This window comes from Dermacentor andersoni, chromosome 5, assembly GCF_023375885.2.
Source record: "Dermacentor andersoni chromosome 5, qqDerAnde1_hic_scaffold, whole genome shotgun sequence".
Taxonomy (NCBI): domain Eukaryota; kingdom Metazoa; phylum Arthropoda; class Arachnida; order Ixodida; family Ixodidae; genus Dermacentor; species Dermacentor andersoni.
The window spans coordinates 192,395,814-192,684,171 of NC_092818.1; the positions used below are offsets into that span (position 1 = coordinate 192,395,814).

The 288,358-nt window shown below is 44.5% G+C and overlaps 7 protein-coding genes and 1 pseudogene across 26 annotated transcripts in view; 5 read left to right on the forward strand and 3 right to left on the reverse strand.

Moving 5' to 3' along the window:
* The window catches only part of LOC126531770 (galactosylceramide sulfotransferase-like), a 215,689-nt gene extending 192,999 nt beyond the window's left edge, over positions 1 to 22,690 (forward strand). For 4 of the 6 annotated variants that reach the window (XM_050179492.3, XM_050179494.3, XM_055071462.2 and 1 more), the window contains 4 exons: positions 12,576 to 12,703; positions 15,721 to 15,921; positions 17,469 to 17,904; positions 18,615 to 22,690. In XM_050179492.3, the coding sequence (XP_050035449.1) occupies positions 12,576 to 12,703; positions 15,721 to 15,921; positions 17,469 to 17,904; positions 18,615 to 19,178 (1,329 nt within the window). In that variant the 3' untranslated portion in view covers positions 19,179 to 22,690. Of the gene's footprint in view, positions 1 to 2,164; positions 2,202 to 12,575; positions 12,704 to 15,720; positions 15,922 to 17,468; positions 17,905 to 18,614 lie in introns of all 6 variants that reach the window. The other 2 variants (XM_055071464.2, XM_050179495.3) reach the window with 2 other exon arrangements.
* A 22,192-nt stretch (positions 22,691 to 44,882) lies between these two features.
* On the forward strand, positions 44,883 to 91,453 carry Start1 (Steroidogenic acute regulatory protein-like). 3 transcript variants are annotated; one of them, XM_072288482.1, is made up of 13 exons: positions 44,884 to 45,041; positions 45,663 to 45,734; positions 46,198 to 46,241; positions 51,456 to 51,723; positions 53,604 to 53,684; positions 55,967 to 56,342; positions 64,121 to 64,242; positions 66,511 to 66,660; positions 68,307 to 68,402; positions 71,084 to 71,160; positions 86,203 to 86,307; positions 89,797 to 89,890; positions 91,244 to 91,453. In XM_072288482.1, the coding sequence occupies exons 4-13, from the start codon at positions 51,505 to 51,507 to the stop codon at positions 91,355 to 91,357; spliced, it is 1,434 nt and encodes a 477-aa protein (XP_072144583.1). In that variant the 5' UTR covers positions 44,884 to 45,041; positions 45,663 to 45,734; positions 46,198 to 46,241; positions 51,456 to 51,504; the 3' UTR covers positions 91,358 to 91,453. The 3 variants fall into 3 exon arrangements, with proteins under 3 accessions (XP_054927440.1, XP_072144583.1, XP_050035446.1); XM_050179489.3 differs by lacking the exon at positions 45,663 to 45,734; XM_055071465.2 differs by lacking the exons at positions 45,663 to 45,734; positions 89,797 to 89,890; positions 91,244 to 91,453 and adding an exon at positions 89,125 to 89,397 and having other exon boundaries at positions 44,883 to 45,041.
* LOC126531772 (uncharacterized) lies at positions 72,914 to 74,783 on the forward strand (annotated as a pseudogene).
* Positions 91,454 to 92,829: 1,376 nt separating the features above from the next.
* Positions 92,830 to 99,243, reverse strand: LOC126531776 (prefoldin subunit 5-like). Its single transcript, XM_050179498.3, has 5 exons — positions 99,068 to 99,243; positions 98,450 to 98,584; positions 94,724 to 94,798; positions 93,396 to 93,501; positions 92,830 to 92,988 (listed from the first exon to the last, which is right to left on the reverse strand). The coding sequence occupies exons 1-5, from the start codon at positions 99,149 to 99,151 to the stop codon at positions 92,912 to 92,914; spliced, it is 477 nt and encodes a 158-aa protein (XP_050035455.1). The 5' UTR covers positions 99,152 to 99,243; the 3' UTR covers positions 92,830 to 92,911.
* Positions 99,244 to 99,482: 239 nt separating this feature from the next.
* O-fut2 (O-fucosyltransferase 2) lies at positions 99,483 to 145,358 on the forward strand. 5 transcript variants are annotated; one of them, XM_055071467.2, is made up of 8 exons: positions 99,490 to 99,709; positions 108,212 to 108,477; positions 109,489 to 109,741; positions 110,789 to 110,855; positions 112,429 to 112,735; positions 127,714 to 127,837; positions 135,256 to 135,427; positions 139,456 to 139,526. In XM_055071467.2, the coding sequence occupies exons 1-7, from the start codon at positions 99,549 to 99,551 to the stop codon at positions 135,413 to 135,415; spliced, it is 1,338 nt and encodes a 445-aa protein (XP_054927442.1). In that variant the 5' UTR covers positions 99,490 to 99,548; the 3' UTR covers positions 135,416 to 135,427; positions 139,456 to 139,526. The 5 variants fall into 5 exon arrangements, 4 of the variants coding, with proteins under 4 accessions (XP_054927441.1, XP_054927443.1, XP_054927442.1 ...); XM_055071466.2 differs by lacking the exon at positions 135,256 to 135,427 and having other exon boundaries at positions 99,483 to 99,709; positions 139,456 to 145,358; XR_008612774.2 differs by lacking the exons at positions 127,714 to 127,837; positions 135,256 to 135,427; positions 139,456 to 139,526 and adding exons at positions 115,989 to 116,118; positions 116,332 to 116,753 and having other exon boundaries at positions 99,487 to 99,709.
* A 2,515-nt stretch (positions 145,359 to 147,873) lies between these two features.
* Positions 147,874 to 165,675, reverse strand: Stt3B (catalytic subunit 3B of the oligosaccharyltransferase complex). Of its 2 annotated transcripts, none has more exons than XM_055071469.2 (16): positions 165,432 to 165,675; positions 164,459 to 164,567; positions 163,451 to 163,560; positions 162,471 to 162,559; positions 160,846 to 161,000; positions 160,036 to 160,135; positions 159,242 to 159,340; positions 158,086 to 158,232; positions 157,292 to 157,495; positions 156,370 to 156,623; positions 154,016 to 154,203; positions 153,191 to 153,362; positions 152,888 to 153,061; positions 152,673 to 152,786; positions 151,397 to 151,672; positions 147,874 to 148,456 (listed from the first exon to the last, which is right to left on the reverse strand). In XM_055071469.2, exons 1-15 carry the CDS (start codon positions 165,593 to 165,595, stop codon positions 151,397 to 151,399), a joined length of 2,355 nt encoding a protein of 784 aa, XP_054927444.1. In that variant the 5' UTR covers positions 165,596 to 165,675; the 3' UTR covers positions 147,874 to 148,456. The 2 variants fall into 2 exon arrangements, with proteins under 2 accessions (XP_054927444.1, XP_050035436.1); XM_050179479.3 differs by having other exon boundaries at positions 151,466 to 151,672; positions 165,432 to 165,671.
* LOC126531768 (uncharacterized) lies at positions 157,443 to 238,860 on the forward strand. 8 transcript variants are annotated; one of them, XM_055071475.1, is made up of 14 exons: positions 157,443 to 157,526; positions 167,048 to 167,094; positions 168,187 to 168,330; positions 170,263 to 170,460; positions 184,440 to 184,604; positions 191,567 to 191,644; positions 197,240 to 197,540; positions 200,505 to 200,579; positions 203,678 to 203,725; positions 208,229 to 208,351; positions 213,207 to 213,313; positions 216,892 to 217,000; positions 228,539 to 228,669; positions 238,560 to 238,860. In XM_055071475.1, the coding sequence occupies exons 2-14, from the start codon at positions 167,089 to 167,091 to the stop codon at positions 238,713 to 238,715; spliced, it is 1,641 nt and encodes a 546-aa protein (XP_054927450.1). In that variant the 5' UTR covers positions 157,443 to 157,526; positions 167,048 to 167,088; the 3' UTR covers positions 238,716 to 238,860. The 8 variants fall into 8 exon arrangements, with proteins under 8 accessions (XP_054927450.1, XP_054927449.1, XP_054927447.1 ...); XM_055071474.2 differs by lacking the exon at positions 157,443 to 157,526 and adding an exon at positions 166,085 to 166,414; XM_055071471.2 differs by lacking the exon at positions 157,443 to 157,526 and adding an exon at positions 166,589 to 166,691.
* LOC140218640 (piggyBac transposable element-derived protein 4-like) lies at positions 218,395 to 219,782 on the reverse strand. Its single transcript, XM_072288483.1, has one exon. The coding sequence runs from the start codon at positions 219,780 to 219,782 to the stop codon at positions 218,409 to 218,411; it is 1,374 nt and encodes a 457-aa protein (XP_072144584.1). The 3' UTR covers positions 218,395 to 218,408.
* Positions 238,861 to 288,358: the final 49,498 nt, after the last annotated feature.

A 288,358-nucleotide genomic window follows, 5' to 3' on the forward strand; every position in this document is an offset into this window, starting at 1 on the left:
GCTTAATGCTAATGAGCTTGCTATGAGTTGATAGAAATAGCTCATTTTCGAAAATATTTGTTTCTGTATGCATCTCTTTTTATTCGTATTTGAAGATGTTTCACTCGATTTGCGATGGGCTTTAACATATCTTTTCGAAGATATTTGCTGTGCATATTACTAACCCCTCCCTTCAGTTTTCTATTTTGAATAAAATAAACACTACTCCTTACTGTTCAAACTGCATTAAGTCGTTTTCTTATTTTTTAACCTGCTTACTAGAGAGTGACAGCATCGGTCGACATGGTGTCAGCCCGTCTTGACATAAAACAATGTTCTGCGTCACTCGGGGAATATTGCAACAACACTTAGGGAAAACCTGGAAAACTCAGGGAAGTTGAAAATGTCAACTTGGTAGACACCCTGAAATGATGACCAGCCATGATAAGTTGTTTAATTTTTCGAGGCGCGAAATAGCTTGTTATACTGGCGCTTTGCATAGCGGCAGCCTCCGATGGTGCGCCGCACTTCGACTGTTACCCTCCTCTTGACAAACAAACACTAAGCAACTACATGGAGACTTCTACAAACAAGCACCTTGCCTACACTACTAATCATGCACCGAACGCACCCAGAAGTATGCTCATCACACTGTAAGAGATGCAATACACCACGTGCAGACCTCCATCACATTACATGGGCATGCCCATCAGCTCCAAACAATATAAGACACGTACAGCATAAACCACAATGGCGAAATAAAAAACCCTGAGCAGTGAGAAGCTCTTCTGCTTAGCGAATGCCCAGAAGACCAGCCCTGGCTGGCGGAGGACGCCGCTACACTTCAAGGCCTGGCCTGCGTCTGACGGAAAGGGCAGCTTTACAGGACTAGCCTGCCGGCCTTTCCATTCCCCTTTCGAACCCAGCAGGAACTCTTCAACAAAGATGTTCTATATATATATATATATATATATATAATATCGACTGTTACCGCACAGTCGTCCACGCAGCCTGCATTGCGAGCAAGAGATGTTGTGCGCGAGGCAGACCCTGCGCGGCTCCAAGCTAAACGTTGGCTTGAAATGCCTGCGTATAGTTTCATAACGTTTCATAACGTCTCTCCTTAATCCAACACAGTGCTTCTCTGTGTTAACTGTATCAATTTTGCTGGAGGCCCCCCCATTTCCTCTCCCCTTTGGCTACGCCCCTGGAGCCTTGCTGTATCGCTCGTCCATGATACCACGCTCGTACTGTCTGTTTTTCCTTCTTGTCTAATCGTTTATTGCGCTTTGAGTCAAGTATAATTTCTTACAAACTCGCATAAATTTCAGTTCTTGTAGCCTTGCTGTAAATTGTTTTTTGTGTGTGTACTGTGCGTGCGTTCGTGCATGTACATGCATGTGCGCCTGTGTGTGCGTGCGCGTGTGTGCGTGCGCGTGTATGTGTATGTATTTGTGTGTGTGTGTGTCCTGTACGTGCGTTCGTGTATGTGCACGCATGTGTGCCTGTGTATGTATTCATGCGTGCGTGTGTGTGTGTGTGTGTGTGTGTGTGTGTGTGTGTGAGAGAGAGAGAGAGAGAGAGAGGTGTATTTGTGTGAGTGCGCGTGTGAGGTATGTATTCGCGTGTGTGCGCGTGCGCCTGTGTGTGTGTGTGCGTGAGGTGTGTATGTGTGTGCGTGTGTGTGTGTGTGCGCGTGTGTGTGTGTGTGTGTGTGCACGCGTGTTTGTGTGTTAATTTGTGAGAGAGGCGCGTATTTGTCTGTGAGTGTGTGTGTGCGCGCGTGTGTGAGGTATGTATTTGTGTGCGTGTGAGGTGCGTGTGTGTTTGTGCGTGCGCCTGTGTGTATTTGTGTGCGTGTGTGCGCCCGTATTTGTGTGTTCGTGTATGAGAGATGTGCTTATTTGTGTGTGTGTATATGTGAGGTGTGTATTTGTGTGCGTGCGCGTGTGTGTGCACGCGTATTTGTGGGTTCGTGTGTGAGAGAGGTGTGCGTGTGGTGTGTGTGTGTATGTATGTGTGTGTGTGTGTGTGTGTGTGTGTGTGTGTGTGAGAGAGAGAGAGAGAAAGAGAGAGAGAGGTGTAATTGTGTGTGTGCGCGTGTGCGTTTGTGTATTCGTGTGTGCATATGTGTGTGTGTATGTGCTAATATTGTATGTTTATATCGTTCTTTTCTTTCTCTTAGTTGCCTTCTGTCTCCTTCGATCCAATCGCGTAATACTGTGAGCATTTTTATCTTTACGTTTTCTTGGGAATGAGGGATAGTGGGGGCTTCATGCTTGCGCCGTTTGACACCATCATTGTAGTTTTCAGTGCTGAAATTACTTGTGGCAGTGCATTGAACAGCTGTTCTTATTTTTTTTTATTTATTTCTAGACGCCTTTCGAACTGAAATAAAAATTGTACAAGCATAAATTCTTTAGAATGGTGTGTTGCTATGGCCGTCAATGTACAATACGTGACAAGAAAATGCACTGTTAAGACGAACTTATATTGGTTTCGCAAGCAAATGTTCTTTCCCGCAAAGTAAGTATGCCACTTGATAAGTCGCCAACGTGCCTGTCTCTAAGTTGAGAGGAAACGGATTTGAATATCTGGTGTGGCACGAGATATTTTGTCGAACTTTTTTTCGCTATGCGATTATGCACCAAGAAGTATTATCCTTGATTTTTCGCATCGGCTTTCTGCATACATGCTGGCTGCTGAAATATTAGCGCACAAATTGGTACACGGAGACTTCATATAAAAATATGAAAGCGACCTTAAGCCTCACATCAAATTGGCCTTTTTATGTAGGCGAGGTACGGTTCTCAAGAAAAAAAATACATCATCCTGGGTGTGTTCTGCAGTTTCAACTGCGACTTGGGATGCGTGCGACTCGGTCACTACGCAGCCACATAATGCGTTTGTGACTGTGAACAAGCGCGTTGTGATATACACAAGGATTCGGAGGTGCAAGTGTAGCCTTTTCTCTGCACCCACCCAGCCCCGCAGGCGAGTGCACGCAGTTACGTCGGACAAATTAATTGCGCTGCAGAGGATGGAAGGAGAGGGGGGGGGGGGGGGCGACGGTGGTAGAACGACACCAATTTCCGTTGCCCAACAAGAGCATGCACAAGGTATGTGCGGCCCGCCTGGCTGTGTCAGCACTGCTCCCCGTTTGCTGTTGCCTCTGTGCTCTAATGAGAACGGGCGCGCTGCTTTTTTCTGTGGTATGGTTTCACTTTTTTCGCCTTTTCCTTGTGGCATTTTTGGCTGAAGCTTTGTCCTGGTAACAACTATTATTTCGCAGCAACGTAAAAGGATCCAGCAAACCTTTTGGAGCCTGTGTGAAGCGGTTAATTAAAGGTTGTAAATTTGCCCGCTTCATTCCTGCGTCTTTGGCACAAAAGATTCTGGGGTGGGCGCGCGTAATCTTGCGAACCCGTGCTGCGCAATGTGAAGTCTTACATTGCCGCGTATTTCTTGATTTCTTCCTATATATAGCATATAAATTTTAAATGTATACCACTCGCTTCTTGGCCAGCCCCCTTTATTGGGTATGAGCCATACTATGGAAATCATCATCATTAGAAACATGTGGCGATAATCTCAAAAACGTAGCTGGCGTTGGCATGATAGAAGTATACGTGCGATTTTGGCCTAATGGTTAGGAATGTAGGCTCATAAAGATTAGAAAGGTTTGCCGAATTAAAAGAATAGCGCTCTTGATGACATGTATTTGTTGCAATGAAGATATTTAGGTATCACTGGCTTTGTCACCTAGTAGTTTCGTCGAACACAAGCCCAACAGCCTGTACACCTGTAAGGGTAGTAAGAATGATAGCGCTGTGCTGCGGGCGAGCTATTCGGCAAGAGAGCAAGAGCACCCAGCCAGCAGCCATGGTCAGGAACGTTCGGGAAGGTTCGCAAAGAAAGCTTCGCTGTAGGACAGACCACGAGACGAATGAGAATCATTTATTCTTTGCCATTCTAGTCGGGCTGAAATTCCTCTGTCGATAATTTGTCGTAATTCCGCGGACAGGCATCGCATGAGGCTTTGAGAGAGGGTTTGCATTATAGATTGGCACTAAAATTAAACAAATCGGTTTTTAGGAAGTATCTCATTTACGGCTTTGGGTTGGAGTGGGCCTTACACGATCCTTTACATGGGCTTGGTGATCCACAAAACAAGGCAAACGAGCGCGTCTGAAGTGCTCGCCTCCTGTGGCAACGTCAGACGCTCGACATCTGCTTTGGCTGGGCTCTGTAATGCATGCGATCAGACTTAATATTTTGAAAAAGCTTGGATTGAAGCCAGACGTACCCGAAAGCTACACCCGTTTGGTGACGTAGGATAAGTTTACAGAGACATTGCTGCAGTTCCTGAATGATGTAGAGCTGCGAGCTTCTATTCGATTTTCTTTCTTCTCCGCATGTCCTTCGGCAAATCCACCCAAAAAAATTAAATAAATAAGACCTTTGGTTATAGAGTAACTGTTCGTGACAAGAGCTGGAAACGATAATGAAAACATTCGTAGCCCTAATAAAGCATACCGAAAAGAAAATATTAGCGCATGCTCGCGCTCTGCGGTAACTGCACGTTACGTTGCATCCTAGGAAATGGCAGCCCTTTAACGAGCTCTTATTATCGATCCATCTTCGTCATTAAGCTGTGAGAAAAAAGTAAACTGGCGTGTAACCCGCTGAGTTGTAGCATAAGCTGGAAGTCCCTATTTTTTTACGCTGGTTCCGCCTATTTTTTTTTTTTTAGTACTGTTATTTTGATTGCGTTATGGTGAACACACCGGTGAGGGGCATAAGCAGCGACGCCCCGGGATCTCGATCTAAGTGACCAGGCATGCGTCTCGTCCGCCCCGATGCGCGACGACCTATTGATTGTCGACGGACGGCTTGCTGCTCACAGCAGCGTGACATACTCCGCGGGAGAGCGACGCGTCCCCCTCGCGGCCGGTCTAGCGGGCTGTGCTGGATTGGCGATGCGGAGCGTCAGGACGGCTGGCATGTTGGGCGGACGAGCGCAAGAGATGGCATCGGTCAGAACCATCCCACAGGGCAGGGTGAACTCGCTTAGAGACATGTAAACGTGAAGTTCAGCACGGTTGTGCTTTTCGTACCTATAGCAGTTTTAAGACCCTTTTCCCTTATAATCTTATCATAAAGATTCGTTTTTGTTATTTTATCAATTGATGAAATAAATTTGTTACAGGTCGTCGACGCGCGCTTGGCTTCTAAGCGTTCACGTACGTTCTCATGCTTATATATAGAAAAAGGGCACAGTTGAGACCACAAACCGGGCTTATTCGACCGTTCCATAAAGATGCCTGTAACCAAGGTTACGGCATCCCTGTAATTATTATCAACGGCTACGCGCAATTACACAACAGTTGCAGTTACCTTCCTAACTATGGTTACCGAAAATTTAGGGTAGATGCCTAAGTTTGCTACCTGGCAGATTGTCTGCGGCTTGCTCATATTTTTGTAATCTTGACAAAAAGCTAGAAACAAGCAGTGGCTCGATGGAAATGGGAGAAATCTAGCTAAGGGAGTTTGTTTCCCTCAAGACGTTTGAATCGTTCCAGTATGCGTATGGCAGGACTAACGTATGTCTGAAAGGAGCACTGTTTTTTTGTTTGGCATACCTGTTCATTGATAATGCTAACCGAATAACTAGCTTTTATTTATTCCGCGTCGCTATTTCGCTCTTTGGCTGTCAAAAAATAATGTCTGCAATTCATCCACGACAAAATTACTTCAAATGGCAGTCCACAACACAGTAGCCGAGCTCGTAGAAGCCCACCTATCCAATCAAAGGGTACGCCTTAGCCAGACCAAGGCGGGCAGAAGCGTCCTTCGCAAGATCGGATGGCAAGAATCGCACTACTCCCGCCATGGTCAATTACTCGAAAAGTTGACTGAGAAGCTGTAATGCAAACCACTACCGCGCAACATGAACCCCACAAGGCACGCCGGACGACGCGACACCCGGGCAAGAGCCATCTCTAGGACTCTAGAGGAAGACGACACTGTCCTATACAAAGACGCCTCTCTGCCCAAACGCTCCACGAGGGCAACAGTCATGGTCACCGTGCTGGATAAGCTGGTCACCTAAGTGTCAATCAACACTCCGTCTTCGGAGGAAGCAGAAGAAGCGGCGATAGCCCTCGCACTCCTGCAACCTAACGTGACCAAGATCGTCACGGACTCACAAGCTGCATACAAGAGCTACAGATCTGGCTGAGTGTCCCTTGCGGTACTATAAATCCTCGGAGAAGCTACGCCTCCTAAACAAATAATCGAACTAGTTTGGGTAGTGGCCCACTCCTCAGTTGAGGGTAATGAATATGCTCATCAACAGGCCCGAGTGCTCAACTCCCGGGCAAGGGGATGGCAACCCATCACCAGTTAATAGATATAGTCAAGTATTACAGGGTCGGCAGAAAGACATTCTCACCCCCCCCCCCCCCCCCCCACTCCTTGACAAGAGCCGAACAAACAATATACAGGCAAATCCAAGCAGGATCCTTTACCCACCTCTGCCTCCAGAACAGTATATACCCAGAAAGATACAAGAACACATGACCTCACTGCAATGCACTAGGCACCCTCCGGCACGTCATGGGAGAGTGCAATTTCTCCAAAGACCACCCCCCACCTATACCCATATCTAACTCCCCTACTATCCCCACCCTTTACGAGCGATGGGAGATCATGCTATCCGGCGCTGCCCTGCATGACCAGCTCCGACTCATCCACAGGGGCCAGGCGGCCCTGGAAGCATATGGAAACCGTGAAGCGGCAGCCACGTGCACTTCATGAGGCGCTTAACGCGCTCCATTTAATTATGGGTCAACAAAATTGTTTCTCTCTCTCGCGCGCGTTCGACTATGTTATTTTTCTCGTTGAGGTGTAATAAATATTAACGGCCCTCTCTCACTTTCTTGCTGATATATAAGCGGCACAATATGTCTGAGATTGTTGCTAAGGGCATTGCTAAGCACATACTTAAAATAGGTCCACGTTTCCGAGCTCACCGCGTTCTTTTTTAAACGTAAATTTCAGAGGTAGGCAAGTATCAACTTTATCGAATCGAATACGAATAGTAAGTGTCGAATATCGAATAGTCAAACACAGACGCATATATTTACCGCAGGGATCGTGTAATTATAGAACTATATTCCCTTCTGTGCACTATTTTTGCAGCTGAACAACGTATTGTATTATGCTGGGTGCCTGGACACGGAGGCATCGAGAGTAATATGCTTGCCGATGAACATGCTATGTCCATAGCAACGAAGGCTCGCAACCCTCCCACGGCTGTCACAGTCATAGATTTGAAACCTTTCCTGCGGAAAAAAACTAAGAAGCGTTTGAGGACACCTTTGGGATGCTGAAACGTCTAATAAGCTTTACTTGATTAAACCATCTTAAGGAATTTGGCCACCAACAACGAAATAACGGGAAGCCGATGTCATGTTAAGCCAGTTGGGAATAGAACGCACGTATATATGTTGTTGGGTGCCATACGTGGTAATGGGTGGTAAATGTAGTGATGGGTAGGCCGTCCTCCGCGTCTTACTGAAGTGCAGGGAAGCAGACGTTGAAAAAAAAAAAACTCAGTACCCTTCCACTCTGTGAATAAGGATGACTAGCGCAGCTGTGTATGTGGGTCCCTTAATGGCGAACTGCACCTCCGCCGCGGGTCGGCCCGGCACTGCACTATCTTCGGAATCGGCCCACGTATGGGGAGTGCTTAACGCCTGCTCCACCTCCGCCGCGGTTCGGCCCGGCATTGCACTGTCACGGGATCGGCCCACGTAGGGGAAGTTTTTTCCTTACCATGCCAATAACGAAACGAAAATTTCCTTGCACGGCAGAGATATACAGCTTTGCTGTAAAAACACTTTCATCTAGCTTACAGACATATCTAGCAATGTTTCTCGGTAAGGAACTGTTCTTTAACGCAAAATCAGTTTTAGATGTCATCCAGGAAATCCGCTTACGACATGTTATCAGCCCTAAGAATTTGTAACACTGCCTCTCTTGACAGGCCGCAGTTGCGGTGGTGCGTTTTGCATAGCGCACGCCTGCAGGCCCTTACTTTGGGAGGGCCCTGATGAGGTAGCTAGTAGTGCTACTGACAGTGCCACATTTTGGTATGTCAAACCCTTCGTAGCATATCTTTCATTTTCGTTGAACATATTATTTTACACGCTATGTATCATTGGCATATCTATATTACATACATATTTTAAACACTCTGCAGCGAATTTTATAGGCCACTATACAGCCGTGTCACATATAAACCTTTGATACTGACCATAGCACCGACCACAACATAACATTTCTTGGCGCTCATTGGCGATCTCATGCCCTTGCGCCATAAGTCCAGGACAACATTCATTTTGACTAGGCGGTGCATACTTGAATTAGAAAGGAACAGCGCCAACTAAGACGATCACAAGAGGAAGAACGACATAGGACAAGTACTTGTCCTGAGTCGTTCTCCCTCTCGTGATCGTCCTAGTTGGCGCTGTTCCTTTCTTATTGCGCCACAAACTCCATTTATCATCACACTTATTTCGGCATAGTTATAAGTGCCACATCTTTTGTGACTATTGCAAAAAAGACAGCTACCTCTCAAGGAGAAATACTCAGTTTTAAATGATAGATCATGAAAAACTGTCATGAAAGAAAAACTAGAAAAAAAACGCACAAATGGTTTATCAACAATTTTAGATCATGGTTGCAAACAAGCTTTCCACGTATGAATTTCTGCTGTGTGAATGGTGCTTTCCAAAAACGGTAAATAAATGATTGTCGAAAAATTATTAGGATAGATGTAAAAAGAAGAAGAAAAGAACTTCTGAAGGACTTGTGTGCCGTAAACACGTATAAAATGGCTCGTTGCTAGGAAAGCATCACTGGTCGTAGCGTGAAAGGTAAAAATGCTTCATGACTAGACTGCCGGAAACACAAAATGACAGCGCAGACTCAAAGCAAAACGCGCAGGCTGTCATGTAGGATTTAACCGCGAAACCTAAAACAAAGCTTTTATTATTCGTTGTTTGTGCATTGCTTTGAAAACTTTTGTCGTTGTTTCAGAACACTAACACGACTTCAGCAGTTTGTGGTTGATAGATATTTAATTAGTTTTGAATATTCGAAGTTACCGAATGGTTCATGTGTAATATTCGATTCATATTTGAAACTTCGAATGTTCGATCACCTCAAGTAAATTTATTTTCAAACGTTGTGATGGTTTTTTCTCATAGATTGTATTATTGCGGTGAAGCACGCTTGTGGTGCTTGGTAGAACTGTACGGCCGACAGTTCATAAAACATCGGATTCTGGCATATATACCCCTCGATGGCAGCAACATTGCAACGAGCATGTATTTGTGCAAAGGGCTGTACTAAAAAAAATGAAGGAATAAAAGCGAAACGAAAGTTCAGCCTTACCATCGAAGCTCTTTTTTAAATTGTCAGTGACTAGTATAGTATCGGCTTAGTTGCGTGCAACGGTGGCTGTGGCATGTAACCAAGCTATTCACGCACCCATGTCTGAAAATATTCACATGACAATGCATTTCCGGTGAATTATTGGACGCTGCAGCGTTCATGTTTCATTTCCTTCAAACTGTCACCGTACGCATGCCAAACAGCACCTCACTCATATCATCTCACTTCTAACACCGTGCGCAGCCTCAAAGCTCGAAGAAATTTGAATATCATTCGAGCGCAACTTTCGAAAATTAAGACAAGTTTATACCCGTACCGCGACGCTTGTAACACTAATAAGAGGTTATGCTAAAAGACATGTGGAGACACTGCTAAGCCTGGCCGAGATATCCCACATTCATGCTCACATGCCAATAAAGACACGCAAAGAAACATCACTGCCGATGCTACACCTGTTTGTGTCTGCCAGCATTTGTAACTCACGCCATCAATGCGGGATATGTCTCCATTCTATCTCGTGTCCCATGCTCGTAACAACTCCCGGACGTGGCGTTCTCTTCTGCACACGGATAACGCGTACACAGTTCCTCAACGGCGCGCGCACTCAAGGCTAGCGTGTCTTAGGCCATCTCCGGCGAACAAGCTACTTGCGGCCGTTGCCTGAGAGCACAGCGAGCGAAGCGAAATCGCATTTTCCTCGGGCCTCCCTCTGCATGCACTTGATCCCAGACGGTGGAGACGGATAGAGAGGTCTGCGCTTCGGCAAACGAGCCACCGTGCCTCCATTTCTGTGCAGTGGTGCCGAAGCTATAGACCGCGTCATACACTGAGAGACACGCACGAGCACACACTTCGTACTCAGTGCGGGAATTCACGGTCGTTTTGTTAGAGGGTGATCGAAGGAAGCATCTGCGATTACTGCGCGTCGCACGGGGAGCCCGCGCGATGCCCCGGTAGAGTACAGCGGTCTTGGGCCGCGTGCTCACGCTTAGCTTGCTCGATGACGATGGGAGTAACTGTAAGTACCCGAATACCCTATGCGTGATTTTACATGCTCATCGTTGATAATAATTTATCGACTTTTGACTTCCAGAATATTTCCCGAGAGACGCAGCAGCGAAGGGTCTGAAATAATGTTGATCAAATGGTATTTTTTAGCTTTGCGCCAAAGTCTAAACGCGCGAGGGTGTTACCATTCACCTGTGGCACATCCCCCCCTCCCCCCCCCCCCCCACAAAAATAAAAGAAACAATTGCTATAGTCGCGAATCGAGCTCACAACGTCGTGATGAATTACTTATAATTTAATGTTGTGTTAGAAGACGCAAATGCGACCTTATTGCTCTGCGTAATCGTGACCGCATTCTAACACGAATCTGAGCCAGGAATCGAATTTTCGTTCGCAATTAACTGTCTCCTAGCATTGACTGCGCTGCATGGGCTCGGCGAGACTGAGTTGGTCCCTCCTGCTTTCTGGCTGATTTGATTAGGGCTGCTGGAGGCCTGGGTCACACGCACAACGGGTCGTTGGGCTCTTGGCCCCGTCCGCTGCCATCTCGGGATACACGCTGCGTCTCGTATATCCCCTGTTCACCCGTTTATTTGTCCCGCCTACGTTGGTGCGGAAAGTCTTATAGAAGAAGCCGGCCTCCTTTCAGCGCATACCTCGTCAAAGCCGATTGGAGATGAGGATTGGCGTTAATGTGAACATTAACGCATGATATTTGCGCGTTGATAAGCGACACGATCGCAAATTTATATTTCTTTAGTACTGTGCAGTCTGGAGAAACTTTAAGTTACATACTGTAGGATTAATCCAGTACAAAAGCCTCACGCGCAACTTCTTTTTGTAAGAACGTATAAAACAAACCCTAGTTTTGGTAATCGTTTATTTCTTCTTTTCTGCGCCGTCAATTTGACGGTGCAGAATTGCACATCATCGTAGCTACAAAGAGACAGAGCACTACGAGAAGCTGATCGCATCAAAATTACTTGATATTATGCAACGTGGTTACGAACAAACTTTTCCATAGCCTGGAGGACGTTTTGTAACGGAGCGTAGTTATTGACGTTGCCAGCCCTAAATGTTAATTACATTCAAGCAATGCACAATGACGAATATTTTGCTTCTTTTGGATCGGCTGCCTTCACAATTGATTTTGCGGTCGAAATCATACAACTTTGTACATGTTGTAAAAACACATTACGTATAATTGAATTTACTGGTTTTTCTGCCGGGCGCCTGCATCCATCGGCTGCGCTAAGTGAAAGCAGAGTGGTCATAGGCAACAGATTTGGCCGAACTTGGTAGAAATTTGTAGAAACTCTACTATTGCTTATACTACTATTGCGTTTTAGTTGATTTTGAACGTGCAGGATTATGTTATAGTTTGGTGATCCACAACTCTTGCAGGCAGATGCCAGCATGTCTTCAATATTTATTTAAATCGCAACTTCTTTGCCTACCTCTATAGGGTTGTCACTGGATATATCATCAGCGGGAGTTTTTCGCTCAATAAAGGCTTTTGCTCAATGAAAAAAGAAAAAGGGAATGCGTGTTGGGTGGTACGATTTGAACCATGGACCTCCAGCGCAGCGACCTGACGCTCCATCCATTAGGCTGCAGGCTCATTCATGGCAAGAGCCTCACCTCTCTTTTCCTCGCCAAAGGTGGCTCTTCGAAACGCGTGGCGCTTGCGGCGCACGCACATCAACAATTTACGTATAAAAGAGAGAGCGCACCAGTTTCTTCCATCCTATACCCTTCTGTCGTAGCAGCTACAGCTTCGAAACGGTATGAGACTATGAGACATGACACCGCCTTCGGGATCGGCCCAGGACGGCGGCGGTTGTGCCTGTGCGGGACTGCAGAGTACAGTCGTGCAGCAGCCGCACAATATGACGAAGCGTCCACAACACAATAAAACAGCAAGCACTGATTGGGTAAAACACGCACACACATTACAAGATAGGTTACTTTGACAGTTTCTGAACAATTATTTTGTTTGTTCAGACGATAACAACGATGGTGACGATGATGATTATGATGAGGATGTGGCGAACAAGCTGTTGTCAGTCGAGGTTATTGAAGCACTAACTGTAGTGTGGTTTTATTTTTCTCTCTCCGTTTCACAGAACAGCCTGCGGAAATGGGATCTGCGGAAGTGGGCAGTCTTCGTAGTCCTGCTGTTGATGCTCGTCTCCCTGCACATGTACGGCGTTCAACAGTACAGCCTCGCCACCAGGGCGGTCTGGTACAAGAGGTCGGTGCCATGCAGAGACCCGCCCCGCGTGTGTCCCCTGTCCTATAGCAGCATGCATTCACTGTTGTGTGGCACGTTTCCCCCTTAATTGGATTCGACCGCGTCTGCGATCCGCCAGCATCGCCAACTGAAGTGCGTGAAGACGTGTTCGGTTGGCGCTGCAGAGCCAGTGAAAGGACCGCAGTAATTCGGCCTGTAATGATATAGGGTGCGCTTTAACTGAAAGAAAACTACTCAAGTACGTAGACGTGAAGATGCGCAATAAATGCTTTCCTGGGCGACCGCTGAACTTATTTCAATACTTGGGATTGTTGGCAGGAAATGATTGGTTCTTTTTTTTAGTTTAAACTCACATTTGCATAAATTTACCAATACTGAAAGCAATTTAACATAGAAAAATTTGTTTCCAGCTCTAGCCAAGCAGCGAAAACACACATCGCAACTCCTTAAACGTAAAACGGGATATCTTGTAAAAAGTACAAATGTACCATTTTAATTATCAATCTACGTGAAGCAGTTTGAATGAGTATTCTACAAATACCATTAACAAAATATCTACATCACAAAGCACGGTATGTGCTATATTTCTTTTTTGCTGTAGGCGCTCTGTGAGATGTTTGCAATATTGCCATCTAGAATTTTTCTTCTTCTTCTTTTCCTTTATAAGCTACAGTTCCAAATATTCTGAAATTTCGTGTTCCAGAAATTTGTCCATCTTTATCAATTCTTATGAAAGCTTTGATGGCCTGAACAAGAAGTTATCTGCTGGAAGCTGCCTCTAGAATTTTTAATTTGATTTGCAACAAACTTCGCCAAAGTCGTTTGAGCGGTTGCCAAATAATAAAGAGCATTTCTATATTCTGCTTGTACTTGAACAGAGAGGATACGAGCAAAGGCTTCCACCGTAGCTCCCTTTTGCTGTGAGCGAATTTTGTGCTGGGCAGATAACAACGAAACGGTGAAATACAAGCGATGACTACGCTGTAGGAATATTAATCGTGCTTCCTTGACGAAATCATATATTGTGCTAGCTATACCTGCCAGAAGCTTTTGCATGTTTAATCTCTAGAAGAATGGCTGTGAAGTACGCGTAAAAGCTTGAGGCATGTGCGGGAGCAATAACGTCAGTACCGCGATTGTTCAAGCGTGAGAGCGGCTGAGAAGAGAGATGTTAGCGATGCCTCGATCTCGCCTTGCTAATATTTCGTTCTTTTAATAACAACTACTTCGAGTGCTTCAGCCAAGTAATGTGCCCATTTAGCCAGATTTATTGTTTACTTTCACTGCTCCTACGAGTCTCGATTATGTTCTCACTGTCCTTTGAACTAAACAATCTGGAAACATTGTGTTCCCGGGGAAATTGAGAAACCGTGTAGTTCGTGGCTGCTAAGTAAGAATAGTCCGAACGCCTCGCTTATTCGTTTATAGACAAAAATCGGGCAACGTTCATGAATCAGCTGCCTCGAAAGCGGACTACGTCGCGAGAACCGCGTCGAACTGAATGCTGCATATTGTCACGTCGTTCGTATATTCGTCAGCATTCTCAACATCAGCATCAGCAGTTTCTCAGCATCAGCATTTCCTGTATACAGGAAATACTGATGTTGAGAAACCGGCGCTTTTGCTTCTAGTAACAGGTGGATCTCTTTTTTAAATATTCTTTACCGAAAACAAATCCCGCACCTGAGAATGGTCTCACTTGGCTGGCGGTGAGCCACCAGTCCTGGTCTCTGTGTCGCATGCTGTTTGGGACAATGCATGGCAAAGACTGCATGTGCAAGGCTGCCTTCGGAAATAAATCGAATGATATTAAGTCCTCGCACAATCTACGTTTTTCTGCATTAGTGCGAAGCTTGGGAAATATGTAACGTATGAGCCATCTACAGAAAAAAAATGAAAATGCTTGCCCACACGATGTTATTGTGGATATGTGGTAAATGAAAATGAATTGTTACGCTCTCTTGGGCACAGCGTGGATTGTGCGAGGTGGTATACAGTCTGTTCGTTTGTGTCTGCATGTAAAGTCCGTGTATACAGAATCATCAATCAAGACAGTTCTTTCAGATGCACTACAAAAGAATGCGTAAAGCTGTCAGCGTTTTCAAGCAGCCACACGATCCTTCAGCTCCAGCTGCTGATACATATTCTGACCCGCGTAAGCAACTTCAGGGCACCACTGCCTGCCTTCAGTCAGAGGTCCGCACTCAGATGGCGTCACACTGCCGCCGCAAATAGTAAGATTCAAGCGCCGGTATGGCGGCGCGATCAGGCGGATGCATCAGTGAGTCGTACAGAAAAATGTGGTAAAAAGCTGCATGCATTTTATTTCATGTCGAAATGCAGCATAAATATTTTTTGTCATTGTGGCTGCTGTGCATTAACAGCAGCATACTGTAGCCTACCAGTTCACGGCACGGGAAAGACAGCACAGTATACTTCCTGCCTCACAAACCAGAAGCAAATGCAGTGAAGGCGAGAATTTTCCAAACATGCGATTCGTGGAAACAATACTGGCGAGGACTGTGCAGGGGAGCCTTTGTATGAAGTTGCGTCCTCCTTATGCTGAGCTAGCGCAAACAGCGTTCACATTGAACAGAACTTCCACTGAAACGAAACCTCGGCCCTTGTTTCCTGTTTTCTAAAGCACACCTCATTAATATAATTGAGCTGAACGAGTGTCGAATTTGATTATGAATATCTCGAAACAGGAGCACTCCGGGAGAACAAAAAGAAGTGAGGTTGACCTCAGATACGATCGTCTTGACGTTTCAAATATAAGCACATATCATAATCGTAACAGCAAGGAAATTTTTTAATGCACGAACCACCTGTACAAGCAGATTTGACGTATCTCGCATACAGATGTTATTCAAATATTGCTTTTAGTTTGAAGACTTATATAGCAACAGCAGTGGAGCCGTAAGAAATGAAAGCGTGTAAAACAGTTTTCTGGGCATGCATGTGGGCTTCTCTGTGGCGCTTTTCGGAACCATGCGCCCGTCTCGGCCGGCTCGCAGATTCCTGACCAACCGGACGCGCTTCTCGAACGAGTGCCGTGGTTGCTGCCGTCCCGCGCTGAACGTGTTCCTGCTGAAGACTCACAAGTGTGCCGGCTCCACGGTGCAGAACGTGCTCATGCGCTTCGGCGACCGGCGCAACCTCTCGTTCGCCCTGCCCAGAGAAGGCAACTACTTCGGACATCCCAAGCCCTTCTCTCTGTGAGTGCTGGAAATGGCTTCAGCGCGCACGCGAACCTCTGGAGACATCTGTTAGACTTTGTCGTTGCACAGTGCTGTTTAAAACATTACCTATGGTTTTCTCATTGCTGTGGCAAGCCAATTCAATTGCCGCTTTCGTTTACTTTCACATTTCTTCTTTTTTTCCCTGTAAGGACATGTCGCAAGGACGCTGATTTTGATCTGAAACATAACGTTATTGAAAAGGAAATGGGCAATACCTTAAGAGCTTGCGTCAGTATAAAGGCTCGCTGGCTTGGTCTGCCACGCAGGTCCAGATAAACTCTACCGTTTTTAGGTATGTCAAGGTGACGGCTGCCTTGAGCCACCGGGAAGGAGTGGGGTGGGGAAAGGTTGGTGAAGGTGACTAGGAGGTGTAGGATGGCATTCTTAAACTATGTTCGTGTTGTGGACACATGAGTGTAGTAATCACAGGCTGTAGTTGGTGTAAGTGTGTTGTAAAACTCATTAAAAAATGTGTTTTTTTGAAACAGCGTCGCGAGCGTAGAAAATGCCAGTAGTAGCCATTCGTGGCTACCGTCTCGTCAGTCTTTTTTATATTTGTCCTTATAAAGTATGCGTGATGAATGTCAAAGAGGTTATTTTTCGTCGTCCTGAAATAATTTGCCTTCACTATCACTGCTGAGACCTACGCTTTGCATCCCTTCAGCTTGCGTACTCGCACACACGCGGTAGTCTGCCACGATAGCGATGTAAGTGCTCAAAGCTCGTTGAGGCATCTAACCTCACCACCTTGCGCATGAATCACCACGTTGCGTGTAAGGACAAGCGTCCAGCTAATTAGCGATAACAATTTACATTGGTGGCAATTTAAAGTGGCTGATTAGCACGTGGTCATGGGAAAAGTCAGCGTTAAAGGAGAAAAGAGACGAAACACGTCTATCACGACCAAGAAAGATTAACAGGAGCGCCGATATCTTAATTGCAATACTTCTGGCGCGTCCAACTAATGTCTCGTCGCGGCGCCTAACTTTCCACGACGCTCTCCTTCCTCCGCTTGTCTCCTCCTCTGCTGTCGCCTTTGTACAGTGTTCTTCTTTCACGAGCTGTCAGCCTATACAGTCACTCTAGTTGGCGCTTCATTTTACAGCGCTGCGAGAACAGGGCAGGAAGTAAAAATGACCCGCGCGCGAGAAGGCACCGTGCTCTTCTGCACGATCACGCGGACGCCTTCACGCGTTCACGTTCTCTGAAGCCGTAAGGAAAAGCGCGATATGCCAATTGTCGCTCCGGAGTGCCCCTGGTGTTACTGACGTTCCGAGCGGGCACAGGCGACACGCTACGTGGTTGTTACTAAAGAGAGTGCTAAATTTCAGCGCCACCCATTACGAAACCAGAATCCACAGAACCGCCTCAACGGGCCAGTCGGCACTCATTTCTGCCTTGCTCGGTGGTCACTACCTTCGGTTGTCCCCTTCCTCGCGTCAGTGGCAGTTCACACACGTGGTTCTTTTAGATGGTAGAGGTCTGGACCTCGTCATAGCACGGGCTGTACAATTCGGTCGCAGGTCCATGATCCCAGCAGACATGATCCCTCCGTGGGGCTTCAACATCTTTTGCCACCACGTGCGCTTCGGCAGCGACGACCTGCGGCGCCTGATGCCCCCGGACACGGTGTTCATCACCATCCTGCGCGACCCGGCGCGCCTCTTTGAGTCCCTGTACTTGTACTACCACCTGGAGAACCATACTGGCGTCTCGCTGGAGGCCTTCCTCAAAAGCGACACCAAACAGCACTGGCTGGACACGCACCGCTACGCTGCTCGCTTCGGCCGCAACCAGATGCTCTTCGACCTCGGCATGGACACCTCGGGCCGCACCAACGACTCCGAGGTGGATGCCTTCATCCAGCACATCGAGCAGAGCTTCCACCTGGTCCTCATCGCAGAACTTTTCGACGAGTCGCTCATCCTGCTCCGAGATTTGCTCTGCTGGGACACCCAGGTACGAGTGCAGGTGGTTTTGTTGGCGCATGCGTGAAATCTGTTATGCTGTAACCTATCTGATATGTAGCTGTAGCCGCTGATGTTTGCGCGTACTTGCGCAAACATAAATTCCATACGCAAGCATATGTTAACTTTCGCTTCATTTATTTTTTTTTGTTCTTTCTGTTGAGTTTCCCACATGAACTGACGAAGAGTAGCACGATAAACAAGGGACAAGAAGGGGACATTACACGAGCGCCCTTGTCCTATTTCTTTCTCGTCCCTCATTTATCGCGCTATTCTTCGTCAGTATGAAAATGCCAATTCGCCCATCATTGAGTACTTTCAAGTACAATAGAAAGGTTGTTGAAGCATATAAAACACTCAAAGCACACCCGAACTGCGGCTACCATGCCGCTGTACCTATTTGTGTTTGTGCATATCTTGATCATAACTTATTAGGGGAATATAATGTGAAAAACTCTTCTGATATTTATTTTTTCCTGACAGCTTTAAAACGAGGACTTTCAACAGACGCAAAACTTAGCCTTTCCGTAGGCACTGCAGTAGTTGCTTTGTTTCTGCATTCAGCTCCACAGTTGAAATTTAATCACTATTATGTATTATTGGGTCTTCCTTCTTTCTCGCTCGCCATGCTGCGTAATATCTTAAGTGGGAAGAAGGATAGTCGTGTACATTGCGGTTTTGTTTCCTGTTCACCTCGCCCAGGACGTGGTGTACTTCGAGCACAACCAGCGCATGCAAAAAGCGGCTGCCCGCAGCGGCAGCAACAATGGCGTCGACAAGGGTGACAGCGCTCTTCGTCGCGAGATGGAGCGGTACAACGCGGGCGACGGTCGCCTATACCGTCACTTCCGACAGAAGATGGAGCGCCTCATCGACGAATACGGCCGCAAGCGCATGCGTCAGGAAGTGGACGGCCTGAAGTTGTGGAAGAGCCTGCTCTACGAGCACTGCGTCGAGAAGCTCGATTCCGGCCGCACGGTTGCGTACGAGACGCGCGAGTACAGCGACGACGTCTACAGCATTGTTCTACGTTCGGGAGTCAACAACCGACTCTGCCTGGACATGGCGCGCGCCGAGCTCCCGTACACCGAGAGACTCCGGCGCAAGCAGAGGCTCCTGGCGCGCAGCAGCCACTGGTGGACACTGCCGTGGTCATCCGGGGACGGAGCGCCAGATGAACCGGCAGTCGTCAGCACGCGGGGTCAACTGCTCAGACGGGCGGTCAGTGCCAGGCAAAGAGCGCGTCGGCGCGTGGCCAAAGGTTGACCGGCGCGTGGTCGGAGCTACCGGCGAACGACTCTCAGCTACGAAGGTCAGCGCTGCCACCGCTGTCGGGAAATGGGCTTCCAGTCTCCTCACCAAACTTGGCTCCAGCACAAGTCACCAAATTAGTCGAGGTACGAAGAAAGCTGGCCCCGGCGCTAGCCATTTCAGTATCGGGTCTTCCTCGGCCCGTAATTCGCCGGGAAGAGCAGTCTCAAGTGGCTAAGAGGCTTGCAGCCTGCTGGCCAGGAGGTGGCTGGGGCACGAGTTTTGCGGATGATTCGAGCTTCGAAGATAGCCCCAGCTCCAATGCCAATTGTTCTGGCATGCGCTTCGTATGGCCAAGTATTTGTCAGGAAAAGCAGTTGCGAGTGACCAAAAAAGCTCAATGTGTGACCCTGATTTCACGCAATGGTTCTGGAGTCTCGCGTCCGAAGGGTAGTTGTAGCACTGGTCTCTAAGTCAGTGACTTTAAGCAGAAAAGGATCAAATATATACATCCGTGCAGCATTCCATGAAACGGGCTCTGCAAGACTTCAAGTGCTTCGAAATGAAGTCCAGCAAGTTCTTCGTGAGCCTGAAGGTATCTTCTGCTCTGCATTTCATGCATGTGCTGTGCCTGTGATAATCAAGGGCTTGTGATATGCCCTTCTGCCAGCAGTTTGCTGTGATTTGGCTCACTGCTGAAAATGTTATCAGTGCCGAGGAAGGACATAGGGGACATGATCTGCTCATTGAAGACATTGAACATGCGTGTGTAGGATATGTCTGTATACTTGCAATTTATAAGGACTACATTGTTTAGGACATGTGTATTAGCTTGTGCATGTGTGTGTATAGACGTGAAATTCAGTGGTGTGGTGCTTAGGCATGGTGCAGCTTCTCGCTGCCACTTAATTTGTTCTGTGCTGTACATTGTCAGTCAGTCAATCAGTCAATTCTAGCGTATCTGTGTTGTGAATGTGGTCTTCGCTAAATGCAGGAGTGTAAATGTGAACATTACAAGAACAACTAGTTGTTTTATTCCAGTGGGCTGCTGAGACATCGACAGTGTATGACAGCAATCTAGGCTTCGAGATTGTTTTTTGAAAGATGCGACCATACCATCAGTCTGGACCAAAATACCGTTCGGTGTTGATATTTCACTATGTGTCAACACATGTTGTGAGTAGTTTCTTGTCACAGTATATCACAATTGAAATTAACAAGGCAGTGGCTAGTATTAGATCGCAATGTAATTTTGAGCTGAACTACAAAGCTCTTGCAAACAAAGCTGTGTTAGAGCATGTGCTCCTAATATGAAAATGTTTTCATTCCTGTTTGTTAGTTTCAAACAATAGTCTTCCTTGGTTATTCTCTGTTTATAGCTCAGATTTTTTACTGACACCAAGGATATTACTTATGTATTTTATGTTTCAAGTTGTCTGCTGTCATGGTATTCAATATTCAGTGCACTACACATAGAAAGAAGTGTTGTACGCTTCTCGTAAGTAACTTGGATGGCATAAGTTGATACATTGTGACCTTAAGGTAAGGAATAGTTGAAATTTTGGCATGGGCAACCAGCACCGACACACAGTGTAGTCTTCGAATGGGAGGTTGTCTTTTCTTAAGTCATTCTCGCTTGTTGAAAATGCCTTTCTCATTCATTCTATGTTTGGAGAACACAACAAACTTTCCATTGTTTTCATTATGTGGCTATCGCCAAAATCGTGTGTGCGAAGTTGTCTGATTGCAAGAGCGCACTATTGTACTGTTAATTGATTTTCCTCCTTTTTTATATTTTGCCCTAGATTGGTTCATTTTTGTAACATGTGAGAGCTTTAACAGATTTTAATGTTCTTTTGTCGTGCAGCTTCTCGTTGTAATACACAGCATCCAAAAGTAACAGTTGCACGTTATGCTTTATGGCATTACGATCTCAATTTGAAACCACACACTGTTCCACAAATATGTGCACTCTCAAGTTGACATGCTCTTGTTGAAGGACCAGCTACTGACATCAAGCCCTTCAGCTCATTCCTATAGCAGAAAGCCTAACCAGCATTTTCTGAAACAAGTTTGTCTAGGTGTAATCACAATAACCTCTCTAGGCCACAGAAAACAAGGTCACAAATGTTGTAGCACATGCTGTATTAGTAAATGTGGTCAAATTAAGACCCATGCTTTCAGACACAGTTGGGCTTATGTACAACAAATTCTTGTGCTTTGTGTTTTCTTCTAAGTTTTAGTGACGAAAAAAGTTTTAAAACAGATTTTTACAGCAGCACGATCATTTTGCTCACGTCTTGTGAGTCAGTATTGTGCGTGGTGAAAATAGACTGGTCTCGGTAAAACTTCCGCTCATCGTGGTATGGCTCCGCCTGATGCCCTATGAAGAATAATGGAAGTAATGTCTCCTTAGCATTTAGGTATTTTCCTTTTGCCTCGGTCAGTTGTCACCGCAGTATTTGCAGTCGTGTTTAAATGACTATTCACAATAGCCACAGAAGAATTCTTGCAGCTGCATGTGGAAGAAGTTAGGATTGCAGTTCACGATATATGTCATTAGAACTCAATTGCACTGCAGGCGTATTCGAACTCGACACGAAGTGATCAGCAAGAAAATAATAAAGCTTACGATGAAACGCAAGCGGTTCTGATGAACTTTGTTGTTTCGAGCCAGTATACTCACAAATCTTCACAATATGAAGTGCCCATTACGGGACACATTCGCCGAAGCGAGAGGACTTCCACTAGCGTAAAATAATAGATGACGTGTACATACTACCTCTCCTCGGCTCCTTTCTTAAAGATATTGCCAGACTTGTTAGCACTGCTTTCTTTTTCTTCCTCTCACTGCCAGTCATCCTGCAGTAATGTGTGTGCCGTGTTGATGTGAGCCTACTGTAGCAAAAATAATTGCATGAGGTATTCTTCTGATTTCAAGCACCCCATACTTAATTCGTATGAGTCAGCATCGTAGCCTTGAATCCCTTGTACTGCTTGTTGGTCGTATTCACGATAGGTGAATGCGAGGACAGATGTCTGCACTTCAGATGGCATCACTAATGTGCTGCTCCAGTCGCAATTCTTGTTAACCTACTTACTGGCGCTTGTTACTGTGTGGTCAACGGCTCACTTAACTGTGCTGAGAACTCCAGGTTTTCCTATACCTTTCCATGAAGAAGGCATGCTTTCACATTTTTCTAAATTGAAACATCTACAAAATAATTTGTTCCGATTTTTGGCACAAGCATTAAACATCCATAACGATTTTTTTTTTTTACATGTTTGGGAACATGCGTGAATTGGTGTCTACAACTGTCGAATGTGGTAACACCACCTGTGTAGAAGAGCTTGCTGAAATATGGCATCGGCCTGTATGATCAGATTGAGCAACGGACTATGGCGCAACGGCGTAAAGAAAGCACCGATCGAGATTTCTGCGGTTTCGCATCTGCGTGGTGCTTGATGCTGACATCATATATACCGTTAAATGGAGCCAAATGACACAATAAACGACGTTAGCCTTATGGACTGCTGTTATATATTCTTCCCGAGCTATATATATATATATATATATATATATATATATATATATATATATATATATATATATATATATATATACTCTCTCTGCCAGGGCCTGTCCGGCGGTAAAAAAAGACATGCATTACTACATCCTCTCAAATCTGAAGTGCATGAAATTAAAGCACCTCTTTTCCCCCTAGAATAAAGTAACACCCGTCCCCACTTTCTTCGTAATATGGTTGAGAGTGGGAAAGGGAGTTATGTACGTGTAAGTACGTTATTAAACTCGAAAATCGTAAGGGAAGACTGAATTTACTTTCCAAAGTTTTGTCGTGCCTAAACTACACTTCCGATAATGTCACTGCGTTCCGTCGTAGATGTCGCGGTATTTTCCCAGTTTTTATGCATATCTCTGCCCAAGAGAGGTGACAAAAGTGATTTATTTTTATTTTGCTTTTGAAATGTTCCGTGACAGCTCAAGCACGTTGGTTAGATGTAATTATGGAGAATTGAGTGCGACGCCCACAAACACAATACGAGGAGTGTTTCACGTGAATTGGGTTGTACGTTCGTTAATTTTGTGCATCTCGTTACCTTTTCGTTGTTTAAAACGTAGAAATATTTAGCAAACAGTTAACTACTATTGTTTGTTGAGTCGGCCTAATGCATGACACGACGACGAGCACTCCAATGTGACTTCGCCACCAGTATTTCTTTGGCGTCCTTTTGTGCGCACAACTTTGTGCCGCAAGTAGCATATTTGATGCTCTAGAATGGCATCTGTCAATCTAATTGACCCCTTATCTTCTTAAATCCTTTCTGGTTTGAATTTTCTTCATGGTGAATCGAATTCATATTCGCTGCACGTGAACAAGATAATAACATAAATATTTAGCGAAGATATTCTGAATTAAGTTTTTCGCAAAGATATAGAAAACATCTGTCAGGAATTCAAGAGGCGGCAAAAAGTTTATGTAACTTCAGACATCTGAATTGCTACAAATTATTTGGACTACATGGTGAGCCTATATATACACAAGGTGTCCCAGCTAAATTTAGCCAGAGTTTAAAGATATGCAAATGCCACGTAGCTGCACCGAACCAAGGTAATGTTGCTTGCCTGTGCTTGGAGATACTCAGCATTTTCGCATTCTGCATAATGAGATAATTAGTCTTAATGTATTAACCAGCTTCTCAATTATTATAATTAGACGAAAAGTGTCAATGAAAAATTTGTAGAGCAACATGAGAAACTCCCCATATAACTTTATGTTGCTCAATATGTGCTAAAGTGTTTTTCCGAGTATGAAAGAAGCCCGCGAATACACGCAGAATTGCTACACGACTGGCTGCTCGAGGCACTTAACGTGTATTCGCGGGCTTCTTTCACGCTCGGAAAAGCACTTTTCTATATCACGTACTAAGCAACAGGAAGCTGTATCGGGAGTTTTTCATGTTACTCTACAATTTTCTCATTGACACTTTTCATATAACTATAATAAGTGAGAAGTCGGTTAATAAATTAAAACTAAATATATATAACTAGGCTGAATGCGAAAAAATAATCTGAGCATCTCCAAGCGACGGCAAACATTACCTTGGTTCTGTCCAGCTACGTGGCATTTGCATATATCTAAAGTTTGGCTCAACGTAAGTAAAATACCCTTTAAATAAAAGAGAGAGAGAAAGAACATTTATTCGAACCAACGAGGTGGTTGCTCTTGAGGTCGAGTGGGTGGTGTCCTCATTCCAGGACTCCACTGACCATGGCTGCTCGACGTACTTGCTGGACGAGAGCTTCTTGTCCCGCCAAGGTATCGCCGGTCAGCTGTACCTCCCACCGCTCAAATGACGTACTAGGCGTCTTTAAGTGTTGTGGTTTGCCCCCGCACCCCCACGAGATGTGAAAGAGTGTAGGGCGTGTGTCGCCGCACCAGGGGCAGATGCCCCGATATGCATGTGGGAACATTTTACTGTATCTGTGTAGGTTTGGAAATGTGTTGATCTGAATAAGTCGGAGAGCTACGGCATCTTCAGTGCTGAGCTTTCTGTGAGGCGGAAAATAAATCCTGCGGTTCAGTCGCTGGATCTCGAGTCGGTCGCAGTAATTGGACGGCAGGGGCATGAAGGTAAAGGGTGGGGATTGATGAGACGATTCGTCTTGCTCCACTCGGTTGATTAGCGCTCGAGCTAGGGCGGTCGCTCTCTCGTTCCCCTCCAGACCCGCGTGGCCCGGCGTCCACGTGATTTGATGGTATTCTTGCAGCCTCGGGCCTAGAATCTGAGCCGCCAGCAGCGGTGTTCGTCCGTTGGTAAAGTTACGGCAGGCCTGTTGCGAGTCGGTAACGACATGGACTTCCCTGCCTACCCTGTCTTCTTGCTTTATTACCAGCAGGTTTCAAAGTTGCGGCACTGAGGCATATTATCACGTGTAGATATTTGAGAAATTTCGAAAAGAGCCGATGACCTGGAAAAATGTTGTACATAATTCCGGTGGCTCGCATTCTATGTCTCTCATTAGTTCTTGCTCAATGTCGGATTATTTCTTGTAAAGTATCACGACAACTTGAATAGTCGGATCAGAACCCTCCGTCGTTGCTTAGTGGCAATAGTGTTGGGCTGCTAAGCACGAGGTCGAGGAATCGAATCCTGGCCACGGCGGCCGCATTGCGATGGGGGCGAAATGCCAAAACACCCGTGTACATAGATTTAGGTGCACGTTAAAGAACCCCAGGTGGTGCAAATTTCCGGAGTCCTTCACTATAACCTCATAATTTAATTTTTTAGTAGTCGGACCGGAAAGGCTTGAGAACGATGACCAAGTGCGAAATCTAAAATAATTTGGTTCGAGTTTCTTTTTTTTTCAGTTTCTATTCAATAGGGAATCTTCCCAAGCCACCCAGGTATTTGCCGACCGTTAGTCTTTGAAAGCCACCCAATTAATGCTGCTCTAACTTGGCTCGGCGTTGCAGTCCGTTCCACAGTATTTTTCCTCACTGCAGACGTGTGCGGAAAGTGGCTGAGTACATCGATTGGGAGAGGGGAGAGAGAGTTAGAGCCGCCGTACTCTTGTACTGGAATAGCTAGAAGTCGCGAAGCATGTTAAATTGCTCGAGTCTATTCGAGACGACCGAGAAGAGGATGCTCTGACCGGGAGCGACGCGCGGTACATGGTTGCATTACCTCATTCCTAAATAAAAATCAAATCAATTTAGTCGTGTTCTTTCGCATGATTACGCTCCTCATTGGCTAGCCGGAACGTTAGCTTAAGTGAAACATTGTTTTACAACGCAGTAAATATGCATTTAGAGAATTTGCTGCTCGCAAGTTATATAGAAGCATACGAAACGTGGCTCATAACTAAACGTATGGTGCGAGGTACATTGAATGTCGTTCGGTTTCGCCCTGAAGGATATGGAGCATGGACACCGTTGGAAGATATATCTGACAACGATGAAGCGCAATATCTGTGCCCAAGGAGGAAAAAACAGGCGGAACAAGTGCTGCCAACAATGGAAATGTCGTGGTCGTGGGTTCGATCCCGGTCGCCGTGGCCGCGTTCCGGTGGGGGACGAATGCAATAACGCTCATATACAGTTCATTGGTTGCACTTTACAGAACTTCAGATGGTCCAAATTAATCTGGAGTACCCCGATACGACGTGCCTCATAATTGGAGATCGGAGTTCTGGCATGTGATACCCCAGAATTTAATTTAAATTGAACAAATGTGAATGTGTATTGAAATTCTTGCCCCAGCAGGATAAAGCGTGCATGCGCTCAAGGCTTTCTGAAACCAGCTACAAAAAAAAAAATGCACACAAAGAAACTTGCAAAAAACGGGGGCACAAGCTCGTTTTGGAACCTGATAACAAGGCAGCATGCTTCCACTGTCAACAGTCTACAGTTGATTTAAATCTTGGAAGCGGCCGCGACAGCAAGTAGTCTACCCGACATGTGCGTTAGCGCTATTTATGTGGCACTTTAAAACAAACAAAGGTGTTTCGTGGGTTGATGTTGCTACAGCTAGGCTGGTCCTTCATTCACGCCTGTTTGATTCAATGTCATCTGTACCAGGTGCGCGCTGTTGACGTTGGACATATGCTGCCCTATTATTCGGTCACAGAACGAGATTGTTCACGCGTTGTTTTCAATTTTGTTCTCTGCAATTATTTTGTTGCCACTTCCAGAGTCTTGACCGCATGCGCGCTTGTACCGCTATGGCAAAATGTTCGAATAAACATTCGTACTCCTTAGTAGCATGTCAAATAGACCTCACCGTTGGAAGAGCTCTTCGCCGGTGTTTTAATCGTGCTTGCGGAAAATTTCTGAGATTATATGTACGTTTAGGCCAGTAAGCGATACCGGTGTAAGGCCAGATAACCTGTGATGTTTGCGGCGCTTAATAAAATATAATTCTCCCGGTCCCTTTCATTTCTTGTCTCAGGTACACTGACGAGAAGTGAGTAACAAACCGTAACATGACGGCGCCGCAACACGGACGATCTAACGCAAGTATTTTAGTGCTTTAGTTTGACGCGTGAATAGAATTCCAGTGTTTCGCGTGCCAAAACCAAGATTCGATTGTGAGGCACGCCAGAGTGGGGGAGAGAATTTTGACCACGACGGGACCTTTTAACGTGCCCCCAATGCATAGGACATGGTCGCTTTTGCATTTTGCCAACCGAAGTGCGGCCGCCGCGTGCGGGATTTGATCCCCTGACCTCGTGCTTAGCAGCGCAACACCATATAACCGCTAAGCCCCCGCGGTGGGTTTGGTGAATGTAAAGAGCTGCAAGTGTGTGGACACGCAACGAGTACAAAAAAGGGACACAGAGCAATGGATGAACTACGATCGAAATTTATTAGTGTGGTTTGCTGGGCCAGTTGGTGCATGGCGATAGTATAGGGTGTTCCAGCAAGTACAGACGCAAGCACAAGAAGAAGAAACGCACAGGACAACGTTGGACTTACAATTGCAGTTTACTGAGAATACATTTCAGAAATCTTCGCCACGCATGCATAAAAAACCAACAACAATAACAAGGTTTATAGTCAAATATCAACAACAAGAACAAACCTAGCCACAAGACCCTCCCGATAAGGGCCACAACACTTGGATTAGAGTGGTAACCTTAAAAAATTGAAGTTTCTTATCAGTGAGATAGACCGAAGGTTTACTCGCACATATATGCGCGCCCAACTTTCTGGTGTGGAACGATTCGCTTATTTCTCTTTCCAGTCTACTGCACTCTCTTCCCACAATCGAAACACTATAAAAAAGTGGTCGGCATTCGCAAGTTTTGCAATGCAAGGGCAAGTTCCTTCCTGTGCCGGTAGGAAGCAAATTGCGATGCTCATGCATGCGATAATTGATGCAACGGCCTGTCTGGGCAACGTAGGAGAGTCCGCATGAAAGAGGTACACGACCTATAATGCACACTTTCTTGTGAAAAAAAAATAAGTAGTGTGCTTTTTTCCGCAGCTACTACTCACACCTTTCTTCTCTCCTGTGATGCTTTTGCACAACCTAGTCAGTTTGCTCGGCGCCAAAAACACCAGCGTGATGCCGCTCATAGTGGCCACGCACTTAGGATTATGAAACAGGCCATGCAAATACGTCGATGCTACCAATTTTGAGTCTTCTCATCATTCCATTGTTCCTGCCCCTCCCACCGTCCACTAAACACTCGCGGCATTTTAAAACTCCACAAAGGTTCGTCAACAAAGCGCGTCACAGTGGTGTGGGCGGTCGCCTAGAGCAACCTTTCTTTTAACAATAAAGCTTTTTGGAAGGTGTCATCACGGCTAAATGTGATCAGTCACGGTAGAACCAAGCAGATGTGTGGACAGGATAAAATGCAGGGACATAAGAGACTATCCGTACCAGCTTTAGGAGCCATCTGTGCACATGCAGCTGTTGCCCTTCCACATTCAGAAGTTTCCCCGCGCGCATCAAGAGGACATTTGCCGGACCTGTGCGTCCAAAGCCAGTCCAACAGCATACATCTCCTGCGGGACAGTCTCTTGGGCGGTAGTCTGGATATTGTCAAATTGGCCATCTTGTCAGATGTGATCGACCCAGAGAGCTACAACCGCCTCTCTGGTTGGTTAAAAACACCGTCATTGCATAACTAGACAATGTGGTGTAATACTTATGTATTACACCACATTGTCTGGTGTGTCCATAATGACACACCAGCTAGATAAACGCTTCGTTCTTGTGAGAACCGGTCTGCCTTTCGCCGCCTATATACAGGTTGTCCCACGTTACTTGAACCAAGGCTTCAAAAATGAAATGCACTTCGGATGCGAAATGAACCGAATGTATAGAGTTGGCAACAGCCTAGATTATGTCAGGCTACGTTTATTTTTATTTTCGCCATAACTGATTATTCAATTACGTTTAATTACCTAACTATTTGATAGATGGCTTAAGACCGCAAGTGTGATACGCCATGTTGTAGAGCACATTCAGAAACCACTTCATAAATTGTTTTCTACGTGATACGTCTCACGTATAAATTTTTTCGCATGTCAAAAAAAAGAAGCCCACGAACTAGGAAAAAAAACGCGATGGGGCGCTTGCGCACTCTTATTGTGCTGAGTTCAAGCGTGCAATGGGTGAGCAAGCACGGCAGCAGCCCGACTGTGGCTTTATCGCCGCTTTATCGTTTCGGCCGCGCTCGCCATGAGCATGCATTTGCGCCGTTAGGCTGGCGTCAAGAGCTGGTGGCCCAGATGCCTACAACCAGCGTTGGCTTCAAGAGCTGGTGGCCCGGATGCCTACAACCGGCGTTGGCTTCAAGAGCTGGTGGCCCAGATGCCTACAACCAGCATAGCGCCCTGTGACTTCCCGTAACCACTTGCTCGTTCACCAATTGCACACCTAATGAAATAATTAGTTATTGTGAAAATAAAAATAGCCTGAATTACTCTAGGCTATTGCCAACACTACACAATCGGTTCGATTCGCGTCGGAAGTGCATTTCATTCTTGAAGTCCTGGCTGAAGTTCCGTGGGACAACCTGCATATTTCTGTCGGGTTTCGCGATTGCAGGTTAATAAAGCATGAAAAATGTGCGAAATTCCATTTTCGACAGCCTAAGCGCTAACAATGACCTCTGTAAATCGTACGATTTGGAGTGTCGCCTAACCCTATTTTCCAGAAAGAGTTTCCGGATAGGTTCATACGGATAGTTCGGATAGTTCCATACGATTTTCTAATTTTTGGTAATTTGTTCGTTTCTCGAAGGCGGAACAATTATGCGTTGTGGTGCGCAGATAGAATTTTAGACTGTAACGTTGCCACAGCAAGATATGTTCGGTTGGCGATTGACTGGCACGGCGACTGCCGTATGGTTTGAACAACTTTATAATAAAACCGCATGGAGGATAGGTCATGGCCGATATTGCTGGCTCAAGCGAACGCTAAATGATGTCGTATACGTTCTGCGTCCGTCAGTATCCCCCCTTACACTTTGTATTGTGAAGTCTATTTAATTTCCTTTTTGTCGTTTGTCGTTCCCTAGCCACGTTTGAATGTAGTGGGTGAATATAGTCACACTCAGTAGTTTCAAAGTGTCAAGTGAGATGTAAGTGACCTGACAAGGGCTGTCATTGGCGTCGGAAACGAACGCCCGTGCTAGTGTAGTTTTCGCACACACACTCGTTCACAATAAGTGAGCGAGTTTTTTGTCAACTGATGTATACATTTAGCTTGACACTCCGGCCCTTAAATTGAATCGTTTGTCCGTGCTGTATGCGTGTGGATGTCTTGTCGTTCCACAGATGATAATAGTGCACCAGTGTGTGTGTGCGTGTGTGTGTGTGTGTGTGTGTGTGTGTGTGTGTGTGTGGCAGAGATGCCGGAACTCGGTTCTCGCATTATGGCGATTCATTTGTCCCTTGTACGGGGAGTTGTTTATAGTGGCTGTTGTTTAAATAAATTGTTTGAAGACGAATCGAACTGTGCCTGTCGCTGCACTGTCTTCAGGTAAAGTGATTTGTAACTATTTGGTGCCTTGATTCCCTGCAACAACAGTGCGTCACTCGTACTTGCATTCGCTTTGTGGGCTTTTAGGACAAAACGATGAAATGGACAAAGTCTGGAAATTGATTGAGATATGCTTTTTCTCTTTTTTTTAACTTCGAGATCAAATCTCACCTCCTTCATGAAGCGCAGTAACAGGAAGTGGACCTGGAAAAGCACTACTGTAGAAAGAAGAAATAAAATAGATTTCGTACTATCTGCCGTCGCCAGCGTAGTGCAGGGTAAAGGGCAACGACCACAGGTTAGTCAGATCGATGATTGCTCTCAGTTTGAAGAGGGAAAGAGCAAAATTAGCCTAGAAGCGGCCAACCTAGACGCAGTAAGGGTCAAATCAGACGAATTCAGGCTGGCTCTCGCGAACAAATATGCAGCTTTAGAACTGGAAGATGAAAATAACATCCGGGTATTGAATGAAACCGTAATTAGGCTCATTTCAGAAGCAGCAATTCAAGTGGAAGGTAAGAGAGACAAAATTTCATTGAATGTCCTTGCTGGGATCAAGGGGGGCGGGCGCAGGGAGACTAACTCCAAGGGAGCCCCCCTTCCTCAGGCGGCGGCCAGACCTTGAGTCTTGGCGGCGTCATCGGCCAGCCGGACTGCCCAGACTTGGTCCTCCGGGCACGCGCTGAGCAGCACAGCCCCCCGCTGTTCAGGCATGGGGATATTAAATGTAGGTATAGTTGAAAGTGGGAGGTAAGCTCTCCCAAGTAATAGAGAATCTAATAAAGGACAAACCATGAAAGTCTCTGAAATGAAGAAATCTGATAGAATTTGCTCAACTGTCAAAGCTGATAAACAAGAAGAAAGTGAGCGATATTCCATATTATTACGTGAGAAAGATTGGGGAAGCAGTAAAACGTAGCCGCAGCATGAAATCAGAAGAAAACTTGGCATAGGGCAGAGCAAGATGTATGCAGTGAAAGATAAGCAGGGTACTGTCATCAACAATTTCAATTATATGCTAAAAACAGCAGAATTCCATACTGACTTGTACAGTACCCAGAGCATCCACGCAACACTCATAGGAAGTAGTGATGAACAGGATACAAGCGCTCCTTCTATAACTAGTCATCACGTTAGAAGAGTCTTGCAATACATGACTCGGGGAAAAGCAGCAGGAGAAGATGGAAATACAATCGATTTAATCAAAGATGAAGGAGATATGCTTGAAAAGCTTGCGGCCCCTTATATGCAATGGCTCACGATTTCAAGTGTACCAGAGAGCTGGAAGAAAGCCAACATAGTACTAATCCACAAGAAGGTAGACGTTAAAGAATTGAAGAATTAGCTTTCGTTCATGTATTGTATAACAAATTCACCAAGGTAACTTCCAATAGGATCAGGGCGCGACACTTCAAGCAACCAAGAGAGTAAGTAGGTCGGGTACAATGGATCACATCCACGTCATCAATCAGGTAATTGAGAAATCTGCGGTGTACAATAAACCTCTCTATATGGTTTTTATAGATTATGAAAAGTTCGGCAGCATGTTACACTCCTATAACACGTGAAGGCGAAAGCATGCTGCACATATGGTAACGCATTAAATTATACGATCGTAGTGGTTACACTTCTTGTAAGACATAACAAGCCGCAGTGCGAATTCAACGTATGGCGGTGTAGGTCGACCACCTCAACGACACATGCAAGCACCTAATGCACTACCTAAAGGTTCTTTCGTTCTCTCTTTCGTTCTCTCTTTCTTTCCGTCTTTCTCTCTTTGTTCGTTTCTTCATTCATATTTAGCCACTGTATCTTTGGTTGCTTACGGCGGTATAAGCCAATCCTGATGATGATGTTATTTGCTTCACTGGCCTAGACATCGCTTAAGGCTTAAACCACTCAAGCCTTTCGCCTTAAAAAGACATTTCATTTAGTAGAGATACCAGTAGTCATAGAGGCATTGCGTAATCAAGCAGCACAGCAGGCATACGTGAATATCTTGGGAAATATTTACAAAGATTTCACAGCTACTTTGGTTCTCCGCAAGAATAGTAGAAAGTTACCTATCAAGAAAGGGGTCTGGCAAGAAGGCAATCTTTCAAATGCTATTCACTGCATGCTTGGAAGTATGCAAGCTGAGAAGGTTTAGGAATGAGGATCAACGGCGAATGTCTAAACAACCTTCGGTTGGCAGATGACATTGTCCTGTTCAAAAACATTGGGGATGAATTGCAACAAATTATTGAGGACCTTAACCGAGAAACTGTAACAGTAGGGTTGAAGATTAATATGCAGAAGAGAAAGGTAATGTTCATTTCATTTCAGTTTTATTTTTCAGAAAAAAATACACATTCCTGGTAGGGATACCTGGGCAAAAAGCTGTTTTTTGACAGTTTGACTGGGCCCAGGCAACCTGGAAACATTTAGCAGTGGCTACATTTAGGAGTTGAAACAGATTAATGATAAAACATAGCCATTAATAACACACACAGGTGACATGCACATATTCTTCCACATATACCCACATATATACTAACACACGCATATATTGTAAATACACAAATAAACCGATTTGACTTCAACAGCTCACAGATATATACCAACAGTAAAAATGTATAACATATCCATTTCCAACAATAATATAGGTTCGAAGTTTAGTCGAGATCGAAAATAAAACCACTTGTGCAGTCTGCATTGCATCCTGATAGTTAACAGTATTATAAGGCTACATGTTTCGAAAATATTCTTTAAGCTGTTTCAAAGTAAAGCCCATGGTATGCTTGTACCTGTTTAGGATACTAGGTAAATTATGTTCAAGGGTTTGTAACTTGTAGTTCGTGCGTAAACGCGGTGTAAACCACAAGTCCGTGTTTCGCGTGCATATGTTACTTAGTGCGGGATTTATTGATGCTGCGGGTGTAAGTAAAGTATAAACCCCATGCAAGCGATCTTGCACGCGACAGCGACAAGCGACGCGATGGAGATGGCTGTCGCGTTCGCTCGTCGCCTACAAGTTGCACCCCATGCGAGCGATGACTTCGAGCAACGTCTCCCCAGTGTTGCCGGTATGAGGGCAGCAATATAGGCGCCGAAACTAGCGTGACGCGTGCTTTATTAACTTAAGTTGATGTATTTTACTGTAAAAAGCAGCATAACTATTTCTGAAAGTCTTGCAGTAGATTCTTATCCTTGCACGTATAAAAATTCAATTGTTTGCTCGTTCCGTGCGACAATCGGAAGTGCTGGAGTTATGTACGTCCAGTTCCGGCTTTGCGCTATTGGCTAGTCGCTCATAGCACTTCCGGGCGACGAGCGACGGATTCTAGATTTGCAAAACCGAGCGATCGCGCGACAAGACCGAGCGATCTGTTCAAGCGACGGCCCGATCCGTCGCGCGAACCCGTCGCTCGTCGCTGTCGCGCACAAAATCGCGCTAATGGGGTTTAGCCTTAAATCGTGAAAGAAGCTGGCCGAAAAATAGAACGGGCGAAGAATACGAAAGTTGTACATGTGATGAGAGGCCATAACCTTATAGGTCTGAAATGCAACGCCAGTGTGTGATAAGTACGGAATGTTTGCAATGTATTGAACTATCTTTTTTTGTAACATGTGGATTTTCATCCTATTTGTCTTAGTAGTTGTTAACCATACTAGACTGCAGTAGTTTATATGTGCCTGGAAGAGTGCGTGATATACCAGAATTTTGACAGATGTCGAAAAAAGCAATAGCCTGGCAAGGGAACGAGAATTCATGATCGCCTGTCAGCCTCTAGAGTATGTGCAGGAGTACGTTTACCCAGGTAAATTACTCACAGGGAGCGCTGGTCATGAGAAGGAAATGTGCGGAAAGATAAAAATGGGTTGCAGTGCCCACAGCAGGCATTACCAAATCCCTACTGGGATATTACCACTCTCGTTTAAAAGAAAAGCGTACAATCATTGCATTCTACCGGTGCTAACATATGCGGCAGAGGAGGAGGAGAAAAAGAACTTTATTTAAGGCAAACACTGAAGCCCAGATCTTAAAACCTTCGGCATACGTCACTTCTGCAAGATTTTAAAAATTTTCCATTCAAGAAGAACATGCCAAATCATGTGTATTAGATAACGCCGATTTTCAGCACCTTAGATTTCCTTGGCACAGCGTATGGTGTGCAACAAGAAAATTTGAAGTTTCATTTACGCGTCTGCGTTGCCGAATACCACGGCTTAATTTCTATTCCCATAGGTCTGGTTTGGCACCTTCTCCTAAATGTTTTTACTGCAATGAACCCGAAACTATGGATCATTTTTTTATTGAGTGTCGTAGGTTCAAAGTGCATAGAAAACGACTTCTAGAAGGTCCCTTCCGCCAACTTGGATTAGCCATCACGCTACCTATCATTCTGTCTCTGGGGGCGTCGGCACTAGGACACTGTAATAGGAACGTATGTGATGCCATATATAATTTTATAATGGAAACAAGGAGACTTCCATGCTAATTTTACTGCTATGCTATTGCTAATTAACTTCTAATTTTAAGAAACTATAGCATGAAAATTATTATTAACGATTAGAATTAATTTAATATCACCTTTTCAGTAAAAAAAAAAAAAATCCTATTTAGGCATTTATTCTTTTTGAACCCACTGCCGCCCGATTCATGGCCAATCCCCCGTAGTGGGTTGTGCTATATCTACAGGCTCCAAACCAAACCAGTAAAGAAGAGCGCTTGCTCCGCTAAGGCTCGCTGGTCATCCGCCGAGTCCGAGTGAAGCCATACCCTCCAGGAAGGTGGCAAAGGCTAAGGAAAATAAGGAGAAGTAATGGCAGCGTTACACGAGTACCGAATGTGTTCTATATCTGCCCTTATCTCCGGACAGTTGGGGCAGTGAGCTGTGGTACGCCAACCGAAGTTGTAGAGCATTAGGGGGGTGAGAAGAGTGTTCGTTTAAACTTTGCAAAGGACATGTGCTTGTTCCGTGTTGAGTGAAGGATGAGGTTGGGGTAAAATAGTGCGGTTTTCCCTGACGTTCTTGTAGTGTTCAGCTATTTGCTCTTTGTACGTGGCGGCGTGTTCCACTGTCGTTGGATTTGCCCAGGGAATCGAGGGCGCCCGGAGGTTAATTTCGCGGGCACGTTGATGAACCAACTCATTTTTCTAGATCCCAGTATGACCAGGTATCTAACGCAAAGTGATTGTAATGTTCGATTTGCGGTTACAGGATTCTATTAGAATGTCATGTAGGTGGGTTTCTAATAGTCGGTGTTGTATGTTGAGAATGGCTTTGCTGGAGTCGGTATAAGGTTGATTTTACTGGACTGGTGCTTAGTGAGTAGAGAGGCTTCTTGTATGGCATATATTATCGCGTCACTTTCCAGAGGGACTATGTTAAGAGGGTTAGAAAATGGCCAAGCTGTTTGGGTGATCTCTTAACGTTACGCCTAACATTTTTCGTTCCAGCGCTCTTTGAGCGTTCCTTAACTTCTCGAGCATCTTTGTCAACCTCCAAGTTTCTATGGGGCAGAAACTTAGAGGTTAACAAAGAAGCTCGAGAAGTTAAGGAACGCTCAAAGAGCGATGGGACGAAAAAGGTTAGGCGTAACGTTAAGAGAAAGGAAGAGAGCGGTGTGAATCAGAGAGAAAACGGGGATAGCCGATATTCTAGTTGACATTAGGAGAAAAAAAAGATGGAGGACGCTTAAGCTTCGCCTTTAAGAGTGGAACGTGATGACATTCAAAGATCCCTGACTGCTTCTCACGCTTCCTGCCAAGTGGAGTGTATGTAACAGTAATTTTTACCAGGAAACGCTGGCCGCGAACGTTATGCACGAAGGCGGGCTTTCTGGTAGAGACACGGCCTCTTGCCTGGGCCGCGATGCGGCAGAGGCGAGCGCCATCTGGATATTACAAGGAACCCGGCACACCGCTCCGTGGCCCCTGAGATACTCACGCGCCAGCGTGCAAACGGCGGGCGCCGTGGCCGGGCTAAAAATGGTAGAAACGTTGTAAACGTTTCGCGTAACAAAATTATGTTTTCTCGTGTAGTAAAATTATAATCCGATGCTATCATGTCTGTAGGTTGTGTGTAAGTCGTGCTTTACGATTTTCTTACGTATTGTAGCTTGATAAATTCTATTAGTTCAGTATCTCCCTTCCGCCACATGGAGGGCCTGGGTACGGGTGGCTCAAATATCTTTTTGCCGAAACAACGTCCGACGCCACATTTTCTATGACACGGGGACCTTAACGCTTTGGCGTTAAAAATGGAGCAGGGCAGGCCATGTAATGCGTAGGATGGATAACCGATGGACTATTAGAGTTACAGAATGGGTGCCAAATGGAGGGAATTGCCGTCGAGGAAGGCAGATAATTAGGGGGAGAGGTGATGAAATTAGGAAATCAGCAGGCGCAAGTTGGAATCAGCTGGCGCAAGACAGGGGTAATTGGAGATCGCTGGGAGAGGCCTTCGTCCTGCAGTGTTCATAAAGACAGGCTGACGATGATGATGACGAATGAAGTACCAAGATGACCACACAAGCTAATTGTGTGGTCATCTAACTAACAAACTAACTTGTCTATTTAATAAGTAGATAAAATATCACACAAACTTTAGAACTACATCAGTTCGAAACCAGCAAAGCAGTGTATGCCGCTGATATGAGAAATGTAAAGGCCGTGTAATGAGCAAGTTGAGGACAAATATTTTAATGAAACTTTGTCATTCAAGAACCTTGTGTACATTTTTGTACATATGCAACGGCCAGGGAAAAACCTCAATGACGCTATCCTTCATTACAATGTATTGCGCAGGAGCCGAAATTATAGTTGCAATAGAGATCACATATAAAAAGCAGGAGTCCTGCAAAATATACATTAGAAATGCGAAGATACAATAGAATGCACAACCGCGAAGATAAAGCTTGATAACGAGAAAGAAAGTACTGCATGTATCCACAAAACCTCGCAACAAGATATTTAAATACACATATAAGTCTCCAATAAATTTACGTATCTAAGCAAAAGTCGCTATATACAGGGTGTTTCAGCTAACTTCAGTCAGAGTTTTAAAATATGCCAATGCACTCTAAGACGACGCGACAAAATGCATATTACTCACTTTTTTATGTAGTCTGCCACGCTATTTTTTGTATTTTGCTTAATTAGATTTTTAGTGAAGAATAATGAACCAACTTCTGAAGTAACGAAGCTAGGGAAAAAATTCCAATCAGAAAATAGCAGAGCAATTTTCAAGACGTCCGAATAAACAGTTTCTGTCTTTCTATTAAGTATGATTGTATTTTAGCTTAGTGATGATGCCCGCAAAATACAAAACGCCTCGTGACATGTCCACTTGGCGTCTTGATTGCACTGCTCGCAAATGTTCCGCGCACAAGCAGCCATAGGCGCGCTGACGCTTAAAAGGTGGCAGGGCAGCGACGTAGGCGTTGTCTGTGCCATTTACGCCAGCGATGTTCTACACCTGCGCAAGTTCATTATAGCGATAAGCAGACGGGCAGCGGTTATCGCTTGTGACGCCGGAAGCAACAGGTCCGTCATTTTGCGATAGCTGTAAGCAAATTGAACATCCCTAAATAAAAAACTCGGTTTTCAGGAGGCTGAAAATGTTTAGAATAAGAGTATTCCTAAATGGCCAGACGCAATTTTTCACTGAATTTACGTTTATTTTTCATGCGCTTTCTCAGCAAGTGCTCGAAGAGATCACCTCCTGCAGCGATATAACACTATGATCTTCTGAGAAGGCTTGCTGTCGCTGCCTTGAGCACGAATCGGTGAAATGCTGTGGCAGACTTTAGTTATCTTCTCCTGTAAGGCTTCTGGAGTCGTCATTTCCGTCGTGTATACGTGATCCTTAATATAGCCCCACAAGAAAAAGTCAAGAGGGTTGAAGTCGGGTGACCTTGCTGGCCACAGGTCAGGACCGTTTCTCTCTATCCATTGCCCTGGAAGATAACATCAAGCCATGCTTGTGCTTGACTGCAGCCGTGGGCTGGGGCCCTGTCGTGTTCATACCAAATTGCGTCAAGCCGGGCTAGTGGCATGTTGCAGCAGAAGTCTTCAACCGGCCCTCTGAGAAACTGACATACCTTTTGCCGGTCAGAGTGTTGTTAAAAACAGTGGGCCAATGACTGTGCCATCATATAGTCCGCACCAAACGTCAAAAGACTACTGATACTGGTGGCGGGATCTTCTTAGCCACTCGGGATTTTGCTCACTCCAATAGTGTGCTTTGGGGATATTTACTTGGTAATCTTGGGAATAGTTCGCCTCAGTAACATGGTGAGAAAGTCGGAATCTTCCTCCTCCTGAATCAAGATCCAATTCGCAAAGTCGAGTCTCTTTTGGAGATCCCTTGACTCTAGCCATTGATGCAACTGCAGATGATAGGGGTGCATTCCAGCTGTTTTGAAAATCCTCCAGGAACTTGAGCTGGGCACACAGAGCTGTGCGCTCACGCTGCGCGTGCCAGCGTGTGGATTAGCCGCCATAAAAGACAAAACGTTGGAGCGAACCTCATTATTTATCACTGAAGCTCTCTGCTTCTTTCTTCTGAAGCTGCGGGTTTGCTTCAGCTACTCGTAGGTGTTGAATATTGTCATCGGGCTTGGTCGCGTGCCCGGGTGCCTGCTTCGAAATATTCTTGCATCCTGCCGTCTCTGTCCGCCTGCAGCTCCTAGGGTAAAAATCACGTCTGCTTTTTCCTGGGTGGAAAAAGGCAGCACGAAGTTGCTTGCGCTTTAGCAGCCGATGCACGATAGTCTGTCTATCGCTGTCTGGAACTACCACCACGTCCGTCAGTCGCTTTACGCAACGCGAGTGATAACGGTTGCTAGCTTAAATCAAACAGCCAACGCTTGCGTCGATGCCTTGTCGCTTATTAAGCGGCGGTGCGACTGTTAGTGCGTGGAACACTTGGAAGCAGTGCACTCACGACGCGCAAGCGGGCATGTCAGGTCGTGTTTTTTTTTTTTTTTTTTTGTATTTCGCGGGCATCCGCAGTAAGCTGAAAAGCACTAGTACTTAATAGATATAAAGACAGAAACTGTTCATTCAGACGTTTTGCAAACCGCTCTGCAACTTTCTCATTGGATATTTTTCCTAGCTTCGTTGCTTCAGAAATTGGTCAATTACTTTTGACTAAGTATCGAATTAAACAAAATACACAAAAAATTGCGTGACACACTGCATACAAAAGTGAGCAACATGCATTTGGCCGCGTCGTCTTAAAGGGCATCGGCATATTTTTGAACACTGGCTAAAGTTAGCTGAAATGAAACACTCTGTATAATTTTGGCTTCTAGCGCGAAGTCAAACACGGACACAGAAAGGAGCAGACAGGAGCGTCCTGTCTGCTCCTTTCTGTGTCCGTGTTTCACTTCGCGCTAGAAGCCAAAATCATGTTACCCTACCAACTCGTCCAACTGTCTATCCTTTTGCATTACTCTGTATAATGCGTCAAACAAGGCAAATAAACATGTTGCGCAATCACAGGTTGGCAGATCACAGAATACGAAGCCCCCCTCCCCACCCCCACCTCCCTTTACTCCCCCCGATGCATCGCGCGCGATGGAACGCGGCGCGATTCCTTCTCGCTATTCTTCGTTGCGCACACAAGACTGACACACCATCGTCAGATCACCCCATCTCCCCCCCCCCCCCCCCTATGCTTTCACTAGCACATACAGCATGCGGCGAGCTGTGACGATCATGTTCCGTGTGAAGCCCTTGGACTTCACACGAAACATGACGGCGACGACAGGAATGCACCTTGAGTGTCCATATAATTGATATCGCAATAATATAGTAAGAGTATCCGGCAACTGGAGTCCCATGACCAATTACTTTCCGCAAATAAAGAAGTAACGCAATCGAACTTTCACCATGCTACAGTTCGCTGCGCCGCAACAATGTATTTCTTATTTTTGTTTTGTGGGGCGGGGCCACGCAAATGAAAAAAAAAAACGCAAAGGAAAGCATGTTTGCCACGATCGAATGCCTACTTTGCGCACCTAATGTGGCTACCGAAGGAATACCGATGAAAACGTGAGACGCTTGGTACACAGAGAACCATATGCATGTTGCTTGTTATCCTACACTGGCGATACAAAAGACTTTTCGGAGAGGTTGCGATAACATCGAAATGAAGGTGATGCCTTCAAGCGAACGCATTGAAATCCGTCGAGCCCCCATAGTGGTGGCGGTGAGCAACCATTGATTATTTTTTTCTCGTCCGCTAACCAGAAGGCGTCCAAACCTCTGTGAGACCAAGCTCCACTCGGCCAGACAAAAACAAGCGCGCATCGAAGTACGCTGCGCGGTGGTCAGGGCAACACGTGAAAAACTTATCACCTCTGGCTGCCCCTGGCAGCCCGCGGGTAGCGAGAACAAGAAAAAAAGAGGCTCAACGTGTCCTCGCGAATAAAAGTCAAATTAGAAAAAATAAAGACGTAGTTACCTTTGCTGGCTTTAGTGTCTTGACATGAATGCTTTGGCGCTGGTGAAAAAAAAAATGTTATTCTTTTCTGTGACATGACGGCACAAATGAACCGTCACAACGCTTTGTCTCATAGGTCCTTGCTGCGTGATTTGTCAACTTGTCTGATAGTGTGTTGATTTGGCTTGTATCGTTGTATGGTCCGATGTACGACTTTAGAAAAGTCAATGCACCTTTAGCGTCAAATGCTTATAAGAACATTAAACCCACAAAGATCCGGAATTTAAAATCTAAAGCAACACTTTGGAGATGTCAATGCATCTTTCGCATCGAAAGGTTATGTGATCTTTAAACCCATAAAGTTTCGGAATTTAAATCCATGTGCTCCGTAGATTCCGCGGCCTCCGCGAGATGCCGCTACGAGCCCGCTCGCCATCAAAACGCCATTAACACTTTGTGCTCGGATGGGGCTCCTTGAGTCATATGACTCCCGGTGCATGGGCGTTGCCATGAAATCCAGCCTGAGTTCACAATCTTCGCGACGAAATGTCTTTTCGAGCATGAAAAATACATTCTAGACAAAATCCAGAATGATTTGCGGCGCCAGGGGTTGTTGTGGTCGGCGGTGCATGACAGCACGAAAAAATTTCGGGGGGGGGGGGGGCTGGAGCCCCATAAGCCCCAATGGTTACGCCCCTCCCTGGTATATATATATATATATATATATATATATATATATATATATATATATATATATATATATATATATATATATATATATATATCCCACAGTGCGCGGGAATCGCCAGACTCCAAGTTTCTTTTATTGAGATACTACATTTCCAATGTCACGTTGCGGAAGTGGCCATGTTTACGTCATGCTATGTTGATGTCATGCATGTGATTAGGTTTCTTGCGTTGAAGTAATACACTAGAACGAATGCGAATTAGGTTTACTTCGTTCAAGGAATAAAGAAGTCAATGATCGTCACTGCTTCGCATTCGAGACCATACCCGCAACGGATTCCATCGCACACTCAAAACTAAGGCGCTGTTGGTGCCGCGGTGCAGGTAGAATTGCAAGTAGGGCTGTATGCACTGACACGCACGAAATGTAACGCTTGACGTTTATTGTGCCTTCACCTCTTGCAATGACGTGACAAACTTACTTCCAAATTAGCCTCTCCTCACCGCGACGCAGTTGTCTCTCTCTGCGGCACTCCGACGCGAGTGCGACAGCTAGATGTGTGAGAGCCCACTTCGTCAGCTCGTAGAGACACCGACGCCAAACCCGGAGGAAGAGGCAAACAATCTAGATCCACATGTTGAAGGGAATCGAATAGCGCAGAAGCACTTATATAGTGTAGACGGCCGACACAGCGCTATCTGTCCTCTACACCTTTGCGCTGTCCGATTCCCTTGAACATGCAGCAATCAACCGACACTTCGGCACACACTTGCTAAATCCGCATGCTAAACTACCAGGATCGGCACACACGGGCCGTTCATAGCACTGCCTCCACGATCAGCGCGCGTTGCACACCACATTACCACCCTTGTGCACTGGTATCAGGATTGACCAACCGAGTCGCCACCTTCGATAACCTCTTTCCGAGTTCAACCCATGTAGTTCAGTGGGCGAGAGACTGAATTGAAGCCTGAGGTTTTACGTGACAAAACCACGATTTGAACCACGATATCCCTTAGTTTCGCCTTGTTGATCAGTTTTGACAGTTCCGTGAATTCTATCTTATCTCTTGAGTTGGACACTTTCATTTTTGTCGTTTATTTATTAGGTCCTTTGCTACTTGGGAGAGCTTACCTACTGGTTGACTTGGTGCTTTACCTCCCACATCAATTGCTGCCTCTGAAGCCAGCCTAGTTACGCTTTCACTCATTACCTCTATGTCATATTCATCTCTCTGTTCTAAGGCTGCATATTTGTTTGCAAGTACCAGCCTGAATTGGTCTGCTTTTACCCTTACTACATCTATGTTTGCCTGTTTCTTCTTGACCAATTTTACTCTTTCTCTCTTCAAATTTAGTTGAATCCTAGCCCCCACTACCTATGGTCACTGCACTTTACCCTACCTAACACTTCTCCATCCTGCACTATGTTGGTATTGGCAGAAAGTATAAAATCAATTTCATTTCTTGTTTCACCATTAGAACGTTTCCAGGTCCACTTTATGATGCTACGCTTCCTGAAGAAAGTCTTCATTATTCGAAGTTTATTTCTTTCTGCGAATTCTACCAGCATATCTCCTGTAGCGTTCCTAGAATCGACGCCGTAGTTGCCAACTGCTTGTTCAGCAGCCTGCTTTTTTCCCCACTTTTGCGTTGAAGTCACATTTGCACTTTTCTCATCGCTAATTCAACGTCTTCATAAAACTTATCTACTTCATCGTCATCATTAGTAGATGTTGGAACGTAGGCTTGCACTACCTTTAATCTATACCTCTTATTAAGTTTGATTACGACTACTACTACCCTCTCATCAACACTGTAGAATTCGTCAATGTTGCGCGCTATGTCCTTATGGATTAGGAATCCTACCCCGTATTGATTCTTATCTTGGAGACTTCTATAGCAGAGGACATGGCTGTTAGTCAGCACTGTATAAGCCTCACCAGTTCTTCTAATCTCACTAAGGCCAATAATTAAATAACCCAAATAACTTCTGATAGTTCCTCAAAGAGTCCTGTTAAGCTAGCTTCACTCGACAGAGTTTGGTTCTTAAAGGTTGCCAGGGTCAGTTTCCAATGGTGGCATGTGCGGGTCCAGAGATTCTTAGCACCCTCTGCTGCGTTACAGGTCTGACCGCCCCTTTGGTCAGGTGCTCTGCAGCGGCTGGGGACTGAGGGCCATTGGTTGATCCTCAGTCCCCAGCAGCTGCGGAGCACCTGACCAAGGAAGACACAACCTTGCAGTTATGCGTTGCACATTAGTGCCGTACGTGACAACGACTGCTGATGACAAATTGCCTTGCTCCAAAATTATGTAACGTTACAGAGCACGTGGTTGAAGCAGTCGCTCATGGTTCAGACATGCTGTGGTGCACTCCCAATTCTGGCCTCTGCGTGCCCGCATTCTTGTTGTGTCGTCAGCACCGGGGCTCCTTATTCCGGGACTTCGAAGAACTGGAGAATGAAGACGACGCTCACATTAGTAGAGCCTGAGTTTGTAGGAACACGTACGAGCGTAAGGCGCATGACCCAGCAATACATTCAGTCATATTTTCGCAGCATTGGCTCTGCGAACATACTTCGTTCGTCAAAGCTTGTTTTCCAGGTTATTTATACTAAAGAAAACATAAAAGTGGCAATCGGGTGCCACACGGCGCACTTTTGATCGCGATCAAGCCCTATCCGGATCAAATTTCTCGATCACGATTGGTTCCTTTGCGCAAGCTGCGCGAGGGAGCAAATCACGGTCGACAATTTTGATCCGGATCGCGCATGATCGCGACCGAAAGTAGCTGTGGGACGCCGGTATAAAAATCTTTCGAAAAACGCGCCCAGCTAAGGTTACTATTGACTCGAAACCGAAAGTTCAAAGCTTGGTACTCAATTTGAGTGAATCTGAGTGAAAGAGACTTTATAAGCATGGTTTGAGAGCTTTATGTTTAGCGTAAGTGTTCTTTTGTGGCCGTACTTATTTTCCTTTTGGTTACTATTGACAAAAAGACGAATTTTGCAGTGGTTTGCAGCTCGCGAAAGCAGACAGCCGCGTCAGCTGTATCGCCATACCCGCCTTGCGTCTGTCGGTCGGTCCGCCAGACGGCGCAGAAATGTAAACAGGCGGAATGACTGCTTGTCAGCTTATCACAAAATTCGGAGCCGCTATGGTACTGAAAATAAGCGTGAGTTTGCCTTAAGTGCTGGAACGGACGACGCCTGTGCCAAATTTACTATTGAAGGACGTAAGTTTGTCATGCCAACGTCTGTGTGCTCCGCGCGAAGTGCAGCTCATTCGAATGGCTCAGCATGCAACTTTAAGCTTGCTTTTATTTGTCTCTGCCCTATGTTTAAAATTAGACTCAGCAGAATGTATGTTTGTCATCCTCAATATGCCTGGAAAAGCTAGGATAGACTGGTGACATTCCATTAAGCGCTTGTGACTTGTTTTCTTTTTAACCATGCCTTGTCAGAAACCGGCACCTTCAGCAACATGCTTTGTCAGAGCCACAAGCATGTGATTATACTACTTTCACAAGCTGTCGCTTTGTCTTCTTATTCAGTATCATTTGATAATCTTTTACGGTGTTTTCAGAGGGCATGAGGGAATACGTATCTGTGGGCGGTGTCAGGTTAAATGCGCCTGGTGTTAACAGCGCAAAACGTAGACAGGACACGAGACGAAAAGACACTACAAGCGCTGACAGCGGTTGTGGTGTTTTCTCGTCTCGTGTCCCGTCTACGTTTTGCGCTGTTAACACCAGGATGGAAAAACAACAAGCCCAAGCTGCTATTCCAGGTTAAATGTGGTGTCCGTTTATCGTGGATCAAGTTGTCAAAACCTCATGTAGTCTTTCATCGTATAGATTCGCTCACATGGATGACATGCTGACGCTGTCGGTCGTATTTTATGGTGATGTCACAGGAACGAAGAAAATGCAAGTCATGTCTAGAACTACTTTCTTGTCATTTTTCCTACCTTTCTCCACTCATCCACGTTTAGAGTTGTTCAACCATGAGCAACTGGCATGTCAAGTTGTCATTAAATATACCCAAATCTCCAGTAATGGTAAAACAATGATGGAGTATTTTTGCAAAAAAAAAAAAAAGGAAGGAACAGCAACATAGTCATAGCCTAAAATTTCCCAAATTATTGGAAAAGTTATCAGCATTTCATATTCAATAATGTAGTTATCCGCCTTCCTGTTCACCCCTACTTTCATTACATGTAGGATGTGCTGCTGTAGTAATCTTCATCGCGAATGATAATGTACGTGTGATTGCATCCTTTAAATGAAAGCACATTGATACAGACAAGGTTGTGTGCATTCAAAAGCACCTTATCAGTCTTATTTTTGGCGTATGTAGCTTGCTCTTACTGATAACTTTTGTTATCCACAGGTGAAAGAATGCAGGGACCAAGATTCTAGTTTCACAATGCAAAGGTATGACTTCCTTTTCCTTTGATGTACTTATCAGCAGGCTGAGTAAATGGATGGAGCTTTGATGTTAATCTATGACAACGAAAATGTAGCTTTTATTCCATGAGCGGATACATATTAAGCTGCAGAACTGAACAAGATCTTATGCACGATACTGCCCACTGCCATTCAACAACCCTGAGCTGCCGTCAATAAATCTCGTGCTTATTGTTTTTTTGCTTGTCTTTGTCATTTTTAGTGAAAAGAAAGTTTCCCAGTTTGTTTCGCCAGCTGTATTGTTTAATATGTTGTATTTGGGTAAGCTGTAATATTAAAGCAAAGTAAGATGCAATATTCAAGATAGGGCCTTGCATGTTGGATCAACCTTTCATATTTTATTTGATTATTTGAATACCTGATCCCACACTGTGAACACTTTCAGTGTCAGGCTTTTCCTGGTAAGCCTCTTGCTAGGCAATGTGCAGAATTAATGACTTGGAAGTTCGAGGTTTGACGTAAGCCTATTTGGTTGCAATAAAGTGCAGTGGCCGATAAAAGTGACAATGTTGACCACAAACAGATTAACCAAACATTTTGTCTCTCACACAGAAACATTGTTGATAGGAGCCAAAATGTTGCTTTTATATTTTACCATGTAATCACTTGGTGATTTGGCTGTTGCATGTATATACCATACAAGAAAAATAATGAACAAGAATGCTATGTGTGCAGCAGTGAGCATTCATATCATTTAGCCACCCTTATACATCGCTCACTACAAGTCTGGTATCATCACTTTACCTGATTTTTCAGACGTCTCTCACAGTCTGCTAAAAGTGCCAACAGATTGCACTGACACTGTGCATAATGTAATATCTTCCAAGGCATCGCCTGCTTCCCCTTTTCGCAAGGTTTAATTTCGACAGACTACCCCAAGAAATGAGCTGTTGGAAGCCTCATGCGCCTCATAGATGCACTGGCACAGTTACATCTGCACATTACAAGCAATGGTCCTAGTGGTGGCATTTTGTATTTTCTTTTTGCCTGTGCTCACAAAAACAGCTAAACATGTAGGGTGCATTATTATTTGCGGGTTCACACATGCATGTGACATAGGGCGCTGTCAGCTACATGTGGCAGATTAGATAGGGATAGCTAAATCCTAAGGACTCATTGTGTGCCATTGGCAAACGTCTACAAAGTGTACCTTTTATCACTCACATTTGGTAATTCTTCATGCTCCACTTTATATACCTATCCTGCTTGTACACCAATACAATGCCCATAACCTTTTTTTCACAGTTATACCTCTTAATGGTGGGGAATGGGCAATGACATGGGATATTACTGTAAAGTTATTTCCACATGGCTGCTTCCATTGACTTCAAATATTGTGGAGCTCACTTCGTAACTAATATGTTGTGTGGTTGTCCCCATGTTGATTTTTCTTCCGCTTGACTCTGATGCCTTTGTGCCTGCTGAACATAGCTTGTTCTTTACTTGCGGGTTTGTCTCGGTACACTATAATGCCAGCGAATGCACGGGATAAGTTAGCCTAGCCACTAGCATTATGGAAAGTTAGATGAGCTAAGGGGTGTTTAATTTTTAAAAAGTGGCATGAAAAACATTTTGCAAAGAATAGAAGGCCAAAAATGGAAAGAACACGTACACACACACATACACAGGCCATTATTCCTATTCGTTCCTATCACAATGTGTACTAGAAAACCATAAGCACACAGGAATTACCATCCCTGTTTTGAAGGCAAAGACATTAGCATGCTTGTGTGAAAGCTCAGTATGCAAAAATTTTATGTAGACACAAGAGCACACTTTGAGTTGTGCAAATCAGGATGTTGTGTGCTTTACTTATTTATTTACAAATACCACCTCACAGGCTCTGTGTAGGAGTATTATGTAAGGGGGACTAGACGATAATTTTTAGCAAGAACACGAAAACAAACAAAAGAAATTCAAGAACCGGGTATTATAAATGGTAAAATGTAGTAGATGTTATGTAACATTGTAATAATAAAATACTTGGTAGATTTTATGGAAAATTAAGTGGGCCTACATGATATCCCTGTAAAATCTATAAACATGATTTCAAGTGATCATATGGTTAGCAAAAACAGTCATAGATGGTTAGTACATTATTTCTAAATGCCACATGGTCATGAATACAGACGACATCAGGGAGGTCATTCCATTGGACGTGGAAGCGTAGATGTGTTAAAGGCTTCGGTTCAGCCGAAAAGACGAATAAAACTGTGTTGATTATGAAGCCTGCGAGATATGTAATGTGGTTTTGATAGTGGCAAGGTATTTGATTGCGTGCTGTAGACTATTTTATGCAATAAATAGAGAGGTTATCTTCCTACGTGATTCCAAGGACGATGGTGATAATGAAGTCTTCATGTTAGTCACACTGGAGTGTCGGTTGTAGCCTCGAGCAATGAAATGTGCAGCGCAGTTTTGCAGATTCCAGTAAGTTGATTAGATACCGTATTTACACGATTGTAAGTCGACTCAAATGTAAGTCGACCCCCCCCATATCGCGTGACAGGAAAAAAAAAAAAAAGAGAGCATACCCAAGGGCGCATTCGATAACGAAAATTTATTAGTAGCTGACATGCTCACTGGACTACTTGTCTTCACTAGTGCTGCTATCATCATCGTTGCTACGATCCCACAGCGCGTCGTCGTCCCGCGAAATTTCACATTTGGCAAACGACCGCACCACGACATCTTGTGGAACAGCAGCCCACGCCGAATGCACCCAACCACACGCAGCCGTCAGGGAGGCTCTCTTGACAGGTCCGGTTGGCGTAATTCCATGGTCTTCTGCCACCAGCCACTCGTTGTACTCACGGCGGAGCAGGTCCTTAAAAGGCGAAGATCCGGGCTTGTATCATGACCATGTCGCACTTCACTGGCAGGGACCGATTGCGCATTTCAGGAACGTACGCCGCAAGCTTAGCCTACAGCTCCGGAAAGCGTCCAGGCTTCGGCACCTGGAAAATTCCTCACTTGCCGTCACAGGTGAAAATTTCGCTTCGCTGCAGTCGCCACTCTCGCACCACGCATTCAGGAACATCGAACTTGCGGCCCGCTGCGTGGTGATTTGTTTCTTCGGCGTAAAGGATGGCAGCCCTCTTGAATGCTGCTGTGAACGAGTGCCAAATGATTAGTGGGCCTGGAGCACTCATGACGACTGAGGAAGACTAGAAGTAGCACGTAGCCAGCATTCAAGTGGAACGCGTCAAACCAATGCTTTTCATCAGAAAGCTAAGCGCAACAGGCTAAGAGAAACTCGCGAGCGGTTAAAGCCCCTTAAACTTCGTAAAGTAGTGACACTCTCCTCCTCCGCCTTCACTCCTCCTCGTTTCTCCTCTCTTTTATGCTCCCTCCTCGACCGTGGCGCCGCCTACACTGCTCGAGCGTAGCAATGGCGCCAACGTGCGCTCCTTGCCATAGAGTTTCCTACAAAAATTACTAGAGGGAGCTCTGGCGCTAGTGTCTACGGGAGCTGCAATGGGAGTGGTTGAGCTAGCATGGGAATTATGGGAAGTACATGGATTTGTGTAAACTTTGTCCTTTTGGCTTCAATTGGCTTTGTGACTTTGTAAACTTGTCATTTTCAACAGTGTATTGCGTAATAATTAAATAAACATCATTAAAATTGCCCGGCGGCAGGATTCGAACACAGGGACTCTAGCACAGAAGCCTGATATTGAAACCATTAAGCCACGGACGCATGTATCGGCAAGCGAATGAAATGCCCATATGACTTTATCGCGGGCATGCCAGTGCCTTGAGACGCTTGGCGCATTTCGATTTGGCCACCTGGACAAGCTCAATCGTTGCAATTAATAGCAATTGTACGCATTCCCGGCGTCTTCTGCACTTCGAGGAATATAGATTGCGCCGAAACTTACGGCAATAAGATTTATATAGCGTAATATGCAAAGCCATAATAATAACGTCTGAATCCACAAGCACGAAGATCAGACAAATCCATGTACTTCCCATCATTTCCATGGTAGGACAACAACTGCAGTGCCAGAGTTCCCTCTAGTAATTTTTGTAGGAAACTCTCTGCTCCTTGCCACTCCGTAGACTCTTCTCGAGCAAAAGTTGCGCTGATGGACGGTGCGAGGGCCCATGTGATGCTATTAGGCCAATAGCGACGCAGCGTCGGCCTCGGCCAGAGCGCGCAAGGAGGAGGTGGCATTCTTCAAAGCGTGGCTCTACTTTACGAAGTTTAAGGGGCTTTACGAGCAGTGTCTGCTCTTCCATGAACTACCGATACTCCCCGCAAGCGCCGCCGTTCTGAGGGTGCCGCCGCGAATGGAACAGCGGCGCTTCCATGAACTATTGACACCCCCTCATGAGTGTTGTGTGCACTGTAAAACTCTCAAAAATGTTGAGAAACCCTTCTGAAAAGCGAACAAACACGTGGGATAGTGCAAACATAAAATTGTAACTACGTTGTAGCTCCCTTTGGTCTTGCTTTTTTGGCAGTGCCATGTTTTGGTTTCGATTGTAAGTCGACCCCCCACTTCAGATTTTCAAACTTAAAAATAGGGGTCGACTTACAATCGCGTAAGTACGGTAACTTGGTGAGGTGATCAGATGGATGATGCATATTCGAGTTGTGGATGAACAAATCTGGTACGCTAGTTTCCGTTTCATGGAAGGTGCTGCATGATTACGTTTCAGGTACCCTATAGTGTGCGTGATGCCATGGCAGTAGTTTTTTCAATGTGTGTTGACCAGGAAAGATTAGAAGTGAAGTTAATACCAAGGTACCTGTAGTTGGGCGTTACCAATATAGAGTTATTGTTAAGAGAGTATGTGTAAGTAGTTTGACTGCTTTTGGCTGAACATCATTAGTTTGTATTTGTCAGTGTTAACTCATTTGAAGCCGAGGGTTCGACGGAAGCCCGTCTGGTCGGGATGAAGCATGAAGCAATAAAACGACAGACACCGACAAAAAGAAGTACTAAAAAAGGAATAAATCTAAAAGACGTTTCGTCTTCCCTACGGAAGCCTTGTTCACTGCGTCCACCAGAAAGTGATTTTGTCAAGATCCTGTTGTAGTACCAGATACCTGATACCACATACCAATGTACTCAAGCATAATGGAATCACAGTATCAACATACATTTAAATGTAGTGCATTTACTGCCAGCCAGTCAAGACCTGTCATACAGCAATGATCTCGCTATCTTCCAGTGGCTCTGGTGCCAGGTGATAAGCACTGGCTGTGGACCAAGAAGTCTGAATGGGGGCAGGGAATTCGTCCCATGATGCTGGCTGCCCAAGGCCGGAGCCCCACTGGATTCACTATGGCTCCATTAACCTGGAGGATGAAGTGCCAGCCGAGGCGCTCAAAGTGGGGGCTTCTGTGGGGAAAAAGATCTCTCCCGTGCGGAGGTTCTTTGCCTTACTGGCAACGTTTGATGTCTGTTTCTGTTCCTTCCTCTGGATTCTCTGTGCAATGGTGAGTGGCACTCTCTATGTTTTGTAAAATTTGTTCTCTCAAGGGAGTGGGCATCGCCCTGCTAGCTCAGTGGCAGTACAAATGCTGATGAAATTCTAGAGCAAGGCATGGTAGGAGATGGCAGCCACAGCAAGCTAGAAATGAACAGAACACAGTAAGAGAACACAGATTCTGTACTATGTCCCATAGTGGGGTGAAGTTCGTGCTGCGGGAATAAATATCCAAGCAATATGCACATCTCCGAGTTGAAACACTGCTAAAGAATAGGTCAAGGCAAGAAGATTGACACATGGAAGGTCACAGGTCTGCTTTGACCAATTCTGACATGTACAGGGTATCTGGGGCCAATGGCCTCGTGTGGTACGCACCTCACAACTTTTGCCTTGAGCTATCTAAGTGAAAAGATTTCCTATGCATAATCAAGAATACATACAAGGTCGTGCAGTCAAAGCATGTTTCACTTTTTGTTGATTGTGTACATTGATGTACTAGCAGTGCATATAGCATGTTGTTTTGCACTGTCCTTTGTTAATTCACAAGCTACCAGTGGCCTTGTAATGTGTTAACCAGTTAGGTTTCGACATTCATGGAACAAGCCAAATTACAGAAAGTTTCATAATCCTGTGGTGCCTGTGAAAAAAAAATACACAATTATAAAACAGCACCAGGGACGCAGACAGAGAACAGAAACACCAGGATAGTACGCTGGCTCTCATCAGCAGTTTGTTTAAGAAAATCTAATATAAACCTTCAAAAACACCACCGGGCGGGCAGATAACAAATGGCATATCTGACAAACTTGTCAGTTGTATTTAATGGATGAAAGTATGATCCATTTAAAACCTCACAAATTTTGATATAACTAGATGAATCATTGCAGAATGGCATTTTGTATTTAAAAATACAACAGAACCCCATTGATTGATCTTTTTTGGGGGACCGTGTTAGACGTATTGTCCAGGAAAACAAAGCACCAGAAGACACTTGCACTAGCATTACTGATGAGACAAAAACCTACTCTCCGACCACACCTTATTTGTAGTTGAATAGGAAGCCAATAAACTGTTGAAAACATTCTCAGTAAAGTTTGTTATTAACTGGCAGATAGGTTGAGCATTAAACACTTTTTAGTACGGTCGAAGAATCGTTGTAAATGAAGTTTGTAATTTTCATCTAGTGGTTGGATCGAATCTTTAATAACAGCCTCTTTTCGAATACTTTTTCTTTAGTTCCCTCGCTGTGTTGTAGATTGAAATAACTGGGTGAGGTATGGAAGCTTATAAGACATTGTGCGCCAGCGTGGATGTGGGGCTAACCCTTCGGCCTTTGTCCATGTCCTCTTGACGTGTTGGCTGTGTTGAGATCGGTGACTAGTTACGATCTGAACACGGCAGTTGCGATCCTTCTGTGCCACATGGCAGATGCTGGAAATGACCATTTTCTGTGGTGAGACGGGGAGATCCACGTAGGTGCCACTGATGGACGATGGTGTACTGCAGTAGCTTTTGGTTGCAGCAACTGGGAATAGAAATCTAACCAACGAGAAGCTAATGCGCATGCTCCTATCGAAGCTAAAAGGTACTGGTGCTTTGGAGCATAAAAGCAGGGGAAATACAACAGGAGCGTATCAAGAAGGTTTTATTGTACCTTCATGCTGGTCAACTGTGTCCCATTTCTGCATTTGGTTTCTTGTTTCCAATGAGTTTGCCTGTGTTATTCTTAGGCTTGTTAAACTAACTTGGTTTTTGTAACATATCCTAAATGTATATTTTAATCATATTACTCAATCGGCTGAATGACAACCTTGCTTGGCAGTGAAGTTGTGGGCCCAGTTCCTGGCTGTGCCATTGTGAACTATTGTTTGTGTGCTTATATTTCAGCTGCAGTACAAGTCAGTCAAACTAGTTTATGAGAAAGAAATCCTTGGATATGGAATTTCAACATCCTTGTTTGATATGTCTGTAAGTACATACTTTGATGTCTACAAAAGTAGTGCTTATGTTTATAGAAACTGTTTCTGCATATAGGATTGCATGTTTTGCAGCTAAGTTCAGACACAGCTATACATGCATTTTGAACTTTCACTAAATCTTTATTCTTATTATTCCATGTTGCTTATGGAAGAGATTCTTTAGTGATACTAAACTCCAAAAAATAATGGCATTACAAAAGCTCAATGCTTCTCTAACTGGACTTAGCTAGGCGTGTCGTCAAAGCTGACATGGCTGTAAATGGAAAGTTTCAAAAAAATTATACTAGCCCACACTGTGATCAGAGCTTGTCATCACAAGATACTATTGGGCAGCAACATGTAGCACACAGCCAGGGTCCAGACACACACAGTGAATCTCATTACTTTAAACACAATTTAAGTGACGTTTTCACAACTACAAAAAATGTTCTATTCCTTCTTAGTGACCTATAAGAATTAATGAAAAAAAAAACAACTCGAAGAGCAAATTTTAGCTTGCAGTTATAGTAGCTTTCGCTGAAGTAAAACCCAGTTTTCCTGCTAAGCCAGTACAGTGAAACCTCGTTAAACTGTAGTTGGCCCGAGCTCGGAAAAGGTACTACTCAACGGTAGCACTGCTTAACGAAAATAGCACGAGATCGCCCACTTACCTGTCAGAAACGGAACTCAAAGAGAGTGGGAGGAAATTGAAAAAACAAAAAAAAACATTCAGTATTTATTCACTTCGCTCGACAAAAGTGTTATTTTCGTTTGATGCTGCGGCAGCCTAACAGCAACGACCGTGGCCTCAAACTTACTGAAGCTGCGAGCCAGCTTTTCAGCCTGCCCCCTCTTTACGGCAAACACTCGCATGGCAGATTCCTTGTTGGCGTTGCATATTCTTCGTGCACGGGTGTGGTAGCACAGCAGATGTCGTGGGACGCCTTCTTCATTGCGTGCTGCTGTTCTCCTCGCAACGATTGCATTCATGAGGCTGACGTAACGTGCAGCTTCTGCCACTGTCGGGGCTGAATCGCCCGTGCTGTCGCTTTCCGTGTCGTCCTCATCACTGTTTCTAGGCGACACTTTGACAACAACAGAGGCAACGATGCTGAAAAGTTGAACCTTATAGCCAACATCTCTTCGCGGTTGCAGCAGTGTTGCCGAGAAACTGCTTCGCATTACAAATGCCACACACCGTAGTCAACAGTCAATACCTGTCGCAGGCCAGCGCTGATTTCTTCGTGTTCTGTTTGATAGCACGAACGGTGTATAATGTTTCTTCTATGCTGAGCACACGGTGTCTTTTTTTATGTGAGCTTCGGCATGATGCGATTCCTTGCTTGCACGACGCCACAGGCTAGACAACGCTCTCTGGCGCGGTGCCGAAATGATGTTGATGTTGATCTGGCTTCACGCGCAAACGCACAGGGTGCTTAGAGGCCGTTTTTCTGATCCATGGTTTTGATCTCTGAGGCTTGTTGTTCTGCCTGGCGACCTGCTGGAGATGACGCACCGGCATGTTTGCGCAACGAAAACTGGAAACACTAGTGCATTGATAGGTTCCAGCTTGTGTGCAATAGCCATGAGCAGTGGTGCCTGAAGGTGTGGGGCAGCAGGGAGACAACCACTTCTGCGCCTCAGTCTATAAAATAGACTGAGGAGCCTGGGTAGGCACACAGGCCCTCGGGCATCGCAGTGACAAAGTACCCATTACACACTCATGCACCCCCGACCAAATTGGCACCTTTGACCTCGACAGTTTTCTTTTCTGAATTGGTAGTTGGCTGAACCTGTGCTCCTACATGTTACCTTGTCTGAGAAATGTTAATCAAAGCCACTCCACACCATAGGGTAAGATTGGAACATTCAGTAATGACATAAATGTAGTTCTCCTTTGTTGTGTAACTTATAGGCCCTTTTGATACCTGAGCATGCACAGTTTATGAAGTTTCCAGGTGATGTGTGCTACAAGACATGCATTGCATATCGTTCACGAAAAAGAAAAATTTAATTCTTGTGACAGTGGCAAAAAGCTATAAAGTAAATGCAGTGAGTTTCCGAGAAAGGAAGCATCGCTAAATTTGTCTTGGTCCCAGGTTTGATTCTTGGACCAGGCCAGATTTTTCTTCAAATACGAAACTTTCTTAGAAACCTGTATTTCACTTCCGTTTTAGATTTGTGCTACTATCAGGTGTATAACAATTTTTCTCTTTTGTAAAGCTTCTTACACATTGTGGATTTCTGCAGGGCTGATTTGTCATATTGTTTCCTGCATTGCTCATTTTCCAGGTGCTATCTGCCCTTCGTTTTGTGGTGCTGCTTTTGGCATACATTGTGTTTCGGTCGAAACACTGGCTTCTTGTCGCACTCATGACCACACTGAGTGGTGCCATTGTCATCTGCAAGACCTTCCTGTATGACTGGCAGGGCCAGTTAGCAGTGAACTCTGGTGTCCTTGCTGGAGTATTGCTTCTTGTGACATCATTCGTGCTGCCCTGGGGGCAGGCCTGGTTTTTGGATTTTCGTGTGGTGCCTAGCGAGAACCGGGCCTCGCAGCTGCTTGCACGTATAGTCAATGATGCCTTCCCACCTGTTCCGTCGTCCGTTGGCCGAGGGAATGTGCGCAGCGAAGATGGTGGCACCACTTTTTATTCACCTGAAAGCGGTGAGACAAGTTATTGTTTCCTCTCGCTTGTAGTGTTGTTGCTAAGCAAGCAGTTTTGGGATCAGCCAAATGAGCTGCGGTGCAGCGGTGGCGTAGAGGTAGAACACCCGCCTCGCGTGCAAGAGGTCCGTGGTTCGAATCCCGGTGCCGCGCAATTTTCCACCGGATTAAAAAAAAAAAATCCGCGTGTTGATAAAATTGCATAAACAGGGCTGGAGTGTGGCCTAATCCCGGTGACCAGAACCAGTAACACACTCCCTCACCAGAGCAGGATTGGCCACCCTGGTGCAGTACTTGGCCACAACCTCCTATATGAACACAAAAATCAAGCTACAGAACAGGTATTCGGCTTTAACTCAGGAAGAGGACCTTAGTGTTGAAGCAATGGACGACAATCTTGTGGGCATCATTAAGGAGTGTGCAATAGAAGTTGGTGGTAACTCCGTTAGACAGGATACCAGTAAGCTATCGCAGGAGACGAAAGATCTGATCAAGAAACGCCAATGTATGAAAGCCTCTAACCCTACAGCTAGAATAGAACTGGCAGAACTTTCGAAGTTAATCAACAAGCGTAAGACAGCTGACATAAGGAAGTATAATATGGATAGAATTGAACATGCTCTCACGAACGGAGGAAGCCTAAAAGCAGTGAAGAAACTAGGAATTGGCAAGAATCGGATGTATGCGTTAAGAGACAAAGCCGGCAATATCATTACTAATATGGATGAGATAGTTCAAGTGGCTGAGGAGTCCTATAGAGATTTATACAGTACCAGTGGCACCCACGACGATAATGGAAGAGAGAATTGTCTAGAGGAATTTTAAATCCCACAGGTAACGCCGGAAGAAGTAAAGAAAGCCTTGGGAGCTATGCAAAGGGGGAAGGCAGCTGGGGAGGATCAGGTAACAGCAGATTTGTTGAAGGATGGTGGGCAGATTGTTCTAGAGAAACTGGCCACCCTGTATACGCAATGCCTCATGACCTCGAGCATACCGGAATCTTGGAAGAACGCTAACATAATCCTAATCCATAAGAAAGGGGACGCCAAAGACTTGAAAATTATAGACCGATCAGCTTACTGTCAATTGCCTACAAACTCTTTACTAAGGTAATCGCAAATAGAATCAGGAACACCTTAGACTTCTGTCAAGCAAAGGACCAGGCAGGATTCCGTAAAGGCTACTCAACAATAGACCATATTCACACTATCAATCAGGTGATAGAGAAATGTGCGGAATATAACCAACCCTTATATATAGCTTTCATTGATTACGAGAAAGCGTTTGATTCTGTCGAAACCTCAGCAGTCATGGAGGCATTACGGAATCAGGGTGTAGACGAGCCGTATGTAAAAATACTGAAAGATAACTATAGCGGTTCCACAGCCACCGTAGTCCTCCATAAAGAAAGCAACAAAATCCCAATAAAGAAAGGCGTCAGGCAGGGAGATACGATCTCTTCAATGCTATTCACAGCGTATTCAGAGACCTGGATTGGGAAGAATTGGGGATAAGAGTTAATGGAGAATACCGTAGTAACTTGCGATTCGCTGATGATATTGCCTTGCTTAGTAATTCAGGGGACCAACTGCAATGCATGCTCACTGACCTGGAGAGGCAAAGCAGAAGGGTGGGTCTTAAAAGTAATCTGCAGAAAACTGAAGTAATGTTTAACAGTCTCAGAAGAGAACAGCAGTTTACGATAGGTAGCGAGGCACTGGAAGTGGTAAGGGAATACATCTACTTAGGGCAGGTAATGACGGCGGATCCGGATCATGAGACGGAAATAATCAGAAGAATATGAATGAGCTGGGGTGCATTTGGCAGGCATTCTCAGATCATGAACAGCAGGTTGCCATTCTCCCTCAAGAGAAAAGTGTATGACAGCTGTGTCTTACCAGTACTCACGTACGGGGCAGAAACCTGGAGGCTTAGGAAAAGGGTTCTGCTTAAATTGAGGCCGACGCAATGAGCTATGGAAAGAAGAATGATGGGTGTAACGTTAAGGGATAAGAAAAGAGCAGATCGGGTGAGGGAACAAACGCGAGTTAATGATATCCTAGTTGAAATCAAGAAAAAGAAATGGGCATGGGCAGGACGTAATGAGGAGGGAAGATAACCGATGGTCATTAAGGGTTACGGACTGGATTCCAAGGGAAGGGAAGCGTAGCAGGGGGCGGCAGAAAGTTAGGTGGGCGGATGAGATTAAGAAGTTTGCGGGGACGACATGGCCACAATTAGTACATGACCGGGCTTGTTGGAGAAGTATGGGAGAGGCCTTTGCCCTGCAGTGGGCGTAACCGGGCTGATGATGATGATGATGATGAAATGAGCTGCATAAAAAAAGCTTGTGTAACCTTTTGCTGTGACTACATGAATTTTCTGCCTGCTTGCTTACCTTGTGGATTTTTGTTAAACTTATTTGGCTGATATTTTTCCACTTGAAGCATCAACTAGACTTCTGGAAGTGTAGCTTAGTCTTGTGCTGTGAGTGAAGTAGTCACTCCACTTGAATAGCACTCCCCGGTGATTTGGCCTGTTGCTTGAGAAGCATGCCGTTATGCCTGCACCTTCAAGTAGATGATGGTGTCAGATTATGAAAATATAGCTACAGAACACCATAATGATCCTCATCTGCTTAAAGGGGGCATGTCACCCAATTTTCGATCATAATCTGTATTGTGTGAGACAGTCTTTGTATGTTCAAGAACATGTTGGCAAAATTTTAGTGCATTTGAGCCAGCACGTAATTTGCCATTAAATTTTTGATATTACACTCGAACGGCATAACAGTGGGGCAACACTGGCTCGCTCCTGAGCCATGACATCACAGGCTGCATGCCTGCCAAGCTAGCGGCTGTATATTGTATATTCTGGCGAAGAATTGGTGTGTCAGCTATGCGCACATGCGGGAAACTCCTGCTTTGTTCAGCTTGACATTGGAATTGTTCAAGTTACAGCGGCTGAAACAATGCCTCAGTGGTGCCTATTTGGTGCTGTGGGCTGCCAGAGCAAACGGAGTAAGGAGTGTTCCATATCGTTCTTCAGTTTCCCCAAGGAGCCCGTCAAGCATAATTACAGCTTGCTAAGATGAACGTGGACAGGAAGGACTGGCGTTCATCTGACGCTTTTGTTTTGTTCTCGGAACACTTTATGCCAGACAGCTACAGCTACGATTTACGCCTGCTCATTTAGTTTGGGATACGCGTGAAAAAGTTGAAGCTACGGCCAACGTGATGCCGACCATGTTCATGCACCAGCCCATCCAGTAGATAGCGCCCCGGCCAAATGTTAGCCTTGCTATTTGTTTTATCGATATCGGGGGCAATAAAGCAAGTTCAAGTGAAGGTTCAGCCAAAGCGTACATCGCGCCAAATCCTTGCGCCGCGGACACGTGTGCGGGCATTTGTTTACATATGGTGCACGCAACTACAGTGGAAAAAAGAAGTACTGGTGGGAACGTGCGGCAGCTTAACAATATCGTAGTTTTGTTGAGTATGGATCCTAGAGAAATGCATGCCAGCAAACAATCTACCTGCCTAACAATTTGCATTGTGCGGAGCAGCATCAGCAGACTTTGCCTCCTGTGAACGAATGGCTAAGCAGGGCTGAACACATGAAATATCAAGAGTGTGGAAAGTCATCAGACCCGCCGTGGTTGCTCAGTGGCTATGGTGTTAGGCTGCTGAGCACGAGGTCGCGGGATCGCATCCCGGCCACGGCGGCCGCATTTCGATGGGGGCGAAATGCGAAAACACCCGTGTACTTAGATTAAGGTGCACGTTAAAGAACCCCTGGTGGTCGAAATTTCCAGAGTCCCCCACTACGGCGTGCCTCATAATCAGAAAGTGGTTTTGGCACGTAAAACCCCACAATTTCATTTCAAAGTCATCAGCAGCATTGAGCGCAACGCTAATGTCGCCATCTATGTTAACCATGTTTACCACGTGGTCTTCGTCCATGGCCATCGAGATTTGCACAAGCCAGCCGGCACGTGCAAATCTTGGAGGCCGTGTTTCGTCACTTGAGCTGGTGGGGATGAGGTCGAAGTCAAAATGCGCAGTGTATACTACACCATCGCTGCATATGCTGCTCAAAGATTCCTCGCTTGCTTCGTCATGCCAAGTTGGCAGTGTCGAAGACATGGCACGCGGCATCTGGAGCAAATACGGCAAGAAACGGCAGCTGTGCCCCGACCTCACATGGCGCGGTGGCTGATTTTGTAGCAGAAGATGGCTCGGTTCCATGCAGTGCATGACGTCACACATGGCTTAGTAATATGGCGTTGGGCGTTAGAGGGCAGGGCTTTGAGCCAGCGAGTTCCAGCTCATATTTTTGACAGGAATGTGCTTTTACTGCCCAGTTTTTGTCTGTGTACAGCCATAATAATCCCTCTGCTACAATGTCTCATGGGAAACCACAAATTGTTTGATTACCGTGTCATGCACCCTTTAAAGGACAACTATGGCAACTTTTGAAGGTGTGCAGGTGTTAGTGAACTTTCAATATGGTGTTCTTCTTGCATAATGGCCGCTTGAGCCCTTGGGTGGCTGATTACATGATACATATGCTTATTATGCTGTGGTTATCAGCATCGATGACCATAGTACATGTTGATGACCACAGAATTGGGGATACACAAAAAATTGTAAGACCTTTCTTCATTTAGCATATGCTGCAGTTATTGTAGCAGCTGAAACTATGAAAACTGCTGTTAGCTTACAAAACATAAGTTAGCTTACAAAACAGTAATCTACATGAAACGGCAATATGCCGAAACGACTATTTGGTATCTGCATCAAATGTATCTAACCCTTTAGAAAAAATCTAAATTGTGTTGATCTGTTTATCTCATCAGAATACGATTCCTGGCTTAGCATCACAGCCATAAAATCACACGTGACCTTTCCCCCATTGGCGCTGCATCTCAAAATAGCTTGAATATGTATTTTTAGTAAGCTGTATTATTCCCTTTCCTACCTTATGTAACACTGTTCTTCAAACCCCAGCCTATACATTGTGTCGTCTTTTCAACACTTAAGTATTCATTGCTTAAGGGGCTGAAGTATTACTTTTAACGAGCTTTTATTACCTGTTGCCTTCAGAGAATGAAATGAACTGCCTGAGTTCATGATCAATGAACACAACCTGTCAGTTTTCAAGCAGTTAGCACCCTTTTGATCTGTTAATTTTTCATCACCTATGTTACCTTTATTTAAGTGTACAGGCATATGTATTTTGGTGTTTGTCTGCTTTTAATATTTCATGTTCTTACGTAATTGTTTTTGTTGCTTTCACACTACTTTCTGCAAGATAGTATTGTGAAAGTGACCTGCCCTTTCTGCACATGCTCTCACTTCTATGTATTCCATGGAAAGGGGCCAAAAGGGTCAATAAATGAGGATTACGACCCAATCAAAAACATTGCTAAAGTTGCACAAAACTGCCTTTCACTCCCAAAGTCATGACAGCACTTGCAATGAAGGAATACGGAGTGCAAGCCACCTTTTGATCCTTTCATGATACCCGTGTAATTTCACTTCACCTGGATGACCTTAGCATGTCCAAGGGCAGTTGGTGGGGAGGCAGGCAGTTTTTAAAAGAAGCGAGTTAGCCTAGCATATTCACGATAGTGAAAGGGTCTCTCTGCAATATGAACTTGCAGTGGCCACAACCATAGCTCTGCTTGGAAAGAAGCTTAAAAAATTGTAATATTTGTACAGTATTCACACACTTACTATATTTACTCCAAATCTATCTGGGGGTGGGGGGGGGATTCACCGATTATTACGATACTCCCTAATGCAAAATTTGAGCGTAGCTCTATCTGTACATGTTTTCATTTTGGGATATATTGGCTGGCGCAGACAATCTGTCTCGTGCAGCACGTTCCAAACAGAGCGAAGCGTCGCGAGCCTGCCTCACTAATTGGAAGATCATGAGAGGCAGTGCATGGGTGACGCGTGGGTGTGATTCACAGCAGCCGCCACAGACAGACCTGCGCTCATGCAGCTCTTTGTTTCCACACAGACGACGCAGGCTACTCCGGTGCCATATCGTAGCCATCGTCACCTCACAGCCCGTCTTGTGCAGCACTATGCTTTTCTTCTCATGCTTTCATTCCACGAATGACAAGAGCGGCCCTTCATCGTGGGGAAGTTGTGCCACCAGTGTCAGCGGCGACAATGCCCAAGGGAGTGTCGCATCAAGCCTTACTCACAGCCGCTCCCCATCGCCCCTTGCAGGAGCAGTGATCCCCGTCACACACACTGGCGTCACAGACTGATCTCAGCACAAGACGCCGTGGACGAGCGTAGCCTTCCCCACCTCCGGCACCCTGGTCCCCCCTCGAAAGTGCAGATGAGATCATAGAATTTCACACAATAATTACTAGAGGGAACTCTGGTGCTAGTGTCTATGGGAGCTGCAAATGGAGCAGTTGAGCAAGCATGGGAATTATGGGAAGTACATGGATTTGCCTAAACTTCGCCCTTCTGTCTTCAAACGGCTTCATGACTTTGTAAACTTGTCGTTTTCAACAATGTACTGCATAATAAATAAATAAACATTAAAATTGTCTGACAACAGGATTCGAGCACAGGACCTCTAGCACAGATACCTGATATTGAAACCATTACACCACGGACGCATGCATCAACAAGCGACATATAACGCCCTTATGAATTTATTGCGGGCAGGCCAGTGCCTTGAGACGCTTGGTGCGTTTTGATGTGGCCACCTTAACGGGCTGAACCATTGCAATTAGTAGCGATTGTACGTGCTCACAGTGTCTTCTGCACTCAGAAAAGTGTAGATCCTGTAGAACCTTGGATCCTAATGATTTCCAGTGTGTAAGCAATAAAAGATTGAAATCTTTGTTTCTCCCATGGAAGTATCAGTGATCTGGCCCAGTGCCTGCATTGTTATCTTTTTTGCTTGATTGTACGATTTTGTTCTGTGAGGTCATTTAGCATGCGAATATATATATATGCATACAAAAACAGGCAAATTCACTAGCATACAGCATAAATAAACGCATAAGTAGAAAGAGGCACCCCTTGTGTTAGCGCTAAAATAATATAATAGTACCGAAAGTGGTAATACTGCAATCGCAAAAGTGGTAACAGGGAGATGGCTTGAGGAGCGGTAATTTGCATAATCTATCTTCCCTTACGTGGAAACAATGTTGTTTATTCTGGAAAAGAAAAAAAAAGAGAGAGAACGTCGTTTCTTCCTTTATCTTTGTTTTCTTTTTCTTCCTCTCTTTTTTTTCCTTTTCTTTTTTTTTTTCCTGCTGAGGTATATTAAGAGCCAGCTCTTTGCATGTGTCACTTCAGCTTGGCACAGAATGCCTTGGACTGTGCAATGCATAACATTAGTAGGTGCTTGAAGGCCCAAATTAGGCCCTTTAATGGGTCTAATCTAAAATCTCTCGGCCTCATGCCCGGCCTGGGCCTGCCAAAAAATGTTTCGGACGGCCTGGGCTTTCGAGTTGGCCCGGGCCCATGCAGTGCTCTAGTTCCACTGCACCCTCCTCCTGCGCTTTCTTCCTCCTCTCTTTGCTATGGTCTTTCTTTTATCTACCACTGCACTCCACGTTCGCATTCATTCTTTGTGGCGCTTGTTCACTCAGTTACATCGCTGCTCGTTGCAGGAACAGACTATTAAGAGCTGCGCTCTAAAAGGTGTCGATATTAGAGGGAGGTGTTTGCTGTAAAACCAAAGAGAACGTTTCTCAAACATGCACACTCATACCCTGTGTATACATCTTGTTGCAGGATCAGAAAATGAGTCTTTAGCAGGAGATGATGTCCATGTTAGAAGTGATATTCAGCTACCTCATGACCTGCGTGTCAGGTTTGAGCAGCCAGAGTGTGCACCAAAATTGCTGGGCCCTGAGGTGAGTTCTGCTTATATTCGGTGCAATCACTTTGTGATTCTGCCTCACCTCAGCCAAGTTTTAAGTAAAAATGTCAGCATTCTTTTTTAGAAGATAGGTCAGTTATTGCTTGTGTGTTACAATTAGATATGAAACTGGAACTACTTCGCGGTGTTGGCGTCATCGTGATTGTCAGCACGAGCTGGTAACAGAAAATTTTTTTGTGTAGGTTGGTGATGACGACGTGCTGCTTTTGTGACAAAAGTGCATTCAAAAGAGAACTTATTTTATCCGCTAAGCTAGCAACAATGGAGCTTTGTCGCATATTTTGGCATGTCGGAGTCTTGCGTCACGTGACACTAACGAAATGGTTAGTCTAGGCGTGGGCCACTACCCTGTTCAGAGCTTATTGAGTCATTAAAAGAAATGCTGGATATAAAACAGGTTGGACCACATAAAGGACTGCTTGTTGTTATACATGGCAATAAAGAGCTGTCTGAGAGTGATGATGGACATTAAGTGTAAATTTTTGTTCTGTCATGGTAAACGCTGCAAATTTTGCCTTCTCCTGATTGCCAGAATTGGAGGTATGGTACATTTCCCTTGTTGTTAAATTGGTTGTGTGTTAGATTTTGGGTGTGCATACAGGGATACGTTTGAATTTGGTAATACAGTTAAACCTTGATATAATGAACTTCAACATAATGAAATTCTCGATTTAACAAAGTATTTAACTTTTAATAACCTCTTGTCCAAAGAACACCATGTAATTAGGACCCCAATATAACAAAGTGTGTTTGTATGAGATTTCAGTATAACGAAATTTCGCTTCCGTAGCTAAGGAATGCCGAGACAATAAATGGAAACTTCCGTAGATGCAGAACTGATTGAATTACAAGTAGCTGCTTACAAACGCACCTCTCAGATCACGCGCGGCGTGACAAGAGTGACCGCTGAAGTGAAGCCGCATCATGTTCTGTATAAAATCCAAGTGCAGTAAGATCCTATCGCGCCCCCTGCACTTTGTGCATTAGGTGCAAATGAAAGGGTACAATGGTGTCAAAGAAAGATGGTAGCTTCACGCACATGTGCCACCTCCATGCGCGAGCAATGGCGAGGTGAGTGAGCTCGCGGTAACACGATCAAGCGTGCACGAAGGGTGGAGTAGGGGGAAGGTAAGTTGGCGAGCGTCGCGATTACTTGTGCGCATCTCAGCCGTGGCTGCGCATGGCTGTAAACGCGGCTGAGCGCGTACACAGGCGCGCACCTTGCTTTAGAGGTAATCTGCCGCGTGTGCGAAGAGTGGTGTGCTGAGACAGCGTGGCATCATGTAAGCTGTCTTTCCGTGCATTTAGTATTGAAGGTTGTGTAATCTGGAGTTTCGGTGACCTATTGAAGCGAGAGGCAGACGAAGTATTTGCTCCCCACTGCTGGCGCTTTTTCATGATAACGTCGTCCCAGTGTAGGCCACGCTATCAGCCACGAGGTCAAAGTGCAGCCAAAAGCGTTGCTGGCTTCACTTATATTGTACTACGTATGAGAAAATATTTAGCGTGGCTTGAAACTGCATCATTCGTTGCCAGCTTCCAAATTCATCAAAATTAATTGTTTTCTCATTGAAATTTGTTTTTTTTTCTATTGCCGTATAATTCGGAACATTCCGCAGCCCCTTTCCGTGTAAGAAAAATCTATCTGACAGCAACTAGCCGCTAAGGTTCAGCTGTGTGCGAGTCTGTGTGTCTTTGTACGTTCCATAAAGTTGTTTCAGTACGTTATGTGTGGACTCAAGCTTCGTTATTTTATGTCCATGGTAGAATCGGCACCAAATTCTTGTTTGGATGCTTGGGTGGTAATGTAACTGTGCGTTACAATCAGGGGCGCGGTAGAATCGTGCAAGTATGGTAATCACTTTCTCAAGAGTGCATGTGACGTTAGACCGGACACGTCGGCACGTATGGCCAGCAGCGTTTCTGACACTCTGCCAAGCTTGCTATCGGTGCACAGTGTCGGGAACACTGTCGGCTGTATACTTTGGCATGTCCAGTGCCGGCATCTACGGCTGACAACGTTCCTGGCTCTGGTAGCAAGCTTTGCACCGTGCCAAAAATGCTTTTGGTCATATATGCTGATGCATTTGGTGCTGAATCATGCAAAAGCTCACAAAAGTGATGCATAGTAACATCAGAAATGACCACTTGAGAATTCCGCCTTAGAATCCATGCATTTTCGAATGGCTAGCGCGTGTGGGAGTGGTAAATTTATGCCCATTACACACATGGGGGTCGACAGGAGCGTTCATACAAGCGCAAAGCTGAGGAGGCCTTGGATACAGCCTTGAAGATCTTCCATGAGAGCAATTGGAAAACTGAAAAGATGGACCACAACAGTGCCATTCAGACCTGCCACCATTCCAAGTTTGGCAAAGTCTACAAATATGCGGTATGTTTCTCGGACTGCTTGCTTTTGGCTTCCTATTTTGGGGGAGGCACCGCTTACTCTATATTTGGAGCAGTATGTGTTTCTAACATAGTGAAGTCTGTGCAATCATGCATTCTCATCCTCTCTTCTTGTTCTGCTCAAATGCTAGCTAAAGTAAAATGAGTGTGTCTGTGGCATTCTGTGTTACCCAGTGACAGACAGGGCTTCCCAACTTGCTTCTCCTGGAAAGGTGCACTTGTAGACAGTATTGCGGGTAATGCAGTTGGAGCTGATTTAAAGCTCAGGATTTTGGGTGCGGTTCATGCTGGATATGAACACAAAAGTCAAGCTTGAAAACCCAGTCCACCTACATTAATGATGACGTTGAGCGTATTAATTCTACAAATGAAGCACCGTACTTCAATATTGCAAGTATATAACTCTTATTGCATAGGCCCAAATATCTAGCCAAACATGTGCCAACAGAATTTTCTGTTCATTAGCTAGCACATATCGTGAAACGCCCGACATATCGTGAAGTGTCCAGCGTTCGTCCATGTCTAATGCCTTTTCCTTGTGTGCATGTCCTCTGTGTTTCACTGGTATCCCCTTTCTCAAGTTCACATATACATTTTACATTAAAAAAAGGACTTTATTTCACCTCTTAATGATTTCACTGAAACTGCCACTAACCATAATTTGGCACAGTCACTCATGAGTGAGTCCAGCTAAGTAGAATTTTGGTGAGTCTGAGTGAGCTTGGCTGAGTGGAATATTGGTGAGTCTGAGTCGGAGTGGGCCAACCTGAGTAGAATTTTGTGAGTCCGAGTCTGAGTGATATCTAAGCAAAATACGTATCTTGTGAACGAGTCCGAGTGAGTTCCGTTTATTTTGCCAACTTATGCCAATAACCTTGTGGCAATATTGGAACTAATCTTCCCAGTGTTTTCACATAATAAGTCATGGCATTGTATTATTTTATCAGTGGAAGCAGCAAATCTTAGTTACTCCACTATCTGTTAGACTCTTAGGCTGTCCAATGGAAGACCCTGTCTAAATCTACAAATACTAATCTAACAGCATTGAATTTTACACTTAACAGGCTTTTACCATCTTACACAGTCATCATGCATAATCATGACTGCTCCATATCCATTACATGAACCATCAGACACAATAAGCCCAAAAATCGGGCATTTGGTAGCTTCTATGTTCTGCTTTTTTTGGACTTCTCAATTGGCAGCAGCAGCACAAAATGGTGGATTGTTGTGAATATCTATGTAAAGTAATTTCAATAATTCCATTAAAAAGCAATAATTAAATTCTTTTTTTATTCACTCAGAACAAGAGAACATCACAACTTCCTTGTGATTAATGAGGAATGTCATAAATTCTTCATTAGCAGATGGGTTTCTTAATTTTGAATGTTGAACATAATATTCAAGGTCCTGCAGAAACTCAGCAGTTTTAGGTGCCTTGATAAGATTACCTTTATATTCAAGACCTTGTTTGCACTTTCAGTGTACACGGTGTTTTCAATATCAGAGTTAAAGGGAATATTTGTAAAAAGGTGCTTAATCGTGTGCTCTTTCCGTATGAGTTCGTAGCTTCAAATGTTTTCTGTGTGTAATGCACATACTCAACGAAATGCTTCACTTACACTTCAGGGTACACTGCCAGCACCTCCAGAAACTATTTTGGACATTCTATTCAACCGATTGGAGGAGCAAGTTCTGTGGAACCCTTCAGTGAAAGAAGCCAGGGTATGCTGTTTGTGGTCTACGGTAGAAACAGTGCCATGTGTGATGAGTACTGTTTGACAGGTTTTCATGCCACAAATCCACAGATGAGCTGAGAGACTACTGTGGAATGGGGACTTTGATTACTTTTGACTACACAGGATGTACAGTAAGGGCTGCTGTTAAAGGGAACAGCTAATTATTATTTAAACCAACATAACTTGAAAATATAAACTCGCAAGAAAAAGATGCTTATGGCACGCGTTGCCTAGATCTCTAATGGAAACAAGTTACTGCTGAGGCCTCTGTATCAAAACTGAGCTGTAATCAGTCCCGAAGCATGAATTTGGTGTTCTCCTTAACAGCGGATCGTACTGTACATCTGTTACTTATAGCTATTGCCTTCTGCTAGTAAATTATTGCAGCAGCTAGCATTAGGCAGAAGTGTACGCTAAAATGATGTTATAAGATGGGTGCATGGCATCGTGCTTTTGGATTCATGCATGTTCATGTGCATCACTATGTGTCAATGCAGTGCTTTTAATTACTGTAAACCTGCTGGGTGGCTTAGTGGCGATGGTGTTGCACTGCTAAGCATGAGGTCGCAGGATCAAATCCTGGCCGTAGCAGCTGCATTTCGATGAGGGTGAAATGCAAAAACGCTCGTGTCCCATGCATTGGGGGCATGTTAAAGATACCCTGGTGGTCAAAATTAATCCAGAGGTCTCCCACTACAGCGTGCCTCCTAATCAAATTGTGGTTTTGCCACGTAAAACCCCAGAATTCATTCATTTATTCTGCTTACTGTGCCTTCATGCATTCAAATGGCTGAAGTAATTCAGTGAAAACTATACTTTCTGGGGGCAAATACCTCCTTTCCCTTTCTGTACTAGTTAAGCGCTGTCAAGAACACAATACCAATATCTAATTATAGTGCTTTACTGTGAAGACATGACCGAAATCGCATGTGCCCTGGAGAGGACTACCTACCCATTTTTCATCACTTAGTTATAAATGAATAATAATATTGCATGTTCTTGCTCAGTTTGTGCAATAATTGAAAATGTTCACTTATATTGCTGTGGAGGTTGCTAGCATCTCTAGAAGCTTTATTGGATGATTTCTGTAAATCCTCTACAAAATTGCATAATGTACAAATGGACATACTTTACAGCATTTTATTTTCACACACATATCTAAAGCTAGAAAGTTTCTGCTAACACTAGGTCATATTTTACCACTGAACTGGCCATATGCACCACTCCTCATGGCAGCATCCAGTGGGTATTGCTGCAAGATGCACTATGTTTAGCAGAAACAAAATTAGAAAATGACAGAATAACAAACAAGTGTTAACACCATGCTTTAAATATTTGGAGATGTGTGTGCATGAGTATATTTCTGTACACATATGTTGCATGAGGCTAAGCTCTATAGCCAATTTTTTAAATATATGTATTATACAACAACTTCTACATTTAGTTTTTGTCTGGCCCCATAAATGTTGTACTATCAGAAAACTAGGTTATTACAGTGACATAATTCTTTTAATACAGTTCTGTTAACCCTTTTAGTGTTGTTCTTTCGGAGGTGATACACCCCTGGCGTCGAAGTTCTTTCTCAGATGTTCTAAAATGAAAACAAGAGTATATTTTTGGTTATGTAGAAGGGAAAAAATGATGCGAATAATGGCCAATGCACTCTTGGCATGGTCGTCACATTCTTATCTTCATCTTGTATCTCCTGCCTAGCTTCGTTCTGACAAGCACACTTCCGCGATAGCGCTGCTGCATCAGAATAAAAAAGAAGTACTTTCTGTAAATGTACGGCAGATGGCAGAAACATGCAAGAGTGGTGGCCTTGCACTGCAGCGCAAATATTTGAACAGGGAATTGCCGCGGTAGTGGTACACAAAGTCCAAGAGCCACATCTCTCACCTGTGAATGCTCGTCAACGCAACCACGCCCACAAAGAGGCGTATTTCGCAGTGCACTAGCAAAAGCACAGGTTGAGCAATCCCAGAGAGGTTAGATAATATGCTTCTATAAATATATTCAGCAGATGCCAGAACTACCCCGGACCGTGCTGACTTCGTGTTGCTGCACACATCTTACTTGAAAGGGTGGAGAATGTATGGGTACATCAGTGACATACATCAGGACGGGATAGAAATGCAGAAACATATTGGCACATCACTAAGCTCGCAAACAACTTTCGCTGGCTATGAAGGGAAAACTACGGAGGCAAAGCATGCACAAGTGAGTGTGCTTCTGAAAAGACTCCTGTGTTTTCATCCTCATTAGTTTAAGCTGGGGAAGAGAAAACATAAACACCTTATTATCAATAGTCAAATAATGCAAAACACACCACTGAATGCAAAAGTTAACTTATTTCGCAGCTTTTCCCTTCCACGTCTGGGCAAACGCGGAACTGGGGCACTCGGAAGCTGCGTTGATTCAGCATCTGTTCCGAGCAACCAAAAGCACTGTCAAACGCTGGTGGACTACTTAGCGCAGTAACACATGTGCAGAAGCTCCGCTCCCATAGCTTTCCCTTCATAGCCACAGAAAGTTGTCTGCGAGTAAAACGCTGAAATTGTTAAAAATATAGTCATTTGGCAGAATTCGGTTCATGTCTTTATAACAGCAGTGTGTCTTTGCTTCTTCACTACATCCCTTCCCCCATCCCTTCTTTTTTTTTTGCAGGTAATAGAGAGCATAGACAGTCAGACCGACATTGTGTACATACTTTCAGATGGTGCAAAAGGAGTCATTTCTTCTCGGTATGTTGGCTACTGGCAAGTGCAACTGTTTGGAAGACTGTTGCAATACATGCCTGTGTTGACAGTTCTCTTAAAATTGTTTTTTGTCACTGCAATCTGTTAACGACCATCCTTCACAAATTTGCATTCATGGTGAAATGGCAGCTGACAAGCCTCTCAGATTGGCAAGTCTAGTTGCACAGATTCACGACTATTTCAATTGAATGCACTTTATTTCATCACCAAAATGTTGAGGACTGTGAACAAAAAGCCTTTCTATGGCTTGACATGGTCCGCAGCCCTCTTTAACAGGCAGTGACAGAGCATAAGGTGAAGTATTACATACTCAATAAGAGTCAACTGAGTCCCAGTAAGATGACTGACAAACATAATGCACATATGTATGTATGTAAGGATACAATTGAAGCAGAAAAAAGAAGAGAACGCTAATTACGCATGCACGTTATACATATATGAAATTAACAAATATGTAAGGCGATAAATAATGCAATGCACAATTCAGCAAATACACTCTAACAAAAAATGCTATCATCTTTCTCTTTTTTTTCTTTTTGCGGAAACAAAGAAAAGAAATAAGAAAGCACAATAATGAATGTTTAGACGATGTACATTTTATTTAGACAAGACAGTAATCTAAAGCGCAACATTTGGTGGGTGTAGTAAGTCCTTGCCCGTGGCATCTCCGAGTTAGCAACTGCGCATATTCATCTTCCTATCTCTGTTTTAAGTTCGGGATAGTACTTAACGTGTTATTATTTCTGTTAATACCTGTCTTATACCAGTTAATTAGTGTTTGCTCATAAATATCAGGCATAGGAAGTAAATTCAGTTTTTTTAAAAATGGGTGCGTATGGGTGTTGTGGGGAACATCCAGAATACTACGGACGGCCTTTTTTTGTATTCTGTGTAGTGTGGTGATATTAGTAACAGTAGCAGTACCGCAAACAAGATGGCAATAGTTAACTTGACTGAGAAGTAACGACTTGTATAGGAGAAGCTTGATACTTTTAGGGAAAAAAAATCTCAACCTGCGCAAAATTCCACTCACGTGGGATATTTTAGCAGCGACTAAATCTACTTGTGTGTTCCACAACACGTTGCTCAAATACAACCCCGAGGCATTTAACAGTAGGGACAATGGGTATAATCAAATTATTGAGTTGTAATGTCAAGTCTGTAGTGACATTAAAATTTTTCGGTCTGAACAAAATAGCTGTAGTTCTTTTAGTACATATTTGTAGTCAATGCCGCGAGCTTTCCACGATTCCGCGAAAAATCACGGGATTGATGTTTTTGCGGAAATGCGATCTAAAAAAAAAAAAACTTTGCTTTTTGAAGCAGCAGCGAAATGCTCTTTCTCGCAGTTTTCACAAGATGGCGCTACGCGTCTTAAAAATATCAGATCAAGTGAAAGCTGCTAAAGGTGACGGAAAAGTATTTTCTTAGTAATTAATAGTAAGAGGGTTCCTATTGCCTCGGCACAAGTGAAAGCGGCCAAAGGTGACGGAAAAGTAGTATTTTCTTAGTAATTAATAGTAAGAGGGTTCCTATTGCCTCGGCACCTTTTACTGATGAAGAAATTTAATTTCATATTAAAATATTCTCGCCTTATAAAAAAATTGGCTAGGTGGCACAGCCGCCACCCGAATCAAAGGGCTCAGCCGTAGCCGGAGTCACCAATCCATCCAACGTTTGCTTCAACAGAAAATGCGTCATTTTACTGTTTGCTTCGTGTTTCGAGTTGGTAATCAAGATGGCTCCCACAGGATCTCATTTGAGCAAGGAGACAGCCAAACAACATGCTCGAGAATACAAGAATGCCAGCTTTTACAAAGATGCAGGAATCCTTTTTTGTTGAGTTTATGCTAGAGCAGTTGACCATCGACGCAAGTCAACTATTGACGAGCACACCGAGAGCAACCGTCATCATAAGAATGCAGAAGCAAGGGACTCTTCCAAGCAAAAAAGTGTCAAGGAATCATGAGAATATGGTGCTGGGGGTTCAGGAACACCGAGAAAGCAAAGCCGACTGCAAACGCTGGAACCCGCAATCACTGCTTGCGAGGCGAGGCAAGGCAAGGCACGACATTGTGCTCAAATTCCTGGATGTGTTAATATCTGGGAATATTCGCCTAGAGAAAGTGGACAATCCGAAACTGGGAATGTTTCTGCAGACACATTCAGAATGGCGGTTCGGTGCCTGGGTCTGATGTGCTCCGCCGCCGACTTCCAGAATTGTTTGAGAAGCACGAAACAGCTTTGAAAGCTATGTTTCAAAGTACCACACTGTCGGTAATTACCGATGAAACCACTGATGCCCAATCAAAATTGGTTGTGAACGTGTTGTTCGTCCAGTCAGCCAGAAGCGCGAGTGCTTCGCTACAACCTGTACATGTGGAAGTTAAATTCGTGGATGAAGTGAACTCGTCTGTGATAGGCTGCATTGTAACGAGAACACTGACGAAGTACGGAATTGAATTCGAGGACGTAACAGGCTTTGTAAGCGATAACACTGCTTATGTGGTGAAATCATTTAATGAGTGCATAAAGTCACTGTGCGAAGGTGCTGTTCACATTACATATGTAGCCCATACAATAAACATTGTAGGCAGTACCTTGCAGGTATCCTTTCCCTTAGTGGACAAATTTGACGCCTGTATGAAGAAGGCATTCTGGCTGTCGAGTAGAAAAAGAGCTTTCTATAAATCTCATCTAGAAAAGTGCGGGATTCAGTGTGCCAAAACACCTCCAGCACCTTTCAAAAGTAGGTGGAATTCGTGGATTGAAGCAGTTGAGCAGCATTCTGCATACTTTGACTACTATCCTTCTACGCTAAGGCAAGTTCATGAAAGGTATAAAGAAACTGCATGCATTGATTCTCTTCTGGAACTTTTGAATTAGCCCTTAACTGAGCCTAAGTACAGCATGCAATGCATTGCAGTATTTGGTAAAAAAAGTTGCCAGCCTGCTGAAAGCAGCTGAGGGTCAGCGTGTAGCCTTTCATAAAGCATACAATGCTTTGTTTGTACTCTCGGGATATTTGGTAGCAGCTGCACAGGAAGATTTTGGAACACAACCGAAGAAAGAAAACATTGCACATGACGAGGCCCATCGGATTTCAAACAAAATGAAGGCTGCAATGAGTAAAGCAGCTAGCAAAGCGCTAGTATGTTTGGAGAAATCTGACACTTGGAAGTTCTTCAAGAGTGTGACTTGCTTGGATCCTCTGCAAGTCGGGAGTCTCTCAGAGAAGAGGTCAGAGTTTGCAGGTGTTCCTGGACTTGGGAAAGAGTCACCAGCGCTAGCTGCTGAATGGCAAGTCTACCTCAAGTCTGCCCAAGAACTCAAGTCTAGTGACAGGGACTTAGTGCCGTTTCTTTCTAAATAAGAAAATCCAGGTGTAGATTTTGATGTTCTGGCTTTCTGGGCAGGGATTGGAACAGCTCACTCCAACGCTTTCTTCCATTGCCCTTAAATACCTGTCAATTCCAATCAACTCTGTTGACACAGAAGGATCATTCAGTTGCTATAGTGACATTGTGTCCCACAAGCTCCATTCTCTTAGTGAAGAGAGTACAAAGCATCATCTGATGCTCAGCCACAACAGCTTCCTTCAGTTTTAAATATGCAAGCATATTTGGAGTCTGGAAGTTCTTAATAAACTCTTACATGTACCTTATGTCTGTTCAATGTTGCCGCAGAATTTTGCAGATTTCTCTGTGTTGGTTTGCAGAATTTCAAATTTTCCACCTCATAAAGTTAAGGGCTCTATATATAGCAAGTGAATTTGCGAGACCAAGAGGACAGTTCTATTAGTGCCTAATTTGCGAAACCGTTGGAGTCAGTGGAACTCGGTGCAGTAACCAGAATAGTTGTGTCGTCCGCATACGTAATAAATTTTGCATTATTATCAATAGTAACTAAGTCATTAATATAAACACAAAAAAGCAGAGGCCCCAGGATACTTCCTTGCGGCATCCCTGTATGAACTGGCCTTAAATTTGACGTATCTGTCTATGACCACATGTTGCGTTTGATGTTGAAGATATGATCGTATGAGTTCAAGAAAGGCGCCACGATAACCATAATGTTCCAGTTTGTTGAGTAATGCATTACAGTTGATACAATCGAACGCCTTCGCCTAATCAACAAAGATGCTCAGAGTACATAACTGCTGTTCAAACGACTGCAATATAATTTCATTTTGAGTAAGGCAGTTTCTGTTAACTGCCCTTTCACAAAGCCATGCTGTGTACTAGTGATCAGATTGTGTTTGATTAGGAATGATGTCACGCGGGCATGCACTAATTTTCCTATACTTTTAGAAAGAATGCACCACACCAATATTGGCCGGTAGTTTGCTAATTCGTTTTTATCACCATCTTTGTGCAAAACTATTACCTTCGCAATCTGAAGTCTTTTCGGGAATGTACAGCTGCAGAAAATATATTAAGTTAAATATGTGCACTAATGTAGGCAGAAGTAAGCCCAGGACATGCTTAATTGGTGTGATCTCAAATCACAACATCGGCTGTTCTTGATAGACATAAAAGTAGTGAATACTTCATTTTCTGTAGTCGGCGCTAAAAACGCAGATTGATTAGTCCTGCCGCCAAGGTAACTGAAAGAATTAGAATCATGAGTACTGTTTACTTAGGTAGTAAAATACTTATTGAAAGTATTTTGCAAGCGCTTCATTAGATAAAACTTATCACCTAATGTGATTTCTCTTATAGTCAGGTTCCCATCTCCTCACCCGAGAAAGCCATTAATATGCCTCCAGGCAACATGGGATCTTTTTATAACGTCGTTATTTAAAAAATTACATAAATACTTTCTCTTCTCTCTGAGTGTCTACCAACCGGGAAAACCGGGAATTCTCAGGGATTTTGAGTAGTCTGGAAATACTCAGGGAAAACTCGGGGAATTTGTGCTTCTATCAGGGAAAATTAGCTCTAATTTTATTGAAAGGGAACGAAAGTCTCTGTAATGCTGGCTTGAGTAAGAGAGAGGAATTGCAACGAATTGTCTTTGACGCCGTGTCATTGGCTGGAGGAGTTGCCAGTGTACAGTCAACGGCCGACTTTCCGGATGCCCGATGATTTGGACGGCTTCGCGGCACCACCACGTACCTCATAGAACGTCTCTGAAAACGTATCTGAAATTTTGGACGCAAGAACCCTTCGCCGTCCAACTTTCCGGACATTTTGCCGCGACCGAAGGTACGAAGCGGAATTTAATCAAAGCCACCACCGCTGCCATTTCGATTGCATCGTGGCCTCGAACCGCCGCTCTCGCATACAGATTCGATGGCACCTCCGCCGCAACGCTAGGCCTAGCTGCTTCGACGTTCGCTATTAAGCTTCTTGCCGTTCGGTGCCGTGTTTTTCATTGAAAGAATTGCCGCTGTCAGCAATGGCACCGACTCCGCCTTTGTGGTCATCGCGATTCCATGGCTTCGATGCTCTGAAGCACAATGCGTTGCATAAAGCCGTTTACGAAAGTTAGTTTTGCCTTAGTACAATCGTGCCATGCGGTGAAGCAATCGCAAATGTATTGCGGTGAAGAATTAACAAGTGTGGGAAGGGGCAATTCTTACGGGGCACATTATGTTGAGACAAAGCGAAAAAAAAAAGATTAAAAAAAAAAACACGAGGACAAGAGAAGGAAACGAAGACGCAGCGCTAGTTATGTAGTACCAACTAGCCTACCAGTCTATTCTCTTGAACACATTATGTATTCCTTAATTATACACGCATGCACCTGTCACCGTAGGAGCACCGATATGCCTAATAAGTGTACTGGCAGGCCTTCAGAGCTTTTTCGGATGTGCCTGTGGCGATTTAAACACATAAAGGCAATAAAGGACATGCATTCTTTTTTTCAAACTGCCTAATTTTTCAGACATTTTCAGGACAGTTGTCAGGACAGTTGAGGTTCACTTTCCAGCTGCTGAGAGAGAATCTCACTTGTTACAAAGTTCGGGCCTCATACCAGTGAGCTTGCTATAAGTTGATAGAAATAGCTCATATTTGAACATATTTGCTTCTGTATGCATCTCCTTTTATTCATACTTGAGAATGCTCGACTCAATTTGCAATGGGTTTTACCATTCTTTTTTTTCGAAGATATTTTATTCACTGTGCATTTTACTAACACCTGCCTCTGCTTTCTTTTGGAGCAAAATAAACATTGCTCCTTACTATTCAAACTGGATTAAGTTGGTTTTTTTAACATGCTTGCTAGAGTGACAGCATTGGGCGACATGGTGTCAGCCCATCTTTACATAAAACAAATTTCTGGGTCACTCAGGGAATTTTGCAAAGGCGCTTAGGGAAAACCTGGAAACTCAGGGAATTTGGCAATGTCAACTTGGTAGACACCCTGCTCTCTGTGCAAAAGACTACTTGCTTTGTTCCTTTATACCTTAAAATCATGCTATGCTTTTTCAGTTCTGTTGTCAATAAAATTTTTGTGTAGGCAGTATTTGGCACGAATTTCACTGATACAATTTTTATTTATCCATGGCTTTTTGCCTTTATGTACCAATTTAATTACTTTGCATTTAAAGCATTTATCATAGTTATCCTTAAACCTAGCACAAAAACAAAAATGTTCATGAGAACTTTCTGGGTCTCTGGTACGCATCAGCTTTGACCAATCGATTAGCGATATTGCATCACGAAACTTCTTCAGGCTGCGTGCAATATTGATATCCGAACCATTTGTGGGGAGTGGTGTTTGCGTGTTGTAAGTGAACACTGGGTCATGAAAAGAAATATTTAAGGATGATCACTTATATGAGCACTCACAACAGCAGATAAAATGTTAGAATGGTGGATGTTGGTTATGAAGACGTCAATTAATATTGATGTATCGGTTGAAATACGAGTCGGACTATTTATAACATTTTCAAAACCATTTGATTCGATTGTCCTGCTAAGTTCCTCTCGAGAAGCAGGAACCTCCAAAATTTCAATGTTCAAGTCTCCTGCCAAAATTAACTTGTAGTCATTATCATTCACCCAGCTCAAGTACTTTGTTAGAAAAAACAGAAAGCCGTGCATGCTCGCTCCTGGTTGTCAAAATGAGACGCAGAAAACATTATCATTGCACTGAACAGTATCACTTCATAATCCGGCGTAACAAGGGAAAAAGACGCAACAATGTTGCAACAGAGTGTGCTTTTTGCCATTAACATAATACCTCCTCCTCTTTACATGACCGATTCACAAGAAACCTTGTGTAGCTGGTCAACTTAAAAACTTCTGATTCGCATTGGTATCGCGTTTCTGTCACTATCAGTATATCAGGAGCAAAGCCAAGCGTAGCAATGAGTGCAATAATTTTTTCTTTATTTTAGCAGACTGCGCGTGAAGGTGAATAAAAGATAGGCAGTTCTTATTTTTGTCATAGAGGCTGCCAACTTCATGCGGTGCAAGATATGCGTGCATAACTCTTCCAGACATGACATCATCATTAGAAGCCATGAAACCTTGGTTATTCAATTTTATCTAGGTCAGAGATGTGCCTTATTTGCAACGACCGTGATGACTGTCTTTCTAGGAAAAATCTTGCCGTCCCGCGCCCAAGCGAAATGCCAATTATTCTCCTTTTTTCGTGCAATCATCTGCCCAAAAGTTTTTTCAATTCATGACACAAGTGTTCATTGACGTACACTCTTAAAAACAATTGCACCCTTTGGGGTGTATATTTGCCACACAACAATAATCGTCATCTGTCTTGCCCGCATTTCCTTTCTTTAACGATGCAAGCCCAGTACTTTCAAGTCATGAGTGGAATGCGCATTATCAGCATGACAGAGCATTCTCGACAGCAAAGTAATGAGCGCAGCGTTTTCAAGAAGGGAAATGCAAGCAAGACAAATGACGATTATTGTTGTGTGGCAAATATACACCCCAAAGGGTGCAACTGTTTTTAGAGTGTACACAGCCCAAGACTGTGTGTAGCCAATATCAGTGGCCGACAGTCTCTTCTTTCAAGCTTTGTTGAGGACTGCGTTGTGTTTTGACTGGCTGCGGAGCTGTACCACGATGTTTGCCTGGAGTCCCTCGTCAGAACTCTGTGACAGATCTCGACATCATTTTCACTAATGGGCTCAATTACAACTTCTCCGACTTTTTCAAAATGGTAGATAGGTTTTCACCTTGTGAAAATGAAATACCTTTGATTTCCATATTCTTATTTCTGTAGTATTGGTCTAGCTGTTAGATTTTGAGCTCAACTTCCAATGCATGCTTCTTCAGTAGTGCACACTCAGAAGCAAGGGAAGCGTCCTCAGCCTTGATTTCAGCATTTTCTTTCTGAATATCCTTCATGGTGGTACACATTTCTTCAAAACATTTGTTCGTATGATCCAGGCTATTTTAAATCTCTCGATTTTCCTTCCTCAATTCTCTCTCCAAAGATGCACGCATATCACAAATTTCCTGTTTCAGATCTTTCAGCATTTCTTACTCTTCAAGGGACATTGTAGCTAAAAGAAAAAGACGGAAGAAAACCCACTTTGGCAGCAGCAACAGTAGTATGACAAGCAACATGAATAATTCAGTCAGACAGTCTAACCTGCGAGGCATAGAAGAGGAAACACAGCGCAAGCTGTGCAGTCCTGCTGCTGCTGCCGCTGCTAAATGAAGTTTCCTGGTGCTTACGTCGGCTGTATCTGGAGCTGACGCTATGGTACAGTGTTGACGTGGGCCGTGACGTACAGGCAGGATTGTGGTTAGTCACAGCATGATCACGGATTGCCAATACATTGATGGGGCCGACAGACGATAGGCAATCTACGAGGCATAAAAGAGGAAACACAGCGTAAGCCATGCAGTCCCTGTGCTTGCATTGGATTTATCTGGAGCTGGCGTTGTGGTACGGTGTTAATGTAGGCCGTGACGTACAGGCAGGCTTGTGGTTAGTCACGGGATGATCAAAGTTTGTCGATGTATTGATGGGGCTGGCGAATGATAGGCAATCTGCGAGGCATAGAAGAGGAAACGCAGCGTAAACCGTGCAGTCCTGTTGCTGCCGCCACTGCCAAATCCTATGCTGATGCTGCTATGCTGTCTGGTTCCTGTAATAATATTCCTAGTACCATATTTACCCAAATCTTACGTGCACCTTTTTTTAAGAAAATTGGTCCAAAAATTGCCTGCTACTTACAATTGGATACGAAAGCAAAACCACATTTGCAGGGTTTGCAACAGCCTACTGTCAGAGCCATCAGACACAGCACCGTCAACATCCCAAAACGACAGAGCATGTTTTCTTGAAAATAGTAGTAGTAGTAGTAGTACTAGGTTCACTTTGTACTCGACCACAATTTGTAACAGTGTTTTCAGCCAATCACTTTCGGAGATGCTATCAGGTTTGCAATATTCTGTGCAACTCTGCACCAGATGTGTTGGTGCATACAGGTGCAAGCGTTTCTGGCACTCTGCCAAGCTCACTATCTGCACACAGTACCAGGAACGCTGTCAGCCACATACTTCGACAAGTCCGATGTAGAGTTACATAGAATCTCGCAAAAGTGATAGTAGTATCTTTAAAAGTGGTCGCTCGAGAATGCCGCCCCTGCATGCTTGGTACCTATGGCCAATGAAGTGTAAATGGCGACGACAGTACGCCACTTTTATTATGAAAGCTCATTGAAAGAAAATCTATTTCATCATTCATGAAAGAATCATGAAAGAATCTATCATTGAAAGCAAATCGAGGGCATGTTTCATTCAGTTCCAATTTACTTGCTTACTTTAAACCTGCTAAAATTGAATGCATATTAGATTTGGGGACATGATACAATTGGATAAATACGGCATGTTGCTTCATTGTAATGTAAAACGCATCTTGCTGTTAGGACAGAGTATAACGTCTGTTGCAGGATGAGTGACAAACGCAAGCAGCACCCACCTTTTCATCTAATGCTGCTTTGAAAGATTTTCTGCACTGCATGGATAACTTTACTTCAGTAACAGTAATCAGACATACTAGTTTGGTAGCAGTCAGTACAATCTGGGGCTTTTCTTTCTCACTATTTATGGAGTGTTGCTGCCCATGTGTTTGTGGTGGTTAAAGGGCAGCTCTGGTTATTTTTCGATGTCGACTTACCTTAATAAAATTTTGAATAGACATTCGCTTTTTAACTCTGATTATCTGTGCCAAAGCATATAGCTGCAAGTCATTTATTTTCCTGAAACTGAACTTGAAAGACTGCTTGTATGTTCCCGACTCATGCCCACGAGTGTAAGACTATTTACTGGCTACCCTGTGTTTGTGACATCTGAGACTACACCGCCACTTCGCCCACAAACAACACAGCTGGCTCCTTTTTCTATGATATGATGGCTGACAGTCATTGTTTTGACAGACTTTATAACTGGTACTTCTTGCTGCAGCACAATGTCTTGAGCTTGGGCACGTCAGCTGCCTCACATGGCAGCGGCTGGCCAAAAGCAAACGACGATCCTTCAGCGCTCATACTATTGCTGAAGTCGCCGCTGTCTAGTTCGAAAGAGTTGAAAAAACTCCCTGTGTTGTCAGCAGTCATCATCAGCTTCAAATTTATGGTAGTAGCACCATGTATACTGTGTCTTTAGCACGCATCCTGCATTTTTACATTACGGTAGTGCAGGATCTGACGTCATCGACTCATTGTGACGTCACTCGAAGCAGCTACCCATTTCAGTTTCAGTACTTCGTTTATTGGTTATTTAAAATTACTGATGTGTTTCTAAGCAAATTGAACCACCCTACTGGTGACAGGACTGTCAATGCCATTTGAAAATGACAATATCTTAACATGGTAAAAAAAAGCCGGAGTTACCCTCGTAAGATTTGAAGACGGGCTTGTAGGACGATCGGAGGAACTTGGGGCGACAGGACTAGGCGAGCAGGATTTATTTGCAGATTTTACATTTGAACATGAGATACATTTACACAGTCTATGCATGACTCCCAAATGGAGCTCGCAAGACGAACATACAGCACATAGCTTACGAGCACGCAGCTCACGAGTACATTTCGAGCACAGAGCACGACGACGAGCACACACTAGCAACCGACAACAGCCGCTTAACCACTCCGTTCGACGTCATCGTTCAACGTCATCGTAGAAAGTCCTCGTGATTGCCTTTGAGAGAAGGGGATAGGGGTTTTACACACACACATGCCGCACAGGTTTCAGTGCTCTCTCCGAGGGCAGATGACCTTTGCAGCGCAGTTGTCGTGGTATCCATTGTCCCGCATCCCCGTAGTCAGGTGGTCACGCCCGACCACAGCCGGCGCCTCTAAATTCCAGAGCGGACCGTGCACAGCGGGCTCCGCCGCTGCACATTGTCTGGTGTCTCGAAAAGCGCATGGGGAGGTTCCGCCAATTACCTCCCCTCGAGAACTCCACTGAGCTGACCCCTCGCCGCGTGGCTGCCGGTTATCCGCAGTTCTCTGAAGTGTGCCACCACCCTGGTTGGATCGAAACACGTGCAGCGGGCTGAAATAGTTGCAGGCCGATCCTAACACCCTTTACAGGGCCCCTCACCAGGTCTGGCCATATTGAGCTGACAAGCGCAGAGCATACAATATGCGATAACAATTGTGTCTGCAATGTATTACATCGCTACGCACCGTGGAAAAATCTGCCTTTTCAAACCAAACGCTGCTTTCCCTTCTCCTCGCGGCTGCAGCGCTCCAAGCCAGAGGATGACGTACGTGCTAGTGCGCCTACGTATACGGGTTCGCGCTGTGATGTTGCTCATCGTGGCACGTGACTTCGAGAATTATTCAAGCCAACATCTGTTATTTGCGTAATATGTTGCTAAAATAGGCGAATTAAAGCTTAGAGGCATAATAAAACTTACAAACCGGATATCTGCATATTTTTGGTCTACTTCGCACCGTAGCAAGAGAGATGTAATTCCGGTTCATCTGCTTGTTCCCATGTCGTGCAGTCACGTGCGCAGACACCGAAACTATGTCATTTTCTACCATGTTCCAGGGTGTGATCATGCTCTGTGATCCACTTGCGTCTGCCTCAGTATTCATGTAGCACAGACTTATACCGATAGTCAGTTGTCCTCGTGCATAACACACAAAATCGTGTGCTGCACGAAACGAGACAATCGCAACAGCTCGCACGCAACAGCGTCAACGAAAGTGCGCCACGTCGCAAGAAAGCGAGGAGAAAAAACATGAAGGCACGGCCCGTGACGTATGCGTCACGCGATCCTCGAGCTCTGGTATGGGAGAACGCAGGGAAGGAATTTCGCTTGTGGAGGCTAGACGGGCAAGTAGAGAGAGTGTCTATGTTTATGGTGAAGCTCGCCTCTTGAAATCGAATTCACGAAGCTAAAACACTTCTATCTGTGCTATTATTGAGCAGACAGGAAAATTTTTTGCGGCAGAACGCTCCCTGGAAGACACGTAACAACTTCCCGTGTATAACCAAAATTTGCTATGGGGCGTGGTGAGGGGCCCTATAAAGCTGCAGTAAAAGTGGAATATTTGGGTAAGCACATTCCTGTCATTGTTGCATTTCTAGCATGTATTTCGAAGCAGTGTAGTAGAATGTTGCTAAAGAAATATGCTGTTGGCGCATTTTTTTTTTTTGTCTAGTAAATGTCAAGCAAAGGTGAAGTTATCACTTCAAGCGATTATTTCGGAGTTAGTGCCAGGTTGAAGCGTTGAACAGCAGGTATTAGACAGATTATGAAAATGATGGGCACACTGCATAACTTGTGTTATATACGCAGTCAGTAAAGAGGCAAAGAAAGCAAATTTTTTTTGCATCTTCTTTTGACTTTCCCACTGCTACAGCTGGTGCTGCTGGTTGCTGTCTAGTTGAATAAGTGGGTCATACTGAAAGTAATGTTGTCATCACGCAGTCGTCGTCGTACCATTGTCATTCTTGCTGTCTCACAGCTACAGTCTTGCACGATTGGCCATTACTGGACATAGTGCAATGAAACACTGGATATACAGTCAACATCCAATTTTTCGTATAAACTAGGGGCCGCAAAAATATTTGAAAAATCGGGCTGTCCAAAAATATGAATGCATGCCATTCAGGGCTCAAATTGCCACAGGCACATCCAAGACAGCTATGAAGGCCTGCTGGTACTCTTAATTATGCGCATCGATGCTCGTATTGTGACAGGAGATGGATGCAGGCATGTATAATTGAACACACATGTTGTCCCATAACAGTGGCTCCTCTACATTCTTGGTATGCTTCTCTGCAATGCATTGCTTATGCTTGGCTGCGGCAAGGCTGATTTTTTGGAATATGCAATGCCGGTACTATCCTCTTCACTTTCTGCGATTTGAAGCCGTCGGTGAGAATGACAAAGATGGAGTCGGTGTCATTGCTTACAGTGGCGAATTCTTTCAATGGAAAACACTGAACCGAATAGTAGGAAGCTTGGCAGTGAACGTTGAAGCGGCTAGGCCTAGCGTTGCCGTGGTGGTAACTGCTACTAGCGGATTGTCGTGCAAGAGCGCTAGTTCGATGCTGCGATTATTGCCATTTTGGAGCTGCAGTCATGGCAAAAAGTCTGGAAAGTCAAACAACAAAGGGTTTCAGCATGTAAGAACACTGGCTCAATGCTGCGAGATAATGAAAATGGCGGTGGTGGCTGCTTTGGTTGTTGCTGTTACGGACCTGTGGTCACTCTGTAAATAGTCCATAAAATTGGGCAGCAATGGGTTTCATTGTCTGAAATTTCCGACATCCTTATACATTGGCTCTGTGGGGCACACGGCAAAGCCGTGAAAGTGTCCGAATTAATAAGGCATGTCTTTAAAATCGTTCATAGATTGAAGCGCAAATTGAGGCAACCTGCGGCGGCAGTTGATGCACCCAAGCATGGGCAAGAGCTTCAACATCAACATGCCATTGTGGTCCTTCCACCGTCATGCCATCATCGTCATACCATTGGCATCATTCTATCAACTGCACAATGTTGTCACTTCAGCATCATTATGCCATTGGCTTCGTTCTGTCGTAATGCCATTGCCACCATTGCATCATTGTCATGCCATCATCATCATTTCATTGTCATTTCGTCGTAGTGATTCCCATTGTCTTTATGGCGGCGGTGTCATACAGTTGTCATGCCATTGTAATCGTTATAGCATTGTCATCATATTGTTGTCATTCTGGAGTATTTATCAACAGTCGCGTAGTGCAGCTCAGCTAGCAACAAACGGATGAAAGTGTGTCTGCATTCGTAGTACCTAGGCGCAGTCCCCACATTTTTTCTTGTGCCTGCATTATTGACAAAACGTAAACATGCTATTCCCAGTGAAAATGTGTCCAACTGGTTCATGTGGTCTCTATGCAAATGACCGCTGAGCAGGAACACCATTCTTCACAAACACTAATGAAAGCTTCGCTTAAACCGATTCCCACACAACGAGAGACCCCCAGATTCTTTTTCTTTTTAACCTCTGAAGTTTTACAAGTATGACTAAAAAGATTACAGTATTTTACATGATCAGGGCCAGGATAATGTAACAGTTCTCATTTTCTTTCTTTTTGTGCTGCATAAGTGGTCTAAATGGTGTTCTGCCTGCATTATCACCCAAGTCGTCTGGTTGTAAGTGGTTGGTGATAACAAAGGGACAGAATCAAGCAAATGGAATCACTGTATTGTATTGGCCAAGATATAAATGGCGGATCATGTTCCACTGAAACATGTTTAGGAAATCATATACATGCCTACATCCCATTTTCAACTGAGAAACTGGGTTGGTGGTGCAGTGTTTTGTATTTTGTAATATGCCAGTCAACACTTGGTGTGTTCTGACCAAACAGATAGACACATCTTGACTACTTGTGCCTTGTGAATATCCTGTAATCGGCCACTTCTGGCCACATTCTTCTGCCATGGAAATAAGCAAACTTGAATGAGCCAAAATACTTGTTTGAGTTGACCAACTGCATAGTTAGCTTTGTCATTTATGCAGCAGCATGCCATTATGTACAACTTTGCACTTGTGAGATTGCATTCTGTTCCTTCCTCTGTCGCTTCCTAGAGATTTTGTGAACCTGAGGATGTGGCAGAAGCGTGGAGAGTCCTACTTACTGTGTGCCATCAGTGCCGAGCACGCCAAGCAGCCACCCAAGAAAACTGTCGTGAGGTCAGTGTCTTTTCTTGCCTCTGGTGTAGTAGCACTGCTCGTCATATATTTAGGCTGGGTCCTTTTTAATGCCCCTACATTTAACCTTGAGACATGTTTAACTGACCCAGAGGTTAAAAGCAAATGTTTGGGAAGCGCAGTTGCCAACATGTCGTTGTAAAGCTAGATCTGCCTCTAGCTGATACCCAAGCCACATTGGCAAGCTTAATGCTCTTGTCTAGCAGCTTAAGTTTCTTATTGTCATTTTATCTGAAGTTTATGCTACATGCACATATTTAATAACATTAAATACTGCGATGATGATAGCTGCAGTGACTGCAGTCAGCTTGTTTTCATCCATAAGGTTATAATTTCTTTAACAGGCAAAATTTTAAGCAATGCCACCACTAGAATCATTAATAAGCATATTTTATGTACTCATTTAGTTACTTTGCAAATGTGTTTTCATGTCTAGCCATATCTGCAAGTTTGGGAGCAAAAGCATGCATTCAAAAGCAAAATTCACTAGGATATGAGTGGTCTTAAGTTTTAATCTCATTGATTATGTCTATGTGACACTGCACAAATGGCATTAAAGTTCAAGGTGTCAGAGTTGATGTCATTTCCTCTACCTCTGTGGCACTGGTAACAGCACCACTCTCCTCCTACTTTATTAGTGATAGGGATGGTACTATAGCTATGCCTTCTTATTCTGACCCTCAGTATCATAGGAATTTCAAATAATGGACAAGCCTTATGGTACCAAACTTATTCCAGTGAACTTATGCCTCCTTAATATGGGAACTCACTTTCCAGACAATCTACTGGGCAAAAATGAGCCAAGCAGACGTGTGTTCATGTACTCCATTAGCCTTGTTAATGTGAATGGCATCAGTATGAATGGAACTTTTCTGCACTGCTCAAGCACAGTGCACCCTGTACTTTGAATGTGCAACAACCTTGAAAAATTAAATGAAATCTTTTCTTCGGGTATTTATGCTTTGCTGCAATGAAATGTGCAGCCAACAGGCATTTCCATTTGTCTCTGTAGACAGCACAGACGTCTCCTATGAACTTAATAGTGTATCAAAAATAAAACCCTCTGTATACAAGGCTAAGTAACTTTCTTTTACCTAAACTGCGTTCAGCGCCTAGCAAAGCTAGTGTTCAAGGCAAGGATGACCACCATGACACCATTCAGGCAGCAGGGCTTTGGCGAACACCTCATGCAAAAATACATCAACTCTTTAGCTGTTTTATTTTTTCAGGAAATTTCTTACCCACAATACTTTCGCTTATTGCTGATTGTGAATGTCTTTGTTATGTAATGCAGCTTTTTGAGGCAGAAAGTATTACTTGCCTCATAAATAAATAAAAGTAGGTTGCTGAAGTTTATTGTATACTATAATAGAAAGGCACCAACTACCTGCTAGTAATCAGCGAAAATTATGGAATATATACAGAAATTTATTGTGTGTGTCACATTACCTGTGCATGCTAACAGTGTGTTATTTGACTGAAAGCTTTGGCAGCGTTTGGTACAGCTCAAAGCAAGGTATTATGCACAGTCACTTTCTGAGTGGTTTCGTCGACTATCATTAAAACCAACTCATCCTGTAGAAAACACTAAATATATTAAAACAGTTCAGCTGGCCGCCTTACAGCAAACTGCTTCCAGGGCACAGAAAGAAAGGAAGCGGTGGAGGCTTCGACGCCAAGTTGTTCGTGTCAATTTTAGTCCATAGACATGCACTTGCAATGTTATCCTCTGAGTTTTCCTCTCTATCTTCTTTGTCTGAGGATTTGCTAACCTCAGTTCTAATCAAGTTTGTCTTTGCTTCCTGAAACGATGTACACCTTGGTGTCTGAACCATCTTCGGAAGATTGGAAGAAGACGATGAAAAAATGCCTCTTTTTCCAGAAGATGGGCTAGCGATACAAGCATTGCCTCCGTCAGACACCACCATCTTGAAAATACCATTTACCACTGGAAAAACATGCTCCAGATCTAGAACAACAAAATTACGAAGCACGTACTGCCATCTGTCAACTGAAACATCAATTAAGCTGGGGATGAGCATCTAAAACGCAGGGCTCGTCCAAAACGGTTAACGGATTAGCTAGTGTTATTTCTAAGGTGTTATTTTTTTTAACTGAATAACTGAGATAGAATTTATTGACAGGAAAGACAGAAAGATCGACCTGAGCTAGTGCATTCTAGTCTGCTACTCTGCACTGGGGAAGAGGGAAGGGGAGTGAAAGTACTAGGATGGGTGGTGAAAAGAGAAGTGGCGAGTGCTTATGTATATGAGACAGTTGCCCTGCTAGAGCCACTCGTCTAGCTTGGCGTCCTGCAGAAACTTCGACAGGGCTTTAGTTGCCCACATTTTTTTAACTAATGGAAGCATTGAAAGTGCCCACATTTATTGAGACATTAATGTACTATGTGTACATTGTGTAGATAGTGTGGCATTCAGCTCGTTTCTTCTTTTTTTATTGCCAATAAAGCACTTTTGGGTTGCAGCCTTTGGCTGCTTCAAGCATGGATGCTGTTTGTTGCATGTAAACTGTTCCACATGTGTAGTTGCTTATAAGCTCTACAATTGCTCTCATGACTGCCATTGAGCATAGTGGTTTTTCGTGAGAACTCATAGCTGCGATGATCTATTTCACACAGCTTAACTGTTACAGGCTTAGTGAAGTTTTTTCCCTCTGAGTGCCCACTGTTTGTCAGTTTTGAAACAACCAAATTTACTTGAATGGTTTGAACTGCTGAGGTATCTGCATTGCATGAAAAATAGTGGCAGCAAAATCCAACATCTTACCTTGTCCTTGCAGCGCATAACAGAGTGCACTCATGCAATGTAGCCACCTGCACAAGTTTGGACAGAAGGATTCTATCTACCTCTGCTCATGAACAGTGAAGCAGCATTGTAAGGAAATGAAGGCTCATTGGTGACAGAACCCCTAAGCATAATGGCTAAAACCTACTTCGATGTGCAGACTTTGGCACCTGCAACTGCTTCTGTAGAAAGCTATGGCCCCATGTGTGAGTGGTTGTGACTGCATTGTGTTTTTGATATTAAAGTGACGGTAGTTGAGAGTTCTAAACGACACTTGCTCTTGCCATCTATCTATTCTGTCATGCTGTGGAGTGCATTATTGTGCAGTGATTAATGTATTGCTTAGCTAATAAATGGTATGGGCACCATATGCAACATTTGACAGCAGGTAATAGCTCGAGACAGCATTTTCTTCAATTGTCTATCCATTATTCAGGAGCAGACATCGTGTCATTATCACAGTTAGGGGAGTTTTCACAGGGTTACAGGAGTTTAGCATAACATTGGGGGCTTTGTGGGTGGTCGGAGCTGCAGTAAAATAGTTGAGAGCTAGAAGAATTGCTGAAGCCTGCAGATCTTTTATAAGTGTAAAAACATGTCTGGAACCATTCTGTTGGTTTGAGCGGTTTTTGTAGCATAAGCACAAGCATTCTTCTACTGCTTGCAGAGGTGAACAGGGACCTCTGTTGTACATGCTGGCTCCATCAGATACGGAAGTGAATCGAAGCAAATTCCAGTGGCTGCTCAACGTCAATCTCAAGGTGACTACATTACAATATGCATTTACTGCTTACAGGCAACCACTGAATTTTAGTTAAATTAATATTTTCACTCTGGCATTAGTCCCTGGTGGGTCACAGCAGTTCAACCCCTTGCGTGACTATGATTATGTATTTCTGTCCTGCAGCATGTAATATCGATGCACGTAAAACCTCTGCTGCTTCCCTTTGCAAGCACAGTGGTGCCATCTCTTAGGAACACAGGAAGGATTCAAAGGTACACAATTCATCAGTGGCATGTTGCAATGCACCTGAGGAATATGATGCACAACTTGCCTGTGGGTCATGTCCCTCGGGAATTAAGGCCTGAAGAATTACTGCTGCTGTGAAAGTACCGAGTATGCTGCATTTAAATATGAAAGTTCTGGTAACTGGTGGGAGCGGAATTTTGGTTAATGTCATCAAATATGTAAAAAAATTGGATTAAAATTGTAGCCTTTATATTTTAAGATGTGAAGTTGCTACAACTCCAATACAGAGTAGCGAAAGCAAATACCACTTTAAGTCTATACGCTGTAATACTATACTATATCATACTAATAATAATACTATACTATATGTAATACTATATGCTATATAAGTCTATACGCTGGTTGATGGTCTTAAATTACACAAAATGAGTGTGGCCAGTCAGGAGTTTACATCCATTCCTTAAATCTATGCAAATGTTTTAACTTAAATTCACAAGATACATGCGACTTTATGCTATATCAGATGCTATTTACGTAATTGTAATCTATTGGAGCTAAGGAGATGTAAACACGCTATGTCAATTTCTTGAAAATTTCTGATGTTCAGTGAATATTATAAAATAATTGAGGAACTAAATCAGTATTCTACTTCCATTGGTCACTAGCATTTGATGTTCTTACATTTCTGCGTTTCTGTCCTGCCATGTTTGTTTTGTCAGATAGGAATGCTAGGAGCACACCAGGAGAGCATTTGCCATTACCCATGCCACTTTTTCATTTCTGCACAACCAAAAATAAACTCTTGTGTTGTTCTATAATATCCGAGACGAAAACCCTTGACTGAAGGGCTAAACTGCATGCATTGTGTATTTCACGTCTGTGCGAAATTGGAGCACAAAGGAGCCATTTGTGTTTAGATGGAAAAGCCACATATACTCAGCTTTTTTACGTATGCAACATTTAGCTTATGGTCAACTCTGTGCTGAACTTTTTACATAAACCCAACCTATGCAAAAATTAATCTTCGCAAATTCTTCTGCTCCATAAAGTTTCATGCTCACCCGTTAGACATGCAGATTGCCTAGTTGTGACTATGTCAGTACTCATTTCCTTTCCGCGTATTATGACACATTTTTCTTTGTAGGGCTGGCTCCCGCAGTACATGATAGACAAAGCAATGGCCAAGAGCATGTTCGAGTATGCCGATGCACTCAAAGCCCATCTCAACAGCCTTGGAATATCTCCCGAGAACATCTAAAGCAGTCATCACACCCCATGAACAGCGTTAATTTTCTTTACAAGATCACATATCCCGAAGTGATTAAACTTTTATATTATCTTGAAGAAGCCTGAACTGTATTGTGGGTGCAGTGTACCGTTAATTTTGCAATGCACTAAGAGTAGTACTTGTGATAGCAACTTTTTTCTGCAGGTCTTTTCACTGCCCAAGAATAGAAAACTTGTCGAGCTGGGTAATGTTTATGATGTAGCAATGCAAATGGACGATACTTGTGTTCTTTTTCTTTTTTTTTTCCTTCCTGTTATTTGCACTCTTACAGCATGGACTCTTCACTGCTGCCCATCTATATCCTTGTGAGGGTTCTATCTAATGATGTCGCATTTGTAGCAGGACAAACATTTGGAGGTCTTGCAGATCAACTCTCTCTTCTTTATCATAAGTCTATTTAAGTCTTCTGCAGGATGAAGATCTGTCCCTCCAGTGATAGGTGCCCATTGTTAGCCCTAGATCATTCTATGTCTCCAGGTTTCCTAGTCCTCTCCAGTACTGCCATCGACAATGTTTCCCTTTCCTTGGCACAGATTCACTTATATACTTCTAATGTTTACAATAGCAAATGTGTTTGTTTGAGCTTCTTTTTTCTTCTGAAATGAAGGTGCTGCTTGAGGCTGCCTGTACTTTGCTTTCATATATTTGACAACTCTCCTTTTGGTTACTTTTGTTCCTACAGTGCAACAAACTTTTGTTTAGCATAGTGCATCAAGCAAAAGTATTTGTGGCATGATTCCTAATAGGTCAAGCCACTTTTAACGAACATCACGGTCATGCAGGATGCATTCAGTAAAGCCAACAAAATGACAAAAACATTTCATGTTTTACAAAGTAACTGTAAACTTGCTTTGCTTCTTAAAAAACCAACAATCACAATTTCCATATCATTCCAAGCAGACAAGTGATCATCACCGAAAGCTTTCGTGCAGATGAGCTGTTTCAGCAACGTGATATGCTTACAGGTGGTGGTATCGGTTCCACAGTCTCGCTTTCATCAGATTAATTAGACAAAGCCTTGCACATCACAATGACCGCAACATGAGCTTTATCCATGAAGTCACCCAAACCGATGTCGGCAGCACTCAACTGCTCTACAACGATGCACAGGCAGAAATTGGCAGGTGTGTTGTCATTGCTCCCAAACTCCCCAGTATCAGCCTCGCTTGCCCCACACAAAGATCCAGCCTTGCAAAAAGTTTATGATGCAATGCTTTGTAACTTCCATCAAAGGATACGCTAAACATTGGGTATGCAAGGAGATTGGTGCCTTCTCGGGAGATTGAATGGCACATCTGTATTTGGTCTAAAGGAGCTTGCAGCTGCGACACCGTTTTCGGGCTCAGTAGCTTGGGGAAAGAATTGCTGCCTTGCAGTTTTTAAGCTCATTCTTACGAGTGGGAGAGCACCACCATAGCTGTCGGTGTACACAAAGTTCAGAGTAAATTTTCTTAGGTTTTTATTTTGATCTGTAGAAGAATGTGTATATCGGCATAAATATAACATGTCTTGTGACAGCATGTCTCAACTTTTGGGTGCAGCTGCAGCAGCTTGAGCAGCAAAGGTTGCCTGGATCTTCTTGTCCATGGTTTCAACAATGGCTGTAAAATACAGAGGACAGAGTGATAGTGACAAAATCGTCTTTCTTATTTTTGTATTGCCCAGCATTCTGCAATGAACAAGCTCATACTTGAAACACCTTACGCAGCTAAACTGCATCACACAACCTGCAGAGTTGTACTGAAGCAGTTTTTCAACAATGTATAACATTATGAAGTTTACTGTAAAAAATGAGAGCAGCAAAGAAAGCTTCACGCTTTGGGCACAGATTTGAAAGTGGTGGTACCACAGTATGTATTGTCGCTAGGCTTGAGCACACACAGCATTCAATTAATTTGCACTTAATGCTGAACTTTACCTATCCACAATTAGGCGAGCTTCTTGTTTTTCACTGGTAAAGGCTACACTACAGTACACTAGTCGCAATACATGCTGTATTTCCACATACCTTCTCGAAGTGCTACCTTCTCTTGAGCAACTTTTTGTATCTTCTCCATTTGGTCTGTGATATACTTCACTCGTCGTTTAAAATAGTCCTTCGATGCACTGACATCCTGAAAAAAAGCAGTTGCATCAGATGACTCAGCGAAATTTTATAACAAAGCAAACACGAGGGACCAAAAGTTTCAAAATGGATGTACAGTGAATAGGAACTATATAATGGATAAGTGAATCCAAACTGCAATATTAGCTTGGCCAATGAGCACTGTCGTACCAGCAGGGTTCTACTCATTACTGGGAAGCTGAGAAACACTAAAAGAACAACGATGGTCAAGAAGTACAATGCACTCCATGTCTGTCCTTTAAGCATTACTCAGTTTCTCAGTATGTAGGACAAACTAGCCCAAATTACTGCCTTTGTGATGTTCTGCTCAATACACTATGCAGTATATGTGCAGGATTACAAGGTATACAAGAAATATCAAAACTGTAACAAACGTTGGTTAGCTGTTGGCAATTAAAAAAGAAACTTTTTTTACATATGTACAATTGATAAATTGTTTAGGCTAGGGTCTTCAATTATGACAGGCTTGTTAATATACTCCTTCACTGTTTCTTACAAGTTATGTTGTAGTGGACCTACCACTACTTCTGTAGGTATTGGTCCAAAAGTAGGTATGTGTAAACGTTGCAGCTTTAATAAAACATACTGTTAAACCTTCTGAACAACAAATGCTGCAGCAGCAAGTCAACACAACATAAGAATCTTGCAAGTTTCATTGTGCCAGCATTACAGCAGACTGTTGGTAGCTTAGTATGTACTCGGAGTACTAATCATTGGCGACTATGGTGTAGAGCACAATATTTTTTTTTTTTTCTTGAAAGATGAGCAACTGGGAACAAAAGGTCATGGATGTAAGCACATAGTCAAGAAAATACCACTGAGTCTGTCACTGGATAAACTACTAAACTGCAATAAGGGTCTCGCTTGTCCATACATTGAGTCACTATCTTTTGCACAATTGTGCATCACAACACAAATAAACCCCCAGAACTGATCCATAACAACCCTACCAAACTTTTATTTAACTGTGGCTAACCTCTGCACCTAGGCATAATGATGAAGTGGCAAGGAATGCAAAGGATTACAGGAGTAGTGGTTCAAGCAGAACCAGTGTGTAGTGAGGTTGATTTTGCTGCAAGTCTCGCAGAAAAAGGGTGATAATGTCTGGGAGAGACACTGATGTTGAAACTGCTCTACACAACTTAAATTGTTATGTTGAGTAGTTTGCAGCAGCACTTTACAGAGCCAGATATATAGCATTCAGAACTTGCCTTTTCCACATAGTAGCCAGTTCCAATGTCCACAGTGACTTTGTTGACATCCACGAGCCTACCAGGAACATACATCTGCACAATTGAAAGTCAAGGAAAGCTGTGCCTTGGCACAGGATGTATTGATATTGTGTACCTGCCAATGCCCCTAAATTTTTCGTGAAATTTACAAATTAGTGCTCATCCTACGAAATGACAAATGTTTCATCAAGTTTAAAAAAAAAAAAAAAAATTCTATTAGTGAAAAAGTTTTACTCATTGGTCCCTGACCATACCCTAGGGAATCTTCCAATGGTTAAAGGACACCGGAGGAGTCCCTGTTTTGAGCAAAAATATTCAGACATTATCCTGGAGCAGGCAAAACCGGCAAGAGCAAAGTCGTTGGAAAAAGTCGCTGTGATCTAACTGTTGCTTGTCACTCTGCTGTTCCAAGTTTGCTGCAGACTGTATGCTGTGTCTGAAGGTAAGTTATTAATAATGTGTGTGTATCTATCCCACGAAAGGTGCGGGCAAACTTAAAGAAAAAAGCATACTATGACCTGCAACCCCTCTTCAGTGCTGTGTCTGTGAAATTTTTTACAATTTTTTAAGTTGGCAGGTACGGCATTGTTCCACAGTTTGCCATTTTACAAAACGGGGTCATTTGTGAGAGAACTACACCGCAGAAAAGTCGTAGGTAGCATGAATAGGCTTCCAGTTAAGTATCTAAGCAGTAATGGTTATTACTTCCGTGTAGGTGTGTCCTAGTGTCATCTTTGGCCACCTCACGGTTGCGGCCAGTTACTTGCAGTTGTGAGATTACTTATTATGCAAGCACCCGCTTAGCTGTTTTACAACATAAAGTTTCATGACTATTTTTGCTTCATTCAATTATGGCGCAGTAGGTTATAATATGTGACAGTCTTTCCATCTAGGATGCATTAACAGGACACATCTTTGGCTTTTTTACAAATTCTCCTTTGCATTTCCTGTCTCTAAGATGAATAAATAACAGTTACAAAATTATCAAATGTTTGTGGTCCGCTTCCTTTGCTGAACATCCTGCACATTTTGCAAATAGTCTTTTATAGAGTATTCTACTTCTGCAATAAGTTTTCACTTCCCTTTTCAAGTTCATGATAACATTGTGCTGATATCTCTTGCAATTAAATTATTTTCTACCCTAATGATGCGTGTTGGAGCACCTGTAACATACTGTACACTGAAGACCTTGGGGCAATAAAAGGTGTAGATTGTGAATATCCACAGTTTTGGAGCACCTCAATTGTAAACAGCAGTTCCAGTGTTCAGCTAACCAAAACCTGTAGTCACATGGGCAGTGCCTTCGGAACTTTCCTGGACAACACTAATGTAGAGTTTGGCACTTTTTCTAGTTCTTCAATTATTTCTCTTTCCCAGAAGGTATGCGGTGTTTCCACACAGCAGTCTTTTATAGTGCTTCTCTTCTATGGCATTAAAACAAAATATAAATTGGGGGAAAAATTGTACATGCTTGCAAAACATATTTAAGCCCAATTATTTACAATGCCATAGTCGTATAACACCATGTATACTGAATCCTATACTAATCATTATACTAATCCACAAAAAGGGAGACGTTAAAGAATTGAAAAATTATAGGACCATTAGCTTACTTCCAGTATTGTATACAATATTTACCAAGATGAGGAAACTATAGAACATCTACTGGGCCACTGCCCATCTTTTCAAAACGAAAGACATGACCTCTGCACAGCTCTCAATCAGCTAGATAGAACACCGTTCACCTTGAAGAAGATCTTGGGACCATGGCCTCATATCGCAGCTACAAAAGGCCACAAAAGCTCTGCTGCGATATTTGAAGGCTACTGGATTGAGTCAGCATCTGTGATCCGGACTGAGTGACCGAACGATATACCCAGTAGACTTTCTCTTCTTCTTTTAATCTTTCCGTCCCCTTTTCCCTTTCCCCAGTGTAGGGTAGCCAACCGGGCTCAGTCCTGGTTAACCTCCCTACCTTTCCTTTATCATTTGATCTCTCTCTCTACCAAGATAATCTCCAATAGAATAAGGGAAACACTGGACTTCAGTCAACCAAGGGAACAGGCTGGCTTCAGGAAGGGATACTCTAGAATGGATCACAGCCATGTCATCAATCAGGTTATCGAGAAATCCGCCGAGTACAATAAGCCTCTCTATATGGCTTTCATAGATTACGAAAAGGCATTTGATTTAGTAGAGATACCAGCAGTCATAGAGGCATTACATAATCAAGGAGTACAGAACGCTTACATAAATACCTTGGAAATGTCTACAGAGGTTCTACAGCTGCCTTAATTCTACATAAGGAAAGCAGGAAAATACCTATAAGGATAGGGGGGTCAGAAAGGGAGACAATCTTTCCAATGCTATTTACTGCGTGTTTAGAAGAAGTAATCAAGCTATTAAACTGGGAAGGCTTAGGAGTAAAGATCGATGGCAAATATCTCGGCAACCTTCGGTTTGCCGGTGACATTCTATTCAGCAACAATGCAGAGGAGTTACAACAAATGATTGACGACCTTAACAGAGAGAGTGTAAGGGTGGGGTTGAAGATTAATATGCAAAAGACAAAGATAATGATAAATAGCCAGGCAGAGGAACAAGAGTTCAAGATCACAAGTCGGCCTCTAGAGTCTGTAAAGGAGTATGTTTACCTAGGTCAATTAATCACAGAGAACCCTGATCATGAGAAGGAAATTCACAGAAGAATAAAAATGGGTTGGATCGTATACAGCAGACATTGCCAGCTTCTGACTGGAAGCTTACCATTACCATTGAAAAGGAAGGTGTACAATCAGTACATTTTACCAGTGCTGAGATATGGGGCAGAGACTTGGGGACTGACAAGGAAGCTTGAGAACAAGTTAAGGACTGTGCAAAGAGCGATGGAAGGAAGATTGCTAGGCATAACGTTAAGAGACAGAAAGAGAGCGGTTCGGATGAGAGAGCAAATGGGTATAGGCAATATCCTAATTAACATCAAGAGGAAAAAATGGAGCTGGGCAGGTCATGTAATGCGCCGGTTAGATAACCGTTGGACCATTAGGGTTACAGAATGGGTACCAAGCGAACGAAAATGCAATCGAGGACGACAAAAGACTAGGTGGAGCGATGAAATTGGGAAATTTGCGGGCGCTAGTTGGAATCGGTTGGCGCAGGACGCGGTAATTGGAGATCGCAGGGAGAGGCCTTCGTCCTGCAGTGGACATAAAACAGGCTGATGATGATGATACTGTATCTTGGGGGGGGGGAACAAAATACTAATTGATATGCAGATCTGCCTACATAGATGGCAGCAAACTTTGATTTTGGATCTGAAAAATAATGAATGCATTGCTGCTCCATACACAAATAAAATGACACATGCAGGTGTATATACAAGAAATAAAACATTCTGTAGATGATGATGCCGACACAGTGGTCAAGCAATAACCTTTACCATAATTCCTACAAATTGCAGTCTGTTGCATTGCACATAGTTACTGTAATACCAACAAGACAGAAGTCTACAGGAAGATGGAGGCTTGAAGTGATGAGCAGTAGTTGCTGATCGGCGTTGCTGCTCAGACGAAGAAAAAGTCCCTTTGTCAGAACGGTGGCTTCAGGGACATTCTCTGTTCAACTACTGCTACTATCATTGTAGGTATTCCTTCAACGCGTCTGCTATTAGCTGTACCACACGCGTTCACGTGACGTCAAGGATACCGAGCTTGTCAAAGGCACGAGGATGTCTTTTCCTTCGCAAGAAGGTTTCAGCATATCCAGGCAAACTTCGGATTCCTGGAACTTTGTCTGTGCAGATTTGAGCTGCTGCAGCGAGGTACTGAAGAAATCGAGTTCCTGTGGGCAGTAAGTACACACATTTGCACAGACGAACAGTGTTTAGCAAGGCAGAACAGAAGAAAAGTGTGCTATTTGCCCACACTAAAGCTTTTCGAGTTACTGGAGGCGAAAAGAGAACGGCATCACCAAAGCACACGCCCATTCGTCTATTCACGATACCCGGCACTGCTAAATATGTGCTGCGCGTGGAAAGGTAGGTGAGCACTGTTCAGTGAAGGCTGAACTAACTGTTTACTTGATTAGCGTGACTTGCAGCACAAAAATCGGACATAAATGTAACAGTTGGGAGACGTCTGTTTTTTGCGCCGTTAATGTCACTCAAAGCGAACACTTTTCGTGCAGACCCAACATTCGTTAACAGGGGCGATTCCCTATAGTTTAAGGCGTAATCTCTATTTACAATGTTCTCAATGAAACCACCACACCTCTTCAGTTACTTTGCCTGCACAGTGTACTGCTACGACTTAATTGCCGTATCACCTGTTCAATATGCTGCTTCAGCTGTGCAAGGGCCCCGATGTCAAGCATGGAGATAGAAAGCACGTTCTGTTTGTCGCCAGCCATTCTTTAAGCGCGGGCAGTTGCCGTATCAAAGACGAACACAGCACGCTGCCTACTTCCAACCACCGAGCTTCTTGCTATGAATGTGACAGTTCGTGGCTTGTGTTGGCTTCGAGTAACGCCATCCAACCTTCTAACTTCTTTTGAATCAAAACTACCTGAAACGAGAACAAAACTTAGTGTTTTAATTTAGATTTTTACATAAATTATTGCGTTTGTCCATAAAACTAAGTGTTCAGCAATATTTGGCTGAGAGGTTTGTAGCTTATTAAAAGTTATGGGATCAGTTAAACTCCTCGACTGGTTGTTTTGGCTGAGTGCGGGTGGGTTCAAAAACGCGGTGCCAATCCCAATACGCATGCCAATACTCCTTTACACTCGTCTACGCCATCCTTAACTAATGCCCGCTCTAAGATTAATAGTGATAGTCTTCTGCATTTTCATTGATGTATTGTCATTAATTGTTTCTGCTGTGGATCCGTATCCTTCATGTCCTGGTGCAAACCCATCGCAACCGTGTTCTGCCAGTTCAGTCTCTGCGCTCGAAAAAATGCTGCCACGGTATGTCTGGCATTACTTTCAATTAAAAGGATGCGCTGTCGGACAAGTTTGTTCTGGACTTGAAACTGCCAAGTGCTCGAAACGATTACACGTGGAAGGGGATACATGTGCAAGCTCGCAACTGAAAGCTCACAGAACTTGGACAAGCGCGTATCTTCGGGCATCATTTCACATACGCGAAACCCTAGCTGTAATACAAAACGGGCACGAAAAATGCATTTGAGTTTCTGGCACATTAATGCGCCTCTTGCACGGCGTTGTTGAGCATGCTGAAGTTCAAACTCGATAAACGTCAAAAGCTGCTGCCCGTAATTTCAAGAGCGCAGACCATGCGCAGGCTTTGATCCCGCTTTGTTTACGCTAGCGTGGTTTTTCCGCAACGCTAGAAGGAAGAGGCTGGGTGCTGGAGTTAATGTTTGTAGACAACACGGTGGTCATGAGAGACGCTGTAGTGCGGCTCATTGGAATAAGTTTGCAGGGGTGTGCGAACAGCAACTCTTGAGAACCAATCAAATATGAATTGAATAGCGCCAGAAGCAAATCTAATATATTATTAGTTTTGAATAATAAACGGCTATTTTCACTGTTGATGTAAAACAGTATTCATGTATACAATACAATACAATACAATACAATCTTTATTGTGCATAAAGAAAACAAAGTACATATAGCAGGCCTACCAAAGCCTCAGAGGTCTTGACTGGCAGTGCCTGACAGTCAGTTCACAGAAAATTGCACAGGGTTAATAGTGGAGTTAGCTTTTAGTGGGTCGGATCAAAATGTTGAACAGTTATACAAAATGTTACATTAAACATCGACAGTTCTAAGTAGTTTCTTAATCCCACGTCTTGTGTTTGCTTCTAACACAGGCGTTGGCAATTTATTAAATATGGCTGGAACATAGTATTGCCGCGTTCTCCTTCCGTACTTTGTCGCAGTCTTGGGGATGACATAGGGTTCCTTCGGTCTTAAGGAGCGGACAGGCGTATATCGTGTTTTAAAATCATTATTCCAGAAGTGTTTAATTACAACACTTTCGACAATCAGGGAAGTGAAGTTTGGCAAATTCAACAACCTAAAGACGTCTGCATCTCGTTTTGGACACAAATCGTAAGCCACTGTTGACAGCAGTGAACGTAAAATTGAATTAATTCTTGAGCTCCACCTAAGAGTACAATGGCCATACACAGTCAAACCATAACGTAGCACACTGTAGACTAAAGCATGGACAGTAATTTTTCGAACGGGGATTGGCGTAAGCCATCGTATATTGTATAATACACAGGAGACCGCGCGCAGCCTTTTACAGACGTGGGATAATTGCGAGTTCCATAAAAGATCACAGTCAAAAAGCAATTCAAAATACTTAACAGAAGATGCTTTTTTAACAGGCTGACATGTACATTCATAACAGTCCGATGTGTGTAAGAATAATGATGTCGTAGGCAGGATTTTTTTCATGGGGTTATGGAAACAGACAAGTCGCGTTTTAGAAGGGTTGATGCTTATTAAATTAGCCGCAAACCAGTCCATAGCTTTAGTTGCCTCATTCTGTAAGGAGCTGATTGCATTAGAGTAATTAGTTGCACAGGATACAAGAACCGTATCATCGGCATATTGATATATATAATTACTTACTACACTGGACAAATCATTCACATAAATGTTAAAAAGCAGGGGGCGTAATATTGAGCCCTGAGAGACACCATAATGAATACTGGTAAAAACACTTAAACTGTTTCCCACCTTTACACACTGTCGTCTATCCTGCAGAAAGTTAGTTAATAAATTCAAGAATGATCCACGAAGGCCTAGGAGAGACAGTTTCTGTAACAAAATGTCATGACAAACACTGTCAAATGCCTTAGAGGCATTCATAAAGAGGGCACATGCTACCCGGTTACGGTCTAGTGTCAAGTTTAAAAGATCAGAGAAAGCTTCTAACAGTGTTTGTGTACCCTTCCCCTGTACAAATCCATACTGATGTGGTGATAATACACTATGCTTATCTAGAAACTGTGTTACCGTAAGAGCCACATGTTTTTCTAATATTTGAGCCATACAGGGAATTATTGAAATAGGTCTGTAATTTTCAATACTATTGCGTGCACCTTGCTTATGAAGCGGAATTACAGTTGCGGTTTTCATATCAACTGGAATCACACCACCATCCAAAACAAAGTTTAAAAGAGATAGCAATACATGTTTAATTGCGTCAAGGTTTCTCTGGAGTTCACTGACAGAGATTTTGTTGAAGCCAGGTGATTTGTTTGTCTTAAGATTGAAGACAATGCACCTTAATTCTTCAAGCGATAGTAAAGGAAGATATGCGGAATCTAGCAAGCTATCTGTTAATGTACACACCGATGGTCGCCGTGTCCTCGATCCCGAGACACTTGAAAAGAACTGATTAAATAAGTTTGCCACAGTTTCGTCGTCTGCAGAAAAATACAACGAAAGGCGCTGTTTAGGCGTTGAAATGTTGCCGCCTCTAAGATTATTGATTAGGGACCATGTTTTCTTTATGTCAGATCGAGCTTCTTCAAATTTCTTTCTAAAATAAACGCGCTTCGCAAGTCTGATCATTGCATTCACCTTGTTTCTGGCACATTTATATCTTAAGCGCGTGTCGTTGCAGTTTGACGACCGCTTGGCCTTAGTCCACAACAAGTCTTTTTCCTTTATAGCTGCTAGGATCTTGCTGGTCATCCATTTCTGGCTCAAGTTACGTTGCCTGATTTTGACAACGCGTGTTGCCGCCTGCCTAAAAGCATCGAACGCAGCTACAAATTTGTGGTACATGTTTTCCAGTGACACAGTACATAAAAAATTCTTCCAATAATTTTTCTGGACTAGTTTATCGAAAAGCCTTGGATCAATTATACAAATTTGTTTGACAGAGTTAATAGCCTTTGATAACAAAGGATTCACAGTCTGTTTCAGTGAACAGCAGACGAAGTACTGGTCAGAAAGCTTAACCTGTGCAATAGTAGATTTTACTTCCAGATTATGGGCTCTAACATTTACATGATCAATGCAGGATGAAACAAGACGTTGAGATAGGAATTCCTCGCGAGTTGCTGCATGTATTGTCATTTCAATTCCCCATTTAGATAGTGTCTAAATAATCGGCAACTATTCCTACTGTTGGACGTAACGTATCTATATTAATGTCACCTGTGAGGCAAATACATTCATCGGTTCCTAGACGTGATGACGCAGAGTCGAGTTCAGCCAAAAAAAGACTCCTGTTACCACATGGGGGACGATATACAGAAAGCAAGGCCAATGAATATCGAGGATTAGATAAGCGGAGAGTAACAGTTTCGGCATGGTCGAAAGGCAACTTGAGTTCGGAGACTGACCAAGTGTTTTTTACGAAGGCAGCCACGCCTCCACCCTTCCGGACCGGACAAAAAAAGGAGAATAGCTGATAGCCCGGTAGCGCGAAACTAGAAAATAGATCTGGCGATATATTTATCTCGGTGAGTACGATGACATCAAAAAGCAGTGGAACAGAAGATAGAATGGCTACTAAATGGTCCCAGTGCTTACGAATGCTTCTGATGTTTACGTGAGTAACGTGGAAAGCGTCGTTACCCGGATAACAAAAAAACCGAGAAACTTCTAAAAGGTCATTGCAAACCTTGAAAGTACTACCCATGACTAGATAAGCCTCGCAATGTCCAATTTTCTATTAATTCGAACGAGTGGAGCGCCGTCTGCTTTCCTTGCAAACACCTTGCCATTTATTGTCCATACGTACTTGAAGGACATTTCCTTTGCTTTAGTGCGAGCTAGCCAGAACAGTTCACGATTAACCCGTGTGAGGTTGTCATTGAAATACAACCGTGGAAAATCATTCTGAACTAATCCTGGCAAGTTTTTACGTGATCGAAGCCATTGTTCCTTCGCTTCAACGGAGCATATCTGGATAAGAATAGCTGGTGCAGTATTGTCCCTACTGGGTAGACGGTGGATAGCAGACACTTGAGTTGCTGCAAAGTTAGGTACCTCAAGTTGTTGCGCAAGATCACTGAGGGAGGATTGCAAGTTCTCCTTTGGCTTGCTGGGAAACCCGTGGATCTCGAAATTGTTTTTACTACTATACTACTCCATTTCATTCATTTGCTCACTTATTTTGTCAATCAGCTCTGACTGGAACTCGACGGTAGAAGACAGCGAGTCAACCTTGGAACGTAATTCCACCACCTCCGTCTGATTTTTATTGACTGTCTCCAATACCGAGTCATATTTTGTGGAAAGAAATTCTATTGAAGTCTGCACTTCCTGTATCACGTTCTCGATCTTTCCAACCGAGTCCTTAAATGTAAGAAGTTCCTGTACCTTCGTGGCGAGTATTTCTACACTAGATGCAAGTCGGTCTAGTTTATCATTTACAGCAATAAATTGCTGTGCAAACGATTCTTCTTTTGTTGTCTGTGTCTAGTCTCCCTGTGTGCTTTCTTCCGGTCGTCATGTTTGGCACAGCCAGATTTCACGCTTAACTGCACTCATTTTTGCATATTCTGTTTTCAACTACTGTAGAGCATCGTTTTCCAAGGTGGAAACCTTCTTGGCAAGCCAAACATGTTAAAAATTTTGCATCCTAAGGTAACGGCTTAGAGCAAGCAGCACAATCAGAAGGCATTTCTGTGCAGTCAGCGGCAAAAAATTACAATGATAAAATAAGTAAGAGCAAAAGGCTCACCTGCCGAAAGGCATGAAATGATTAGCTCCAGGAACGTATTTGCCGCTGACTGCAAAGAAGAAAGCCGAGCGATGCTGTTCCTTAAGTAGGCATTCATAAGCATCTGGGGTGCAGGCTAGGTGATGAGCTGACGAGAGGGTGACAGCTTGGGGACGAACATTGCAGACGGAAACCCGCTGTCTGCGCAGACCCTGCGCAGATCCAGGCTAACTGATGCTTGTCGCTGCACTGCCCGTGTCTCAGTGAAGCGTCCGATGACCGCATGCAGCACCTGCCGAAAGGCATGAAATGATTAGCTCCGGGAACGTATTTGCCGCTGACTGCCTATATATATAGTCATAAGCTTAGCATTTTTCTGTCGTAACATTGCTATTATCAAGTATATTTGTTTATTTAATGCATGAAAGGAGCGTTATATTTAGAAACAAGCAGATTGTTCGCATATACAGGACTTTGGGAAAGTGAGAATGATCCCTGTAGCATAGCCTGTTGCACTGTGTGTGAAGTGATTTTGAAGGGAGACGGAAGAGATAAGTGCAGTGCCGTAACTGTCTCTCACAGGAGGACACCTCAACGGCACTGCACAGGGAATGGGGAGAAAAAGATGGAGAGAAAAACAGGAAGAAGGTGGCAAGGGCAAAAAAAAAAAAAAAAAGGAGCGAGTGCAGGGCTCAGAGCCGCGCTCTCAAGTGCGTCTCATTGCAGAAGTCGAGCAGTGCTGAAAGAGCTTGCTTTATGATGGACGAGTGGGCTGCAGGAAATAGCAGCGCGGTTGTCTTATCGAAAGGCAGTTCCAGTCGCCGATAGGATGTACACAAGTCCGTGCGCTCCACACCGAAAGCAGGGCAGTGAAGTAGCAGGTGCTCGAGTGTCTCCAAATCGGCGCAGTTGCTGGGGCCTGTTGCACTACATAACCTGTTGCACTAATAGGTTCTCAAGTATTATGTGTATGTTATGCCCACGGGGTAGAAAATTTTCGTACTTCTGCCCGAATTTTATTTTTCATTGCACACAGTTGACATTTTAAAATATTTGAAAACTATTCAAAAAATATTTCTATTTACAAATAGTGGCTATTCAATTCGAAGACCAAATCAAATAGAACACTATTCTAATCGTTATTCAAAAGTGTCGAATATTCGCACGCCCCTATAGTTTTGACATTTGGGGTAAATTAAAGCGCATTCAAAGTGCAGTAGACGAGCGGTTTATAGAAATGCTGCTGGGACTCGAACCCACAATCTGCTACAGAACAAACAAGAAAGAAACATGGGGTTTTACGTGCCAAAACCGTGATCTGATTATGAGGCATGCCATAGTAGGGCAGTCCGGAAATTTGGACCACCTGAGGTTGTTTAACGTGCACCTAAATCTAAGTACAAGAATGTTATTGCATTTCGCCCCTATCGAAATGCGGCCACCGTGGCTGGGATTCGATCCTGCGACCTCGTGCTTAGCAGCCCAATACCACAGCCACTAAGCAACCGCAGCGGGTATGCTACAGAACCACTCCACCGTTGCAGTATATCTTCAAGCACCTTTGACACAGCACTAAGTCAGTCACAATTGGTATTCAGGAATGCGAGAGAAGGTAAATGCTCGCATGCCTGAGTTCTGTAACTACACAAAGCAATACCAAAAATTGCCGAGAAGTACACCCCTCCCCCCCCAGATAAAGTGCGAGTGAGATGGAATACCAAGTCATAATCCACGGTAGTATAATGAATTATCGCTTATGAATGAATGCACAAGAATTTTCTTATATATTCAACAATGGTTGAACAAGTGATGTCTTTGGAGGTTGTGATGAAGACAACTCTCCTTGTTGAAATGTTAGGTCCCTTCGGCTGAACCAGTTCACGGTGGGGCACAAGAGGTTCACTTATTGTGCCGTTTGATTTCAGTGGTGCAGGCACAATGTGACGCTTGAAACGAATGTCAAGGTACAGACGCAGGGCAGGTATTACTTTTTTCCCTGCTAATGTGTGCTGTCTGCATAAGCTTGAGAGGTCCTGCGCCACAGGTATGATCTGCTTCAGGGGCGTTAAGTACAGCTTGCATTACATAGACACAGCAGACGCGTGTAAGTGGGGTTTCAACAGCGCTTACGCCTATGTGCTGCATCGTCTGCTGCACTGCTGCTCCGCACCTGCATGTCTGCACCAAGTTGGCACTGTTGGTAGGAAGGGTGCAGAAAAATTGTGAACCAGCCCTGCATCTTTCTTGTATCTGTTGAAACAAATGGTGTGCCTAAGAAGGTGCAATTGCTGCATCGCTGAAAGAAATGTCAAGGTGCAGCAGCTTGTGGCCTACCGTGGTGGCGTAGTGGCTATGGCATCGTACTAAGCATGACAGTATGGAATCAAATCCTTACCATGGTGCCGCATTTTGATAGGGGTGAAATGCAGAAATGCCTGTGTACTGTGACTGCATGTTAAGGAACCACAGGTGGTCAAAATTAACCTAGAGTCCCCTACTACGGCGTGCCTCCTAATCAAATTGTGGTTTTTGCATGTAAGACCCCAGAATGTAATTTTTTTAGCACCTCATGAACTGGTTAAGGTGGTGCAGGCCAAGTGAACAGACCTGTTGTCTCTAGAGATATCCCATGCACAAGGAATCCATAGAAAACAGAAGTTGACAACAAGATGGAGACTTGAAGTGATCAGGAGTGGTCCAACTGTCAAACTAGAGCCAGTGTTTCAACAAGCAGACTTGTGTTTGCCAGGACCTCCAGAGCCATCCCTTGTTCAGCCACTGTATATAACATTGTCTCCATCTTCCTGGATGCCTCCGTCTTGTTTGAATTCCTTATACGTTGTTTTTACTGTATCAAAGGCTTATTTATCTATTAGAGTTTTCTGTCTTGGTTGCATGTAGCAGTGTCTGATATTTCCAATTGGGATCAACACCTATGAGGGTGCACTTTATATTGTTGGATTGTGTAGGTGAGTCTTGATGCAGCCATTATTTGAACATTTCAATGAAGATCAACTTCAATGAAGATGCAAACTACAGGCTATAGTACTATTTGTACTCCTAAGGATCAGCAGTGGTCGAACAAAGGATGTCACTGGAGCCAGTGTTTCAGCTAGGGAACTTGACAATGTTTTAACCCCTTGTTGAAACGTTGGCAAGTTTCCTGGTAAGCTTCCAGTGACATCGCTTGTTCAACTACTATTGATGATTGCCGGTCTCCATCTTGTGATCCTGTCTCGTTTGTATTTGTACTTCTATGCCATAGCACTAGCATGTCGGTAACTGATCTAGAACTCTAGATGCATTGTGCCATTAGTCCAAGCATATAATTTTACATGCACAGGCATACTCTCTCATGCAACATGCTGAACTGTCTTTTGCAGGCATTGGTTTACAACTGTATGTGCTATTCTGAGTTCCTGATAACTGTCGTCTTCTGCCAGGCAGGTTCAGTAGCAGTGGTGTTTGTTCTGCCACTGAACAAGCAGTCATGGGTTCAGCTCCCTGACGTGGCATTTAGAGTCACATTATGCCGAGGCCAGAGTGCAAATGTCCTCACGGGTGCAATTTAAAGGACGCCAAGGGGGTTTATTTAGAGCCTAGAACCATGCTGGTCAGCATCAGAACGTTAAATAAGCCCAGTTTTCTATTCCAATGCAGTCCTTTAAACTAGTTCAGCCACATATAGAGCTGAATATTGCTTTTACTTTAAAGAATGCCATGTAAGCTCAATTCGTAGTACACTGTAAAGCGATTGCAATATAGTTTATTGGGATCAGTCATTTAAGTTCCATTCAACTTTGTTGTTGCAGGAAGTACCTGCTGCATGATGTCAACCCTGGTGAGGGTTTCAACTTGAGAAGAGATGTCTACATGAGAGTTGCAAGGCTTGTAGCAGCACTTAATGCAGATTCTCATCAGGAAAAATGGACGCTGGTTTTGCCGCCGTGGGGTCCATTATACCATTGGCGCAGCAAAGATGTAGGTTCACAAAGCAAGATCAGATGGGAAGAATTTTTTGATATAAACAGCTTAGCTGGCTATGTGCCTGTCATGGAATTTGAAGATTACATCCACAGTGAGTATGGCTGTATATTAACTTATTTGAAGGAGTACTGAAGGGGACTGACACAAGATTTATGAATTTCCATTTGTTTTTATTAAATGAAAATTCTATGCCTTGAAACCATACAAAAACATAATGGCAAGTTTCAGAGCACCCTGAAGAATTACCATAGCAGCTTTTTTATGAACTATGGGGGGGAAGGGAGGTATTCTGTAAATGTTCACCTAGTAGACATGTCCACTTCGTCTGCTGCTGAAGTGCCAATTGGCTGAGGGTGCCTGTCTCCTTCTGACATGTTCCTCAGTCCAGCCAATCAGAACTTTAGCAGCAGACAAAATGTACATGTCTACTAGGTGGGCACTTACTGTATCCTCCCCCCCCCCCCACCCCCGGGTTTTGGTTTTGTTTCACATGAGGTGAAACAAAACACACAAAATGAAGGGCACAGTTGGCAGCTTTTGGCAACACGAGTCACTGTATGGTCTTCAATCACTGCACCGGGCTGACTAGCGTGCTCTTGAGTTGTTTGTGAAACCACAAGACTGCCACCTCCAATTTTGGTGACCTGTGCCGCTATCTTGTACACGTTCGAAAAGCCGACGTTTGATTTCACCTCATGCGATTGGCCTAGATTGGCCTAGGCCGCGATATCGGCGCAGCCTGCACAATCGCGCGAGGCGAAATCGAACGTCGGCTTTTCGAACTTGTGCAAGATAGCGGCCCTGAATAGTCTCCTCTTTCATGTCCAAAGCTCCACTGTACTTGGCCTTGGTGCACATTTTGAATGGATTGCATAACAGGAGCTGTAATTATGTGTGGTGCTCTCAAGAAAGTGAAGCTTTATACCACGATCATGGAGTTGACAGCTACTTAAAAATCAAGAAAAGTGCAGCACAAAATTTTCGCGTCGGTACTCAGTTAACATGTATTCTCTTTTTCATAATACAGTCCTCAGCGTTAAAAGCCCATTGCATTTGATGCCTACACTTGCCTCACCTACACTGTGCTGTCTTTCCTTTGCAGGCATAGGAAAACTTATTGACAAAATATTCTTCCTTCAACACTATCCAAGCACATTTACCTCGTCCACATGGGTTGAAAAATACGAAGAAAGTCCATGCCTTGAGGAAACTGGCTACTATGAAGAGAGCGATGGAGAATACAGTGGCTGGTTTTGGGGCTATTACGATGTCACAAGCAAGGAAGTTGCTTGCCTTTATGTCCAAGGGTCTGGCTCCACATTGAAACCACTGCTTCAAGAGCACTCAAACTACACGTATGTGATGTCACAGTGCTCTCTTATTAGCAAATGTTCTCTCACAAATGCAGCAAACCAAGGAATAGACATATAATATTTTCTCAAGCCCTTTATTTTCTCTTGACCACTTCAGGTGCCAATCAAGTCTATCGATTGAAAACTTACTTTCACTACATTTGTTCCATCTTCAGAATCATAACATGTGCACAGCTTCAGAATAGTTCAAGAATTTCGTATTTTTTTGTGTGTTTTGTCAAGATTACAGAATGTAGACTTCATGTAGAAACTCACTACAGGAGCATCAGATATGACGACATCAATGATTTCATATCTAGCAAGCTTGAAAAGCACCTTTCCAGGTACTTGAAAGTTGTGCCTTATGCCACACAATGTGAAATACAATTAAAAGAAGTGTGTCCGCTACATACAACGGCACAAAGCAAAAACACGCAGCTCTCTACCTTCCAACTCATTTTACTAAAACATTTTGCACACATTATTCAAACTTGCAACACAATTCCAATCAGAATTGTCTCAAGATATATGCGACACATTTTAAATATCATTACTTTCGTCAATGCTCGTGCTGCTCATGCACTGTCTTGACATACACAATTCTGTACACAGCAATTAAAAGGATTAATACCTGGCATGACCGAAGTGGAGGAAGTCACTTAAGACTTAAAGCAAATTAGAGTATAGTTTCTACAAGAAATAAATATGTATTTTTACACATGCACTCAAAACGAAACAGTCCAATGTTATTGCACATGTGAGAATAACAAAATTACGTTTGGGTAGGTAAACTACTCACATAATCAAATCTACTTTTGTAGTCACTCACTGATGTAACTTCACATTATATTCTCTGTGTTGCTGGTTAGGCAGTTGGTCCTGTTAATTTTGGTACCTTAGATCCACTTCTCTATGTCAGTCCTTCTAGGAGTGGTTATGAATGGGACGCGGGGCATAGAAATCTTTTTTTTTTTTTCTCCCCGTGCTTCAAAATGGTTGCACTGGCTTCGTTACATTGTGCCTTTCCCTCTCATTTTTTCTCTCTCGCAGTGCCATCATGCTAGATCGTGCTGAAGTTATCCTCCATGATAATTTCGGGGACCCAGTTTACTGGGAGGTTAGCATCTGCTCGTGGCTTTTTGCCTCTGCATGGGAAACTGCACAGGCTGTTTAGCCTGGAGTGTTCTTTGCAGTGGCTGCCTTTTTTCTATGTGACTTCTTGATGAGTACAGCATTTTATTTCCTGTGGTGATGCTCTTTGCCTGTTATAAGACAGGTGCAAGTGTTATTCATAGCCACATTAAGAAATGGGCACCATTATTAATTAATAAACAGCCTCGTTGTTGAATTGTAGGGCGTAAGAAAGTCAGCTGGTATATAGTATATGTACCATCCTTTTCCCAAAATAAACTGAGTTGCAAGTTCAATGCGTTGGTAACTCTGCCTATGTTCTTTGTCTTTTTGCGCACTGCAGTTCAACAATGAATCACTACCATCTCGCCCAACTCTCAGTTATACTGTAATAAACTGCCCTGTGCTTGTATTTTATTTGTATACCTTCATCTTTATCTTCACATATCGAAGGTGCGGGATCAAATCCTGGCTGCGGCGGCCATGTTTCGATGGGGGCAAAATGCAAAAACACCTGTGTACTGTACAGTGAATGCATGTTAGAACTCCAGTGGTCAAAATTACTCTGGAGCCCACCACTACAGTGTGCCTCATAATCATATCATAGTTTTGGCACGTTAAACCCCAGAAATAAATTAATAATAATAATAATAATAATAATAATAATAATAATAATAATAATAATAATTATTATTATTATTATTATTATTATTATTGTTATTATTGTTATTATTATCATTATTATTATTGTTATTATTATTATTATTACTACTACTACTACTACTACTATTATTATTAGCTTCACTTGTATATAGTTTTATAAATCTGGGACATATATGCATTTGGCAAAAGGGACAAGCATGCAAAATTCGAAATACAGTTTTATGAAACTAACGGTGACTCGGTGTCAATCGTGTTCTGTTGCTCATCACTAGATCAAAGATTCAATTCCTGGCCACAGATGGGGGCAAAATGAAAAACGCTTCTGTAATTACATAGATTTAGGTGCATGTTAAAGAACCCTTTGTGGTCAAAGTTAATCTGAAGTTTTCCACTAGGCGTCTGTGCAGTTTTGGAACATTCGGTTCCACAATTTAGTTCTTAAACTGAAGTTTTGGAAGGTAGGTGAACCTCTGTTCTTCAGAGTGAACCTCCTGTTGTAAATGCCAGCAGCCATGTTCATATTTAGTTACCCAATTTCTAAATTTGGTTTAAGAGAACAAAAAAGAATGATGAGATGCCCTTCTACTGCGAGAGGCAAATTCTGAAGCTGCAACCTGTTAAGGCCTTGCTTAATGCAACAAAGGCCCTATTTGCTCGTTAATGGTAGCAAGTTGTATGGAAGTCACATGCATGTGTATTGAAGGCACTGAATGCATCATTATATTAGAAGCCTTAAATTTTGACCTTATTGCTTGCATGCCGTTAGATGTTGGCTTATATTGAAATTCTGATGTTGATAATGCTGCTGTTTAATTTAGAGGAAACCACTTTGACATGTGGATACATTTGGTTCTTAAGCTTATGGGCATTTTCTTTCTTTGTTCGTGCGTGTGCAGATAAGGCGAAGCATGCGGTTCTCAAAGAGACTTCGTGATGTGGCAGACAAGTTTCGCCGAGACTTCCTGAACTCGGATGAGGAAAGGGATGGCACAGTGCTTGAGGAAGACTGGAAAGTTGTTGCCAACCGTACAAAGCATGCCCTGGGTGGCCCATATCTCGCAGTTCATCTCAGGCGCCAGGACTATGTGAAGAGCCGTCCCAAAGATGTCCCTGACCTCAAGTGGGCAGCAGAACAGATCCAAGTGCTGCTTGAGAAGCAAGGCCTGAAGAAGGTGTTTGTTGCAACTGATGCAGGCGATGAAGGTAAGACTGTAGATGCTCTCTATACGTAGGTACACATGTCAATTTCCTAGTGGAATCACACCACTTGATACTCTGTCGCCAGTTCTCATTAACACTGATATCTCCTTGTGTCTACCTGTTTTTATGTCATTGGATATCTCTTAAATATAGTATGTGTCCTTCCCTAATTCCAGCAAGGATATCATTAGTTTGCACTTATTCTCGAATCTGTGCTGCACTCATTCTCTCAATGTTATATATATAGTCATCATTTTTGTTGGTCATATGGCTGCCTTTTTGTTTCAGCCTGTTTTTGTTACGAAAAAACCAGCCAAAAACACAAAGGTGTTCTTTGTGTTTTTGGCTGGTTTTTTCGTTCAAGTATGTACCAATTGACTGGCCCAGATTTCAACCCTTCTGCTCTTGTCCTTTGTGTGATTGGCTGGTTTTTTCGTTCAAGTATGTACCAACTGGCCCAGATTTCAACCCTTCTGCAAATGTTTTTGTTAGGTTGCAAGTTTCACTTTCACATGTTAATACTGACAGAATAGGTTTATTCTGTTTTTTACCGTGGCCACGACTGTATAAGACACAGCAGGCAAAGCTAGCTTGTCCTCACCTGCCATGGTCGCCTAGTGGCTGTGCTGTTCGACTGCTAAGCATGAGGTTGTGGGATTGAATCCCGGCCACGGTGGCCGCATTTCGGTGGGGGTAAAATGCGAAAACACCCGTGTATTTAGATTTAGGCGCACATTACAGAACCCTAGGTGGTCCAAATTTCCGGACTATTCAGCCAACTTGAATCGTGAATAAGTGACATTGGGTATGCGCTGCTCTTAAGTGAATCTCGTTCACCCTATCTTGGGTTACTAGGCATGTGCCACTGGGCATGTGCAGCTCTTCAATGCACGTCTCTCTCACCAACTTTGGTCACTGGGTGTATTGGTATGTGCAACAGGGTGTGTGCCACTCTTCAATGAACCTCTTTCACCCCAACCTGGGTCACTGGGTATGTGCCATTGGGTATGTGCCTCTCAATAGGCCTCTTTGATGCCAACTTGTCACTGGGTATCTGTTGCTCTTCAACAACAACAACAAAAAATCCTTTAAGGTTTATTCGGGGCTGGGCAGAATTGAATCCACTTCATATATATTCAGACATGCACTATGCATTTCCTTCATGGTGGGACCGCTAGATTTCAGTGTGTCCAGAGGGAAGTGAGAGAGAGGAGCCTGGCTGCAATACACGACTCATACATGATGTGTTTTGGCAGTATGAATACAGTGTACTGCCATCAGTGGCTTAGCCAGAAATATATTTCGGGTAAAGGAGGTTCTCCGCCGACAACTACCACTCCTCGCCCTCCTTCACCTCTCTCACCCTCTCTCTCTCTCTCTCTCTGTGTGTATATATATATATATATATATATATATATATATATATATATATATATATATATATATATATATAACACACACACACAGTCGGACCCACTTATTATGATACATGTACTGGTTTCAACAATAATCAGTTATAACAATGAAAAGCTGCTGCACCCTCAACTTTTGTATCTTTTCTGTGGAGAAATAACCTGTTTACTACAATGCCTTCACGCCGCATTATCAGGTATAACGATGAAGTCTGGCTGCTGGGTGTCCATACCAAAAGGTAATAGAATGGAAAATCCTTGAAAAGAAAAAGTGAAACGAGCCGCTGCACGATCGCCCGCCACTACAACTGCCGCTGCGTGCTTCCACCCCTCCGAACACGAATGGGCTGGCCCATAGTTCTGCGCCGTGCCACCCTCCAAAACACGAATGGACTGTGCCAACTGCGCCAGGCCCCAAACACTCTCAAGTTCAACAAATGGCCACAAAGGGCAAAAAAATTGACCGCGTGGTGCTGCTAAAAAACAGGCATAATACAACAATTAAAAGGTTCCCCCGTGAGCGCAATATCATCTGCTAGAGGTGCCGTAGTAAGTGCAGTTTTAACCTACAAACTTTCTACCACGCTAATTGAAGCAATTTTATTACATGACAAAGTGTACAAGAATATTCCTAATGATACACTGTACTCTTGAGCACTTACTCTGCTTTTTTTTAGCCATTGTAAGCACAAAATAACGTTCAGCATCATTGACCACCCACAGAACCTCTGGCCTGGATTAAAATTTTTACCGGTATGTTCGCATGCACGGCAGACACGTATTCATGGGTTGGTGCACTTAAGCTGGTTGCTCATTTTGTGCTAAAACCAGTTTATTGCACTTTGATAATATGCATTCTTTAACTTGAGGTGCATTGATGTGTTCGCGAGGGGAGATGTAAGCCTGAAAGCTAGGTTTCGCTCGTGAGCCATGCGGAACGCATCTGCATCGAAGCGGGAGCCGGATTCTGCTGCAACTTACGATGGCAATAACGGTGAGTTGTTTAACATCGCTGTTTGAATTGTTATGTAGTACTGTTTCATTAACTTACAGGTGGAGACAAGTTAACGAACTAGATCCTGCATTACATATGGGCAGTCGGGACCCTCCATTGCTGTTTCCTAAATAAACCTCTAGATGCGAGGCCGTTGTTATACACACACAATCACGAAAGATAGAGAAAGCGATATCAGAACGTGCGTCACATTTTTCACCTCTTTGTAGCCGTAGCCATGGGTGAAGTAGCCTTATCAATATATATATATATATATATTTTTTTTTTCAAGTCCGCCTCCAACTTCTTTCGCCCACAAAACCAAATAACCCTTTGGTAACTTGAAGTGAAAGTACAGAATTTAATGCATTAAACAGTTACATGCATGATAATTCAATCCTATTTCGTACCTGTTGGTTCCAAGTGCTCTTGCTGTTCAGTTTGGTTTACCTGAGAGCAATTATTTTTGCAATAGTGAAGCGGTGCATCATGTTTGTGCAGAAAAAAAAAACTTCATAATTTCTAATAGCTTCATGTCTATCATGCATTTGCTTGCAAAACCAGTAGGCTGATCTCTTCTAGTGCATAAATGAGTGCAAGAACGTTCTCATTTGTGAGCCTAATAATACTGAAGCTATTGACACGCATTGTAGTCAGGCAGACATCAATTTTGCGGACAGTAGCAATACTTATTTAATTAACGTGTTGTTTAAGCACCCTTGAACAAACAGTGTACATTTGCATGTGTTCTGCAGTCACAGACCATTACAGTCACACCATTACATATATGTCACCCCTTTTTACATCTCATATTGCAAAATTTGTTTTCTTTCTTCAATTTCTGATGCAGTCAAAATTTCTGGTCCAGACATGTAGTAAGGAGGATGGCACCAGTGTAAAGCAACACAGTTCACACACTAAAGAGAAGCTACTGCCTGCTACAACAAGGCCATTGTGTGGACTTTTGCTGCTCCTACAAGGTAAACAGCACCGGGTTCAGAAATAAATATGCTTGATATATGCTGCATTGGCTTGCTAGTCTCAAGATACATGTAATTTATTTGTAGCAGATGATATGAATGTTTGTTCATATTTACGGTTCAGCATATAATTGGTTCAAACATAAAAGAAAACACTACATAAGTTTGGCTAATGAGTGCTGTATCTCATGTGTTACTGTTCTGCTCCAACAGAGTCTGCACCAAGCACATCTTGGTCCTTGTCACAGGAGCCCCCATCTACACCAACAGGAAGGAGCTGGAGCCGAACCCGCAGGGCTTTTACACAATGAACAAAGACAATCCAGAAGTATTAAGATGAGATATCAAGTCTACGGAGGACTGTGTCAAAGGTTAAAAGAGCCTCGGCCATCATTCCACCAGCACGGATATTGGCCAAGTCATCCAGGTACCTCAACAAAAGAAAAATCTGTGTGTTCAGATGCACCTGCAACCCCTAAACAAGACGAACGATTCTTGCCAAAAAAAATTCCGCCAGCTTGCCCTTTCTTAATCAGCTTTTGCCCTTTCTTGATCAGTTTCCTGGCCTTGTCAAATTCCATTTGTGCCAAGTATTATAATTTTTTTTCAATAAATGCAAGCTTTTTCATTCTCTATTCTTGTTAGATCTCATTCCTCTTCCTCATCAAAACATAAAGGTGAACTGATTCTTTGTTCATACTTAATACCAGTCACTGTCTAGTATCATAACATATCTGTAACAGTACAGTCGCAGTACCATGAGCGGCATGCACGTTGCTACCGACATGTGACGATGGTGTTTGCATGCCTATTAGGCGAGATGGTAGATCGTTGTTCGAAACGCACATTCAGTTTGCGTTCCCCGCTGCTGACGACTCGGCAAGGCCTAGGCCAATCGTGTGAGGCAAAACTGAACGCAAACTGGATGCGCGTTTTGAACAACAATCCCAGATCGTGGCAGTGTACTGCGTAACGGGCGCCTCGGTGAGAAAAATGCAGCAAAAACAAAGAAATTCACGTCCCACCTACATGGAATTGTTTATGACGCTTGAGATGGCGGTTGCGGCATATGGAGTGTCACGCATGAGGCCATGATTGAGCCATCGTCCGGGAATACGCATTCCTTGCTTCAAGAACGCTGGTTCTGGTGCCACCCAACAGGCATCGCGTGCAGATTCGGTGCCGGACGTAGGTTTGCGCGAAAGGGCCGTTATCTCAATCGTTTGCCTTTGTGTACACACGAGATACAGTCACTTTTGTGCTCGGCACCGGATGTGTCGGCGCCTGTGGGCAACAGCATGCGCTGGAGAAATGTTGCTGCATGCGCTGTTGCTCTACGCCCGGTGCCGAGTTATGCAAAATCTCGCAAAAGAGATTGCATCTCCAAAAGCAATTGACTGAGAATACTGTGCCATGGCAGTACTGCCACTGCTGGTCGACGCACGCGGCGCACTTTGTACTGTCGGTAATGCAATTACATATCCTCGTGCCAAGCTTGCCAAGGTAGGCTAACAGACTCATGACAGTAAAGTTTTGTTCTGCGATGCATTGCCTATCTGTGCTGTCTCTTTTCGCAACAACGAAATTCCCGCTAAAGCGAATTTTTTCGCATTCCCCGCCGATTTTGTTATTGCAAGGTTCAACTGTATTTTCTAGTGTACGTTGCCACGTGCAATTCCTGTCCTGAAATAGCTGATGCGGCATCAGCGTGTGTCTTGCATTAACCTTTGCACCGTGTGCTATGACTTTTCTTAATGTTTTTGGACTTCATTGCTTGCAGGGTAGAGTGGACTCTTTCTTGAATGCAAGCTTTCTCATTCCTATATTTAATTCCTAGCCTCATTCAGTATTGTTCTTCTTGCTCGATAGCCTGGGTTATTGCGCAAGCTACATTGAAGTGATTGATTGCAGAATCTGGTTTAACTGCCGTCCCACTTAGTCCTGGTCGCCGTGTTACGTTTCTCGTATATGGAAGCCTGGTCAGTTGCATTGGGAAACAGTCTCTCGAGGTAAGCACCTGCTCCTGCAGTCCGCACAGTAACATAGACTCCCTGTTTACACGCACCATGATTGGTGCTCCGTGTTTGTCCTTTCCTGCTGCAGCCATGGGAAAAGTGTGCTTGTGGTCTTCTTTGGCTGCGATTTGGCGTGAGCGAAGACTAGCATACTTGTTTACATTGTCCGAAGTGTATGAAGTTGATAGCCACATAGGTGGAAAGGTCTGCAAAAGTTGCTGCAAAGTGCTGATTCCCACAAAACCGACCATGTCCACATTGAGAGCAGGTGAGGTAGAAAGTGTGACGACACATTAGCATCTACCGAAAGAACAAAAAGAAACTTGCAGGTTGGAAAGGAGGTAACACTAAAAGGCCAGGTAGCTCATTTCTATGTGTTGGCTGCGGCAGCAGCTGCTTTAGTCACCCAATTGCTTCACAATGCTAGTTGCTCATCTTCAACAGCGACTGTTGGTGTAAACAGGCGGGATCTGCTTGTCCAATCTGCTTGCGCTGCTGGTGGTCGCTCGTTACCAGACCACCATGTGCGACAAAGGCAAGCCTTGTGCCCGAAATTGGATGGCTGAACGTGTCTTAAACGACCCGTGGTGTGTGAATGCTCACTGCTGTCCTGTGGATCTTAGCCAATGTATAGTGTATTGTCTGAACCTTATGCAGTGATTGAATGTTGAGTCTCACTTTATCATGGTCGCTATGTTATGTTTCTCGGATGTAGCGGCCTGGTCTGCTGCATTGGGCAAGACTCTCTCGAGGTAAGCATCTGCTCCTGCAGTCCACACAGCGACAAAGACTCCTGATTTACACGCACCATAATTGGCGCTTCCCGTTCGTCTTTTTCTGCTGCAGCCGTGGACAAATTATGCTTGTGGGCCTTCATTGGCTATGACGTGGTGTGAACGGAGACCAACATACGTGATTACATGGTCCGAAGTGTAATGAAGTTGATAGTCACGTGGTTGGAAAGGCCCGCAAAAGAGGCTGCCGAAGGTGATGCCTACGAATTAAGTCGACCATGTCCATATTCAGTGAAAGTGGGGCACCAAATGTGAGCGACACATTAGCGGCCCGCGAAAGAACAAAAATAAATGTGCAGGTTGAAAAGGAGGTAACATTAAAATGCAGGGTAGTCCATGTCGCTGTATTGGACGTGGCAGCAGATGCGCGAGTCACTCGATTGCTTCGCAATTGCTCTGCACGATGGCCGTCATGTGCAACGCCGAAAGTGAGCAGTTTACGAGCTCGCATAAATGGTTTCAGCCTATCTCGATATGCAAATTTTATTTCTGGTTTTGTATGAGAAGATGCACTGTTTGTCTTCTGTCAATAAAGTCGTGAGTCCTGTTCATTCACTTGTGGCTTGTTTGTATGGGCATCAGTAGAGGCTCTTCAGTCTCCTGGAAATTAGAACGCACCAACTGGTGCATTCTATGTTGCTGGTGAAAAGAAAACACACTGCTATAGATTTCAAAATGATGTGCTTCTAATCGATGAGGCAATCGTCGCAAACATGCTTGCATTGGATAGTAACAGGATGGTAGGCCATGATCAGATAGTGTTGCGTTGAGCAGGACTGTAGAACGCCCTCGATAACCTTCAAAAGAAACTGTCTGCCCCGGTCAGTTAGGAGTTGCCGAGGTGCCCCATGCTGGAAGATGACGTCATGGAGTAAGAAGTCCACAACGTCGGTCGCGCAGCTGGTTGGAAGAGCACGGGTGATCTCGGATCGCATAGTATTGGGGGTGAGCCCCACCACTGGTAAAACTGCCGCCACTGTCGGCGTGACGTTGCATGAGGGATCACGTGGACACAGCAGCTGCGTCGGCTGCTTCAGGAGCACTAAAGCGAGCTGAAAACAGAAGTTTGAAGTCCCACTTGCGCTGCGGTTCTGATTAAGCAGTGAGGCCTTGCCGCCTTGGGTGTCTGCTTGACAACACTTGAAAGCACTATAATAGGTAGTGGCTGCCTTTGGAGGCATGCAGCATGGTAGGTGTAGTGACGCGAAGCGTCGGATGATAAGACAAGACTATGCATTGATGGTGAACCACGGAACTGAACTTTATTCTCATGGCAATTGCTTATATACAACTGATATAATTGACAGCGCCCCCTATACACAACAGTAGGCTACTGCTCGGTGCCGCAGTGCTGGACGTACGCAGCAGAGCTCGGTATCAGCCTTATTCACACGTAGCCGCAGAACAAGAAGCTGCATGAAGCTTGGCTCGCGAAACTTAAGAACCGGCAAACAGCCATCGGCGACAACTCGCGTGCGCAGCAAGCACAGACGAGAGGAAGATTTCTGCTACGGCGTCGGGACATTCTGTGAGTAGCAGAAAATGCGCATTGAGACGCTCACCCGCGCCCGCTGCACAGCTAGTGTCATGATGGTTTGGTCTATGAGTTTGTCGATACTAGACAGCGGCAAGTTCACTGGAATGGAAAGGGTCTAAGGGTTTTAAGGATCACATTAAAAAAAGGCATGGCATGTGGTCATGTTGGTGTTGTGAATTAATGCACTGGATTACGAAAAAGAAGCAGCGGGAAATCGCACACTTAGAAGACTGATAAACATACAGTACGATACAGCTTGAGAAATAATATTGCAACGTCCCAGAATTTAGAAGGAAAAAAAAACATTGAATCGCCGCGACGGCACATCGCACTCGGTGTTGGCGTCAAAAGTCTCTACAGCGAAATTATTTTTGAACAGCCCTGACAGCATCCACACAACAATGATTGCTTGTGTACTGTCAAATACTAAAATTCTGCGGCCTAAATAAAGCTCGCAGCACAGTGCAAAAACGCGCTCGTAGCGAAAGTGAATATTGTGCGCAGGACAGGCATGCAGGCGCGCAGTTGGTCGCTGCGAACCCATGAAATCGCTGCATTGAGGCTTCATTCTGTTATGCTCCATTTCGTTATGTAGACAGCCCACTATAAGAACATATTTCACATCGTCTGCTGTCAGTGTTTGCCCACCTTTCACGCAAGAAGCCGGTTCGGGAGACTCCATCGCGGTGATTGCACGCAGTGGCATCAACTGTACGTATTCGGTAAAAAGGTAGAGTCTATAAACTATTCTGTGCTTTCTGTTTGCTGAAGATTATCTTGACGGTAGAAAACTTCCGTCGTTTCGAGAGTACTTACAGAAATATCCAGGAAGGCTCCCGCGTAGTGTTTCTGTTGAGCGCCAACAGCCAAAACTATGAGGAGCACGCCGCGTGATCCCTCATACTACGCAAGGGAGACGCTTCCGACAGATGGTGACTCTGTAAGTCCTCTCCTCCAATAGTCTGTAGCAATGGCGACCCATCTGTTTCCCGAGACAGACAGAGGAAACGGGCCAAGTAATACGAGGCCGACGAGATAAAACGGCTCATATGGAATGTCAAGAGGCTGAAGATGGCCAGTAAGCAGGAGTAGCAGCTTTTTCCGGTGCTGGCAAAAGGCACAAGAGGCCAAATTAAAAAATTAAATTATGAGGTTTTACGTGCCAAAACCACTTTCTGATTATGAGGCACGCCGTAGTGGAGGACTCCGGAAATTTCGACCACCTGGGGTTCTTTAACGTGCACCTAAATCTAAGTACACGGGTGTTTTCGCATTTCGCCCACATCGAAATGCGGTCGCCGTGGCCGGCATTCGATCCCGCAACCTTGTGCTCAGCAGCCTAACACCATAGCCACTGAGCAACCACGGCGGGTTCAAGAGGCCAAGTAATGACGCACCGAGTGGAACATGCTTGGCTAGTAGAACCGACAGCATGCACGATCTTATATGTGCAAAATGCTGAGGTGCCCCGCTGTTGGCGCATCATGAAGCTGGTTCAGAACAGTTGAGTGGAGGTGTGCCAGAATTTCAAGTAAGAGGTCAAGACCATCAGAAAGCAAACTACAACGATGTAAAGTGTCATTGTGGAGAGAGGCATCAGAAGCCTGTGAGTTGAGATGGTGGATAATCTTGCATAGGACCGGGTCGCGGTGTTCTTCAGCAGCAGTGTTGAAGAGTTCGAAGATGGCAAGCATGCAAGGACTGTAGTCACTCGGTGCAGGTTCCAGTTAGTAGACGCGGTACCGGGAAACACATTCGGCATCCCGATGCAAACGACTTGTAGATTGAGTACCCTTAAAACCGTAATGCCAACCGTTCAAAGCAACCCCTGGTATCTTTGAGCGAAGATAGCCACCAGAGAGCATGATGGTCATTGATCACGATAAATGGCCTGCAATACAAATAAGAGCAAAATTTTGTGATGGCCCAAACAAGAGCCAGGCGCTCTCTCTCTGTAATTGAATAATTCCACTTAGCGGTGGAAAAGAAGCAGCTGGCATGCACAATGATACGGTCATGACTACATCGACACTGAGCCTGAGCAGTGCTGATGCCAGTGTCATGGTCACTGGCATCTGTACGGACTTCCGTGGGGAGCAGAATCGTCAAATTGAGCCAGCACAGGTGCCGTAGTGAGCAGTGTGATGAGCTGCAAAAGGGCAGACGCTTGGGCAAGACCCCGGATAAAGGGGACATTTTTCTTGAGCAGGCATGTAAGAGGCTGTGCTATCTCTGTATAGTCTTTCACAAAGTGACAAAAGTAAGAACAGAGGCCAAACAAATGAGCGGACGTCTTGCAAAGAACGGGACTTTGGAAAGTTGGTAACAGCGCATACTTTGGTAGAACCAGGTCGGACACCAGCGCATCAACAAGATGGCCAAGTACGGTGATCTCAGCGTCTGAAACTGCATTTCGAGGAGTTTAGTTGAAGCCAGGCATTGCAAAATAGCTGTAAAATAGCTGATAGTCATTGTAGATGACTGGGGAATGTAGGCAAAAAATACGACGATGTCGTCAAGGTAACATAAGCAAGTAGACCACTTGAACCCATGAAGGAAGGAGTCCATCATTCGTTCAAATGTCACTGGGGCATTACACAACCCAAAGGGCATGACTTTAAACTGGTAGAGCCCATCAGGCATATCGATGGCAGTCTTTTTGCGATGCTGATCGTCAACGGCAATTTGCCAATAGCCAGACTGAAGATTTATAGAAGAAAAATACCTTGCTCCATGCAGAGAGTAGAGTGCATCATCTATTTGCGGTAAAGGGTAGACATCCTTTTTTGTAATCTTGTTCAGGTGCTGATAGTTCATGCAAAACTGCCAGGTGTTGTCTTTTTTTTTTTCTGACAAGCACCACACAGGACGGGACGCCCAAGGACTTGCAGGTGGTTCAATGATGTCCTTAGTCACTATTTTCTCAACTTCTGTTTGAGTGACATGGCATTTGGATGCAGACACTTGGTAAGGGCTAAGGGCACCTATGGATGGGTCTAGCATCCCCAGTATCGATGTGATGGGTTATAAGTGATGTCTGGCCAAGATGGGGTGAAGAAAATTAAAGACATCATGGTAAGATGCTAACAAGCTGCAAAGGTCTTCGGACAGAAGGGCTCAGGTCAGGGGCAATCATACCATTAGCAGGGTAGTCAAGCGTAGTACTCATGTCCGGGTTTACAGGTGACGACTGTGGAGCATCAATAGTCAGGACCAGAGTGTCACGTCTGTCTAAAGGTGACATACTGCCCAATGTTATGCCTTTAGCAAGAAATTGTGGGGTGCATCGAAAGTTGAGAATAGGAAAACACCCTGTTCTGCACAACAGTCGCAGCAGATTGAGGGAGTGCAACACACTGCGTCGAAAGAGCATCGAGAGAAGGGGAGATCACATAGTCACAGTCACAAACAGGTAGCTCTGAGGTCAATGTGACATACGTTGCAATAGCTGGTCGCAGATGAACAAACTCGATGACACAAAAATGCAGTGGCGACTTGGTGTTGTGGTTGGGTACAGAAGGAAGTTCAAACTATAGAAGGCCAGATGAGCGGTCAGTGTGGGCAGAATGGGTGCACAGGAAGTCATGGGGACACTGCTGTAGAATGGCGAAGAGAACTGAGGTCTGGTGGCCAGCGAAGCTTACACTCGCAGTGCATATGTCAATGATGGAAGGTGTACCATCATTGGCAACACGAACGACAAGCGACATGGCGGCCGTAAGAACCTTGCAGAGATGGAGAGAAAGGCGAGTGCTCATAACAGATAGTTGCATCCCAGTGTCTGTGAGTGCCAAAACAGGCGCGCTGTCCACTTCTACGTCCAAAAGATTTTTCAGGTAGCCAGAGTCAGCAGAGGATTTCCGGGTCAGTTGGCCAATGCAGCATCACCTCTGGGAGCTGCACTGGTCCGTTTTCCAAAGATGGACGGAGAGGGTATGGCGACGGTGAGCGACGGGGCAGTGGAGAGCGACAATGCCGGTTCTGTGGGAATGGCGATGGGTCATAGCACAGAGTTGGGGCAGGAACATCAGGGTACGGTGGGTCATTGCGAGCACGAAATGAAGAGGACCGACTGTCTTCTGGGTGGTAAGTGTACACGGGACGAGGTGACGACGGCGGGCAATAGTGACAATGGCAGGAAATATAGCCTATCCGATTGCAGATGAAGTATATTGGCCTGTTGTCACGCGTGTGCCACTGGTTTGGATCGCGATATCTGGGATAGGTCGATTGTGGGTGGGGGGGCCGAAAGAGATTGCTGAGCTCAGGGCAACTTGTAGTACAGATGGGATGAATGCCTGCATTCGCCAGCTTTTCGTGCACGACGGCTAGTGATAAGAACGGGCCTGAGGAACAGATGGAGATGCGGCCTCAATCTCACACCGCACAAGGCGCAGCAAGCTTTCGGCACCAGGCGGCTGGACGTCCTCACACGTTGAAGTAACGGTGGTGTTAGGGAGCCACACAAATTGTTGCATGACATGACAGCCCTTCACTTCCTCAAAGCAACGGCACTCCTTTAGGATGTCGTCGACGGTTGAGTAGTCCTTATATATAGTAAATTAAAGGCGTCGTCAGCAATGCTTTTAAGCTGATAAAGTATGTGGCCGACTTTATCAGCTTCAGGCATTTTGTCATCAACACGCCGACACAGAGCTAACACGTCCTGAATGTACATGACATATGATTCAGTTAATGTTTTGGCCCGGCACGAAAGTTCCTTCTTAGTGGCTTGCTGGCATCCAGCTGCCTTCCTGAAGAGCTCCCATAGTTTCTGCTTGCACTTGTGTCCCAACTAGTCAACTCAGTGCATGTTTCGAACCAAACACGGACTGTTCCTTTGAGGTAGCAGATAACGTTAGCCAGCATGATGATTGTGTCCCACCTGTTGTTCTTGCTGGCTGGCTCGTATTCAGTTAACCAGTCTTCAGTGTCCAAGTCAGTACAGGAGAAGTTACCAGGGTCTCGAAGTTGGGCCAGGACAACTGATGTTGTGGTAGCCGAGGCTGAGCCAGCGGGCCGCTCAGTCGACATGGTCGTATGACCCAAAATATGTCCACTGCGAAGCTCCATGGTGTCCTTCAGATATACCCCATGCCTCCACCAAAGATGTTACGGGGAGGTGTCAAAAAGGGTTTCTGTGCAATATGCGCACAGTGGCAGCAAGTGGCATCACAACAACAAAGGTGGCGGGCCGAGGCACAGCTCATCCTCTTTCTCATCTGTTATGCAACGTCTATTTCGTCTGCAGGACAGGTGGCTCATAACAGTATTAAAAGAACTAAAATTTCATTTATGAATTGATACATTTATATAATGTATGTCGATGACCTAGCTGGTACATGATGAAAAATGAACAGCACTAAAAACAGGGCCAAACAAAATCAAGACAGTGCACTATTGTGTGTCTTGTTTGCAGGCCAGACTTGTTGCTGCCCCAGTAACAGTGGAGATAGTAACCGTTGTTTTCCGACCAGATCTTCTAGTGAGTAGTATGGCCACGGCTACGTATAGTAGAGGGAGGGCACTATATTGCAAGTCACCTATCACTCAATTGCGTTTTCAGCATTGTGGGCATCCTATATTATTCTAGATTTAAAAATACAGAAACAGAGTTTTGCACTAGAACTTCGACAGTATCATCTGATCCAAGTTTCACCCACTTTCAGTGACCTGCTATCTGACTTGTTGGAAGAGATGTTTGGAAGTCACTCGCGATCATGGTATTCTAGTCATCACGCAACACATATTGTTATTTGATCACACTCGGGAAGTGATGAGGCAGACAGTCCGAAGCAGGGCTGCTTCTTGTTTAGAAGCCTTCATGAAAATTATGGCATCCGTAGTTCACAGTAAAATAAGGGCGAGTAGCTCCAAGAGATTTGAAAGCGTTGTGTCTCCTGACACCCTTCTGTTCTGAAAATTGCCAAGATGTTTAGTTAGGATGGGCTCCCCACAGGAAGCAGCACATGTTACGGTGAGGTAGGTGAGCCTCAACTAGGCAACTGGCCATGGCCGTCTGATGTTGAGTGATTGGGCAGGGACGAAACGCTCTCCCTATGTCCATAATTATCCGCCAACTTCATTCTTGACGCCTTTCATTGGTGTCTCCCCCCCCCCCCCCCTCCTCATATCCATCACCCCAGTCCCCTTCTTAAAATTATTTTCCGTTACTTACTGTTGCACTCTTCAACATTCACCGGGTTGTTGAACAGTGTGGTGGCCTCTAACATTTATGTATTTCTGTTTCTGCATGAACATCGAGGCCATTCATCTACTTGCCCTCCCACCTGTTTCTTGTGGCAGTTTCTTGGCTTCCTTAGCCCAGCACCCCCATCCTTGATATATTTTGCCATGTGCAAATCAGCGTTCTGTAGGTCTTTCTTGTCCTGTTATTTTTTTGCCATATTTTCATTCTTAATAGCTTGTACTAACTAGCCTAACAGCACGCTCTTCTCAAGTTTATTAACATAATGGAAGCCAGAGACAAGGGAAAGAAAAAGGAAAAAAAGGGGGGGTGTTTATTATGTGTTTCCTAGACAAGCAAATTACAATATTTTTGGAATGCTTTTCTTCCGCACAGCGTGGTTGACGATTCGGTCAAATGCCAGGAATGACCGGCTCTTCGACAACGCGAAAGCCTGGTGGGGAGCAGTCACTGACGAAGGCTGGCCCAACAGTCAAAACGTTTGACAGTAAAAAAAAAACGTGTTTCCAAGCAACAATGCCTCCAAGTTTTATGCATACGCTCGTCCCATCTTTATCTGCGTGTGGAAGTTTTAGCGTTGATCCCCCGTCAGCAGTTATGGTTAACACAATCTGGAATGAAGTAGAGGCGTGCTGTGAGTGGGGCTGCAGTGTCTTGTGCATAGGCAAGGGGATAAGCCCCATGACGATCTTCTGCCCCTCTGGACCACCGCTATCCCTTGCCTTGCTTTCACATTCAAGCTTCCCCTTTCATCCGTGTCGCTCTTTCAGAGCCCACCTCATGAAACTTTCTGTTTTGTGGGAAAGGGGTAAGGGGGGGTTGACCCCACCCCCTGGCTATGTCAGTAGTTGCTATATTGCTCCACTGCTCATTGTATTAACATTATTATTCACTCTTAGATGGTTCCTGCCGGAAAATTTTTTGTTGTCACGGCTGGTTTTATGTAATGTACATACGATGTTGCATTGTGATATTACTGTACTTAGACCATTTCAGTAGTGTTGCTGCCACAGTTTATCCTTCTTCCTTTCTTTTTTTCAGAATTCCAAGCACTGAAGACATACCTCCCTGAAGCTGTACGGTTTGAGCCCAGCAAGGAACTTCGGAAAGAACTCAAAGATGGTGGGCTTGCAATTGTTGATCAGTGGATAGCAGCGCATGCAAGGTAAGCCCTTGATTCACTAGCCTTCAGACTAGGCCAGATGCGTACATTTTATGTACTACTTAGTATAACTGAAATTTTCTTTTGTGAAGCTGAAGGACAGAGGATTCTTTTGGTATAAACCCATTCTGCTATGACAAAACCTTGCACTGAAGTCACATTGACTGTGCTGCACCAACTGGATGGTACTGAGGTACAGATACGCTAGCATAAATGCTTGCCATTTATAAAACTTATTTTTTCATGGGCAGAGAAGGAAAGATAAGTGGGAGTATTATTTTTGAATTTGTTCCCTTTGGAAAGGGCGCTTGCCTTTCCAACTTTCCAACAGTCCTTTACATTTGTCTTTATTGTGCAACTCTCATGTTGTCTGATGTTTGGCTCCTCTGCATGACATATATGCAATGATAGGAGTCGGTTGTAACTAAGAAGTTACACTGAGTGGTGCCTCGTATAAGGCGAATGCTTTATTTTTTCAGTTCAGGGTTTGAGGCGTGTGTTCAAGGACAGACGAAAGGGGGTCCTGACTATTTTTAGTTCTGTTGCATCCCAAAACGGCTATGTGCATTCTTTGGGCATTTCCTGCAAGGCAGCCCCTTTACCAGTGCCTGCCTGGATGGCAAAGGGGCCAAACACCAACTGTAATGCACAAATGAAGAAGCTCGCTTCAAGGCGACGACAATCACTGCCCTCTGTGAAAGCGGTAACAACCGTGAAGGCCAGTCACGACCCTTACAAGCTGACCGTCACGGAAAGCAAGGATCCAGTGTCAATGACTTTCGTGGGAGGATCGTGGACCCCTGTCTCCCGATTGCCTCATCCATGCTTCGAAGGTTGGAAATCAGAGGCGGAGTCCAGCAAAGTGATGCGATCATGGATGAGATTTTGCAACCAGTTCGACCATTATGATTGACTGAGGCGACAGTCGTCAGATTCCCTCGTACAGTTATCTAGGGAAAACAACTGTTTTAAAAGCGGATACTTTTGGTGCATTGAGTGTGTGCTGACGTGTGTGCCCAGACAGGTAGGTAGCTCACACATTTAAACTGCTCCTACATGGGGTGTCGTTTCCTTCAATCTCTCGAACTAATCTCATCAGCAAGCAACTCTTGGTGATAGATATGAACAACGGCATGGTTCCGCTTAGTACGGCGCCCTGGCATAGCGCAGGCTAGCTACCATGTTTTAGGCGCCCCTGTGGTGTAGGCAAGTGACCCTTTTTTCATTGACGCCCAAGTTCTAACCACAAGCCCCAAAACCAGATTGCAACAGTTTTCACCCAAATATTTGTGAGATGGTAAATTGTCTCAGTAGAAAGGAATCAGCATTCGTTTTTTGAAACTTGGCACAGATTTGTTGAAAAAAAATGAGTGATTCACTAAAGGTGGAAAAGAGCGTTTTAATGACTTGCAGATATTACAAATTTGAAGGCCTATCACTCTAAAATTAATGCATTGTACCACGCCAAGTTCTTTTTGGTAAATCTACACTGCTAGTACTATTGGCCCATCGGAAGTTAAATTTATGTCACCCGTCGTAAGTTTTTGAAAAATTGCCAAACATTGGTTTTTGAGCAACTGTGTCTGACTGACCCCGAAATCAGATGTTTTTTGGCGACGTTAGCCAAGGTGATGAAGCTGAAAATATTTCTGACAAATCTTCAAAAGGTTTCTAGCAAACTAAAGAAAATGTATGCAGCTACCTCACATATTTATTTTGTTATAAAATAAAAAAATGCTAAAATTGCAGAAATAACGAAAATTTGAACATTTTAGAGAGCTTTTGAAAAAAATAGTTGCCATTAATATTTAAAGAAATTTCATAGAATACCCATAAAGGACTCATGTAAATCTAGTACTGCAATAACATGTTGTATTATATGATTGTAAGTGAGAAAATTTAGCCTATTTTAAGACCCATCTATGGTCCTTTGAACGATGAGCCTCATTCTAATAAAATAAAAATCGCACTCATATTGAATTCTGAACTCATTCTTTTTGTTGTAGTAACGAAGGGTGGCTCAGATTCTGTCATTTTTGCCTCTTTTAACCTTGAAATGAGTTGAGGTTGAGTTTTCAGGATTTCTGCATTCGTATTCCCACTACAGTACATTGAGGTGGCAAGCACGCGAAAGTGCGTACAGCAACTTCTTTAAATAGACTAGTTGGAGGAACCTATTTCTTGCATTGATCTCTAGTTACATCTGCTGCCTGAAATGCTCCCCGTGTACATAAACAATGCACCAGCTTAGTGGGAAAGCGCGATGATGCCACTACTATGGATGAGCCAGCTGGGAGTTTTCAGACGAGGACAGTTGCAAAATGGGTCCTGAATATTTTTCATTTTGACTTAATTATATATATATATATATATATATATATATATATATATATATATATATATATATATACATACATACATACATATATGAGAACAAGCTAAGGACCACACGAAGAGCGATGGAACGAAGAATGCTAGGCATAACGTTAAGAGACCGGAAGAGAGCAGTTTGGATCAGAGAGCAAACGGGTAAAGCCGATATTCTGATTGGCATTAAGAGAAAAAAATGGAGCTGGGCAGATCATGTAATGCACAGGTTAGATAACCGTTCGACCATTAGGGTTACAAAATGGGTACCAAGAGAAGCGAAGCACAGCCCATGAAGGTGGGGCGATGAAATTAGAAAATTCGCAGGCGCTAGTTGGAATCGGTTGGCGCAGGACAGGAGTAATTGGAGATCGCAGAGAGAGGCCTTTGTCCTGCAGTGGACATAGAATGGGCTGATAATGATATATATTTATATATATATATATATACCCGCCATGATTGCTTAGCGGCGTTAGTGTTGTGCTGCTGAGCACAAGGTCGCGGGATCAAATCCTTGCCACGTCAGCCGCATTTCGATGGGGGCGAAATATAAGAGCGTGCACCCATGTACTTAGAGTTAGGTGCATGTTAAAGAACCCCAGATGCCCAAAATTAATCCAGAGTCCTTCACTACGGTGTGCCTCATAATCAGATCGTGGTTTTTCCATGTAATACCCCATAGTTTCATTTTATTTTAATTTTTATATTAGGCTTAAAAATCCTTCCACACTGCGGAACTGCATTTACTCTTCCAACATAAATTGTTTTTCGCGTGCTAGAGAACTGAGACAAGGTGTGATAATTTCGTTATTGAGTTGGAAAACGTTGGAAACTTTAAAAACATGTAGTATAGAGAACAACATGCATGGTAAACGTGTGGTATAGAGAACACGTGGTATAGAGTTGTATGGAGAAACGCATGGTATAGAACAAACTTTAAAAAATGCGTGGTATAGAGTTTTCTACACGTTAACCCTTTTACTCCACATCTATACCACCCCTCACATTGAATTAATGCAAACTAAATTTAATATAATCTTAACGCAGTGCGGAAAGAAATAGCAAATGTTCTTTTTTAACCCTTTGAGGGTCAATTTTTTTCGCCATATGCGACTGCCCAGGGTCAATTTATTTTGTTGCAGATTCCGATTCTTCTTAGGGACTTATATCGAAAAAAAAAATTACCGTAATTTTTTTAGAGTGACCGTAAAGTGAGCAAAAAATATTTTGCGTTGGTATACATGCACTCTTCATTCATGAATAACAACAATAAAAAAGGACATAAACTTATCAGAATTAAAAACGTTGATGCATTTTTATGCACATAGTTGAAGGCTTTGAAAATCTGCACACGAGAATATTTCGCAAGCCTCAAATGTTCCTGCTCTTACACTAATACGTACGTCCATAGCGTAATCGAACTGCATAGGTGCGCGCAATCAAGAAAACTGTTTGGTTGTGTGCCCATCAAAAAAAGCAACATGTGTGACAAACTTCCGCTAATCTTCATCTTATCGCCAACCAGCTAGGGCAATTAGTTTTCGCGAGTCTTAAGAAAAAGAAAAGAAACAGAAATGCATGCACGGCGGCATCCTTTCTATGTGAACCCCTGTGAGCACTAAACGAACGAGAAACAAGCGGTTGCCCTTTGAGCTACTAGGAACGAGGTAGCCATCAGTTTCGCAAGCACAAAGAGCCGAAACCGCCCGCGAGACAAAATCCAGATGGCTGCCCACCCGCGCGCACGCCAATGCGCGAGCAGTAGTATATAGACGCGCGGGAGCAAAGTAGCGTTAAAGCAAACCATGCAACAAAAACCGAGAGAGGGAGGCGCCCGAAAGAAATTGCCTGTATCCCCACATAGTGGCAGCACATCACAGAAAAGAAAAAGTTAGGAACTTGGCGCACTTTTAAACGTACAGACAGCGTCGTAAATATACGGCATCGATCATTTTCGGACTTGTTCGCGGCGCCGGACATTTACGTCAATGACCAACAAAGGGTTAAAAAAACAAGGCAGAAATTGGGGGTCTTACGACCATTTTTGATGGTAATTTAAGAAAAGAAATGCAACTGTTAGTATTTTACGTGCTTGTATGAAATGCATTTCACAGTACAGCTCCTTTGGACAGGACTGCAACATTCAAAAGCATGGCCTTTTGTGATCCCTGAAGCAGAAATAAAAACTATGCCATGCAGCTTAAAAAGGTCCTAAACCACCTCTCAAGCTTGGTAAAAAACAGTTTGCAGATAACGGACACTGCTGTGAACATCTCAGCCATGTTTTGCTGTCGTACACTGCGTGTGGAGCTCACAATTGGAGCACGAAGTCAGATTTCTCTCAAACTTTTTTCAACAGAAGCCTGCTCCTCACTCTTTTCTGGATGCTTTATTTCGTAATATATAGCAGATTCCCATACGTGGCTGCTATTGGCCAATAGCGGACATCAATGAAGAAGGGTGTTTGGATTAGTGTTATTGTGAATATTTATTGATACTGTTATTGTGAATATTTATTGACACAGTTTAATAAACAGGCAGAAGTAAGCGAAAATCTGCTTTTGAATTTTGATAATAATTATGTAATTCTGGAAGAAGCTGGCTATTGTCTGCGCATGCTCGACTGTAGACACCCACGTAGGGATTAAACTTTGGCCACCCTGCTTATCTGTGTCGTAGCCATTGGTCTCACTACTTTGGACTAGTTTTGAAGGATCACCTAGCCTCGAACGATACGAAACTTGAGGTCAGGTCACATGCACGTTTGCCGGTGTGTGCTCACTCCTGGCCGCTGAGACGCCTTGGCAGATTCCGCTTCATATTGAGCTGTTGGTAGTGCTTTAGGATGCGCAAGTTGGATGTTGCTACTACCTGTTGGTCAAGCTGGTGCAGAAAAACGCCTGTCCACACCACGTAGCACAGCCAGACAGGAGCATATAAGCGCGACCTCGCACTCTAGCCCTGTCGTGCACAAAGCCAACATTGCGCGTATGCACTGCAGTTACTTGTAGCTGCGGTCTGCTACGTAGCTATGCGACTGCCGTGTGTTGCCGCGATGCGTCGGCTGGCTGAACACACAGGACAATTGCATTTAACTATGTTTGATGCATCATAGGCACCAAAATCGGAAATAGTGGCACTTCGTGAACATCCAAAATCAAATTCGAACTGTGCACCACGGTGACATTCAGTAGGCAGAGTGTTGTAGGCACACCCTGCTCCCGTAGCCTTCGCAATACAACTCATTGAAGGAGCGGAAGCACCGCGATGGGGCTGTTTGATTGCCAATAACTTCACTTCTGCTAAACAGATTGAATTTTATTTTGTGCCAAGGTATTTGTGAAACAGTCTAATTTGACTTCAAATGCATATCTCAACTTCGATAAAAAGTGGTTCAGGGCCCCTTAATGCTTGCATGCTAAATATAAATGTAACTCATTGATGCATGGTAGGAGTATTACTGCTTGCAGTGCTGTTGGACCACCCTGCACTGCATGTCTTAATCATTGCTTTCTACAGCCAATGTCAAATGTTTATGAAACATTTGATCTGCAAAACAGCAGAATTCTTGCTCAGTTTGTGCTTGAAATTCCCAAAACAGTGCAGAGCTGTGTTGTTCATGTAAGCCAGTGCAGGTTGTGAGTCTAGATCACAAGTTGCATCTTAAGCTCTTAAATGACATGCCAAAGCTGTGCGGCTGTGTTTCTTGCACAACCAACAAAAAATTACCATGGTGTCGTGACAATGTTAAAGAAGCTAGTGTATGGACAGCTTTTAGACAGCACTTTATGCCAAAGCTGTCCAGCCATGCCCTACTGCAACGAGAAATGGTCATCATTATGTTATAGTGACACGCAAAATGTAAAAAACGAGAAGAAAGGGGGTTAACCAAGGGGCCCAATTTTTATTAGTCATATCATAAGAAGCCAACAAACACTGACACCAAGGACAACATGGGGAAAATTACTTGTGCTTAATAAATGAAATAAAGAAGTGATAAATTAATGGAAATGAAAGTGGATGAAGAAGCAACTTGCCACAGGTGGGGAACGATCCCACAACCTTCGCACAATGCGAAGGTTGTGGGATCGTTCCCCACCTGCGGCAAGTTTTTTCATCCACTTTCATTTCCATTAATTTGTACAACCTTCGCCCAATGCAAAGGTTGTGGGATCGTTCCCCACTTGCAGCAAGTTGTTTTTTCATCTGCTTTCATTTCCATTAATTTATCGTTTCTTTATTTCATTTATTAAGCACAAGTAATTTCCCCTATGTTGTCCTTGGTGTCAGTGTTGGCTTCTTATGATGTGCAAAATGTAAAAGTATGATAAATATAGAGAACTGCAACCGGTATCGAACCTGGTACCTACTCCTTTGAAAATTGATGTTAAAGCCAGCTGTGTCACGACATTAGTGAATAGTGAGTGCTAAAAGCAGTAATGGCTCATGGATTGGCTGTTGCAGTAACAAGGTTAAAGAAGTGGAACTGACTACTGTTCACTGTGATGTGCAACTGCTGAATGCGCAATATGTTAATGTGCACTTTCAAGTAGAAGTTTTCCTCTAACTTCAAACATCATGCCAAATTCTGCCAATACAAAAGAAATTGTTAAATGTCATCCAATGTTTTCCAAGGTATTTGTAAGTACTGTTCAGACTACCTCTCTTGTTATCCTTTATTCTTGTTATCTTTGTTAGCGCTAATTAGCCACAATGAATTATCCCTTTTCTTGCCATTCTTCCTTCAGGCTTAAAACATGGACACACAACACTGTCTCTTGGTAAACAGCTTTCCGTGCAGCCTGATCTGTCATTATCCTTGGTACGGATTACATATGTCTGACTCTTCATCATTGCATTAGTTATTTAAGGTGAACTCAAATTGATACAGAGAAGAAAGGGTCTACAAAAAAAGAGGAAAAAAACGTTGAAATTACCGATGTACAAATGTCTTGAGATTGGACTAGAGCTGCAAGTTGTGTGTTAGGGAGCACTGAGTTTCGCAAAATTAACCATCTTCTTTGGTGTTCAAAAGGCATATTAATCTTTTTCAGGTACTTTGTGGGCAGCTATGAGTCAACATTTTCTTTTCGCATTCAAGAGGAAAGAGAGATAATGAATTTTGATCCTGACACAACATTCAATAGGCTTTGTGGAAATGGACAAAAGACATGCACTCAGCCTACAAGATGGAGAATTGCATATCCTGACTGATTATCATTCCAAGTAACAGCATGCTGCCTTTGCAGGCATTTGGCCTACAGCTACATTCTTTGTTCAGATGACAGTGTATAGCCAAACCTCGATATAACGAACCTTGATTTAACGAAATTTGCGATGTAACGAACTATTTTCATTTCCCAATCTTAGTTGCATTGAAAACCGTGTATTTATTTTCCGCAATTTAATGAAGTAATTTCGTGGCACAGTTTTGATTTAGTGAAATTTTCGGCCATTTCAATCATGTACTTGAAGCCTCTATGGTTAGTAAATCTAGCAAAAAACTATGTCGGCCAAGGCAAAAATTATTGCAAGCGTCGTTTTGCATGAAAAGTTTGAGCTACAATACTGCTGTCAAAGCACGTGCACCGGGACGCGGTAGGCAGGTAACACTGCTGCACCATTTGTCACTTTGGTAAGTAACTCAGATAAACACAAGAGCTGACAATTCCTTCTGCGTGGAAGGGATAAGGAGGGAGTGAACATGCGGTAACGTGATCAAGCACATGCTGTGGGGGGAGGGTGGGTGCAGGAATGCGCGCCTATCTGCATTCTCCTCGCGTGTGTCCGTGCGCTGGAGGTAATCTCTCCGCGGCAAGCCGAAGTGGATGGTGCCTTCACTCGCATTTTGTTGTTCGCGTGCGTCTAGTGTTGGCAGACGCGTAATCTCATGTTTCCGAGGCTTGGTACGCAGCACTTGCTCGTGCTGTGCACGACTGTGAGTTCGTGGTATCGAGTGAGATCTGTTAATGTTTGCCTGAGCGCATGTGACACCGATAAAAGTACGAACCTTACTTCGTGTAGTCTCTTTGCTAATGCCATCAATGTTCCACCTTTCTGGCAAAACTGACTTCTTTTGTTTTTCTTTTTGGCTCAGGACCAATATCTGCATCTTTCTGCACTTTTTTTTTTAATTTGTGGGCGTCGGCTGCGGGCACTAAGCGTGGTCAGCTATGGGTCCAACATTTACGGCACCGCACGACGCAACACACACAAATCTTGGACGCCGTGAGCCACGTCGATGCATTGCTGCCAATGCGATCAGAACTGTACCCGCTGGCGCTCATAACTGATTTATTATGGCCCGACCTTCTTGCAATTTGTTTATAAGTGCTTACTAACAAGATATTGTCCAACCGGAACGCTCTGGGAATTTGTGAAGTTGTTTTTAATGCTGAAACTTTAAAACCTCGAATTGACGAAATTCGCCACATAACTAAGTTTTTCACTGCAAGTACAACTTCGTTATATCAAGGTTCGACTTAGTTGAACATAGTGTCTACGTTTATTTTGGCAGTAATCTTTAGGCGAGGAGACATGCTTGCAATTAGCTAATCATTTACACTAAAATGGTGGGATAAGGAAGGTGTAGTTTGTTTTATGTAGTGTTCTATAATAGCTCCAATCACACTTCTATAAATTGTAAAACTATATTCTAAGAGAAAGCACAGGGCTGTGAGCGAACAATCAAAGCTTGGCATTGCACAGAGCACTGGTCAGGTGCTCTGTGGACATCCAAGTGCACATAAGGAACAAAGTATGAGATGTGCATGTTTCGTATAATAAATTGTGGTCTTTCGCGTAACTACTTAATGTCATTGCCCTCAAGGGTTGGGGGGACGGGGTACTTTGGCCGAAAAATTATCAAATATTGATTTTTGGGAAATGACATTTTCGGAGTGTACATTTATTCTATTTATTTATCTGCAAAGCTCCTTATCTTATGCATGGCTATCTCAGTTGCAATATCAGTTTTAAAACAAATAAGGCAAGTGATTTTTTGCCTGTGTTGATGATAAAACGACACACATGTAATGACACTGCACTCGCGTTTCGTAGCCTCATGTTCTGCCATCTTGATGTGTGCTCCTGAAGCCTACTAAAATCTTTTTTGTGTGTACATGTACATATTTCTGACTGTTGTTGATTATATGCAACATTTGTTTTCTTCACTTTCCCAAAATATTAATTTTGCACACCTAGGAAATCTGTTACTGTGATATCTCAGTACATTCGACTTCTGTTAATTTGACCCTTGTGGCACCGCAATACTTTATCAGCTATCTGTAAGGTAAAATTAACAAATAGCAGCAAAATGAACGAATGTGAATAATTATTTTTTATTGCTTTAAATATTTTTTATTGTCATTTTGTTTCTTGCTCTTGAAGCCTGACTAAATCAGCCTGAGGGGAACAGTGCCAACACATTTAAAGACTGGCTCAGTGTGAAGCGATACAAAACAAGCGGCAAATTGCTTTACCAGTGAAAGGAGCGCTGGCCACAAAAAGATTAAAATAAATGTATATAAAGCAGCTTCATGCCTAGGGAAGCAGTAGTATCGTCTGCTAAATGTCTTGTGTTTTCAAGCTTATAGTAACTACTGCACACGTGAGAGGGCACCGGTGTGGGTTGGTGTGGATCGAAGTAAATGAAGGGGCACGCTTTTGAGTTCTGCTTAAACAAGCTTTCCTTCCACAGAATGTATGGTTTCTCGCCGAGATTTTTCAGTGCATTCCAATTAAGTGAAAAGTCGAATTTACTGAGGTCAAATTAATGGGAGCTGGCTCTGCCTATTACGAATAGAAGAATAATTCTCTTTGCAGCATGAAGCTAGATGTTCAAAGCAGACAATCTAAGGAGCATATTTTCCAACGTTGTTGTCTTGCAGTTCTTAAAGTTTATCTTTTGTGTGGCGACTGCAGGTCCATGCTCAAAACAGCAGGCTTCATTGTGCTATAAAATAAGAAATGACCCAATCATAGAATTGCTTCCGTCGTTGTGTGCCTTACGCTTTCTAGTATTTATCCATGTGCCATTTGTATGTTTTTGTACAGTGGTTATTTGTCAGCTGTACTCAAAACAAAAGGGAAGGTTTTAAAAGTTACCCATGAAATAATGAACCCATAGAAAAAATCATTGTATTTTTATAATCAAAGAAGAAACTAAACAAGCCTGCCAACTTTTATAAAGTTTAGTCAAAAAAAAGAAAAAAAAGAAGAAGAAAAGACAGCTTCCAAACGCTTGCCTGCTCTGTCACCATCCCATTGTTGTTCTCGGGGTGCCTTTGTCAGATGCCTAAGTGCATCGTGGAAAGAAAAAGCGAGAAAGGAGCAATTTCATTTCTTCACCGCACTACATTTCACCACATGTTGATCATGTTGATAAGTTAAGCATTGACACATTTATTACTATGGAATATTTTGAGTCATTCGTGCCGCACACTTTGCAAGAGTAGAAGTGCTTTACCACCAATATTGTAACAATGAACATTTCCATGATGCACTAGCTAGCATTGTATAAGCAGGAATGCTGTTAATGGACTCGTAATCAAACGACGGTACCAATATATTTTTGCATTTGATTTGTTTTACTTGCACTGTACCTTCCCTGAGCTTTGAGAGTAACTGAAATAAATAAATAAGAAAAGATCAGCAAAACCCATCTCATGATGACTGTCAACAGCAATGCATTAGCATTGAATCAATATAGCGACACAACGTATTGCCACCACCAAAACGAGTTACGCATGAGACATGTACTTCAGTGGGACTCCTCTTTCGCGCTTCCCAAAGAACACTCGGCGCCATCTAGTGTTGCCGCCGTGAAGCCTATGTGTGGCCTCCGAAATGCATGGCATGACAGTGTATGCAAACGTTGAGAAGCCCGTCATGTGGCCACCAGACTCTTCTAATGCACTTTTTTCTGGACTTGCTACACTATCTAGTGGCACTGCTGAGAAGTCTGTATGTGGCCTCCAAGCACTGAGAATTGTTCTCTCGCTTGCCACTGGCACATACTCAGTGACTCAAGTTGGCAAGAGGTTCATTGAAGATTGGCGCATACCCAGTGCCTTCACGGCACGACTCACTAAAGCGTTGGCTTGAAAGCTGTTCATTGAAAGCGGCACATACCTAGCGCATTTGCAGCGCAGCCTGCTAATGCATCGGGTTGCTGCCCTTGAGGAACCCTTGTGATGTGGATTCGATTTCATTCAGCATTGGAGAAATTTAAGGGATCTTTTTCGTCATTGTAGAGAAGTACATCCCCAGTGGCACATGCCAAGTTACCCTGGTTGGCATCACAATGGTTCATTGAAGACCAGCACAGACCGAATGCTCCCAGTCGGCATCACAGACTTCCTTCGAACAGCAGTGCCTACCCAGTCCTGCACTTGCAGTGACCCATGTCAGCGTGAAAGAGGTTCGTTGAAGAGGGGTACATATGTACACACTAGCACATACTTGGTGACTCAAGTTGGTCTGATGGTTGCTTTCGAACCTTGTTCCCTCAGCACAGCAGCTCAGTGCTTTAACTATTCAACTGTAGACTACACAGTGAGCCAGGTTGGCAGGAAAACGGTTAGGTACAAACATACTTAGACCAGGTGGATACATAGCTCCCGGAAAGTTCTTTAAGTACCCTAACAATACTGACGCATGAATATAAGCAGGGCTTTGTTATTAATGCCACCCACTGACAGGATATTGCCGTTCTTTTTAAGTACTATTCAAAAATTTATTCGGGGGATCTATTCATTGAAAGACATTGCAGCTATTCAAGTGTGCTTTTGGGTTTGAAGCAAAGGTGTTGCAGGGCCCCTTTAAGCTCTACTGTCCTGCCGCTTGTATACCCCGCAACAGCAATGGACTGTCTGCATGATTCCCTATGTAACTCATTGCACAGTGCACAACTCGCTCCAGTCACAATCAGATAATGGCACCTGGGAAAGTCTGCATTCATAATACTGAACGGGACGACCAAGGAAATGGCACAGAAGAATAAATGATACAGCGATGGGTGAATCATGACAGGGAAGAAGGGCTATGTTGCGTTAGCTGGAGCAAGAAAGGCAAAGTAAGCAAAAGCAGAATTTTGATAGCAGGCCCACAAAAGCATGAGGAGCTGACCTTTGTCTACAGCAGGATAGCACTAAGGGTGGTGCAGCAAAAGCCACTAGACACAAGTGAGTATAGTGCATCCCTGTGAGCATCAGGAGCACCTTAGCTTGGAGTGCGAGTATCAGAAATCACCTGTGCGAATTCCTGGACAGATTTCAAATGTGCGACTGGCTTTGGCACCAAAACAATGTGAAGCCTGTTTGTTTTAAAGTGTGTCATAATGCTCTTGGATATAGTATTTTCTGGCAGACATGGTTAAGTTCCATATCTCTGGAACCTGCCAAGCATCGCTTTGTAGCCAAGACTCCACCACACAGTGTACCGCTAAACTGCCTGCTATACCCGGATTGAGTGGCTGAGCATATTTGCAAGTGACTTTGCGCCTTTCCATGCTTGCTGTTGCTTTGCAAACAGTGACACTTCGGTACAATTAGGTGTAAAGGGGCCCATTGAAAAGATTCCAACCAATGTCCAAATGATGGTTAAAGGGATACCAAAGGAAATTTTTGTGTTTAGGTTATTTCCTCACAAAATATTGAATTTAGACTGCCCACGCTATATTTAGCAGTGTTTGTGTTCACTTAAGCAGAAATTTCTCAAATAGCACAGGTTGAAAAGCATTTGTACCTCCTGCATAATGCTACAAGCCAATCGCAAAGGAGGTGCTGGTGATATTTATTGCAGTACACTTTATAGAAGCTGCATGGTGCCTACAGTGTGGCTAGGCTTCATGACATGTGCTTACACGATAACGTAAAAGATGGAGGTGGACAAGAAAATGCCTGAAGTACTCGGCACACAGCTCTTTCCTTGAGTGAAATCACTCCTGAAATAAGTAGCATATAAGACACCGGTGTTAGAGGTAGTGTTGGTTTTGCATGGACAAGGATGCCAGCTTAAAGACTAGTTTATTCTAGTGTATACTGTTATGGGCCAAGAATGAAGAAGACGAGTAACAGTAAAAGAGAAGGACGAAGTGAAGTTGACTCTATTGTGCAAAGTTTAGTGCAATATGTAGTGTTTACACCATGGTGTGCTCTCATAGTATTTATTTTGGTGACAGTGGTGGGATTGGACATGATGAAGATACTGAAGGACAAAATGGAGTGTGCTAGAGGAAGCACAGAAAGAACTTGACTGCAAGCAACAATATAAGTTAGAAGAGCTGCTCCTGGAATTGTCCAGCCTTCCTGTAGCCTACGGTTTGCTGCTGCGAACAAGGAAAAACAAGCAATTAGTGAAATAATGGTCTGCGAGGTGCCACATGAATGATAAAGAGCGCGAGGCAGACCAGCTCAACTAATGTGAAAGTGCCGTTGAAGGAACAAGTTGTCAGGAGGAATTTTAGAGCCAAACAGATGTGTCACATGCAACCACTGCTGAGCAGTGCCATGAAAATTTCCATACCAAGGACCAGTTTCTGCTGGGCCTATATACAAAGCAGAAGTTCTACACCAGAAGATCTACACCTACCTTGAAGACAAGAAAGCTTTTTCCCCCAACCAGCTTGGATTTCGACAGCACCTTTCGGCTGTCACACAGTTGATAGAAACGTTGATAGAAACGATCAATGATTTTTCAGCTTCCTTGAACAATAGAAATCAGGTCAATGCTATAATTTTAGATTACTCAAAGGCTTTCGATCTGGTCGTACATAACGAATTAATAAACTGATGGAAATTAATATAAATTATGATCTTGTTATGTGGATCTGCTCATATCTTACAGATTGGACTCAATACGTTGAAATAGATGGTAACAAATCTAAGCAATTAAATATAACGTCAGGCGTTCCACAGGGATTCGTTTTAGGACCACTACTTTTTCTAGTTTACATAAATGATATTGCTCATCACATAAGTAACGACATAACCGTCCGGTTATTTGCAGACGACTGTTTATTATATCATGAAATCAATAACCAAAACCATCAGGCGTCACTTAGTCAAGCCCTTAAAACTGTAGAAGTCGGGGTCGGAAAATGTAAAATGAAAATTGGTGAATCTAAATCAGTCATGCTCAGAGTTACAAACAAAACAAAGCATGTTATTGAGTGTAATTATGAGATGAATTCAACAATTCTAACTGAAGCTGAAATATAATATACCTAGGTTTAACAATTTCGAAAGACTTCAGTTGGAAATCACACGTAGACAGAAATTGTGGAGCTGCAAAAAAAAAGTTATGGTTCCTTCGCCAAAAATTAAAGCTAGCAACCACACCCATCAAGCTACTTGCATATTTAACTAATATATTAGACCTACGTTAGAGTATGGCAGTGTCATTCGGGATTTGTTTCAATCAGGATTAATAAACTGCATTTAGAAGATACAGAGAAAATCAGCAAGGTTCAGTCTTTCCCGGTATTATCGTACTGACTCTATTTCTGAAATGCTTTGGTTGCTTGATTTGCCTCCACTGGCTCAAGGGCTGAAGTTGGCTAGACTTAAATTTCTTTTTTTGTTATCAAAAGGCCACTTCAATATTGCAGCCACACCCTATCTTGCTCCCAGGCAGGCTAGAAACATCAGGTCAAGCAATCATTGCATGTTCTCAATTCCAAAAGCGTATCTGGACATTTACACTTATTAATTTTTTCCACGAACGATTAAGGAATGGAACAGTTTGCCGGCGCCTGTTTTGCAGTTGAGTAGCATTAAAGGCTTTGAGGAACGCGTTGAAAACCTTTTATGAAATTGAATCTTATTGGTGTCGTGCAAACGTCACACTGTTCTAGAATACACACTATAGTCTTTCTTTTATGCTGCTTCCGATATCACTGTCACAATGTTACAAACATGCATTTCTTAGCCAAAATATTGTATTTGTATTTGGTTATTTGTTTTGGTGATTAATGCATTGTATTTCCAACATTCATTGCTTTATGTCCTATTTATGTTTGTAAGGTGTTTACATTCTTTACGCTTTGTGCAAACTTGCTGTACCCACCCTGTTATGACCAAGACAGCCAACACTATTTGATAATAAAATAGTAAGTACCGTAGTTACTCGCATAATGATCGCACTCGCGTAATGATCGCACCCCTGAATTTTGTCGTCAAAATTTGATTTTTTTTCTTTCCCGTGCAATGATCGCACCCTGAACTTGCCGCAGCGATATGTCATGTGCCAAGTCTAGCTAATGGCGATCGCGCTTACCATCTGTCGAATGCTACGCGAACGATTCAAGACATACCAAGCGACATACCAAAGACGTACCATAGATATACCAGACATACCAAGCGGTCTGCATGCAACCAACATTCTTAACCAGATCCCCCATTTCATTCCTTTTATCACTTTCCGCACTTACATGAGAAAACAAGCTACAACCAAACTTGCCTCGGCTTTTTTATACCCCAGTCACACGGGCACTCTCAAAGTCCTTTGAACCAAAATCCTTTACTTCAAGGGAGAATGTGCACTGTCACACAGGCACAGCAAAGGAGCCCTACTGGAAGGGAGCTTTGAGTCAAAGGAGTGCGTGTTCGTCCTTTGAAACCTCAAGGGAATACTCTCGAGCCTAGAGGGCGTCGGACAGCAGAAAAAATAATCTCTAAAAATATGGAAGTTCAATTTTTACCTCTTCAGAACAAGCTTATAAGTACTGGATACTATTACTCAAGTACTAAACACTTTCAGGACACCCGCAACCTCCATCTTGAAAGCGCCGGTACAGCAGCGCTGGCACGGCCTGTCGTCAGCCAGCAACATCGACACAACACGGGTGCCATGTGCGATTTGGTTCTTTGGTTAGCGGCTGCTAGGCATCCCAGTCTCCTCGAATTTTTTCTGCGCGTCTTCTTCCCTCGTCACTTTTGTTTTGTAGTTCTTTATTTTACCGCGTTTACACGTACCTGCTGCTGTCTAGCCACAAGGAATGAAACAAAGCAGTTGAAGCAAGGGCAACAATGAATAATCGATGCCAACATGCGGTGTACGAAGCGGTACACATGGTGGCCATCATTACAATAAATACATCTGTATTTGGTAAAGTAATGCCTTTACTACGCGTGCATTTTGTTTTGATGTTTCTATGTATTAGGAAAAATAAACATTGCTGAAAAAAATGTGACAATATTATTATATGACGCATTTGGGCCATATTTTTTTATTACTTTCGAGGCGATGGCAGCGCTTACGATACGTTGCGGTTTCGGTTAAAAGCTTCTACGGAGGCTACCTGGAGACCTTGTAGCACCGGCACATATCCTTTGAACTAATGTGCCTTCGAAAGCTCAATGTTCCTTAACTTCAAAGGTCCTTTGGCATGCTCGTGTGACTGGGGTATTATTTGTAGGCTTCATAATGGTTTTGGTCAACAACAACAACATAAAGGGCGCCTTTCGATTCCTCTCGTCTGCACTCGTGGGCATGCAACAACTGCACTCGTGGGCATGCAACAAATTGCGAGCGGCAACGATAGTGGCCACGTTTACACTGATATGTTAGAAGTGTACCCTATCCATACGCTGACGCTTGTAATGCAGCTAAGATATATGCCGCAGTTTCCGCAGCATGCCCACCATGTGTTTCTATGTCACTGGCAGCTAAGCGCGCCCATCTCTGTTTCTGTCCCCTCAAAGTGGACATGACTATGTTATTGTCTCAGACTTGCCAATATGAATGGTATTATTTATTAGTGATACGGAAGAAACTGTTTCGATGTGCGTAATGTACTCGCGAAAAGAAAAATCATTGCATTCAGCGCTTTCGGCTTGCTCCGCCGGCCGTTGTTTATGTTTTCGTGTCCCGCACTGACAGCGGCAGCCGCCTGCTTGTCATCCCAGAGCAAATGCGGTATGAAAAAAGAAAATGTTTCTTTTCGTGGGAAATTTAACCCGCATAATGGTCGCACCCCTGAATTTGCATCAATCTTTTTCAACAAAAAAGTGTGATCATTATGCAAGTAAATACGGTACCACTTGGCATCAACACACTTGCAAGAGACATTTGACAGGAGTCATCACAGTATCACAGCCTGCCATCATTTGTTTTCTGTACACCTCTCAACATGTAAAAGATTATTTTTGCTGAAGCCATTTGCCATTTTTTCCACTGCAAATAGCCATCATCGAGATCTATTTTGACTGCGCACTCTAGTCTCTGCTTATCTGCTTGAAAATGTTTATTTGAAGAATGCATTGTTCACACATTTATAAGTGTCACGATCCACCTGGATGGCATCCATAGTAGCTTAAAGGCACCCTGAAAAGATTTTGACAATATTGTACAAACATGCAGAGTCGTTAGGGTAGGTCCTTCTGATCATTAAGCGACACAATTAAGTGCTTTGTGTAAAGCATGTAATCTGTCATAAGGTTTTAAAAACGTGCATCACTACCAATTGCAGTGGTGCCACTCTCCTGAGTTTTCAGCCACCCCATTACCATCTACGAAGCAGGCATGGCTGCTCAAGTTGTGTCATTGATCATTTTTCCAACTTTGTCATGAACAAAGGTTGTTCGCAATAGTTTTAATGTTCATTAATTTGCTTCTATAGAACACAGTAGCAGAAAGAGAATACACAACGTCAATTGATCACTACACTCAAGCACTTCCGGTTACAACGCGCTCCATCTTACTGCGAGCTCTGCAGCCATTGTTAGTCCCAAGGTTTCTTTTTGTGAGGATCATGAAGTGCCCTTGTTACGTTGTGGGCTGCAAATCTAGCGATTGGCAACACATTAAGCTGCGACATTGTGCTTCTCTGCAAAGCAACAGGTGAGCAGAGTGGCTGCAGTGCATGGGGCTGTCGGTATCCGATCGGCGCCAGGATCTACGCATTTGCAACTGTCACTTCACGCTGCAGGATTACCACCACAATAGAGTTTTAGTGTATGTGGTGTTCCGGTAAACACAGGCAGAATGGGCACCCAATCTGCTCTCTTCTTATCCCTTAACGTTACACCCATCATCTTCTTTCCATAGCTTGTTGCGTCATCCTCAATTTAAGCAGAACCCTTTTCGTAAGCCTCCAGGTTTCTGCCCCATAGGCGAGTACTGGCAAGACACAGCTGTTATACACTTTTCTCTTGAGGGATAATAGCGGGTGCACGTCTTTTAAGATGTTTTGCACTTGGTTATAGCAATATTAGCTCCTTGTCTGAGCTCCGCGCCATGAGGTGGCTGCACCATGCAGGCCACCTTAAGGTCCTCAGTGCTGTGACAGAACGCTGCTCTTACATCTCTCGCTGGGCATCGACGGCCAGCAGAGAGGTTGGAGAAGCTTTGCGCACTGGTTCCAAGACGCTGGAAGTAGGCATCATGACGCAGAGTAGCGAAGACGAAGCTTAGCCCCGATCACTCGGCAAACGAGTTGAGGAGAAAAAGCATGGCTAATTTGGAAAAGATTGTAGCTCTCTTATATGCTATGCTTCACTCAAATCATCATGCGAATATTTTACTGTAGCTGTACCCTATGCGTCTACAAAATTTCTCCAAACTATTTCAAGGACCCTTTAATTGTGCAGTCGAATCTCGATAATTCGAACACAAATGGGTCCAAAAATTTGTTTGAATTAAAGGAAGCTAATTGAATAGAGGACTTACCTGAAGCGGCGCATGTGCACTGCGCTAACACATGAGTGGGAAGTTCCACAAGATTTATTCACACGTATTTATAAATTACAGTCAATGTCCGATTTTTCGGACTCCTTAGCAGCCGCGAAAAACGTCCGAAAAAATGAGTGCATATCTCTTACTACCCGCAAGGGCGCAGATCATCACAGCACGTCTGAAATAGCTGTACAGGCCTGCTAATACACTTATTAGGCGTATCGGTGCTGGTACTGTGATAGGAGACTTAAAGGAAACATACCATGCTTCGTGGCAATTGCCCCCTTCCAACTTTTGGTGTACTTCACCGCATGACGCTGCTGTATCGTGGCGAAGCTGGCTTTCGGGAACCGCGGTTATGCAACCCGCTATGCTTGCCGCGCTCCGAAGCCATTGGCGAGGATTACAAAGACGGAGTCGGCGCCACTGCTAACAGTGACGAATTGTTTCAACGAAAAACACGGCACCGAACAGCAAGAAGCTTGGTAATGAACGTCGAAGTTGCCTCGGTGTGGCTACAGCTGCCAGCAGATCTGCTGGTTGGAGGCACCGCCGCTGAGAGCATTGTCGGAGCGCAGTATGTTCGAATTAACTATAGCAAATGCTTGCGCATTTTCGCACATTGGAATATACATAACTTTGACGGGACTATAGCGTCAGATCAAATTAACGAGATTCGACTGCAGTGAAAAATGCTAACCATTCGTATCTCATTTGTGGCAAGATTTTCTTTTTGTTCAGTTGAACATAATTATCTTTTGATTTGAATGGCCATGTTCTTCAAATGGCTGTAACAAAACACTCAGCCCGCTGGATCCCCTTCTCACTCATTTCATTGCAGAAGGCTGAGTTTTAGTGCTAACATGTGTGAGGAGCGTATGTTCAAATTAATGTTTGTGGTAGGGAGCAATGCTAACTGGAACAATGTTAATAATGTGGGCTAAAACATTGCAAGTGCTCTACCCATGCTTCATTGAGACACAGGATAAGGGAGCTCTTCCTTAATGTATTTATTTACCAAAGAAAATTCATTATATCAACAACCCCAGACACTTTCTCCAATAATGAGTCATCCACACGGTAATGATAAAAAAACAAAACCACCACAGAAGTGCTTGCTCACTCATGTCCCGCAATAAGAGTTCAAAAATAGCCAACAAAAAACAGTGGTAAATAAAAACTAAGCTTTCTCTGGGCAATGGAATCTTCTTTGTCAGCTGCACAAACAGCAGTGAATGCCACAGGAAAAAAAATGGAGAGAGCAGGTGCTTGCCCCTGTTGGCACCCGTAGCAGATGAACAAAAGCTGAACTTGCACTCCGATGCGCACACACACAACACACTGGATGGAGGCACCCACGGTTGTCCGCAGCAAGTGAAAAAGAACAAAGAAAAACAAGAAAAATCTTCGTCTTCATATGATGACTATGCGCAAGTTCACGTGCATTGCGGACAGCATTTACAGCTTCTTTTCCTTGCAAAGAAATTTGATTTGATAGTCCTACACGTTTCTCGCTGACCTCTTTCCTTTGACTACATTGGGCCTGTTTCTGATGAATCCCTTCCTCTTGCGGGAGCTCTGGAAAACAAGACAAGAATGAGCATGATACAGCAACAGTTATTGTAAGCACACCATTCACCCGGGGTTGTTATGGCATTTCAAGAAAGGTGCAGTTATTAGACTTTGAGAACATGTATACAGTATCCGCTAGTACTACAACATTATTGCGCCTCGTTATGTACACCTTGCGCTTCTTTACTAATGCTTGCATTGAGTGCACCGGAGTACTGCACTTTAGCAGTTGCTTTTACTGGCGTTTTTGTACGTGGGCTATCGAACCTATTCACAAGTTAAATTCTTTTTTGTAAAGGCGGTCATACTACTAACAAGTCAAGAGCTTTCCGCATTCCATCTGCTAATGACAAACTACCAGTGATAGCCAATGTGGCACCTTTCTACATAAAAGCGAGATCTTAATGCCTTGGGTGTTTGTGACATAAGGCTTTTGATGTCGAGTCCAAAAGGCGCTTGTGCAACTCACAATTGTGCATAATCCAGAAAAAGAGACGACACTGCAATCAACAATTGGTTATGCGACTATGGCATAAGTGCACACTGCAATAAGTGCTCACATGAACTCAATTTTGCAGTAATAAAACCACAAGATAAATAATCAGCATTGCTGAAATGATCCAGTGCATCAGCATCTGCACACTCAATCCGTCTGTCTAACAAGGAACTGAACTTTCTGAACATGGCATATGTTTATTGTGAGACTTTAGCAGAGGCATAGCATCTTTCACTTTGCTTTTTTTATAATGCAGATTCTGTACATGTTTTCACTTTCTTGTATGTTTGTTGTTCATAAAAGATGCAAACGCTATCATACTAAGAGGAATAACCAACTGAAAGTCAGCAGTGGAAACATGGCCCATACCACAGATCCCAGCTGGAATATAGAACAAGCTGTACATGTACATAAATATGCTTCACTCTATGTTATGCTGCAGAGCAAGCTGCTGAATTCAAAAAAAGAAAAAGAAAATGGAAAACAAAGTCGTGGCTATGCTGGCCTACTCATGCCGTTACTTGTAACCATGGCATTCTAACTAGGCCCAACTCATAATTACTCGGCAAGACCTAAATCCTCATGCCTCATGACAGGTCGCAATCAGTCACATGCCCCTAAGCATGTTCAAACTGAGGCAACAGTAATGACCATTCCATACAATTGTTTCAGTAGATTATTTATGCAAGTGTGTAAAGGTTGGTTAGTAGTTGGTCAGGCAAGCAGTGTGGCAATGTTAGGTGCTCGATTACAACATGGCTCTCTGCAGACAGAAGAGTACCTTGCAGTTAGCAGTTTCATCAAAAGATGCTGACAGTAAAAGTCGTAGATTCCTGCATGTCACAACAATCATAACTTGCTTGTGGTTTGCTGCGGAAGAGATATATGTGAAGCTCGTCAGTCATCATATGACCCATTATAGCCGACACAGATCAAACATTCAGCCACTAGTGCCTCTTCAAGAGTGACAAGTCTTCATTTTTCAGGCAGTCCCAGCATCAAACTTGCCTAACATGCACCGAGTGTGTCCTCAGTTTCAATGCTAATGCTGTTTAAACCGTAAGGATTTTGTTCCTGTTGCACATGCATTAATAGGAACGCTGAAGGCAAAAAAGATGAGTTAATTTCTTGTGTTGATAAACTGAGACAAACCTGGTTTCTCCAAGATGTGTTTCAGTGATGAACAGCATTTGCCTATCGCCAGACATTAGTAGGTACTTAAAAAAAAAAAAAATTGCTAGATTCACCACAGAAAGATTTTAGCTTGCTCATCCTCTTTTACTTTTCCATTTCAGACTAAATTATAGTTACACAGATCAACACGACATGGGCGCATTATAGTAAGCAGTTTAATTCACCATAAAAAGAATACGGAAGTTGACTGTGCTTTGGCTGCCTATTGTTATATCCAATATAGCGGTAAAACCTGTATCATTATAAGGGGGTTCAACTGTATATCTAACATGTAGTAGCTTTAGCTGTGTTAACATTACTCTAACAGTTCAACTTGGCCTAAAGGGACACTAAGGCTGATAAATGTTGCATCAAGCTAAAGTGACAGATTAGTACTTCAAAGTCTCCAAAAGCCTTGGTTTTAGCAATGTGAAATTATAGTATGTACCAGCTTCCCACTAAATTTAGCAAATTGTAGTCTGCCACTGATGATATCGTAATTAAAGAAGTATTGGACTTCATTTCACCATGAAGGAAAATACAGTTGGTCAATTTCACAAGGTTTTCTTTCATGGGGTAGTTGACATTAGCACTGAGTGAGGGCTTGATCAACAGTGACCCAACAAGGCATAACCCTCCATAAATCGCTGGCAGTTCCACCTAAGAGGCCCTGCTTGTCATGGGCGATTTGAATTGACAAAAAAAGGTGTGGCCCCTTCAGTCACAAATCTGTGCACAACTAAGCAATCTCCTTGCATAAAACAGATGTTGCGAGATGCCTAGAGGGGCAATCCAGTATGATCTAGGTAGGTTCAATGGTTACCCTCGGTGCTCTTTGAATGCCCTGCTCTGGCGTCTTTCTGAAGATAGTCAAACCTTGTTTATAGCAAAGTCCCATCTGGCACAAACACACCCCTTTCTATGCCATATTTCTTATAAGCGTGTATTATATTCATTACATGCTGACATTGGCAGCAAACATGTTCAGTTTTCTTTGTTATAGCTGTGCTTGACATATTGCTGTATTAAGACTGCACTGTACTGTCATCTTTCTCCAAAGTGGTTTCCAGTTTCATCCAAACTTGCAGACAGGGCTCAGCACACAAGCTGCAGCACTCTCTACTGAAGCAAGCCACACCACACACAGAGACAGAATTGCAGTGCAACTTTAACGCACACACTGTGGCCAGACACGCAGGCAGTCTGATGGATGCAGCAGGCAGAGACGGGCAGGGCACGTGCCGCGCGTGTGTGTGAAAGCTTGGAGCCGTCCTCACCTAAGGCGGCCTGCTCTGCCCGCTGCCGCTGTTGTGGGATGGGGAAGAGGCCCCTGCCTGTGGCTTTACCTTTTTGGAGACAAAGGTGCTCCGGGCCTTGATCTGGCGCTGAACATAGGGGATACGTGGACGGTTGGCCTCCTTCTTCACCTTGAAGATGCGCACCAGCCAGTGCTCGGTTGTGTATGCCTCCTCGAGGTGCTCGAGGGTGAAGTGCTTGTTGCCTATCTCCATGTTGCGCGTGCGGTCAAAGCCCGGTGGCGACCGGTAGTCGAGCTGAAAGGCAGAGGCATTTAGTGTTATAGGGCTGTGAGCATTACAATTTTATACATTACTATGTGGCATAGAGTTTGTTGCAAAAATTACTAGAGGAAAATCTGGCACTAGCGTCTACAGGAGCTGCAAGTATGACAGTTCAACCAGCATGGTAATTAATGATGGGTATATAGTACACAGATTTGTCTCTATGTGACTGCATATTGAACATAATGTTGCATTATAAACCTAACAATATGCAATGATTATGTACATGTACAGAAACCTTATTGCCTTGCTATGATTTCTTAAAAATTTTGAAAAAAATTAAGCGCATAATAAATGACTCCACAAGAGAAGCCACAAGCACCAATATTTGACAATTTATTGCACATCCACAATTCTCGTGGTAACTAAACAGTCTCAGAGCCAAAATTCACCAGAACTTTTGTATGAAACTGATACTGGATATGTAATTACACATAATACGTTGCAACACAGAGATACAAGTGCGTTATATAATTTATTATCAAGTTGTTTCACCACAAGGTTCTTGATTGTGAAACCCAACGCTAGTTCTGTCAGCAGCAACATGACATCACAAGAGCCCCAAGACACAAAAATAAGTTGCCATGCTGTGCACCAGATGCAAAAATGCATCGTCGATCATCCATGACAGCAAGAAAGCCTGCATTGGCCAATGTGCAGCTAATTCTTTAAAAAATTTTTTTTTGAGTGGGCCTTGTACAATTGAAGTCATTTGTAATCAAATGTTGCTGCAACCTCGTGGCCTCTCCCTCATTTTTGTTATTGCGCCGAAGTGGCTCAGCTATGTGTCGCACCCACAAAGTGCAGTACCCGTCGTAGTTTGCCCATCATCATACTAAGCTTTAACATCAACATGAATCTTGTGATCTAACCAACATTAGGTGGACAATTTCAGTACAGTAAAAATTTCATTCATCACTGTACAGTGTACCTATTACGCTCACATTAATGTGCATTAAAAAGGCCATCTCACCTGAACTTCACCAAAGCGGTAATAGCTCATCTTGTACATGAGGCAGTTCAGCAGTGTTTGGGATCCATACTCGTCTACTCTGAACTCTCCCTTGTCATTGAAGTAATCTGTTTCCTGCCAACAAGATTAAAAGATACAAAATCATTAATTTTACACAGTAGAGTCACCCAGGGACACAAAAGCTCTGGCTGCACTAACATACAGTCATGGTTTACCTTTATATCCTTGGGGTGTTCACCTTCTGCAATTCTCACCATCCAAAGGAACTTGTTAATGTCATCACCGGAGTAGCCAATCACACCACCAAAGATGACAAGTACATAGTCTACATCCAGTGCTTTCATAATCTCATATGCTGCAGTTTCATTTGATGACATGGCCTTTCCTACCTGTAAATCGTAAAAAAAACCTTAGCACAAACAGCAAATATAAGTTGCAGCACTTTTACACATTTTATGATGCATAAGCACTGCAAGATCAAGCACTGTTAAAATGTACAAAAAATGCAAGGTACTGACCAGTGCAATGTGACTATTATTCCATGTATTGTTGTCTACCAGAGTTGTACGGTTGGCCATGCCTGCTATCTGATACCCGTAGTCCCACCATGACATCACACGTGCATTTTCATGTGTGTTTTGAGAAAGCCAGTAGTAAGCCTCCCGGAAGTCGTCCAAGATGGCTCTTGACCTAAAGGGAAGATGGTGCCAACATCAGTGTCATGACAGGGAGCATGCAGCTAATGGCATCCAGTGTTAACATCAAACTGAGGATGAAACTGGAAGCAAGGAGGAGAGGGGTGTTGCTCCATTGGCTGCGTTCCATAAACATTTTTGGTTAGATCGATTTCTTTGGTAAACTATGTTTTCTTTGAGCACAAGCTAAAATAATGATTGCATGAAGGTACATTTGTTTGCTACAATATTTTGGAACATGGGAACATTAAAAATCTTAGTTTACTAGCAGCCTCCACATGCAGCCATAAATTGAGAAGCAGACACTGTGTTTATCTTTTTAACTCAGGTGGCACATACTGTCAAAGAAATTGTTATTTTTCATGTTTTTTGAAGAATCTGTCACATTGAGCTTCCCTCGTTGCTACGCTAAGAATAACCTAAGAACTAGGTAGCAGCACGAGTCTAGTGTTGGTGTTTCAACAAGATAATTTACATCTCTCTAGGCAAACACAAGCCCCTTTGTATGCTACAATGCTAGTATGGAACACTTTGTTGTCTACTCTGACGGGTGAACATGTTGAAGTTCTTGTGGTCTATCTTTGAATAAGACTCCAGTTGTCTCAACATTTAAGTTGTCAGAGTTGAAGTTTGCCGAAGATTACTCACCCATCCGAGCTGTAGGAAGCAAGCACAATGCTGGGACTGGAATATGCGTTGCTGGTAACCCAAGTGCAGTGGACGGCAAACATCATGAGAATCATCATCAGCACAACAACCACTATGCTCCGCACGTTGGTGCCTAGGCCCACATTCTCACGACCTTGGTCAGACTTGATCTTGCGAAGCTTGCCTGCCTGTAGAACACACAAGTGCTGTCAACTTTCTCATTTTGCTTGAACATAAATGTGTGCTTATGCAGTAAAACCCCACAGATGCATTTAAAAGGCCCCTCACCATGCCCAATCAGAAACTTTGGCTATACACAAGAAGTTGTAAATGACGTCTAAGGAGCGTTCCAACATAATTTTTCAAATTGATTAATTAACAGAGGAGATGGGATAAGTTGAAATGTGTTGCCATGCCACCAGGAGGCAAACTTCACTGCAAACATTGACGAACAATTCGTAAGCCTTGACTAGTGTCAAGTGACGTTTCTTCTCTGCCTTTTATATCGAAGCAGCGGGACTGAGTCACATTTACGTCACGAGCGCCGTGTTTTTTATTCTTCTTATTCTCTTGCACTCTTCGAGCAAGGTGGAGCTCCCCCTATATAGGCCCACCAGGAAGAGGCCCAAACCCCAAGGGCTGAATGCCGCTGTCGGCAGTTGACATAAACCTCTGCACGAGTAACGGTAATCCCATTCCCAGGGTGGACGTCCTTAGAGTTCTCGGCATGCTGATAGAGTCAAACAGCTGTAACGGTTGAACGATCAACAAAATCACCATGAAGACGGAGAACATGATCAGACTAACCAACAGAGTTTCCAACAGGCGGGGAGGTCTCAGAGGAGACAACCTCCTGAGGCTCTTTCATGCCTTTTTCATGAGCCACATCACGTACGTGGGGGCCATGCACTGCTGGCAAGCCCACAAGAATAAGCTGAACATGCTCATTCGAAAGAGCATAAAGAGGGTGCTGGGCATTCCCATGCAAGCCAGAACTGAGTGACTTGTACAGCTAGGGGTTCACAACACCCTGGAAGAGATCATCGATGCACAGGAATCTGCCCAGGTAGCTTGGCTGTCGTCTTCGCAGGCTGGAAGATTTTGGCCGTACTAGGCCTCTCCTTTCCCTCGTAACGTTCATCCACAGCACAACGTCGGCAGGCACAACGCCAGGGCTGTCGCGCTTCTGAGACACGTTAGGGACGAACCTCGCTCGGCTTACTCTGTAGATGCCGCCCAGTATAGCCCTCAATTCCACGTCTTTCAAAGATTCTACTCCCTTGAGTGCCGAGCAAGCGGCCATAGCTCTCGCTCTCGTGGATGATAGTAGATCGCAAATCTACACAGAGTCTAGATCGGCGGCTAGGGCCTTTGTTGCTGGCTCCATTTCCGTCTAACCCTATAAAATTCTCGGCAGTAAGATTATATCCCCACACACCATTACTTGGTTTCTGGCACATCTTGATTCTCAGCTAGATTCCCTCACGAACCTCAATGATACTGCTCACTCCTCGGGCGCGCACCTCTGCACCTGGGAGGACGTAGGTCTGAAGGGTGGGTACGGGGAATTTAAAGACATTTTATTCACCTTAAATGAAGTCACCAAGCACTACCATATGGGCAGGCAGGCTCTTCTGCCCCCGCACGGTAAACTCTCCAGGTCTCACACGATCACACTCAGAATGTTGCAGACCAGGTCATATCCCAGTTTAGCTTTCCTCAGCATTATTGCTCCGGACACCTTCAAGTCTACCTGCCTGGACTGTGGCTCAGTTAGCAGCTTAGATCACATGCTTTGGCGGTGCCCCTCGTTACGGGGGCCCAATCAAGTCACTGGAGCTCTGCCATCAAGAGTTCTGAGCATCTCCCGCAACTCCAGACTGTCCCGAGAGCCCACGATGCAGCAGTGAGGCTAGACCTCCCCGTCCCCACGTCGGAGCGGTCTGCAGTGCTGCTCTAAGGGCGGCGCTTCTCAGGACCTCATTAAAGTTCTTTGTCTGTCCAGTGGTGGTTTTGCACGCTCTGCAGTGGATGATTTGCCATAGTTATGAGCCATAATTAATTATGGTGCAGGCATTCGGTGGGACATAGACCTGCCTGTGGTGCGACGTTTCTCTGCCTGAAAGTGCGGCTTCATCAAAAGTAAGGGTGTGGGGGCTGCTGTTTGAACTTTCAGCTGTTTTCACAGCATACATCAGTGTAATACAGGCACAATTTTCAGTACATGATATATGCACCATGCTTGTCTGTTAGCAATGCGCAAATCTGGCAGAAAGCCTTTTAAGAAAAAGCAAGACATAGAAGGTAAGACAAATACCATTACTGTATGAAAAAGGACACTGGCATGCCCTCACCTTGTCGTAGAGCTTCTTCTTCTCACGGCCATCATCACTGTCATCACTGTCGCCCTGGCTGCTGCTGCTGGCCTGGCCACCCTGGTGGTTGCTGCTGGCCTGCTGTCCAGCCTTGGGCTCCTCCTCTTGCAAGTACAGCTTAAGGGTACTCGAGAAGGCAATGGCACTCAGCACGCACACCACAGGCGTCAGCGTCAGCATCAGCCGAACCATCACTCCAGCAAAGTACACCGATGTCACAGCATACAGCACAACTGCGTGCAGAGGAACACAGAAGCAATGCAAACATAGCGTATCAGTACTTGTTTGGCATACTAGTTCTTATACACAGAAAATTACACGGACATGCAAAGTATTAACACGTGTACCGACTTAAAGAAAAATTTTCGCAGGGTGACATCTGCAACGAAAAATGCACTGCAAGTGTACAAAGGTCAACTTAATGAAAGCCTCACACATACTTATTATGGCCACATAAGGTTCCTTAGCCATAACCAAACCTCAGTACCTGTTCACTTTAAAAACAGAAGCATTACATGGCTAGTTATTCCAGTAACTTCCCGTTAAAAATATATATCAAACTTTTGGGATACATCTAATTAATTTCAACTGCTTAATTCGCTCCACTCAATTTACTCCCTGTTACCTGAAAATACAAACCAAGTAGACAGCACCTGCACTTTACTTTTTGATTCTGGAATTTGTCAAACACTGATCTGAATTCTACCACCACTGCAGTGCAGCTGCCACAGTCCATCCATGACCTTGAGCCCATGACATTATGTCCAATGTCTTAACACCGCAGCCACCAAGCATACATACTGGCACAGAGTGCCCAAACAAAACAGTGCCAGAGCATGTTATCAGCTTAGCGTTATTCAGCCCCAGCAGCCAACGTGAGAAGGAGTGCTCAAACACTCACTGAACACCCGCTCATCATTGATGTTCTTGACGCAGTACCAGAGGCCAACTGGAAACGTAGCCACCAAGGCGTGCAGGTCAAAGAAGAAGGAGAACCACGTGGTTGGCTGGTGCTCAGATACCGAGGCAATGATTGGAATGTGGATCTTGGCATAGCCCGTGTCCCAAAGGGAGTAGAATCGGCCACTCCACGGAGCAATGTAGCCTGCAAGTGAGGAGAGCCATAAAGCAACAGGGTGAGGATGATCCTCAGTGATTTGCAGTTGACAAACTTTTTGGTACCAGAATGACATTCCAAGGGCATAATAAACCATGAATATTCAAAGCTTCAATGACTGGGCACCGATACCAGAGTCATGTGAATCCACGACTCAAATAGTATGTGAATCAATCTTCGGAATACAAGTAGGCGCAAGAGAAAAAGCAAAGATTGGTTGGAATACCGCTCTTTCGAGCGATCTTATGAGAACAGGTTTTACACCAAGGCTACTATTAAAGCTGGGTTGGTCATAACTGGTCAATATCAAGAAAAGTTACAAAACTTGCAATCTGGAATGATACGAGAGACTGGAGCTTCACTCTGGTAGTTTAAAAATGTGAAAGGGTTAAACCAATGTAGGCCAATGGAGGCTAATTGTAAATTTTCCACATTTTCTTTTAGAGCTCAGACTGTGCAGTAATACGACAGAACACTGAAAAAAAAAACAAAAAAAAAAAACAACGGAAACCAAAGAAGACATTCTGTTGCTACTTTATATACAGCCTACCGAACAAACTCGACACAGCATAGCTCACCTGCATAGGTAAGAATGACCACAGACAGAAACACCAGTCCAGCTACTGCAGCTACAGCGCCAAAGAATAAAGTCTTCATCTCGGACCGGGAGAAAAAGGTTTGCAGGTACTTGAGCAGGGCATAGGCATTGAGCAGCACAAATACACCTGGACAGAGAGAAAAGGTAATTATATAAATAAGTTGCGCAAGACAAGCCTTCATGCAGTGCCATTATTAAGTGCCATAAATGCCAAATGTCACGAATTTGTGACATACCGTAGTCAAAAACAAAAAGTTAGCTGCATTCCCAAGCTGACTACATACCCAACATAATCCGAGATCTAAAGAATACAAAAAAAGAAGTTGGAAGCATGTACTGACTTTCTTTATGTCCTCAATCAAAGCCTGTAGAAAATAGTTTACATTGCACATGTGAGCAAGGGGGCATTGTTTTCATTGAATGCGACTCTAAACAATGGTTGTCAGTCTCCCACCATTGCTACTAGATGGCACTGCATGTCAACGCTGAAAAACATTGTTGTGAATGCGTGACAACCAGCACTTTAGCGAGAAAACATATTCCCAGGGCACAGGCTGCATTTATTCGGTATGTCCTGAACTTGCGAAAACTACCGCAAAAGGGTTAAGGGTGCTAGAGGTGTGGCTCATACCAATGTGACATATTTGCCAAGTTGAGGGGAGGGGCTGTTCCAAGTTGGAGACATGGCTACTAGATAACTGTCCGCATGATTCTTAAACAATTCTATTGTAAAAAGATCATATGATGCACAGTGTGTGCAGGCTTGATATAGCATAAGCATAGCTCCAGGACATTGCAACGTCCCAATGCACGTGACTCACCAGTGGGTCATGCTTTTTTGCATCTTTCTCAAGCATCGAAGAGATGGTGCCCCTGTACTTTGGAGGAGAAAAGGATTTTTCGCCCACATTGATTTTCTGCAAACATATTGCTTCCGCACTACAGAAAAGGCCTGTATTTTCACAGTTGCAATAACCACCATGACACACCACAGTGAATGTGTTAAGCCAATGGCAGTGGGCACAAAGAATATGAGTACACCATAATAGCAAGAGAGCAAAACTGTTGTCTTATTCCAGCTCTGGACACCATGTGCAGTGCTGACACTTTGGAGATGAGGAAGGGAGATGGCTCACCTGCTGAAGCCATGTGCTCACTAGTGCGCACTGGCTGGAAGCCAACAAATGGGATTTGCATGGACATGAGCAGGCCTAGTATGAAGAAAGTGTTGTAGGCTGGAAAGAAATGCAACATGCATGACCACACGCTCATCAAAAGCATACGTTTAGCTGTGAGAAAATGCCAGCTCATCTTCATCTCAGAGATGCGGCACAATATTCATTAAAGCCACCATGTTTTAAAGGATGCAAAGGCAAAAAGAAAGTCAACATAAATCGATATATTAGCATTCTAATATATCAACCATACCACTGCTGCCAAGAACAAAATTTCCATGAGCAAAAATATAATGCAAACATGTTGGTTGTGCTGTAGCACTTGTATACAGTACCACTGGCCATGCCACCAATCCATTTGGAGTCTCAGAGATGGTTTTATTCTCTCAGACCGAGCATTCCCTCACGAGCGTATTCCCTCTGTATTCTCACATGAGCACTACACTACAGCACAAAATTCAACAGAAGCAAAGTCTTGCAAACATCCCTAGACATGCTTGAGCACTGAAATGTATTTTTTCTGTAATGTAGCTATATAGTTAAAAAAATAAATTAAGTTCTTGTGCATTCCATTGTAATAAAATTCTGCATGGCCATGCTTTTCAAGAAGTATACAAGTATTTATGCACATTTGCAATATATCTTACACATTTATGCAAAATATAATAAACACTCACACAGTGCACCAAGGAAATTACCATGCAGTTCTTTTTTTTTTTCCAATTGCGTTTTGTTGATAGCTGTACAACACTCACCTATGTAGATTCGATTTGAGAACCGGTTCATCAGCAGCAGCACAAACACATGCAGCGGAATGAGGTTAATAATGAAGACGTAGCCACCCCATGCGGAGACCTGTTAAATGAAGAAAGAACAAAAGAATATATACATACCGTTTACAGTCTAGCCAACTCCTAACAGCCAACTGTAATGAATGCTTATTTACTGCAAATGAAGATTGTATAAAAATTTTTATATGGGGTATAATGTTAAAGCATCTCAAACATAGGCATAATGGCTAACAACTGGGTTATAGCAAATACACCGACGCCTCCTTGTAAGTAAACAAACATTGCTTCCTCTTTCCATAATTCCCCTCCAATCTCAGAATATAAAGAATATAGCAGTCAAAGACAAGAAACGCTAAAATTTGGCGAGAAATAGCAAGAAACTGCTTTATTATTCAACATGGTGAATTTAGTAATAAATTTGCCGGCTATTCTGTAGGGACATAACGATTAGCTAAACCTATGTAGAAAGAATTACTCATGAAATTTAGTTATGGGACTCATGCTACGGAGACAGGAATTTTAATCGCCATTATACGTTGGCTTTATGGTGTGGGCGGAGGTGCTGCGGGCAGGTCTGAATGATCTAGTGGGTCCGAAAAGCCAGGCTCTGTGAATTTGGCCAGCGACTATTTGTACACATTTAGATCGATACTGCCCTTCATATCAAAAATTGTAAAATAATTGTTCTCATTATCACAATCATAAAGAAGCTCTAAAATTTAGTATTTTACAATAAAATCATTCACGTTGCCAGATGAGCTGTTCACCACTCACCATGTAGAAGTAGGAAAGTGCAGTAAGAACTGCCCAGAAGATGGCACCAGTTTTGACTGCCTTGACCCACAAGAAATATGTGAACATGAGTGCGAAGATGGCAATGCCTTCGTTGTCATAGCTCCCTGCCACCGAACGGCTGATGTATCCAGGCACTGTGCAAGTGAAAATGAGCTAGTTATTGTAGTCCAACAAGTGTAAATCTGAAGAAAATGTAAATGCCTGCCATTCCTTGTGTTCAACAAAAGCTACGTTTCGCTGTGAGAAAATGCCTTCTTGTCTTCTTTGTCTCAGTGACAAGAAAATGAATTCTTAAGTAGCACAGGCAGTAAAGTTCTGTGCAAAAATTATGAAAAAAGAAATCACACCAAGGCATACACAAATGCAAGACAACAGTTGCAACCATCAACTGTTTAATTTTCAAGAAACCTGTGACACACAGGTGGCCAAACACGTGCACAACGACATGTTTCTGAGCTTACCGAAGCCACAACAAATTTGCACGCAATGTGGTTTCTTGAAAAATAATCAATTGAAAGTTTGCACTGGGTGTGTGTGTATGCTTTGGTGCCACTTCTTGTAATTTTTTTTTCCTAATGTCTAACAAGAAATGTGTTTTATTGTGATAGCAATTATATGGATGCTCCAGGAAGATTTCTGCCATTGGCATTACTGTGAGGTTCTGTATAAAGTTCCAAGGACGATAAAATTGTCGCCACACCATTTGCTGTATGTACAAGTGAAAGCATGCAAGGGTGAGCCAGCATATGTGGCTCAATCTTGTGTGCGAGAGCGAGGCACGGGGGTGAGGCGATGTAGGGGGAGGGGGGGGGGGGTCTTTTCTACTGGCTGCTGCAGTGCGGTACAAGCGCCGTATCTTGAAAGCGATCTGCGATATGTCCGAGGTGCGCGCCCGTGCGAGCCTCATCTTAAAAGCAATCTGCAATGTTTGCGAATGCACGTAGTGCCAGGAGCACTGTATAAGCTGTGCTCTTGACGTTTCATTCGTACTGAAGCAAGAGTCAGCACGAAGGTCACTTCAATCGCTGCTGCTGCCACAATTGCTTACTCAAGCATTTTGACAGAGTTTCCGCAGTCATTGAGCGAGATGTGTTCATGTTTACCTGTGCGTGTGTGACACAGTGCTTGTTAATTTAGTTAGTAAGCGAATGTTTACAAGTTTATACGACCAATAAAACTACTATCCTCACTTTGTATAGCTATCTACTAATTTGCTATCACAATCGATGCTTTGCCTTTCGCGCGAAACTGTGACTTTTTTTTATGAGCAACAAACATCATTTTCACAGGTAAGCATAATTCAAAATTTTATTTTCTAAGCCACGTTAGTAATTGACAAATAAAACATAAACAGAACAATTCAAATCAAATAAAAACTAGTTTTGCTGATAGATTTCGAATTTTTCACTGGTTTTACCGCAAAGAAAACAGTACCACATGATGAAGTTCAGATCAACTATGGTAATGTGCCACATACTTCAATCGCATAATTACTAGTCTGGTGTGCCAATATAAATTTCCTTTTTCATTATCAATTTGTCATTAGAAAAAAACACTCCAAATTTCAGAGCAGTCCAGATGTGGAAAAAAGCATGAATACTTGCCGATAGCAATGAAACAGGCTGCAAAAAGACCTGCTGCATCATTCCAAAGTTCTTTTGTTAAAAAGTATGTCGCAAGTGCAGTCAGCCCACTGAAATGACAATACACAATTAAGTAACGATTAAGCAAGAGTGCAAAAAAAAACAGCTCTATTGTTTCAAAGCTAGTCTAATGTAAAAAAGAATACAGGCACTTTATACCCTGTAAACTAGTCAAATTCAAGTCACTATCAAAACTGATTCTCACATAAAGGTGGTAATTCAACTTAAAAGCAAGATACAGGAAGGCAGCCACTTTTTTTACTGAACTTAAGTTACCATACCTAGCTAAACAAGTTTATTTTTCTTTCTGAGGCATTGCTAAAGTTCAATGTAGTTTGTCGTAAAAAAAGAGCTTGTGGTAAAAATATTTATTGCCAACCCAGCCACGTTTATATGCGCTTGGCCTTAAGAATGGAAAGCAGTATAGTCAAGCAATAACAAAAGTTAAGGCGTGACGATGCATCACAGAAGCAATTCACAACTAGAAGATTTGAATCAATGTTATACAGTCAATCTGCACTGTGGCATAAGTGGCAGTTTCACAAATGCAAGCTAAAGTGAATTGCTTTGTTGCATAGAGTACTGTAGCCTGCTTGCTTTCTTGAAAGTTGCTCTAGTAAGCCTTTTTTGCATGGTACACAGCCAACAAGTTTTAATAAACGCTTGTTTAAGCCTGAGTGCTGCGATCAGTTACAGTGAAAATAAAGTGTAACCCCATGTATGTGGTTGAAGCCACAACTTTTCACAGAACAGCTTTCCCTTTAGAAAGAGTGTAAAGGGCTTTTTAGGCCAATGCAAGTATACGTGACCTTTCGTACGATATAGCAAGAAGCTCAATAAATAAAAATTATAAGTTGTCTGTATGTTGTGCCTTACATGCACTTATGAAACTCTGCAAGTATGCTCAGGAATATTGCCATTTGACACAAGACGAGACTTACCTAAACACAGGTGCTAAGAAGACACATACATCTCGTATGTGTACAGTTATGTGAAGAAGGCTTAGGACATAGTGGATAGCCCCAGAAGTTATCATAAGCCCTGGATACACCTGGATAAATTAGGTTTGAAAAAGAAAGCAATATAAGGAGGTTATAATGACACACAATGAACACACCTGTCCTCATCACATGCCAGAACGCTGCTAGATGACATTTTTACATTAAAACAAGGCTTCTAACATGAACAAGTGAAATAAGCGAGAGAAAAATATGATAACTTGCTATGCTGACAGGCCCATGCCAGTGTTTGGATCTCACACTGCTTGTTCATCATATATGTCAGACGCTCTACTAAGCCGCGCACAAGATTTAAGAGGTGCTACCAATCACAGTCAGATTCATTAAACATTGCATTGCATTTTGCTTTGTTGCTGCGACAAAGGTATTGTTAAATAAACGAAGGTTAACAAGTTTCATACAAGCTGCACATCAGTGCAGATGATTGGTGTTTTCATATGCATCTTGCACAGCTGTTTTTAAGGCAGCTGCCTGTCTACAAAAATAGCAAGAAAGCAAACATTTAACACAGAAACCCTCAGTAGCACATACAGCTGCGTTTCCTAAGTTATTATTGAGAACTGGACTAGGTGCATGCATATAAATTATGGCATGCTTTTTTTAAAATGTTTTTTACCAAGTACAAACTTTGTAAATATTATTCCAGGAATATAAAAGATACTTGCAGCTGCAATGCTGTACTAGTCTATCTTGAGGGATGAAATTTGTTCAAAATCTTCCTTGACGCTGAAGTTGAAGTTAGTGAACGGAATGTGATCATTAGTGCTGTACAAAGAATTGTACTATGTTATACAGTCTGTAGACCACTAAAAAAAAAAAAAAAATGTGTCTAAACTGGGGAGAATCGAACAGCAGCTTAGTAATGTAGTATGCACATCACTGTTGCGGATCGTACTGTAAGAGTGCATCTGGATAAACCGGATTACTCACCGTTCCACCCACTATCCTTCCAAGTGGGTACCAGGCTCTTTCGTCAAACCAGTTTAGAAAATTGTAAAACCCATGCTTGACCATGTAGTGTGTCGACCGGTAGTTGAACCTGCGTGAGCCCAAACATAAGCCTTTTAGTGTAAGGCGACTAGCACTGTTTTCAGTATTACAATGCAACTCGTGCGATTCCGAAGAGGTCAAAGCTTGCGCGGCGTGGAACTGCGCCCCGCTGAGCCTGGCCAGCTGCTTCGTGCACAGTTGCCGAATGCTGGCAAAGCGAATCCAAAGGCCCCCTTTCGTTGTCCATATCAAACGCTTAAGAATACAGGTAAGCGTACCGTGTTTCCGATGCGCCCTTACGTACGGTACGTCATGAAAAAGCGGGGCATTCTAAGCATGCGTTCGGGCGACACGTATGCATGGAATGAGTACCGAGCGGGTTGTGCGCATTCATCAACAAAATGGCAAACGCTTGCAATATAAAAAGAAAATGAATGCCTCTGTGATACATAATAGTACTTAGGTTGAATTATTTTTATATGTAATGAAAATCGATCCGCTGTTACCATTTACGATCTCGACCAGGAGTTCTGCTCGTGCGCTGGCCTCGATAGAAAGTAAAGATGCAAAAGCAACCATACGCTTAAAATTTTGAGAACTTCGGCTATTTAAGAGTTTTCACTAGTTTCAAGGTTGATGGTTAAGTTAAAGGTTATGTAAAGCTGGGGTCAATGAAGAAGCAGCAGTGTTCCTTTTGCACCTGCTACACGGCGCACAGCACCGTGCGTGCGCTTCCGTGTTTCGCGCGTTCCACCTTTGCGTTGCGCCTGCGCGGAACGCAGGTAAACCGCTAGGACGAGTATTCCACGTAGCCACCTTCTGTCCCTCGAGATCGTCGCATAGGTGGGAACATTTTTGCATGTACGAGTCCTTCAGTCAAAGGAGGGGTGAGCTTGCGGGCACCGGGTCTTACCATGGGTCGAACTCGTGGATGATGCTCTCGAAGCGTATAACGGCAAAGAGCCGGGAGCTGAAGCCGACGAGCCATGCTAGGGCCAAGATTGTGAAACGAAGTAGAGTTTGCCAACCGATACTTTGCCGAAACAGGCCATCCGACTTCTTGCCGGTCCCCGCCATGTCGGTAAACACCGACACGTTGTTAGGGGAATGCTAACCAACCAGCGTATGCCACAGGAGAGGAACAGTTGGCTTCAGACGACGACAGCGCCAACTTTGCGCGTCAGCAGAAGCCACGCGGCACGTTTTATTAACAATAAAAGTTCAAAGAAAATCGTATGGTGTCCATGCTTTGCTGATCTGGAGTAGACGGCGCATCAAATGCGGTTTTATCGGTTTTATTGTGAACCGAAATTAAAAACCATAAATGTGTTATTCAAGTTACCCATAGTTACGAGCAGTTGCACAGATGCGAATAACAATAATAAAAAAAAGCGTTTGACACAAATGATTCATTTTACACGTGCATACAATGTCAAAAATTTTATAATAAATATTTAGTTGCTTCGGAGTCTTTTTCACTTCAACTTAATTACCAGTACCAGTAACGACCGTGACGTATCCCAAGGTCATTCCGGTAAACATAGTTCTCGATAATCGGCACATATTAGTGCTCAGAAGTTGTCACACTGCGGCAATTTGCGCGTCTATGGGGACTATTTGACAACCTACGGGATGATATGTACAAAAACAACTACTACTAATGCTAAAAAAACTTCTATTACGCCTTTCGCAACGTAATACGAGCATTTGGTCACTAGCGCAGTAATACGTTGCGCAATGACTATGGAATGTAGCTCGGAGGAAACGGAGACAACGTAGGTGTATTTCCGGAAAAATGTCTTACTTCCGGAAATTTGGGCCTGTTCACGGACTTTTTTGATGAAAGTCAAGCTCTGAGTGCCTGTCTTTAAATTGGCGCAGCATCAAAGGCTGAAGGTGAGATAGTCATCTTCTATATGCGACCTCTTACGCGGTGCTGGGTCAACTGCGACCTAAGCGAGCTCGTTGGGCGCGCATTGGGCGCAGCGCGTCCCCGCCTCTGGAAACGCGTCTTCAGCCGGATCATCTGAGCCTGCTTCCGTTTCGAGATCCCCTTCCGTTTTCCTGTTTTCAATGGCGTCTGCCTCGCGCGAATGATCAAATACAGCGCGGAGATGCGCGTGACAGCACGTTCGGATGTGTCCCGTCTTCGATTTGGTGCTGGTTTGCAATGGTCTGGCCTAATGCCGTTCTCCATCTTGATGCCAGCTTTAGCCCTGGCCCCCTGCTACCACAGGCGAACGCGAGTGCATGGCCCCAGTGTCTTTCCGAGTCCGACGAATCCCTCGCTGGTAGCCTCTGTAGTACGTAGCTTGTGTCGTGTTAGTATACATTCGCCGCTGTAGCACTCGTTCAGTTCGCCAGTTTGTTTCAGCGTGATGTGTAGTATGCCGGTGTGTGTTGATAACGTGCGTGAATACTCCCTGTCGCGTCGCGCTTGTGAGGTGAGGCGCCAACGTACGAGTTTCGTGTGTACTGTTCCTATCCGAATCATACATAGCAAACTCACGTATCGGTATTCTTGTGCAGGAGTGCTGGATGTTTTCCAAGAGGAACCCGTTGATGACACAATGGAGGTAAGCCCGTAGCTCATGCACGATCGCACATTATTGATCGTAAATTTTGCGAACTTGACTATCTATTGAGTGCTGTGTGTTTCCTGCTCAAATTTTATGCCGTGTTGTGTGCACGCAGTACTCTGCACATGCATCTATTTACGCGCGCCCACAGTTGCACTTGCGGAGAAAATCTGAATATGGTTATATCAAGGTTCGGAAAAGCGGGCGGGGCGGCCCGTTTTCTTTCATGCAGGAGCAGACTATAATGCATCGAGGTGGCAGTTGTAGGGCTAGTTTATTAAAGTTCATATTGAACATATTTTGAAGCGCACCGGAACACATCCAAAAATTTGCAGAAAAGTAGGCAAAACAGTGCTTCACTCACAACAGTTGTTAGTGAAGCACTGTCCTGTCATTTTTCCTGTAAAATTCTGGCTGTGTTCTGGTGCACTTCATGATCTGTTCAACAGGAGCAGAATGTTTGGCCTTTCTGTAACAAAATGTCACTAACACAGCAGCATCCTTGGAAGCGCAGCACGGGATGTGTTTGGAGTGGCACCTAAATGTTGCGACACTGGTTTTGCTGGTCAAATTGATACACAGCAATCTGTATGTATGCACTGTTTCATCACAAATGTGTTGACATGCTTTTCTTTTTGCATTTTTTTATGCTTCTTATTTGCAGTGTAATGGTAACTTGCAAGGAAGTTTCCTTGTTCGTGGCATGTCCACATCATGATGCCACACAATATGAAGTTTAGGGCTTTCCACATTTATAGTTGGGGGACACAAACTGTCAGTTGTACAAAAGAATACAAGGAGGACTTTGGGCACACGGAAATGCCTGGGTGCACTATCCTGATAGCATTAGAAATTGAAGCCAGTGTGTGTCTTTTGAAGAAAGATTATCATCCATCAAGCTTCATTGACTGTTGTCCTGTTTGGTAATCACTTCGTGGTGCAGAATAAAGAAATTGTCGAATGGAAGCATGACTTTTCCCCGTATTCTTAAACGATCATTGACTCTTAAGCTTTCTAGAATTCTAGAATACGGGGGTCTGTCTAATTTCAGATTTTTTATGCAATGACATAATCTCTTCCAATATCTAGATTTCGTTGCCACTGCAACTTGTGCCACAGCCTTCCCTGTCCCTCGTGGACCTTGGAAAACAGCTTCTGGAGTCTGCGCGCAATGGCGAGACTGAAGAAGTTCGTCAACTCATGACCAGTGGTGCTCCTTTCACTACTGACTGGGTAAGGTCAAAAAGCACTTCAGTTGAAGCACTGGAACACTGTGAAAGAAATAATAAGCATTTCTGGAAGCATTCTTCTGTGGATATATGCAATGCAACCAGCAATAATAGAAAATTTTTAAAATATTCGTGGCTGGCCCTGTGTGCCACCTGCCGGCTACGCCACTGAGTTTCACTGAAAGCAGTTTGGCGGGATTTACACTGAATTTGCCCTCGTAATCAATCTTCAGGGCCCTATTTGGTGTTTCCTCCTGAGCAGGGAGAACTCTGCATGTTTATTGCTGTTACAAAACCTATAACATTGTATTGAATTAGACAGCAGAACACTTTTTCTGGTGCATACTTCAGTCCTTTCTGCTTGAACCATCACGTTTCTGCTTTAGCTCTGTTTAGGAGCGTCATGTTGCATGCAAGTATCCATTTAGCATTTGCTAGTTCGTACAGCCATATCTTCCAGTCTTTTAAAAGAAAACTTCAACGAAATCATGGACTATATAGGTAAAAAGCAGAGTTTCAGATAATGTGCATATAGAGCCGTCTTCACACAAAATTTAGGTTTAAAGCATGAGTGGGTGCATCATGAAAAGTAGCAAAAATAGGTTTTTGATTCGAAAACTGAAAAAAACACCACCATTACTACGTGCTGGAAATGATGCAGAATCTAGGACATTGAGAAGCAGCATGCTTGCTTAACATGACCTCTGAGATGGGGCAACACCCCAGCTAGATGAAAATCTTGGCGGCAATGTTCTAGTATTTGTTTCATATTCGCTAACGACCAAGTGCACATGTTTTCTGATTAGGTGCTATTTAATGGGTGTTAATAAGAAAATTCGACAATTACCCACCCTACAGTTTTCTTTATTGCTTCAGTAGAACACAGTACTAATCATTTATAACCAATTTAGCCCAAGTAAATTTCATTGTAGTTAGCCTTTAACACTATGCCTATAATGTTCAGTCTCATTGCTCTCTGCACAATGCTTAGCTTCTCATTCTCAAGTTTGTCATTTTCTAACTTTAGGCCCCACAGGTCAGTAGTGGCAAAATATACCTGTATGCTTTTCTTTACAAGGATACCAGTAAACTGCTGTTTATGGCTTGAGAATGCCTTGAATTTGTTGTAGCTAGGCACAATATAGAATGCACTTGGGACAACACGCAGAGCTAACTTCCAACAGCATATTTCCACTTTTCACAGCCATGCATGTGCCACCAAAATGTCGCAGGACGTATGTACAGTGTAGTCCACTGTTAAAGGGAACCCTCAAATGTGCAACTTACACCTTTGCTCGCGCCCTAGCCCCAAGTGATTGTGGAAGCAATGTCAATGCACTGCACAGGTGTCCCGAAAGGTGTAAGAGCCATTAACCACGCCTTATTTGCTGCAAATCTTCGTGATTGTACTTTTGCAAGAATGGAAAATCAGGCCATGCTCTGCACACGTTTCTTTTAACAGTGGACTGCTCTGTTCATGGGAAGGAAAGCATAAGTGAGGCCACAAAAACAAAAAGCAGACACCTTTGCAATTGCACTAATTACTAGAAGTTTAGTCTAAAGCTTTTGTAGATATTCAAGCTGTTTATTTAATAAGAATATTGACGATTTGCTAACACAGGCATTGGCAAAAGTTGCAATGAGTCTAGCTTCTCTAACCAAATGGGTGTATTTCAAGCTGGTGCCCATTATAATAGTTGCACCTTTGGCAGGGGAGGGCAATTAAATTGCCAGATGCTACATTTCTTACTTTGTTTTTGTGACTATTAAGCCCATTTTTTATAGCGACATACAGATTGATGCGGTGGCAGGGGATTCGGGTCACTTTGTGTCATATTGGCTGCCTTTACCCTGTTGATTTATGAGCATGTGCATTTCTACCTTTCACGAGTAGAAAGGGGAAGAAAAAAAAGCATTCTCCTGTCTTGTGGTGCAGCTGGGCACATCTCCCCTGCACATGGCTGCTCAGAACGGGCATGTGGCGACAGCTGAAGTGCTGCTGCGAGCTGGCATCAGCCGAGACGCACGCACCAAGGTGGACCGCACCCCACTGCATGTGGCAGCTCAAGAGGGCCACCTGGATGTGGTGGAGCTCTTGCTCAAGCACTCTGCCGACATTGAAGCCAAGGACATGGTGAGTGCCAAGAAGGGCTCTCGCAGCTGCATTCCGAAGAAGGGCGTCGAGGTGGCTCACAGTGTACAAGCATTAATCTCTTAATTGGCGAATGTTTTACTCAAGAACCGCTATGCCATTGGGAGTTTCTTTCAAAATTTTGTTTTAGGCAAGAAAAATTCTTTTTTTTACAAGACTTTGATATGCAACAAGCAATTAGTTAATGTTACCCTACCGTCCTTTTCATTTCAAAAGCTTATTCTCATGTGAAAACTATGGAAGCACAATGCAGCACCTCCCCACGCCAACATCACAGTCCATCCCAGGACTTCCTTGAAAAACAGAGTTCTTTCGGCACCACTGCCTTGCCTATATTTGTGATTCACAGGTGTTGTAACTGTCTCGTCTATGTCATTCTCTGTCGCTATACCTTTGTGGTTGGAGCCACTGTCAAGCTCCAAAACGTATACATGTCAGAATCATCGCTCTGTTGTTCCAGCAATGCTGCAATTTCGCTGTCTGTCAAAGCATTTGGTATCTTCGCCTCATCAAAGCTTTTCGCCTTTTCGACATTTGGCATGGTTCGTGCCAAAATCAATAGTTCCTTCACTGAGAAAGTTGCTTGTCTGTAAACTCGCTACCCTCTTTGCTGTCTACACAAGCAAAGTGGTGCCATCTTGAAAACAAACATACCACTACTACTTCTTACTCCTTCTGAGACATGGTAGCACATATACTGCTTGAATAAAAATACATTTCCTTTCAATCGCTCTCTTCATCATGGTGAGAGAGTTGTGCGTCTGTAGATGTGCTCCCCATGGTATGATCACCTTGGTGGCGCATCTACAGAATTCCTCTCCACTTAAAGGGGTACTGAACCACTTCTCGGGCTTGGGGAAGAAACTGTCCATGGATAGCATACGCTGCTCTGAACATCTGGGCCAAATTTTGCAGTCGTATGCAGCGTGCAGAGCTCGCAAGCAGGGCGCAATGTCACCTTTAATTCAAACGCTCTCTTTTCGACAGAAGCCGCCTGCTCCTCATTCTTTTCTGGCACATTTATTGACAATGTTTAATAGACAGGCTGAAGTAAGCGAAAGTCTGCTTTCAAATTTCAATAATAATCACGTACTTCCATATGACGCCAACTATGGGCTGCTCACACTTGGCCTCGGCTGCCCGCGTAGGAATTAAACTTTGGCCACCCTGTTTATCGGTGTCGTAGGCGTCAGGTCTCGCTAATTTAGACTCTTTTTGAGCTAGTCTCGGACCATGTGAAACTTAAGGATAGATCAAATGCATGCTTGCCAGCGTGTGCTCACTCCTGGTCGCTCCTGGTTAAACGCCTTGGCAGACTTCGCTTCAAAATGCGCAAGTTGGATGTGGCTACTATCCGTTGGTGAAGCTGGTGCAGGACAAAGCCAGTCCGCACAATGTAGCATGGCCAGACTGGAGCATATGAGTGTGAGCATGCACTCAAGCTCTGTCATGCACAAAGCAAATGCTGCACACACGCACTGCAGTTGCATTTAGCTGCGGTCTGCTATGTAGCACAGATACTGTGGCCTCTGCAGGGTGCTGCGATGAGTCCACTGGCTGAGTGCACTGCGGCTCGCTGAGGACAACTGCATTTGGCTACATTTTGCAACTAGATGGTGCCAAAATCTGAAGCAGTGGCGTCTACGTGAACATCCGGAATCATGAAAGAGCATATGCTAGTGCATGTTGGTAACCCATAGTAACAACTTTTTTAGCGCACAAGAAAGAACACAGGAATAAAAGGAACGACGCGGACACAGTGTCGTTTCTTTAATTTCAAATGCATTTTTCGACTTCGATAAAAAATGGTTCAGAGCCCCTATGCAGGGACGAGGCACTTCAAAAAGCTTTATTTTTTAGCAACTTGAATGAAATTTGCACAGTTAATGTATTTTTACCAGCTGATTTCAAAAGTGCAATAATTTGTTTCTATGATAAATATTGTTATGGTGCATTTGGACAGGATCGTGCGCCCGAGAGGGAGCCACAGAGGATGTGGTAGACTGTCTCCTGGAGCTGTGACATTCGCACCAGCCTGCGCGGTTACCACTAAACTTTCCCCATGTAAATAGTTGTACATACATTTGTGCATTGGGCTTCCTCTTCGTAACATTTGGTGGAGGTGCTGGGTAAGGACTTGGCACGGAGCTTTGCAGTGACCACCGCTTCGGTTCTTCACCGATGTCGCAGGAGACAGTACCTAGTTCGGCAATGACTGCGTCAACTGTCCTACTCACGCATCCATGGGGGACAGGAACCTTCTGCGGCACCGATGGCACCGATATTGATGACTGACTGGAGATGTATGAGCGGGTGTACCGCCACAACAAATGGGATACCACAGTGATGCTGACGAACATAATATTTTACTTGGCAGGAACTGCGTGAGTGTGGTTTTAAAACCATGAAGAAGAACTGTGTGTCTGGGATACCTGCAAGCAGAAGCTGCGAGATCTCTTAAGAAAACCACTGGGCCAGAAGGTCGTTGCCAAGAAAGAGTTGGCATCACGAGTTCAGACGTCCACAGAAGGCTACGTCGCCTATGCAAAAGACGTGCTGGCACTCTGCCGCAAGGCTGACGCTGAAATGCCAGAGTCTCAAAAAGTTGGGTATGTCTTAAAAGGTATCGCCGATGATGCCTTCAATTTACTCACTTGTAAAAGCTGTGCTTTGGTTATCACAAAGTGAAAGTGTTTTGAGCAGGTGAAAAGCTGTCGTATCTGTCAGTCATTTGCACAGCTTCCTAATACAGCTGCAACATCGTCTTGTGAAGACAGACAAGACTATTCTTCATGGCGGCAGCAGCCTTTGGAGCAGCTGACGAAGATTGTGTGTCGTGAACTGGAACCCATGTGTCCTGCAACCTTCTACCCACATGTCAATGATAGATGCGCTCCTGTGGTTCCCCTTGTTTAGGCTATTGTGCGCCAATAACTCGCCAATGTCGGCTTGCAGACAGTTTGCACCGTGGCCACTTTCCAGCCAACCGAACGTGCATCGCTCATGCCTACTCAAAATCAGTGGATACCTCAAGGTTCTCGCAACTTGGCAGAGTGCCGAACACCGGATGAGCGACCTATTTGCTTCAGCTGCTGCCGCGTTGGTCACGTCGCCGGTACTGTTGCAACCGCTGGTCGTCGATGCCATTCTTGAACAGCCCTCGTCCAGACAGCTGTTTCCACCATATCCAGCCGCAAGCCAAGCCTAACCTGTACGCCACTGACAGTGCGACCACATAGCGTCGTCAATCACAGTCTCTGAGCAATCACTAGTCCCGTTAGCTGCAAAGTTGTCACCTGTCGTTCCGACCTGGGTGCTTACCTTCGGAACAGTAAAAGATGCAGCTCCTGGAAGTGACGCTGCATTGTCGACATCACTGCCAAAGCCTCTCACCCTGCCGACCAGACGCAATATAGTCGATGTAGAAGTTGATGGTGTAGTTGTCCCAGCACTTGTCAATACTGGAGCCCATATCTCTGTGATGAGCAACCGCCTTCGTTGCCACCTGAAGCAAGTCCTTACACCTGCTGCATCTCGTGCTATCCGGGTCGTTGATGGAGTAGTGCCCATTATCCTTGGCATGCACACTGTCCGAATAACTTGCTGGCTTCAACACTGCCATTTTATTTGCTGTTTTGGAATGGTGTTCCCCTGACTTGACCTTCGGCCTCTACTTTTTATCGGACCATTCAGCACTGATTGGCTGCACTGCTGGCCTCCTCCAACTCGAGCTGCCTATTCACTGCTGTGCTCCAAAATCAGCTGAGCCTTGTTTATGTTCTTTACACTTTGTACGGTTGCTGCCTCAAGCCACCATGTATATGCCTTTGACGTGCTTCCCATCTGTTCTTGATGGTGACCATGTGCTGACTCCTAATGTCAATATTCTTTAGCTATGCACACTTGCCATTCTTCATACCATTGTGACTATTGCCGATAACAGTGTTTTCCTCCTGTTTTAAATTTTGGTTTAAGTACGCAAGTTATCCCAAAAGGCATGTCGCTCGGCAGAGATTCCGCCATCTCTGTATTAGATGTTCCATGCTCGTCTGCAGCCACCTGCTGTCCAAACAGTCTCGCAACATCCGATCTCGGCATTCTAAGGTGAAAGCTTTTATAGGTTCATGGTGAAGTTTGTGTCGGCATACCTAAACGCCGGAGTGTCCGCCGAAGCATCATCACGCCATATGAAGACAGATTAAAGAATGAAAAATTATTGATCGTGACAGTTAGTAAATGATAACATTGTAATAGAGATTGGTAGAGGTTAATAATGACTAGTAATGACTAATAATGACTTGTAATAACTACTAATGACTTCGAAATAAACAGTATGTTTAATGACGGCTTGTAATGACCACAATTGATTAGAAATGACTAGAAATGTCTAGTAATAACTTGTAATTACTACTAATGACTACGAAATGGCCAATATGTCTAACGACGGCTTGCAATGACTACAATTGATCACAAATGACTAAAAATGCTTACTAGTGAGCAGTAATAACTAATAATGACTGAAATGACTTGTAATGACTATGAAATGACCAATATATCTAATGACAACTTGTAACGATTACAATTGATTGGAAAGGACGGAAAATGCTTATTAATGACCACTAATGACTACGAAATGACCGATATATCTGACGAATTGTAACGACTACAATTGATTAGAAATGACTAAAAATGCTTAGTAAGGATCAGTAATGACTGATAATGACTGAAATAACTATTATATGACCAACATGTCTAACGATGGCTTGTAATGACCACAATTGATTACAAATGACTAAAGATGCTTAGCAGTGAGCAGTAATGACTAATAGTGACTGAAATGGCTTGCAGCGACTATGAAACGACAACTTGTAACGACTACAATTCATTAGAAATGACTAAAAATTCTTAGTAATGACCAGTAATGACTATGATATGACCACCATGTCTAACGACTGCTTGTAGCAATCACAATTGATTACAAATGACTAAAAATGTTTAGTAGGGAGCAGTAATGACTAAAAGAAGAGAAAGAGAAGAGGCAAAGAGATAGAGGTGAGTGATAAGAGGAGGAAGAGTAGGCTTTTGCCATTCACCTCTTAAGAGAGATCTTAAGAGACCCTGTAATTCTTTTCAAAGATGATCACTCAAGACCTTCTGCCTGAACAGGCTGCGGATCTTTGTCTCGTCCTGGTGTCTTATCGCGACTTTTTTGACTGAAGATCCCCATGTGGGACAGACTTCCGTTGTGACACATAAGATTGACATCGGTGATGCTAGTCCTATCCGCCGACGACCTTATCGCATGTCTCACGCAGAACGCCACGTTATCGAAGCTGAAGTAGACAAGATGCTAACCAAAAGTGTAATTGTATCCTCTTCGAGTCATTAAGCATTGCCAGTTGTCTTGCTCAAAAAGAAGGATGGCAGCGGGCGATTTTGTGTCGACTACCGTCAACTGCACCAGGTCGCAAAAAAGAATGTGTACCCTCTCCCACAAACTGATGACACTCTCGACTACCTTCACGAGGGTGTCTACCAACTGGGAAAACTGGGAATTCTCAGGGATTTTGAATAGTCTGGAAATACTCTGGAAAATCTCAGGGAATTTTTGCTTCTATCTGGGAAAATTTACTGTAATTTTATCGAAAGGGATCGAAGGTTGCGATAATGCTAGCTGGCTCGAGTAAAACAGAGAGGAATCGTAATGAATCGTCATTGACGCCATGTCGACGGCTGGAGGAGTTGCCATTGTACGGTCAACGGCCGACTTCCACACGTCCGACGGCTTCGTGGCACCACCACGTATACCATAGGGTCAATGTATAAGAACGTCTGAAATTTCGGACGCAAGAACCTTTCACTGTCTGATTTTCGGGACTTTTTGCCGTGACCGCAGGTCTGAAATGGCATTAGTCAAAGCCACCACCTTCGATTTTGAGTATCTCGCCGCCTCGAACCGGCACTCTCACGCAGATCCGCTGGCAGCCGTAGCCAACACCGCAGAAACGCCAGGCGTAGTTGCTTTGACGTTCGCTATTAAGTTTCTTGCCGTTTGGTGCCGTGTTCTTTATTGAAAGGATTCACCGCTGTCGGCAATGGCACCGACTCCGCCTTTCTGGTACTGGCGATTGGTTTCGGAAGTCGGAAAGCACAGCGCATTGCATAATGCCGGGTCCCGAAAGTCAGCTTTGCCTCATTACAGAAATGTTACATGGCAAAGCATAACAAGCATGGGAAGGGACAATTGTCACGGGGACACAGTACATATTCCTTAATTATACACGCGTGCACCCGCCATATCCTGTCACAGTAAGAGCACCAATATGCCTAATAAGTATACTGGCAGTCCTTCAGAGCTTTTTTGGATGTGTCTGTAGCAATTTTGAGCCCTCAAGATCAGTAAGACATGCATTCAATTTTTTGTCATCCTCCATTTTTCGAAATGCCCGTTCTTTCGGACGTTTTCGCAGCCCCTAGGGAGTGCAAAAAATTGGACGTTGACTGTACAACTAAGCAAGAGGATGCTTGAAATGGTCTGTGTTGCAAACACATGGTGGAAGGAGGACGAGAACAGAAAGGCTCTACACATTGAGGAATGAACGGGAAAGGAAGCGTGCTGCCACTTCTTTGAAGGAGCTTGAGCTCAAAAAAACGAACTGTTGGCTGACGCTGAGATGGAGATTTCCCTCATCCAAACCAAAATAAAATCTTTGAATCAGTGAAATGCAACACCGAGGCATTGTGTGGGGGCTGAGAGTATGTAAGGGCAGTTGAGTTTGACTTTATTACCAGCTGTTGAGAGAGAATCTCATTTGTGACAGAGTTCGAGCCTCATACCAATGAGCTTGCTATCAGTTGATAGAAAGAGTTCTTATTTGAAAATATTTCATTCAGTATGCATCTCCTTCTTATTCATATTTGAGAATGTTCAACTCAATTTGCAGTGGGTTTTACCATTCTTTTCGAAGGTATCTTATTCACTGTGCAGTTTACTAAATCTTTCCTTGTTTTCATTTTTGAATAAAATAAGCGCTACTCCTTACTTTTCAAACTGGATTAAGTCATTTTTATTTTTTAACATTCTTACTAGAGAGGGATAGCATTGGGAAACATGGTGTGAGCCCGTCTCGACACAAAACAAAGTTCTGTTTCACTCAGGGAATTTTATAAAAGCACTCAGGGAAAACCTGGAAAACTCAGGGAATTTGGAAATGTCAGCTTGGTAGACACCCTGTTCACGGATCAGAATACTTTTCTTCAGTAGACCTGTGATCCAGTTATTGGCAGATTGTGGTTGATGAACTCAAATGTGAGAAGACCGCTTTTGTTACCCCAGACAGTCTTTACCATTCTAAGGTTATGCCTTTTGGACTTTGAAATTCCCCAGCAACTTTCGAAAGAATGATGGACTCTCTCCTTCGGGGCTATAAGTGGTTCACCTGCTTTTTTTATCTGGACATTTGACAGCCACCTCAGTCGCTTGGCCGGTATTGTTGAAGTCTTTAGGGAGGCTGGCCTTCAACTTAACTCTTCTAAGTGTCATTTTCGACACCGCGAAGTCAAAGTTCTTGGCCACCTTGTCAGTGATGCAGGTATACATCCTAATCCTGATAAAATTCACGCAGTCAAGAACTTTCCTGCGCCTTGCTTAGCAAAAGGTGTGTGCAGCTGCGTGGGCTTATGCTCCTATTTTCGTCGGTTTAACAGTTTTGCGAATATCGCCCAACCACTGACTGACCTTTTCAAAAAATACACTGCATTCTTTTGGGGCCACGAACTAGCTGAGCCTTTTACACCCTCATCTGCTTGTTGACAATGCCTCTGATATTAGGCCATTTTGATCCATCTGCAGCAACTCAAGTTCACACACACGCCAGTGGCCATAGCATAGGTGCTGTCCTCACCCAACAGCAAAACAGAGTCGAGCGTGTCATTGCCTACGCCAGTCGTCTCTTGTCCCCTTCAGAGCGCAATTTTTCTATCACTGAGCACGAGTGCCTCACTCTGGTGTGGCCAGTGGCTAAATTTCACCCTTACTTGTTTGGTCGCCCATTTTCTGTCATCACGGACCACCATGGCCTGTGCTGGCTATCGTCTCTGAAAGACCTGACTGGACACCTGGGTCGCTGGTCACTCGGACTTCAGGAGTATTCTTTTGTCATAATATACAAGTCTGGCCGCTTACATCTGGACACTGACTGCTTGTCTCGTCATCCGGTCTATCCTCCTGACAACGACGAACAGGATGCCGACACTTGCCTTCTGACCATTTCTGACTTCTGCAACATCGTTACTGAGCTGCGAAAGGACGACTCTCTCTGGTCCATCATTGAGCGCTTGACTTCAGGACAATCAGATCGCTCAACCAGAATGTTCGTGCTCCATGACAACATTCTTTATTGATGCAACATCAGCTCTGATGGACCAGATTTACTGCTAATTGTCCCTCGTCATCTCCGTTCTTCTGTTCTTGCTGACCTCCATGATACACCTACTGCTACCATCGGTGTCACAACCTTGGCACCTCCTGCACTCGCGACTTTACGTTGCAGCTTGCGAACCCTGCCAGCATCGAAAGAGGCCATGTGCGCAACCTGTTGGCCACCTTCACCCAATCGATATTCCCATGGAGCTTTTCTTCTGTGCCATCATGGACCTTCTTGGTCCCTTACCCACATCCATAAAAGGGAACAAATGGATAGCCATTGCCACAGACTATGCGACGCGCTATGCTATTACACGTGCCCTGCCCACCAGCTGTGCTACAGATGTAGTAGACTTTTTATTTCAAGACTTGATTCTTCACCATGGCGCACCAACGCAGCTGCCGACAGATTGTGGCCACTACTTCGCGTCCCAAGTTGTGGAAGACATACTTCGTTCCTGCTCCACCGAACATGAGCTTGCAACTGCCTATCACCCATAAACGAACGGACTGAATGACTGAATTGCACCCTTACACAGATGTTGTCTATGTACGTTGCAGCAGACCACCCCAATTGGGACAGTACTTTGGCGTACGTGACATTTGTGTACAGTTTGGCACGGCATGATAACACCGGTTCCTCGCCTTTCTACCTCTTGTTTGGTCGCCAACCCACTCCGCCTTTTGACACCTTGCTACCATCGGTGTCACAACGTACCACAGAATACGCCCATGACACCGTTGGTCGGGCTCGTATGGCTCGCCAAATTGCCTGTGATCGACTTACAGCAGCTCGGGCATCACAGACGACTCGCTATGACAGTCGCCACCGGAATCTTCAGTTTTCTCTCCGAAATCTCGTTCTCTGTGGATTCCAAGTCACCATGTCGGCTTGTCTGAGAAACTGCTGTCACACTATCCTGGGCCCTACCAGGTATTGCGACGAAAATTACAAACTCGCTCCTGTTGACGCACTGTCCCCATCCCAGCTACGAACTGACATCGTCCACGTGTCCCGTTTAAAACCGTACTGTTCATCTAGTCCGCTAGCATTCTAACAAGCGCTGGCACGGCGCTCCAGCCCCGGGGGGTTATGTTACAGTGCATTTGGACAGGACCGTGTGTGCAAAAGGGAGACAAAGAGGCAGTGGTAGACTGTCTCCTAGAGCTGTGACATTTGTACCAGCCTGCGCAATTACCACGAACTTTCCCTATGCAAGTAGTTGTACTGTGATGTCACAGTAACGGCCGACTTTTAGTGAGCCTGAGAGACGTGGTGTAGGACCCTCGGCACAGTCCACTATGATGATGCGACTACCCGCATGATGACGGAGGGCACACGCATGATGATGATAATATACAGATGATGAAGTGCACAATAAATGCCCACAGTACATACATTTGTGCATCAGGCTTCCTCTTCATAACAATACTTTTTATGATATACAAAAAACAGCTACTTGCATGGTAATGTACAGAACACAGAATCGATTCTGAATGTTCATAGTGTGTCGTAAGCTATAAATTGTTGTTTTAGGCTATATTGAAGTGAAGTTATAGGTTGTGAAACAGTCATAAATAGTGCCCACCTTGATAATACAAGGACAAATCAGAAAGTCTTTGCCCCTATTCTTTATCAGTCAAAATAAGGTACATACAGATAATTACAAATATACGTACTATTCTGCGCACCTTAGACTATTTTTCCACATAACCCCCACACTGGTTCAGACATTTTTCCCATCGTAGTATTAAATTTCAGAAATGTTGTCATCAGTCAGCGACACATGTGATCTCCCCAAACGATCATTGTCATGCAAGTCTTCACGACCTTTTGCGAACTCGCAACACCACCATCTCACGCTTCCCGAAGTGAGACACCTTTCCCCATACAAGATCTGCATTTCGTGTGAATTTCGATGGGCTTTGCTCCCTTGCTCCATTGCCATCACAATCGCCATCTTCAATAATTGACAGCCTCACGTGCCGCAGAGCTGCCAGCAGATAAGACCAGGCCGGTCCAAGAAAAGTCCACTGCTGGGAATGGACATGTTTACTTGGCATTTAAAGTTATAATTTGGCTAAATAAAATAAACAGCGGCAAATACTTCCTGATCCGCTCTCGTAGGAAAATATAAATATCGGCACTTTTTCTGGCTAAGTTTGACAACCTGTAACTCTCTTCAAATTGGCGCAGAACAATGGTTTATAGCTTACGACACACTATGAATATTCATAATCAATTCCGTGCACTGTACGTTACCATGCAAGCAGCTTTTAATTAACTAATTAGGCCCCAAACAAAGAAAATCCTGTTTTGGCTATCATAAAAGAATATTTATCGTAGAAAAAGAAATATTTGTACTTTTGAAATCGGCTGGTAAAAGTGCATTAACTGTGCAAATTTAATTCAAATTGTTTAAAAAATAAAATGTTTTCCTGACGTGCCTTGTGTGCCCCCTTTAGGGATTGAAGGAGCACCAACGCTACATATTCAGCTTATCATTGTTTTGCTTTAAGTGTAGGTCCAAATCCTGTAAACCTTAGAAATAAGGGTGACGAGTGTCAGAGTGCCCTAAATAATTTTGTGTAACGTTTATTTCTACAAGCCGGTTTTGGTTTTGCTACCCAGAAGGTGGATGCGTCAGGACATCATGATACACTGGCTTGCTCTGTTCCTGCAATTGCCATGACTGCCAAATGTGAGCATCGTCAAAAGAAACATGCGCAGCATTTTAGTGTGCTTCTGTATGAGCAATGTCATCATACATAGCCTCATTATTACATCATTTTGACAAATTGAGCTTTGTCTTGAGGTCAGGATGATGATAACGCCAGGTCTGACATTTCAAGATAATCTTTGGTATCAAATTAAAATGTTTTCCAAACTTCATAATTGCTAAGTGCCATCCTTCTATGTTCAAGGAGCATGTTGTAGATTTTTACAACTCTGAATATATGTGTCAGTGCTCGTTTAATGAATGGAGAAAGGCTTCACGAAGATAGGTAAAGGTACAGCACTGTGCTGACTTGCAGCTGGGGTCTATTGCACTCTACATGAAACACAAGGATGCATTCAGACATTTGGGAATGCACAGAAAACGGACACAAGGTTACAAAACGGAAAAACTTGCCTAAAGACTACTGTATTTTCTAGAATGTAAGCACTAATCTTTTTATGCTCCTGATAACCAAAGTGGAAAGGGCGCCTAAATATTGAGCAAATGAAATCCATTACAAATTCTGTGCAGAATGAATTGTTCTCTTATAGACTGCGTTCTTGCGGGCACCACCATATCGGGAAATGGAAAGTGGCACTGTCTAGAATGTGGCCTGGCCAAGCCAGTTGTTATGCTGACGTACACCACCACCACCACCAGCAGGTCTGGGCAATGATGAGCCATTTGCTTGCTACTCATCATGTGACCATAGTTCTTGCACTCTTATTTCTTGTGTGCTTTGTTGCAAAAGTACAGGCCAGTTGATGTAGCATTCGCAAGAATAAATAGATGAGTGAATGAAACAGCACAATGCACTGGACAGAGAGCAAAACAAAACAACAAACTTGTTTCTTCTTGCGACTCTGTCCTGTGTACTGGATCCTGTGTATCTTTATTGGCAAAATGCATATTGTTTCATAGGAATCAAAATGCAGTATGCCTAAGCCCCGTAATTTTCAATACCACACAAAACTATTAGTAGGCCACACAATATGCCAGCAAAGGCCCACCAGAAGTGGCAACAAGGATCTCAAAGGAACATATACACACTGGCACACACAAAAAGAAGGCAAAGAAAGAAGCAAAAAAAAAAACACTGTCAAGGATAAAACAGCACAACACAGGCTTGGCCTCTGCGATGCTCTAAATCAGCTAGACTAAAGGCCTTTCTCGTTGGACAATATATTAAGGCAGGGTGTCTACCGACTGGGGAAACTGGGAATTCTCAGGGATTTTGAATACTGTGGAAATACTCAGGGAAAACTCGGGGAATTTGTGCTTCTATAGGGGAAAACCGGCTGTAAATTTTTCGTGAAAGGAAACGAAAATCGCGGTAATGCTGGCTCTAATAGCAGGGAGGAATCGTAAAGAATCTACATTGATGCCTTGTTGTCGGCTAGAGGAGTTGCCAGTGTGCAGTCAACAACTGACTTTCCGGATGCCTGATAATACGGGCAGCTTCGCGGCACCATCCTCTATCCCATAGAATCAGTGTATAAGAATGTCTGAAATTTCGGACGTAAGAGCGCTTCGCCATCTGATTTTCTGGACTTCTCCGGACCGGTGCCCTCGCACGCAGATCCGCTGGCAGCCGTAGCCACCACTGCGGCAACGCCAGGCCTAGCTGCTTCGACGCTCGTTGCCAAGCTTCTTGCTGTTCGAGGCCGTGTTTTCATTATAACAATTCGCCGCTGTTAGCAATGGTCCCTACTCCGCCTTTGTAATCCTCACCAATTACTTCGAAGCTCGGAAAGCATGATGCGTTGCATAATTCCGGTTTCCAAAAGTCATCTTCGCCTTACTACAGTAATGTTACGTGGTGAAGCATAAGCCAAAGTATTGCGGGGAAGCATAAGCGTGGGAAGGGGCAATTATCACTGGACACAGTATGTATTCCTTAATTATACAAGCATGCACCTGCCATCTTTTGTCACAGTACAGGTACCGATATGCCTAATGAGTGTACTGGCAGGCATTCAGAGCTTTTTCGGGCCTCATACGAATGAGCTTGCTATAATTTTATAGAAATAGCTCATATTAAAAAATATTTGCTTTTGTATGCATCTCCTTTTTATTCGTATTTAGAATGTTCAACTCAATTCGCAATGGGCTTTACCATTTCTTTTGAAGGTATTTTATTTGCTGTGCATTTCACTAACCCCTCCCTTCTGTTTTATTATTGAATAATATAAACACTACTCCTTACTATTGAAACTCGAAGTCATTTTTAAAAATTTTTTCTTATTAAAATGCTTACTAGAGAGTGACAGCATAGGGCGGCATGGTGTCAGCGTAAAAAAAGTTCTGTGTCACTCAGGGAAAGCCTGGAAAACTTGGGGAATTTGGAAATGTCAATTTGGTAGACACCCTGACCGTGGTCCCTCATATCACAGCTGCAGGAGGCCACAAAGGTGCTTGTGCATTTTCTGAACCAACTGGACTGATCGATAGTCTGTGATACAGTGCTGAGAAATTTATTACGTCTGCGACATCAACACTTTCTCTCCTTCTATTGATCTTACCCTCTCCTTTCCCCTTCCCCAAGTGCAGGGTAGCCAACCAGGTTCAGTCCTGGTTAACCTCCTTTCTTTATCTTTCCTCATACTTCTCTCTCTCTCTTTCTCTCTCCCCTCATTAAGGACATGCATGCCTCAACACACTGCTTGCACTTGCAGTTTGTAGGCAGTGACTTTATGAACTGTCTTCACAGGCTGTGCATGTAAACACTTTCCTGCACTGTATGTAACTGTGGGCCAACAGAAATTTCTGTGCAGCAGCTGAGTGGCTAAACATATGATGTCTTTGTGTTTCGACAGCTGCGCATGACGCCCCTTCACTGGGCAGTGGAGAGAGGACATCTGGACGTGATCAAATGCCTCCTGCGGTGGGGTGCAGATGTAGGTGCATGTAGCAAGTTTGAAAAGACACCACTTGACATTGCCCTGGACAACGACTATGTTGAAGTGGTCAGAGTGCTTCAGGTGGGTGCTGTCCTCTCACTACCTTCATAAACTTCCTATAATGCACCCACACATATGCTACTACCATGATAAAGGATTTATACAGTTAAACCTTGATAAATTTGTCGGTAAAATCGGCAATTTGCTTCATTATATAGAAATTTTGTCGTATCGAAATTTGACCTTTTATGCAAATAAGTACTGACGTCGAACAATTCTTTTACACGGACAGGGCCCATGGAATTTTACAGATTGTTGGGAAATTCAGAAAACAATTCCTTTTGATAAATTTGGGAGCCTGCAACGAATGATGCAGTTTTATGCCGCATACGTCGACGATATTACAGTCGAACCTCGATATATCGAACAGCGCGGTGATCGCAAAATAGTTCGATATAGCCGGAATTCGATATATAAAATCACGTAGAAAAAGCGTAAAAAACTAGCGCAAATCAATCAATGAACCAATCGTGGCGCAATAGATACTCACATGAAGCTTCAAACAAAGTATTTATTTTGTTCGCTGAAAGTACTGAAGCAGCGTAGCCTGCTTCATATTGGCAACTGCGTGCTTGACCACGGCGTCCTCAACATAGTCCAAACGGTCCACAAGGGACAGTCCAGTGCCTTCTATTGCGCCGCAGTAGCGGCGTACAACGGCCAAAGCAGCTACAGCCTCAGTTGCAGTCTGGAGCGGGGCAACATCAGCGCTTGCTGGATCAGCCTCGGCAGCGTCTTCGTTTGGCCACTCAGCAGTCACTTCTGCCGCGATATCCACGTCTGTTAACTCTGCCACTGTTCCGGTGCTGTCGTCACCGCCAACAAAGTCCGCAATGCACATGATGTGTGGCTCAGCACCGACAAAGCACTCCAACTGGCTCCCCGGCCGCCTCGATCACGCACGCACGGTGGGGGCAAGCTTCGCCGTGCGCGCGTGATCGAGGCGGCTTGCCCCGCCGTGCGCGCATAGGTGCGCGCGTGATCGAGGCGGCCGTGCTGGCTCCAAGCCGCCGCGTGTGTACGCCGCTACGTTCAAATGGCGCCCTCGGCGCAACCGATGTGGGCAGCTGTCGTACGCAGCAGTCTGGTACGCCGATCGCGCCGCCGCTATCTTCGAGAGTGTTGCGGGAAAGCTCGCCTCCTGTCAACAGAGCGCACTTGGTCTGGGGCGGCGGAGTTCGATATATCCATTTTACATCCGGCCCCGTTCGAAATAAAGAATTAAAGATGCATGCGATTTTCCATGTGATATAGAAATTGTTCGATATACGCAATAATTCGATATATCCGTGTTCGATATATCAAGGTTTGACTGTATCTACATTGGCGGTACGAATTAAGCGAAGCCAGCCATAGTTTCATGTGCACTCCCCACTATAGTAATAAAATGCAAACAATAAGTTGCAAAATGCTTCTGGTTGTAATTTGCACATAATTGTGGCTTTCATAAATGATCAACTTTTCTTACGAAAAAAAAAAAATAATTGTCCAAATAGTGGCATAGGCAGAAAAGGGATTTCATGCCAACTTCCCCTCAAAACGTTTATCTAGGTAGCCTTATGAATACATATTGAATGTTACACTACTTGGCAGGCCAATTATAAATGTTTTTTCTGGCTAGACTATTTGCTTCATCATGTTTAGATTTTGCATGAAGCTAGCATTTAGCAATGCATATTGTCAACTCTTCGGAATATACCGTAATGTTTACAAATATGGGCTCGTTTTATGATTTTACGGGTGTTGCATCAAGTTTTACAAAATATAAATTTTGTTGGCAAAGCAGTTATGCTCATTGGTCTCTGAACCTTCCGTTGGAAGTCTTCTGATAGTGAAAAGATGCTAAGGGGGTATGCTTGCTTTGAGTGCAAGTACATACAGACAAGTTCCTGAAGCAGGTGAAATCAGCATCTTCAGAGTGTAAAAAAAATTGTCAGTCATTACTGTTTTTAGTTTGCTGCTGCTTGTTTGCTGTGTCAAAAGGTAAATCATTTTTAATGAAGTGTGCATGTAATGTGCTCAGGGCAAGTGTTAAAAAAATGTGTGCTATTTTCTCGCCCCCTTCCCTTTTCCCCCCGTCATACCTGTGGGATTTTTACAAATCTTATGGTTCACAGGTTGACAGGTATGGTGACGTCTTTTGTTTAAAATTGCATTTTACTGTAGTGGTTGCCTGTTGTGTTCTGAATGAACCGGAACAGTGTATGGCAGTGCCACACTGAACCAGGTATATTTTTGCATGTGACCATGGTGGTGCCGATCTGTTGGGAGCAGTAAAACTACATGTTTTGTTGACTCTGCCATGGGCAATTTACCTTTCTTGGACAGATGATGCCATTGTTGCTTACATTTAGACAAATGTAGTTTTAACACAGGCAATGCGTATTTCCAGTTCATCCTGAATGAAATAGTCAAGTGCTTGTACCCGAAAATGGCATTAGAATGTAGGCTGGGAAGTGCACTTTGCCCCAATGCACAATGAAGTGCATGTCTGTGAAATTTGAGGTTGTGAGCTTGCAGTTCAGCTAGAAGAGAGATTTATACCTGTATTCTTCTGTGACACAACATTCAATTTGTGCAAGGATAGGCAGTATGTTGTGGAAGTAAAACCTCACAACTGCTGCAGTCAAACCTTGTGAAAACAAACTTATATCTGGCAGAAATATCTTCTTCATATCTGATATTCCTGATAAGCTTTTATTCATTACATGCTAATATCGGTGAAAATGTTTGAGATTTAGGTATACGCAATAATTCCTTACATCTGTGTTCGTTAATCAAGCCTAGAGTGTAGTGGCATCTTGAGAGTGCACTGGTTTTTGCACTTGCTGATTTACTATTCCTTGATAACCACCAAGGTTAGAAGCAAAATTAGGTGTATATTGTGCAACAAACTTGCTCTGAGATCGAGCTACAGGAGGCAGCACCACTTCCTTAAGTGTGGATAGGGGGTTGGCGGCACACATTGAAATGTACACGGTGGTCCGTCACTTCAAACAATTCGGCCTGATTTTATGGAAATGAAACATGCTGACTGCAGTGAGCTGATCATGCATTTGAAGTTAAAATCGACTATGCCAGAAATACTTTGCCACAAAAAGCATTCAATGGGTTCAGAAGAAGCTGAGTTATTACCATTCAAAAGTCGCGTATGAACCTGTTTGCTGTGCTCCCGTTCCTTCTGCAATCCTTTGCATTGTGAAGGCTGCGGCAGAGTGGGATGTGCCCACAATGCTCCGCCTCCTAAACTTCGCCGTGGTGTGCAGTTCAAATTTGATTTTGGATGTTCACGTAGACACCACTACTTACGATTTGGCACCTACAATGTGCCAAACATAACCAAATGCGGTTGTCCCTAGTGAGCCACTATGTACTCAGCCAGCAGACTCGTCATGGCACCCTGTGGCGGCCACGGTATCTATGCTACGTAGCAGACCGCAGCTACATGCAACTATAGTGCATACGCGCAGCATTTACTTTGTGCATGACAGGGCTAGAGTGCTTGCTCACACTCATATGCTCTAATCCAGTTGTGTTACTTGGTGCGGACCAGCTTTGTCCTGCACCAGCTTGATCGACAGATTGTAGCCACATTCGACTTGCACATTTTGAAGTACTGTAGATTAATACGAAGCGAAGTCTGCCAAGGCATCTAACCAAGAGCGGCCAGGAGTGACCAAGCACTGCAAAGCTTGCAGTGTTCAATCAAAACTAGTCGAAATTAGTGAGACCCAACGGCTACCACACCGATGAGCAGAGTGGCCACAGTTTAGCTATGCGAGCAGCCAAGGCCGAGCATGAACAGACGATAGTCAGCTTCTTCCGGAAGTATATAATTATTATCGAAATTTGAAAACAGATTTTCGCTTACTTCAGCCTGTTTATGAAACGTCAATAAATATACACAGTAACAGTAAGAAGAAGTGCACTGATGCAAGCACCCTTCTTGATTGACATCAGCTATTGGCCAAAAGCAGCCGCATATGAGAACCTGCTATATTGCGAAATAAACCGTCCCTGAAAGAGTGAGGAGCAGGCTTCTGTTGAAAAGAGAGCATTAACCCTTTGAAAGTACTTGTCGTAGATGTACAGCGGCGGTTTTCTGTCCTGCAAGGTCTTTGCCGTACGGGTACGGTTTCGACCCTCCGTTTGAAATTTCGCGCCATAATGACGAAGTGTGCTCATTGGGAGGTGCTGCCACCTCTTAGGATTTATAAGAAGCGTTTGAAATTTGCCCTACCTTCTTCGGCAGATAAACAGAATTCTAGCTTCAGCGCGTCACACAGACTGCGGCAACACCCCTTTTGTGGTTTCGGTTTCACTGCGTGATCGCAACGGAGGCACGCGAAACGTCATTTTTCTCTTTGTCGGCACTCTCTTGCAGGGGCGGTGGAAGTTGATTTCTATCTTGATTGGCGCTGCTCTTAGCTTGTTTATCATCGCCGCTCGTGAGGTGTCCTCGTTCTCTACGGCAACGCGCTTGCAAGAGAGGGTGCCTCAGACCTCTGCCCATGGCAGCCGCACGCAGAGAAGATGTCATATGTGTGTCAACACAACTCGTCGCTCCAAAAGGAGAACAGACTCGCATTTTATTTAGGTGTGCAGACTGTGATAAGCCGCTGTGCATAGAACCGTGTTTCAAGGAGAACCAGACTCCGAAATACCATTGAAGATTTTGCAGTTCTGAGTGATGCCGACACCAAAATACTGTTCCTCATTTTTGTTTACTATTTATCCCCGACTTTATACATTTTGTAGATTCAAGATCCGCAATAAAGTAATTTGGCCACCTGGGAAAGTTTTTTTCAAAATAATTCGACCCTCAAAGGGTTAAGAGAAATGTGACTTCACCCTCCACTTGTGAGCTCCACACGCCGCGTACGACTGCAAAATTTGGCTGAGGTGTTCACAGCAGCATATGCTATTTGCGGACTGTGTTTTTTCACCAGACCTGAGGGGTGGTTCAGGACCCCTTGAAAGACATGCATGGTGTACATGCACATGGAGATAGGTGAGGCCCAGCGGACGACAAGCAAGACAAACCATGCTATCCGTTACCAATGGAGCCATGCGTCGATTCGATCTCATGGCCAATACTTCCTTTTGGAGTGCTAGTACAGTAAGCTACAAAAGTTTATGCGACATGGGTATTGCTCTGGTCCATTAACCCTTTGAGGGTCGATTTTTTTCGCCATATGCAACCGCCCAGGGTCGATTTTTTTATTGCCGATTCCAATTCTTCTTAGGGACTTATTTCGAAAAAAATTTGCCGTAATTTTTCGAGGGTGATCGTACAGTGAAAAAAAAAAAAACACATTTGCTTTGGTATATATGTACTCTTCATTCATGAATAACAACAATAAAAAAGGAAATAAACTTATAAGAATTAAAACTTTGATGTATTGTTATACACATAGTTCAAGGCTTTGAAAATCCGCACACGAGAATATTTCGCAAGTCTCAAATATTCCTTCTCTTACACTAACATGTACGTCCATAGCGTAATCGAACTGCGTAGGTTTGCATACTCAAGAAAACTGTTTGGTTGTGTGCCCATCAGAAAAGCAAAACGTGTGACAAACTTCTGCTAATGTAATCTTATCGCCAACCAGCTAGGGCAATTAGTTTTCATGAGTCTCAAAAAAAAAAAGAAAATAGAAAAGAAACGGAAATGCATGCACGGCGGCATCCTTCCTATGCGCACCCCTGTGAGCACTAAACGAGCAAGAACCAAGCGATCACCCTTTGTGCAATTAGTAACAAGATAGCCATAAGTTTTGCAAGCGCCAGAAGCCGAAATCGCCCGTGGCACAAAACCCAAACCGCCGCTCGCTCGCACGCGCCAATGCGCAAGCGGTAGTGTATACAGATGCGCGGAAGCAAACTTCTAAAACAAACCATGCAACGAAAACTGAGAGAGGGAGGCGCGTGAAAAGAATTCCCTGTATTCCCACATAGGGGCAGCACATGACAGAAAAGAAAAAGTTAGGAAATCGGTGTGCTTTTTAAACTTACAGACGGCGCCAAAAATATATGGCATCGACCATTTTTGGACTTGTTCGCAACACCGTATATTTACGTCATTGACCCTCAATGGGTTAAGGGACTTCTGATTTAATGGGTCACTGTGTAGGTCATAAGAACTATAGGAGATAGAAAAGTTTGAATTTGAGGCTATGTTTCCAGGGCTCGTGGGAATACAGGTATTTCATCAAACTTTGTGGCCAACTACACTTGGCTAATAGGGCATGTGGCATCTGCAAAATATTGCTGCAGGTAAATGTGCATGCATTCATGCATAGTTGTGCAGTGCTCAAGCAGGTAACAGTGGTGTCACTGAGGCATTTTCAATCACAATTGAGCCCCATTGGTATCAAATTTCGCAACTGGGAATGACTTTATTATGCAAGTTGCAAAAGGGGGTCATTTGCAATTGAGAAATTTGATCCTCACCAGGGTTTATCAGGATAGAAATGCCTGTGTAACCAGGGTACAAAACACAACTTGTCCCCCTTAATATTGCTTTTCTTTTCACTTCTCACGGACACTGCAGTTATGCTTACGAATCATGCAATGGCTTCAACAAATGAAAGCTGCAATAAAAGATTGCTTTGCTAAATCAAGAAACTTGTAGTCCTCCTTAGGAGTGAAATAAAAAAAAGAAAACGTGACGTTTTTCACTGCAATTGTTTGTAGCTGCATCATTAAATTTCGTTTTTAGGTACTAGAAATACGTCGTATTGATTTGTGAAAATTCAACATTGTTTTTATTAAATGTGTGTGCTCTGTACTATATAGCATAAAGCAATTAGCAAGAGCAATCTGTAATGTAATGCAGAATTTACTAGTAATTTTATTGTATTTATACATTACTCATAAAATTATTCTTGGCATCTGGTAACTAGTGACCATCACAGATTAAATGTGAAGAAGTGAAGAGTGTGCGGTTGCATCTCTGATGAGGCTCAATGGTCATATTTCAGGAACATGTCTGCAATCCAACCCGGACCAAAGAGACTGTGGAACAAACTTTCATACTGCCTGTTGCACAAATGACCAAGGTACATCAGTTTATCATCCCTGTTTCTTTAGTACTATATGAATTTTTTTAATGCAAGAGTCATTCTCAGGTTACTTCACACACTTTCCATGGGCTGGCTATCTGTCTGTCCATTGTCGCGCCTGCACACATGTGTGTGGCAACACGTGTGTGTACTCGGTGAGTATGTGCTACAGGGTATGTGCCACTCTTCAGTGAAACCATTTCACGCCAGCAGGTTGTGTGCCACTGGGCATGTGCCGCTCTTCAATGATAACAGAAATCCTTTAAAGTCCATCCAGTGCTGCGAAATTTAACCTGCATTGTAGATGTATATATTGAGACAGTTTGGCGGGAATAAATATTTATGTACATGCTATACATGCTATTGGTGGCGGTGTTAGATGGCACAGCATGTCCAGTCGGAAATGTGAGACAGAGGCCCAGCTGCATACACTCCTCATGCATGACACATTTTGGCAGTAGCAATACAGTGTCACCATATTGCTTCGATGCTAAATGCAACAATATCTATATTTATTATGAGATTGGCTCTGGCGAATTTTTTATTTATTGATTGATAGCCACTACCTAACTTTGCACAGCTGTGTGCACAGTATTTTCACTTTCTATTGCGATAGCAACTTTGTAGACACTCCAGGCACCTTTCTGCTGTCGCCGTCGCTGTGATGTTTCGTATGAAGTCCAGGGGCGATAACACTGTTGCTGCGCGCTGTATGCTGTATGTGCAAGTGAAAGCGTGTGAGGGCGAGCTGACGATGGTGGCTCAATCTCGCGCCAGCAAGGGAGGAATGCAAGGAGGAAGCGTGCCATCTTTCATCTCGCGCAAGGCACCGGGAGTGAAGGAGGGAGGGAGGAAAGGAAGGGGGCACATTCTATTTTGGCGGCTGCGTATGATGCAGCCGCGTGGACCTCATCTTGAAAGCAACCTGCGTTGGGGACAGAGGGCACCGAGTGCTGACAGCTTCGTGTGCGCTGTGTCCTTGCCACTTAGTTCACATTTAAACGAGAGGGAGCATGAAGGTAACTTTGCTCTCTGCTGCTGTCGCACTTCCTCACTACAGTGTTTTCACAGCAAGTGTGCATGTGACACCATGCCTGTTAATTCGTGAGCGAATGCTTGCAAGTCTATACGGCCGATAAAACTACTTACTTCGTATAGCTGTCTACTGATTTTTATCACAATCATCTATCACAATTTGCTGTCACAATTTGCTTCAACTTTCAGGCGGAACTGTTCGGCAAATGACTGTGAACCACGGAAGTTCTTTCTGCTTTCTTTTCTGTTTTTTTCTTGCATTATATTTTCCTTGTCATATTTTTTAGCGAGTAAGACTTGTGGTATCATTACTGTACTTAAAAAATTCCCGTTATAGCTGGACATAATTTCAGTGCAGCTTGAATCTGAAATACAATTGAAATGTGCTCATTATAACCAGTACATTGTTGTGTGTGTAATTGCTGTGAATGGCTTCACTGCATGCCTAGAACTAACATATTTAAAACTCAGCTGTATATATTTATTTAGGGCTTTCTGGAGTTAATTATTCAACTGGAAATTGCTTTCTTTAAGGCTTTCTAAAATCTGGGTAGCACAGAAACTGGTCAGCAATCTAAAAGTTTTGCATTGCATTCTTGAACAGCGTATGAACTTAGGTTATCTACATTTGATAAAGGTGCCCTGCTGACCTTTGATGTCACTGAAGTATGTGTGTGAGTACGGCTGCTTAATGAAACTGAGGTGCGGCCTGCCGCATCACGCGCCATCAATGAGCGAGTGAGTGACAAACGGCGTTTTCAGATGCGGCCGCTACTTTGGGTGGGAGCGCTGCGCATCGGTGAACGCCGATGTGCCAGATAGAACAGTGCGATATTGCGCTGGGTAGCAAGCGTAGCGAAAAAGCGTGGTTACTGTTTTACGTGCATTTTTATTTTACCATCTAGCTTTTTCATTATACATTTATAATGTTGAATGATAGATGCATCACGGTAAATGCAATGCCAAAGAACTGTTTTGTGCCGCGATGCGAATCAAATGCTGCAAGGAGCTCGGACTTTTCCTATCACGAGCTGCCCGCAAAGGAACTGCGGGATGCCTGGCCACGAAACATTTAACAACAAGGCAACGACCAAGGCAGCCAGTGGGTGCCGAACTCCAGGGCCGTCATTGATTCGCTTCATTTCAAGGAGAATGACTACAAGGTCGGACTGAAATGCAAGGTGCTGTGGCCGTCGTAGCCTGTGTACATGCTGCCTGCGACTTTGAAGAAACGCAAATCGCTAGTTCGTGTCCCGCCTGCCTCTGCCATATCTAAAGCAGGAGACTCTTTCGGCAAGAGCTTTGCGTAGGCTCAAAAAACAGTGTCCCACTGCTCCGATGCGTACTTTGCTGAAAATGAAGGCGACTTCGAGCTCCGTGCAACGCAGCCACATGCGGACAGGGTCTCTTGTCAGAAAGACTGCCTGGACACACGATGCAGCTTGCAAAACCACGTGGAAGCACAAGAATGCCAGACAACGTTTAATTTAACAAGCTTCATGGCAGATACAAAGAGGAACGCCCACCGCCTGCAAATGGAAGCCAGTAGACTCAACGAGCGATTGCAAAAGCTGTAAAAAAGGTATGACAATGTTCAGGAAAAACTAAAGCAATACGAAAAGGATCAGACAGTGCAGGTTATAACAAAGATAAAGAAAGCAGCAGCGGAAGGCGACAAAACTGCTGAGTTTCTTCTGGAACAAGTTGATAATTTTAATAAAGCTTTACCGACATGGCAAGAGAATACAGTGCGAGAATATGCTCTGTGGAACGCGACGTCCCATAAAGGGTATGAACATGTGACAGTGAGGAAGCTTCTCGGGCTGCCTTGCCCATCTATGCTCCAGAAATTTGTCAGGTCATCTACAGGAGAAACCAGAGCAACCAGCCAAATCCGCGAACATTGTCAAGTGGAAAGGCATAGTTTACTCAGAAAAAGGGCCATACTGCAGCCTCATCGTGAACGAAATGTTGATGCTGCAGAAAGTGACTAACGATCGACAAGTGAACAAAATTTTGGGCTTGTCGACGTACGATGCCAGGAGCGAGAACCTACCACTGTGGTAGCCAACAGACTCCCTTGCTTCGTTTTGCATGGACTCTACAGCGTATGTAATTCCACTTGGCTATTTCTTCAAAAGAAATTTGAAGTACGATCAGCCTGCCACCGCATTGATGAAGTGGTGTAATAAAGTGTAATGAAGTGGAATCGGTGTAAGCACATACAAATAGAGCATTTAAGTGACTCAGCCTAGCCAAAAAGGAGGGGTTAGCAGATTTTTGTTTCGGTGGAAGAAGAGTACAACTATGCTAACTGCTGTGCCACACACTCGCATCGTAGCACATTTACTCAGTCTGCCGTCTTCAGAAGAAAATGTGCTTGCCTCTAATAGCTATAACATCCAAGACAACAAGTCTGGTATGTTTTAATCACACAAACAGCCACAATGTCAACACAAGGCGAGGTGACTGGCACTTCCGAAAAGTGCACTCAATGCGCTTAGGCCGGCTGGCTGGCAGTGCTAGCCGGTTCCTTTCTTCGTTCTTTGTCGATGTTCAGCACCGCCGTGGCGCATTGGAGGCAACAACAACTATCATATCCCACATCCACCCGTGGAGAGGCACGTTCCGCAGTCCGCACCTTCTTTTCATGAGTGGCTGGGGTGGGAGCACTGAAGCAATGTGTGTAGCATGTGCTTCAGTGAACTCGTCCGCAAATTATTGGTATCCTGGTATTTTCTTTTTATTTGATACAAGCTCCACAAGTACTTGAGAAACATGCATTTTGAGTTCAGGTTGCTATTAAACAAAACAGGAAAAGTCTTAAGGCAGAGTAACACTCTTGCCCGATATTCACAAGGCAGCCCCTGTTATATTTTTGCCACCAAAAATAACAGTCCCCCTTTGGACACAGACGGGGCTGTTGGCATCCATTCTGCGCTCTGTCGGGCCAAGTTAATGTCATCTTCACTTTCTGAATCGTCACTTTTGGTAGAAGAAGCAATGAGAAGACTATCACATCCTCTTCGCTCTAAGAACAAAATTCTGGCGCATCACTTGCACTCTCACTTTCACTTTCAGAGTCGAGCAGTGGATTTCCTTTGCACATGAAACTCATGTGCGAGCTGTCAGTGGCAGGCACTATGTTTACAAAACTGCTAAAGGCACAAAAACTGCGCAATTTTGACAACACAGTCGTTGAGCACTGACAAAGGGCTGTCATTTATGTAGCATAGAACAAAGACTACTATAAACACATCATTCTGGTGCTGACAAAATGGCAGCCATCTATGTTGTAGAACATGACTGAATCAACACGGCCTACAAGCAGCTAAAGAAGTGCTGATGTCTATGTAGTAAAAAGAAAATATTGAAAGAACTGCGGAATTCAAGCACTGGCCTTGCAGTCGTTTATGTAGTGGAAGAAACAGTTAAATAGAAGTGGCGAGTTCATCCAAATCGATTTTAACATAGAATTATTGCCGGGAACTCAGCTCGTCCAAAGTAAGATTAACTAGGATTGCATTGATGACCTGAGCTCGTCCAAAACACTTGAAGGGTTAAGATCTTGTGAATTTTAAACCAAAGTTCACACATTATTTTTCATAATCTACAGTTCAGCTCAATTGACTTTATCTTAATGGTAGTCTACTGTAGTCATCATCTTCAGCCTGGCTACGCCCACTGCAGGGCAAAGGCCTCTCCCATACTTCTCGAACTACCCCGGTCAAGTGCCGATTGTGACCATGTTGTCCCTGCAAACTTCTTAATCTCATCCGCCCACCTAACTTTCTGCCGCCCCCCCGCTACGCTTCCCTTCTTTTGGAATCCAGTCCGTAACCCTTAATGACCATCGATTATCTTCTCTCCTCATTACATGTCCTGCTCAGGCCCATTTCTTTTTCTTGATTTCAACTAAGATGTCATTAACTCGCGTTTGTTCCCTTACCCAATCTGCTTTCTTCTTATCCCTTAACGTTACACCCACCATTCTTCTTTACATAGCTCGTTGTGTCGTCCTCAATTTAAGTAGAACCCTTTTCGTAAGCCTCCAGGTTTCTGCCCCGTAGGTGAGTACTGGTAAGACACAGCTGTTATACACTTTTCTCTTGAGGGAAATTTTGTCAATTTTAAACCAAAGTTCACACATTGTTTTTCATAATCTACAGTTCGGCTCAATTGAATTTATCTTAATGCTAGTCTACTGTAGTATGCTTCCGTAAATAGGGCTGCTTTTTATATTTTTATCGTGCGCTATGTCGATGCAAATGCTCTTGTGTATTTCTCATTGCTGTTTTTCTCATTGCTGTTTCTGCTATTCCTGTATTACAGCTCAGTGGCTCAACAGGTGGTGTCCAAATCTATGCCCCAGTGACAGCTCCCTTTGGGTAACAGATGCTAATCCTGAAGGCTGTGCTTTTGCTAACTGCATGTGCTGGAAGTGATTGCTGAGCCAGAAACATGTCATCAGCGCCATGTTTTAGACACCACCTATTGCAGCCAAGCACAGCCTAACATTTGCCAAGTTACATGTCCCAGAGTTTTTCCTTGCCATAGGTCCCAGCTGGTGCCATAGGCACTGCTCACAAGGTTGTCAAGGCCATTCCTGCTGTCACAACTGGACTCGTGACTGCTGCCAGTCCCACCATAATCCAGGCCAAGGCGACCGGGGTGGCGACAACGGCCGCACGCACTGTGTTTGTAGCTGCCAAGGCACCACACACCGCCGCTGTCAAAAGAGCCACGGTCACCAAAGTAGTGCCTGCCACCTCTGTTGCCGCTGCCGCTGCTGCTGGCGTCACAGTCACTGCAACGACTGCTGCAGCCACACCCACCACGACTGTCACTACTGAAGAAAGTGAGCATCAGGCACAGTCACTGTACTATTGTCTTAAAGACCAGCTGCCACAAAATTTCACTTCAGCTAAATTGCCTATAAATGCTTAGCGTATACTATCAATGTAATCTTGGCAAAGTCGTGGGGCTATTTCTTGCAGTCTGAGGCTCCACTGCACCAGCCGTCCTGAAAGGTCCTTTAAGTTAGCTAGCCAACACAACGCGTGATGGTCGCTGACGACTTTGAATGGCCTGCCATATAGGTAAGGGCGGAATTTTGCTGTAGCCCAAATGATGGTGAGGCATTCCTTTTCAGTCGTAGAATAATTGCCTTCCGCTTTTGACAGCGACTGGCTAGCATAAGATAACACCCGTTCAAGTCCGTCTTTCCTCTGGACTAGGACGGCACCGAGGCCTAGGCTACTGGCGTCAGTGTGGATTTCGGTATCGACGTCTTCGTCGAAATGTGCAAGTACGGGTGCGTTCAGTTTGCGTTAAGTTTCACCTCACGCGATTGGCCTAGGCCTTGCCAAATCATCAGCCGCGGAGAATGCAAACTGAACCCGCATTTCGAACAATGATCTACGATCTCGCCTATAGTAGGCGTGCAAAAACTCGTAGTAGGCTTGTCACATGTCGGTAGCAACATGCATGCCGCTTCAAACGGGCGATCAACAAACAAGATGGCGGCCATGACGTGTTTCCAGCGCACTGACCGCTTCCGGTGCTTGGTTGTTTTTGTGAACAAAAATGGCAGCCTCCACACAAGTGTAATGTGGTGGTATTTTACGCAGTTTTAGTGCAAAACAATCGCATTTTAGCACATTTTTGAGCCTGCTAGCTTTATGCGAGTAGGTAATATGTGGAGTTACGTTCCAGCAAATTTCAGTGATACGGGGTTGCACTACAGCGACATTTCGTTGCCGAGAGGTATGAAATGCATTGAATCCTATGGGCGTTCGCCGGGGATACTGAAATGTTTCGCTGTCGCAAGAATTTCATTGTTGCAGGATTTCATTATTGTGGGTTTCGACTGTATTACACTAAAAGCTGTAGCATTAACACCATCACATGTGAAAGCCTTGACTCATGCCCTTCCTTAGAAGGATGTCGCAAGTTGTTTTCCTTGGCACATGTCCGTGCCGATGGTTATCAGACAGCTGAGATGCTACTGTCGGCCTTGCAATTGCTGTTGACAGATCTGAGCTGTGGAGAAGTTAGCTGCAGTAGCGTGCATCTGTGCACCTTTAGTAATAGTCCATGTGAAATAATATTTTTAACCTGTCAGGTAATATGATTGGATTATTACAGCACTAACTTTAAAAACTTTGCTGTATCAATGTGCCTAGTTTATTAGCTGAGGCAGTTTGTGCCCAGTTTTTTGCATGTGTGTCGCCTTCCAATTTCACTTTGATGCAGTGTGCAGCCTTATTGGCTGCCAAAGTTAGCAGTTTCCCAGTCGCTAGGGGCCTGTACAGTATTTGTGCATCGGCCGATCCTACACAGCTTAGTGGCATCCACATAAAAAGCTTTAAATTCATGGGGAGTCAGTTAAGCAGTACTTCATAAATGTTCTCAGTATTGACCACAGCGTGGGCAGTTACTGTTTTAATACATCTGAATTTTATGTTAGTGGTTGAACCAAACTTGATGTGTCGACTGCTGTCACTGATTAATATAGGTTTTTTTTCATTGAGCAAACAGGCAGTGACAAACTTGGGTGAGGAACCATGAATTGTCAAAACAGGCTGTGGTGCAAAGGGGTGTCAATTGGATGCCACTGTTGAAAGAATGCAAGATAGTCACTGGTTACTTTATGTGAAGGAATATAGTAAAGAACAGAGTACCAGTTTTCATGTTAGGCCATGTTCTTTCACCGGTGCATTAGCTGTGGGGCCAAAAAAAGCTGTTTGTATCCTTGGTCAGTGCTGCCAGATAATTAAGCATTTGGATTAGATATGTTCTCAAAACATATACAGGGGCTAGCCTTTTAGCTCCTTTTTTTCTTTTTATTCCTCAGAAAGCCCTACTATCATGCTGCATAAAGGAAAATTAAAACAGTTCTTCACCTTTACTTTTGGCCATAGAAAATACATTCATACAGAAAGTAATGCAATGTTCTTTAACATATAATTAGTATAGTAATTAATTAGTCAGCAATCATGCTGCATAAAGGAAAATTAAAACAGCTCTTCACCTTTACTTTTGTTTATAGAAAATACATAGAAAAAGCAGTGAAATGTTTTTTAGCATATAATTGGTCAACAAACTGATTTTCTGAACTACCCACAACTGCTAATGCTCCAGCATATAAAAACGCATCTAAGGGCTTTGTATTACCTTTCCTGCACTTATATTAGAGTTTGTAAGCATCAGATTGTATGTAACAAAAATGATCCATTTGGCCATATGCAGTTAATATGGTTTTTATTTAAACCTGGAATGGAGTGCCTACATGTTCAAAGAAGGTACCTTCATCTTTGCGAGCTGTCATACCTCTTTGAAGGTCAAATCAAATGCATTTTATTCTCATGCTGGATCGCCATTCTGGATTAAAATCCACATAAGTAGCCTTTAAGGTGTGAACAGCAACAAGAAAATACCTACGTTCACATATTTGTGCAGTAGCCTAGACTCTAACCAGGCTGGTTTTGTAATTTTGAGAGTCCTGCTGGCATTTGAGATTAAAAGACATTACGCACCTTCAACAAAGTATTATTAGTATTGCTTGTTTCATCAGATCTTCAAGGTCAAGGTTTTGCAACACCTGTGAAAAGTAACAAACATTTTGTTTTAGTAAAAGTGCACCTGCTTGCACGCACCTAAATGCATGGTGTCAGTTTGGCATAGACATGACCACTGAGCTGTCCCTTGTACCATTGTAGAGTAGTGCGGACATAGACTGCAAATGTACTCTCTTTGCGAGAAATGCTGCTTGTGACTAACGGGTGCCTGGTGCTGGGTCTCTCTCTGCCTGTGGCCTCAGTGAGCGGTGACCAGGGAAGCCCTTCTGTCCTGGCCACTCTTGCAGCACTTGCAGAGGCCACTGCCCCCAATGCAAGTGAGCCCGCTTTCTCTCTCTCCCCTTTTGCTCTTCTGCCTTCTGTCTATCTGATGCTGCTTTGTTTAGTGAATGCATGTTCTGCATGAAGCAAGCACATTTGCTGTCCCATGATATAATGCTAAAGCATTAAGCATAAAGAGACAGAAAAGCAGCGGCATGGAATTAAGCAAGCCTGAGTAGATACTGGACAGCAGACTAGTAGAGGTCGAGATAAAGGGAATGATGAAAACGTGCAAACTTAAAATCACCATATGAATAACAGACAGACATAGAGGTATACAAAACAAAATGTATAGAAGGGAAGTTGGGAAGATTGAGAGTTACACAGTGCAAACAATGCGTAGAGCAGTTAACCGATGGCCAATTGCAGTGGCATTATGAGTGCTAAAGGAAGAGAAGCACAGTCGAACCTGGTGTACGAAAGAAGAATAGCACTGGAAAGTCCCATCGCCATCGCTTCTTTCGGAGCCAAAAGGAGATCGGCACACTAGAAAGTGCTGTCGTCATTGCTTGTCGAGCGGCCAGTTCACTGATCTAGCTGAGCAAACGGTGCTGTCGCTTATTTTCTGGCTGATGCTTGATGAGTCCAATAAACCTTTGTTGGAGGGGCTGGGTACGCCTTAAAACGTGCAACATCGAAGCAGGACTCTGCCATCCATTCCTGTGGTGATGGAAGACCTGTCGCTGCATCCAATGGCCACAATGCCTGCCGTGGCCTGCTCAGGTGCACTGCGCCAGCGTGACCTTGCCATTTTCAACAGGATCAGAGACCATGACGTGGAGGACTGGCTTGCCTCCTATGAAAGGGTGAACAACCACAACAAGTGGGGCGATGCGACAAAGGTGAACAAGGTCATATTCTATCTGATGTTGCGAACTTGTGGTACTACTGCAACTACAAACCCCACCTATAGACTTGGGTGGAGTTTGGATGGCCTGCAGTCCGCAAGCTTCGCGCCGAGCAACGTTTGCGAGAACGAGCGCAGCAGAGCGATGAGACATTCAGTAGTGATATCGAGGATGTCATGGATCTATGCAAGCGTGTTGATGCGACCATGGCAGGAAACAACAATATCTGGTATATTTTAAAGGGGGTTGACAACGATGCCTTTCAAATGCTGTTGGCAAAGGACCCCAGCGCTGTGTCTGAAATAGTGACGCTCTGCCAGAGCTATGATGAGTTGCACAAGCAGTGGCTCGCCGATCACCATTCGCTGGTAGGCTCTCTCTCTGACCTGACGGTTGCCGCCTATGACTCTTCACTGATGCTGCAGATTAAACATTCTGTTTGCCAAGAGGTGGCCTGCAAACTTGCATTGGTGCCTCTGACACAAGAAACGTAGACGCACTCCTCTTTGTTGACTCCCACGCTGCAGCACGTCATCCAGGATCAAGTCATTGAGTGCCTTACCCCTGCCTTTCACAACGCTCCTGTTGCCGCGTCACTCAGTTATGTGCAGGTCACCACAATGCCCAAACGCCTCCCCGTGCCTCATTTCATGCACCAACACAGCTTCACAGCTTTGTTACCTTTGGACATCACCAACTTGGCTTCAGAGCAGCAAAAGGACCCGTGGATAGCGGCTCTCACCGTCTCTCGCCCGGTTAGTGCCACAATATCCCCGCATGCAAAACCCATGGCACACACCAGACAACTTGCCAGTTCATTACTTCTACGGACTTGCTGGCCACGTTGTGCATTTCTGCCGGCACCGGATGCCATCTACTTCTCGCATCTGGCAACAGACTTTCACCTACGTGCCAAGGTAATTTCAATGCTGTGCTTCACCGGATCCGCCTTTTTATTCTGTGAGCCCATCGGATGAATCTGCTTTTGCCATTCGTTGACCGCCTTCTCTGCGCTGCCGCTCCATTTTGCCCATGAGACATTGGCCTACTGCTCGTCCACAGGAAAACTAGTTACTGCAGTTCCGGAGGCAAGAACTGCATGCCCTGCGAAATCTTAAGGCCTCCGATTTCCCCTCGTAACAAGATTGATGTGATCATGGAAGGAGTACAGACATTAGCACTTGTAGACACAGGAGCCGCCATTTCGGCAATGAATGCCCGCCTCTGCCACAGAATTCAGAAAGTGATCATCTCGCTTTCAGGTTTTTTGCAACACATTGAGCCATTACAAGTCAGCACAGCCCGTGCCATCATTGAAGATGACCTTTACGTTATTGGATTTTTTTTGTTCTCGCCTCTTGTTCTCACGATGACATCTTGGGATGGGATTTCTTTCAAGCCATGTCGTCATTGACTGCGCCTCCGTCGAGGTTGCATTCCCTCCACTTTGTGATACGCCATTTGAGGAGCAGCCTCCTACCAAACTTGTTGTCACAGAAGACGCCGGCATGCCTCCGTCGTCATCTGTGATCACCCATTTGTTGTGCGACTCCCTGTGTGATGGTAGTGTGCTTTTTATGCCGTCTGACCTCTTCACTCGTCACCGAATGGTTCCTCTACCAATCGCTGTGCTTGATTTCCATGCTAGTGCTACATCCATGTGTGTTTCTAGCCCAACATTGCTCTCATTTGTCATGCCGCGAATGCCTCGGTTGTGTTGAGCCAGTGCACCTACTTTTCAACATGCATGGAGACCTACCTACCTGCCGCTCACATCACCGCTGTAGACCCTGTGCCTTCGAGTTCTTCACCACAACCCTTTACCGCATCAGTCGACCGTAACCGTACTCTGACACAGCGCAATGAGCTTTTCCATCTTCATCAATTCAGCTCTTCATTTGGTTGCAACACTATATTTTTGGGTCGAGCGACTCCTGTCTCCCACACCATCAACACTGGCTCTCATACTCCTCTGCAACCAGCAGCTACCTTAGCGGGTTTCAGCCACTGAGAGGCGAGTTATTGACGAACAGGTGACTGACATGCTCACTTGAGGCGTTACTGAGCCATCAAGCAGTCCATGGGTATCCCCAATCGTTCGTGTTAAAAATAAAGATGGCACCATCTGATTTTACGTCGATTATCGTCGTTTGAGTAAGATCACACGAAAGAATGTCTTATCTGTGCATAGACAACGCACTTGACTGCATTCAAGGAGCCAAAATTTTTGTTTTTTTGTTCCTTAGATCTTCACTCTGGATGCTGGAAGGTGCCCATGGCCGAGACTGATCACTGTAAAACCGCATTTGTCACCCCTGATGGCTTGTATTAATTTAATGTCATGTGGTTTCAGCCTTTGTAATGTGCCGGCCACATTTGAACAGAAGATGTACACTATTTTGCATTGCCTGAAGTGGCAAACATGCCTCTGTTGTTTAGACATTGTTGTGGTGTTTGCATCAGGCTTCCAGACACATCTTCAATGCTTGGAGCAAGTTTTGAATCTGCCTTATGCAAACTGGCCTGCATTAACTTAAAGAAGTGCTTTTCTGGTGCAAAAAAGTTAACTATATTGGGCCATGTTGTTTCCAAACATGCCGTACTTCTCGATTCCTTTAAGCACTGCACCGTGGCCAAATTTCCTAAGCCAACAACACTTATGGCACAGCACTGGATAGATTCATAGGCCCATGCTCATATATTTGCCGTTCTGTGCGAAATTTCGCCACCATCATTGCACCCCTGGCACAGTTACTTGCTGGCACCAGTTAGCTTTCCACCTGGTCAGAAGAGTTTGACACCACATTTACCACCTTAAGTCATCTACTTACTTCGCCACTAATTTTACATCACTTGATCAGAATGCTCCTATGAAAATTCACATTGTTCATGCAGACAGGCTCACGCCTTATTATGAGCCCACCATTTCGTCATTGCTGTAGGCCACCAGGATGGCTAATTTTTCAGCCGTGGGGTGATTGTAAAAAAAAGAATGGCACTGAAAAGTCCCGTTGCGATCACTTGTCTCAGAGCCTGAAGAAGATCGGCCCACTAGAATGTGTTGCCTCCACTGCATGTCGCACGGACAGTTCGGCGATCTAGCTGAGAGATTGTTGCTGCCACAGTGTTTCTGGCTAACGCTTGATGAGTTCAATAAACCTTTTCAGTCTGGGAGAGGATTAGACTGTGGGATGAAGGTAGGAAATTTGCAGGCATTTATTGATGATGATTATTACACTTGCTAAATGCAGCTTAGCTCATCCAGTTTTAACTGGAATGGGGCATCCTAAAAGCTCACTTTCAGTTGCACCTGTTGATGTCTCTGTGCCTTCTGTTTCTTTGAACAAGTTCAGTATTTCGATTTATGCCCATGGCGGCTGTGTGCAGTAGAGGACAGTGTGTGAAAATGCCTGTTAGCCAATGTTATGATGCACCTCTAGGAAATATGGCTGTTGGGAAAATTGATCCAAAGCTCTACATCATAGCATCTCATAGCTAAGAATAAGCTTAGGAATTCAGATGCTAATTGTCTTGAACTGCCATTTATAACTGCTGCTTATAGAGTTGAACCCACTTTTAATAAATGCAGTATGTGTACAAATCGCAGTTGTTATGCAACCGAATCTGTTTACAATGAACATGATTGTTCTGCAAAAAGGGGTTGTTATATCAGTAATTCATGACATTGCAATGCCATGTTTTATTTTGCTTTTTGTTTTTCGTTTGATGATTACTGTTATCAGGTCACTTGGCATATCCGATAGGATTATGCATGCGTAGTGGATAGTGTTGTACTTTTCCTAATGTACGCAAGCACCAGTGATTACTATGGAATGTACAATGAGTCATATATGAATAGTAGATGAAGTTTATTCATTAGATGACATTTGACAACTGACAATGGTGCTCGTCGCATGTGAATAGTGTTGCTTGCTTTGCCGGGCACATGTTTGCCCAGCGAAAAGTTAGATTCTTAGCTAATGCTCTTCGCACTACTTGTATTTGTTCATCATCACGACGACATGACACTATGTGGACTCGCCCCTTAGATTATGTATTGAACCATCCCTCACCAGGCTTAACTGCAAATTTTGCTTACACTGGGCAATGTAGGGTGCCATCCAGAAAGTGTCTTACTGCAAGAATATTTCAAATTGGTTCTGCATCCCAAATTACACATGTTGTTTTTATTCCCCTTTTGCTTGCTATAGACCCTGACGATGCTCAGGGAAAAACTCAGGGAATTTTTGCTTCTATCAGGGAAAATTAGCTGTAGCTTTATTGAAAGGGAACGAAAGTCGTGTTAATGATGGCTCCAGTAACAGAGGAATCGCAACGAGTCGTCATTGAGGCCGTGTCATCGGCACGATGTATTATCAGAGTAGTTAACGACCGATTTTCCACGGATGATTAACGACCGATTATTCGCACGGGCATTGCGGCACCACCACGTACTCGATATAGTCAATGTATATTCCCCTGACTGCAAGTCCGAAATGGCAATAATCAAAGCCACCACCGCCGCCATATTGATTATTTTGCCGCCTCGAAACGGCACTCGCACGCAGATCCGCTGGCAGCCGTAGCCACCACCGCGGCAGCGTTAGGCCTAGCTGCTTCAACGTTCGCTATTAAGTTTCTTGCCGTGCGGTGCCGTGTTTTTCATTGAAAGAATTCGCCTTTGTAATCCTCGCGATTGGCTTCGAAGCTCGCAGAGCACAGCACGTTGTGTAATGTCAGTCTCTGAAAGTTAGCTTCGCCTCAATACAACAATGTTACGCGGTGAAGCGTAACAAGCGTGGGAAGGGGCAATTGTCACGGGACACAGTGTGTATTCCTTAATTATGCACACGTGCACCCCGGTCTCCTGTCACAGTACGAGCACTGATATGCCTAGTAAGTGTACTGGCAGGCCTTAAGAGCATTTTCGGACGTGCCTGTGGCAATCTTAGCCCTTAAGGGCAGTTAAAGAGATGCATTCATTTTTTTTCGGACTGCCCGATTTTTCGGATGTTTTTGCAGCCCCTAGGGACTCCAAAAACTCGGACGTTGACTGTACAGCTGACCATGAAGATGCTTCAAATGATCCATGGGGTGAAAGTGTGGCAGAAGGAGGATGAGAACAGAAGAGACTGACGCACTGAGGAATTAACGAGAAAGGAAGCGTGCCGCCACCACTTCCAAGGAGCTTGAGCTCAAAAAGAAAGTGTTGGCTGATGCCGAGATGCAGGTGTCCCTCATCCAAGCCAAAATAAACTCTTTAAAGCAGCGAAACCCAACACTGAGATGTGTACGGGCTGAGAGTATGTCAGGACAGTTGAAATTAACTTCCCAGCTGCTGAGAGAGACTCTTAGTTGTGACAAAGCTCAGGCCTCATACTGATAAACTTGCTATCAGTTGATAGAAATAGCTCATATTCATAAACATTTACTTATGTATGCGTCTCCTTTTCATTCGTATTTGAAAATGTTCGACTCAATTTCGAAGGGGTTTTACCACTTTTTTCACTGTGCATTTTACTAACACCTTCCTTCTGTTTTCTTTTTAAATAAAATAGATATCACTCCTTACTATTCAAACTGGATGAAGAATTTTTTTTTGTTTAAACATGCTTACTAGAGAGTGACAGCATCAGGCAACATGGTGTCAGCCTGTCTAGACATAAAACAAAGTTCTGGCTCATTCAGGGAATTTTGCAAAAGTGCTCAGAGAAAACCTGGAAAACTCAGGGAAATTGGAAATGTCAATTGGTAGACACCCTGATTCTAACTTCCTTGTAAGTTTATTACAGCTGTTCACCATTGCACCAAAGGCAAGCTTACTCAACAGCACTAATGCCGGGATGTCGCCATGTTGACTTCAACTACAGTACATGGAGATAATATTGCGATGGCCAAGTTTTACCTCTGTGCTAGTGAGAAGGCATTGGCGGCAACAGTCATTAGCACGTACTAGTTTTTATTTCTTTTTTGTTCTTCTGTGGCAACAGCGGCACAACAGAAGTGTTATCAGTTCAGTGTCGCTACCTCCGCTATCAGTGTCGCTACCTGCATTCTGCTAACGTGATGACGGCCATCAGAATGCGTGGCTAGGGGTTGTTGTGGGAGAACCACACTAGGAAGACAGCTTCCATTACCACTGAAAGAAAGTAAGATTTCATTGGAAACAGAGTAAGTCCTTGATTGATGAGTGAAATATGAAAGAGTATGCCTCTTTTTCTTTCTGTCTGCTTTTATTTTGAATTTGTAGGGTAAATAACCTTTGCTTGCCCACGTTAATTTTCATAATTCTTTTTTCATTCACCTTGGAATAATACAAGGAACACGTGGCGATGCAGAACTTGGCAGGTAAAATATGGTCCCAGGGCGGGCAAGGAGATGGGAGAAATTGAAATGTCATGTTGCCATACTACCAAGAGGCAAGCTGCACTGCCAACTTTGGCACTCTCTCCTTCCGCCTTGACTAGCGTTTAAATGCTTTTTCTTCCCTGCCTTCTCTTATACTGAAGCTGAAAAACCATGTCATGTTTTCGTCGCGAGCCCCTCCTCTTTTTTTTTCTTACTTCCCTTTCTCTTTTCGCTGCTCTGTGCACTCTGATCTGTGTGCCACACTTGTCTGTTTGCAATGTCCAAACCTGATGTGGGGCTCCTTAAGCAAAAAAGCCTTGTGAGCTCCATTAAATGAAAATAATGATGTGAGTGACTTTATATGCACGTTGAAGTGCTTGTTGTGTGCTTTTCGTGTTTTATGTTCAATGTACACTCTCGCCATCTCCCCCCCCCCTTTTTCTTGCCAGCAACATTGTCTTCAAACGAGGCAGTTCAGTGGCTCGAGACACATGGCATTACAATGCTACCTGCAGACAACTCCACCATTGTGGCTTCAGCGTTGGAAGGCGGCCAGACGATATCGCTCACAGGTGATCTTTGTAGATGTCACTATGCAGTGCTGCCCGGCTTGTATATCTTCCGTAGGCTCTTATTATGGTGGTCTTTGCAAAGGCGCACGTTTTCACACTGAAAGGCAGCAGCCATGCTGCGACTTAACTAAAGGTAACAGCTATCTTTTTACATGCCCTGGCTATGTTTTACATTTACGGTAACAATTTATTGGTTTCTGTGGTGCCATTATGTAGCTCTTGCATTCATCGGTGTTACTTCCATATATGTTGAATTGTAGCCAAAACATCAAAACCTGCAAGGCTGTTACAGTGAAACCTCATTAAACCGTCATTGGCCGAAACTCAGAAAAAGTACATACGAAACGGTAGTACTGCTTAACCAAAATAGCGTGAGATCGCCCACTTACCTGTCAAAAACGGAACTCTGAGAGACTGCAATGAAAGGGCAAAAACATGCAGTATTTATTCACTTTGTTCGACAAAAGTCTATTGCTTTCGTTTGGTGCCGCGGCAGCCTAGCAGCGACGACAGCGGCTTCGAACTTGCTGAAGCTGTGAGTCAGCTTTTCAGCTAGCCCCCTCTTCTCGGCAAACTCTCGCATGGCAGATCCCTCGTTAGCGTTTCATATTCTCCGTGCACGGGCATGGTGCGCTGCAGAAGTCGCGGGGCGCCTTTTTCATTGCAGGGTGCTGTTCTTGTCATGACGATTGTATTCATGAGGCTGACGTAATGCACAGCTTCTGCCACTGTCTGGCCTGAATCGCCCGTGCTGTAGCTTTCCATGTCATCTTCATCACTTTCGTTACGCAACACTTCGACAACAACAGAGACAGCGATGGCAAAAAGTCTAAACTCGTAGCAGACATCTCTTCGCGGTCGCAGCAGTGCTGCCGAGCAACTTCTTCGCATTCCAAATGCCACATACCGTAGTCAACGGTAGATCCCTGCCGCGTGTCAGCGCCGACTTTGTGTCACGTTCGATATCATGAATGATGTCCAATTTTCCTTTTAGGCTGGGCACCTGCCGTTTTTATCCAAGCTTCAGCATGATGCGAGTCCTAGCTTGCATGACGCCACCATGCTCTCTGGCACGGTGCAGAAATGATGTTGTTGTTTATGTGGCGTCATGCGCAAACGCACAGGTAGTTTGGAGACCGCTGTTCTAATCTCTGAGGCTTGTTCTGCCGGCTGCCCGATATGGATGACACACCACTGATTGCGCGACGAAAAGTGGAAACACTACATGTTAATCGATACGTATGGTAGGAATTAGGCAGATACAAAACATATTATGTTCATTGGCCGCTCAGTCGGGGATTTGACTTTACTACTTTTAAAACGAAACTAGTGTTTAAGCGGGTGCGGTTTAACAAGGTTTTACTGCACCATTATATCACATTCAGGGGTCAATTAGGATGGACTATCTACCGTTGAATATCGTTGATGTGGTTCTACTTAACCCTTTCGCTGTCACGGACGTATCGGTACGTCTTCCCGCTTCCCCCCCACAGTGTCACCGACGTACCGGTACGTTCTCTATCGTGTGTTCAAAATTTCGCGCCTGAGGGCAAAGCTGGCGCTCCTGAATTGGCCCCTCCATCTGTTGACTCATTCTACAAGTTCGTATTTTCGCCTCGACCTGTGTTAGTCACGTATTGAAGAGTACGGTGCGACTGCCACTCGCCCCTCTCTCTTTGCTGAGTGGCGCGGTGGCTCCGCGTTCGCTGTATCATGTGTCGCGCGCGTGTGGTTATGGGTTCAAGGGTTGTTCCGCCATCTCCGCGGGTTTGAAGGTTTTTATTTATATTCTGTTGGTGTGTCTGCTACGGTGCGTCAAGTTCAGAGGCACGCGCCGCGCCGTTGCCTCTCCGAAAAGAGTGACTCGATTGCTGCTTTCGCTCTCTCGCCGCACCCTCGCTTCCGACTTGCAGCAGTAAACGTAAAGCCCTTCGAACTTTGTTTTAGCCTTTTTCCATCTCCCTCTGTCTTCTTGATCACGCAACGTCCCATTTCTCTCCGTTGTGCGGGCGACTGAAAGCGCATCCTCCCTGCGCGCGGTTACTTTCGGATGGCTGAGCGCGCGGACCTTCGTCTGCTCATTGGAGCGGTGGCTCAATTCCGATTCAGAATACGAGCCGAGCTCGGATTCGGACTCGAACAGTCTCATGCGAGGAAGAGGGGAGTTCCGCATCGTCAGATTCGGATGTTGAACGGATGTTATAATCAGGCTGATGATGATGATGATGTTTACTAACAACAGCTGCAGAACACTGAAATGTGCATATTGTAGTGACTATGTTGTTTGTATACCAATCATAATCAAAAATAAATTGCTATGTTCATTCCCTGTTATGCTCGTTCCCTGAAACCAAGCCGACACTGGGGGGGGAGGGGGGGGGGGGCGTCACGGCCAGTAAGGTCCGACAGCGAAAGGGTTAATACATTTTTCAGAATAATACTTTTCTTTTTTCCCGGCCGACACCTCATAAGAGCGATGTATTTTCATACCGTTGATACGATCCCATTTTCACCTGAAATTGGATAATACAACTGCAAACCGGTATTTCTGAAACTCACAGCTTTATACTCAAGTGTACTAGATTTATTTATATTCCAGCGACCCACAAACATTGTGGGAACGGCCACACTAGTGGAAAAATGCACGCTGCGTACCAGTGGCAACGAGCGTCACGAAAGCTGCCACAAAGCAGGTTTGTCGTGCTGTGGGAGGGACCGGTCCTGGACTGATTTAAATTGTGGAATGCTGTGGCGGCAAAACGAGCTGCGAGGGAAGGAGACCAATGAGAGCTGCCCCTTCAGTGACATAAGTGCAGGAAACTGGTGTTGTCTGGACCTACCCAACCACTCTCTTTGTACTCGCGTCTACGATCGTCTGCTTGCATCAGCTTTCGGTTGCGCTTCTTCTGGTTGACTTTTCAGGCAAGATTTTCATGTAGTCATGTGACTGAATGAAGTGCCTGCCTTCATCCGACAGTGGTAGTGCTCGTTATGTCACGTTACTCTTCAGTGTACCTTTGTTTTTTCTCGCTCTCGTACCACCACCTTCATCTCAAAGTTCTTGGCCTCATGGTGCCATGACCTCTGTGGCTGTGTTAAGGAAACACAAGGCTCTGACTTTGAAAGAGAAACTCGATTTACCACCTAACACCACAGCTCATTTGCAGTCCTTCGATACAGGCATTATTAGAAATGTCAAATATCATTTTCAAAGCCTTCTGATGCAGCGGCTTTGGCCAAGATCCAGCGGAAGGACAGCAACTTGAAGATTGACCTTCTCGACGCCATTAGCTTTTTGGCAATTTGGTGGGATCGTGTCAACTCATATTTAAAGCATGCTTAAAAAATATGGATATTATGGTGCATGCGACACACCGAGCGACCAGGAAGACGACATGCTTGAGGTCCTGAACTGGGATCACTTGAGTGTGGACAATTCCTCGGAAGAGTTTGTGTGTGCAAATGACCATTTGGTGACATGCAAGTTGCGCAGCATGGAAGACATTATTGCAGAGGCGATTATTGACCATGACAGCACCGAAGGAGGTGGTGATAGCTGCAGCAACACACTCGCAGCATTAGGCACTCTTCGGGGCTTCATCGCAAATGCTCAGTTGAGTGAGGAAACAGCGACTTCTTTACTTAATTAAAGGAACTTGTTTACGGACATTGAAAAAATGAAAGTTCAGCAAAAACTGACGTGCTCCATTGAAAATGCCGAATAAAAGTGTTGAATGCGATTTGTGTGATGTCGGGTGACAGTGCACCACATAGCGTGCATGTTATGCGGAGCAGCATCAGTCTACGCCACAGGAAGCTTTGCTAGCGAGTTTGTTGCCAAGTAAGGACATAGTGGGCAACATTGACCAATTTTGCAGTATTAATGAGAGGGTAGCAGCAGTCGTAGTAAAATTTAAGAGGTATAGATTAAAGGTAGTACAAGCCTATGCTTCAACCTCCAGCAATGATGATGATGAAACAGATCAATTTTATGAAGATGTGGAATTAGTGCTGAGAAAAGTGCAAACTCAGTAAACTGTAGTAAAGGGCTACTTCAACGTAAAAGTGGGGAAAAGGCAGGCTGGGGAACAAGCCGTTGGCAACTACGGCGTCGATTCTAGGAACACTCTAGGAGAGATGCTGGTAGAATTCGTGGGAAAGGAATAAGCTGCAAATAATGAACACCTTCTTCAGGAAGTGTAGGAACAAAAAGTGGACATGGAAGAGCCCTAATGGTAAAACAAGAAATGAAATTGGTCTGATACTTTCTGCCGATCCCAGCATAGTGCAGGATATAAAAGTGTTTGGCAGGGTGAAGTGCTGTGGTCATAGGCTAGTGAGGTCTAGGACTCACTTCAATTTGAAGAGAGAAAGAGTAAAATTGGTCAGGGAGAAACAGGCCAACCTAGATGCAGTAAGGGTAAAAGCAGACGAATTCAGGCTGGTACTTTCAAACAAATATGCAGCCTTAGAACAGAGAGATGAAGATGACATAGAGGTAAAGAATGAAACTGTAGCTAGGCTAGCTTCAGTAGCAGCAGTTGAAGTGGGAGTTAAGGCACCAAGGCAACCAGTAGGTAAGCTCTCCCAAGTAACAAAGGTCCTAATAAAGAAACGAGAAAGACTGAAAGTGTCCAACTCAAGAGAGTTTCCGCTATATTAACTCAAGTTTCCGTTATTGTCTCAGTATTAGTTTGTGGCAGCAGTGAAATTTCATTATATTAAAATCGCATACAAGCACATTTTGTTATATTGAGGTTCTAAATACATGGTGTTGTATGGACAAGAGGTTTAGAAAGCTAAGTACTTCGTCATATCGAGGTTTAACTGTATCTTTCTATCTTCAAATCCCCAGATGCTGGTAAACTGGCTCTGAACTGGGTGAAGGATCAGCACACTGTTGCTGCCGATGGAACTACCAGTGAAGTCTCTCTCTCTAATGTTGCTAGTGCTGGAAACCAGGTGAGTTCCCAGCTAGGCATTTTATTCTCTAAGAAATTGTTCAGGAAGTCACGTCTAAAGGAAATGAGACACTTCATTGCTTTGCAGAATTATTTCGACAGAGGTCTTACTACGTAGCTTATGTAGGTGTTGCTTCTTGGCCAAGTAGCAAGCCAGGTTCAGGGAAGCGACTAGAGGTGCACAATGAAATACTATCTGAATTAGAATGTTTCCATGCAATTTTCTTGTGCTGATTGTGGGGGTGAATGGTTTTGGCAATGAGCAATGAACCCACTTATAACAATATTCAAGTGCCACAAAAATTACATTGTTTTAACTATGGGTGTGCAAATATCAAAATTTTTGAATACAAGTAGAATACAAATACTTAGCTTCAAATATCAAATAATTATATGCACATGCATGTATTAGCAAGTTGGACTAATTTGTCATTTTGAAACATTGCAATTACATTGACAACATTAAAAAACTAGACTAATAAACTGAGCATTGTGTATTTTGCTCATGTTAACTTGGAAAAAGTCGTTCCACTAGCTGTCCTCACCAGCCAGTGCCTTATTATACCGCATAAAATGCCCGTGAAATTGGAGGCATTTGACCGTTCACCAGTCGTCGCTCATCGCTTTTGCTGTCAAGCAATAAGCTCAGAATTGGGGGTGGCGCTGCGGGGAAAAAAAAGTGCAACCTCGTCATCAAAGCCAAGCGCCCTTGCTATTGAAAGGTTGGCTTTCCCTCAAAGTTTATGCGTTTAGTGGCTAAATATGATTTACAGGCAAAATTTCGCTAACATTACCAAATCATCGCAAAATTCAGCACAAAATTGCTCCAATATTCTTAGATCAGATAGAAACAAATGCTACGAACCGTGTTTGCACCCGTACGGCGAGCAGTATATTCGATTTGATACGAATATTCGTAAACCATATATTCAAACTTTTCGGATATTCGAGGACCCCTAGTTATAATTGATAATTGTTATAAGCGGGTTGCATGAAAAAGAAATCAGAATACGGGGGATGACATAGCTCTTGTGAGAGAACTATAATGGCAGGGAGGCCAGTGCCCCTCCCCACCATCTTCCTCCATCCGGCTGCTGATGGTGTTTACTCGTTTAATTGTTTAACTCAGTTTCCTGCGCGCTCTGATCACGTCTAACGAGCCACGGCTGTCAGTGTTCAAGAATTGCACTGTATAGTATAACAACTGCAAAGAGTGTTTACAGGCGGCAAGCGACATGCAAGCACTGCCGAGGCATCGTTTTGGTGGCCCCAAAAGGGACCTTTTAAAAAATGTGAGAAGGTTGCCATGGCAGCCTGTCTGCTTGAGAAATCCAGAAGCAGCACTGGGGCGAGATTGCCACAAGCATCTTGCCACATACTTCTCACTGTCTTGCACAAGAAAATCCCACGTCTGTCAGCCTTGCTTTCTTTACGCGAAGCTTGCTGACACCCTTCTACAAGGCATCCAGGTGCTCCACGTAGTGCAGTGGAAGGCTTGTCGCGAAAACAAAGCTGCGGAGAGACTGAATCATCTGCGGGGCCTCTTGCAAAGACAATGTTGAGGCAGCCTGCCCTACCACATCATCTCTGCCATCATTGTAGCACCAAATCTATAGCAGTGCACTTTCTTTTCACTGGCAACATCGTGCATTGCCGATTATCAACGGGTGGATCAGCCATCTTCCATTTCAGTAGCGAGTCAAATCAGGCGAGAAACAACGTATCCACAACCCGCCATGGTTGCTTAGTGGCCATGGTGTTGAGCTGCTAAGCACGAGGTCGCGGGATTGAATCCTGACCACGACGACTGCATTTCGATAGGGGTGAAATGCGGAAACACCCGTTTGCTTAGATTTAGGTGCTTGTCAAAGAACCCCAGGTAGCCTAATTATTCTGGAGTCCCCCCCCACTACGGCATGCCTCATAATCCAATTGTGGTTTTGGCACATAAAACACCACTTTGTTTTTTTTTTTTTAGACCATGTGGCTAGGGACAGCTCCGACACAGCCAACAAAGACAAGCATAAGCGACTTAATCCGTTGGCAGAACTGCATAGAATGAGGGGCTAGCGAGCAATCTGGAAGCAGTGCAGCGCTGTCAGCACCGTTGGTGTGGTCCATTGTTGTTGCGGAGGGTAGTGTGGCGCAGAGCTATGGGCGCAGCCCGTTCATGTTCAGCGGGGTGGAAGGGTGATGGAAAAGAGGCGCGTGAGGCTAGGTGATGCGAAGAAGGCTGGAAAATAAGCATGCGTCGGCCATTGGGGTGGCGGGCAGTTGTGCAGCAGCTCAAGTTTCTCTTTTTCTTTTCTCTTTTAAAGGATTTCGCATTTCATTACCTTTTGGCACTGATACCCAGCACCCAGGTTTCATCGTTATAACAGATAATGTGGCATAGGGGCATTGCAGTAAGTGGGTTATTTCACCATAGAAGAGATGCAGAAGTTGATGGTGCAGCAGTTTCTCATTGTTATAATCGATATAGTGTTAAAACCGGTATCATTGGGAGTGGGTTCGACTGTACTGTTAAGCCTGCATAGCATTATTGTTACTGCAGCAAGCAGGTTCTTTTAGAATTGTGCTGCTGGTTTATGAATTAAGGTGTTTTAAATAAAGTGTACATAGAACTTAATAGAGCTCACTTTTTAGTAGTGTGGTCATGAAATATCAAGAGTCCAGCTGACTACTTAAAATTCAGCCTACAATTTTTGATAGCATGGACCCATAAGCTGTTTGTGTAGCTATGTTTCATCTGTGGAGTGGCCATCTGACATCTTTGGGGTGTGGAAATTGTTTCAAAATTTTAACATGTGATGTAGGTATGTGAAATACTCAAGCTCATGGAAAAGCTTGCTTACAGTATGTTGTCCAAACCACAGCCACAGAGACAAAGATTAAGAACGTAGTGCTCTGTCTGAGTGTCCTTCCCTGTCTGTGTCTTTTGTGCTCTTGGTTTGAGCAGTGCATACCACCAACCCCAAGCATCTACTCTTGTGAACTTAATATGTTGCCCTTGCAAATTTGTTGCATCTAAAGCTCAAGTTTTTAGGTCTGAAAACATTGCCAATGTTAGCAAGGTTATTGAGACAAATTTAACTTTTTTCGTTTTTTGTGGCACGGTTCATTTAATTTCATCGTGTCGTACTTCTGACATGTACATCTACTACCTTTAAAGACGATGGCTTTTCTGGGCCCTTTAGCCATTTATTTAAAGTGCTCTTCTCTGAAGGCACCCGGAATAAGTGAGGCCATATAGATGTCTTGCACCATTGAAGTGTGATATCCGAGTAAACTCATCTTGCTATATTCATTGAGAGGAGGATGTTCATTTTGACCTAATTAATTACCTGATGACCTTGCATGTAATGCTCCCAGGCAGCATTGCTTACGAGGAGCAACAATCGGCAAAATGAGCCAGTTGTACAATCGAGTAATATCAAAATCAGAATTACAAACAAACAACAAGGCAAGAAATATTCTTGTGGTTGCTCAGGTTTGAGAACAAATGTCGTCACAAAACTGAAGATAAATAAACGTACGGTGGCTTCGAATGCAACTTGTAACGAGAACGATTTTTTGCAGAAAGTGATCGCCATAGTGACCGACCAGTCACAAATCTCGTCCCTAGTCAGTGCGGGTGCTGGCCAGTCACCATTTGTCGTCGTTTCTGGTGCCAATTTTAAGGCAGCAGGTAAGAGTGGAACAGTGTTTTATATTTACCTTGTGTGTTTTGTCACTGATTGGCCTTTCCTCCTGGCATGCCTTTGAGTTGTCAAGCCAGAAAAGTTGTTTTGCATACTTTTGAGCTGCACAATTTGGATCAAGATCCACCATTTGAAAGTGTAGGAATGTGCTTGGAACAATTTAATTTGTGCTGATGTAGTCATGGTTGAGTTTTGTAGTGCCACTGTGCAGCAACTGTGCTGTTAATTTACTCTTATGAAATGTTTTTTGGCAAATTGTCCCTGAGATGATGCTTGAGAGATGCTAGTGTAGGATCTATGAATTTTCTCCTAAGTTGGTGTAGAAGCCCTGTAAAGGGAAATGCAGACTGCTTAACTCTTTCGTTACGGCAGAAAAGTGGCTAATTTAGAGTGCTTCCAGAAAATTTTTTTTTTCTCTTGAACAACGAAACGCATTTAACATTGCTATGCAGCAAATCGTAGCTTATTGGTGTGGCTTTCTATATAAACAAGGACTGTGCTGTGAGATTTAGAATTGTTCACATTTTATTTGTCAAATAAACTAAAGAATGTGCACATGAAAGTATAAACAAAGAGAAATCAGTGACTGTGCTTAGCCAGAAAATTATTTTGAGAATTCTGAAATATACAAACTGTTACTAGGCCCCTTAGCTATGCTTCCAGTATATATCAATCCTATACACCACGTATTGCATTTATCGGGGCCCATCAATCTAGCAGCCCTGACGGCTGTGCCACTCGGTGAAGCAGTCTCGTGAGGGCAAGAAACAAAGGTATATTTCACAAGTGGAGCACATGACGTTTGTTCTGTTCTGTGTCTTTGTTTTTTGATAGCATATTTTGCAATTTCTCCTCTTCTTCATTCTTTTTGGTTGGTGCCGAATGGGGTCCAAGGGCGAGAAGGGGGGTGAGAAAGGAGCATGACCTTCTGCGACTTCATCATAGCCAAATATTTGCTCAATCAGTTCTTCCCTAAATGCAAGCTTGTGAAGCAAGTTGGTGTAGAAGCCCTGTAAAGGGAAATGCAGACTGCTTAACTCTTTCGTTACGGCAGAAAAGTGGCTAATTTAGAGTGCTTCCAGAAAATTTTTTTTTTCTCTTGAACAACGAAACGCATTTAACATTGCTATGCAGCAAATCGTAGCTTATTGGTGTGGCTTTCTATATAAACAAGGACTGTGCTGTGAGATTTAGAATTGTTCACATTTTATTTGTCAAATAAACTAAAGAATGTGCACATGAAAGTATAAACAAAGAGAAATCAGTGACTGTGCTTAGCCAGAAAATTATTTTGAGAATTCTGAAATATACAAACTGTTACTAGGCCCCTTAGCTATGCTTCCAGTATAAATCAATCCTATACACCACGTATTGCATTTATCGGGGCCCATCAATCTAGCAGCCCTGACGGCTGTGCCACTCGGTGAAGCAGTCTCGTGAGGGCAAGAAACAAAGGTATATTTCACAAGTGGAGCACATGACGTTTGTTCTGTTCTGTGTCTTTGTTTTTTGATAGCATATTTTGCAATTTCTCCTCTTCTTCATTCTTTTTGGTTGGTGCCGAATGGGGTCCAAGGGCGAGAAGGGGGGTGAGAAAGGAGCATGACCTTCTGCGACTTCATCATAGCCAAATATTTGCTCAATCAGTTCTTCCCTAAATGCAAGCTGGTCATAATAGGTGCTTCGAGAAAGTTCTCCAACTGCTGGGTTCTCTTTTCGGTGCTGCTGGAACAGTATGAAACTGTTCACGCACGCGATATCCACACAGTGAAAAAAGAGCGTCTTCCACCAACGTACGCATTTTCTGAGGACGTTGTATGTGGCAATTATTTGGTCTGATTTGTCCACGCCCAACATCCCGGCATTGTATTCGTGGACAAGGAGTGGCTTTCGGATGACTCTCAGAGCCCATTGGCGCCCCCTTTTCTCTCTTCTCTTGGCAGGCACATGCTCATTTGCTGTGTGGATCGTGCTCATCAAGTTTACAGCACGCCGGTCTTTCCACTGCATGTAAAGGATGTTGCCGTCACGAATCCATCTGACATCTCCACGCTCTGCGCTTTTTTCCCATGATGAGTCTTTCAATTCAACTGGAAAACAGCGACGATCTTTGCGTGTTGTTCCGCATGCAAGAGTTTTGTGCTCGAGGAGGTGTTCAAAAAGTTTTTTGGAAGTGTAGAAGTTGTCCATATAAACTCTGTAGCCTTGATCAAGGTACTTCGTACAAAGCTTGGTCACGACGTCAAAGGCTAAGCCATGCGGTCCTGGTGCCTCACGCTTGCCAGTATACACCGAAAATTGAAGGGTGTATCCAGTTCTTGAATCTGCCAGCACCCAGAGTTTATATCCAAATTTCGTCACCTTGTCTCGGATGTATTGCCTTATACCTGATCGAGCCTTCGATTTCACCATACGTTCGTCAACGGCGAGGTCGCGCTGTGGTTGAAACAAATTTGCAAATTCTTGATTTATGTGATCCAGAAGCCAGGACACCCTCCAAGTCTTTCCAACAGATGCTGCAGCTGCCAAGTCCTCCGGGTCCCCTACACTTAGGAATGACAGCAACGCGAAAAAACGGTCCCTTGGCATAATATTTCGCGGGAGAAGATTACTGAATATTCCTGTTGAACGCCAGTATAAGTGCAGTCGTGGCACTTCAACAACTCCCATGTAGATGATTATCCCAATAAGTCTGAGCATCTCCAGTGGAGTGACTTCCTCCCAAGAGCCGTCACGTCGAGAGTATGTCGGACGGTCCAAAATATCCATCCAGGCATATTTATTTGTGTTCTCACACAAAGTCTTGATCACCTCTGTAGTAAAAAACAAGAGGAAAAAATCCAGCGCTCTTGAGAATCGACGCGCATCGCTCCGCCGTACTGCTCCGACATGGGCACCGGGCTGTCTCGTGGGCGAAAACTCGATACGGCGCCGTGTACTTGGCAAAATATCCCCGCCGTAGGTTGTTGAGACCCTAAACACAAAAATAAAACTGCATTCGTCAAATCTGAACCAAGTTTATGTGTAATTACAGCGCGAAGTCAAAAACGAAACCTACCTGCGAGCACCTGTTGACGTTCGGGGCACTTGAGCTGGAGCGTCTTCATCAGAGCTAAAATCTGACGATCCCGCATCGTTGCTTGAGCTATCACTGCTGCTTGGATCACAAAAATCAGCAGCAGAAGCGGCGAAAGTGCTTGGAACAGGAGTCAGTTGTCGCGGCGCGCGGCGCGGACGGGATGCCATTCTCGCCGAACTCGAAACCACCTTCGGTTCAAATTTCACTTGCGGCGGGGCCTCCGCACGCAGACAACAAAAAAACAAAAACGGAACTGAAAGAGGAGTTCTAAATGAATCCTCCAGATGGAGCTAGTTGTCTGTAGCGCGGTGGTTTAAAATTTTGCGGGAGATTCAAAGTCATCGGAACTCTGTGTCCGATGGCCTATGGCGCCGTACTGAAAGAGTTAAATGTTCTGCTTCTGTTTATTGAGGCGAAAGTCTTAAGTGGCTCATACCCCCGATAGTCTGAAAAGCGTGGTGTGCGGTACAAAAAGTCTTGTGAGCTTGCCTCGCGCTCATACCATTGCTTGCGTGTTCGTCATCATCTTCTTCAGCTGGCTCCGATGCCGCTCGTCATGCCAGCATTCTCATACTGCCCCTCACACTCATGCCACTTTTCTCACGCTCGTCGTCGTCGTCTTCCACGACTGGCTCCAGTGATGCTCATCATGCCAAAAAAAGGCAAAGTTAATTAAGTTAGAGTTAATTCAGGCACTCGAACCCGTGGCGTTCAGTGGGAGCCCAACCCTCCAGCTTATCTGGAAGCCGAACCCACGACCTTTGGTGTTGGGCAAAGTTAATTATGGCATAGTTAATATAGAGTTCATTAAGGCACTCGAACCCTCGACTTTGGTGGGCATTGAACCCACGACCTTTGGTGTTAATTAGGGTAGCATCAATTAAGGCACTCTAACAGGGTGTCTACCAACCGGGAAAACCGGGAATTCTCAGGGATTTTGAGTGGTATGGAAAAAGTCAGGGAAAACTCAGGGAATTTGGGCCTCTATCAGGGAAAATTAGCGGCAATATTATTGAAAGGGTCGAAAGTCGCGGTAATGCTGGATCGAGTAACAGAGAGGAATTGTAATGAATAGTCTTTCATGCCCTATTGTCGGCAGGGGGAGTTGCCAGTGTACAGTCAACGAGTGACTTTCCGAATTCCCGATAATTTGGATGGCTTCGCGGCCCCGCCACGTACCACATAGAGTCAACGTATAATAACGTGCGAAATTCCCGACGCAAGAACTCTTCGCCGTCCGAATTTCCGAACGTTCTGCCATGACTGCAGGTCCGAAGCGGCAATAATCAAAGGCACCACCACTGCCGTTTTGATTACTTCGCAACCTCGAACCGGCACTCTCGCACGCAGATCCGCTGCCAGCCGTTGCCACCACTGCGGCAACGCTAGGCCTAGCTGCTTCGACGTTCGCTATGAAGCTTCTTGCCGTTGGGTGCCGAGTTTTTTATTGAAAGAATTAGCTGCTGTCAGCAATGGCACAGACTCCGCCTTTGTGGTCCTCGCGATTGGCTTAGAAACTTGGAAAACACGGTGCGTTGCATAATGCTGGTTCCTGAAAGTCAGCTCCGCGTCATCACAGAAATGTTACTTGGTGAAGTTTACGCAAAAGTACTGCAGTGAAGCATAAGCGTCGGAAGGGGCCACGGAACAATGTATGTATTTCTTAATTATACACGCAGGCACCCGGTATTTCCTGTCATAGTACGAGCACCGATATGCCTAATATGTGTACCGACAGACCTTCAGAGCGTTTTCGAACGTGCTTGTGGCGGCTTGAGCCCATAAGGGCAATAAATGACACGGATTTATTTTTTTCTAACTGGCCGATTTTTCGGACTTTTTCGCGGCCCCTAGGGAGTTCGGAAAATCGGTCGGGAGCTGTGCAACTGACCAAGATGCTTCAAATGGTCCTCGGGGCGAACGAGTGGCGGAAGGCGGACAAGAACAGAAATGACCTACGCATTGAGGAATAAACGGGAATGGAAGCTTGCTGCCGCCGTTTTAAAGGAGCTTGAGCTCAAAAAATAAAGTTTTGGCTGATGGCGAAATGCAGGTGTCCCTCATCCAAACCAAAATAAACTCTTTAAAGCAGTAAAACACAACACTTGGGTGTCGTGCGCGGGCTGAGAGTATGTCAGGGCAGTTGAGGTTGACTTACGAGCTGTTGAGAGAGACTCTCAATTGTGACAGAGTTCGGGCCTCATCCAACTAAGGTTGCTATCAGTTGATAGAAATAGCTCATATTCGAAAATATTTGCTTCTATATGCATCTTCTTTTTATTCGTATTTGATAATGTCCGACCCAATTTGCAATTTATTTTTGAAGACACTTTATTTGCTGTGCATTTTACTAACCCATGCCTTCTATTCTCTTTTTGAATAACATAAACACTGCTGCTTAGTATTCAAATTGGATTAAGTCACGTTTTTATTTTTTTCATGCGCTTACTAGAGAGTGACAGCATCAGGCGATATGGTTTCAGTCCGCCTTGACATAAAACATAGTTCTGCATCACTCCGGGAAATTTGCAATGGCACTCAGGGAAAACCTAGAAAACTCAGGGAGTTTGGAAATGTCAACTTGGTAGACACTCTGTCTAACCAACAACCTTTGGTGAAAGAAAAGTCATAAGTGACAATGCATTTGAATGAAAATGTCAAGTAATTTAATAAATGACTCTGAATGATGCAGGCTTTTGCCTTCACCACCTTTAGTGAATGCTAAAGTGACTGTCAATTCTTGAAATGGGGCACATTGCATTCTTTCTGTAATCTGCAAATTAGTCAGTCAGCTATGTACTTGGTCTCTTGCAAACAAAAAGAATACCAGTTCACAGAACTTTGTAGTATAACAAGACTGGCAGCCTGCATGAATCATAACTCACAGTGTATCATCACCAACAAATTAAGCACAAATAAATTGGGCTAACTATAATGTGTCTTTCACATCTGCAGTTGCCACTCTTTGTGATGTCAGCATGGTTTCAGCTTGTGCAGCAAGTTTGGTGCCTTCGCCACTGTTGGTAATTGGAAGTGGAATAACAGTGTGAGAATAGTGAAATCTTCTGATAAAATATTAAAGAATACAAGTTTCGAATAATGGAAATTTGATCACTTCTAAACACAGTAAAATATAAAAATACCCGTGCAGTCTGCTTGGCAACAAAAGGTTTAGTTACGTCATTTGATATATTTAATGCCATTATCAACTATACATGAGCTCATTTGAAGATACTTTAAATTGCAAATTAAGGAAATGCGACTCTATCTGGTGCACTATGACAATGACAGTAGTACCCCTGTCACGCAGGCAAACTCAAGTGCACTTTGAGCGAGTGCACTTCGCCGCCAGTGTCATTCACAGGCTGCCACATGGGCATGCTTAGTGACACTGCAGAGTGCACATGTCGGTGAGTGTGTTTGATAAACACACTTCGCGTTGGCGAAGTATGTGGCCTCGTTAGCAATGAGTAAAAAGTAAGTAAAGTATCATTGAAAGCAGTCAGGAGTAATTTTTAATATTTTTTTTATATTGCTGATGTTACAAGGTAATAAAGTGTGCCACACTGCAGAAAAAACCAGCAAAATACTACTCTCGATTTGGCTGTTTACAAACATATGCTTTGGCTTCTGACTCCCGATTGCCATCACCACTAACTTGAAAGAACACTTCTCTCTCTTGTACAGCAGTGCGCCGCCAAAATGACATTCAGTGTGCTGAAGTGCACTTGCTCCAAGTGCACTTTATTTTGCCCCTGTGACAGGGGTATTACGCATACAAAAAGCACTTCAGCAGATGCACGTAGAACTGTAGTGCTCAATGAAGGAGCCAAACGCATTACCATGCAGCACCGCACATTGTGTTAAAGGGATCCGAGTGTGGTAAGATTTCACAAAAATATGTAATTTGCCTAAATCTGGTGAGAAATTTCGTAGGCTGCCTAAGGCGAGAGAAGCATGTTTAACAACTGGAAACTATTGTGTATAATTGATTTGCTCCATGCGTTTGCTCACGAACTTGTGTGTTTGAGCACAGTTCTCCTGCAGCAGAATCATTCTGAAGTCTGTCCACATGCCTCAGTGTTTCCTCTTCTGCAAAATTTTCCAAGTTCTCGGGCAATTGGAAAAAGCAAACTTCACTAAGAAGAAAATTCGTTTCATAGAATTATGTTGAATTTCTGACCCATAATATGCGTCACAAGCTTATCTTGTAAGATTCAGTCCATACGAAACGAACGAAGGTTAAACTAACTGCATAACACTGCCTGGTGCAGCCTGCTTGCCTAACAAATACCGAAATAAGTTAAAATAACGTTCGGGGCCCATAGAAAGCGTCGCAAATATGTCCCAGTGAAATTCAGTACACGCCAAACCAACTGTGCCACAACAGCCAAGCTGTTTTTCGTCAACTGTGTCATAATGCCCGGTGCTGCTAGCGTGCCGTAAGCCTAAACCGCTTGAAATTCAGCGTAGACTGTCAAACAATTTCTCACCTTGCCATGGTCCAATAGCACAGGAGTGCCATGTCGAAGTGCAGCAGGAATGCAAAAATGCGCCGAGAGCCCAACAGACTTGAACTACTTTAAAAAAAAAAAGACAAATCAGACGCCGAACAGCAGAACACACATGCACAGCCGACCTCGCTTGCTTCGGTGGCAGGTCTGGCGCATGCATACTGGTGCAAGGTAAATGCAGGGTGTCTACCAACTGGAAAAACCGGGAAAACCGGGAATTCTCAGGGATTTTGAGCAGTCTGGAAAACTCAGGGAAAACTCGGGGAATTCGTGCCTCTATCAGGGAAAATTAGCTGCAATATTATTGAAAGGGTCGGAAGTCGCGGTAATGCTGGCTCGAGTAACAGACAAGAATCGTAATGAATCATCTTCGACGCCCTGACATCAGCTGGAGGAGTTGCCAGTGTACAGTCAACGACCGATTTTCCGGATGCCCGATGATTTCGACGGCTTCGCGGCACCACAACGTACCCAATAAAGTTAATGTATCAGAACGTCTGAAATTTCCGACGCAAGAATCCTTCGCCATCCGATTTTCCTGACTTTTTGCCATGACCGCAGGTCCAAAACAACATTAATCAAAGCCACCACCGCTGCCATTTTGATTACCTCGCCGCCTCGAACCGGCGCTCTCGCACGCAGATTTGCGGCAGCTGTAGCCACCACTGCGGTAACGCTAGACCTAGCTGCTTTGATGTTCGTCATTAAGCTTCTTGCCGTTGGGTGCCGTGCTTTTCATTGCAGGACTTCGCTGCTGTCAGCAATGGCACCGACTCTGCCTTTGTGGTCCTCATGATTGGCATAGAAGCTTGGAAAGCACCGTGTGTTGCATAATGCCGGTTCCCAAAAGTCAGCTTTGCCTTTGTACAGTAATGTTACTTGGTGAGGAATACGCAAAAGTATAGCAGTGAAGCATAACAAGCGTGGGAAGGGGTTATTGCCACGGGACACAGTACGTATTCCTTAATTATACATGCGTGCACCCGGTATCTCCTGTCATAGTATGAGCACTGATATCCCTAATACGTGTACCAACAGGCCTTCATAGAGTTTTCGAATGTGCCTGTGGCCGTTTGAGCCCTTAAGGGCAGTAAATGACATGCATTTCTTTTTTCCAACTAGCCGATTTTTCGGACATTTTCACGGCCCCTAGGGAGTTCGAAAAATTGGACTTCAACTGTGCAACTGATCAAGAAGATGCTTCAAATGGTCTGTGGGACGAACAAGTGGCAGAAGAAGGACAAGAACAGAAAGGACCTACGCATTGAGGAATAAACAGGAAAGGAAGCATGCTGCCACCGTTTTGAAGCAGCAGCTTGAGCTCAAAAAACAGTGTTGGCCGATGCTGAGATGCAGGTGTCCCTCATCCAAACCAAAATAAGCTCTTTAAAGCAGTGAAGCACAGCACTGAGGTGTCGTGCACAGGCTGAGAGTATGTGAGGACAGTTGACGTTGACGTGCGAGCTGTAGAGAGAGAATCTCAATTGTGACAAAGTTCGGGCCTCATACCACTGAGCTTGCTATCAGTTGACAGAAATAGCTCATATTTGAAAATATTTCTTCTGTATGCATCTCCTTTTTATTCGTATTTGAGAATGTCCGACTCGATTTGCAATTTTTTTCGAAGACATTTTATTTGCTGTGCATTTTACTAACCCCTCCATTCTGTTCTCTTGTTGAATAACATGAGCACTAATCCTTAGTATTCAAATTGGACTAAGTCGTTTTGTTTTTTAATTTTTCATATGCTTACTAGAGAATGACAGCATCGGGCAATATGGTTTCAGCCCATCTTGACATTAAACATAGTTCTGCCTCACTCAGGGAGTTTTATAAAGGCACTCAGGGAAAACCTGAAACACTCAGGGAATTTGGAAATGTCAATTTGGTAGACGCCCTGTATATGTATGCATGGTAGCGAAGCTCCTGTAGAAGCCCATACATCCTGCAATGGCAGCTTTTGGAAGCACAGCACTGCCATCTACATTTTGCGCGGCCAACTTCCCGGTGAAAAAAAATTAACTTTTGCCATTTAAGGCTTCTTGTACCGTGTCATCTACTGCTCTAGCTCGCATCACATCGCATTTACTACACACACAGAGCACACAACAGCACAAAGAAAGGGAAAGTGAGGAAGAATATTTGCCACTTCGCATAACAATCCGACATGAATTATTAACTGACCCATTTTTATAACTATCATTCTATAATGGCAGGCATCACACCAGTGAGCCTTGAGAGCTTTGCATGAATTTAGAGCAGTAAGTTCGCTCAGATTTTGAACTAAGTACCAAATGCATTTGTCCTTGGTATCAACGCACATCTGTTATTTCAGTGTCGAGATAAAATCAACACTACATTGAAATAATTCACAGGAACCATACTTTCATCTTCAATAACACAGCACACGTGCCACTTGTAGGTTTCTCTGGTACTGAATACAAAACTAAAACATACTAATATTTAGCGAAAATGCAGTTAAATATGGTGATACCGTTGCGGCATATATTGGCATGCATCGTCACAAGCAAACTGCAGGAAGCCTGCACAGTTTCATACTCATAACATGCGACTTAAATAAAAATAAGTCGCATAGAATTTCATTTATACGCAAAACTTTTTAGTTTTGGCAGGAAAGAACAAAAAGAAATACGTATTGTCTGTTCATTTCCCATTCTTCTTTTAGTATGCTCACGTCAGCTAATGGCTGATGCGAACACTAGGCGCGACGTGTTCCCTGTTGCCAGTTTTCGCAAAGTGTCCGCTCTTGTTGAATTTTTCTCTGTTGCATGCTGATAGTGTCGCCCGCAGTCGAACGATGCTATTATGAAAGGAGTGCCTGGGGAGCGCGTGCTTCGTCTGCCTCTCGCTTCAACACACCTACGAAACGATTACTCAACCTCCAGTACTGAATGTGCGGGAAGCCAGCACACGATACCAACCCATCTTGGCACTTCTACTTTTTGCACACATAGCAGAGTACCTGTAAAAGAGGGCGTACGGGCTACATGTGCACTCAGTCACTGCTAGTAAAGGGACCTGACCCCCTCCAACCTGACCCCCTCCCCAATCCCCTCTCCCGCTTCCATCAACTTGCTCCCCTCCCTCACCCCCCCTCTTTTTTTTTTCTTACGCTCCCGGAAAGACTGCGCTCATCTACCCACCATCCTTCTTGGCTCATCCTTGCATACTTTCACTGTCATCCAAAGCCTACAGCGTGCGGGGTGCTATAGGATCTAATCACACTTAGACTTCATATGGAACATGACTCTGCTCTGCGGTCCCTCTTGGTTGCATGATTTGAGACGTGCGTTCACAAGCAGCCACTTATAAATCAACCATTTGACCATCTGCATCCACGGAAGTTTCTATTTATTGTCTCTGTATTCCTTCGCGGTAGTAGTAAAATTTCGTTATATTGGGGGGGGGGGGGGGGGAATGGTGTATAAGACACATTGTTATATTGAGATTCTAAACACATGGTGTTCTATAGACAGGAAGTCATGAAAAATAAAGTTATATACTTTGTTATATCCTAGTTTAACTGTATTCACAACCCGCCGTGGTTGCTCAGTGGCTATGGTGTTGGGCTGCGGAGCACGAGGTCACGGGATCGAATCCCGGCCAAGGTGGCCGCATTTCGATGGGGGCGAAATGCGAAAACACCTGTGTACTTAGATTTAGGTGCACGTTAAAGATCCCCAGGTGGTCGAAATTTCCGGAGTCCTCCACTACGGCGTGCCTCATAATCAGAAAGTGGTTTTGGCACGTAAAACCCCATAATTTAATTTTAACTGTATTCACTCTTTAATGAGGGGGAGAGTATACATTTTAGTATAGCTATGAATGAAGGCATGCAACAAAGGCTTATCAACAGAGGCAGTTATTTATGGTCACTTTCTCTGATTAGAACTGTTTCTACTTTTGTGCAGATGGCAGTGCCTCACACATGATCATCAAGAGCCCCATAGAGCCACCCATGAAGCGCATCAGGAAGGTGTCTGTCCCCGACAAGGTCAATGGGAAGTCGACAGCTACACCGATTGTCATGACAGAATCTCAGGTAAGTTTGGGCCCATGAGCAAACAGAAAGCAACACACCAAGGCTAGCCAAATAGTCAGACTAATGTACCTTGTTGTGGGCAGCGAACATTCTTATTCAGCATGCTGAATACCATGGGTGAAGGGACAAGTGATACAAACATGTCTGGCTTTAACTCATCTATGTCTAACCCGTTAATCCTCGGTGCTGCTTCACCCGCTTTTTACTGTCGGTGCGGCCGTGATCAACCTGCACAGCACCGACAATGGCTGTGCATGGAACGGTGATTCAGTCACGTGATGTACAGTCCCATTTCCGTCTATCACGCAGATTCTCCTTACAATAGCCCACCTGCCGTAAAGATGGGAAATCCCTCCTGTATTTTGGAGAACAACTAGAAAACCACCTTTCTATGCAATAAAAGATTGCCACAAAATATAGGTCCAATATTAAATTGAGAACCTTATTGGTATCCAGTACACCATAATGCCACTAATTCTTTAGCTTCAGAGGGAAAAAAGCACTTTGATTTTGTTCAACAGACATTCTATTGATAAAATCATATTTTTCAGACCTTCATTACTAGAACTGAGCTGTAATCAGTAATAGCACACTAATTTGTTAGGTTATGCATTACTTCCAGCGAGTGGTAATGAGGTGTTTCTTTAAGTCAAAAGCGGTTATCTTTAGAAACCTTTTGTTATGTTCTTGCTCGTATTTCAAATGTCAAATTTTGCACAGCGGCTCTTCTGTAGTACAGTTGCCGACTGATAAAAGAGACACCGATAATCCGGACGTGCTCGATAATACGGACAGATTCGTGGCACTGCCAATAGCCCCATAGACTTCATGTGTAAGGACGACCAACATTTCGGACAGCCACCAGCTCTACATTCGATCTGTGGCTGTAGTGTGTGCCAACTCCGCCGACATTATCTCCTCTGGCAACTTCGACATCATGTATGGCCTCGGAGATTACACGTTAGATGGTAATCCCTGAGGCATTGCCTTGGTCGCAGCACTACACCTCAGAGATTTAACTCCAAATGCCGATCTTGGAGACTTTGCCTGAATTATAGGTCACATCAACATCGTGATCATCATATCCTATTCCGGCAACCCCGCACATGGCCTGCCCTCGCCGTTCTGTTTGTTGTTTGCCTTTCGGACACCGTTCCACTATTCTGTGCTTGTTTGTTTAGTTTGCGTGCCAGATAGTGCTCTACTGGCTCCGAGAAGTCTTTCTTGTGAACTTATCGACAGGCTGCTTCAAATGGCACCCACGGTACCCTCGCAGTCTGACTCTGAATGAGTCTAGAGTCACAGTCCGAATGACTCCACAACTGAAGAGCGTGAACCTGCCGCCTACCACAACGTGCTCAAATGTGGACGTCACTGATGACCCACTAGGCTGTGGTGTGCCAATTTCTGCCGCTGTTGGATTTGAAGACTTTGCAGACATCGACAGCGCGATGTCGTGTGCCGAACGGAACGATGACAAAATAATTGAGCAAGTTCTCCCACGATAACACAACGACTCAAAATCGGATGATGATGATGATGAAGATGATGATGACGAGGCTTGCCGTGTGCTCTGGAGCCTTCACATGCAAACTCAAACCTTTGTAGTCTTTGCAATGGCATACAGCGACGGCACAAAACTGGCAGAAATACAGGCGTACTGGTTGCACACTAGCGGAAGTATGCGCAGCAGGGAATCGACCACTTATTTTTTGCACAGGGGCCTTAAAATGTAAATAAAATTATATTTTTTTTATGGATTCGTTTTTTCAGGCATTCGATAGTTCGAACTTATGTCCCCCGCGGAATCCAAACTATCGGTCGTCGACTGTATCTATGTTACCTTAAACTAGGCTTTTTACCCAGTCCGAAATATTGTTGCAGTTGCCCTTTAAAGGGAAGCTGAAACACTTAAAAAAAAAATGAGTTCGCTGCGGCATTCTACAGTTTTCAGTACATTGAACACGAATATCTCATTTAAAAAGGGCGGAAACAAACGCAAGTGGCTGTTTTTTGCAAGAAAACGCGCACCAGCACCTCAGGGCATCGCGCGAACCCCGCTTTTGCCTGTGAATGGGTTGGGACCGCTGTGATGTCATTCACGGGGATCACCGGTCGGCGCTGCCGTTTCAGAGCATAGCACGCTTTTCTGTTCTGGCTTCACAGCTGAGTTGTAAGCATTATGGAACGTTCTCGTATCTCGGACAGCTTGTAGTTTCGCCACACATGTTCTAACCAACAGCCGATACAGAAAACGATGGCGGCAACGGGGGCAACGACGATGTTGAGTGTGCCAACAGCGAGTGCGATGTGTGCACCGTCTTGCGCGTTGGAAATCTTAGCTGGTACGCATGCTTTTTCATGTAGCTGCAAGTTCCAATGACACGACAAAAAATGCGCTAAAGTGTCACTGGGAACTTGCTGCTGGAAGAATGCTGAAGCACTAACGTCTCATTAGATTGTAAACACGGGTGCGATTCCGCGATGTCAAGCACCTTGCCGCTGCTTGTCTAAGGTTCCGTGATTTTTTGCGTGTTGATCAACACCAGCTGCCTGAGCCACAATGGCTACTTCAAACTCTTCAACATTGTCTGCCTGTGTTACACTGGCTGCTTCAAATTCTTCAATTGGTGATGGAACAAGTTCATAAGGGGCTCGGTTCTCAAGGAGCTCTGATAGAACCTGAAAGAGTGCAAGACATGGATGTCATGAATTTCAGCATATCATGCATACCAGCAAACATGAGAGCAGTTGGATTACTTACAGTAATTGAAATACTTTTTCAGTAATTTGTGTGATCGATTAGTTGTCTAGTGATTTAGTAATGTGAATTATTTTGTCTGTAATTTCATGGCTAAAGTAATTTATTAATTTCGTTAAATATGCACCAGTAAGCTGTGTACGGCGCCAGAACGTTGGTAGTGAGGTGAGGTGTCGTGGAGAAACATGGGGGGGGGGGGGGGCGTGAAATTTTGGGAAGTGTATGTTACCTTGAAGAAAGGTTGGTGTCCCTTTATACATTGCTTTTTGCTTTTCGTATGCATGAAAACTTTTTGTAAGCAATCGTAAAGTAATACCATTACTTTCTTGAAAGCAGTAATTGGTAACATAATTCAAATCAATGAGCGTAATAAGAAAGTAATGAGTAATGTAATATAATTACTTTCACATAATCATTTTGCCATGCGTAATGGATAGCTAGTTCTCTAAGAACAAGGGCAAGAAAACATTTATTGTCCAGCAGCGATGCCTGTATTGGGCTAGACCATGTCGAACGCTCACAAGTTCAATACCTCACAACGTTACTTCATTATTTGAGCCCGTTCACCTTGCCACGGGCGCAGCTGTGCCGACGCTCGTTTTTGCGACATTTCACTGCTGGTAGCAAGCTGTGAGTGCGAAATCTACGGAACGAAGTTTTTACATGCCGAGTTCAACTACTCTAACACAAGCATGAAAATATTACCGTAACGCCTCATGTCGTACGATTTGAACATGAATGCTGAACAGCTAAACCTGCGGGCACCGCGTGGTAGGACGAATAACAAATATCACTGGATGCGCAAGCGTACCCCCGGTCAGTTATTTCACCGTATCAAAACAGCGACGAAAAACAGCCGTAGTACAGTGTTCCGTGACAAAGCGGAGTGCCAAAACAGGATGAAAACGGCAAGCACTTTGCATGCATGTGCATATTTCCGGCTGTGCCTCCACCGTGCTTTGTCATAAGCCGCTGTAAGGCCGTTTGTTTGACACTCAGGTGAACATCTGCTAAAATTGCCCGTGTGCACATTAAAACCCTTACCTCACGCTTTCTCCTCTTGGCGAAGGTCGCTCTTGGAGGTGGCGAGGTGGTTCTCTTGTGGGAGAATATAGACAGAACAACGCCGGGCTTCAGTTGCGCCGATTTAAATAGAATAGCAATTGCCCGCATCGTTGTCAAGCTCCGATGATAATCACTGTCGCCGAAATGGTCCGAGCACAGCTCAGTTGATTTCGTCGGCACTAAATTATCTCTCCTCACTGCACGGACCCACTGCGCTGCAAGCTTCTTGTCCTTCGGGAACATGTGAAACACCACATTGTCTCGCCCGCCTGTGTTCGCACAGCTGAATGCTGCATAGAATGAGGGCATGTTGGGCGCCCTTGGCTGTAGGCACTCATGCAGCACAGAAAGGAAGCACAGTTCACGAAAATCGCAAAAGGAAACAAACGTCAGCGGCGGCAGATCTCTCGTAGCATCGTTTAGTAAAGCGCAGGGCGGAAAGAAACACGCCAGCACATGCCAGCATGCCGGTCCGGCGGCATGTTCCCCGGGAATGACGTCACTCTCGACGGTTCTCTCCTCTGGCTGCCTCCTCACCCGGCGCTCCGGGAAGCGACGGGGGGCGTGTCAGCGCGGGGGGGGGGGGGGATTTTGAAAGTGATTTCCACCCCTTATATTAACAAAACAAAGAAAAAAATTTCAGAACCGTAAATTAATAGGTCTGTTCTTCCCAACCATAGCAATTCATGGAATTTGAAAACCGTTTCAGCTTCCCTTTAAAGGGACACTAAAGCGAAACAATAAATCAGTGTAGACTAATGAAGCATTGCTTGGGAACCCTGCAGGCAGTCATTGCAAAAAAATAGTTTGATTATTAAATCAGAAAATGAAGGTCCAAGTATCAGTATTTGAATTTCGTGCCGAAACTCCAGCGCCAGTACGTTAGCGTGACGTCAGGGATTCCAAAGTATGTTTTCGCATTTGGGCTGCGTTGGCTGAATTAAAGGTTCCCGAAACTTGCCATGTTTAATATTTGGTTCCTTTAGAACACAATGTAGTCAATCTGTACCTCTATGTATAATTAGTAGGCCCTAGAAGATGCCATCAAAATCCAAGACGTCACAGCCCCCAGGTGCGGGAACTTAAGTAGGCGTCACCACCCGTATTTCGTTCTTGCGCTTTTTCTGGCTTACCAAACGTCTTATCGTTGTAAGAGTGGTGTTTTTGGTGTTGTAGAAAGGTAATTTACTGATGCAGAAGAAATCATATTTCACTTTAGTGTCCCTTTAAGGACGACTAAAGAAGAGTGAACATTGCCCAGACAGAAGAAAGGCTCATAAGCAGAAGAACATACTGTATTTACTCAAATAGATACTAACCTTCGATTTACTGCGCCTTCAAATAATGGCAACTGTTGTAAACAGCATCGTGAAATATAACCACCCTTTCCATATATCCCTCTTTTATACATCATGTTGAGCTACTAGAAATGTAACACTTGGTAACTTTAACCTCCTGCTCACACACAACATATATGGAGAAAGACAGCTCTCTTTTATCAGGGCAAAAATATGGAGCACCCTTCTACACCACATAAAATATGCTCGAACGCCTGCTCCGGCAACGAGACAGTTCTTCATGCATATGCATTCTTTGAGATATCTTAAATATATTCTACCTGCTGTGTGCATCCAATTTTACCATATAATGTGAACATGCAAGATGTTTTCTTCAAATGATGCAATTTTTCCTTGTTATGCATTCTTTTTCTTTTACATTTGCACTCTCGTACATTTCCCATTCCCCACTGTTTTATGTTGGTATATTATGGATAATGAAGTGTCTGCATTATTGTGCTTCATTTTTTGGACCCATGACTAGCCTATGGCTATGGGTCCAAACAGTGCTGGACACATTTCTACTGTGTTTTCAAGGATTAATAAACAATTTGAATTTGAAGAATCTAGGCTGACACCCAAATGTCCGAAGCCAGAAAAAATGTTAAAAATTTATCTCGAATGTAGGCCGAACCAAAAAGGTGAGGGTAGCATTCACAAAATGAAAGCAGCACTTATTTAATACAGTAAAACCCCATTAATTCGTATTTCACGGGGCCGGAGAAAATGTTTGAATTAACCGAATGTCGAATTAACGAGGTTTCGACAATAATAACTCAAAAAATGCCTAAAACAGGAACATACCTTTACTTCATGAAATAACTGGTTATTGTTGCTTGTTGCGCACGAGAAATTTGCACGGAAAGCACAATTTTTTGGAGTTCTTGTAGGTGGTGCAGTCCACGCAGACTGTCGGTTGAAAGGACACAGATGTCCTCCAAAACTTTAAGGTGTCATCGGCCTCTTTAGCAGTGAGGCGCGGCACTTCACACGCATCCTTGACGGGCGCATTTTCGCTATCAGAGTCGGGCTCTTTGTCGCCTAGTACATCCAGTATTTCGTCGTTGTTGAGGCGATCGGCAATGGCAACGTCACTATCGATGTGGATGTATTCATCCAGCGGGACATCCAGAGGGATAAGTCTGTCGAAGCGACTGTCATCTTCCTTCGGCGTTTTGGTTAACATCCACATCCCCGGCTTCCACAGAATCACCGTCACGGACAAAGCCGCTGTGCCGGAAGGAGTTCACAATTACTGCGGGCGGCGTGTTGCTCCACACATGCGCCACCATGTGCACTGCACTGAGCAGAGTTACATCATATCTTTTCTTTGCCTCCATAGAGAGCAACATGCGCTCAAGCACTCAAGCACTTGTCTTCTGTATGGGGCCCCACCTATCGAGCTCATAACCTTTCATCCCAACCCCTTTCAATAAAGTTATTCCTTGCTTCCTTCCTTCTGTATCGGCCTTTTACGTACTGAATAATTCCCTGACCCAGAGGCTGCAGGGAAGCTGTTGTGTTAGGCGGCAAGAAAAAGCAGCTGTATGTTTGTCAGCCCCAACACATTATTGTGCGCACTACGTTATCGAGAACAATTAAGCATTTTGCGCGATTTTGCACAAAAGCAGCGGTCCAGTTCACGCAGCCAGCCCTGAAATATCGCTGAGGTCATCCACGCCTTTCGATTCGAGTGGTAGTCTACAGGAAGTTTCTTTATGCTTTTGAAGCATCTCGGCTTTTCTGCTTTGCTGATTATCAATAGTGGTAGCCACTCCGTGCCAGTCATGTTGGCAGCCAGCAAAACTGTTATTCTGTCCTTGCTTTGTTTACCGCCAACGCAAGGGTCCCCCTTAAATGTGATGTTTTTATCCGGCAGGGCTTTGTAGAAGAGGGCTGTCTCGTCTGCGTGTAAAAATGTTGCAGGCATCATAATCGGCTAAGCGTGCGGGTAATCCGGCCCTCCAATCTTTGACAACGCCTTCATTCACAGCCCCTCTCTCGCCACACACGCTTCGGAAGACCAGGCCGTGTCTTTTCTTGAATTGGTTGATCCAGCCTTCCGATGCCTTGAAGTCTTCGATGCTGAGCTTCAGCGCGTACTTTTCGGCCTGTGCACAGATAAAGGGGCCACTCAAAGGCAAGCTGTGCGTTGCACGAATCGGCAATCCACCTTAACAACGCTTCCAGTTTCAGGTGCGCTGCCATTTGCAGTCTCTTCCTGTTGTCAGCGAACTTGTCGCTGTCGTATTCCTGAAGAATCTCCACTTCATTTTTCACGTACGTGCTGCGCATCTTCTTTTCACATTGAATTTATTCATTATGACCTGCCCAGGCACCCCTGAATTCACGGCTTTCAATATTTCTACTTTCGCTGACAAATCCTTCGCCTCATACTTCGCCCGCTTCGGTGGGGCATGAGAGCACATGGTGGCGCGGCTAGTTGGGCAACGAAGCGACGGGTACACACACGATGACAAGAAAAAACAAAGTATAAATTGAAAAAAGACAAACGCAAACAAAATCTAACACACACACACACACAAAAAAAGTTCCGCCATCCTTGCACACGCACCTGACACAAACCGATAAACACGACAACGAAAAAAGAACTGCGCGACTCCGCACCCACACAACTGCACAAGCAAAAGACGTCGGAAATGGTGGACAGCAATACAAAGAAAAAAAACATGTATGTATAGATTAGGGTTGCTAGCATAGACTGATAACTACTGTGCCGATAACCATAGCGATGCGAAGGTAGTGCCCACGACCTACTGGAACTCCAGACCTGCTCAGATATCCGGCTTCTATGGGAGCAGCTTGCGCCCACTTTCGTTCAACCGACGCTGCTTCTCTAGTTGATGATTTTTGCCAACACAGTGACAGTGATGTCACAAGGCTTTGATCGGTCACTTGGCTCCAAAAGTTGACTGCCCGAACCTAAAAAATGTCGGAGCGTGTAGTCGGAGCTGCTCTCTAAAATAGCGTCAAATAGCCGCTCTTATCGCCTTTTTCAAGCAGATTATTGTAAATCACATTGTGTATAGAGTTTGCAACGTACGCAACAGTTTCATTGTACACGTTGTAAAATTCGCTTCTGCGCTCTTTAGAAACTTGAAGCCACCGTAATGTTCGACGACAACGATTATCACTCATTTTAACTCTTAAAAGTTGTCCGTGAATGCGTCGCGAGTTCAAAGAGTGAATTATGCACACAGCTTCACTGCGTACGTATCTTAAGCACCACCGTTTTGCTGCCGCCATACCACGCAGAAAAGCTAGCTTTACTGTTTGAAAAGAGTTCCGTGACATGATTTAAGGCCTGCAGTGCAGCACGTTTTAAAGCACTGGGATCGCTTAATTTTTTGCAAGCTTTCTACTGTGCTAGACATCCAACGATATTAAAAACAAGATATGCTCACCTTCCCTTGAAACAGAATCTATCGGCCTATTGCACATATCAGGCGGAGGACTTACTCGTGAATACTTTTACTATACTTTTACCAGATCATCTGCCTTTCACTACGGCACACGGCAGTAAATCCTAATGTCATCTACGACATTAGGCTGTCTGTAATCAACTAAAAAAAGCTAGATTATCCTATGAATTTTTTAAAACAACTTTTCCAGTCTCTTACGGAGGCTAGGAAAGGGAAATTTATGCCATCGATCTAGCATTGCAGCGGCCACTTATGTTCGTTGTTTACATTTCTTGCACCGCTCCTCCTCTTCTAGTTTCACTATTCAAACGCAAAGCATTCGCAAATATGTCTTCATTTGTATATTTGTGAATTTATTCATTTACCGCCAATACAAGCGCTTTGTGCCTGCCGAAATGGCAAGACAAGCGCTGAACAAATAGCAGAAGCAGACGACAGCGAACAGGTTATGGCTAGCGCCACTCTGCTCGTACGTTCTTTCCCAAGCGGCAAAAGGGGCGAACTAGACCAGGCGTGCTGGAGGAGGGAGATCTGTGCAGGTCTGGAGTTCAGTAGGTCGTGGTTTAGTGATGCCTCTGTGGCTGGCACAACTTTTCAACTGAAAGTGGCACTGCAGTGGCGTCACCTGTTTGATGCAATTACAGTAACGCTGCACCGCACACCGATACGACACAGGTCAAAATGGTGACATCGCTCGTGTACTTCAGTTGGCTACTGGCATTGCTAATAATGGCGCTAGCTGTGCACGACACTTACTATTTTCAGTTACAAATTGGCGCGTTTTTTTTTAAATCCTTGAATCTACGCCAACCCTAGAGTTTGGCATATGATTACTTGAAAAAAAGCTATTGGCCTAGATTTGAATAAATATGGTATGTACACAGAAGCAAGAATCGGCTTTCTAGAGAGATCGTTGAAGCAAAAGCGATAAAAATGCTTTATGAAATGTGTATAAAGCATGCGTTCTATATAGCAAAACAGCTTGATTTTCTTGGAGTGCCAGCATGGGCTACGTAAAATTGATGGGTTGTCAATTCTTTCTGGTTTTCTGATACTGTGCACTGACCTGCTCGGCTTACATTCACGTAAAGTGTGACATAAAGTAGCAAAAGGGTCACACAGTAATAAGCTGTTTGAAGTAGTGTCTTTGTGCGTACGTATGTGCCTTAGTCATCCTTCGCTCGGCTTTAGTCATCCTTATGGAACACCAACGTGCCCAAACTGCCACCCTAATGAACCTGTTTGTTGATCTGCGGTGTGATGTTCTGGTCTGTCCCTGCACAGGCCAAATCCCCTGTGGATCAGGAGAAAGACAAGCTCCAGCGGGAACTGGAGGCCCTTCGTAAGCAGGCAGAGCAGTACAAGGCCCAGCTTCAGCAGAAGTCGCACGAAGCTGAGCAGTACAAGAAGCAGCTGGAGCAGATGAAGTCCAGTAGCTGAGAGATGAGAGCAAGAGGAGGACAGAGAATCGTGTGGCCATCGTCATCTCACCAGGGCTTCTTGGGGATGAGGGAACACTTTTTTTTCCCCCCTGATTGCCTGTACATACTGCGCATTGCAATGAACTCATTGTTTTTATAGCAAACATGTGGTTCCCTTGTGTTTCACTTTTAAAAATTTTTTTTGATACCTTGAAGGTTCCAGTAGTGACGTTTTAACACCTTTGATCAAAATACAGTTCGAATAAAGAAAGCACATCTGGCACAAAAATAATTCCGTTATATCAGATATTCATAACATGCCAATTTAGTGAGAAATGTTTAAGATGACTTTCTTTAAATCCAATAATTTGTTATATTTGTGTTTGTTGTATCCATGTTTGACTGTAGTTCATATATATTTATGTATTAGGTTTTTTTTTATGCATTTAATGTAGTGGTTAAAGGCAGATGCAACTGGCCTCACAAAGGCCCCCCTACCCAGCTTAATGTGCCGTGTCTCCCTCACACTTAGAAATGCACAGGCCAGGCATGTGAGTGCAGACTCTGAATAACTTCTACATGCAGCTTATATTATGCTGCTGCTCCAGCATGTCAAAGGATTTGGTTAATTTCTAGTTTGGTTTTCACCACAACAAGCAACAATACTTAGTAAGCTAAGCTATTTAAGCACTTTGTTTGGCACAAAATGTAGCTATCTGCACATGTAATAATAGCTTTAGCCAATAATGCCAGCTGCTTCAGTCCAAAATTATGTGAGAAATGACACTATGGGCACTTAAACTCGATCAGCTTAACATTTATCCTTTAGTATTAGCTTGGATTAAGGACTTCCTTTCCAATCGAACTCAGTACGTAACTGCCAATAACGCTTCCTCTGCTTTTTCATCGGTTACATCAGGGGTCCCGCAGGGATCCGTCCTCGGGCCTCTGCTCTTTCTAATTTATATTAACGATATCCCTGACTGCGTGAAATCGTCTTCAATTAACCTATTTGCTGATGACTGCGTAATATATCATAAGATTAGTGACCCCGCCGATTCCACTCTACAAGAAGACCTTAACAATTTATCTATATGGTGCAATACGTGGAACATGAAACTAAACGTAAATAAATGTAAATATATGCGCATATCACGCCGCTCTAACAATATTGACACACGCATGTATTTTCTGAATAGCGCTCCTTTCTGTCAAGTTAATTTTTACAAGTATCTCGGCCTTTAAATCACTCACGATCTATGATGGCACAAGCATGTTGAATTTATAACTTCTAACGCTAATCGCACGCTAGGCTACCTACGCAAAAACTTTTACGCCGTTCCTGCATCTTTAGAACTGACGGTCTTCAAAACACTTGTTCAATCAAAATTAGAATATGCCTCGGCCATCTGGGATCCCCCTCAAGTATCACTAACCCTCTCCCTCGAAGCCATTCAGAACCGCGCGTCCCGCTTTATTCTATCTAATTACTCTCGTCATGCTAGCGTAACACTCATGAAGCAAACCCTTAACATACCGGAACTTTCAGAACGTCATGCATACAGTGGCCTCTGCCTTTTCCACAAGATTTACCACAACCCGGTATTAAAAGAAAAACTTCTTACTCCTCCTTCCTACTTTTCATCCCGCAGCGATCACCTTCATAAAGTTTTCGTGCCATCTTGTCGCACGAACGCGTACTATTACTCTTTTTTACCTCGCACCTGCAATGACTGGAGCCACCTCCCTGCATCGGTCGCTACCATTATAGACCCATCGAGGTTCAAGACTGCTGTTTTCCATGCCATCTAACAAATATTTTATTCATTGATCTGCATTCTTTTTCTGTGTATATGTACCACTCCTTTCTGTAGCGCCCACGGGCCTTGAAAGTATTTAAAATAAATAAATAAATAAATAAATTAGGGTGAATGAATAACGATTAGGGTGTATAAAAGAGGATTAAGGTAGATTTAGAGTATTAAGGGCGATTAGGGTGGATGAAGGTGAATTAGGGATGATGGAGTATTAAGACCAATTAAGGTGGATTAAGCTGGATTAGGATTAGCCTACTGTAATAAACCATAGTTCATACTAATCCTCAAGCCACCTTAATCGGCTTTAATACTCCTTATTGTACCTTAATCCACCCAATTAATCCTTCTACATTTGCTTTAATCCACCCTAATCCCCGATAACCCTCCTTTATGCACCTCATTTTACGCTAACCCGCCTTAACGCACCTAAATTCTCCTTAATCCACCGTAATCCTTATTTATTCACGTGAATCCACCATAATCTTCCCTAATGCACGTTACTCCACTTAATTCACCCTAATACACCTTCATCGACCTTAATCCAACCACTAATCAATCATTACTTAACTTTGCTATTCAGTAAACATCTCTTATACACGACTGCACATGCTTTGGTTCGCTTACGGCCTTCCTTCGGTCACGTGACATTCTCTGTAGCTCACAACGCGACCCTGAAACAGAGATCTAAGGGTTTCGCTTAATAAGCCACACACAAAGGGATGTGCCACAAGCAATGCTAGATTAGACGCACAAAGTAAAGCCTCTCATCATGTGGCAGAAAAATTGTCTGGAGTATAGAACTCAGCTCAAAGCTTCTTTTACACCATTATAACCCGCTCATACGGCTTTAAGAAGAAAAAAAAAACAACCTCGTCATAAACGTTGCCTTCAGCATTATCGATGCTGTTATCAGCATTTCTCAATATTTTCAACACCACTGGGGCGCGCAACTGGCCCAAAATAACACTCCTCCATAGAATGCTGCGGCCCGTCCGCGGGAGCCCAGGAGAAAAAGCGTGCCGTGCGCAGCCGGCGGGCGAGGAGAATCGAGGAAAAAAGTGCCGCGAGGAGGAGAGTGTCGCTACTTTCAAATTATCGAGGGATTTTAAGTAGAACAACCTCCTCTCTCCCTGCTGCCTTGCACGCGATGGAAGCGGCGCCCTTCCTCTCCACCTTCCTCCCTTGCGCACGCGAGATCGAGCCACCATCCTCGGCTCGCACTTGCACGCTTTCACTCGCACCTACAGCATACGGCACGCGGCTGCAATATCATCGCACTTGAACTTTATACGGAGCATCGTGGCGACGCCGGCGGTGGTAATGTGCCTGGAGTGTCCATGTATTTGCTCTCGCAATAAAAATTGGCAGTGACTTAGCTCGGCTATGCCAGGATATACGTAGCGAAAGCTAAGGCATAACATGGTTAACCTTGGTTAGTCTTGATTGCAGGTCCAGGTTAGTCTGGCTGTCTAGCTATGTTGCGGCGTTTAGCCAGTCGTTCGGCGCGCTGTTCGTCTGTTTCTTGGGCGATTCGTTTCCTCTTCATCTCGTTCCGATGTCGATTCCAGGCCTCCTCCTGCTTATCAGAATTGTCGCCGTCCATACTGCCGCCTCAACTGTGGTTGCGGCGCACGCGAGCTCTCCTTTTCAATCCTCCGACATGTTATCAGGCATGCGACGCAGCTGGCGAAGCGAGCGGAGGCGAGCGCAACGACGAGGAACACGGTGTGACGTCATACCAAACGGCGACTGCGGAAAGGCGCGGCGCTGCGCAGCGGCGGAAGACCTGTGGCTCAGTGCTACTAGTGGCGCATGCGCAGGAGTGACTAGCGAGCGAGAGAGAGAGAGAATCATGCGACGCAGCTGGCGAAGCGAGCGGAGGCGAACGCAACGACGAGGAACGCGGTGTGACGTCATGTGCCTCCTCGGAGCACGGCCACAGCGAAATCGCAAGTTCGCGGCCAGTAAAGCTTTCGCTTTAAAACTTCGCATATGACAGAAAATGAGACAAGTACAATTGCAAGCACACCGTGAGTGCGTTGTTTCACCCATCGGCGCCTCTCTGTAGTACGTTCCTTCCGCTTAGAGTTACCTAAGTGGCTGTCGTGCGCACGAGACGCTCGGTAACCGATAAAGCAAGTGAATGGCTTTTTTACCATTAACTATTGACTATAAGATAGCAGAATAAATTATTTATTTTTATGGCCGTAGTGGTGGATGCAGCTTCACCTTCCGCTGCAGCTTTTTGTTTAGAAATACACGCAGTTTCTGACGTATGACAGAAGTTTCGCGTTCGAGATGGCAGTCAGATGACCGGCCTTTGAAGCGCGCATCACTGCGACACCGCCGTCGACGGCGAGTGCATAGACGCTTCTCTTCGCGCATGAACAAGCTCTTGCTCGTCAGCCATTAAGAAGATGCGGTAAAATGAGGAGGACGTAAACCGGCAGAGGTAAACCGCAGAAATGTCTCACTCGATGATGGACACTTCAACCTCGGTTCCGGGAGAAGAGGGAGCGGAAAGAAAAGAGAAGAAGAAAAGGTGAGCGAATAGAGTGCATGTGTGCCGGACGGAGGCGATGACTGCAGAAGAAATGAAAGAACGGGAACTGCGCCAGGAGTAGGGGGATGAGGAGGGAATGCAGCGCAAGCCGGACGCCGATGACCTTGCCAGGGCCCAGTCGAATAACACGAAAAGGACGATTCTGAAAACCCCATATATGGTACATCCTTTAACAAGGACGGGACAGGAGAACAAAAGGACGGTACGTTGGGCGCGTTGGTATTCCATACTGACAGCGCTAAACGGCACGAACTACTCATTAAAGATACACGGAGAAGCGCTGACTATCAACAGACAACTTTATTGAAAGCACACATATAAATAATCGATGATGCACCTGACAACAACCGAAAATGACGCAGAAAAGGAGCACTTCACATCAAATTACTGTATCAACAAATCCCTAAAGAAAGTTATCAAGGTAATCTATCTCTGACTCATGGAGCGAAACTGACGGACGCGCAACTGACGCATCTCCTGCTTTATCAATGAAGTAAGCTTCCACTATCTTTCGGGCTGATTTATCCCCGTGTCTCGATAGTATTTTGGTTCTTTAAGGCACTGGAGCACAACCGCTCCAGCATTTCTAGCAGTGCAAGGAAAGATTCGAAGACGGCGGTTCCCTCAAGGCAGTCATATGTTCCCTAAGGCGTAAATTGACGCATCTTTCCGTCTGCCCAATGTACCGCGCATCGCACGAGACGAGAATTTCATACACCACTCCTTTCTTGCATTGAACATGTAACACTGAACATGCATTGCATTGAACATGTTTTTTTCGTTGCTCAATGCCGCGCACTCGTTGTTCCTGATCCGCCCCCTCTGCCATATTATGCACGGCAGCACAAATCCTGCCTAGCTTGTTCTTCGCTGAAAAAAAATGGCATTGATAGCTTACCGTACTCCAACCTTCTTCAGACGGTGCGAAAGGCTATGTATATAAGAAACGCTTACCACATGACCGTCATTAAAACCCCTCGCTCGCGTTCTCCAACTAATTTCGCGTTTAGATTTCTCCAGAATCATTTTACACAAGAAGGCCAAATAACGTACAAGGTATCCCGCCTTACCTATTCTTTCCAACTGCCTAATAAAGCCTTCCTCCATCGAATGTGGGCAAGATTTCTTCAAGGCTGCAGTCAAGCAGGAGCAAACTATAACATTATAAATAGCTTTTGAGTGCCCTGAGCGAAAATCAAGAACTAGTTTAACAGACCGGGGAGAATACATTCAGCAGGTGTGTGGTCCCCAAAACCTGATATTCAAGTCCAAAAATTGGATTACGCCATTCTCCGGCACTTCGCACGTAAAATTGCGCCCCGACCCCTTCTCCTTGAAGAGCTCAAGTGCATCGGCCCGCGCTGTAGCAGGCCTACTTGCGTCCACCAGTACGTAAACTCTCAGTTGTACGAACGTCGGTTTATCGAATATTTCAGAATAACGAACTTTTTAAAAATCCCCGGCAGTTTTCTTATAGATTCTATGCAAAAATGTTTCACTTAAACGAATTTGGGAACAGTCAATATTTCAGTTTAACGAACTCGCTCAGAGGACCAAGGCTTGCACTGCACTGCACTGCAGGCGCAACCGATGCCCGCCCTCTTCAAACCGCCGCTCCAGCGGCAATGTAACGTCGCTGGCGCTACAGCGGCCCTGGGGCAAAGCGGCGGCGCGAAAAAAGAACGGCAACGAGGCATGGCCTCCGAGATTGCCGGCACTAAACGAGCAAGCATGTAATCTCGGAGGCCATGAACAAAGTAACATCGCTGGCGCTTACAACGCCGCCAGAGCAAAGCGGCAATCTTTCACACCACAAACAACGTGGTGTGTGTGTGTGTGTGTTTTTTTTTTCGACTGGCTAGTCGTGGCATGGTCGTCGTCTCTTTCCAATCTCGTCGGTTCCGCGTGTGCACACAAACGACCCACGTGGTGTGTTTTTCATTGATATGTAGACATTCAATTTCACACATTTCTAACACTATGGATGCCATGTCTTTTGCTCCATGAATTGCACTTCAAACTTTTGACTCTGTATGCCGTGTCTTATGTTGGTCTAGTGAATATTCAGTTTATAGAACTTTCAGTTAAGTGAACTATTTCATTCGGTCCCTTGAAGTTCACTCAAGTGAGAGTTCACGTATAAGGAAATCATCGACATACCTAAATGTTTTTTTTCCGCCACATCCTCCACAACGGGCTCAAGCAGGCGATCCACCTTACTAAAAAAAAAAAGTCACTAAGAATCGGTGGCACTCTTGAACCTATACACAATCCTTACTTCTGTGTGTAAACACCCCTCCATTCAATAACAGTGGAAGATAAATAACCAAACAATAGCTCCTAAAAGGCACCCACAGAGACATCACAACTTTTCGCAAACTTCCGCTCATCGTTGTCGTCCTGAATACAATCCCTTACGCACATCATCAAGCCTCGGCGCGGAAAAGAGTAGAACAAATCTTCAATGTCAGTGTTGGACCCCCGCATAGTTCGGGGCGTCTCTATTGCAAGGAATTGGACCAAATCTTCAGAGTTGTCAACACGAAAAAGGTCCTCACTATACGGGGTATATTGTACATATATATACAATATGTACAGGCAGTGGCGTAGCCAAAAATTTCGTCCGGGGGGGGGGGGGGGGGGGGGGGGCTCACTTTGCAGCTCGGCCTCCTCCTTATAGAAATTGGCGAGAGATCAAATACATTAAACATTAAGAATAAGTGCGTTGCCATTGCCAAAGATGCTACAAACGAATTCTTGAACGCTACGCACTGTCAAGGCAAGTAAAACATGCATTTTTTCATAAAAGAATATACTCGTATGTCTAAAAAACTGTGTCCGAAATAACTGCTATCAATTATTCTATGTTTTCTGTATATTTAACAAGTAAAACAAATGTCACATGAACTTGAGCACTATGTCACTTTCAAACCAGCAAAGCAGTGCATGCCGCTGCTATGAAAAAGGTAAACGCCATGAAATGAACAACTCGAGGACAAATATTTTAATAAAACTTTGTTAGCATCCCTGCCTCTATCTCATTTGCAGCTCTCCTTCTCTCTCTCTCTCTCTGTCATTCAAGAACCTTGTTTACATTTTTGTACATATGCAACGACCAGGGAAAAATCTCAATGACGCTGTCCTTTGTTAGAATGTATTGCGCAGGAGCTGCTGTCACCGGCCGTGTACTGAATTGCTCCGAAATTATAGTCGCAACAGAGAGCACATATAAAAAGGAGGATTTCTGCAAAATATTCGAGGGAGAATCAAATGAAAGTGAGCCAGTGCGAGTATATGACAAACGGGGCACTTTATTTAAACGTTGTCTACATGCGCATTTAGACATTTGTCCCACTGACTAACGAGTCGCGTGATTCCCGTCTCCTAGAACTCCTTGGGTTGCTGTTTTTTCAAATGCTCCAAAATATGGAAGTCGCAAGGCGACAGGTCTCGGCTGTATGGCGGATGTTGCACCCTTTTCCACTTGAACTTTGCCAGTTTTCTATTAACCACATCAACGACGCGGGTACGGGCATTGTCGTGGAGCAAGATGACCCCATTCCTCAATTTTCCACGTCGTTTGTACTTGATTGCGACACGCAGCCGATCCGACGTTTCACAATATCGGAAACGATTGATAGCCTCTCCAGGTTTAGCAAATTCGATCAGTAATGGCCCCTGACGATCGAAAAAGAAGTCAACAACATCTTTCCAGCAGAAATGACGTCCTTTGCTTTTCTTGGGGGGTGGTCAATTCAAATGTTTCCACTGTAAGCTTTGCCATCGTGTTTCAGGCTCGTAGTAGTGGCACCATGATTCGTCCCCAGTCACAAGTGCAGACCAAAATTCCTCACCCTGATCGTGATACCGGATTAGATGAGTCAAGGCAGCACCGAACCTCTCCGTCTTCTGGCGGCGGTTCAAAATTTTGGGCATCCATTGCGCAGACAAGAGCTGAAAACCGATATGTTCATGAATTATGGTGTGACCCGAACCGTGACTGATGTTCACACGCCCTGCCAATTCATCGATGCTTATCCTCCGTTCTTGTCTAACCAGCCTTTGCAATTGTGTTGGGGGTGATTGCAAGGTGGGTTTGGCCCGGTCTTGGATCGTCTTTGCAACTTTCACGTCCTTCTTTGAACCGTTTGCTCCAGCGCTTCACAGTGACCAATGAAATGCAATATTCAACGTACACGGCAGCCATACGGCGACTAATTTCTTTTTGGGAAACATCTTCATCTGTCAAAAACCTCACGACACCACGCTGTTCAACTTCTGGAGTGTCCATTATGTCACACAACCATGTTCAACCCAGTGTATGCGAGCATTAAAGAACCTTGATCCTCACACCTGCGTGTCACTTTTGTAAATAAGAGAGGCCTCTGTGCCGCGTGCATTCCTCGCAGATAATGAACCGAACCATTATTGCGCATGGTGGGTTGGCTCATTTTCATTTGATTTCCCTTCGTACAATAGAAATGCGAAGCTACAATGGAATATACAAATACGAAGACACAGCTTGATAAAGGGCAAAAAAGTGTCACTGGAAACAAAGTTCACTGCACATATGCACAAAACCTCACAACAAGATATTTAAATATAGGCATGAGCAATAAATCGACGTATCTCAGGAAAGGTTACTATATATGATGCGTCAAAAAAGGCAAATAAACATGTTTCGCAACCACAGATTCACAGATAACAGCCGCCCCCCGCCCCCCACTCCCTCCACTCCCCCGATGTCGTCACATCGCAGTGGCAACTTAAGCGGCTGTCCGAGCGTCAGTCCATTTAGTTGGCACGGAAGCAGCATTTGGAGCACCATGGCTCATACAGCGCACCTTTCCACTTCGCAGGTCTGTAAAAACTTTCCGCTTTATGCTAAGAAAAGTGACGACCCATTTTCGCTATTGCTTCCGTGCCAACAAGTGCTCTGTGAAATTGTCGAAGATTGTTTCTCTATGGCGTCGCTGTTAATGCTCTCAGGTGACGTGGAAACTATTCCGGGTCCTACTACGCGAACTGAGACATTACTTGAGCTGCAGAATTTGCCCTCAAATCCTTCTGAGCAGACGGAAGTTCTTTTCCGGCTGTTAAAAGACCTTCAGGCTCGTTCTGTACAATCTGCTAAGAGTCAGGCCGAGTTGGTTAACGACGTCAAGGCTATTAAGGTCGGTCAAAAGAACATAGAGACCAAAATGGAATGTATCCAAAAAAGATGAGACAACCTTGAAGAAAAAAACAAATGTTTTAGACCATCTCGATGATGAAATGACTGGCATTCAGGCGTCGGCTCAAGCCCAAACAACTCGGCTTGACTCTTGACTACTGCGCGTTGACGAACTTGAGGACAGATTGCGACGCAATAACCTCATATTTCATGGCATCCGTGACTCTCGCGTATCGTGGGAACAGTCCGAATCTCGCATAAGAGAAGCGCTAACTGACGTAATCGACAGCCTGCCTGACACGGCAATCGAACGTGCTCATCGAATTAGTCACTACACGCCTAGTAAGTGTCGCCCAATTGTAGTTAAATTCACCAGCACGAAAATAAAAGATAAAGTACTTTCCATGCGCGCACAGCTGAAAGAAAAGGATATTTCCATCTCCGAAGATTTTTCGCCCGCCACCCGTCACGTCCGTAAAAAACTAATTGAATACGCTAAAAGCCAGCCCCAACCATGTCCTTTCCAGTTAAGGTACACCAAACTAATAATGAATAAAAAACAGTTCGTCTATGACCCGGCAACAGACACCGTCAACGAGCATGCGCCATATGAACCACAAGATAACGGCCGGCATGTAAATTCCCAGCATGCGCCCAGTTAGGAAAACGTGAGGGGATGTGGACGAGAATCATGCATCGTATCTGTGTTCTTTACTAATATTCGAAGCATCATGGATAAGCGCACTTCCTTAGCATCTGCCTTGGAGACTTGCAATGCCGACATTTTTGTGCTTACCGAAACGTGGCTACATTCACAGATTCAAGATAACGAAATTCTTCAAACTGCACACCATTTTTCACTGTATCGTTGTGACCGTACAATGCGTCAGGGAGGCGTCGGGCTCTTAGCCATTTCTGAAGATTTCCCATCTCAGTGCTTTCATGTCAATACTGACCTCGAAACGGTTTGGGCCATCGTTGAAATAAATCGCCAGAAGATAACCATTGGTGTTTGTTACTGCCCCCCCCCACTTATTCATCTAATTTCGTAAATGAGATGCATGATATCATTAACATTGTTACATCTCGTCATCCTACATTATCTTTATTTTTGCTTGGCGATTTTAATCTACGGAACAGAATATGGAACACTGAACCTCCAACTTTACACCCTTTTTCTTCATTAGCCAATGAGTTCTTAGAAATATGCTCTGTCTTTTCACTTTCACAACTTGTTACTCAACCCACACGAACTACCGAATCCGTTGAGAACACACTTGACCTTGTATTAACATTGCGGCCTGACCTAGTTTCCGACATCACCTCTTTACCCGGCTTGAGCGACCATTCGGTACTTTCGTTTGACATAAATATTTTGCGACCAAAAACCGGTAAAAAATTCAAATCTTTTCGAGACTACGCGAAAGGAAATTTTGAAGCCATCAACGTCGAATTATCTGCTTTTCTAGACGTGTTTTTAAGCAACTTCGACAGCCGTAGCGTTCAGACCAACTGGAATATGTTTGCTGCAAAAATTGCTGAACTAACAAACAAATACATCCCACTGCGCACCCTTGCATGTAATCAAAACGCCCCATGGTATAACATCCGTCTCAAGCGCCTGTCTAATAAAAAGAAACGCCTGCGCCAATTAGCCAAACGTTCACCTAGCGTAAACCGCTGGACCAATTACAAACTGGTGGCAGATGAGTATGTAGCCGCACTCAAACAAGCCAAGGATCACTTTCTTGGAAATACCTTGCCATCAATGCTTAAAACCGGCACCAAGAAATTCTGGCGCGTCATTAACCCCAAGGCGGATGACATGATAACCTTAATCGACAGCTCTGGAAATGTTATTCCAACTAATGAATGTGCGTCCGCACTGAATGATGTTTTCATGCACAACTTTTCATCAACTACACACATTACTCTTCCATCCACGCACGACTACGATTACCAAACAATGTTTTCCATAATCATTGAACCAGCAGGCATCGTACCAATTATCTCATCTTTAAGACTGTCTTCGGCTCGAGGACACGATTTAAAAACGCGAAATTTTTGAAAAGCACTAGCTGTTACTCTTCAATTTTTCTAGCAATGATATTCCAACAGTCGCTAGATAAGGGTTCTTTGCCTGCTGAATGGAAGATAGGGAAGGTGACCCCACTCCATAAGTCGAGTGACAAGCATTCTCCATATAACTACCGCCCTATCTAGCTCACTTCCATTCCGTGTAAGATGTTAGAACATATACTTGCCTCTAATCTTGCTAGCTTTCTTGAAACTAATTCATTCTTTTCACCATCGCAACATGGCTTCCGCAAGACATATTCATGTGAAACACAACTAGTTTTATTTACGCATAAGCTAAACATCATTCTTGACCGCTCTTCAACTGCCGACTGTATATTTTTGGACTTTTCGAAAGCATTTGACAAAGTGTGCCATAACCTTCTAATGTTTAAGCTGCATCGAATTAACATTGATCCCAGACTGCTTCAATGGCTTGAGTGCTTTCTTTCTAACCGTTCAGTTTGTCTTCGCTAATGACTCAAACTCACAACCAGGCAGAGTACAGTCCGGCGTACCTCAAGGGTCGGTACTTGGTCCCCTCCTTTTTTTAATTTACATAAATGATCTACCCTCTTGTGTTTCCTCTAACATTCATTTATTCGCCGATAATTGCGTAATCTTCAGGGAAATAATAGGCGACACTGATATATCTTCTCTTCAATCCGACCTTAACGCTATTTCTACTTGGTGCCAATCATGGTCAATGGAATTAAATATAAATAAATGTAAATTTATGCGCGTGTCCAGAACTTCAAACCAGCTTCCTTCTTACTGCTTTAATAATCTTTCCTTAGACCCTGTTTCATCCTACAAATATCTTGGTATCCATATTACTAGAAACCTCTCGTGGTCCATGCACGCTTCTTACGTAATTAAAGACGCTAACCGCATGCTGGGACACTTAAAACGCAATTTCACTAAAACACTGTCTTCCCTAAAATTAATGCTACACAAGTCACTAGTCCGCTCAAAGCTTGAGTACGCCGGAGCAGTTTGGGATCCCTTTCAGAAAAACCTCATTCACTCATTAGAAATGGCACAAAATAACTCTGCTCGTTTCGTTTTTTCTAATTATGACCGAACTGCCAGCCCTTCTGCAATGAAATTAAACCTTGATTTGCCATCTTTAGCCTCTCGCCGTAAAGGCCTTGGACTTTCACTTTTTCATAAGATATTTCATCATCCTTCCCTTCGCGATGAACTTATCTCCCCTCCTCAATACATTTCATCAAGGTTAGATCACAATAATGAAGTTGGAATTTCATCATGCCAAACCAATGTCATGTCTCATTCATTCCTTCCGCGTACATCTGCTGAGTGGAATCGCCTACCCGCCTCAACCGCTGCTATTGTTGACCATCAGCACTTCATGGCAGTATTAGATAACATTGTATAAACAGGAGCATTTCATTCATGTTTTTGTACTACCAATTGTATCACTGTTTTTGTATTACCGAAACACTGTATTACTGCACTGCATGCATCGTATTTCATTTTATTAACCAGCACTCCAAGAACACTCATATAACATTGTATAACCGAGAGCCATCTATTTCTGTACTATTAACCATTTTGCTGCACTGTACTTTTTTCTGTATTTGATGTAACCACTCCCCTCTTTAATGCCACTGGCCCTGAGGGTACACGAAATAAATACATACATAGATGCGCGGAATCACGCAAATGAACGGCTAAACGTGAGCTCAGTGATTTCGTTCATGCGAACTGTTTATCGGCCGGATAGCACACAGTTCTTGCGCACAAACGGCACTGTTCTTTCGTTCTTTCGGGCGCTATTGCATCGTGTGAAAGTGGGGCATGACTGAAGACTGTTGGTGGCCGTATTACCTGATCAAAGCTATCGTTATATTGCAGTTACCCGGCTCTTCAAAAAAACTCTTGACGACTTATAAAATTTGCCAGTAATAAAGCGAAGATAAAGGATAATATATTTTTTTATTCTTTTGAAAGTTCACATTCTTTTTTCAATGCGTGAAACAGTGCATCATACGTATCAAAACGAGATAAATGCAGCGCCTATGTGGGTGCGTATGTGTGGGCACGTGCGTGCGTACGTTGTGTCCGCGACTTGTTTTCCCCAGTTCTGCGCAGTGGTGGCAAGGGAGGAACATGTGCCTCGGGTAAATTGAGCCCTCTGCATAAAGATATATGGCTCCATTTCAGTTCAACGCGCTGTGGATTTCCGAACATGACCACTTGGGTGAATGCACTACCGCATAATACCTTCGTCGACGTGGTTCTCGATGTGCTGCGTTCCGTTAACGAAGTCGGAATAATAGATTTACTTTGTTGGAATGCTTGCAGTCAGTGACGAACTTGTCCATTTACAGGGTTTCAAATAACTTTTGTATTAATGCATTTTGCGCACGTGTTAGTGTTATTGTGTGCTTGTGCTTCATTTTTCTTCTCTCGTCCCCTTTCATCCCTCGCGACCTCAACTGCAGTCGCATGCCAAGCCTGTTGATATAATTAAACGTTATCTATCTCTCTAACTTGTCCGTGCGCTTTGAACCAGTCAAAGAAAAAAACGCGACATGAATAATTGTGCACTAAATCAGTATTTAATCAGTCGGTAACTGTGCGTACTGTCTAGAACATGCAGAAAACATTATCCTATGGCCTTTACTTTTTTCAGTGAATTCTGCAGTGCCTTGGATTGAAATTATAATTATTTGATGTATTTGTCAGCAGTTCATCATAAGTTGTGACAGAAGGGAATATTCTAGGCTTTTTGAAGCATCGAAAATGTGTGTTGAGTAAAAACTCTTGAACTTTCTATGCATTCCCAGGAATTTTGGACATTGTCTCTGTGGCCACTTGCTGAACTTCACCGCAATGCACTAGCATAACTCAATAGGCAACATTTTTAAAAATGATGTTTCAAGAGACCGCCCGACTTTCAACAATTTTCAGTCAGCAACGTTGAGAAGCTACGCCCTTCTAATAACAGGCGTATTTACGACACTTACTCATAACTTTCCTGTTTCGTTAAAGTAGTATTTTAACCTGACCAAACACTGTTAGCACGCAACAAAGACTTCACGATGAAGTACCATAAGTACGCATGTTAACAGAAGGTCCTACCCTCTCGACGTTAACTGAAACCTGTAGAAATTCCAGCCGCCTTCCGATATTTTTCCCCCTAAATGTTGTCCACTGAGTAGCGCAGGTATACTGCGGTGGAGTTTGACAGAGAGGCGAAGGGGCAATGTCCAAAATTCCTGGACGTGTCAGTCCATTTCGCTCACGTAAAACATTCTTAAGAATTTTGATAATTTATACAAGCGTAGTTAAATTTCTTTGTCCGGTAATTTATTCACATCTGGCTACAAATGTAAACAATGCCGTTCAAGACACGCTCCTTTCAGATGGATGGATGAATGGATGGATCTTATGAGCGTCCCCTTTGGAACCGGGCGGTGGACTGCGCCACCAAGTTCTTGCTATTATACTGCTTAATATCCTACCTAGGTTAAAAAAGAAAAAAAGAAAAAGAAACACTGTCAACTCCCACAACCAAATTTTCTGATCCCATATTGCGAACTTTGCTTTTGTACGTCTCCGTTTTTTGTCGTTTCCCTACTTTTCTTCCACCAATCTTCCAATCGCCTCTTACTAATCTTTATTGCGGACATGTTTACTTTTCCCCTGCTCTCGCTGAACCCGAAGGCTTCAACGAGGCCAGTGGGGCCTAAATCGACCGCTGGGCAGATATCTTCACATTCTAATAAAATATGCTCCATAGTTTTCCTAGTTTTACCACCGCAAGCACATGCTTCTTTTTCCTTCTTATATCTCGCTTTATAGGTGCGTGTTGTAAGGCATCCCGATCTCACTTCGAAAAGTAATGAGCTTCCCTTTGAGTTATCATAAATTGTTTCTTTCCTGATTTCGTTTTTTCCTGTTAAGTAGTTACTCGTGGCAGGTTGTTTCTTTTCCATTGCCGCCACCCATGAATTCGGCCTCTCTGACTTTCCGCATGCAGGGTTTGTCGCCTCCCGGCGAGCGATCCCTGCCCATTTTTCACACGTACCGCCGTTTGTTCCGCGACAACCAACGAGTGTTCGAAATTTTAGGAGACGGCTCGGGAATGTGCCCTCGCCGCACCTGGCTGTCGTCGACGACACTAATTAATCTCTAGATTATAAAAATATGTTTGGTATATAAACTACATGACCTTCAGCAAGACATCGTTTGTGTCATCCTCGCATCGCCCAGTTCAAGGTAGCAAACCCGTCCTTACTCTCCTCTCTCTCACTCCCGCGTTTGTGGTACTCGCTTACCCTAAGGGGTAGCTCTGAGATCATGCTTGGAGATCAGCTTGAATCATGCTCTGCTCTGAGGCCATGTTTCGCGATTTAAATTGATGAGGCTGTCATTGAATACCCAACTACGCGGCGAGTCGAAGTTGTTCATTTCGACATCCGCTTTGTGGCCACATCGACGGGTTTGTCCCAAATTCTCAGTGCTCATGTTCAGATTATGTGGACACTGTTTCGGGAAAGGCAGAACAGGGCCAGGCGAGTTCGCTCGAAATTGAAGTCAGTCAGAGCTCGCTAATGAGCTTCTCTCGGGACTGCCTTTATCCGCGCGCACTCTGCATGTATGCGTGCATGCACGAGCTGACCAGCAGGGCAATCAACCGGTTGGTTCACCGCGCCCATTCGTTGCACGCGCTCTATGTGCCCGAGGCGAACGCGGCGCTTTATAATACACGGGCCCTCGATCAAGGACTGCGACCGAATGCGTCTCGCGAGCTGCGTGCGTATGCGAATCCGGCGGAGATTGCAGTCGCTGAGTGAAGGCCAGGGAGCCAGAACGTCGCACGCAGTCACAGAAGCCAGCGATCTAAGGGCCATGCATTCTTAAACAAAGCCCCCGCCTCCCAGTCGCCTCCAGCCTTTCCCTAAACATTCTCGAGTCCTTTTCTATCGAGAAAGGGCTACATCGTTTTCTGGGTCCTTGTAACCGCAGGGCCTCGTCTGCGCTGCACCTCGTCGTGGCTAAAAAATCGCGGGGAGAGTGAGAAAGAAGGAACGGGAGAAAGTAAGCTGCTTGCTTGCGCTAAGAATGGCGAATGCAGAGGACTGGGCATGCGCTCTTGCTCGAGGGAAGTGCGGGGAGGAGGTGCGGAGTTTTCTCGCAACAAGGCCTCGTGCCATTGATCTCGAGCACTTCGCCTCCTGAGAACGTTGTGTGGGGTGTTTGGAACGGTCCGGACTCGATTTGCCTTGTAAATCAGCTCTTCGCCGGCGTTCTGCCCTCAGGCATTTTTTTCAAGGCCGAGTCTCCGGCGTCTTTCTTGCTTCATTTGACTTCTCCGTTCAACTGGAGCACTGTGAAACTTTGGAATTTTCTTTGTTTCTGTTTTGCATTCTTGAGCGCGTTTCGTTCCTGAGAACGTCCTTCGTCATGCCAGTCATATCGTGGGTTTCGTGCGGTCGCTTCGAAAACTGAGAGCATCGGCTGAAGGGTTTTCTTATAGTATAGGCAGCGCATCACTGTCGCCTCTGCGAGCGCGTCGTCTTTCCTCATTAAGAGTCTACTTATTCAGAAACTCTGGCGCTTCCTACAGTGAAAGGCGCTCCTGCGAGAAATTCGCAAATGCGGCAAGGAAGCTAGTGCTTTATCACTGCATCACACGCATGCACTAAGCACGATGTATGCCCAGCAGAGCTGCTGCCACCAATGTCTAATGCTTTTTGAGTAAAGAAAACATATCGGAGTCAGTTTCTTGGGGTTATTAAAATGACCTTGATTTCGCATTCAAGAGATCCAAGAGAAAAGAAAGAGGACACCTAGGCAAAAAAATGCGAGGAACTTGCAGAATTGCATCTTTATCAGAAGTTATTATATGTATGACGTGCTGCCATGACAAAGCAAGCAGCGTGTGCTCAGCTTATTTGATCAAGCTCGCTGCTTGATTATTATTGCACAACCTGTGGTCGCACCACCGAAACAAAACTGAAACTAAACAAGCCGGCTCATTAAGCGGAACTACGACTAATCACCATCCTCATGTAACGCAAGTTTGATATATAGTAAAATCGAAATGCAGCGCGAGAATGCAATTACGTCAGCAAGAAGGAGCGAACGAGTCGGTCGACGTGTTGCCAATGCATCCGTTACAGCCAGGCCACTTGTTGAAACTGCACGGGAGCTTTGAGGGACATGATAGGTGAAGACTCAAAAATAATTTTGATCATCTGGTGCGGGTGTTCTATATATTTTTTTTCGTTTTAGACGTACGAGACATGCTTCTCCTCTTGCATCAGAAAGGAGATGTTTGGGGCTCACCATGGTGTGTGGAAAGAAACAGGCATAGAAAGAAGATGCTCCTTTGGCTATTTAAAAGTTTGTGGATCCCACGGAGTGTAGCAGTCCATATTAAAGCGAAGCATTTGCCCACACAGCAGATGTGAATAAAAATCTATTATAGGTTTATTACGTATAGAGAGAAAGTAATGGGGTATCTGCGTAAGATTCGGGAGAATGACAGGCATAGATGTAGTTGACACGCATTAGTTTAAGTAGGTGACAACACATGAAGTACCCCACAGTTGCTGCACTGAAACGTCCTTTATTAACGTGTTATGCTACGGGTTTAGCACGTTTATTCTAAGATCCGCCGTTCGATGGTGCAATATGCTGGATGGCGCTTTGAGCGTTAAAGGTGAATAGCGGCCTATGAAGACTGAAGGAGTATACGTAGCTATTGCAGTCACATGACAAGTGACCCCCCCCCCCCCCCCTCCTGTGCGTGCTGTTGGTACCGTGTGCGAATTTTACGAGGCCGAGTCCCAGTGCCGTCTTCATTAGCGCCGGAACCCATTTGTTTGATCAGTTCGAAATGTTTATGTTCTGAAAGCAGGGAGCTAGAGCACGCGTTCTTTATCGTCGAACTTATAAGTCTCGTTCGCTTCTCGAAGCGATGTGATGGCGTTAAATATCAGCACGACGTTTGCGCAATATGTTTACGCAATTAAATATCTTTCGCTGTCGGTGCTTGTTTAGGCCTCATGAAAGCAATCTTATATGCCACTATTTTGACCTAAAGCTCCCTAATGCGCCGTTAGAAGATATACGCCTCGATTTTGACACCTGCAGTAGAACAGGCGCCTATAGAAAGGGAAACGAAGTGATGCTCCCGACGGCGCGTGGCACACGTCTGTTGCAGAATAAACCGCGAATGATGACGCGCAATTTCATCACTAATATGGATGAGATAGTTCAAGTGGCTGAGGAGTTCTATAAAGATTTATACAGTACCAGTGGCACCCACGACGATAATGGAAGAGGGAATAGTTCAGAGGAATTTGAAATCCCACAAGTAACGCCGGAAGAAGTAAAGAAAGCCTTGGAACCTATGCAAAGGGGGAAGGCAGCTGGGGAGGATCAGGTAACAGCAGATTTGTTGAAGGATGGTGGGCAGATTGTTCTAGAAAAACTGGCCACCCTGTATACGCAATGCCTCATGACCTCGAGCGTACCGGAATCTTGGAAGAACGCTAACATAATCTTAATCCATAAGAAAGGGGACGCCAAGGACTTGAAAAATTATAGACCGATCAGCCTACTGTCCGTTGCCTACAAAATATTTACTAAGGTAATCGCAAATAGAATCAGGAACACCTTAAGACTTCTGCCACTCAAAGGACAGGGCAGGATTCCGTAAAGGCTACTCAACAATAGACCATATTCACACTATCAATCAGGTGATAGAGAAATGTGCGGAATATAAGCAACCCTTACATATAGCTTTATTGATTACGAAAAAGCGTTTGATTCAGTCGAAACCTCAGCAGTCATGGAGGCATTAGGGAATCAGGGGGTAGACGAGCCGTATGTAAAAATACTGAAAGATATCTATAGCGGCTCCACAGCCACCATAGTCCTCCATAAAGAAAGCAACAAAATCCCAATAAAGAAAGGCGTCAGGCAGGGAGATACGATCTCTCCAATGCTATTCACAGCGTGTTTACAGGAGGTATTCAGAGACATGGATTGAGAACAATTGGTATAAGAGTTAATGGAGTAACTTGCGATTCGATGATGATGTTGCCTTGCTTAGTAACTCATGGGACCAATTGCAATGCATGCTCACTGACCTGGAGAGGCAAAGCAGAAGGGTGGGTCTAAAAATTAATCTTCAGAAAACTAATGTTTAACAGTCTCGGAAGAGAACAGCAGTTTACGATTGGTAGCGAGGCACTGGAAGTGGTAAGGGAATACATCTACTTAGGGCAGGTAGTGACCGCGGATCCGGATCATGAGAGAGAGAGAGAGAGAGAGAGAGAGAGAGAGAGAGAGAGAGAGAGAGAGAGAGAGAGAGAGGAATACAGGAAGGCAGGGATGTTAACCAGTCAGTAGTCTGGTTGGCTGCCCTACGCTGGGGGATGGGAGAAGGGGAAGAGAGAGAAGGGAGACAGAAGGTGTAGATACGTGTACGGACAGCACTTGAGTTAAAGCCGATGAGACTGAAATAATCAGAAGAATAAGAATGGGCTGGGGTGCGTTTGGCAGGCATTTTCAGATCATGAACAGCAGGTTGCCATTATCCCTCAAGAGAAAAGTGTATAACAGCTGTGTCTTACCAGTACTCACGTACGGGGTAGAAACCTGGAGGCTTACGAAAAGGGTTCTACTTAAGTTGAGGACGACACAACGAGCTATGGAAAGAAGAATGATAGGTGTAACGTTAAGGGATAAGAAAAGAGAAGATTGGGTGAGGGAACTAACGCGAGTTAATGACATCTTAGTTGAAATCAAGAAAAAGAAATGGGCATGGGCAGGACACGTAATGAGGAGGGAAGATAACCGATGGTCATTAAGGGTTACGGACTGGATTCCAAGGGACGGGAAGCGTAGCAGGGGGCAGCAGAAGGTTAGGTGGGTGGATGAGATTAAGAAGTTTGCAGGGGCGACATGGCCACAACTAGTACATGACCGGGGTAGTTGGAGAAGTATGGGAGAGGCCTTTGCCCTGCAGTAGGCGTAACCAGGCTGATGATGATGATGATGATGATGATGATGATGATGATGATGAAGATGACGACGACGACGACGCGCTGCCCTGAGCTCAGTTCCTGCGTATTGTTTTCACTTTCAGCTCTGTTCACCCATTACATTTAGAAAGAGGTCTGTGTGATCTAAGTATGGCTGTGAGACCACGTTATATTTAGAGATATTTATGCCGTGACTTTTTGTTTTATTGCGCAGAATTGAGGTGCGCTCGCTTGCCATTGTAGGTCACAATTCAACCATACTACCACGTACACCGTACGAATAATCCCAATAGTGCTTTGCATTAACATGCTCGCAATGTTATCCCGACACAAGATAAATGATGAATCTATATGCTAGATACAAAGGATTCAGATGGCAAATGATGAAAAAAGAAATGATGAATATGTAGCTGGAGAGAAATGATTCAGATGGCAAGGGATGAAAAAAAGAGGCGCGGAGGTCGTTCTGAGGCCTTCATTTCGCATCATTTCTAACCTGTTTCACTAACCTTAAATTTTCAATCTACATGAAATGCTGAAGGATTCGAATATTCAGCGAAAATAACTTCGCACATTCGCACATTGGGGAGGCATGCAGTGGCTCTGCATACGTTCGCGTGAGATTACATCTCTTACCCCGTTCATATCTTGCCCACGGTGCGGCCGTGGATCGACTCTCCGCTCAGACGCGCCTTGATCAACCAAGAACGTCGCTTCCTTAAAATTGAATTTCACGAAAATTTCTGTTTAACAAAGTGCTTTTGGTTCCACGAGGCATATTCATAGAGCCTATAATGCACTGGAAACACCGAAGCAATTCGAAGTGAACTCAACGTCTCGACTGATTTAACGATGTTTCGCGGAAAGATATGGTTAAAGAAATAAGTCAGGATGCACGCTGTGTTCAGAAGGCTTCAAAATTATTGAAGCGTAGTGCTGTGCATGTCGTCGTAAAGGCGACCACGGACACATTTATTAAAGAGCTCAGATTATAAGATGCGCGTAGTGGCAGCGGCTGGATCCGTCCCAGGCAAAGGTCGCACGTTGTTGTTGCTGCGTTTTTTCCTATCCAGCCTGTGGGTCCTACCTACTATGGGGGATCGGGCACAAGATGGGTGGATTATCGCAATTTATTATGAAAAAGAATATTTAATCATTTATATGGACTTATTGATTTCAACGTGGAGTTCACTTCTGATTGCCGTTCGCGTAGCTGTCTTATTCTTCGTCGGCGCCGTGGCTGGGGGCAACGCCCGTACAGTGCTGCAGAAAACGCACTAGCATGCCGGTTTGGAGCTGGCCGTTTTCTTTTAACTGCCCGTTGCACAGTCTGATCACCGCTGTTGTGAACTTTTGTGCCTCGAATCCTATCATTGTTGCGACTTTGCAAGATATATCTCAAAGCTGCGCACCGATGCTTATATTTTGGTGCTCGGGATCCTAATCTGCAACTATTGCTGTGAAGTCCGTAGAGCTGCCCGGCGGGACGCACCATATAGTTGAACATTGCCGCTAAAGTGGCTGGACAGAAAGATGGAGCCTGGTATTTGGTGAAGAAGAAACACTTTATATGCGAGTGTTTACATGTAATTTACAAGTAGCACACAAATAGCTGGTAATAAATATAGCTAACAGCCAACCACACCACTCGCTACAAGGTTATACACTCTCGTTGCACATATGTCCCGTATGGTTAGTGGAACATTATTATATATTACATATTCCCATTTGTAAAACCTACATATGGAATGAGGTTACGAGGTTGGCCGGCTCCCTTCAAGAATAGAACGAACGCGCGCCCGCACGCACACGCACACACGCAGACACTTTCGCTCTTTAATAGAGTTGCTTGTGCAAACTTCTAGAACGCATTTTCATCTCCTGCATGCGCATTTCACCTGTACAGCGACGGAAGCATATTGCGGGAGTCAGCAACGACACGCGAAGAATGTTTGACATCGCCTCGCGAATGCAGGAACGAAACCCGCTGCACCAGCGGACTGAGAACAGAAAACAGCTCGTATATAGGCGTCGAGTGCGTGATGCGGCGAAAAGCAACAGACGGACGGGTATTCCGCAGTTGTGGGCACTAAAGCCGCGATCCGAGCGCAGCGAAGCGGGTGTGACTGCTGCTGCTTGCGCCCGAAGGAACAGCAGCGCGAGATGGAAGAAAAACAAGTAAGCGCGGCGCCGAGTTCGCACTCCGGCGCACGCACACAAGGTCGCTGTTCTCCGGGTCTTAGATTCTCCCTCCCCCTGCTTTCATTTTTTTTTTCCCACCCATATTTTCCGGCGCTAACGCGATTGTTACCCCACTCTTCTTTCTCCGCAGCCTCCGCGGCTTCGCTCCGAAATGGACGGAAAGACAAAGCCAATTATTTCCGCAGGCGGAACGCGAACATCCGCGCGTTCCAGACGCAGCGGACGCGCCAGCAGTCAGCATGTCAGAAAAGTTTTCTCGCGTGTTGTGCTCGCGGCGAGGAGGAGAGAGTACGCGGGTGCGAAGCAGGAGCGCGACGAGCGCGCCTCCGGCAGCCCGGCTCCAGATGCGCGCGTGCTTCTTGCGCATCCGTCTTTTTGTCTTCTCTCGAGAAAACGCACGTAATTACCGAGGACGAGCTTAGTTCTTGCGCGATGTCCTCAGATGTAGCCTAGAAAAAAAAAAGAAGAAAGGAACATAAATGATTATGCCGAAAGCATCGACAGTGATTGTCAGTGCAAGTGAATAGCCCGAAAGAACGAGCGAGCGTGGTGACAGGCCGCCTTCCCCCTCCCATTTCCCGCTGCGAACGAGCATTGCGAGCTAACGAGGCGACAGTGCGCCCCTCCCCCGCTTCTTCCCGCCTCTTTTCGCCACTCGTTTGCCCAAGAGCACGAGCACTTTCTGTCGGCGTGTTTGATCGTTTTCTCTCGCCCAAGTCCGAGTACCGTGGCATACCTCCGACCTACGTCGAAAACAGCCGAAAGAGCCAAAGAAAGCTATTCGTTTTAAAACCTTCGTAGCTGTATATATGACCTGCAATACAATCAAGTCATACTTGAAGGGCAGTGAAGCTGTATGTATATATATATATATATCAAGAAATTTTCAAACACCCGGCGAAAATCATATACGTCTGTTTTATCGCTTCCCGAAATTTACACTAGACTGCAGACGCTTCACTATATCTGGCGCCATTTCTTCGCTATACTCGTGCCTTCCCAAATAGCCTTCCTGGCTATTCTATGACTGACGTTTAATACCGGCTTCCACCACCCGCCACTCGAAAACCACTGTGGAACTCCCCCTAATAGCTTCGCTGTAAAACAAGAGTGAATGGATTACCTCTATGGTCAGAACAGGAAAGAAGTGTCGGGTGAAAGAGTCCTTTCGACGCACTGAGCAGCCAACGACGATCTCGGCTACAGCTGCGCGCTGATATATCAGACTGTGCGGCCTCGCGCCTACGTTGCCTCCGCTCAGTCGACAATTACGATGAGCACCGGCGTTGCACGATGCTCCCCAGCGCTTCATCTCGCTCCGTTCTCGCGTACGCTCTCCGTATGAGTGCGTCAATAAAGGGACGCAATTGAGGAATGTTGCGCCTCGCTCTGCTGTTCTGGCAGACGTACAGCATCTCTTGCGCAGCTGTCCGGAACTGCGCTCACCAAGGCTCCACACACTCAACGGTAACCGTCTGCATCGAAGCCAGCCGTTTGGACACCCTTCGTGGATCCGTGTTCCACGCCGTACATCCAAGGTGGACTTCATGGGAAAAAACGAACACTATGCGTACATGTAAGACACTTGACTCGTTTTATGGCTGATGGCAGGCCTTTCGAGTAATAGTTAAAAAGAAATGTCTCCCTGGATGAGCAAAGTACACGCCTGAATCACCAGAAGCATCGTTCTTAACCGAGAGCAGAGTCTTCGCAGGTCAGAAAAGACGCTAAAGACGACTGATGGGAATGAAGTTCCGGTGGTGTAGCTGTTTGTGTCGTCATTAGGACTATAATTAAAGTTTGTCGATGAACAAGTATTACGTTAAATTCTAAAGCAACCAAAAAACTTAACCTACGGACTTTTGAGAACATTCTTCAAACCAGTATTCTATGTATAACGTTGCTAACATATACTTGTAATTTATTCTTTAGATGTACTTGGTGTAACCCCTTTCCTGCCTTGACCTCCTGTGATATCGGCAGTATTAATAAATAAATAAATAATAAACTTTAGAACATAGTCGGCCCAAGCATTTGATAATACTGCGAAGTCTGTGATGTAGCACTGACGAATCAGCGCTGTAAATAATCAGGGCACAGAATTCGCAAAAGGAAATCATCGAAATTTTGCTCAGTAACCAAGCTTTCGCTGAAATAAACTGAAATCGGGTCTCGAAGAAACGCTTCGGGATTCTGAACTATAACTTATTATTGCATAACGGCCTTTTGGGCAAATTTATGCTTTCACCAGTCACAAGAACATCAAATCAAATCAAATCAGTTTATTTTCATCTCAAGGATGAGGGCAGGCTCAGGATAAAAGTGACATTTGTCACTTGAGGGAAACCCGAGCCTCCCTGATACATGGAAAGCATTGAGGACAGACGAACAAAATTCCTTCATAGCAAGAAGGGTTAATATTCTACAAGTCGTAACACACAGAGATTGATCATGAACTGAAAATATAGATGCACAGATTCCTTTACGGTTAAATTACACAGTACAATACACGAAGACAAATTACAATCTACACTGAAAGTTTAGTTAGTGATAAATAATATTGCTTTGATTTCATTATAAAAGTGCTTCCCTAATAACACGTGCGCCACATTCTTCAATTATTATCCTTTTTTGAATTACTTTATTTAATAAAACAGGAACAGTGAAGCGAAGCATTTGTCCGCCAAAGTGTGTTCTGCGCAATGGAATGATCCAGTGTTATTGGTGACGGGTAGGGTATGGGATAATGTATGGTTCTAGTTGAAAAATATCCAAAAAAGCGCGATTGCTATTGAGCAGGAATTTTTTATATCTTATTTCTAGGTAATACTCGCGAAGTTGATGAATTGGGATAATGTTAAACCGCTTGAGCAATTCACCCGTGTGTGCATAATAGTCCACATTAGCAATATGCCTACTCAGTTTTTTCTGTAGTTTGTATAGTCTATTAATGTTCGCTGCTGTTGTACTTCCCCATACCAAAAAACAATAACTGACATGCGATAAAAACAAGCTGTTATAAAGTGTTATCTTAACGGAAACTGGAAGCAAGGAACGCAGTCGTGCAAGTATACCTACCCATTTGGAAACATTAGTTATTAACTTATTTGTGGTTCCCATGACATCATACAATTAAAGAAACACTCCTAAAGTTTAACCGTCTCTACAATTTCAATCGTCGCACTACCTAAGCGTAAGGCATCGCCTGGAGAAGTAATCTGCATCCGCGAGTCAAAAATGACAGCTTTTGTTTTTGATGTGTTAATGACTAATTAATTTTGCTCACTCCATGCATTTAGGCTCTCTAATGTAGTGTTGATAAGTGTAGTCAATGCACCCATATCGTTACCAGTGGAGAACATCCTAGTGTAATCGGCAAAGATTATATATTTAGGTTTATCACTAATTTTTACAATATCGGTGATGTTTAAGTGTAAAAGCAGCGGCCCTAAAATGCTACCTTGTGGTATCCCAGTGATTATCGGCTGAAGAGAAGTAATTGTTAATTTTTACACATTGCGATCGGCACTTAAGGTATGATTTCAAAAGTGAAAGTGGGATGCCACGAATACCATACATGTCTAGTTTTTCAATTAAAGTGTAATGACAGAGAGGATCAAAGGCCCTGGAAAAATCTACAAAGATTCCAATGCAGAGTTTCTTATCTTCAAAATATGTTAGAAATATTTCTTTTTGGGCTAGTAAAGCAGTCTCAGTCGTCCTGCCCTTCATTAAACCATATTGTGATTTTGTTATTATGCGAAATTTGGTGCAAAAATGTAAAATAATTTTTTCAAAGCCTTTTGAAGATATCGGTAATATAGAAAAGGGTCGGTAGTTCGTAAGGTCATTTTTGTCTTCTTTTTTATGTAGCACCGTGACAACAGACGCTTGCATTTATTTTCGAAAATAGCCTGTCGATAAAGACAGGTTATGAATGTGAGTGAGCACAGGAGCTATAATATGGATTACATGCTTGATCGGAGATATCTGAAAGCCCTTTATGTCACGCACGCTGGTGTTCTTTAGCAGTTGGAAATGGGATTGGCTGAAGAGCTGCATATTTCACCTACACCACAAGCTAATATAGTGTGGCAGCACTTAAAACACTTACTGTTCGTCATTTGAAGTATTGGTCCATAAAGTTTTTCATCCATCCATCCATCCATCCATCCATCCATCCATCCATCCATCCATCATATCAACGACAACAACAAACAACCCGCCATTCCTCTAGATATATTTTTCATAGTGCTTACCTCATTTTACAGTAAATTTCTGGTGGTTACGGCTATTGAGCCCAGTGCCTTCTACGTTAACTATTTGAGTGCACTCGGACAGGTAGCAAAACAGCAATAATAAAAAAAATTGGTTTCTTGGGCAGTTAGCTTGAAACGGAAAGGAAGCATACAGTATGTAAAGAAAAAAAACGATTATTCATAGGAATTACTGGTTCCGTATGCGCCGTTTAGCCAAACCTCATTTGCAGCTATTCTGCGTGAAAGACTCGACCACGATTCGCATGAATAAATGTAATTTAGTGGCAGCGTCTTCCTATCGCACATGGTTTAGCCAACGGGAGCGGTGGCCACGTTCCGTTTCATTATTTCTCAAAGAAAAAGAAACCGAAGAAGGTCTGGGTGGCGGCGGATAAACCGGCAAGGACGAAGAGGGCAGTTAGCGCTTAAGTAACCATCCGCGCACAATAGAATTTGCAGAGCGCAGTTCAACCCAAGCGGCCACAAAGTGTATACATGGATCGCCTGCCAACTATCTATCCTCATCGGAGGATTGAACAACAAACCCTTCTTAAGACGTGGCTTTTCTCAACACTGTAAATGTGCGTTCGAAGCTGTATATTTGTTTCTAGGCGCCGAAAAGCAGCAACAGGCAAATTGGGTGTGAAAACAGCGTGCCGAGGGCGGGTCATACATCATGAATTCAGAATCTAACTCACGGACGTTATCTTCGAGTCGGCCCAGCTCTTGACGTGTAAATTTCTCCACACATTCGTTTTGTGTTTGTCAGCACGTGCAGAGGAATAGCGTTCATGCGCATTTATTTCTAAACAGATATTACTGGTGACCACGAGCGATCGATGAACGTTCACCGTTCGTCAAGACCAGCACCGGAAAAGGTAGGTGGATATCGGCTGGCATGTTCCATGCTCGCTTGCTAACTGTCTGTTGTCGCAGATAACATTGCTTTGCTGCTTATGAATACGCTAGTTTGTCTCGAGATCAGTTTGTCTGTCACAGTTTGCCTGTTTCGCTATGACCAGGTTTTTTAAATGCGATGTCACTTATTATATGGCGAGTCCTCCAATGCTTTTAAACGCTCACTGTAGTCACAGGCGGTTGGTTACACGAATCGGCAGTAGGTGCAGTTTGCTCAGCAGTTCGACTTCAGCGTGGTGAGTGCATGACCTTTTCTTCTCCTTGAGAGTTGCCGGACTTAATGAATGGAGATTCTTAAAGGCAACAAGGGTTCCTTGAGAAACTTGTCAGCAAAGGAGAGGTAGCCATGGACTGGAGGAAGTTCCGCAGAACGGGCTTGAAAGGAGATAATCGATGCGATAGTGGCAAATAGCAGAGATGACGAAGAGATCGTGGAGGTTCGGGAGGATATTCAGGACTATGGGAAAAGGGAAGATAAAAAAAATGGATGGAAAGAAATCCAACATCCCGGGAACAACGAGTCCAGTCTATATAGGCTCATGGTATAACTATAGATGTAGGGGTGCAAAGCGCGGGAACATGTATTGTTACGATCGGCCAGCGCGGATAGTGGCCTTCTAGCCTCTCCTGCCCCACTGCTACGAATCGCTTCGTGAAGCTAACAATGCTTCTCCCCCAGACAGACCTTCGGCGCCCGCATGGCGGGACAGGTTTGACGGACCGAGTATTGTTTGTTGGTTCACTGTCGCCCTCACGGACCAATGGGATCAAGAAAACTCCCGGAAAAGGGTGTTCCAAGGCGTTTCCCTCGCGGACTCCTGTAACCACCACGGTCGTTTGACAGACGCTCCAGCTAACTGCGGGGTCATCCCTGGAACCAAGACGCGCCAGCTTGTGTGACGAGTGGCAATCCCCGTCGGCGGAGCTCCCCTTCTTTCTGTATGTTCAGTGAGAAAAGGTGCGGCAGTGATCGTGTGAACCCTCGCCCTCGACACGGATCCTTCGACGACTTTGGACGCTACGGTTGGACGAAGGTTGGACGGCAGTTTCCCTGGCCTAGGGATCTAGGAAGGACCGAGGGGGTTTAAGCGAACTTTTTCGGCTCCTAGCAGTGCTTCACTTCAGTCATGCTAGACTGATGATAAGTAATGTTCTCCACTCTTGATGTAGATATTGTAAATAAACCCGTTACTCCTCATTCTCGATGAGAACAAGTGCCTCCCTTCACCAATGTCCTAAGCGTGGATGAGTCGGACAACGGCATGGGCCAGCTTCCCCTTTTTAACATGTCGGACCACAACTTTTACAGTATACAAGAACAGAATAGGGGAGTATTGGGGAAGCAACAATTCTATTGGGAAGCGCCCAAGGCTTAGCGCGCGAAGGTTGGACGGTGGTTGCAAGAGATTCGACCCCTTGTGGCGCGCCCCTGGGGTATTATATTGTATTCCTCGTCGGTCCCGAGCCGCTGGCTCGGTATTCGGCTGGCGCTTCCTCACGGCGCCTAGAAGAAAGCGTTGTCCGAGAAACGTTGCCACGAGCGCTGTACTGAGAGGACCGTGAGAGATGCTTTGGTTAACACTCTAAAAAAACTTTACACCCTTTGGGGCTTATCTTGTCCCCAAACAACAATCGCCATCTGCCTTGCTTGCGTTTCCTTTATTGAAAACTCGGCGCTCGGTATACTTTCCTGTCGAGAATGTTGTGTCAAGCTGATAACGCGCAAGCCGTTCGTGACTAGGAAGTACAGGCTCGCAGCGTTAAATAAAGGAACTTTGGGCAAGACAGATGACGATTATTGTTTGGGGACCAATTACAACCTAAAGGGCGTAAATGTTTTTTAGAGTGTAAGTGCGTCCTTCATGAGCTGAGTTTGTTAAATTACGTTTACGTATGCAAGTTATCCGGACTAAATATCGCCAAGAAAAAAAAAAAAAAAGTTGTGAGAGGCCCCACGAATGCAGATGCGTTTTGGTGTCTATTCAACGAAGTTAATTACTCGTGTACAATTGAAATTGCGAGTGACTTTTGATCGGCAGTAGTTATTCGACGTACCGAAATTCCATTTTGGAAAAGCGTGTTTTTCTGACTGCGCGCAGATCACAGCTGACGAACTGCGTTCCTTCTCTTTAGGCAAGAAAATCAGATTTCAGACACTAAGCAATTTGTATATAGTCATCAATTCGATTTAACGAACTGATGACCACGCTCGAATTATTTCATTAAATGAGGAAGTTCGGAAAATTGAGTAAGGGATTTTTCGGTCCTTCGACATCTAAAATTGTAACGTAGCGACACCCAAAAGGTACCGCGGCATAGTATTTGCCGCTAACCCACGCCGGCGCTTGTAAAAAGTCCGCGAGGGCGGCCCAACTCCCGCCGCCCCTAGCGCCGTACGTACGTAAGAACGCTAGTGACTGCCGAGTCCGTTGTTCCATGCGTGGACGCAGCGTGCAGCCTCGTCAAAATAAAGCTATAGGGCCCTGACTAGGGTGCCGTGATGTTTTAACGCGATAGCGTTAGAGCGCACGCTCGAAGAAAAACTTGGGGGCGTCAAAATGAGAAAGAAATCACAGCTTTTCTTTTACTCATTTATTTCTGCAAAAGCTTCGTTAAATCGAGTTTAATGGAAGCTAGTTTCTTTAATTCGTGTTGATGACAACATTGAAATTTATGGGTACTTGCCGGGGAATGGAAATTTCTTTGTTAAATCGAGTTATGTTCGTAAATATTCTGGGCATCCACTCCTCTTTCCCCCTTGTCTTTTTATCTTTTTTTTCTGCTGACCGCGCTGTTCAGCTGTCGACCTCACTCTTAGATACTTGTGGCGTACTCGTTAGCCCGATTCCGGGTTCGATCCCCGTCGGCGGCCGTTCCGATGGGGCGGTAATGCAAGAACGGTCATGTACTGTGCTCTCGGCGCACGTTAAACTACACCAAGTGATCAAAATTATTCCTGAGCTTTTCACTATATACGGCATCCGTCGTGGTGTACTAATCGTGTTTAAACGGGTAAAATTTCCTTTGGAAACTCTGTTTTCATCCGTCTAGTAGTAGGTTGAATAATTTGTTAATTGATTATTGCAGAAAAAGTTCGAGGCCATACCTACCATTTCCTTTTGCGCCAAAAGCTCAACGCTGGTACATCCGTGTGGCGTCGCGGATCTTAATGTCTTTTCTCGCATTCCGGCTGGCTCCGGCTGAGGAAAGCTGCTCGAATTGCCAAGTTGTCTTTCGCTCTCTCAGAATGCGATGGGGTCCTCCTTTACAATAAAGAATTACTTATGCCCAAGTAGACACTGTTAAAATCCATGACGTCACGGCAAGCTGTCGCGGCATCTTCAGGATGACAGCCGTCTTTCGTGTTCTTTTCTGGCTTCCCGAGTCGCCACTCGCAGTAAGGCTAATATTTTCGCTTCTTCTTTTAGCCGTAGAAGCACGGAAAGATAAGCTGCGCCAGAGCTGGCTATCCTAACATCCTGGATTCGTTACGCAGGAGAATTAAAATAAAGAAAAAGGAAGACGTAATCGTTTCCGCATGTCAGAATAAGCATAATTTATATGATGCGACTTAATTTTATTATGCATCTCTAGTGTTCTTTTAAGCTCGTAATGTTGTGACCTGCGCAAACATTTTTATCCGGATCTGTCATGCACTACCATCGCCACCGAGGCAAGCAGCGGTAGCAAAGTCGAGTGCCTCTTTATTACGAGGTTGCATGCAGCGAGAATAATCCGTACCGAAGAGCTCGAGCTCCGCGTTCTGCACATTTTGCGCTTCGCTCCAGGGGTGACCTAATCGCTCAGTTCTTTCTCATACGGGCACAAAGCGTTCTGGAAGAGGAGTGCGCGAGGTGTAGTCGCCAAGACAAAGAGACGAGTCCTCGCGAAGTCGGGGGCGAGAACTGTCGGCGCCGGCTGTCGAGGCCAGCGGCACGCCGCAACGCTGCGTGCGTCGCGGTCGTCGTGTTCTGCCTTTTCTTCGCCCAGAGAAATGGAATGCGCCGTGCACGCTCCTCTGAATAGGCGGGCCCGTTCGCACGCGGCGCGGACGTGGTGCGCAGCGGCTTTTTAGCCATGGCGCGACGGGGAACGACGCCGGCGCGATGATTGGAGGGAGCTGTACGGTATAATGGTTGGTCGATATTTCGCAGACGCTCGGGCTGACGTGGTCGCCTGTCGGTCCTGCAGTTCTGTCGGAAAAGGCGCTCCTCTTGATGCGTGTACAAGCCGCGCTTCTGGGGAGCGTTTCCGCGAGTACGCGCAGCCCCGGTGAATACCGTTGCTGAATGAAGCGACAGCTTAACAACAAGAGCGTCGCTCTTATGTGCCATACTGTTCTTGTTTACTGTAAGTGGATTTAGAGCCACCAATCAAAGACCGCACCGCTTACATACCGTCGGACTGCACGACGGGATCATGCGACGCTCTGATCCTACTCAGGGCAGCAGTGTTGTGCACTGCTCGAGAGTTTAAATATACCCGCTGCTTTCACCCCGTAACAGCATTTTCGTTTAATATTGTTGATAAACAGATTATTAATCCAGCTACGAAATGAAAATAACGTCCTCTTTACTCAAATGGCAGCGACGCACAGTTTGTTCGATTCGCATAACGCCTTCCGCCTTGCTGTCGGCGGGGTAGCTCATGCTTGAGCTCACGTTAAAGCTCACGTTAAAGCTCACGTTGCAACTCACTTGCCTAAGCAGCGTGCAAATATGCTTGAACTGTACAAAGCGCTCTTCATGGGTTTCTTGCGTTACAGCACTCCAGAGCTGTCAAGCACCCGGAGGACAAACCTCAGATTGCCTGAGAGCATGCAAGCTTAAGCGCTTAGAACCTGTCTTGGACTACCGCGATACGCTTCAACAGCCACAACAATTGCAATCACAAGGGAACATCCCATCAGGACGTATGTCACCACAGACACCCTTAGAAAAATACGGAGGACGCTTAAGCTTCGCGGGGAGGACGCTGCGGTCGCCGAGGTCAGCGGACGTGTTCACGTCGGCTATGTCATCTACAAATGATTTCGCAGCGATTTCAACCGTATTTCACCGCCAATCTTTCACAAACGGATCCGTGAAGTCGAGAGGCATCGACGGATACCAAATTTTGAGGTGGGCCACCATTCTTCGCAGAAATGTTGAACTTTCTGTGCTCCGATCACGCCGTAGCCTCGGTCTAGGCGTGTACGACAGACACTAGGCCTAGCCGGCGCAACAGCTGCGCGCCGCCGACGGATGCGGTGCCACGTATGCGGACGTATACAACGAAGCGGCACAAGTCGACGAACGTGACTCAAGAATGAACGTGCAAGTGATGGGGGAAGACATTTCCACCGACTAAATTACCGAAGAAGCCGCATGGAAGACCGCCGGAGCACGGCGTTCGAGACCCCGAGACCGCGGTGCGAACTCGATGCACGTCATCGATGCAAGAACGAACACGCCGGCATGCAAAGGCACAGCCGCGCTCCGACAAGATCGAGATCGAGGACACCAACTCCAGGCGACAAGGTGAGCTGGGCGGACACTGTCCGGGCATCGCGCGGGAGGGGGTCGTAAGAGCACCTGCAGTCCCAGAGCAATATCAAAAAGCCGATAATGGCATTTTAGAGGCGTTAAGGAAAGAGAACGCGGTAATGCGCGAACTAGTCCAAAAGCTAATGCAAGAGATGCGAGAACTCAGACGCGAGCGCGCCGTGGCGGAACAAAACAAACAGAACGCACAACAAGCGGTGCCGGCGAGCGTTGATGACGTGGATGCGCTCGCCCCGAGAAACGGGCGATACAACAAAAGCACGAGGGCGGTTTCGAGAGCCAGGAATGAGCGAAAATTAGACATCAAGAAAATGCTATGCACCATGCAAAGTTCCATTGATACCCTACACGCAACAGTCCTCGGGCTCGCAAACAGGACCACTAACCTCGAAGGAAACCTGCAGATAATAATGAATCACTCCATATTCACGCAACACGGACACGTACCGGCGAGCAGTGCTGCGGGACCGAGCCACCACCAAAGGCAGCCGGGTAACTCGCATCAGCAACATGGCCAGCGATAATCAAGGGATAGTAATATGGCAATGGAACTGCCGCGTCTTCGCTGGCAAAAAGGCGGTTCTACAGCAACACATCAGGCACGCAACATGTAAACCGGACATAACATTACTCCAAGAAACACTCACCAACGCGGCTACTTTAACAGGCTACAAAACTCACGGCAGCAAAATTGAGGGGAGGGGTGTATTACGCTCGTTAGGAAGAGTCTCACATTCGTTGACCACGAAATAAGCGGCGTCAAGATGGAACATGCTTTCATCGAACCGATACCCACCAAGCAGCACCGGGCGCTGTTTCAGAAGACGCTTAAGATTGCCTGGTCCGGGACGCTAATTGCAGGGGGCGATTTCAACGCGGCACACAAGGCATGGGGTTACGGTCAAGGGAAGACAACTCGGGCAAGATGCGCAGGAACTCGACTTCACTTTACTTAGGGATCCGGCCCACCCGACGAGAATCGGTAACTCCACTAACAGGGACACGACCCCGGACCTCACGTTCGTCCGAAATGCCCGGGCGACGGCCACCGCGTGGAAAAACACGTCGACCGACCTGGGGAGCGACCACATGATCGTCGAAATACACGTCCAGACGCCGGAGAAGACGCAGGACAGTAAGCAAAAATTCAAATGGACAGATTGCGAAGATTTTACATAGAAACGAGACCAACAACAGTCTTCAGGAGATACGATCGCGGGCATTGAAGCCTGGACCCGCTCGCTGGTCGCAGACGCCAAAGCGTCAGCCAAGACCGTCGAAACCGATGTCAAAACAGACAAGATGGACAGCCACCTGGCGCATCTCATCGAGGCGAAGAACACGGTCCTGGCCAGGTGGAAGGGACAGAGACTCAATCGGAGACTCGGAAAGAAAATAGCGGAGATCAACCGCAACATCGAGGAGCACTGCCGAAGCTCAACCGCCAGCAATAGGTCGAGTTATGCAATGCAGTCGACGGCCAACTACACAACGGGAAATCGTGGAACCTGCTCAGCTATCTGTTGGACGAAACGAAAACCAAGTCCCACCAGAGGAACTGCCTTGCACGTCTGCTACACAGGGAGCTCGAGAAGCACGGTGAAGATGCAGTGACCGTCCGGTTAGGAGCGAAGTACTTGCCGCACACTTCGACTGCACAACACGGCCCATATGAGGGGGATCCGAACGCAGACTAGGATGAGGAATTTAGCGCAGAAGAGATCAGGACGGCGCTGCACAACCTCCACAGCGGATCGGCGCCGGGCCCCGACGGGGTGTCGAATCTCGCCCTGAAGAATCTCGACGACCGATCCGTGGAACAGTTAACGGCAATCATCAATGATTGCTGGCAGCGCGGCAGCCTCCTGCAACCATGGAAAACTGCGAGAATGATACTAATCCCGAAACCCGGAAAAGCGCAGAGCCTCGACAACCTTCGCCCCATATCGCTAACATCGTGCGTCGGCAAGACCATGGAGCAGGCACTGCTGAACCGCTGGCAAGCCCACTTATAGCAGAAAGGGGCAAACCCACCATCCATCGTAGGATTCCGCCCTCACCTATCTACACAAGACGCAATGATACAACTGAAACACCAGGTGCTCGACGACAAGACGAGAGGCACCAGAACAATTCTCGGGCTCGATCTCGAAAGCGCGTTCGATAGAATCGCGCACTCGGCGATCTTACACCAGATATCGCGGCAAAACCTAGGTGTACGCACGTACAAGTACGTAAAAGATTTCTTAACAGACAGGCGAGCTGTTTTAGTGGCAGGGGATTTCCAGCTAGAAGAGAAAACGCTGGGAAACACGGGCACCCCGCAGAGCTCCGTCATCACGCCCACGCTTTTCAACCTGATCATGATCGGGATAGAAGAAAAGCTACAAGAACTCAAAGACATCCGGCACAGCATATACACCGACGACATAACCCTCTGGGTTATGTCGTCGAAGGCAACGACGGTTACATTATGTTATCGAAGGCAGCGACGGTCACATCGAAACGGCACTGCAACTATAGCAATCGAGACAACAAAGGAACACCTTGTGAGTACGAGGTTACGATGTTCGCTGATAAAGTCGGAACTCCTACACTACCGCCCCACGCAGAGGGGCAGACCACCCGAGTGTGGTCGGAATGCAGCGAGGACCAGGCGAGAATACGAAGAGATCAGACTACCCACGAGAAACAGAGCAACCATCCCGATAGTACAGAGAATTAGGGTCCTCGGCATGATAATTGAGGCCAACGGCGTCAACGGCGAAACTATTACTAAATTAAAGCACAAGACTGCTAACGCTATGAGAATCCTCAATAGGGTCACTAGCAGAAGAAACGGAATGAGGGAGTCGAGTCTCACACGACTCATACACTATTTCGTCATGTGCCATATTGCGTACGTCGCAGCATTCCACAACTGGTACAAAGGTCAACGTCGTCCTCATCCGCAGGGTGTACAAGGTAGCACTGGATCTACCCGTGTTCACCAGCACGTACCGCTTGCTCCAGCTCGGGCTTCACAACACGCTTAGCGAAATCACCGAGGCGCAGCGCACTTCACAACTAGAAAGATTAGCGGGCACGAGAGCGGGACGCCAGATGATGGAAAGTCTCGGCATCCGTTACCACGCACAACAAGACCAGAAAGTCGCCGTTCCGGACGCGATCGGACAAACGCTAAGAGTCGATCCGATTCCACGGAACGTCCACCCGGAACACAACCAGGGAAGGAGTGGCCAGGGCCACAACTCTCCTACACACCCACGGAGACGAAACAAGGACACGGTTCGTTGACGCCGCGGAATACGCAGAACGCTCGCTATTCGCGGTTGCCGACGTCGATTCAAGTGGTAAAACGCGCATAACGGCAAGTGTAGCGTGCTAGCGCGCAGAAGAAGCGGAGGAAGCGGCGGTGGCACTCGCCCTCACGCATCCGACGTGCAACACGGTTCTCTGCGACTCACGACAAGCGATCAGAAACTTCGCCAAAGGATGGATCTCACGGAGAGCGGCCCGAGTCCTGAGTAATCGACAAGTCCAGCGGGAGGTAGATTTTCAAACCAGAATCCAGTGGTTCCCGGCGCACATGGGAGAAGTATCGGAGACATAAGGCTACCGAAACGAGACGGCATACGCCAAGGCGCGCGAGCTCGCGAACCGCGCTGGCGACCGTCGTCCATGGGACAGCACCGAAGACTGCTTGACCAGCTACAACTAAATTACCAAGGCCCTCTGCCTAGCCCGCTGAACCTTCCCTCCGCCCAGCGACAAGCTAGACAGGGCACGGGCGGTGGCCCTCAGACAACCGCAGAAGCTCGCGTACTCTAACCCGGCACAATACCACAGGCTCTACCCCGGTAAATACCCGAAAAATATATGCAAGGTATGCCACATTGATGCAGCCACTTTAATTCACATGCTCTGGGACTGTAACAAAAACCCGCACGGTGCTAACTCCGGAACCGTTCCGCCGCGGTGGGCCGCTGCCTTGCGCAGCCCCAGCCTCGGCGACCAACTCTGGGCCGTCCAGCAGGCCCGCGAGGCGGCGGCGAGGCACTTCGACGTCCCCACCTGGGAGACCTAGGGCCCCGTCGGCGAAAGCTCTGCAGGAATATAAATAAAGTTATTACCAACCAAACTAAGCTTCGCCTTTAAGAGTGGACCACGATAGCGTTCAAAGACCAGTGGGCAAGGCAGCACCCGAGGGTTGCAGTCACGGCTAAACCTGTTCGTCTTTTTCATGCAGGTCTTTGCCTCGTGCATCGACACTGCTTCTTTTCATCCCATCGACGGTGAGTGTGCTGCGTCGTGGAATGAACGGCATCACCGTGTGCCAGTGACGATGCTGTTCCATGCCAACACTAGCTCTGGGCTACTGCTAAAGTTAAGGAGCCTGAGGATAAAGTGTACCTTAAGTATGACAAATTAGTGATTAACAAAGAGGTCTACGCGTGGGACGAAAGGAAAAATCAAAGGTTTAAAGTACCTGATGCCGCTTCACGTGGTATTGATCACAGCTATGAGAGTGGTGTAGCGAAAGCCTCACAACAGGGGAAGAATGGAGGTCGTCTGCGAAGGAAATGCGCCAATGTTTCTAGTACTTGACAAGCTACAGGTTCAGAATCACTGTCTTTTTTTTACGCCCATGGTTCTCCGAATAAAGCAAAGCATAAACCGCCATCGGCTAATATTAACGCTGGAAGTTCTCTTGACGGCAAGATAGGAAACAAAAAAGCGCTTGAGAGTTCGACTTCACAGAGCAACACTTGGGCAACACGAGAATGGTCGCATAACCCTGCAGGTGTCCACGGTGCTTGATTACAGCAACCTGGACTTCTCCGACGTGTACCTAAATCTAAGTACATGGGCGTTATTGCGTTCCGTCTCTATTTATTGGAACTCGGTCGACGGGGCCGGAATTCGAACTGGCGGTATCTCACCAAAAAGAACGCCGAGCCGCTGCGGCGGTAATGCGATCGCTTACATGGTAGAAAGACGAGCAATAATGACCCGCGCGAATGGCGATGATCCGTGGGGCGATGATCCGATCAGCAAATTCCGGGCCAACCGAGGGCGAACGACACACGTCACACCGCGTGCTGCTCGGTAGTTTTATCGTCGTCTATTGCGTGATGAAAGTATGGGAAAGTTTATCGAGATGCGCCGCCCCTTCGCAGTCACAGTGGCGCCGGCCCTTGTGGGCGAGGTTTCGACGCCTGCGGTTTTCCGATGTGCGTGTTTCGGGGTGTAACGGGAGGCGTCGCCGATCCTCTTGCACGCGCTGTCCTGCGGTGCGGCCCGACGGGACGAAGAAGCGGCGACGCGCTCTCGGAATGTTATAGCCCTCCCTCTTCTTTCCCACTCTCGCGACGTTGTACGGTTCGTGCGTGCCTCGCGTGCCTCTGTTCGTCGCCCGCGAGGAGATTGCGTTCGACGCTGTTGTTTATCGCATGACAATATGAGAAGATTGGCTACTGAACAGCTGGCCATTCCCAACGGGCGCATGACTAAAAAAGAAATAAAAAAGGAAGAAAAAATTAACTTTACCGAATACCTGATATTTGATAATGGTTCCTAAATACAAAACAAATAGTAGAGAGAACTTGTAGAGGACTACTCAAAGAAAATTTTGAGGATCCCATGCCGATGTGGAAGCCGGTTTGAGCGAAGCTTTCATTAGCGTTTGCGAAGAGCGCTATTCTTGTTCAGCGATCATTTGCAAGTGTAGAGACTACACGACCAAGTTGGGAACTGTTTTTACCATATAGCCGTTTACTTCGGACGTCTCCTGGTGAAAAGGCAGCGGGGAAAATTTGCTTAGGGATGTGTGTGTGTGAGAGAGAGAGAAATCATGGCTTTATTAGTACCCAAAAAATTTGGAAAGCGGCTACGATGCCGATTTTGTCACACCCTAGCATCACGGAGATTGCCACTTTCTGCATCGAAAAATTGTGCTTCAGAAATTTTCATACAGGGGGGTAGGAGCGCAATGACAAATGCATTGGCCATTGAAATGCCATGTGCCTAGTGTACTAGATGTAGTACACCATTGGAACTGATGGATATGTACATATATATACAATCAGCCTGGCTACGCCCACTGCAGGGCTAAAGCCTCTCCCATACTTCTCCAACTACCCCGGTCATGTGCTAATTGTGTAATTGTAGCCATGTTGTCCCTGCAAACTTCTTAATGTCATCCGCCCACCTAACTTTCTGCCGCTCCCAGCTACGCTACCCCTCTCTTGGAATCCAGTCCGTAACCCTTAATGACCATCGGTTATCTTCCCTCCTCATTACATGTCCTGCCCATGTCCATTTCTTTTTCTTGATTTCAACTAAGATGTCCTTTACTCGCGTTTGTTCCCTCACCCAATCTGCTCTTTTCTTATCCCTTAACGTTGCACCCATCATTCTTCTTTCCATAGCTCGTTGCGTCGTCCTCAATTTAAGTACATCCCTTTTCGTAAACCTCAAGGTTTCTGCCCCGTAGGTGAGTACTGGTAAGACACAGCTGTTATACACTTTTCTTTTGAGGAATAATGGCAACCTGCTGTTCATGATCTCAGAATGCCTGCCAAACGCACTCCAGCCCATTCTTATTCTTCTGATTATTTCAGTCTAATGATCAGGATCTGCGGTCACTACCTGCCCTAAGTAGATGTATTCCCTTACCACTTCCAGTGCCTCGCTACCTATCGTAAACTGCTATTCTCTTCCGAGACTGTTTAACATTACTTTAGTTTTCTGCAGATTAATTTTTAGACCCACCCTTCTGCTTTACTTCTCCAGGTCAGTGAGCATGCATTGCAATTGGTCCCATGAGTTACTAAGCAAGGCACTATCATCAGCGAATCGCAAGTTACTAAGGTATTCTCCATTAACTCTTATCCCAATTCTTCCCAATCCAGGTCTCTGAATACCTCCTGTGAGCATGATGTGAATAGCATTGGAGAGATCGTATCTCCCTGCCTGACGCCTTTCTTTATTGGGATTTTGTTGCTTTCTTTATGGAGGACTATGGTGGCTGTGGAGCCGCTATAGATGTCTTTCAGTATTTGTACATACGGCTCGTCTACGCCCTGATTCCGCAATGCCTGCATGACTGCTGAGGTTTCTATTGAATTAAACGCTTTCTTGTAATCAATGAAAGCTATAAATAAGGGTTGGTTATATTCCGCACATTTCTCGATCACCTGATTGATAGTGTGAATATGGTCTATTGTTGAGTAGCCTTTACGAAATACTGCTTGGTCTTTTGGTTGACAGAAGTCTAAGGTGTTCCTGATTCTATTTGCGATTACCTTAGTAAATACTTTGTAGGCAACGGACAGTAAGCTGATCGGTCTATAATTTTTCAAGTCTTTGGCGTCCCCTTTCTTATGGATTAGGATTATGTTAGCGTTCTTCCAAGATTCCGGTACGCTCGAGGTTATGAGGCATTGCGTATACAGGGTGGCCAGTTTCTCTAGAACAATCTGACCACCATCCTTCAACAAATCTGCTGTTACCTGATCCTCCCCAGCTGCCTTCCCCCTTTGCATAGCTCCTAAGGCTTTCTTTACTTCTTCTGGCGTTACCTGTGGGATTTCGAATTCCTCTAGGCTATTCTCTCTTCCACTATCGTCGTGGGTGCCACTGGTACTGTATAAATCTCTATAGAACTCCTCAGCCACTTGAACTATCTCATCCATATTAGTAACGATATTGCCGGCTTTGTCTCTTAACGCACACATCTGATTCTTGCCTATTCCTAGTTTCTTCTTCACTGTTTTTAGGCTTCCTCCGTTCCTGAGAGCCTGTTCAATTCTATCCATATTATACTTCCCTATGTCAGCTGTGTTACGCTTTTTATTAACTTCGAAAATCTGCCAGTTCTATTCTAGCGGTAGGGTTAGAGGCTTTCACACCTTGGCGTTTCTTAATCAGATCTTTCGTCTGCTGCGATAGCTTACTGGTATCCTGTCTAACGAAGTTTCCACCGTCTTCTATTGCACACTGCTTAATGATGCCCATAATATTGTCGTTCATTGCTTCAACACTAAGGTCCTCTTCCTGAGTTAAAGCCGAATACCTGTTTTGTAGCTTGATCCGGAATTCCTCTATTTTCCCTCTTACCGCTAACTCATTGATCGGCTTCTTATGTACCAGTTTCTTCCGTTCCCTTCTCAAGTCTAGGCTAATTCGTGTTCTTACCATCTTATGGTCACTGCAGCGCACCTTGTCGAGCGCGTCCACATCTTGCATGATGCCAGGATTAGCGCAGAGTATGAGGTCTATTTCATTTCTAGCTTCGCCATTCGGGCTCCTCTACGTCCACTTTCGGCTATCCCGCTTGCGGAAGAAGTTATTCATTATCCGCATATTATTCCGTTCTGAAACCTATACTAATAACTCTCCCCTGCTATTCCTAGAATATTCCCCCACTGACTTGTCTCCAGCCTGCTTCTTGCCTACCCTGGCATTGAGGCCGCCCATCCGTACAGTGTATTTTGTTGCGACTTTACCCATCGCCGATTCTACGTCTTCATAGAAGCTTTCGACTTCCTGGTCATCATGACTGGATCTAGGGGCGTAGACCTGTAAGACCTCCAATTTGTACCTCTTATTAAGTTTCACAACAAGACTTGCCACCCTCTCGTTAATGCTACAGAGTTCCTGTATGTTACCAGCTATATCCTTATTGATCAGGAATCCGACTCCTCGTTCTCGTCTCTCTGCTCAGCCCCGGTAGCACAGGACGTGCCCGCTTTTTAGCACTGTATATGCTTTTGTCCTCCTAACCTCACTGAGCCCTATTATATCCTATTTACTGCCCGCTAATTCCGCCAATAGCACTGCTAAACTAGCCTCACTAGATAACGTTCTAGCGTTAAACGTTGGCAGTTTCAGATTCTGATGGCGGCCTGTCCGGACCCAGAGATTCTCAGCACCCTCTGCTGCGTCACAGGTCTGAGCGTCGCCGTGGTCAGTTGCTTCGCAGCTGCTGGGGACTGAGGGCCGGGGTTCGATTGTTGTATTCATATAAGAGGTTGTGGCCAAGTACTGCACCAGGGTGGCCAATCATGCTCTGGTGAGAAAGTGCGTTGCCGGTTCTGGTCACCGGGTTCAGGCCGCACTCCAGGCTTGTTTATGCAATTTTATATACACGTGGATTTTCTGTTTTTTTGTTTATCCGGTGGAAAATTGCGCGGCACCCGGTTTCGAACCACGGTACACGCCACCGCTGCGCCGATGTATATATATATATATATATATATATATATATATATATATATATATATATATATATATATATATATATATATATATATATAAAGAGAGAGAGAGAGAGAGAACTTTATTTGACAGGAAGAGATATTAAGGAGGGATGGTCGGAGCTACCCAGTCCAGGGCCTTACTGGCCTCTGCCGCCTACCTGACCTGGCTAATTAAGGACTTTTGTCCTGCCAAGTCGGAACGGGTGAGCTGTGCCTCCCATTGCTCCATTGTGTCATTACTATTTGGCCTATGAGGGCGCTTAGCACACCCCCAGGTAACATGTATTAGGGTAGGTATGTGCCCCCGCACCAAGGGCAGTTGGCCCTATAGCGAGTGGGATACATGGCGTTTGGGAATTTTTGTTTTCTTGATCTGCTGCTAGTGCTGCTTCGCTCTAGTTTTTCAGCTAAACTTGTGCGTACCGACGCCCCCGTGGCGGGTACGATTTTAAATGCAATGACGGGCGTTCTGCGACCTCTGCCGCCCAGGTTGGGGGCTGGCCTCCAAGCTGCAAGTCTGTCTGCTGCGCCCGACCACCTTAACGCGACTCTGCCAAGGTCATCGAGCTGCTCAGACGTCGACGACATGGATTCTGACGGTGGATATACCGAGACCACAAATCGTCGGTTAACGAGGAAACTTCGTAAAACATCAAGCGTGAGTGAGCTTAACTACAATAAGCCGCCCTCACAGCAAGCGTACACAATCGCCTACATCCCCGTCGCTGCTACAGGCAACCTCAATTCCCTCAATAGGCAAACTCTCACTGCCTATATCGAGAGGCTGGCTCCAGGGCAAATCAGAGAGGCCCGAAATAATCCCAGAAGAAACATACTTGCTGTGGATGTGACTACACCAACCGTCCTCGACACTTTGAAAGCTGTAACTCTGCTAGGAAAATACTTCTCCGCTCATTCATCGTACATGGAGGCAGCACCACCGCCGGTGTTATCTACGATGCGGATAAAAATACTGATAATGGCGATCTACCAACGATAATCTCGTCAACTGTCTACATCACAGAAATACACCGTTTTGTACGGTCGAGGTGCATAACTCTCATTTTTGAGGGAGAGACCTTGCCAACACATGTAAAAGTGGGTTATGTGAGGCATCCTGTCCGTCCATACATCCCTAGACCCTTGCAGTGCCGTAAATGCCAAAAAATCGGGCATGTAAGTGCTGTGTGCATGAACAAGATGACATCTCCCCGCTGTGGTGGTGATCACGATGAGTTCACGTCTGCTGGCTATGACTTAAAGTGCCTTAACTGCGATAGGCCGCACAAGGCAACGTCGAAGGACTGTCCAAATTAAATACTCAAATGTGCGTGCTAAGGAAAATGGTACGAGATCAATCTACACACAGAGAAGCGGCTACCAAGGTACACCGCCGCCAGAGGCGCTCACGTAGTCGCAGAAGGAGATCAGCATCGACAACAGGACAACCTGTACTCCCTGAAAAGTCGTCGCGTGCTCCTGCTATTCCTCAAACGCCAGAGCCACCTTTACCCCGTATACTCTTCTGAACACCAGGACACTACTATATGGCCTTCCCTGTCATCTCGGAGTACAGAAGTGCAGCCGGAACGCCAACGTGAACATGAACATTCATCGTCGGATGGGCAAATCAAGCCAATGCTTGCACAGTTGATTCGTTCCTTGCGAATGCTGCTCATAGGAGTTAAGACACCCGTTGCTAAAGCGGCGGCGAAAATTTTCAACGCACTAGAACCAGTGCTTGCTGCTGTATAAAAGCTAGCAAACGCCGTGGCGTCATCAACTCCAAAGTTGTCACTACAGGAAAGAATAAGCGGTTCCGTAATATTTCAGTGGAACGCACGAGGTCTACGGGGTCGCCTGGGAGATGTTAAACAGAGTGCTCAAGCATCGATTTCCAGTTATCGTGATATGCGGGCCGAATATGACATCGCCATTTAGACTCTATGGATACGAACAATTCGCGTCTGAGGCAAGCGGAAATCCTAGCAAAATTTTACTATGTGTGCGATGTGACCTCACGTATTCGCTAAACCAAGTGCCGGTGCATAACAGCAACGAGTACGTCTCTATAACACTGACGCTAAAGCACTGGACAATCTCGATCATCGGCGGCTATATTTCTCCCAGGGGAAGATTTGACTCTGGACACCTGAAACTTGTTCTTGACTCCTGCCAAGGACCTCATATTATTGTAGGCGATTTCAACGCGCACCACCATCTTTGAGGTAGTAGGATCACAAATCTTCGAGGAAGACAACTTCTTAACTTCGCAAGCAGCAATGGTCTTGACATCCTGAATGACGGCTCACCAACATTTTTTCGTGGCACAACATACAGCAGCTGTCTCGATTTAGCTATCGTTTGACGATGCCTTTCGTCTTCTGCTGCCTTTGCACAGATGCTGAAACGTATGGCAGTGATCACCTACCTACTTATGTACAACTGAGATGGTTTACAAGACTCCCAAGTTCTCATACGTGACGCATTGACTGGGATGCTTTTCAGAACAAGCTGGAAGAATTCTGCAACTGTATAATTTCAACGAAAGAGATTGAAGAGCGCATTACAGCAGCAATGCACTCAACAACACGCATCATCCAAACATCAACTTCATAAACATCCATTGACGTTATATATGAAGAGCTGCGGGCAGTCCGACGTCGCGCCGAGAGGAAATACAGGCGAACTAAATTGAATATCGAACTAAATATCGTCAACAGCAATGTGCCAATATCCCGAACGAAGATCAATAGACGAGAAATAGCTGGAACCGTGCAGGGAGTCAAGGGCGTCGTCTATACGTGGCAGCGGGTAGACGTCCTTTTTTGTAATGCTGTTCAGGTGACCGTAGTCTACACAGAAGCGCCACGTGCCGTCCTTCTTCTTAACCATAACACCACAGGTAACGCCCAGGGACTCGATGAAGGCTCAATGATGTTTTTATCGAGCATTTTGTTCACTTCATCTTGAATTACTCGGCGTTCCGACACAGAAACTCGATACAGTCGTCGGTGAATAGCCGCAACATCGCCAGTAAGAATGCGATGCTTGACCGCGAGCGTCTGGCCTAAAGGGCGATCGTCGAAGTCGAAAATATCGCGGTAGGACGATACTTCGCAAAGGTCTTCAGCCTGCATAGAGGACAGGTCCGTCGCAACCATTTTCTTTATGTTGGCATAGGGTACAGAAGGTCCAAAGGTGCGGGAATAAGTGGCGGCATAAGTCTGAGGAGGTGGTGGCCATCGGTTGCGGCAGTGACGGGCGACGTGGCCGATGCGACAGCAGTGGAAGCAGATCGGCCTGTCATCAGGGGTACGCCATTCGGACGGGTTGCGGCGAGGTGTGACAGAAAAGGACTGCTGGGGGCGAGGAGGGCCGCTAGATAAGTGGGGAACGCTGGGTCGAGACGTGGAACACACGGTGTTCAGACCCATGTTTTCAAATTCCTGTCTTACGACGGCCTGAATCATCGCAATGGTGGTTGCTGGCGGATCGGGAGGCGTCGTAGAGAAGGCTGGCGAACAGGCGGCCTCGAGTTCGCGGCGAACAATACGGGTGACGTCGTCACAGGTGGTGGTCTGACGCGGTCGACCCTCACATGTCGACGTAGCAGCAGTGTTGGGTAGCCGCGCAATGTGGTGTGAGATACGGCGGCTCTTAGCCTGTTCAAGGCGACGGCATTCGTTTATAATGGCGTCGATAGTCGAGACGTTGCCGAAAACAAGCAAATTGAAAGCGTCGTCGGCGATGCCTTTTAGCACATGTACCACTTTATCTGCTTCGGACATATGGTCGTCAGCTTTACGGCATAGAGCCAAGACGTCGAGGATGTAGGAAACGTATGACTCTGTAGATGACTGAACACGAGACGCAAGAGCCTTTCTCGCGGCAGCCCTGCACCCAATGGGGTCGCCGAACAGTTCCCGTAGCTTCTCTTTAAAACTGTCCCAACTGGTTATCTCGTCGTCATGCGTTTGGTGCCACACGCGTGGGGTGCCGCCGAGATAAAAGATGACATTGGTGAGCTTAATCGTTGGGTCCCACCTGTTATTAGCGCTGGCATGTTCATAGAGCTTGATCCAGTCGTCGACATCCTGTCCCTCCAGGCCAGAGAACACACCTGGGTCACGATGTGGGGCAAGCGTGACGATTGGAGTAGTCGGACAAGCCGAAGCCGTTGCAGTGGCGGGCTCGTCACCGGGAGGCATGGTGACAAGCTCGGTGTGCCGACCACTTCGGAGTTCCGTGGTGAGGACGGGGATCGCTCACCTTCACCAGAAATGTTACTTGTGGAAAGACACAGACGAAAGATGCTATTTACACGCTATTTACACTAGAGGCAGGCAGCCAGGCTGACACTCGCTCGTGCCAAGGGCACCGACCAACTTCTTCGTCGTTCTCGTGGCGGCTCGTCTCTTGAGCATCACTCAGTGATATCGTAATAATATGAATGACGGAACCGCATATAGTCCTCTGGTTTATGATATCACCTCTCTGCTTGCTGAGGCGTCTCATTCCGGGCATACCATCGTGCTGCAGTGGATTCCTAGCCATTGTGGAATAGCTAGAAATGAACAGGCTGACGGGGAAGCAAAAAAGGCGCACACTGACGGAAACATCATAAAAATTCATTTTTCCCGGTATGACATTAACGCCTTGCTCCATAACTCCATCAAAACTTCTACGGCGCGACATTGGGACAACCCCAAACATCGGCAAGAGCGCCTCCATAGACTTGACACTGGTTTACGATTCCGGCTTCGACTTCGCTTGCGGAGAGGCCAGGAAATACTCAATCATCGATTACGGCTGGGTGTGGCATACACCCACCGATACCTTCACAAGATTGGACAAGCGCGGGACCCTGACTGTAACGTCTGTCACACTCCCGAGACAATAGCTCACGTACTTTGCGTGTGCCCTCAATATGCGGCCGAACGAAGAACATTCAAGTCTACTGTTGACTGCTTGGACTCCCGACCCTTTTCGGAAGAAAAGCTTTTGGGCGCGTGGAGGAGTGTTGACTGTGCCCAACGTGCCATAAAATCACTTATGAACTTTCTAAGTGAGACTGGTTTAGACTATCGCCCCTAGAACCTGTGAGACGTACGTGCAGTCAGTGCGAAATGTGCTTGCGCAATAACTTTTTGTGTGGACAAGATTGCTCTTGCGTGCATTGCGTCTACAGTGCGCATCCGCATATTGGACAACGTGTATATAGTAGCTCATTGTACCATAACATAATCACCCGCCACCTACCTTTCCCTGTATTTCCCATTTCCCCTTTCCCCAGTGAGGAGTAGCAGGCTAGAGACACGCTCTCCAGGCCGACCTCTCCTACTTTTTCTTCATTAAAATCTACTCCTCTTCCTCCTAGATGGGGGTATACCCCAGTCTGTATATTGCGCCAGTCGGCGGCCTCTTCCCCGCTAAGTTATGGGCGAGGCGGCGGGTATTTTCTGCGCACTCCGCGCTGATGAGCAACGATGTTTTTGGCGTTTAAATTGATGGGATATTGAGAGAGATAGCGCGAGTGGTTGGGGTAAGAAGAGGACGCCGTTGCTCAGTTGGTACACCTTCGAGTTAACGCGTTAGCCTGTTCGTTCGCTTGTACCCTCGCGTGTCCCGGGCACCTGAGAAGGCGATGAAGGTGGTTGAAAGATTTGGGAACTATCGCGAAGCTAGCCGCAGTCACGTGCCCCTTGAGAAACATGCGACATGTCTCCCGGGAGTCCGTGACCACGACCGAGTCCCTTTGCGAACGCCCTGCGTGAGCGAGGGCGATCGCCACTGCTAATATTTCGGCCGAGGTGGGGCATCCCGCCATGGCCGACGCGGTTATTAGCTGCTGGCAGATCGCGTTCACCACTTCCAGGGTGTACCATCGATCCTTTGGTCGCCTCTGCATACGCATCTGCGTCCGCGCAGTACGTATAGTACTTACGATTATTAGAGCACATCAATTGAATATGCTGTACGCGTGATTTGCGCCTTTCCTTGTTGTACTCGGGATGCATGCATGTCCAGGAATTCTGAACATTCTCCTCCGGAACTTCACAGCAACGCACAAGTGTAACTCAATGGGAAATTTTTTTTTCAAAATTACGTTTCAGAATATCGACTGAGGGTCAAAAAGTTTCAACTGTCTACAATAAGAAGGTAGGCCCTTCTAACAACACATGTATTTTGGCACTTAGTCAGAACATTGCTGGTGCGTTAAAGCAGTTAAAGCATTTCATACAAGGGCGGTGAAGTCCCACTACAGGAGGAAATCGTTTTGCACCTTCCCGCCAGAGGGCACATTCACTTGAAGAAGCGCCAAATTTAAAGCATAACACGGTTTATTAGAGTTGGCATTCAGAAGGAAATGGTAGAGGGAATGTTATGCAGCCTGTTAGCACGTGCATGTTTTTGAGAAGCAGCCGAGATGGTACAGAGTTGTTATGCGTGTGCATGTCTTCAGCGTGCCTGGGTATGGTTGTCTGCGCTCACGCGCAGACAACCACGCGCGTGAGCGCTCTGTGCACGTAAGAGTGTGTGGGCGTGTGCCTCCGTATTTGCGTTTGCATGCGCGCGAGTGTGTGTATGCGTGTGTGAGCGTTCGAGGCGTGTGTGCATGCCTGTGCGTGCGTGCGCATGTGCGCGCGCTTGCGGTGCCCTAAACAGTGAATTAGGGTATGATTTATCTTGCATGAGGAATCGGCAAATCGCGCAACAGAAGGTCCCCGGACTGATGTATGATGACGACATTCTGCCACTAGCGGACAATGCATGTGATTTAGACACTTGCGAATATTTGTGGCAACGCAGCGACAA

Bases quoted from the DNA above. Each gene is read 5' to 3' on its own strand.
- O-fut2 (XM_055071466.2), top strand. From the start codon at position 99,549: ATGCCCGCTCTAAGATTAATAGTGATAGTCTTCTGCATTTTCATTGAT. The intron at 99,710-108,211 runs GTATGTCTGGCA...TTGTTGTTGCAG, and splicing joins CTCGAAAAAATGCTGCCACG to GAAGTACCTGCTGCATGATG. The intron at 112,736-127,713 runs GTAAGACTGTAG...TCTTTTTTTCAG, and splicing joins AACTGATGCAGGCGATGAAG to AATTCCAAGCACTGAAGACA.
- Stt3B (XM_050179479.3), bottom strand. From the start codon at position 165,595: ATGGCGGGGACCGGCAAGAAGTCGGATGGCCTGTTTCGGCAAAGTATC. The intron at 156,624-157,291 runs GTGAGTGTTTGA...CTCTGCACGCAG, and splicing joins CAATGATGAGCGGGTGTTCA to TTGTGCTGTATGCTGTGACA. The intron at 152,787-152,887 runs GTAAACCATGAC...TCTTGTTGGCAG, and splicing joins AACACCCCAAGGATATAAAG to GAAACAGATTACTTCAATGA.
- LOC126531776 (XM_050179498.3), bottom strand. From the start codon at position 99,151: ATGGCTGGCGACAAACAGAACGTGCTTTCTATCTCCATGCTTGACATC. The intron at 94,799-98,449 runs GTATCCTTGACG...TCAATTGTGCAG, and splicing joins TCGTGCCTTTGACAAGCTCG to ATGTATGTTCCTGGTAGGCT. The intron at 92,989-93,395 runs GTATGTGGAAAT...TGTATTTTACAG, and splicing joins GAAGGTAGCACTTCGAGAAG to CCATTGTTGAAACCATGGAC.
- LOC140218640 (XM_072288483.1), bottom strand. From the start codon at position 219,782: ATGGATATTTTGGACCGTCCGACATACTCTCGACGTGACGGCTCTTGG.
- Start1 (XM_072288482.1), top strand. From the start codon at position 51,505: ATGGGGGCAGGGAATTCGTCCCATGATGCTGGCTGCCCAAGGCCGGAG. The intron at 53,685-55,966 runs GTAAGTACATAC...CTCATTTTCCAG, and splicing joins CATCCTTGTTTGATATGTCT to GTGCTATCTGCCCTTCGTTT. The intron at 86,308-89,796 runs GTCAGTGTCTTT...TACTGCTTGCAG, and splicing joins CCCAAGAAAACTGTCGTGAG to AGGTGAACAGGGACCTCTGT.
- LOC126531768 (XM_055071470.2), top strand. From the start codon at position 166,689: ATGGTCTGGCCTAATGCCGTTCTCCATCTTGATGCCAGCTTTAGCCCT. The intron at 170,461-184,439 runs GTGAGTGCCAAG...GTGTTTCGACAG, and splicing joins ACATTGAAGCCAAGGACATG to CTGCGCATGACGCCCCTTCA. The intron at 203,726-208,228 runs GTAAAACCGCAT...TTTTCTTGCCAG, and splicing joins CATGGCCGAGACTGATCACT to CAACATTGTCTTCAAACGAG.